Below are 286,688 nucleotides of genomic sequence, written 5' to 3'. Positions count from 1 at the left end.
AAACAGGGGGTACAGGGTTTCACAGAGCCCCTGAATTAGGGCAGCATCCTTTATCTATAAGTATAGGAATAAACGCACTTCCACATCCAAAGAGAGAGGCAGACAAGACAGGGGTTCCAGATTTGCCCCCTTGTCCTGTAGGTATTCCTCCTCCGTGGGTAACCCTCACAGCATGTACCTCAGGATCCCCGAGAGCATTACATCATTCTCAATGTGGGTTACATACGCCTTTAATTTGGGGGGACAGGGTGGGTGGTAATAGGGCATTAACAAAACGACCGCCTGCTCCTATTCCTTTTCCTTTAAATATAACGTCACTCAGAATATGGAAATTGGGGCTTAGTAGGTGGTCATCTGCTAACCTTACTATGTGCTATCGTTGGAAGGATACTGAATGTAAGGATCATGCTGACATAACAGAAGCAATCGATGCTATTACCGGAGGGGGCGAAGAGAATTTATACTAATTATCAAGAAAGGAATGGAGGGACATGGAATCGTACTAAATATGAATACTTCTTTCAAGGAATAATCCAGGCCCCACCTACCTATGCTTTCATGATGTGCCAGGAAGTGACTATATCACAGAGAGGGGATCGTTTTTTTTACTACTGTAGTAGACTGGATTATTTCAGACATCTTAGAAGAAAACATTACTAACCAATATATCTTTTCAGTACAACAACCTGCCTATGGTGCCTGTAAAAGCTACTGTTCCTTGGGCACAATATATCTGTCTGTTACAATGGTTGAAAGTCAGATGAGTTTTGCATAAACAAAGAGAGCTTGAAGGTTTTCTTTTTGGGATAATTAATCTAGCTATTGAAGCTTTTCTAGAATTTCAAGTACAACAGCTGAAAAGAACAAATTGGGTCTTTGGCTTCAGAACTACAATCCTTTATGGTGATAGAAGTTAAGGCCTGGAACAAAACTTTCTTTAGATAAAGCATTGCAAAATGGATGTGGAACTTACTGTAGGATGGTTGGGAGAAGAATTGGTCCTCCAAACTTTGTTGCAATCTATGCCACGTCATTATGCTTATCGCCCTATATGTGTCACACCTTTGCCCTGCAAAGATACAGCGCTTACTAATACTTCGATCAGTGTACGGGATCATCTTAGCGGGGCCTTATTGGCTGCCAATGTATCTAACCAAATTGAGGAATTGGCCAAAATAATCAAAGATATCAATGATATGGCTACTCCATTTCAATTGCCAGATGACGCATCACAGGACCTCACTGATTGGATTCAGTCCCATCTGAAGGCTTTCCCCTCCTGGGTTTACAGCGTTCTGTTTTTGATAATAGCTCTTCTTATGGCTATTATGTGCTTGCCTCTTTTCTTGTATTACTATGATGATAAGGAAGGCTTTGTTGACTGCCTTTGCACAATGGCATCCGCATCCTCAAGTTACTGTCCAGACTATGGAATTAGATGAATAAGCGGCCGTCCTCCGCAGGGACTGGAAAACTCAGACAGCAGGCACTGAGCGTGGGTTAAGGACGCTCGGGAGTCCCGGTGTGTACCGCACTCCGTCCGGGGCTGAGACTTCCCTATTCTCGTGTACTGCAAATGGGGTTTTCTTTCTTCGTAATATAGGCGGTCCGCACTAAACAAGAACAGGGAGTTGTGTACTGAGAACGTGACAGCGTGTGCATTAGGCAATTTCAAAAACATGTTTACCTAGAGACTGATGACAAGCTTAGAGTGGCCTGTAACGTGGCAGGGCAAAGGACAAGGATACCCGGGTTGGGAATGACATGAAGTGGGTCTATAAAAGAAGGGTAACAGCCACTGGAGGGAGAGGCTGGAGAGAAGATGTAGTACACAATAAAAGCTCGCCGTGCTGAAATATCTGGGGTAATAGGAGATCTGTGAGGAGGAGCGCAGTTGGAGGAGGGCTGCGCCAGAGAAGTGAGCAAAGGGCTCTAACAGACAGCCTGGAGAGGATACGGGGGCTTTAGGAATCATTGCTAATAAGGCTAGTGCAGGCGACAACTGCTGCTGAGTTTCTTTGCAAGTCTAAAACGATGCAATCAGTACGCGGGCAAACTTGGAACACTAATCAGTGAACGTTGGATGAGATGACTCCACTTCCCATTTCTAAAGCAGGGAGCCCGCGAGAACATTCAAATTATGCACCAAGTGGGCTCCTTTCATTTGCTGGCAAGGTTGTACCGAAGGGAAGCGTGAGCCGGTTTCAGCAAACCGTGGGGAAGAAGGAACTCGCCGAGGACAGGGCGGCTTTTGAGGAGCCAGAGGAACCAGAGACCAACGGCCAACATTGGCTAATTATCGAGACGTGGAGGGAGGGCCCGAAAAACTGAAGCCCCTGAGGGTCGTGACCAGGCGCGGCAGGTCCCGGAGCATCTCACTGGCTCAGCGGGTCAAGAAGCCGCCCTGGGCCGCGGGGAGACCGGCGGGCTGCCCAGCACCGGGGAGGCGGAGGGGGTCTCCCGGCCTTATTTAGGCGCGATGCAGGGGCTTCACCTGAAACGGGAGGCTGGACATATTAAAGGATTAAGGTTCCCGGGAGAAACATGGACACTCAGACAACGCGATAGTGCTCTGAAGGGCGGGTGTGAAGAAGGAAGGAACCTCTCAAGGAGGGCAAGAGTAAAGATCTAACATTACAAACCCCCTAAATAAAGTGACCTGGGCCCATTACTTCTGTGCAGATGGAGGGGAGCCCCTGTAGTTGAGGGCTCCTTAGCTAAAAGCTGACAGACATCTGGAGCATTGACCCCCCCCTTTCTTCTGCTCTGCCCATTTCTCCCTTCATTTGAGAACGGGGGCTCCCCACAGTTGGGCTCCCACTGCAGGAGTCATTATGTAAAGGCTGGTAGCAGTCTAAAGCATTCACCCCATTTTTCTTCTGCTCCTCCAATTTCTCCATTTTAGAATGGGGGAACCCCACAGGTGGACTCCCAATTCAAGAGACATGATCTAAAGGCTGGCAGGAATCTAGAGCATTGACCCCCTCTTTTTTCTGCTCCTCCCTAACCCCTTAAATACCTCTGTAGGTTTACATCACCACGGCACACTGGGCATGTGCCAACCGTGGAACCGTTACATCACCACGGCACACTGGGCATGTGCCAACCGCGGAACCGTTACATCACCACGGCACACTGGGCATGTGCCAACCGCAGAACCGTTACATCACCACAGCCCACTGAGCATGTGCCAAGTGTGGAACCGTTACATCTCACTAAGTATATGGGAACTGGAGAACCGCGATCTCCTCAGTCGCACCGAGGGAGCGCCTGCTCAGGATCCTCGCTGCAAGGAGAACACAGCTGGTCACACCCCCACCCCCTTCTCAGGAAGGAGAACACAAGGGGGTCAAAGCAACATTAAATCCATCAGCACGGGAGGTAATAGACGAGCACGTAGTAACTGACACAGAGCAGGGGCGACGGAGCCAGCCTGGATCGACACGAGGACATAGACATGACCCTCAGCCCTAGAGCCCAAACCAGCCGCTGTCCGTCCCGGCGTCTCAGGGAATGCAGTGGTTCCCGCGGGCTTGGAAGTCCTGCAACAGTTTCCCTAACAATTGTTTATGTTCTAGCAGGCTTTAGAGAATGACACTGTATCCCCCCCCCACTAGAGGGCCCCCTTCAGAAACATGGAGAAGTGGAAGAACAGGAGGCCTAGCAGCCTTCAGGTAACAGCGCCCCCACCTGGAGCGCCCAAAAATGGGATCCCACATGTGAAAAAGATGGGAAATGGAAGGCAGAAGAACAGGAGGAGTTGCTGCTTCAGAGTCCCAGCAGGCTTTAGATAATGGCTCCTCCAGGGGTAGCTCCCAATTCCAAGGGCCCCCAGTTCCATAAAGGAGGAAGAAATGGAAGAAGAGGAAAAAGAAGGGGTTGCTCCTTCATGTCCTAGCAGCCATTAGATAACAATCCCTCCACCTGGAGCCTCAAAACTACGAGGCTCCCCCTTTCTGAAAAAGATGGGTAAGTGGAAAAACAACAGGAGAGGCCGCTGCTTCAGAGTCCCAGCAGGCTTTAGGTGATGACCTCCGCAGTGGTATCCCCCCAGCTACAGGGGCCCCCACTTCTATAAAAGGGGAGAGATGGAAGGAGAAGGGCAGTCGGGGCTGCTGAGCAGGAGGGGGCCCGCGAAGAACTCACTCCCCACGGGGGAAGCGCCCTGGCTGAAGCCCCCATAAGTCCTGACGGCCTCCGTACGGGAGATGTCTCCTCCTGTCCTTTAGTTTCTGCCCCGGTGCTCTCCGCAGCCCCTGTGCTCCGGGCTGAGCCGCCCAGTCGGGGGCCCGGGAAAGCCCTTGGACCCAGTGGTGGGTACGGGACTGTTGGCTGGCCGCAGAGGGCTCGGGGGGCTCGGGGCTGCAGAGGGCACATTTAGGGTTAGGGTTAGGAGTCCGGCCCAACGAGGAAGGAAAGGTCCCCCGGACCTCGGCAGCCATTTATCCGGGCTCAGAACCGAAGGAACGCTTCTGTGAGGGAGCCGGAGAACCGGCCGGGGCACCCGGGACCATGGGGAGCCGAGGGGAACCGAGGAGACTGCAGGACTGCAGCAGCTTCTCCTGGGCACTTGGGGGGTTAAGTGACTTGCCAGGGAAACACACTCCACACGTGTTAAGTGACTGAGAGCAGATTTGAACTCGGATCCTCCCGACTTCAGGGCCCTCTCAGTTAGGGCAAAGCCTCACAGCCCCGGCCCAGAGAGCAGGGACAGCCCCCCCACCTCCGGGCAGCGCGGGGGGCAGACGGTCTTCAGCCTTGCTCGGCCCCCATGGTAACAGCTGCATAAGGGCCTCTGGCAAATGGGCAGCTGGGGGAGGCGGTACCAGAGCCCCGAGTCATGTCCCTGCCGGGAAGGCCCGCGGCGCTGCCGGCCAGAGTGGCCTGGGCCGGCTCGGATAGAGAAGCAGTGTCCATGTCAGCCAAACAACGGGAAGGGCTTCAGCCTCCGGGAACGGCCCCCACCAAAGAACAGTGGCCGATGAGACCAGAAATCCCAGGAGATGAAAGCCACGAAAGGAGCCCGGAAGGAAACTCCATGGCTTTAGGTTTTTGTACCCATAACAAGCAAGCTGCGCGAGAATCCTAACGTGTGAAGGCCGTCTCAGACTCGTAGCTCTGAAAGGTGAGCTCCAGACACGCGAGACGGACCTTGGATCAAGCCCACGATCCCCAAGGCCTCTGGAGGGCCGAGATCTGTCAGTCATGAGGGGTTCCATCTGTCCCTGGCAGATCCCACAAGGGGGAGGTATTGTACCCGATCTCAGCAGATCCCACGAGGGGGAGGTATTGTACCCGATCCCAGCAGATCCCACGAGGGGGAGGTATTGTACCCGATCCCAGCAGATCCCACGAGGGGGAGGTATTGTACCCGATCCCAGCAGATCCCACGAGGGGGAGGTATTGTACCCGATCCCAGCACATCCCACGAGGGGGCCCATCACTTTTGCCCCCAGGCTGGGTCCCCGACAAGCTAGGGCACATCGGTTAGACAAGACCCTATGGAAGGGCTCACCTGGAGAAGGAAAGGCGGATGTCGCAGCACCTTCAAAGCCCAATGACAATGAAAATGCTAAAAGATGTGACCAAGGCAGGGCCGAGAGTCATCCAGGAAGCCCCGTGACAGGCCGAGCTCGGGCTTAGGGCTGTGGAGACCCAGGAAGTCCAATGTCGTAAAGGTCACCATTACACAGAAACCTGGAACGTGAGATCTACGAACCAAGATAAATGGATCAAACAGGACAGAGACTAAACAGTCTGGAGATTCCTGAGCTTAAAACCAAGGGAACGCCTGCAGTCATTTCAAGTGACTTCTCTAGGTCTGCGGGCTAGAACCCTTCAGAAGAGATGGAACAGCCTTCAGTCAGTGAGAGGCCGAGAAAGTAGCACCGGGGGACAATCTCCACAGGGACCGATGCCGTTTGTGCCGACCGTTCACCAACACAAACACAGGTTCGCTCCCCCCACTCCCAGAGGCCAAAGCGGACCAACCCCCCAACACCCAGGAAGAAGAAAGGCCCATCCATTATGGGGGATTCAAGTGCCCAGTCGGCCATCAAGAGATAACTGGATAACGAGCAAACCTAGCCAGGCAGAGAAGAGTTTTGTCAAGATAACCGGCCAGAGTGAATGCTTGTTTTCAAGAACCCAAAAGACAACTCTTACACGTGGACATCGTCAGGTGGTCAATTCCATCGTCCCTTTGTTTCATTTGCTGCCAAAGGTGGAGCAGCTCTCTGCAGTCACTTAAGACGTGGAGCCGAATGTGGATCATGGGCTTCTTACTGCAAAAGTCTAGCAAAGTGAAGAACGGAAAACAGACCACACAGGTATAAACTAAAGAGCATCCTTTGAGCACATATAATGGAGGGGGGGAAAGCATTTCAAGGATTACATCAGGTAAATAGCACCTGAAGAACTATGGTGGCAACAAAAATACCCCCAAAAAAGAAAAGCAAGAAAACAAGATGGTTTTCTGATGAGGCTTTACTAATAGTGAAAGAAAACAGCAAAAAACAAAGAAAAAAGGTGTGCTCAACTCAATGCCCAATTCCAGACAATAGTAAGGCAAGGTTTTCTTAAATGAGCCCCGCAAAGATAGAAAGCAATGGTTAAGATGAGATCTCTTCAAGAAAATTAGAGATCAAGGGAATGTTTCATTTTAAACATGGACATGATAAAGACCTAACAGAAGGCACAGATTTGAAAAAAAAAAAAATGGCCACATTGGTGGGGTTTTTTTTTTGTATGATACCTAAGAGTCAAAAAGTGCAGTGTGCTTCTGTGCATCAAGGATAATTTTTTTCCAATAATGCTTGCAATTTATATCTATAAAAGTCTGGAGGAAATTTTTGAAAACAACACTCCAGATTGAAATATTTTTTATATAATCATGAATCATCTAAAACTTTACAAAGGTCAAACAGTAACATGCATTATCTGGGTAGTAAATAAAGTCTTACTTTTAAAGTGTATGTTCACGCTGTTAGGGAGGTTATAAAAAAATAAAAATTTTAATTATTTAAATAAACATGTTAAGCTTCCACAGAACTGAACAAATCCCAGCAACCATGAAGATGTGGTTACTGACCTAGACAGCCTGGAGAGGATATGGGGGCTTTAGGAATCATTGCTAATAAGGCTAGTGCAGGCGACATCTCCTGCTGAGTTTCTTTGCAAGTCTAAAACGATGCCATCAGTATGCGGGCAAACTTGGAAAACTCATTGGTGAACACTGGATGAGATGACTCTGCTTCCCATTTCTAAAGCAGGGAGCCCGCGAGAACATTCAAATTATGCATCAAGTGGGCTCCTTTCATCTGCTGGCAAGGTTGTACCGAAGGGAAGCGTGAGCCGGTTTCAGCAAACCGTGGGGGAAGACCTCGCCGAGGGCAGGGAGGCTTTTGAGGAGCCAGAGGAACCAGAGACCAACGGCCAACATTGGCTAATTATCGAGACGTGGAGGGAGGGACCGAAAAACATAAAAACTGAAGACCCTGCGGATCGTGACCAGGCGCGGCAAGTCCTGGAGCATCTCACTGGCTCAGCGGGTCAAGAAGCCGCCCTGGGCCGTGGGGAGACCGGCGGGCTGCCCAGCACCGGGGAGTCGGAGGGGGTCTCCCGGCCTTATTTAGGCACGATGCAGGGGCTTCATGCGAAACGGGAGGCTGGACATATTAAAGGATTAAGGTTCCGGGAGAAACATGGACACTCAGACAACGCGATAGTGCTCTGAAGGGCGGGTGTGAAGAAGGAAGGAACCTCTCAAGGAGGGCAAGAGTAAAGATCTAACATTACAAACCCCCTAAATCAAGCGACCTGGGCCCTTTACTTCTGTGCAGATGGAGGGGAGCCCCTGTAGTTGAGGGCTCCTTAGCTAAAGGCTGGCAGTAATCTGGAGCATTGACCCCCCCCTTTCTTCTGCTCTGCCCATTTCTCCCTTCATTTGAGAACGGGGGCTCCCCACAGTTGGGCTCCCACTGCAGGAGTCATTATGTAAAGGCTGGTAGCAGTCTAAAGCATTCACCCCATTTTTCTTCTGCTCTTCCAATTTCTCCATTTTAGAATGGGGGAACCCCACAGGTGGGCTTCTATTGCAGGAATCAAGGCTGGCAGGAATCTGGAGCATTGACCCCCTCTTTTTCCTCTTCATTTGAGAGTGGGGGAGCCCCACAGTTAGACTCCCATTGTAGGAATCTGGAGCTTTCACACCCTCTTTTCTCTGCTCCTTCCTAACCCTTAAATACCTCAGTATGATTACATCACTACGGCACACTGGGCCTGTGCCAACCGCGGAACCATTACATCACCACAGCACACTGGGCATGTGCCAACCGCGGAACCGTTACATCACCACAGCACACTGAGCATGTGCCAAGTGGGAACCATTACATCACCACAGCACACTGAGCATGTGCCAAGTGTGGAACCGTTACATCACCATGGCACACTGAGCATGTGCCAAGTGGGAACCGTTACATCACCACGGCACACTGGGCATGTGCCAACCGCGGAATCATTACATGACCATGGCACACTGAGCATGTGCCAACCGCGGAACCGTTACATCACCACAGCACACTGAGCATGTGCCAAGTGCGGAACCGTTACATCACCACGGCACACTGGGCATGTGCCAACCGTGGAACCGTTACATCACCACGGCACACTGGGCATGTGCCAACCGCGGAATCATTACATGACCATGGCACACTGAGCATGTGCCAACCGCGGAACCGTTACATCACCACAGCACACTGAGCATGTGCCAAGTGCGGAACCGTTACATCACCACGGCACACTGGGCATGTGCCAACCGTGGAACCGTTACATCACCACAGCACACTGAGCATGTGCCAAGTGTGGAACCGTTACATCACCATGGCACACTGAGCATGTGCCAAGTGGGAACCGTTACATCACCACGGCACACTGGGCATGTGCCAACCGCGGAATCATTACATGACCATGGCACACTGAGCATGTGCCAACCGCGGAACCGTTACATCACCACAGCACACTGAGCATGTGCCAAGTGCGGAACCGTTACATCACCACGGCACACTGGGCATGTGCCAACCGTGGAACCGTTACATCACCACAGCACACTGAGCATGTGCCAAGTGTGGAACCATTACATCACCACAGCACACTGAGCATGTGCCGAGAGGGAACCATTACATCACCACGGCACACTGAGCATGTGCCAACCGCAGAACCATTACATCACCACGGCACACTGAGCATGTGCCAACCGCAGAACCATTACATCACCACGGCACACTGAGCATGTGCCAACCGCAGAACCATTACATCACCACGGCACACTGAGCATGTGCCAACCACGGAACCGTTACATCACCACAGCACACTGAGCCTGTGCCAAGTGTGGAACCGTTACATCACCACAGCACACTGAGCATGTGCCAAGTGTGGAACCATTACATCACCACGGCCCACTGAGCATGTGCCAAGTGTGGAACCGTTACATCACCACAGCACACTGAGCATGTGCCAAGTGTGGAACCGTTACATCACCACGGCACACTGAGCATGTGCCAACCACGGAACTGTTACATCACCACATTGGAGAACCGCGATCTCCTCAGTCGCACCGAGGGAGCGCCCTGCTCAGGATCCTCGCTGCAAGGAGAACACAGCTGGTTATGACCCCCCCCCCACTTCTCAGGAAGGAGAACACAAGGGGGGGGGGGAGTCAAACCAGACATTAAATCCATCAGCACGGGAGGTAATAGACGAGCACGTAGTAACTAACACAGAGCAGGGGCGACGGAGCCAGCCTGGATCGACACGAGGACATAGACATGACCCTCAGCCCTAGAGCCCAAACCAGCCGCTGTCCGTCCCGGCGTCTCAGGGAATGCAGTGGTTCCCGCGGGCTTGGAAGTCCTGCAACAGTTTCACTAACAATTGTTTATGTTCTAGCAGGCTTTAGAGAATGACACTGTATCCCCCCCCCACTAGAGGGCCCCCTTCAGAAACATGGAGAAGTGGAAGAACAGGAGGCCTAGCAGCCTTCAGGTAACAGCGCCCCCACCTGGAGCGCCCAAAAATGGGATCCCACATGTGAAAAAGATGGGGAATGGAAGGCGTAGGAGAAGAGGAGGTCGCTGCTTCAGAGTCCCAGCCAGCTTCAGAGAATGACTGCTCCAGGGGAACCCCCCCAAAGCTCATGGGATTCCCTTTTAAAAGGGGAGAAACAGGAGGAAAAGTAAAGGAGGGGGTCACTGCCGGGGAGGCCTAGCATGCTTTGGGTAATGGGCTCCCCAACGAGAGCACCCAAAAAACGATCTCCCCCGTCTGAAAAAGATGGGGAAGTGGAAGGCTAAGACTAGGAGGGGTCGCTGCTTTGGAGTCCTGGCAGCTATAGCTAAGGGCCCCTCCAGGGGTAGCCCCAACTACAAGGACGAAGAAATGGAAGGAGCAGAGGAAAAGGACAGGGTGGCTCCTTCTAAGTCCTGGCAGCCTTTCGGTAACAGCCCCTCCACCTGGAGCCTCGAAACTATGAGGCTCCCCACTTCTGAAAAAAGATGGGGAAATGGAAAAAGAACAGGAGGGGGCGCTGCTTCAGAGTCCCAGCAGGCTTTAGGTGACGACCTCCACAGTGGCATCCCCCCAGCTACATACAGGGGCCCCCACTGCTATAAAAGGGGAGAAATATATATATATATAATAGTATATCCTCAATCCAATATACTGTGCGGAACCGTACAGTTCTCTTATTGCACTAGAAGAACTCCTGGGCAAACTAATTATAGCCCTTTGGGTGGGATGGATACTCCACGAAATAGAGGACTTTCGAGCGTTCTAATAACCTTCAGAAAGACTTGAGGCAATGAGAAGAGAGACACGGGGAACGGCACGTTACAGAGCCACGTCGCACAGCGAATACAGCGGAACATCAGCTTTTTCTGATGCCTAATTCGGCCTTGGCTCAAGAACAAAGGCACCAGGACATGTGGCCCCGGCCCTTGACACGTGGAATCTGAAGCCCACGGGAGACCACCCCCAGGCTTTAGGACCCCCTCCTGGGGACCATACAAACCTGGTGACAGCTGAAACCTCCAGAGCCAGGCGGGGGGATTGGACGCAGCCTTTGCCCTTCCTGGCGGATGCCACTAGCTTCCTATTCGGCAGGGGTTCTTCCTGCCCTGCCCCTTCCCCTGCCCACTACTCGAATAGATGGGACACCCTTGACATCAGTGCCCAAAGATGGCCCTGAAAGGGTGACGTCCGGACTGCCCGCCTCTCTGCCAAAGGCCTGGGGTAACTCAGGGGGAAGGGTTTTGCTTGCAAAAGAAACATCAGCCTGTTCCACCATCACGCATCCCTCCCACCGGGAACGAACTGGGCTCAGACCGACCAGAAGCAGTCTGAGGGCCGGCCGTGCCTCCAGGCGCCCCCACTTCCCCACTCTGATGTTCAATTGTAATTACGGGGGTGACTCACACGCCACTTGTTCCTGGGGAAGGGCAAGTTCACAACATCCTGGGCATAAAAGAGAAGAATTGTAGCGTATTCGGTTTCCGTCAGCACCTCCATTATTTCATTATCCGGCAACTTTCCGGATCGGGGCCAGCGTTCTGTGACCGGCCACGTCAGGGAGCCTGGGAACGCGCTAGAGCCAGCATGTAGAACACGGAGCTCTTGGGCCCCTGCACGGCTCCGCTTTCTTACTGCTCTAGAGCCAGCACGTAGGACACCGGCACGTAGAACACGGAGCGCTTGGGCCCCTGCACGGCTCCGCTTTCTTACTGCGCTAGAGCCAGCACGTAGGACACGGAGCACTTGGACTCCTGCACGGCTCCGCTTTCTTACTGCGCTAGAGCCAGCACGTAGGACACCGAGCACTTGGGCCCCTACACGGCTCCGCTTTCTTACTGCTCTAGAGCCAGCACGTAGGACACCGGCACGTAGAACACGGAGCGCTTGGGCCCCTGCACAGCTCCGCTCTCTTACTGCGCTAGAGCCAGCTTGTAGAACACGGAGCGCTTGGGCCCCTGCACGGCTCCACTCTCTTACTGCGCTAGAGCCAGCACGTAGGACACCGGCACGTAGAACACGGAGCGCTTGGGCCCCTGCACGGCTCCGCTTTCTTACTGCGCTAGAGCCAGCACGTAGGACACCGGCACGTAGAACACGGAGCGCTTGGGCCCCTGCACGGCTCCGTTTTCTTACTGCTCTAGAGCCAGCACGTAGGACACCGGCACATAGGACACCAAGCGCTTGGGCCCCTGCACGGCTCCGCTTTCTTACTGCTCTAGAGCCAGCACGTAGGACACCGGCACGTAGAACACGGAGCGCTTGGGCCCCTGCATGGCTCCGCTTTCTTACTGCGCTAGAGCCAGCTTGTAGAACACGGAGCGCTTGGGCCCCTGCACGGCTCCACTCTCTTACTGCGCTAGAGCCAGCACGTAGGACACCGGCACGTAGAACACGGAGCGCTTGGGCCCCTGCACGGCTCCGCTTTCTTACTGCGCTAGAGCCAGCACGTAGGACACCGGCACGTAGAACACGGAGCGCTTGGGCCCCTGCACGGCTCCGTTTTCTTACTGCTCTAGAGCCAGCACGTAGGACACCGGCACATAGGACACCAAGCGCTTGGGCCCCTGCACGGCTCCGCTTTCTTACTGCTCTAGAGCCAGCACGTAGGACACCGGCACGTAGAACACGGAGCGCTTGGGCCCCTGCATGGCTCCGCTTTCTTACTGCTCTAGAGCCAGCACGTAGGACACCGGCACGTAGAACACGGAGCGCTTGGGCCCCTGCACGGCTCCGCTCTCTTACTGCGCTAGAGCCAGCTTGTAGAACACGGAGCGCTTGGGCCCCTGCACGGCTCCACTCTCTTACTGCGCTAGAGCCAGCTCGTAGGACACCGAGCGCTTGGGCCCCTGCACGGCTCCGCTCTCTTACTGCGCTAGAGCCAGCTCGTAGGACACCGGCACATAGGACACCAAGCGCTTGGGCCCCTGCACGGCTCCGCTTTCTTACTGCTCTAGAGCCAGCACGTAGGACACCGGCACGTAGAACACGGAGCGCTTGGGCCCCTGCATGGCTCCGCTTTCTTACTGCGCTAGAGCCAGCTTGTAGAACACGGAGCGCTTGGGCCCCTGCACGGCTCCACTCTCTTACTGCGCTAGAGCCAGCACGTAGGACACCGGCACGTAGAACACGGAGCGCTTGGGCCCCTGCACGGCTCCGCTTTCTTACTGCGCTAGAGCCAGCACGTAGGACACCGGCACGTAGAACACGGAGCACTTGGGCCCCTGCACGGCTCCGCTTTCTTACTGCTCTAGAGCCAGCACGTAGGACACCGGCACATAGGACACCAAGCGCTTGGGCCCCTGCACGGCTCCGCTTTCTTACTGCTCTAGAGCCAGCACGTAGGACACCGGCACGTAGAACACGGAGCGCTTGGGCCCCTGCATGGCTCCGCTTTCTTACTGCTCTAGAGCCAGCACGTAGGACACCGGCACGTAGAACACGGAGCGCTTGGGCCCCTGCACGGCTCCGCTCTCTTACTGCGCTAGAGCCAGCTTGTAGAACACGGAGCGCTTGGGCCCCTGCACGGCTCCACTCTCTTACTGCGCTAGAGCCAGCTCGTAGGACACCGAGCGCTTGGGCCCCTGCACGGCTCCGCTCTCTTACTGCGCTAGAGCCAGCTCGTAGGACACCGAGCGCTTGGGCCCCTGCACGGCTCCGCTCTCTTACTGCGCTAGAGCCAGCTCGTAGGACACCGAGCGCTTGGGCCCCTGCACGGCTCCGCTCTCTTACTGCGCTAGAGCCAGCTCGTAGGACACCGAGCGCTTGGGCCCCTGCACGGCTCCGCTCTCTTACTGCGCTAGAGCCAGCTCGTAGGACACCGAGCGCTTGGGCCCCTGCACGGCTCCGCTTTCTTACTGCTCTAGAGCCAGCACGTAGGACACCGGCACGTAGAACACGGAGCGCTTGGGCCCCTGCACGGCTCCGCTTTCTTACTGCACTAGAGCCAGCTCGTAGGACACCGAGCGCTTGGGCCCCTGCACGGCTCCGCTTTCTTACTGCGCTTTCATTCTGATACCCAGGCCTGATGGCAGCCATTTATCCGGGCTCAGTGGCTGCCCTGGAGGGAGGGTGGCAGAACCGAAGGAACGCTTCTGTGAGGGAGCCGGAGGACCGGCCAGGGCACCCAGGACCGTGGGGAGCCAAGGGGAGCCAAGGGGAGACGAGGAGGCTGCAGGACTGCAGCAGCTTCTCCTGAGCACTTGGGGTTAAGTGACTTGCCAGGGAAACACATCCCAGACGTGTGAAGTGACCAAGACCAGATTTGAACCCGGATCCTCCAACTTCAGGACTTGTGCTCTCCACTGCGCCCCCTAGCAGCCCCTCAGCAGTTTTTAAAGATTTACCCTCCCAACACACCCAGAGAGACTCTTCACGAGGAATTAGAGATGTCCCTCAGTCCTGGAGAGAGCCCAAAAGCAATCTGTTGTCCATCACTTCTGTCTCGGAGAATGAAGGTTCCCGCGGGTTTTGAAGTCCTGCAACAATTTTATGTTGTAGCAGGCGTTAGAGAATGACTCCTCCACTGGTATCTCCCCTCCCAACTAGCGGGGTTCCCCCTTTGGAAACTGATAGGGCAGTTCTAGAGTAGCCTTTAGGTAACAGCCATTGCACCAGGAGCACCCCAAAAATGGAGTCCCTCATCTGAAAAGGATGGTTGAAATGGAAGGCGTAGAAGAACAGGAGGGGTCACTGCTTCGGAATCCTTGCCAGCTTTAGAGAATGACTCTTCCACTGGTATCCCCTAAACTATAGGGAATCCCCCTTTATATAAGAGGGGAGAAAAGGAAAGAGTCTGAATGTGTGGAACAGCCATTACACTAGGAGCACCCCGAAAATGGAATCCCCCATCTCAAAAAGATGGGGAAATGGAAGGCGTAGAAGAACAGGAGAGGTTGCTGCTTCAGAATCCTAGCAAGCTACAGGAGGGGTCGCTGCTTCAGAATCCTAGCAAGCTTTAGAGAATGACTCTTCCACTGGTATCCCCTAAACTATAGGGAATCCCCCTTTATATAAGAGGGGAGAAAAGGAAAGAGTCTGAAGGTGTGGAACAGCCATTGCACTAGGAGCACCCCAAAAATGGAATCCCCCATCTCAAAAAGATGGGGAAATGGAAGGCGTAGAAGAACAGGAGAGGTTGCTGCTTCAGAATCCTAGCAAGCTTTAGATAATGATTCCTCCAGGGATTCTTCCAAATAAAGGGGTTCTCCATCCCTTAAAAAGATGGGGAAATGGAAGAATAACAAGTGGGGGTCACTGCTTTAGAGTCCTAGCAGGATTTAAATAAACCCTCCTCCAGGAGCCCCCAACTACAGGAGATTGTCCAATTACAGTGGGTCCCCCATTTGAAAAAGAGATGGATGGAATAGAGGAAAAGGAGGGGTCGCTGCTTGGGAACTCTAGCAGCCTTTAGGTAATGGCCCCTTTGTGAGGAGCACCCCAAAATTGGAATCCCCCATCTCAAAAAGATGGGGAAATGGAAGGCATAGAAGAACAGGAGAGGTCGCTGCTTCGGAATCCTAGCCAGCTTTAGAGAGTGACTCTTCCACTGGTATCCCCCAAACTATAGGGAATCTCCCTTTTCTATAAAAGGGGAGAAAAGGAAAGAGTCTGAAGGTGTAGAACAGCCATTGCACCAGGAGCACCCCAAAAATGGAGTCCCTCATCTGAAAAGGATGAGGAAATGGAAGGCGTAGAAGAACAGGAGGGGTCGCTGCTTCAGAGTCCTAGCAAGCTTTAGATAATGATTCCTCCAGGGATTCTCCCAAATAAAGAGGTTCTCCATTCCTTAAAAAGATGGAGAAATGGAAGGCATAGAACAGGAGGGGTCGCTGCTTCGGAATCCTAGCCAGCTTTAGATAACGACTCCTCCACTGGTATCCCCCAAAGCACATGGGACCTGTGGGGAGACTAGGAGGCTGCAGGACTACAGCAGGGTTTTCCTGAGGCAGTTGGGGTTAAGTGACTTGCCCAGGGTCACACATCCATGAAGTATTAAGTGATTGAGACCAGATTTGAACTCGGATCCTCCTGACTTCAGGGCTGATTCTCTCCACTGCACCCCCTAACAGCCCCTCAGGAGAATGCAGTGATTCCTGCAGGTTTTGAAGTCCTGCAACAATTTCCTTAACAACTTTTTATGTTGTAGCAGGTGACTCCTCCACTGGTATCTCCCCCCAATTAAAGGGGTTCCCCCTTTGGAAACTGATAGGGCAGTTCTAGAGTAGCCTTTAGGTAACAGCCATTGCACCAGGAGCACCCCAAAAATGGAGTCCCTCATCTGAAAAGGATGAAGAAATGGAAGGCATAGAAACAGGAGGGGTCGCTGCTTCAGAATCCTAGCCAGCTTTAGAGAATGACTCTTCCACTGGTATCCCCTAAACTATAGGGAATCCCCCTTTCTATAAGAGGGCAGAAAAGGAAAGAGTCTGAAGGTGTAGAACAGCCATTGCACCAGGAGCACCCCAAAAATGGAGTCCCTCATCTGAAAAGGATGAGGAAATGGAAGGCGTAGAAGAACAGGAGGGGTCGCTGCTTCGGAGTCCGAGCAAGCTTTAGAGAATGACTCTTCCACTGGTATCCCCTAAACTATAGGGAATCCCCCTTTCTATAAGAGGGGAGAAAAGGAAAGAGTCTGAAGGTGTAGAACAGCCATTGCACCAGGAGCTCCCCAAAAATGGAGTCCCTCATCTGAAAAGGATGAGGAAATGGAAGGCATAGAAGAACAGGAGGGGTCGCTGCTTCAGAGTCCGAGCAAGCTTTAGAGAATGATTCCTCCAGGGATTGTCCCAAATAAAGAGGTTCTCCATTCCTCAAAAAGATGGGGAAATGGAAGGCGTAGGAGAACGGGAGGGGTCGCTGCTTCGGAATCCTAGCCAGCTTTAGAGAATGACTGCTCCAGGGGTATTCCCCAAACTAAAAGGATCCACTTTCTGTAAGAGAAACGGAGGACGAACAGGAGGGGTTCATGACTTCTCCAGTGGCATCCTCACAATTATAGGGGATCCCCTTTCTATAAAAGGAGGGGGTCGCTGCTGGGGAGTCCTAGCAGCCTTTAGTAATGGGCCCTCCTCCAAAAGCACCCCCAAAATGGAATCCCCTGCTGAAAAAATGGGGAAAGGGAAGAACAAGTGGGGTCATTGCTTTGGAGATAAGCCCTCCTCCAGGAAGCCCCACCCAAAGGGCATTGCCCCAACTACAGGGAATCCCCCATTTGAAAAAAAGGAATGGATGGAGTAGAAAAGGAGGGGTTCACTGCTTGGGAGTCACACCAGCCTGGAGGCAATGGCGTCTCCACCAGGAACACCCCAACAATGGGACCCCCCCATATAAAAGATTCAGAAATGGAAGGAATAGAACAGGAGGGCTCGCTGCTTCAGAGTCCCAGCAGGCTTTAGATAATGGCTCCTCCAGGGGTAGCTCCCAACTCCAAGGACTCCCCACTTCCATAAAGGAGGAAGAAATGGAAGAAGAGGAAAAAGAAGGGGTTGCTCCTTCATGTCCTAGCAGCCATTAGGTAACAGCCCCTCCACCTGGAGCCTCAAAACTTCAGGGGTTCCCCCTTTCTGAAAAAGATGGGTAAGTGGAAAAACAACAGGAGGGGCCGCTGCTTCAGAGTCCCAGCAGGCTTTAGGTGATGACCTCCACAGTGGTATCCCCCCAGCTACATACAGGGGCCCCCACTTCTATAAAAGGGGAGAGATGGAAGGAGAAGGGCAGTCGGGGCTGCTGAGAAGGAGGGGGCCCGCGAAGAACTCACTCCCCACGGGGGAAGCGCCCTGGCTGAAGCCCCCATAAGTCCTGACGGCCTCCGTACGGGAGGCGGCTCCTCCTGTCCTTTAGTTTCTGCCCCGGTGTTCTCCGCAGCCCCTGCGCTCCGGGCTGAGCCGCGCAGTTGGGGGCCCGAGAAAGCCCTTGGCTGGTGGCTCATGGTGGGCTCGGGGCTGCAGAGGGATCGGGGGCTGTCAGCCAGGCCTGGAGGGCTCAGGGCTTCGGGGGGCTCGGGGCCGCAGAGGGGGCATTTAGGGTTAGGGGTCAGGCCCAACGAGGAAGAAAGGTCCCCCGGACCTCGGCAGCCATTTATCCGGGCTCAGAACCGAAGGAACGCTTCTGTGAGGGAGCCGGAGAACCGGCCGGGGCACCCGGGACCATGGGGAGCCGAGGGGAACCGAGGAGGCTGCAGGACTGCAGCAGCTTCTCCTGAGCACTTGGGGGGTTAAGCGACTTGCCAGGGAAACACACCCCGGACGTGTTAAGTGACTGAGAGCAGATTTGAACTCGGATCCTCCCGACTTCAGGGCCCTCTCAGTTAGGGCAAAGCCTCACAGCCCCGGCCCAGAGAGCAGGGACAGCCCCCCCACCTCCGGGCAGCGCGGGGGGCAGACGGGCTTCAGCCTTGCTCGGCCCCCACGGTAACGGCTGCAGAAGGGCCTCTGGCAAATGGGCAGCTGGGGAAGGCGGTACCAGAGCCCCGAGTCATGTCCCTGCCGGGAAGGCCCGCACCCGGGGGGATGGGGGGGTGGGAGGGGGGAGACCTCGTGCAGGGAGGGCGGCTTTTGAGGAGCCAGAGACCAACGGCCAATATTGGCTAATTATCGAGACGTGGAGGGAAACCCCAAAAAACAAAAACTGAAGCCCCTGCGGATCGTGACCAGGCGCGGCAAGTCCCGGAGCATCTCACTGGCTCAGCGGGTCAAGAAGCCGCCCTGGGCCGTGGGGAGACCGGCGGGCTGCCCAGCACCGGGGAGGCGGAGGGGGTCTCCCCAACTTATTTAGGCACGATGCAGGGGCCTCATGCGAAACGGGAGGCTGGACACATCAAAGGATTAAGGTTCCCGGGAGAAACATGGACACTCAGACAACGTGATAGTGCTCTGAAGGGCGAGTGTGAAGAAGGAAGGAACTTCTCAAGGAGGGCAAGAGTAAAGATCTAACATTACAAACCCCCTAAATCAAGCGACCTGGGCCCATTACTTCTGTGCAGATGGAGGGGAGCCCCTGTAGTTGAGGGCTCCTTAGCTAAAGGCTGGCAGGAATCTGGAGCATTGACCCCCCCCTTTTCCTCTCCTCCTCCCATTTCTCCCTTCATTTTAGAATGAGGAAGCCCTACAGTTGGGCTCCCAATGCAAGAGATTATCTAAAGGCTGGCGGGAATCTGGCGCTTTGACCCCCTCTTTTCCTCTGATTCCCCAATTTCTTTCTTTTAAAATGGGGAAGCCCCACAGTTGGGGTTCCACTGCAGGAATCATTATCTAAAGGCTGGCAGGAATCTGGAGCTTCGAAACCCTCTTTCTCTGCTCCTGCCATTTCTCCCTTCATTTGAGAACAAGGGAGCCCCATATTTGGGCTCCCACTGCAGGAATCATCTAAAAGCTGGTAGCAGTCTAAAGCATTGCCCCCCCTTTTTCTTCTGCTCCTCCAATTTCTCCATTTTAAAATGGGGAACCCCATATTTGGTTTCCCACTGCAGGAATCATTATCTAAAGGCTGGTAGCAGTCCAAGCCTTGATCCCTTTTCTTCTGCTCCAATTTCTCCATTTTAAAATGGGGGAGCCCCATAGTTGGGCTCCCATTGCAGGAATCATTATCTAAAGCCTGGCAGGAATATGGAGCATTGACCCCCCCCATTATTCTTTTCATTTTAGAATAGGCGAGTCCCACAGTTGGACTCCCAATGGAAGAGATTATTTAAAGGCTGGTCAGAATCTGGACCATTGACCCCTTCTTTTTCCTCTGCTCCCCCAATTTCTCCCTTCATTTGAGAACGGGGGAGCCCCACAGTCGGGCTCCCACTGGAAGAATCATCATCCGCAGGAACCTGGGATCCCGACCTCCTCCCTTTCCTCTGCTGCCATTCCCCCCTCGGTTTGGAAGGCCCCACTCCCAGTTCTCTGAAGCCCCAGGTCCTTGTCCCATTGCTCCAACGGCCACCTCCCATCGCCAGGAGGCAGACAGAAGCCGAGGGCTCACCAAGGGCAGAGGAGCCCGAGTTCTCGTTCAGGCTCATGGCAAGGGGCCCCAGTCAACAAAACTCTTACGGGAACAGGGGTGACCCTCTCCGAGGGGCTGATGACAGATGCTAAATGGTTAACAGAAGTCGGGGTTCAAAAGGTGAGGAAGGGGACCGAATCTCGGATCGGGCTAACCCTCAGTTACAAAACCGGGGCAGTTTTCAGGCAAACTGCCATAGTTGGGCTCCCACTGCAGGCATCGTTATCTGAAGGCTGGGAGCAGTCCAAGCCTTGATCCCTTTTCTTCTGCTCCGAGTAAGAAGCTCCCCGAACTGCTGACGGCGTCGGCCCGGTGCGGCCGAGGTCCGCTCCGACCCAGTGTCTCAGCATTGGCCCGGCTCGCCTCCCGCTCGGGGCTCCCGCCCCTTACTCAGGCCGGCTCTGCAAATTCCCTGAGAGCTTCTGCTCCAGAAAGGAGTTTCCAGGGAGAGCCCCGCAGCAGAGCCCGGGGAGCACGAGCGGGAGGTGGGCGAGGGGCCGGGTTGTCCCAGGGCAGGCCTCCCCGCTTGGAAAGAGCGCAGCTGATTTCTCTCGTCAGCTTTCACACTTTAAGCTTCGGGCTGCTTTCTGCCGTCAGACTCGTCACTTTTTCCCTCGGTTTTTTTCTTTCCTTTCTCCTGGTGGCCATTCCCTCTTTCCCACTCCCACTGAGATCTGTGAAGGAATAAAAGCATCAGCGGAGGGGGTGACAGCTCAGAGGGCCATCCAATTTTGTTCCCTCAGTTTACAAACTGGGATCAAGGGATAAAAATCAAGATATTTTGCCAAAAGAAAACCAAGTTTTTTACGTGAACAAGTGAGAAAATAGCTGACAAGTTTATGTTAAGGATGTCAATAAATGGGGGTTACTACTTTTAAAAAATGGTCGAGGGAGAGGAAATTTTTCATTAGAGACCCAGAAAAAGAACATTGCCAGAGGCGTGGGCCCAGCGGCCAAGCCCTTCATGCCCACGGGCCTAACAAGTCATTTCTGCCGCTGCCTGGGAGGCAGGAGTGGCCCTTCCCCCTCACGAGTCCGGCCCAGGCGAGCCCCGCCCACGGGGAGCTGATTTTCTTTTAAAAGTTTAGATTTAAGTGCCAGTCAGCATGAGTCACCCTGAGCCACCAGAGGGCACCAGAGCTACACCAATCCCAACGCCGTGCTTCTGGCAGACTTTGCAGAAGGCCATTTCTTCCCTGATCTGTTGGTATTATCCCTCCTCAGGTACCTCCTGAAATGATCCCTTAATGGTCTCCATGGCTGCCCACAGTGCTCTGTAAGGCAGCTTTCGTATTGTCAGAGAGTCCAAGTCCACTATCAAGGAGGGCAACTTTCACTGTGTACAAGTCATTTTTCCTCTTTTGTTCTATTTCTTTCATCTTCTTTCGATCTGAATCTAAATCTAAAGAAATCTAAAATTTCTTTCCCTAATCCCGTATGAGGGACTCTTCAAATTATCCAAGTTTATTTCAGCTCCTAAAGCTTGTATTTTGAGGTGCTATTGTTCCGCTTCAATCATCTTTTTTTAAAGCACAAATAAAAAAAATCTTGACTTTGAAAACTCATTTTCCTCCATTCAGATATAAAAGCATTTTCAGATTAATTTTTTTTTTAATTTGTTCCCAACGTTGTGCTTCTGAATCCTTTTTATACTATATTATATAGTCACGTAAACTTCCCCTATTAGTCACCATCTTTCTGCAAAGACCGGACCCACAGGTTAACGTTCCAAGCCCAGGCTGCCCTTCGCTGACTCCTTCCCGAGGACCAGTCAAGTGAGCCACTTGTGGCTTTGGCCAAGGCACGAGACCTTTGGGCTCACCAATCTCAAGGAGGCTCTCCAGGCGACAGGACTTCCCGGAGGGGCCTCTGGCTCCCACAAAAGGGAAGGTGGGGAGCACATTATAAGAGGCTTAAGCCATCAAGCTCATGTCTCAGTCTCACGAGTGGTCCCCCAACTACAAGGGCTCCCCTTCTAGAAAGACAGAAATGGAAGTAGAGGAAAAGGAGGGGGGGTCCCTGCCTCACAGTCCTAGCAGGCTTTACATAATGGCACCTACAGTGGGATTCCCCCAACTGCAGGGCTCCCCCATCTGAAAAAGATGGAAATAGTAGCAATCAAGCAGAACGCAAGAGGAGGGACTTTCGGGTTCTATTGCTTGTAAAAATCTAGGAGAAATGGAAGTAGAAAAATGGGGGGGGGGGAATCACTGCTTCAGTCCTTGCAGCTACATAACAGCCTCTACTGAGAGCACCACAACTACATGAGTTCCCCCTTCTAAAAGTCAGCAGGAGTGGAAGGAACAGAAGAGGAGGGAGTGGCTGCTTTGGAGCGCTTTAGATAATGGCCCCTCCACCTGGATCCCTCCCACGTGCAGGTGCTCCACCCTTGTAAAAATCCAGAAAGGGAAGTAAAGGAAAAGGAGGGGGTCGCTACTTTAGAGTCCAAGTAACCCTCCAGCTACAGGGGCTCACCTTCCTGAAAAAGGCAGAGAAATAGCAGGAGCAAAGCAGAGAGAATGAGGGGGATTCACTGCTTCAGAGTCCTACTACCCTTTTGATAATAGCTCCTCTGCTAGGAAGCCCCCCAACTACAGGGGCTCCCCCTCATCTAAGATTAATAGTAGCAACTGAGCAGAGAACAAGAGCCTTTAGTCTAAAGAGTACTAGTAGTTTTTAGTAATGAGGTGTGCATAAGTGGCCTCCAGCTACAGGGGCTCCCCCTCTTTAAAAAGGGAGACATCAAAGAACAGATCATGGCCCCTCCCCCAGCAGCCCCCCAACTACAGGAGCCCCCCTTATAGAAGGGGAAATTGAAAGGAGGGAGTCGCTGCTTGGGAGTCAGAGCAGCCTTTAGGTTAATGGCCCCTACAACCCTACAACAGGGGAATCCCAGTTCTATGCAAGATGAAAAATGGAAACAGGAAAGGTCCTGTTTGGGATTCCAAGCAACCTTTAGGTAATATGGCTCTTGCAGGGGAATACCTCAGCTACAGGAGCTCCCCCTTTTAGAAAGGGAGAAATGAGTGAACAGAGGAACAGGAGTGGGGGGACGGTTTCAGAGTCCTGGCAGCCACAAATAATGGCCTTGCAACTGGGAACACCCCGACTATAGGGGTTCTTTCCTTGTAAAAATCTAGAAATGTTAGTAGAAGAAGAGTGGGGAGTTGCTGGTTTGGACTCCTAGTAGCCCCCAGCTACAGGGTCTCCCTCCTAAAAAGAATGGGGAAATGAAAAGTAGAAGGGGAAGTAGAGGAAGGGGAGGGGGCCCTCCTCTGGAATCCTAACAGCCTTTAGATAACCCACACACAACCCCAGGTTACAGAGGGTCCCCCACTCTAAAAGTGAGAAATAGTAGGAGCCCAGAAGAGAGAACAAAGAGTTCTTGGAGTCCTTTAAATAACATCCCCACGTGACCCCAATTATAGGGGCTCCCCCTTCTAAAAAGAATGGGGAAATAGTCAAGGAAAGAAGAAAAAGAGGAGGTCGCTGCTTCAGAGTCCCAACAGCCTCTAGATAAAGCTCCCACTCCACTCCCAGTTACAGGGGCTCCCCCCTTCTAAAAAAGCGAGCAGAGACAGCAAGGAGGGAATTGCTGCTTCAGAGTTCTTACCAGCCTCTAGATAACCCCCAGGCTGCGCCCAGTTACAAGGGCTCCCCCTTTTAAAAAAGAAATAGGTGAGCAGAGAAAGCAAGGAAGGGGTCACTGCTTCGGGGCCCTAACAGCCTCTAGATAACCCTCATGGGACCCCCAGTTACAAGGGCTCCCCACTTCTTAAAAGAGGAAAAATAGGAGGCGAGCAGAGAGCAAGGAGGGGAAGGGATCACTGCTTCGGGGTCCTAGCAGCCTCTAGCTAACCCCCCACACGACCCCCAGTTACAAGGGTTACCCCCTACTTATTAGAAACGGGAGGAGAGCAGAGAAAGGAGGGAGTCGCTGCTTTGGGGGCCCTAACAGCCTCTAGATAACCCCCCACGGGACCCCCAGTTACAAGGGCTCCCCACTTAAGTGACAGAGAAATAGGAGGCCAGGAAAGAGCAAGGAGGGGAGGGCGTGGCTGCTTACGGGCCCTAACAGCCTCTAGATAACCCCCAGTTACAGGGGCTCCCCCCTTCTTAGAAGAGAGAAACAGGAGGCGAGCAGAGAGCAAGGAGGGGAGGGCGTCGCTGCTTACGGGTCCTAGCAGCCTCTAGATAACCCCCCACGGGACCCCCAGTTACAAGGGTTACCCCCTACTGATTAGAGAGAAACAGGAGGAGAGCAGAGAAAGGAGGGAGTCGCCACTTTGGGGCCCTAACAGCCTCTAGCTAACCCCCCACAGGACCCCCAGTTACACAGGTTCCCCCCCACTTAAGTGACAGAGATATAGAAGGCGAGGAAAGAGCAAGGAGGGGAGGCGTCGCTGCTTCCGGGCCCTAGCAGCCTCTAGCTAACCCCCCACGGGACCTCCAGTTACAAGGGTTACCCCCTACTGATTAGAGAGAAACAGGAGGAGAGCAGAGAAAGGAGGGAGTCGCCACTTCGGGGCCCTAGCAGCCTCTAGCTAACCCCCCACAGGACCCCCAGTTACAAGGGCTCCCCCCACTTAACAGACAGAGATATAGAAGGCGAGCAGAGAGCAAGGAGGGGAGGCGTCGCTGCTTCCGGGCCCTAGCAGCCTCTAGCTAACCCCCCACGGGACGGCCCCCCTTCTAAAAAAGACGGAAATAGAAGAAGCCGAGCAGAGAGAGCAGGGAGAGGGCCTGGGCTTCGGGGCCCTTACAGCCTTTGGATTAGGGGGGAGCCGCCCCATCCTCAGCGTACTTTGCCCCCTTGTAAAAAGGCAGGAGCCGCCCCACCCATCCAGCCCCAGCCCCAGCCCCAGCCCCGGACACGCTCTTCTCTTCTCCCGGGAACGTTCTGAGCTCGCTTTTTAACCCCGGCGGCGAGAGGCGGGCGGCTTGCGTCACTTCCGGGAGGGCGCGCTGACCGGCGAAGGGGAGGGTCCGCGGGTGGGGGATGGGCCGCGGGTGCGCGCAGGCGCGAAGCCGCGCACTTGACTATATATGGTCAAAGCTGGGCGAGGGCGGCTCGCCGACTCTGGCTTCCGGGTTGGGAGACTCGGCCGCCGCCTGTGCCCGCGGAGCTGCCAGACCTGAGCGGGTCCGAGTGCGCGAGCGCTGTGCCGCGACCAGGGGCCAGGATGCCGTACGAGATCAGTAAGTGGGCGCGATCGGGGCCGGAGGGGGAGCCCCGAGATGGGAGGAAGCGAGGGGGCGCCCCCTCCTCCAGCCTGCGGGAGCGCGTCTCGGGGTCCGGCGGGGCGGGCGCGGGCCTTGCCCCCCTTCCTCTGAGAGTCCCTGGAGGGACGCGTCCCGGAGACCTTCCCCTGCCCTTAACGTGGATGGGCAGCCTTTTCCCCGAGAGCGCGCCCTCCCCTCCGGGACCTGGGTCCCTCTACTGTCTTCCCGGGCGGGGTGCGGGCCGCCCTCTCAGCCGGGGTGCGGGGCTCCTCTCTGTCAGCCGGGGTGCGGGGCCCCTCCCTCCTCTCAGCCGGGGTGCGGGCCCCCCTCTCTGTCAGCCGGGGTGTGGGGCCCCTCCCTCCTCTCAGCCGGGGTGCGGGGCTCCTCTCTGTCAGCCGGGGTGCGGGCCCCCCTCTCTGTCAGCCGGGGTGTGGGGCCCCTCCCTCCTCTCAGCCGGGGTGCGGGGCCCCCTCCCTCCCCCCTCTCTGTCAGCCGGGGTGCGGGGCCCCTCCCTCCTCTCAGCCGGGGTGCGGGGCCCCCCCCTCTCAGCCGGGGTGCGGGCCGCCCTCTCTGTCAGCCGGGGTGCGGGCCGCCCTCTCACCCGCCCGTGCTCCCCCAGAGCAGGTGTTCGCCAGCCTGCCCCAGGTGGAGCGCGGCGCCTCCAAGATCCTCGGCGGGGACCCCAGAGGCCACAACTTCCTCTACACCAATGGCAAGTGCGTCATCATCCGGAACCTGGAGGTGCGTGCCCCTGGACCCCCGGGCTCCCCATCTGCGCGGCCCCGCCCTGCCGGGAGGGGGCGCGCTGCGCACGGCCTGGCCCCGGCTTCTCCCCTCCCCGCTCCGCTTTCCCCGGTGGGGAGGGCGGGGTGACCCCGGCTCCGCGGGGGGCTCTCAGGGGGCCCAGCCCCGCCTCCGGGGCACGGTTGGGGGAGCACGTGCCCCGGAGGCGGCGCGTTGGGGCCCTGGGGAGAAGGGTGGGGCGGCCCGGGCCCCCTCCTCCGGCGGGCTTCCCGCCGCTGCTCTGGAGAAGGGCGCCCGCGGGCCGGACTCTGTTAATGTTCTAACCCCGGTCCCGCCCCTCTGCCGAGCATTGATTGAGGGAAGGGGAACGGGCAGCACCTGGAACGGGTGAGTCTGGAGAGCAGGGCGGGAGTGTCTGCCCGGTGCCGCCGGCTGAGCCGTAACCGGCCCGCGGGGGTCCCAGGTCCGGGCCGTTCCCCCACGCGGCTGTCAGTCATCCGGTCTAAGTGGGAAGGGCCCCCCGGGGCAGCCGCCTTTGGAGGCCGCCTTTCCGGGCGCTCCCACCTGGGGAAGCCCCCTCCCCCTCCCCCCCAGCATCCGCCTGGCCCCTTCCGCCCTTTCCGGCCTGTTGCTCCCACTCGCTGCTCCCCGTGTCCCCCTCCCCTGGTCCCTGCGCCGTCCCCTCCAAGTGCAGCTCCTGGGAGCTCCTCACCTGCCTGGCCGTTCTGGGGGGAGGAGGAGGGGTCTGACTAGCCAGGCTCCTTGAGGGCAGGCTGTGCTGCTGCTGCCCGCTGGGCACCTAAAGCCAAGGCTGGGGCGGAGGAGTGGCTGCAGCTTCGTGCCCCCAAGGGGGTCCCGATCGGTCTTCGGGCTCCCCGGGGGTCCTGCTCGGCCTTCAAGCTCCCCGCCCCCGGGGGTCCCGCTCGGCCTTCAGGCTCCCCACCCCCGGGGGTCCCGCTCGGCCTTCAAGCTCCCCGCCCCCGGGGGTCCCACTCGGCCTTTGAGCTCCCTACCCTGGGGGTCCTGCTCGGCCTTCAGGCTCCCTGGGGGGTCCCGCTCTGCCTTCGAGCTCCCCGCCCCCCGGGAGGTCCCGCTCGGCCTTCGAGCTCCCTACCCTGGGGGTCCTGCTCGGCCTTCAGGCTCCCTGGGGGGTCCCGCTCTGCCTTCGAGCTCCCCGCCCCCCGGGAGGTCCCGCTCGGCCTTCGAGCTCCCCGCCCCCAGGGGTCCTGCTCGGCCTTCAGGCTCCCTGGGGGGTCCCGCTCAGTCTTTGAGCTCCCTGCCCCCAGGGGTCCTGCTCGGCCTTCGAGCTCGAGCCTCCTGCAGCCCGTTCTTCCAGTTCTTTCTCGGAGGAGAAACATCATGGCCGAAAGGCAGGAGGCTGAGGCCGGGGGAACTGGCCAGGGTGCTAGTCCTTTTCCCTTTGCACCCCTCTGTCCCTTGCGCTTCCGCTGACCCGCCTCCTTCGGCTTCCTGCAGAACCCCGCCATCGCAGACATCTATACGGAACACGCCCATCAAGTCGTGGTGGCCAAGTACGCGCCCAGCGGATTCTACATCGCGTCTGGAGGTAGGGTCCCCTCTGGGCTCCTCAGCGCCCCCGAGCCTTTCCTCGTGTGCCCGGGACAGGCGCCCGGTGGTTGCCCCTTCCAGGAGGGAGCCCAAGATCCGAACCCGGAAGTTGTGGCTTCGGATACGTTCTGTCGTCCACACCGGGGCGAGAGCTTCCCGCACCCACGTTAGGGCGGAGGCTTGGATTTGGGGCACCCTGCGGGGCGAGCACTTTTCCTGGAAGTGGGCCTGACACCCGGGGTCAAACTCCGTATTTTTGTCATTTTGCTCTGTCGGCCCGGGCCAGGACGCGTGACCCTTTTGCACGTATCTGGAGTTCATCTGAACTCTAGGAGAGGCGGCTCGTGAGAGGGAGGGAAATCCGGTTGTGCGCAGTGACCTGGTCATTTTCTTGTTCCTTTTGGAGTTAAAATGGATCGGTGCCGGAGAGCTCTGGGCAGGGGTTTTGTGGCCAAAGCCGGTCTCGGGAATGGCCCGGGAGCCCCCGCGTGGGCTCCCTTCCCACCGTGAGGGTGACGTCGGCCACTCTCGGGCTCCCCTGCCACGGTTGGCGGCCTAGTCTGTGGCCCTCCCGGACCAGCTCCGCACGGGCCGCCCAGAGCCTGTTCGTTTTAAGAAGTTGGTTCAGAAGAGGGGGCGTCGCCTCTCAGGAGGTGGGCTTCCAGGGCCCCGGTCCGGGCGGGGGGCAACGTCAGGCCCGACTGACATCGGGCCCCCCTTCTCCCGCAGACGTCTCCGGGAAGCTCCGGATCTGGGACACCACCCAGAAGGAGCATCTCCTCAAGTACGAGTACCAGCCTTTTGCCGGCAAGATCAAGGACGTGGCCTGGACTGAAGACAGCAAGAGGATCGCGGTGGTTGGGGAAGGGAGAGAGAAGTGAGTGACTCCTCGGCTCTTCCGGGGGGGGCGGGGGGCTCCCCCTTCGCGGTTCTGGGTCCCAGACCCTCTCGGGAGGCCTTGTGCCACTTGGGGACGTCGTCCCTTCTTTGGGGCCTTGTTTCTGCCCCGAAACAGGTTTGGGCCCGGCCTCCGGGGGGAGCAATTCCCTCTGTCTCTGAGCCGCTTCTCGCTCAGCCTTAAATGGCACGAAGCTGATGGCCGCCACACACACTCATACACACTCATACACACACTCATGCACAGTCATACTCACACACTCACAATCACACACACACACATGCACAGTCATACTCACACACTCACAATCACACACACACATGCAGTCACACTCATACACACTCATGCACACCCCCCCACACTCATGCACACCCCCCCACACTCATACACACACGCATTCTTACACACACCCACACATACACACACTCATGCACACTCACGCAGTCATACTCATACACACTCATACACACACACACTCATACACTCACACTCATGGACACACACACTCATGCACAGTCATACTTGTACACACTCATACACACTCACACACTCATACACACACACTCATACACACCCCCCCATACTCATACACACACACCCACACATACACACTCATGCACACTCACGCAGTCATACTCATACACACACACTCATACACACACACACTCATGCACACCCCCACACTCATACACACACTCATGCACACTCACGCAGTCATACTCATACACACACACTCATACACACACACACACTCATGCACACCCCCCCACACTCATACACACACTCATGCACACTCACGCAGTCATACTCATACACACACACTCATACACACACACACACTCATGCACACCCCCCCATACTCATACACACACACCCACACATACACACTCACGCAGTCATACTCATACACACACACTCATACACATACACACTCATGGACACACACACTCATGCACACCCCCACACTCATACACACTCACACACTCGTGCACACTCCCAATCACACACTCACGCACATGGAGATCGGTCACTCTCTCTGCTGTGTTTTCGTTCCCGTGTGGATCCCGGCTGTATCTTAGGGTCCCGGGTGGTGATAAAGCCTGAGCCCGGCATCCTGGGGCATTGGAGCTGGAGGAGGCCCCGGCCCTCGGCCTCCTGGGTGGCTGCCTCCCATCAGACTCTAGGACGGGGTTCCTCTGGCCTCGAATCCATAGACCTGGGAAACCCCGAATCGGCAGCCCCTCGCGCCTCCGTGGGGGTTGGGGGGATTCCCGGTGGTCTTTCGGTCTGGTCCGGGGGGCCTGCGTCTCCCCTTCTGTGAGATGCTCTCCTCCCTCGCTCCTTTTGGGGAGGTATCCTGCTCGGGGGTCCTCGCCCCGCCTCGGTCTCCCCTCTGTAAAGCTCGGGTGACTGCTGCCCGAGGGGAGGGAAGCGAGAGCGGCGGCTTGGGCAGCCGGCGGGGGCCGAGACGGCGACGGGGTCGTGTCCTTCGGGCAGGTTCGGCGCGGTCTTCCTCTGGGACACCGGCTCCTCCGTCGGGGAGGTGACCGGACACAACAAAGTGATCAACAGCGTCGACATCAAGCAGAGCAGGCCTTACCGGCTGGCCACGGGCAGCGACGACAACTGCGCGGCCTTCTTCGAGGGGCCGCCGTTCAAGTTCAAGTTCACCATCGGCGTAAGTCGGGGCTGGGAGCTGTCGGGGAGGGCAGAGGTCGGGGGGTCCCGGCCCGGGGGCTGCAGCCACTGCCCCCCAGAAGGTTGGAGGGAGCGCACGGCCCGGCTTCTCCGAGCTGCCCCGGGAGGGCCAGGCTCGGCGCGCTGAGGGTCGGGCCTGGGGGAGGCAGGATGCGGGACGGCAGGCACCTGGCCTCGGGCCCGAGGCTCCCTCCAGCAGGGGCGCGCTCCCTTTCCCCGAGAGCGCTCGGTGCCCGAGCCGCCCGGACTGCGGCCTCCGTGGGAGGGGAGCCCTGGGAATGGGGGCGCACCATGAGAGGAAGCAGGCTGACCTGAGCCCCCGGGGGGCACAAGGGTGCCGAGAGGGGGGCCCTGTCCAGCCCAGGCTGCCCAGTCCCACCTTGTCAAAGGAGGCGGGAGTCTGTTTTGTGGGTTCTGGAAGGTCGCTTTTATTTTGGGGGCCTCCTTTCCTGGCGGGATTCTAGTGCATGATTGCTTCTCCTGGGGAGGGGTGCTGAGAAAGCGGGGCACAGCGAGGCGGAGGGCCAGCTCGCACGGTGGGGGCTGCCCCCCTCATTTCGGGTCTTTAAGAGGTCTCTGCTCCCGCCGTCCCCGAGTAGAGAGCGGAGTCTGAAGGTTGCGCCTCCATTTCGCCTTCGAGGATTGCAGGCTGTGATCATCCGCGCAGGCGTTTTAAGCGTCTCCTGAGCTGGAAACCCTTGTCAGGTTCCTGCCGCGCGTGAGGGAGAGGAAGTGGGGAGGGGGCTTCCTTGAGCGCCTGGTCCGTGCAGGTGGGGCTTGTTTTGTTCTAAAACAAAGTTCTGCGAGGGCCGGGCTCCACGTCGTCGCCCGCCGGGCATCTAGCCCGCCCCCCTAGCTTGGGAGGCCCAGGACCCGGCCCTGGGGCCTTTTAGGGGAGACCCCGGGAGAGAGCTGGTCTCCGCCTGCCCCCCAGCCGCTCTGACCGCGGGATCACTCTCCTTCCCTCTTGCAGTGAGCTGCTCTGGGCAGAGCGTGGGGCAGGAAGCGGGGGGCCTCCGCCCGCCCCTCCTGACAGCGGGGCTCCTTTTAGCTTCTGCCTCGGGGAGCCCCACGGTTCCTCAGCTCCCCTCGGGCCTGGGCTCGTGGGAGTCTCTGAGGAGGAAGGGGCCAGAGCAGTGCCCTTGTGGCTCGCCTGAGCCCTTGCGGGGTCCCTAAGCTTGAGGCGGCAGGTGGGGAAGTCAGACCTGAAGCCGGAAACTTCTGGGATAAGTCCCCCCCCCCTTCCTTTATGCACTCGGGCAAACGGAGGCCGGCGGGAGTTGGAGGGTTGGCTGAGCGCCTGCCATTAGTGCGAGGCTCCCTCGGAGCGGGGCCTTTGGTCCTGCTGCCTCCGATGCTGTGTGACGTTGGTCCTCCAGCCCGGCGCCCACTGCCCCCCCCCTCCCCGGCACTTCAGGTCACATCCTGCACCCCTCCCCGGTGCCCGCTGCCCATCCCCGGTGCTTCAGGTCATGTCCAGCGCCCGCTGCCCCCCCCGGCACTTCAGGTCACGTCCTTCGCCCCTCGGTGCGGCACCTGCCGTCTGGGTCTTGGAAGGACCGGTGTGGGGGGATGGGAAGAGCCCCTTGCTCCCCACTTTGGGGACCGGGTGGAGGTCAGTGAAGGCTTTCTGCGAGTTTCCCTGACACAGGAAGAATCTCCGCCCTGGTGTTTCCCCCTTTCTGTAAAGGGGCCGTGAGCGGGGCGAGTCTTTTCCCAGAGACGGCTCGTTCGGGCCCCGGCACGGCCGGCCCTGCGTGCGGTGCCCGGGAAGGAGGAGGACCCTGTCAGGGGACCCTCGCCAGCCGAGTGAGATGCGCTTCTTGGCTCTTCTTTCCCCATGTTTCCTTTTTACGTTTTCCGCTTGTTTCTCCATCGTTCTTTGCCGCGCTCCGCGCAGTTTACTTTTCTGGTCTTCTGTTAGCTGAGAGGCTGGGTGGTGCGGTGGGCAGGGCCGAGCGAGCCACCCCCTCCTGTGTGCCTCAGTTTCCTTATCCGTACGCTGGGCCGGAGAAGGAGACGCAGAGAGCCCCACTGAGCCCTGGTCCGTGTAACCGGGGCCTGGTTTTAGCGTTTAAGCCCGTCGCAGCCGGTCGTTCCTTGCGGTCCCCGCTCTCCGGCTCCCCGTGAAGCCCAGGCCGGCGCTTCAGGCGGCTGTCTCCTTGTCTGCAGGACCACGGCCGATTCGTCAACTGCGTCAGGTTCTCTCCGGACGGGAGCAGATTCGCCACGGCGGGCGCCGACGGCCAGGTACGGGCCCCTCGCCTCTCCGAAGAGCGGCGAGCTGGCTTTTTAAAAAGCTGCCGGAGGGGGAGGGGGAGATCTGGTTGTTTCCCTTAACCGAGCAATCTCACCCAGACCTGACCCCAGCGACGAGGGGCCGGGCCGGCTCGGAGCCAGGGAGGTCCCGGAGCCGCAGACGGTCGCGCGCTCCTCCGGGACGCGTGAGGGGCTCGGCCTGGTCCCGTGTGAGGGCCGGGAGACGGCCGGCCCGGGCGGCGCTGACGGGGGCTTCTGCTTCGTCTCGCCAGATCTACATCTACGACGGGAAGACCGGAGAGAAAGTCTGTGCCCTGGGAGGAAGCAAGGCTCACGACGGGGGCATCTACGCCGTAAGTCCCGCCTGCTTTCTGGCGGCGTTTCTGGAGCAGCTCTGGCGCCCCGGGGGGAGCGGGAGGCCGAATCCCCCTCGAGCCCTGCCCCCAGTTAGCCGGGACCGAGGCCCGTGCTCCCTTTTTTGGCTCGTTAAAGCTTTCTGCTTTGGGACAGCTTCTCCCCCTCGATCTCTGCACGTGCTCGGGCTCCAGATTCCCCTCCTTCCCCCCAGCCCGGTCCCCCGCGCGGGCCCTGGCCGTGACTCCTCGGGTCGGGCTGGCCCGGCGCTGACAGGCCAGGGCTCCGCCTGGCGGAGAGGATTTCCTCCTGACGAAATGCTCTCTTCTGACACGTTACGTGTGGGGGACTGACCCCGCCAAGGCCACGCCGCTCGGGGACCCACGCCCGTTCCCGAGGGGCCCGAGACCCCGCGCTTGGGGGTGCGGGCGGGTCCGAGGTCTAGCGGCCGCCACCTTCCCTCCCGACTGCAGATCAGCTGGAGCCCCGACAGCAGCCATCTGCTCTCCGCTTCCGGAGACAAGACGGCCAAGCTGTGGGACGTCGGCGCCAACTCGGCGGTGAGCACGTTCGCCATGGGCGCGACCGTGCTGGACCAGCAGCTGGGCTGCCTGTGGCAGAAGGACTACCTGATAAGCCTCTCCCTCTCGGGCTACATCAACTACCTGGACAAGAACAACCCCGATAAGCCGCTCCGGGTCATCAAGGTGAGGGGGGCTCCGTGCGAGGGACGCCCCCTCCCAGTCGGACGGGCCCGTCTCCCCACGTGGTCCAGAGAGGGCGGGAGATGCCCGGCACACACGAGGCGCTCAGTAATGCTGATTGGGGGAGGAGCCCCAGCCTGGGGTCACCGAGCCCCCCACGGGACAGACTACTCTAACTCGGGGAGGGGGCGGGTCCTCGGGCCGGGTCTCCGGGGCTGCAGCGGCCGCCTTGGGTGGGCTTTGTAGGGTTCCTCTGGGGCCCGCCTGAAGGTTTGGGGGCAGGATGGGCCAAGGGGAGCTGGGGTCCCGCTCAGAAGGGACTCGTGGAGGGGAAGCTGCTCGTTGGGGTGCGCTGCGCCCCAGCATCTCGGACTCTGGGACAGAGGCCTCCCCCCTTTTCCTCCAAAAAGCAACGTGATTGACGAGTAAGGCCGGGCCGTCGGGGGGACCGCCGATCCCGCCTGTAGCCACCCCGTGTGGGCCGTGCTGGGGATCGGCGGTCCCTGAGACCGGGGGGCTCCCCCGCGAGCTGTTTCTCAGCCTCCTCAGTCTGACTGGTGCTGGCCAGCCTCGGCCCGGGGACACCGGCCCCCCCTCCCCCTGGGCGGGGCCGGCCTTCGGCTCCATGCCGCAGTCTCCACCTCCAGGAGTGGGCTCGGAGCGGCCCAGGCCCTCCTTGGGAGACCCCGCGGCCCCCCCCCCCCCCCCCCCCCCCCCCCCCCCCCGGCAGTGACGTCCGGCCCTCTCTCCCTCTCCAGGGCCACAGCAAGTCCATCCAGTGCTTGACGGTTCATAAAAACGGCGGCAAATCGTACATCTACTCGGGGAGCCACGACGGACACATCAATATCCTTTGGGAGATGAGCGGGCTCGGGGGCCCCGGCTCGACCCCTCGGCCCCCCTGTTCGGGATGGCCTAGAGGGGGGGACGTCACTCGGCCAGGCGGCACCCTGGGTCTGCCAGGAACACCCCTCCTGATGGGGGCCCGAGGAGCGCCGTGGGGGACTGTGGACCCCATCTCCAGGCGCGACCCCGTCCCCCTCCCTCCCACGCCCGCCAGCGTTTGCCCTTAACGCCGCTGGCACATTACTGGGATTCCGAGACGGGGGAGAACGACTCCTTCGCCGGGAAGGGCCACACCAACCAGGTGTCCAGGATGGCCGTGGACGAGGCCGGGCGGCTGGTCAGCTGCAGCATGGACGACACCGTGCGCTACACCGACCTCGGCCTGCGGGACTACAGGTGGGGGCCGGGGGCCGGGGCGTGCACACGGACACACGTCCTTCTCTGCGTGTGGATGCACACGCGTGTGCACAGTGACACACACGTGTGGGGTGATGGGGGAAGGCGAAGGCTTCACGCGGCCAGAAACAAGGTCGCCATAGGTCAGAGCGTGCCGACAGTTGTGGGTCAGCAAACTGTGACCCGAGTGCAGGCAAGGGTTGTTAGCTTGAAATAACATTTTAAAACCAAAAATCCCTGGTGGTTCGGGGCCGCAGGGCAGGGGGGCGGGCCAGAGGCAGAGAAGGTGACCGTCCACGCCGGGAGGGAAGGGCTGTGACGGGGGGCTCGGAGCCTGCGCCGTGGGCGTCCGGACCCCCGCTCTGCGTGCCGCCCGCTCGCCCTCCCCCATGCGGTTGATCAGGAAGCCTTTCCGTGGTGTCTGGGGATTCCGTGGCGTGGGCGGGGAGCCTGTGAGGGGGGCGCGCCTCACGGCCTTCCCTTCCCGGTTCTCCCAGCGGGCAGAGCGTCGTGAAACTGGACGTCCAACCCAAGTGCGTGGCGGTCGGGCCTGGGGGCTACGCGGTGGTCGTGTGCATCGGCCAGGTGAGGCTGCGCCCGGGGGCGGGGGGACGGCAGGGAGTGTGTGTGGGGGTCACCGTGCCGTCCTCGCGGCGCTGCCCCCGGGGGTGTGGGGGGCCCCCTGTGGGCGCGCCTGGAGAGCCAGAGAGGAGAGGGCCGTTAGCAGAGCCCGCCTCGCGCCCAGGCCGCTCTCCCTGGGTCAGGGGCTGCTCCTCGGCCCAGGCTGGCACCGTGCCCAGGCCGGGGAGCTCGGGAGGCCCCGCCCGACCCTCGTCTCTCCTCCTCCCACAGATCGTCTTGATGAAGGACCAGAAGAAGTGCTTCAGCATCGAGGATCCCGGCTACGAGCCCGAAGTCGTGGCCGTGCACCCGTCGGGAAGCACCGCGGCCGTGGGCGGAGCAGTAAGCCCCCTAGTTTACTTGGCTTCTCTCCCCCCCAGAGCGTTCACGGCACTGCCGGCCGCCATTAGGGCGCGGCACCTGCAGCTCCTCCCGACCCCAAGGGCTGCCGAGTCCTCCCCATTTTTCACAGGAGGGGGCCCGGGGTCTGAGCCCCAGGGCCAGCGAGCTCCGGGTGCCTGCCTTTACTCCCCCGAGTCCTGTCCGGCCGGAGCCCTTCAAGCCCGGGAGGGAGAGCGGAAGGGCCGAGAGCCGGGGGGGCCGAGAGCCGGGGGGGCCGAGAGCCGGGGGGGCCGAGAGCCGGGGGGGCTGAGAGCCGGGGGAGCCGAGAGCCGAGGCTGACGGGAGGGGGGAGCGAACTGGAGCCCCACCTCCAGCCCTCTTGTCTGTCCGCACCAGGGGCACTGCCCTGCAGTGTCCCCTCTGTGTCGCCCAGGGCCGTTCTGTGCCAGGGCAGCGAGCCGAGCCGCAACCCTCGGCCTCCCTGGGGGAGCCTCCCCGGCTCCGGGGCTAGCCTTGGGGCGGAGGTCGGCCTCTCGGGGCCTGAGGCGGCGGGCTTCAGGAGATGTTGTATCCCCCCATGTCCCCCCCTTGGGGGGGCTCAGGCGCCGTCTCTGAGGGACACGGGTTCGGTGGGGGCTTCACTTCAGCGAGAGGAGCGAGCTCATGGGCTCTGGGAGCCGAGCGCGCCCGGGCCGCCCCCCGCCCCCTCACCCTCCTCCCGCCGCGCTCCTCCGCAGGACGGGAACGTGCGGCTGTACTCGATCCAGGGGGCGGCGCTGCAGCACGAGGACAAGCTCCTGGAGGCCAAGGGGCCCGTGACGGACCTGGCCTACTCCCACGACGGGGCCTTCCTCGCCGTCTGCGACGCCAGCAAAGTGGTCACCGTCTTCAGCGTGGCCGACGGTTACTCGGTAAGGGGCCTGGGGGTCTCCGGGGCCGGGCCTCTTGTCCCTTGTTGCCCCCGCTCAGCGCGATCACGTGGCAGTGCTCGAGGAACGTGCTGGAGCCCAGCGGGCCCGTCCCCGGGGAAGTGGGCAGAGCCGGGGGGAGCCGGGGCTTCGTAGCAGGGGCCGTGCTCGTGCCCCTCTGCAGGAGCGGGCCCGCGGCCGGGGGGTGGCTCCCACGGCCCCGCCCTTAACCCGTGGCTTTCCCCAGGCCCGGGCGCCAGGGCTTTCCTCGGTACAAAAGGCGGCGTCCCCACCTTGGAGTCAGAGCGCGGGCCGGGCCCTAACCCAGGCTTCCTGTGGGATCCAGAGCTTGGGCCGGGGTCCCTTCTGCTAGGGAGGAGGAGGGGGCCGGAGGAGGGCCGTGTGCCGGGCAGGGTCAGACCCCGTGCCCGCCGGCCCCCCGGCACAAGCGCCCATGACCTCTCTCGCACAGGAGAAAAACGTCTTCTACGGGCATCACGCAAAGATCGTCTGCATCGCCTGGTCCCCGGACAACGAGCACTTCGCCTCGGGGGGCATGGACATGATGGTCTACGTCTGGACCCTGAGCGACCCAGAGACCCGGGTCAAGATCCAGGGTGAGTTGTCCGGTCACGGGGACCCCCCCCCCCCCCGCGGCGTGGGCACTGACCGGGCGGATCCCGGAGCCGCGGCACTGGCCTCCTTGGGCGGCGTGTCCCCAGCCCGGGCCGGGCGCTTCTGAAGCGGCTCCTTCATTAACAGCACTTGGGGGGGAGTCCCAGTGCTCCCTGGTGCTTCTGGCGGGGGAGGGAGTCCCAGTGCTCCCTGGTGCTTCTGGCGGGGGAGGGAGACGAGGCTCCGCTCTGAGCCAGGTTGGCGGGCGCCGGTGAGGAGGCCCCCGGGGATCTCGTGTAGAGCGCGGCCAGAGCGGGGCGGGGGCGTCGGTGCGAGGGAGGGCCCCCTGACGCGGGCTCTCTCTCCCCAGACGCCCACAGGCTGCACCACGTCAGCAGCCTGGCCTGGCTGGACGAGCACACGCTGGTCACCACCTCCCACGACGCCTCCGTCAAAGAGTGGACGATCTCCTACTAGCCCCGGGGCCGCCCGGCCCTCTCCGGAAGGACCCAGTCAGGGACTTCTCTCTGCCGCGCCGCCGGCCGCGGGGAGCGGGACCGCTAGTCATTATCCTCCTATCTCTACAGGGTGTTCATGTCTGTCCGTGTATTTCGAAAGCTTTAGCCACTAACGGTTTGCACATTTTAAAAAAGAAAAGAAGCACTAAAGTGTCCCGGGGAGCTGGGGGGGCCCCCCACTCGACTGCTGAACATTCCAGAAGGAAGGGCCACCAGCGGGGCTCGAGGAGCCCCGGGCCTCCAGGCCCTCCTCTCTGCCCCCCGGGCCCCGGGGCTGCCCGTGCCACTGGGGGCTCCCGGGCAGGCCCTCCCCGCCCCGACTCCCCACGGGTACTCCGGGGCGGAGCCAGCCCAGAGCCCCCCTCGCCCACGGGCGGGGCAGGCGCGAACGCCCCTGTCTGCGTTCGTGGGCGGGCGCCGGGCTCGTGCTTCATCCTAAAGATGCAAACGTGGTTTGTCCCTCTGCCCTCTCACCGGGGCCTGTCGCGGATGGGGCGCCCCCCGCCCCGCGCCCGCCGCCTCTCCTCGGCCCCCTCTGAGGCTCAAAAACGAAATCACTGTAAGCTGGTCACTGGCCCCCCCACCTTTCCTTTTCCAGTGCAGAAATTAAAGTAAGTATAAAGCAGCACGGCTGGCGAGCGTCTTTCCTTGGTCACTCTCTGAGAGGCCGCAGCCTGGACCCCTTGGGCGCTCCTGCCCTGGCACCATCTTCCTGGGAGGGGGGAACGTCTATCTTGGTGCCATCTTCGGGGGGGGGGTTCTATCTTGGTGCCATCTTCGGGGGGGAACTTCTACCTTGGCACCATCTTCGGGGGGGAGAGTCTGCCCTGGCACCATCTTCGGGGGGGGAACTTCTATCTTGGTGCCATCTTCGGGGGGAACTTCTACCTTGGCACCATCTTCGGGGGGGAGGGTCTGCCCTGGCACCATCTTCCTGGGAGGGGGGAACGTCTATCTTGGCGCCATCTTTGGGGGGTTCTGCCTTGGCGCCATCTTCCTGGGGGAGGGTTTCCCCTGGAGGGCGGCTCGCAGGAGCTGCTCAGAGCCGCGGTTTCTGTCAGGCCAGTGGTGAAGCACGCAGTTCTGACTGTGAAGCACTTTAACATCATCGGGTCCTCCCGACGCGCAGCCCGTGGGACCCTCCCCCGGGGCCCTTCGGTGATCTGGTGCCCCCAAGGAGAGGCGCCCCTGGATTGGGTGGAGGCGGGCTGTCGGCCGAAGCTGCCCTTCCCCCCTTCAGAGGAACAGTTGTGTGGCGGTGAGCGGCTGGGCCTGCAATACCGCACACGCATGCACGGGGAGGTGGGGGAAGGGGGAATGGGGGGGGGGGGATCTACCATCTTACAAAATGGAAAAAAACCCCTGCTCTGATTACCCAGAAGTTTCAGAAGCTGTGGCGGGCCCCTCCCCCCTTGTACCTCTTAATAAATGTGACCTGAGGGCGGAGTCCCAGGGCACAAAGCCCCAGAGCCAGGGAGGAGGAGGGCCGGGCCCCCACGGCCACGCTCCTGGAGCCTCGGGCCGGCTGATCGCTCTGCTCGCTCAGACGGCCACAGCCAGTGGTCCTTTGTGACCCACGGCAAGCTCCTCATTCTACATGGCCTCAGTTTGTTTTCCTGTGAAATGGATTAGTTTCCGTTCTCTCTAAGGCCCCTTCCAGTGGAAGCTGAGCCTCGGGGGCAGGAAGGGACCCTCCCTTGGAGGGAGATTGAGGGGCTCTGGCCCTTTGTCCTCGGGACATTCGGGGACGCTGCAAGCACCCTTTCGCCGTCTCACTTTGTGGGACTGGAGCAGGAATACCTTGTGCCCGGAGCCAAGCTGGCTCTTCAGGCCCGGTGTCCAGGAAGGCCTCGGGATGGGCGGCCCCTGCTGCGGAGGCCCCCGGGAGGAGCCGGGTTTGGGGAAGGGAGGAAGAGGAGTTTCCATTCCACGGCAGCCTTTCCCCCAGGGAGCGGGGCCGTTAGCGCAGCGCCCCTCGCCCGAGTGGTTCCAGGGAGGGAGACCTCGGGTCCTGCCTTGCCCAGCCCGGGCACCCACGCGGCTCCATGGCCTGGTGCCAAGCCCGAGGGGTGGCTCCAAAGGCGTGAGACCCTGGCCGATCAAAGCCTCCAAAGGGCCCGGGTCTGGCTCTTCCTTTGCCACTGCCCGCGTGTCCTCCGGCAAAAAGGGAGAACCGGCTCCGTGGGGGCCATGGCCGTGGAGTTGGAAGGGGCCGGTGGACTTTTACAGATGGAGAAATTGAGGCTGAGGGGGGCAGTGGCAAAGGGCTTCGCACCCGAAGTGCCACCGGTGAACTCGAATCCGTGTAGTTGCGTTCTCCCTTCCCCACTCGGGCGTTTGTCGGGTGGGGCTCCATCCCCTGCTGCTGCTCTCCGGGGAAGCCAGATGGTGCCTCCTTTCTCCTTCCCACTGCCCTCCCTGCCCCAGGGGAGAGGTCTGGGCAGGTCCATGTCTCCCCAGTGGGCTGGGATCGCAGGCAGCACCCCGCCTCCGGCCTCCACCCCCCGTAGCACGCGACGTCCCTGCCGTGGGGGTGGGGGGCGGCCAGGGAACCGCGCCTGCGCTCAGGCTCACAGGGGACCCCCGCTCGCTTCCGGCCAAATAGACCCACGGTCTTGGCGAGCGAGCGTCCGTCTTCCTGGGGTCCCGAATAGCCGGTTCCGGGGCCGGAGCCCGACAGCGGGGCGCCCCTTCCTCGTGGGAGTCTCCCCTGCACGCTGGGGCCTGCTCCGGGCCGCCTGCTGGGATGGCCGCCCTCTGGCTTCCTTCCGCGTCCCTGCGCGGCTGCGGCGCTTTCTTTTTCCTGGAGATTTCCCCCGGCCCGGAACTTCATCTCAAAAGTATAAGATGGCTTCTTGAAGGGACTCCCCCCACCCCGCGGTCCATTTTGTTCGTCCTCTCTTTTGTTCTCCACCTGGCCCCTCTTGCCCTGACTGGTTTTTGCTTCTGCTCCCTTTGCTTTGCTCGCTCTCGGCTGTCACTGTTGCTCACTGGCTCTCTTGCTCACCCTCATTGGCTCTCACTTTTGCTCTCCTCAGGTCTCACTCTGCTCACTCTACTCAGTTCTCGCTCAACGACTCTCACTTGTTCACTCTCATTGGCTCTCGCTCTTGCTCACAGCTCTCTCACTCTCTCTCATTGGCTCTCTTGTTTCCCAGCTCTCTCGCTTGCTCTCATTGGCTCTTGCCGGCTGTCATTGGGTCTCACTCTTGCTCACTGGCTCTCTTATTGGCTTTCACTTGCTTGCTGGCTCTCGCTCTTGCTCTCATTTGCTCGCGCTCTTGCCCACTGTTTCTCTTGCTTGCTCTCATTGGTGCTTGCTCTCATTGGGTCTCGCTTCTGCTCTCAGCTCTCAGTCTTGCTCACTGGCTCTCTTGCTCTCTCTCTCATTGGCTGTCACTGGATGGCTGGTTCTCGCTCTTGCTCAACGACTCTCACTTGGTCTTTCTCATTGGGTCTCACTCATGCTCACCAGTTCTCTTACTCTCTCATTGGCTCTCGTTCCCCAGCTCTCTTGCTCACTCTCGGTCTCATTGGCTCTTGCTCTTCCTCACCGCTCTCTTGTTCTCTCTCATTGGCGCTCACTCTTGTTCCCCAGCTCTCTCGCTTGCTCTCATTGGCTCTCGCTCTTCCTCACCAGCTCTCTTGCTCTCTCTCATTGGCTCTCGCTCTTCCTCACCAGCTCTTGCTCTCTTTCATTGGCTCTCGCTCTTCCTTACCAGCTCTCTTGCTCTCTCTCATTGGCTCTCGCTCTTCCTCACCAGCTCTCTCACTTGCTCTCATTGGCTCTTGCTCTCTCTCGCCCTCATTGGCTCTTGCCCTTGCTCGCCGGCTCTCTTGCACTCTCTCATTGGCTCTCACTCGTTGGCTCTCACTCCCTTTCCCAGCTTCCTTGCTCCCTTTTGCACAGTCTCCCTCTCTCAGCGTTTGCCTTAACTGTCCCGCCAGCTGTCTCCACCCCGGCTCCGTTTCTTTCCCTCTCTCCCTCTGTCTCGCGTTCTCCCCGCTTGCTCTCTTGTCCTGCTGGATCCCTTTTTCTCCCTACACACACATACACTCGCCCACATAACTGTTCCTTCTCCCACTTAGAGCACAAATCAGCCCCCTTGGGACGGAGCCCAGGCTGTCGGGGAGGTTGGAGACGTGGCTTGGGGTCCCTCTCCCTCGTGGGTTGCTCCCCTCCCCCCATTCAAGCCGGCGGGCTTGGAAGCCCTCCCTGGGGCCCGCAGGCGGTGGCTGGATCACACCGGTGGTCGGGAGGCTCCCGGGAGGCACGGGCATAGATGGGCGGCTTCGGGCCGGCTTGTGGCTCAGACCCTGGGCGTCGGTGCTGGGGTGGCCGGCGGGGGCGTCCCTCCTCTCCACGGTGCTTCTTGATTAAAGTGACGGTTCGCCGTCGGGTTATTGTTCCGCCGGTCATCTCCTGCGTGGTCATTGTTCTGTTTGGTGTAAAGTCGGTGATTGTCCCAGGCTCCCCCCGGGCCGAGCTCTGGGACTCCAGCATGAAAGCCTCGGTCAGAGGACGCTTTGCCAGTCACTGTGATGTAAACTATTATTTTCTGAAAATGGAGATTTGTATTCTAATGGAAATCGTAGAGAAGACCTCTTCTTGTACAGTGGTTTTGTGCTTTAATAAAGTAGAACACTGTCATCCCGACAGCCCCCGCTTCCCCGTTCGCTCCCCGTCTCGGAGGGGGTCGCTCATGCTGATTGATTTGCTAATGTCATTCGTAGTCATCGGGAACCCTAAAGCGGGGCCTTCCATTTGTTAGAAGGCGCAGGGCTCGGCGGTTAGTCCCGGGCTGGCGCCGCGGTTTCCCCGACCGAGGGAGCTGAGCCGGGTCCCTCGGCCGAGGACTCCGAACAGCCCTTCGGTCCTTGGGGGTGAACGTTCCCACCTGTTGCGATTGGTCTGTGTTACAATTGCAAACGCCGCCCCGCGGTGGACCCTCGCTGAATGTCGGGGAGCCCCATGCCTTGGATGTTCACAGTAACGATGATTAAAGCTGCCTCCTCTGTCACGACGGTGTCCCTCGTTTCCTGCCTCTGCGTCCGGCTCCGGCCTTCTCTCTGCTGGGCCCTTAGCCACGGGTCTGGAGGGGGAGGGGATGACACGGCTAACACACTTATTTACATAATACACATACACGTGTGTATGATGCATACAACGCATGTGTGTATAACGGCATACATGTGATGCAGCAGCGGTCTGGCTCACATGTACATGTGTGTATAACGGCATACATGTGATGCAGCAGCGCTCTGGCTCACGTGTACATGTGTGCATAACGAGTATGACCATGCAGTGCCCGCCACACATGGCATCCCTGCGTTGTGCACCTGTGATACATGTAACCCGTGTGCAAGTGAGCCCTGTGTGGCGCGTGGGTCTGTCGCACCCCACGTATTTCTGTGTATGCACCTGTACGTACAGCACACTTATGTGCACACATGATACATGTAACACGGTTTCATGTGCATATAACTCATGCAAAACGCTGTCAGGTACGGTTTGGGGCGAGAACGGATCCCTGTCTCCCAGCCCAGCAACAGCCTGTCATCCAGGAGTAGGAGCCCACCCAGGTTCGGCACCAAGCCCTCTCCCCAGATTATCGCGGGCCAAGAAGCTGCCCCCAAGCAGTCGCCATTAATGAGTTGCCGCCAGCTGGAAGGCGTCTTGTTCAGTTCCCGAGGGGTCTCCCTCTCCTCCGGTTCCCGAGGGGTCTCCCTCTCCTCCGGTTCCCAAGGGGTCTCCCTCTCCGCCGGTTCCTGAGGGGTCTCCCTCTCCTCCGGTTCCCGAGGGGTCTCCCTCTCCGCCCGTTCCTGAGGGGTCTCCCTCTCCTCCGGTTCCCGAGGGGTCTCCGTGCTGTGACTGAGAGAAAGGGGACTTTAAGAACTTCCCAGCCACCATTGAGGGCGGTGGATGTCAGCGTGGCAGGTTCCCAAAACACCCCGACAGGGTCCAATTTTAGGGCCTAAGCCAATAACATTTAATGAACAGAAATGTAGCTAGAATCGTGCTCGGGTTTAAAAAGGAGAAGTGCAGTTTATAGGAGGGGGTTTGCCGCGATCTCTCAGCGGCAGAGACAGCCCGGAGCTTCGGAAGGGGGCTGCCGACCCGAGGGGAGGAAGCGAGGACCCTTGGGCTCCCGGGACTGGGGGGGGGAGCGCTCCGAGCCTCGGCAGGCTGCGCTCTGGGCGCTGGAAGGCACCGGCAGCCACAGAACGTTGGAGCTCCTTAGAGTTGGTGACTCCGGGAGGATCGGCGTGAACTCGGCAATGTCTGCTTTGGAAAAGCGCAGGCGTGGGGAGTACGGGAGCTGCCCACAAACACCTGAAGGGAGCAGGCTCCGGCTGGGCTCCCGGGAACAGAACGAGGAGAGGAGCGGGGCCTCCGAGTCAGGAAGGAGCACGCGCTGACAGTCGGGGACAAGGCTAGCGAGAAAGAATCCCACCGCCTGCTGTCGGGGAGGGAATCGGGAAGGGAGGGAGGAAGAGAGTCTTAGGGAAGTCAGTGTGGAAACTATGTTCTCATGTAGGTGAAACGATAAAACTATTGAAAATTTAAAAAAACAAAAGCTTCTAGCGGTTAGAATTATCCAGAAATGGAATGACCCGCGTGGGAGACAATAGGTTCCCCCTCCCACCGGGAGCTCTTTAAACGCCTCGGCTAACCCCTTGTCACCCCCTGGGAGGGCTTCGTCTTCAGGGATGGCCTAAAATCAATGGTTTCCCGGTGTCCGTTGTAATGAAATTCTGTGAGCAAAGACCATGGGTAAGGGATGGAAGTGACTTGTGGGGGGGAGAGGGTGCAGGGGAGAAGCGACCAGTGGGACCCCCAGAGGAAATGGCAGCGGAGCCACCTTAGGAAAATGCCCCAGTCCAGTTTCTCTCCTCCGTTAAGAGCCTCGGGAGAAATGCAAGTCTGAGGAAGCGAGCTCTCACCTCTCCTTACTTTGGCCGGTAAGCCAAACGACGAGAAGCGTTAGTTACTCAAATAAATGGGTGACCTCAAAGATTTGGATGTTGGGGGGTCTTCTTTACCCTTCCCCCTCTGCCCTATCCCCAGTTTCCATCGGTAGGGCGGGCCCAGAGACAAAGGCCGAACATCTGTAATACCCGAAGGGAGATCGCCGGCCTTTATAGCGTTGGGAATTGTGGAGACCAGCCCCCCTAAGTGACAGCACCGAGAGCCCCCCTCCGGCCGGGGACCCAGGAGCCTCCGAAGTCAGGCCGGTTGGCCCCCCACCGCCAAGATCCCGCCCGGAGGTGGCCAGATTTCCGTCTAGGGAGAAAGTCAGCAACACCCGTGTTGTGGGAAGGAAAGAGCCCGAGAACCCGGGCCTTCAGAGAGCAGCACCTGCCCGTTCTTGCTAAAAATGGCTTATATTGCGCACAGGCCGGCCCCACGGCAGAGGAAGCCGAGATCTTTGCGCCCCACAAGAAAGGCCGAGTCCCGAAGGCCTTGCGGGAGCCCCGGCAGCGGCACTCCTGCTTAACTGCCCAAATGGCATGGTTCCCTTTTTTTAGAGCATTCATTAATAAAAAAAAGTCCCCAGGCCGCCACCCCCACGCCCTAGCCTTTCCCCATCCGCGGAGAGGCCACGGAATACACATAGCCGTCAAGCGGGAGATTCACTTATCAAACACGGGGCGCAGCGGCCCCAGAGATCCAGCCCATTCTACAGATGGGAAGACTGAGGCAAACGCCGCCCTGCCTGGGCCAAGGCCAGACTCCGGGCTTCCCAACTGCGGCGGACGAGAAGAAGGAAGAGCGCAGAAGCATTTTAAAGTCCACAAAGCGCGGAGCTTCTCTCCAGCCTCAACTCCCCTTTTATCCTATTTCACCGGAGGGAGCGAGCGGAAGTGAGGGGCGTCTTTGAATCGGCCTCTCTGCCGTGTCCCCCCATCTGTTCCCCTGTCAGGGTCTTCAGCTCCATTCGGCCGGTAGTAGGAAGCGCCTGCCGTTTGCCCCGCCATGGAGGTAGTCCTGGCTGAGACGGTTCTGGCCCTCGGGGAGGCCCTGGGCAGAGGGAGCTCCTGCAAGGTCATTGGGACCAAGAGCTCGCCTTAGGAAGCGGGAGCCCTAAGGAGCCCGGGGATCGGGACGGGGAGACAGGGAGAAGGGGAGCCGGGCCCAGGGATGGAGAGCTGAACTGGGGGTCCTCGAGGTGCCTGGGGGCGGCACCGAAAGGGAGGAGGCGTCCAGATTAAAGAGGGCTTCCTACGCAGTCACCGAGGCAGTGGCGGGAAAGAGCAGCGTGCCTCGGCTTAAACTGGAAGGAGGCAGAGCGCGGGACGGGAGGGGGGAGAGAGCGCGGGACGGGAGGGGGGAGAGAGCGCGGGACGGGAGGGGGGAGGCGGAGCGCGGGACGGGAGGGGGGAGAGAGCGCGGGACGGGAGGGGGGAGGCGGAGCGCGGGACGGGAGGGGGGAGAGAGCGCGGGACTGGAGGGGGGAGGCGGAGCGCGGGACGGGAGGGGGGAGAGAGCGCGGGACGGGAGGGGGGAGAGAGCGCGGGACGGGAGGGGGGAGAGAGCGCGGGACGGGAGGGAGGAGAGAGCGCGGGACGGGAGGGGGGAGAGAGCGCGGGACGGGAGGGAGGAGAGAGCGCGGGACGGGAGGGGGGAGGCGGAGCGCGGGACGGGAGGGGGGAGAGAGCACGGGACGGGAGGGGGGAGAGAGCGCGGGACTGGAGGGGGGGAGAGAGCGCGGGACTAGAGGGGGGAGAGAGCGCGGGACGGGAGGGGGGAGAGAGCGCGGGACGGGAGGGAGGAGAGAGCGCGGGACGGGAGGGGGGAGGCGGAGCGCGGGACGGGAGGGGGGAGAGAGCGCGGGACGGGAGAGGGGAGACAGAGCGCGGGACGGGGGGGGGAGAGAGCACAGGACGAAAGGGGGGAGACGGAGCGCGGGGCCAGTGGGCTGCAAGGGGAGCTCCGGCAAAATCTATTCCAAAAACGGGCCTCGCGGGCCTGCAGGTTCTGACGGGACTTCCAAGGGGTACACGCCTCCCCGGGGGCACACGTCTCCCCGGGGGCACACGCCTCCCCCGGGGGCACACGCCTCCCCGGGGGCACACGTCTCCCCGGGGGCACACGCCTCCCCGGGGGCACACGCCTCCCCCGGGGCACACGCCTCCCCGGGGGCACACGTCTCCCCGGGGGCACACGCCTCCCCGGGGCACACGCCTCCCCCGGGGGCACACGCCTCCCCGGGGCACACGCCTCCCCGGGGCACACGCCTCCCCGGGGCACACGCCTCCTCCGGGGGCACACGCCTCCCCGGGGCACACGCCTCCCCCGGGGCACACGCCTCCCCCGGGGCACACGCCTCCCGGGGGCACACGCCTCCCTGGGGGTACACGCCTCCCCCGGGGGCACACGCCTCCCCGGGGGTACACGCCTCCCCGGGGGCACACGCCTCCCCGGGGGTACACGCCTCCCCGGGGGCACACGCCTCCCCGGGGGCACACGTCTCCCCGGGGGCACACGCCTCCCCCGGGGCACACGCCTCCCCGGGGGCACACGCCTCCCCCGGGGGCACACGCCTCCCCGGGGGCACACGCCTCCCCGGGGGCACACGTCTCCCCCGGGGCACACGCCTCCCCGGGGGCACACGCCTCCCCCGGGGGCACACGCCTCCCCGGGGGTACACGCCTCCCCGGGGCACACGCCTCCCCGGGGGCACACGCCTCCCCGGGGGCACACGCCTCCCCGGGGCACACGCCTCCCCCGGGGGCACACGCCTCCCCGGGGGCACACGCCTCCCCCGGGGGTACACGCCTCCCCGGGGGCACACGTCTCCCCGGGGGCACACGCCTCCCCGGGGCACACGCCTCCCCGGGGGTACACGCCTCCCCGGGGGTACACGCCTCCCCCGGGGCACACGCCTCCCCGGGGGTACACGCCTCCCCCGGGGGCACACGCCTCCCCCGGGGGCACACGCCTCCCCGGGGGTACACGCCTCCCCGGGGGCACACGTCTCCCCCGGGGCACACGCCTCCCCGGGGGCACACGCCTCCCCGGGGGTACACGCCTCCCGGGGGCACACGCCTCCCCGGGGGTACACGCCTCCCGGGGGTACACGCCTCCCGGGGGCACACGTCTCCCCCGGGGGTACACGCCTCCCGGGGGCACACGCCTCCCCCGGGGGCACACGCCTCCCCGGGGGCACACGCCTCCCCCGGGGCACACGCCTCCCCGGGGGTACACGCCTCCCGGGGGTACACGCCTCCCGGGGGCACACGTCTCCCCCGGGGGCACACGCCTCCCCCGGGGCACACGCCTCCCCGGGGCACACGCCTCCCCGGGGGCACACGTCTCCCCCGGGGGCACTCGTCTCCCCGGGGGCACACGCCTCCCCGGGGGTACACGCCTCCCCCGGGGCACACGCCTCCCCGGGGGCACACGCCTCCCCGGGGCACACGCCTCCCCGGGGGCACACCCCCTTCCCAGACCCCGGCCTCGGGCAGCGCCCGGGTTTCTGCACCTGGGCACTCACTCATCCCCCACCTGTGAGTTGGGACCTCTCTGCTCCCGCGAGAGCGGACGGATCGGGTGCCTTGGGCGAGATTCCGAGGGAGTCCTCCTCACTGTCCTCCAGGGCAGAGCTGGGGGGAGCCGAGCCTCTCCCTCCTCCCCCCCCCCCCACGCCCCGGAATAGTGCTCAGGGAGCTTCCCCGCTGCCTCAAGGGAGACGGAAACTTCTTCCAGACTTCTCCGGAGGCCTCTCAGCCTGAAGCCCGAACCGTGGAGGCCACGTGCTGGGAGCCCCTTAGTGTAGACGAGCTGCACGAGGGCTGGGAAGCCGCGTGCGCCGGGTACCTCGGGAGGCGCGTCTATACGGTCCCCTAAGTCCTGCGGAGCCTTCACCCCTGGATCTCCCTTTTCCTCCCGAAAACCTTGGCGGGGGTGCCAGGGATCAGTGACCTGCCCTGGGGAGGTCCCGATTGGAGGCTGGATCTGAACTCGGGTCTTGCGGGTTCCGGTCCGGGGTTACCCGCGCACCTGCGGGTCAGAGCGGGCTTCCCAAAGCCGGCCCGACCTGGCCAGGCCCTCGGGGCCCTCCGCGGCCCGGCAGAAGAGGCCGCTTGACTTACTCAGGGCATTTCATGTCCTGGGGAATCCGGTCACTTCGTTACGAGGGCGCCAGGTTCCCAATGAAAGGGCCCCCGGGGCCGCTCGTAGGCCCCTGGAAGGGGGCGTCCCGAGGGGGGGCGGGCACGTGACCCGGGCCGGCTTTTCCCACCGCTTCTCCACGGCGGGGAGAACTTCCGGGCCCGCCGGAGCAAACGCAAGGAGCGCGCGTAGCGGGGAGCCCCTGGTTCGGAGCCTCTTCCATCTCCCCCAAGCTGGAGGAGGAGGAAGGAGAAAAACTCCGATCCTGGTGCAATGCCTAGTTATAAACACAAGGGAGCGCTGTTCCGGCCTCCCTTCCCGCCCCCTTCCGAGAATCTCAGGCCCTCTGGGGCTCATGGTGGCTGCCCGCACGGGGGAAAGGGGACAAAGTGACGGAGGGCTGGGCCCAACCAAAGCGGGGTCTCCCTTCGTCAGTAAAAGACACCTAAGGAAAAAGTTAGAAAGGGAGAGGGGAGACTCCTTCCTCTTGGCTTGTTTTTTACAAGAGAAAAGTCCCCCTTTGCTGGGGCTGGCGGTGTTTTTCTGCCCCCCTTTTTTTCTAAATCTCCCCTTAAATCAGTGAGGGCAGCATGTATTTGAAAGCCCTCTTAGCCCCCAAGGCTTCGGTTCTACAAATCAAGTGTAAAATGGCTAAAATGCCCAAGACCCCATCTCTTCTCTGTGGCCAAAATGGACTCTTTCCCCCCTACAGTTTTCCCAGGCTCTCGGTTAGGATTTTGGCCGGTCTCTGGGTAAACATTTCCGCACAATTCAAGGTCCTGACTCCTGTCTCCCCCGGAGCTGCCCGGTTTGCCCACGATCCCTTGGACTGTTTAGTTTCACTTTAGATGCCTTTGAATTTCACTTTCTTTGGCCACTTTCTCCCAGACCCACTTCCAGCACTCAGGGCCCCCCCTGTAAAAACTGGGCCTTTGCTAGGAGGCGCCCCCAGAGGAGACCCCGATTCTGCCTCCCACACTGACTCCTGGGGGGGCCCCCTCCACTTTTCCAGTTTCCTTCCCAAGCTCATCTTGGCAAAGCTCACACAAATGGACACAGAGACAAGGGGGAAAGAGCAAGAAAACGAACCGTTGATCTTTCCTTGCTTGAATCTCTCCCTCAGTTGACTCACTCTGCCTGGCAGCCAGGGCCCTTCTGACCCAGCTCTGCCAGAAATCGCTGAGGACCTGGAGCCCTTGGGAGGTCCCCGGGCCCTGCACCTTCACTTTTTTTAAGGCAGAGGTCAGGAAAACAACAGGGAGGAAATCGTGTCCAATAAAGGAGCTGGCTTTTCTATTTTAATTGACTCACAGCTTTACTCTGTTGCTAAAGGAAGCTAAGCCACCAGTTTTATGAATTGCCTGGGCTTCATCTGGCATTCTCACTGTGGAAACAGCCTCCTTTCTTCTCCTTTTTCCCATCAGAGCCTTTAGACCAAAAAAAAGTTGTTCTTTATATTGAGGGACTGTTGTTCTTTATACTTTTTGTTGTTCTAGGGGGTGAAGGGGCAGCAGAAATCAGCATGGGATGATCATGTGGTCACCAGAGACTGAGAGCATCGAGTTGGAGGTAGAAGAAATTTTAGAGGCCATTTGATCAGAGAGACAGAGACAGAGACAGACAGACAGACAGATGGAAGGAAGGAGGGAGGGAAACAGGAAAATAGTGATAGAAATAGTATTTGAATCTTTGCCTCTAAAGCAACTTTCCAGAAATAATTCTTTCAAGTCAGTATGATGAATTTCATACTTCATCTCCTCTTAGCGTTTCCTGTGACTCAGTAAATAAATAAAAAAGAAAGATGCGATAACAAGCCAATCCTGAGCATTTATTAGGCACTTACTATGTGCCAGGAACTGTGCTAAGCACTGGGGTTACACAAAGGCAAAAATGGTTCTTGCCAACAGAAGTCACGTCCTAACAGGGGGAAACACAACAGAATGTACCTCCGAGACCAGAACACCCCTCCTTACCAGCTCTGTGACCTTGGAGCTAGTTGTTTAACCTCACTGAGCCTCAGGATCCCCATCTGGAAGATAATACTATGATAATCCTGTGGCTGCCTGCTTGCTGTTCCCCCAGGCCTCCGCAGGAGCCGACACCAGATCAGCAACTGTTATTTCCACTTTGGGAAGCGGATGGGAACTGCTCCAAGCCTTTTGGAGAGGACCGTGGACTTGCGCCCGAAGATTGTTAAACTGCCTCCGCCCTTTGACCCAGCAATATCATGATCAGGCCAGTTTCCCAGGATCATTAAGTCAAAAGGAAAAGAACAATCTGTGTTCGAAAATATTTATAGCCGCAATTTGTGGCGCCCAGAGAACTGGAAATTGCAGGGATGCCCATCGCCGGAGGAATGGCCGCCAGTCGCAGTGTATGGTTATAATGGAATATTGCCGTGATATAAGAAATGATGAGCTCGGTGATTTAGAAAAGTGGGGAAAGACTGGCATGAAATAATGCAAAATGAACCGAGCAAGAGAAAGCTGTAAACAGCCAACGGCAAAGTCGTGGGGAGAACGACTTGGAACAACAAAGTCCTTTTGAGCATTGTTAGTCCCCAAGAGGACCCTGTAAGGAAGATGCTCTCTGCCTCCAAAGAAAGAGCTGATGGATAGAAGTATGTGTAATATCGTTTTACACACACACACACACACACACACACACACACACACACAGAGTGTGTCTAAAGGTAGTCATCTCCAAGAAGAGAGAGTAGAGGAAGGGAGGGTATTTAAAAAATAAAAAGCGCAGAGCAGAGGGCAAAAGAAAATTGAGGAAAAAAGTCTAAAAATTGAAAATGCCGCGTACTATCTAATTGGTTTTGTTTTTCAAAAACTGAATGTAAATTCAGAATTTTGTAGTGAATCTTCTCTTCAATATTCATTCTGAAAATAAATACAGAAAGACCTCCATGTATAAAGTACAGGGAAGTCTTTATGTATTTAATTGCAGAATGAATTTTAAAGAGAGACTGAGAAAGGGGGAGGGGGCGTTGTGGGGGACGGGGTTGACCTCAGGTGAATCTGCCCAGTCCCCCAGCGACTGTGAATCGGGCCTGTGCCTTCCTAATTCCTCCCACCACTGCGCTCTGCTGCCTCTCCAAGGTGAACTCGTGTCCATCCTAGGCTGGGGTCTGCTTCCCCACGGGGTGAGCGGCCCCCGGGACCCCCGGCTGCTCGGGGAGCGGCGTTCTTGGAGGAGCCCCGGGGCTAACCTTCACCCGCCCCTCCTCCAGCACAGCTTACACTTTAACAGAACGCTGTTTTGGAAACAGAGGCACACGGAGTCTCCGCGCGCTCTCGCTCCGCGCTGTTGCCCAAACACCGGCTCCGGGACTCGGAGGCCGGCCCGGCCGGATGCGCGGGTCGGGCTGGGGCGCGCCGGTCCGGGGCTGGCCGGGGAGCGCGGCTCCGGCCGGAGCTCCACCGCGACCAGTCTCCCGACTGGGTTTGTTTAGAACGCGCAAAGGGTTACGGGAGCAAACAAAAGGGCAGAATCCTAACCTGGCATTCGGGGCTCTGGGTTATCTGATTCTAAAGGACATTCGCGTTTTATCTGGAGGGAAACTGAGTCAGGCAGCCTGAGGTGGGACTGAGAAGTCTCTCGTGCTTTAGGCGCCCAGAGCACGGAAGACACCGGGCCCCAGGTGTTCTGGGCGACCCGGGGCAGCGCGCGTCCCAGAGAGCCCCAGGCCAGGGCGGAACGGCCCGCAGGGAGGCCGAGAAAGGTCAGCTCGTAGGGGAAGAAATCCCCGCGCTGGCCCGTCCTGCCCGGTACCGTGTTCCGGAGCTGTGGGACCCCAAGCGCTCGGGGGGAAGCGGAGGGGCTGGGCCAGCGGCGTCCCGGTTACTTAGCCGCCGCCAGGCAACCTGGGGCTCAGTTCTTACGCTCTTCTGCTACCCACCCTTGTCTGGCAGGTGTCTCAAGCCCTCCCCCAGGCCTAGAACGTCCTCCCCCCCTTTCCATCACAGCCCCTCTCCTCCTTCGGGACCCAACTCCAATGCCCCCTCTCCCACGAAGCCTCCCCTGATTTCGCCTCCTCCTCTGTGGTGATCTTTTTCTTCTTTAAAATATATAATATAAAATGATGGTTCTCTCTGGGAGAAAGCAGGTTTCTGGGGAGGTTTTCTGGAGGCAGCCTTAGTATCAGTTCAGATCAATAGTCACCCCAAATGCAGCCAGGGGATAAAAGGTCAGATCTTTCATTGTCTCCAATATAGCCCCGTTAGCTTGGAGGCCTGTCTCTCTGCTCGGTTCCGAGAGCTCCCTCCGAATGTCTCCAAATCCAAAGGTTTGTCCTTCAGCCTCCAGCCAGCACCAAGGTGAATCTCTCTGGCCTCGGAGAGAGGGTTTCAGGCTCTCAATCTCCAATATCGCGCGGTTAGCTTTTCTTAGAGGCCTCTCTCTCTCCTTGCAGCTTCCTTCAGCCTCCAATCCCCGTGTAATTCCGCTGAAATCTGCCCGAGAGCCTCTGTCTGTCTCTTATATATGAGAGAGAGGAATTGTGGGATCCGAGAGAGAGGGATTATGGGTTTTCTTCCAGAGTGCTCTCTGGCCCTAAGAGCTTCAAGGGAGGTGTGAATTCGGAGATCTCACACAAACCCTGAAGGATGGTGGGGGAGGAAGGGGCAAAACCGTATAAAAAGAGCACAGCAGAGAACAAGAGAAAATCTATGAGGAAGCAAAGAAAAGCTGGGCAACTTTGAGCACAATACATGGTATTTATTATATGGATTTTCTTGACATGGAAATTCAGCAGGAGGACTTCAGAGAGGCTGGAGAGACTTCCGTGAACTGATGCTGAGGGAAGTGAGTAGAACCAGGAGATCATGGTGGATGGCAATAGATTACACGATGATCAATTCTGATGGACCTGGTTCTCATCAACAATAAGATGGTTCAAACCAGTTGTTTAATAATGAAAGGAGCCGTCTACACTCAGAGAATACCGTGGGAACTGAGTGTGGACCACAACGTAGCATTTTCACTCTTTTTGTTATTGTTTGCTTGCATTTTATTTTGCTTCTCTTTTCTTTTTTTCTTTCTTTCTTCCTTCCTTTCTTTCTTTACTGGTTTGATGTGATTTTTGTTGTGCAGCACAATAATTGTATAAATTTGTATGCACATATTGGATTTATTTCTATCATGTTTAACATGTATTGAATTGCTTGTCATCTAGGGGAGGGCATGGGGGAAGGGGAGGGGAAATTGGAACACAAGGTTTTGCAAAGGCTAACGTTGAAGAATTGTCCACACATATGTTTTGACAAATAAAAAGCTTTAATAAAGAAAAAAAACTGAAAAAAAAGAAATTTTGTATTACTACTATTTATTACATTATTGTGTATTATATTACTCATTATTACTTTTATTTAATATTACTATTATCTGTGTTCCTTATAGATTCCTGGGATTCCGGGCTAAGCAAGACTAACATTTTGGACAGATTTTCTTGGGTTTTCCCCTCAACGGGTAACCCTTTCACCAAATACTAAACCCAGGAGTGCTGCCTTTCTTAATCTTCATCAAGCAAACCAACTATTCCAGCAAAAGCCAAACGTGGAAAACCAAGTTAAAGAAATACAGCCCACGGCTGTATAAGATGAAAAACTCGACCTGAAAAATTCCTCTGATGACAAAGCATAAGGAGACATGTGTCTTGACTTGAAAGTGGCCATCACTAAGGTCACGTGGTTCTAATTATAGATTCCAGGAACTCCCTTCCAGGAGCCAAACTCATTCATCTGCAGCTTGGAACCACACAGGTAGGAAGGAACTCGGGGGCTCTTTGATTTCTGGGACGTTCACGGAATGGGAGGGATGCCTTTGAGCTGCTTCTCTACTGGTCCAGCCAGCTTGGATGACTCCACGATGGTATTTAAAGGCTTAAAGGATCGTAGAACCACGTGAGGGGGCATATCATCCGACTTGTTCATTTTAGAGATTAGGAAGCGGAAACTCACGGAGATCATCTCATGCTCTCTGGGATTCTCTGGGGTCCATCACACTTTCTACTGGGCTAGTCACCCAGCGTTCAATAAGTGCCTACTTTGTGCCAGGCACTGTGCCAAGCAATCCTGGCACCGAGAAAGCCCACAGCAGTCCTTGCTCTCAGAGAGTTAACATTCTACAAGAAGACAGCGCCTCTAAGTAAATAGGAGGTAAGTACATGTTGAATTACTTACCAAGTGGTGGAAAGAGTCCCCCATGTAATCGCTGTAACATCAAGGAAGGGCTGGAGAGCCATAAGGTAGCTCTGCCTGAAGGAAAGAGCACCAGGATCAGGGAGCTGAGTCTTAGTCAATTACTATTTATTATTTATATTATAAAATAAATCTATTTTAAATAAATATTTAGCAAAATTAGAAATATATATCTATTCCTTATCAGTTTTTCTCTCCTATTTCCCCATTTCATTTCCTCAGAGATGCAATCTGAGATGAGCCCCACTGGAGGAGGGGGGGGGGGTCCACATCTCTCGTTTTGCCTCCATCTCCTCAGTGACGATACCACAAGTTGGTGAGAGAGCCATGGCTCTTGTTGAGTCAGAGGTTTATAATTATTAAGCCAGGAATGCCGGAGTCTTGAAGGAAGTAGAGGGAAGGGAGAAAGATTGAATAATTAGGGTAGAATTCTTCTTTTTCACTTAAAAGAGAGAATCTTTAGAGCTGAGTCCTGTCGAGATGAGCAGTATTCCCACTCTAGGAAATTCCAGTTCCCCAGGCTAGAGACCCAGTGGTCCAGCAGGACCCTTAGAAATACCCAATTCCCCCCTTTTTATTTTCTGTATAATTTGGGGGACATGTGCATAGAAGGTTTGAATTTCATACCTCCACCAGCTGCAGTTTCGTCAGTGTGACGATTCCCTTCAGTGAAAGAATCCCCCCCAAGCCTCCAATATTCCAGTCACTGGTTTTCTTGAGTTATTACGCTCTAAACAAACATCACTGAATTTTTTTAACGAACTTGGCTAGGCTGTTCCTGTAGTCCCCACAGTCCACTGCTAGTCCAGCCTTTCCAGTTTAACAACCAGATCTGGGGTTCTGCTAGCAAGGTCTTTGCCACCAAAACAAAACAAGGCGTCGGAGGAGTATTTTAGTGCAGGATTTTGTGTTGGAGATAGTTCTTCACATGCAGAAGTGACCTGTTAGTGTCTGGCTGAGTTCTCAGGACAGGGCCTTAGGAACTTCTTCCTGTGTGTTTGCAGAGGGAAGGGGTGACAACCTACCAAACATACCCAAGTGCCAGGATTTTTGGGGCTAGTGGGCTTGCTTCTGCTCGAGCTGTTGGGTATCACCATTGATGCTGTGGTGATGGAGCCGCAAGAGGAGCCACTGTATTTTACGCTCCGTCTCCTTTCTTTCTGAGGGACGTGGGCAAGGGGAGCCACAGTGTTTTATGCTCCATCTCCTTTCCTTCTGGGGGACGTGGGCCAGGGGAGCCACGGTGTTTTATGCTCCATCTCCTTTCCTTCCGGGGGACGTGAGCAAGGGCAGCCACGGTGTTTTATGCTCCATCTCCTTTCCTTCCGGGGGACGTGGGCAAGGGCAGCCACGGTGTTTTATGCTCCATCTCCTTTCCTTCCGGGGGACGTGGGCAAGGGCAGCCACGGTGTTTTATGCTCCATCTCCTTTCCTTCCGGGGGACGTGGGCAAGGGCAGCCACGGTGTTTTATGCTCCATCTCCTTTCCTTCCGGGGGACGTGGGCAAGGGCAGCCACGGTGTTTTATGCTCCATCTCCTTTCCTTCCGGGGGACGTGGGCAAGGGCAGCCACGGTGTTTTATGCTCCGTCTCCTTTCCTTCCGGGGGACGTGGGCAAGGGCAGCCACGGTGTTTTATGCTCCGTCTCCTTTCCTTCCGGGGGACGTGGGCAAGGGCAGCCACGGTGTTTTATGCTCCGTCTCCTTTCCTTCCGGGGGACGTGGGCAAGGGCAGCCACGGTGTTTTATGCTCCATCTCCTTTCCTTCTGGGGGACTTGGCTGCTCTTGAAGTAGCTCTTTTTGGAAATTTGAATTCAGTCTTTTAAGGGATTGGATGCTTTCTACAGAACACAGTGCCTTCTAATCAAATTTGCCTTGCCCGTTTATCTGCCTTAGAAGAAAAGACTTAACTGGAACGGAGAGAACAATAGGAAGTTGTTGCAATGCTCTGAGGAGGTGATGGTAGCCTGCTCTAGAGTGCTCAGAGTCCTGGAATATAGAAATAATGGGATGGATTGGAGAGAAAATCTGACATAGAATCTAGCTCTGGCCACTGTTTGGATAAGGAGTGTGTGGAAGTGGGGAGGATGTTGGAAGGCCGCTAGCTAGCTGGAGCTGGGTAGATGAAGTTGCTACAGATGGATAAGCAGAAAGCAGGAGGAAGACAGAGTACGATACTATAGCAAGCCGGGGAAGCCGAGTAGGAGGAGGCCAGCTCTGCCTTTAAGAAGAAAACACATTTTCCCCGTGAGCCATGAAAGAAGAAGCTGGCTTGAGAATACCTTTGGAGGTTCAGGTGGAAGCTGACAGGGAAGTGACCCTAACAGGATCAGCGCCAGGGGATCAATAAAAATGGAGCAATCTTGAGTTCACTATCAGAAAGTCCTGCCCAAGATAGAGAAACAAGAGGATCCTGAGACTGTTCTTCCGGGTCAGTCCAAGGCATAGCTCATACTGGGGAAGAGTTCCAAACAGTTCCAAGCTGGCCACCGGTCCCCATCCCTGCCGGAACTCTTCGCACCTGGTTACCTCAGTTATTTTCCTTTCAGAAGGCAGTCTAAGGGATATGTTCTGTTACCTCACCTTAAATGACTGAAAATGGAAGGGGGAGTCTCCATTAATTAATCAATTAAATCTAATCTCCCATTCCATGTCATCAAAATAAGAAATCTATTTTTTTATTTAAGCTTTTTGTTTTATTATTACCTTAGCAGTCACCAACACACAGGAACATTTCAAGGTATAAAGAAAAGAGTATTGTTATGAACTTATTTTTTATAGTTTTGAAAAAGGAATATATCCCCACATGTACAGTTTTAAAAAGAAATTTATATATTAATATATGTTTATCTACATGGATATGTATATTAATGTTAGAAACACACATAAATTGTTAGACACAAATGTACACATATTCATGGATATACATAAAGAAATGTACTTAACTGTATATAGTTTTTTGAAAGATATTTTTATATACATAAAGAAATTAGACATAACATACATATGCATATACATATACATAATTTCTTTTTATAAAACTACATATATATTTATATATATAATTTCTTTTTAAAAAAAAATCGTAGAGGGTCGGAACTCTGGAGAAGTCTACTTGAAACAAGGTGTTAACCCAATGGAATTGACGAGATGACGGTTCTCTAGTTCCCACATATACTTAGTACTTACGTGGTGATGCTGTGGTTCTCTGGTTCACACATGCTCAGTATGCTGTAATGATGTAATTGGAACGAGGTATTTAAGGGCTGAGAAGGACTGGAAATGCTTCATTCCATCTTTGACCAGCTCGTGGGTCTCCTGCCTCCTTCACTCCTCCACTAAGACCCAGGACTCGGGCTGATCCCGAGGTCCTCCAGAAAGCTAGCCTGAAATGTAAAAAGTTCATGGTTTCTTAGACAGTTAATCTTGCACCAGATTCCACAAGATTTTATATATTTCTTTTTAACAAGGTGGCGATCAAATGACTCTATTTGAGTCTCCTTCTCCACTTTTTGCTTCCGAGCATTTAAAATTGTTGATTGATGCTCTCTGTCGGGTCTATCCCTCTCCTTTCCCAGAAAGGTCCGCCCTTGTGTCAGACGTGTAATTAAGCACACAAATCAACACACTCGTTCCAAACTCCAGTCTCATAGGCTGGGAGAAACATCAGTTACAGGCCATTTAATTTACTAATAGTAACAGATAATATGAAGATAAAGAAACATTTGCACGAAGGATCAGATGTGACGGAAGTCGGACCCGGAGCTCTCACTGATGGCTACAACCCTCCAGCAGGTGCATTTTTCCTGCTCTGCCATCGTGGGAATTCTCCAAAAATCTACTGTCCAGGTCAAGTTTTCTCCAGAAAGAGGGTTCATTCAGATCAGTTTGAGAACATCTCCTGCGTTTCCATCAAACTTGAGTCTCCTGGTCTCTCACTGGCTCGTTATGCATGATAGTTAATTCTCCGAGTTTCTTCAGGAAGTTCTATTTCAGTTCCTTATACATGCCCTTCCTTACAAGTAACGCCATTCAAAAGCACATGGGCCGATTCCGAGGGTGGCGAGCTGCCTTCCTTACGGACTGCTTGTGGGAGATGCTGGGGAGTTGCTGGAATCACTAATGTCTGAGAGTCGGAGATTCTGTGTGTGTGTGTGTGTGTGTGTGTGTGTGTGTGTGTGTGTGTGTGAATATCATGTCCTGTCGAGCTGTTTTTCAGTCACGTCCAGCCCCGTGATCCGCTTCTTCCCCAACTAAATACAACAGAAATCCGTTCCGATGCCGGAAGGGAAGAGCAGGAGAAAGAGTTAAGGCCTTTCCCTTTTTCTCAATGAATCAGGGGCTGCTTCTGGGGTTTGCAGAAAATAATTGAAGATGGAAATTGATGAGATTCTCTTATTCCTGTTACCTTAAATTTTTTCATGGCATTTCTACTCTGAATGAGAGATTTTTAATTCGCTGGGATATCAGTGGAGAGGTTCCCGGTTTCCTGATGAATTTTGTGGATGGATGGTCTTCGTTCCTTAGAATGCTCTTTGGAGGGATGGATGGAGGCAGAAGATCCCCCAGCTCACAGCCTTTGGCTCCATCCCCTCCAGTTATCTGAGAAGCCCAGAGGGAAAAGGGAGGACAGGTGGAACTCTCCTCTTGGTCAGGGGGGCTACAACGCTCCCTCCGGAGCCCCCATTAGCAGTGCTGGGCCGGGCTCTAGCTTGGAGCGGACCTTTCTATATTAGCTGGTAGCACGTCAGGTGCCCTTGGAGGTGTTGCTGGCCTGTAGATAACAGGTCTCCAGTGGGGGGTTGGGGGTGGCCGTAGTCCTGTAACTGGGATACCAGCAACCGGGGGCCTCACAGGCTTTCCCTTTGTGCAATCGCGGAGCCGTCCCCACACCCGCTGGGAAGGTTCCCACTTCTTAGTTCCAGGGCAGCAGTAAGCAGTCCGGGAACTGCTCTCAGAGGAAAGGAGGTTTTGATTCTCTCCTTAGGTCCAGAATTGTTGTCTAAAGGAGGAGCACCAGAGATGCTGGGACTGAGCAGGCTCTGCCTGGGGAGAAAGAGGAGGGGAAGCCCCCACGAGCTTCGCTGTCTTTCCCAGGAACCTCCCACCCCCAGCACAATCTGGGCAGTAAGGGGTGGCCGTGAGCCCAAGCTGGTGTGCCAGGCCTGGGGCACTAGGCCGGAGGAAGAGCTGGGTTCCAACTCTCAGTGGAATCCATGGAACTAAGTCAGAGGCCATGGGGTCCTGTCCTGGCCCGGCCCGCCCCCCTCCCCTTACGCCAGATCACGACCCCTCCCACCCCCCTCTAATTCACTGGATCCCCTGATTTTGGGATGGACGATCCCTGACCAGGAGGCCCTTCACCCATCATAAGCCCGTTATAACCATTCGGGATGCGCGGGGCTGCCCTCGCACCTCGGCGTTACCTGCCATCATACGCTCATTCTGGGCTCCAGAAAGCCCCCGAGGGTCCCGGGGCCCAGCCCTTCCAGGGCCGGGATCTGGGGCAGCAGTAAAAAGTACATCACGGGGCCGCTGGAAGGGTTAAATGAGCGCGTCGCTGACCTTCCGGGCGCCTGCTGTAATGAGGGGGCAGGTCGGGGAAGACCCCGTGGAGGAGATGGCCCTCGGATACTTACCAAGCCGGGGGCCCTCATTCCTTCCCATTCTCCCCTAGCTCCCAGCCACTTCACTCGGAGGTTCTTCCAGTGCTTCTCACCCGGCCTGCAGCCTCCCCAGCCCCTCAGCCCGGATCCCGGCCTTGGGTTTCCCTGAAAAACTTGAGGTCATTTTCCTGGACCTCCGTCCCCTCACGGCCTCCAAATCCCTCTTCCCCCTCCCGCCTTCTCACACTGGGGAGACAAGCCGCCCTCCATCCGCAGGCGATGGGCCTTCCACCACCCACTTCAGGCTCTCCTGGCCCTGGCTGCTCCCGCGCCTCCGGAATGCCCGCGTCCCGGTCCTGGAAGGCTTGGCCAGTCCGGGCCCGGGAGCCGCTGTCCGGGCCCTCTCCTGCCTCTGGCTCCCTCCGGCCTCGGGGTTCGCTTCCGCAGCATCTGCTTCCAGACCCGGCGGCTTTTCTCCGTCCCCATCCGTGACCCCTCGGGAGACCGCTCCCGCCAGGCTGGCCTCCCTCACCGACCGCTCCTCCCTCTTTTTGCCTCTCACAAACTACAAAGCAGACTCGACGGCCGGCTGTACGTGGGCTTCAGAGAGGGGAGACTGAAGAGGATTTGGGAGAACAGGGGTCCCACAGGCAGGGAAATGGGGAAGCGGGTTCCGGGCGGGCCCCCATGGATCTGGGACGCCCAGGGAGGGGGCGGCGAGCGGACGGTGAGGGAGGGAGCTCGGGAGGGAGGAGGGGCAGGTCTGGGCCCCAGGACCAGGGCCGTCGCTCCCGAGATAGGCCTGAGAGCAAGGTTCCCCACAAAGGGCCCGTCTTCGCCAGGAGAGAGTGCACTTGGCATTTTTCCCACTGAGAACTCCCACGTGGCAACGGGCTTAGGCAGCGGCTGGGAGGGAAGCGGGTGGTGCGGGTGGGGGACGGAGCAATGGGGGCATCTGGGCTTGCCGGCTCTCGCTAGCTGCGGGGGCTGCCGTCGCCCTCCACGCCTCCCCTGGTTCTAGGGCTCCCACCCTGAGTCCTGAGCTCCCTCCGCTCCCTTGTGAGGAGCTCCTCCGGCCCGAGGGACGTCACGGACACCGGGTGGGGAGCCCGCTGCGGGGCCGAGTCCCCCCCGTGTGCCCGAGTCCCCCCCACCACTGTGTGCCCGAGTCCCCCCCGCCGTGTGCCCGAGTCCCCCCCCCACCGTGTGCTCGAGTCCCCCCCCACCGTGTGCTCGAGTCCCCCCCACCACCGTGTGCCCGAGTCCCCCCCACCATGTGCCCGAGTCCCCCCCACCATGTGCCCGAGTCCCCCCCGCAGTGTGCCCGAGTCCCCCCCCCACCGTGTGCTCGAGTCCCCCCCACCACCATGTGCCCGAGTCCCCCCCGCAGTGTGCCCGAGTCCCCACCACCACCATGTGCCCGAGTCCCCCCCGCAGTGTGCTCGAGTCCCCCCCACCACCATGTGCCCGAGTCCCCCCCACCATGTGCCCGAGTCCCCCCCACCGTGTGCTCGAGTCCCCCCCACCACCATGTGCCCGAGTCCCCCCCGCCGTGTGCCCGAGTCCCCACCACCACCATGTGCCCGAGTCCCCCCCACCATGTGCCCGAGTCCCCCCCACCGTGTGCCCGATTCCCCCCCACCGTGTGCCTGCCGCCCTTTCCCTCCATCCTGGGCCCCGGGGGCCGGCGGCAGTGAAGCGTTGGTGGCCTCCGATGGCCGCCCCCCAGAACCCCCGCTCGACGCTCAGATTTTCAGACGGCCGTACATGGGACTCTTCCCCACGGAGAAGGGGGGCAGGGGCCCTGACTCCTCGGCCCCTGCCGGGACCCCCTTTATGCGGACTGTGATGTTCTCCTCTATAGCATGATGTTCTCTGGAGCAGGTTTCTCGGGGGCTTCGGGAGGCAGCCAGTCGTCACCACAAGCGCGGCCGAGGATTAAAGTCCAAACCCTTTATCATCTCTCAGCCCTGGCTCTTTTCTGGGCCCGGTTGGCTTTCTTAGAGCCTCTGTGGGCTGGTTCCGAGAGCCTGAGCCGCCTTCTCTGGCCTCTGAATCTCCGGGGCTGAGTCCGGCCGGGGCTCCCAGAGCCCTTCTCCTTCCCGGCCCTGACAGCTCCTCCTCCTGTGCCCCACACCGAGCACCCGCTGACACCCCCCGGAAGCCATTATTTGTGGGAGGATTAAATCCCGTTACACTGGGTTTCACCGACGTCTCCTCACTCCCACCGGCACCTTGTTTAAGGCCTGGCCCATAACTTCTCCGTGTGGAAGCAGGTCAGGCATCCTGGGCCCGGCTCAATTAGAGAGTGATCGTCTCTCGGTTCCCCCGGTCTCTCGGTTCCCCCGGTCTCTCAGTTCCCCCGGTCTCTCGGTTCCCCTAGATCTCTCGGTTCCCCCAATTTCTCGGTTCCCCCGGTCTCCCGGTTCCCCCGGTCTCCCGGTCCCCCCGATCTCTCGGTTCCCCCGGTCTCTCGGTTCCCCCGGTCTCTCGGTTCCCCCGGTCTCTCGGTTCCCCTAGATCTCTCAGTCCCCCCGATCTCTCGGTTCCCCCGGTCTCTCGGTCCCCCCGATCTCTCGGTTCCCCTAGATCTCTCGGTCCCCCCGGTCTCTCGGTTCCCCCGGTCTCTCGGTCCCCCCGGTCTCTCGGTCCCCCCGGTCTCTCGGTCCCCCCGATCTCTCGGTTCCCCTAGATCTCTCGGTCCCCCCGATCTCTCGGTCCCCCCGGTCTCTCGGTTCCCCCGGTCTCTCGGTCCCCCCGGTCTCTCGGTTCCCCTAGATCTCTCGGTTCCCCCGGTCTCTCGGTCCCCCCGATCTCTCGGTTCCCCCGATCTCTCGGTTCCCCCGGTCTCTCGGTCCCCCCGGTCTCTCGGTATCCCCAGTCTCTCAGTACCCCCGGTCTCTCGGTTCCCCCGGTCTCTCAGTCCCCCCGGTCTCTCAGTCCCCCCGGTCTCTCGGTTCCCCTAGATCTCTCGGTTCCCCCGGTCTCTCGGTCCCCCCGGTCTCTCGGTTCCCCTAGATCTCTCGGTCCCCCCGGTCTCTCGGTTCCCCCGATCTCTCGGTTCCCCTAGATCTCTCGGTCCCCCCGGTCTCTCGGTCCCCCCGGTCTCTCGGTTCCCCTAGATCTCTCCGTCCCCCCGGTCTCTCGGTCCCCCCGGTCTCTCGGTTCCCCTAGATCTCTCGGTTCCCCTGGTCTCTCGGTTCCCCTAGATCTCTCGGTCCCCCTGGTCTCTCGGTTCCCCCGGTCTCTCAGTCCCCCCGGTCTCTCGGTTCCCCTAGATCTCTCGGTTCCCCCGGTCTCTCGGTCCCCCCGGTCTCTCGGTATCCCCTAGATCTCTCGGTCCCCCCGGTCTCTCGGTTCCCCCGATCTCTCGGTTCCCCTAGATCTCTCGGTCCCCCCGGTCTCTCGGTCCCCCCGGTCTCTCGGTTCCCCTAGATCTCTCCGTCCCCCCGGTCTCTCGGTCCCCCCGGTCTCTCGTTCCCCTAGATCTCTCGGTTCCCCTGGTCTCTCGGTTCCCCTAGATCTCTCGGTCCCCCTGGTCTCTCGGTTCCCCCGGTCTCTCGGTTCCCCCGGTCTCTCGGTTCCCCTAGATCTCTCGGTCCCCCCGGTCTCTCGGTTCCCCCGGTCTCTCGGTCCCCCCGGTCTCTCGGTCCCCCCGATCTCTCGGTATCCCCGGTCTCTCAGTCCCCCCGGTCTCTCAGTCCCCCCGTCTCTCGGTTCCCCTAGGTCTCTCGGTCCCCCCGGTCTCTCGGTTCCCCTAGATCTCTCCGTCCCCCCGGTCTCTCGGTCCCCCCGGTCTCTCGGTTCCCCTAGATCTCTCGGTTCCCCCGGTCTCTCGGTTCCCCCGGTCTCTCGGTTCCCCCGGTCTCTCGGTTCCCCCGGTCTCTCGGTTCCCCTAGATCTCTCGGTTCCCCCGATCTCTCGGTTCCCCTAGATCTCTCGGTTCCCCCGGTCTCCCGGTCCCCCCGATCTCTCAGTCCCCCCGGTCTCTCGGTTCCCCTAGGTCTCTCGGTCCCCCCGGTCTCTCGGTTCCCCTAGATCTCTCCGTCCCCCCGGTCTCTCGGTCCCCCCGGTCTCTCGGTTCCCCTAGATCTCTCGGTTCCCCCGGTCTCTCGGTTCCCCCGGTCTCTCGGTTCCCCCGGTCTCTCGGTTCCCCTGGCTCAGCGCCCGGTAAGGGCCCCACCGCCGACTCTCACTTAGGACCCTCGGTGGCGCCCGGGCCGGGCCCGTTAGCTCTGCCTTATCAGGAACAAAGGTCGGGAGAGCGGCGCCGAGCGGTGCTTAAGTCACAGACCACCTGCGGCCCGACCTCAGCTGACCCGACTCATGACGCTCACCGGGGCCGACTTTGCTGCTGAAATGGGGAGCAGGCAATTCACAAAGGGGGGGCTGGAGGAGCCGCGTGCTCCGGGGGGGCAGCGCTCCCCTCCCCCCGGGATGGAAAGAGAGCGGCCGGCTTGGGGCCTCCCTCTCTGGGTCAGCTCAGGTAAGCGGGGAGACATGGGGAGCAGGCAATTCACGAAGGGGGGGCCGGAGGAGCTGCGTGTTCCGGGGGGGCAGCGCTCCCCTCCCCCCGGGATGGAAAGAGAGCGGCCGGCTTGGGGCCTCCCTCTCTGGGTCAGCTCAGGTAAGCGGGGAGATAAGGCGTCTTGGACGGGCGCCATGACTCACGCCTTCCTCCCTGCCCCGGACCCTGCACCCACACAACCGGCTCCCTGGGACTTCTGCGCGGGACCAAGGCCAGACCCAGGGGAAGCTGGGAGCAGGAGGTGCAAGTACCGAGACCTCCCTCAGTTTCCTCATCTGGGAAATGGGGATAGAGAGGGCACCAGTTTAGAGGGGGTTATGGCGTGCCTTGGAAGGCTTAAGTCGCAGGATTAGTTTTATTTATTGCTATAACCTGAGGAAGAATAAGGTGCAGGCCGACAGGAAGTCTGGGGACCGAACCTCATTCCCCCAGAAAGGTGGGGATGGAGCCAGGCTCCTTCCTGAGAGGCCCCTCGGCCCTGTCTCTGCCCAGCTTCTAGGCGGCAGGAAGCGACCTCCCCAGGGAGGGGAGCCTCCGACGGCCTCTCTCCGGCCCCGGCGGGCCCCCTCCTAGCTGAGGAAGGGAGGAGATGCCGGGCTTGCTGCGGAGCCTGTGGGAATGCTGGGCCGGGGGGGGGAGGCCGGGCGGGGGGTGGGGTGGGGGGGAGGCCACAGGCGGTGGGAGCCCAGAACGTGCTCCAGGGCCCGGCCTTTGCCCTTGGCCAAGCTTCGGAGCCCACGGGGCTCGCCCTCCGGGCACCCAAAATGGCTGCGGTGTAAGGGAGGAGGGGGAGACTGTTCCTTTCTCTCATTAACCCAGTGGGGTTCAGACTTGTCAGGCGATTCTCATTCAGTTCAATGAGCACTGATTAGGCGCCGGCCGGACCCCTCTGAAGACAAAGCAGACTTCGGGCTCTCCTTGTGGGCTCCCCTGACTACGCAGGGCTCTGCTGTCGGCACCCGGCCCGGCTGAGGGGGGAAGGGAGCCCAGGCCGCGGGTGCCTTGTCTCGCGGTCCGCGCGCCGACCGCCCCCGTACCGTGACCAAACGGGGTCCTGGGGCAAAGTGGGCTCGCGGCTCAGGAGGCATCCCCATCTTCAACCTGTCCTTGGCCTTTGGGCAGATGGAGACGGCCGGCCCCAGCCAGGGAGCATTTCAGGGCCCACAGTCCTAGAGCACCTGTGTCCGTGTACAAAAGGCAAGGAAAGCCTCGTGGGATGCTTAGAGACGGGGCCAAGCAGAAAGCAGGGATGGGCCGGAATTCCTGGCTTTGAGGCCCAAGGCCTGTATTTCCTAAATTGTGTGATTGCAGGGGCGGCAATCTCTCCAGGGCTCAGTTTCCTAGTCTATAAAATGGGAGTGAGGCTGACCCTCCTACTGCCCACTCACAGGGTCGTGGGGCCAACTAGGAGACAGTGCTTCATGGCCGTGATGCGATCTTGGGTTACACGGGGCACAATTAAGGGTTCAACTCTATTGAACGGCTTGGTAAGGTTGGCGTCAGGAGGCCCCGGGCTTGGGTCCTGCTTCTGGGACCCCCTCTTAGCTCTCCGTGGCCAGGGACTACAGACAAGGTGGTGGTGGGGTTTCCTCCCTCCCTCTCCCCTTCCCTCCCAAGGAGACCCCCATAGAAGGTGTAGGTGTCAGAAAAGAGGAATCAATATGGCGGCAGTTGTTGGGCAAAGATTCTTGGGATATTCTTTCCTCCCTCATCAGCAGGCTCTTCTCACCCACATGGAGACCTCACGGCCTCCCGAGAACTCCTCTCCCTCCCTGGCTTTCCACCGCGTGGAAGACTCCTTGGAGTCCTTGGAGAGTGTCTGGGGAAGCATTAGGTCATGTCGGGGTTCGTTCTGTGATCCCTTTTTCTCCCGGGTTAAGAGCATTTAACTAGACTGGAAGCGCGCAATCATCTTCCACGTTTCAGGTAAGATTTTTCTTTGAATGATTTCAATGTTTGCTTCGATGACCTTTAATTCCTGCTCGAATCTAATTCCGAAAGTTCGCACTCCTTTTGGAAAATGAGTTATTCTGTCTACTGGAAACCATTAATAAGCCCGCGAAATCCCGCTCCCAAGGGTCAGCCACTCAGGCACAAAGCAGTTTTGGCGGCGGGAAACGCGATTTCATTCTTTCATCTGCAAACACACATTGAACGTTTCCGGCCTCTTGCTTGGCTTAAATCCTGCTTTCTGCAGGCGGTCTCCCTGGGTTTCCCCATGTGGTTGTGGCGGCCGGTGACAGCCTGTTTCCAGTCGTGTCCGGCTCGTCCTGACCCCACGGGCCGTGTTGGTCTCGGAGGTTTCCTTGGCAAGGATTCTGGAGTGGTTTGCCACTTCCTTCTCTAGGGAGGCAAACAAAGTCACAGAGCTAAGTAAGGAAGTCACATCCTCCTGATCCCAGGCCGGGGCCTCTCTCCACTCCCCCACCTGCTTCTTAGCCTGTCCGCACCTCTCGGAATGCGCTGTCTCCCCCAGCTTGTACCCCCAGGTGCAAAGGACCCCCAGTCAGTCGCCCTTAACTGCTGTTTTGGATTTTGAAGAGGGACGGTGACGTCACGGGATGGCGTCCTGACGCGTGTGAGGGGCCTTGAGGGAGACAGAGTCGTGCAAAGTCACGTCTGAGCTGACCCAAGCTTGTCAAAGGGCCCCTTCGGCCTCGCACCCAGCAAGGGACCAGCTGCCTTAGCTTGGAAAAGCTCCGGGGCGGGGGTGGGGAGACCTACGTCCTGGACAAGAATTCTTTCCTTGGTCTCCTCCCTGAAGCAGGAGTCGCCTCTATGCCAGATTGTTATTCCGATTTCTCCCGAGACCTCCAGCAGCTCATTCCAAGGAAGCAGTTTCCATTGTTGGAAATTAACATTTTCCTCCCACAGCCGAGCCGCTTTGGGTAAGGGCTGAAACTCTGAAGATGCACCGGGTGGGACAGCCGAGCACTTACCGCTAATCACCTGCTGGACAGGGCTCTATTCGCTTATGCTTGGAGAATGGCCCTTCCCGCCATCCTGTGCTGGCTCGATCTGCGGGTGTATGCAGAGAATCGTAGAGGGACTGGGGGCGGAGTGAGACAAGCCAGGGTCGCTTTGGAGGAGGACGAGGAGAAGGGAGGAGAGCTCGTGGCAGTTTGTCCGTCCCCTTCACTTCTCCCCTAAAGGCCAAGGACTTCTCCTGACTCCGGCTGATTCTGAGGCTCCAGGGAGCCAGCCCGGACTCCACAGCTTTGTGACTTCCATCCGTCGCTCTTAGGTCTGGTGCTTCAATATGCAGCCTTTGCTTCTGACTTGAGAAGACCCTTTGGGTGGCGAACGCTTCTTTTTTGTCCATCTAGCTTGGTATCCCTCAGCACAGAACCTGGAGCATAGTAGGTGCTTAATAAGCGCTTATGGGGTCGGATTCCCCGGCAGACGCCTCCGACTGCTACAGCATGGGGTTCGTTAGGATTTGGTGGAAAGAACACTGGATGTCGGTACTTATTGTTTCATTTTCTGAGCCCCTGCTATATGGCTGTATTTATGGATGTCTTGTCTCCTCCATAAGACTGGCCCTGACTAGAGAGTGCCCTTGCGGGTTGTAGTCCATGGGATACTTTAGAGTCATAGAAACTTAGCTTTCAAACCAAACATTTGTGGTGGGAGGAATCTTAGAAATCTTCAGACTTGGAATTACCTTCCTTTCTGAAACTGTTTCCTCTCAGTGCCTGTGGGATGCTGGAGGTGCTCCGTAAAGGCTTATTTTTGCTTGTCCGGTCCGGTTCCTGTGAGAACACAAACGCTCTCTCCTGTTGACCCGGACAGGAGGTCAGCCTTTGCCAGGACACCTCCAGCGAGAGGGAGCTCAGTCCCACTTGGTGCCTTATTTTGTGTTTGGGCAGTTGTAATTGTTGTGACGTGTGTGTGTGTGTGTGTGTGTGTGTACACAACACAATTTTAAAAATCCCCACCTGCCCTTTGCTAGGCTGGGAACGCCTCCAGCCAGTTCAGATGAGCACCCGACGTTCCTCGGATCTCCTGAGTGACTTCCTGGGGCCCTTTGCTGATTGCCTGCGGTTCCATAACCGGCCCGAGTCTGAGACAGAACTAGAATCCAGGTCCCCCAGCCTCTGACTCCAGCCAGAGACCTTGCAACCATCCCCTCCCGTAATCCCCGCCCCCTTTGATTCTGGCTCTGCCTTTCGGCCCACGGAGAATTGCTCCAGCATCCCTCCTACTCAGGCCTCGGTCACTGAAGGCTGGCTGTGTTTTCCCACCTCTTCTTAGACCTAATTAATTACAGTTACATCAAATTAAGATTTGATTCTCCGCTTCAATGACTTGAAGTATGTCTCTGCCTCATAATTTAGTACCCGAATATTCTTTTGTGTTTTCAAAATATTTATTCTTAGACTCTACCTCCCTGCCCCTAAAGGGCCCTCACAGGAGCCGCCCCGATTCCCCGCGAGCGCCAGCTCTCTCAGAGCCGGAGCAGCCATGTCCCCAGAGAAGGCCAGCGGGCTCCGAGAGGCTGACCCTCCTCCCTGGGACCTTGGGCTCTCGCTAGTCACTTGGCGGAGGGACAGGCCCGAGGAAGCCGCTGGTCCTGTGGCCCCAAGGACGGCAGGTACCTTCCATCCCGCAGGCAAAAGCTGTCCCCGGCCGGCCTTCCGAGGGTCCCCGCCCCTGCCCCTCTGCAGCGCTCTCCGATCTAGTCAGGAGAACCCCCAGAAAGTTATCGAGGAAGCTTGGAAGCTCCAAGCTAGTGAGAGCCTTGCTCTTCCGTGGGAGGAAAAGGCTCCTTCCTCTCCACAACTTGGGAGTAATTTCTCTGCCCACGTCCCAGATGTTCCCAGTCTAGGACATTTATTCCTAAATTGGTAAGCCCAGCAGCACTCTGGGATGCCTTTCCTGTCGTTTCTATATATAACCAGAGCATGAGCCAGCGTAGTGAGAACCACAAGAAACGGGCATCTGGGTTCTCCGAGAAGTCCTCCCAGATGCACCATCCCAAGGGAAGCCTGGGGCGCCCGGTGCAGATCTCATGGTCACGGTGGCTCCCTGACCTGAGGCAGACCGTCGCGTCTTAGTGCACGAGTGAGACATCACTGCTAGGTGGTCGGACCTCCAGGAGCCGGGCTCTGTTCCAGAGGCTGTAAGTTATTGCAAGGAAGCACAAATCCTGGTGTGCTTAAGTGTCCCGGCATCCAGGCGCTGACTCTTTAGGAGTCCTTTGATTCTTAATTGAGCTTAAAAAACTCTTATTTCACCAAAAGTTTAAAAAACGACAGTTCCCTGCTCATAGAAGATTACTGGCCACAAACTAGAAAGGGAGAAGGGACAGAGTGCGGAGAAGACATTCCAGGGACATCAGAGGGTGATAGCAGACATCCCGAAGTGAGGACAAAGACAAAAACTGAAGAGAAAAGTGCAACAGGCCAGCGATGGAATTGTTACGGCAGATCCTAAGAGGCGGAGGACAGAACAGCTCCAAACGTCTCGCTCTCTTTTCTCAGTGGTATTTTATTTTCCCAAATACCTGTAAAGATAATTTTCAACATGCAGTTTTATCAGATTTTTGAGTTCTAGATTTTCTCTCTCTCTCCCTGATTCCCCCCTCCTCAAGAGAGCAAGCGATCTGCTATACCTTATACATGTACAATCTTTTAGACACATTTCCAGGTTTGTCATGTTGTACAAGAAAAATCAGACCAAAAAAGGAAAAAATACACAAGAAACAAAAAGCAAACAAAAAGACGAAAACATTGCCATATTCACTTTCCGTAGGTTTTTCTCTGAGAAGAATGGCTCTCTCATCACAAGGCTATTGGGATTGTCTTCTATCATTGCTGAGAAGAGCCAAGTCCATCAGAGTGCATCATCACGAAATCTTGTCACCGTGTACAACGACCTCCTGGTCCCACCCACTTCCCTCAGCATCAGTTCCTGTCAGTCTCTCCAGGTCTCTCTGAAATCTTCCTGCTGGTCGTTTCTTACAGAACAATAATGTTCTATAACATTCATATACCACAATTTATTCAGCCACGCCCCAGCTGATGGGCAGCCCCTCAGTTTCCAGCTCTTTGCCACTACAAAGAGGGCTGCTGCAAAATGTGGGTCTTTTCCCCTCTTGTTTGATCTCTTTGGGATACAGACACAGATACAGACACTGCTGGATCAAAAGGTACTCAGTTTGATAGCCCTTTGGGCAGAGTTCCAAATTGCTCTCCAGAATGGTTGGATCCACCAACAATATATTAGTGTCCCAGTTTTCCTGCATCTCCTTCAAAATTCATCATTATCTTTTCCTGTCTTCTTAGCTGATCTGAGAGTTGTGAAGTGGGCCCTCAGAATTGTTTTAATTTAAATTTCTCTGATCAATAGTGATTTAAAAAATTTTTTATTTTATAATAACTTTATATTGACAGAACCCATGCCAGGGTAATTTTTTACAGCATTGTCCCTTGCACTCACTTCTGTTCCAATTTTTCCCCTCCCTCCCTCCACCCTCTCCCCTAGATGGCAAGCAGTTCTATATATGTTAGATATGTTGCAATATATCCTAGATACAATATATGTTTGCAGAAGTGAACAGTTCTCTTATTGCACAGGGAAAATTGGATTCAGAAGGTAAAAATAACCCGGGAAGAAAAACAAAAATACAAATAGTTCACATTCGTTTCCCAGTGTTCTTTCTTTGGGTGTAGCTGCTTCTGTCCATCATTTATCCATTGAAACTCAGTTAGGTCTCTTTGTCATAGAAATCCACTTCCCTCAGAATACATCCTCATAGAGTATCATTGTTGAGGTATATAATGATCTCCTGGTTCTGCTCATCTCACTTAGCATCAGTTCATGTAAGTCTCGCCAGTCCTCTCTGTGTTCCTACTGCTGGTCATTTCTTACAGAACAATAATATTCTATAACGTTCATATACCACAATTTACCCAACCATTCTCCAATGGATGGGCATCCATTCATTTTCCAGCTTCTAGCCACTACAAACAGGGCTGCTACAAACATTTTGGCACATACAGGTCCCTTTCCCTTCTTTAGTATTTCTTTGGGATATAAGCCCAGAAGTAACACGGCTGGATCAAAGGGTCTGCACAGTTTGATAACTTTTTGAGCATAGTTCCAAATTGCTCTCCAGTATAATTGGATCTGTTCACAATTCCACCAACAATGTATCAGTGTCCCCAGTTTTCCTCCAACATTCCCTTCCAACATTCATCTTTATTTTTTCCTGTCATCTTAGCCAATCTGACAGGTGTGTAGTGGTATCTCAGAGTTGTCTTAATTTGCATTTCTCTGATCAATAATAAATCAATAATGATTTGAAACACTCTTTCATATGAGTGGTAATAGTTTCAATTTCATCCTCTGAAAATTATCTGTTCATATCCTTTGACCATTTATCAATTGGAGAATGGCTGATCAATAGTGATTTAAAGCATTTTTTTCATATGACTGGAAATGGCCTTAGTTTTTTCATCTGAAAATTGTCCGTTTAGATCCTTATCAAATTGGGAATAATTTATATTCTTACACATTTGATTCAGTTCTTTATATATTTAAAAAATGAGGAATCAATGACTACAAATTTTTCCCCCAGCTTTCTCCTCACCTTCTAATCTTGGGTGTATCGTATAATCAAAATTATCCATTTGAGTATTGTATAATCAAAAGTATCCAGAGGTATAATAGCCAAGTATTAAAAACGCTATACCAGAAGAAAAGTAAGAAGAGCAACATTACTTTCTAGAATATCTAAATTTTAGGTACCTGGTTGTAACTGTAAAAAAAAGGCTGTAAAAAAGATCTTCCACTTCTGCTGGATGGTCTGCAAGCGATAGGGGAGATCGGTTGGGGACCGAGGGAAGGGAAGACAACCAAAGAAAGAAGGTGGACTCAAGGAGAACTGATAGGGCAGACGCTGCAGTTTCCTTGCGGGCTGACGCTGAACTTTTACTCCAATGAGCCATCGGTGGTTCTTTCACAGGCCTTTACCCTCTCGTCCTCCGGTCTTTGCCAAAGTTTCACCCTTTCTAAGTGTTGACGCACTCCCGGCTAGGGTGACGGGAGGTTGAAATGGCCATCCATACCGACCGTTAATCATTTATCTCTTATCAAGACTTCTATCAAAAAAAGAGCTTGAAATGGTGGGTGGATCAGTTTAATCATTAATACTGGCTTTTTTCCCCCTCAATTTCCCAAGTTTACACATCATGATATTGGCGGCTCCTCAATATATGAGGCTGGCTGGATTGTTCTTTCCACTGTGACAGAAGAGCACCCAGAATACGCGGTAAGTGATTTCTCGTTCCTTGGGAGATACGTCCGTATGTGTGTGCCGGCGTATAGAGTCCCACATAGACAGGAGGTGTTTTGTGAGAAGAACCAAAATAACTGATTTAGCTCCTTCTAAAGGCTAGGCACCCAGAAATTGATTTCCAAAGTTAGGAATAGATCTTTTAAATGACGTCTGCCACAATTTACTTTCTGGAGCTTTACTCCAACTCTGCCTGATTCTTTAATTGTGTTTACTAAAGAAACTTTCATTCTCACCCGTCAGATGAGGGAGCTGGCTCAGAGGGTCGCTGTAGCTTCTTCTCGATCTAACCTTCTGAGTTCTGTGTTCTAAGCTCTGTTCCAGCTCCAACATTTTATGTGACCAGTCCAAAGATCTCTTACTTCATCATCAGCTATCGTGACCTGAAAGGGAGTCAGCCATTTAAAAAAAAAAATGATAGAAAGTGGTTAATTAATTGAAATCTTTTTGGAATTAGGGATTGAGTTGGTTTTTTTCCTTTTTAATTTGCCAAAAGTGAATATCTGTTATCCATGAATTTAAAAAATGATAGAAAGTGGTTAATTAATTGAAATCTTTTTGGAATTAGGGATTGAGTTGGTTTTTTTCCTTTTTAATTTGCCAGAAGTGAATATCTGTTATCCATGAATTTAAAAAATGATAGAAAGTGGTTAATTAATTGGAATCTTTTTGGAATTAGGGATTGAGTTGGTTTTTTTCCTTTTTAATTTGCCAGAAGTGAATATCTGTTATCCATGAATTTAAAAAATGATAGAAAGTGGTTAATTAATTGGAATCTTTTTGGAATTAGGGATTGAGTTGGTTTTTTTCCTTTTTAATTTGCCAGAAGTGAATATCTGTTATCCATGAATTTAAAAAATGATAGAAAGTGGTTAATTAATTGAAATCTTTTTGGAATTAGGGATTGAGTTGGTTTTTTTCCTTTTTAATTTGCCAGAAGTGAATATCTGTTATCCATGAATTTAAAAAATGATAGAAAGTGGTTAATTAATTGGAATCTTTTTGGAATTAGGGATTGAGTTGGTTTTTTCTTTTTAATTTGCCAGAAGTGAATATCTGTTATCCATGAATTTAAAAAATGATAGAAAGTGGTTAATTAATTGGAATCTTTTTGGAATTAGGGATTGAGGTTTTTTTTTTTTTTTTAATTTGCCAGAAGTGAATGTGTTATCCATGAATGTATCAGTGCCTTTTGGGAAGCTATTTTACCTTTCAATCTATGTTACCTCTTAGGATTATCTAAGCTCATTCATCTCCTCACAACATATAGCTCCCTTTTATCAATCCTGAACTAGCTTCTTGAAAGTACAGAAAGTGAGTGGTCCCCTGGAAATCAAACGAATCTTTTGTGAGGTCACAGGCCCTGAACATCTTGCCCTCGGTGCAGCGGACACTGGACTCGGGGGCCGGGGGCTGAGTCCCCACTTCCGCGGGACTTTACCTTGTAGGCCCATCTGTAACCTGATGGAACGGGCTAGAGGAATGCTTCTCTGCAGCCTCTCCATTTTTATGGTCCCAGATCACTTGACTTTTGCTTTATCAGCTCTTTGGGCTCATGGCAAAGAAATCAGCACCAGGAGTTGTGACAGTGTATGAAGAGCAGGCTTCGGGAGCCGGCCGCAGGTCGGGCTTCTGACACATGGTGGCCGTGGGACTCTGAGCAAGTCGCCGGCTTGGTGGGGCTCTGAGCAGCCCTCATCCCCCCAAAGGCTCAGAGCAGGGGAGCCCCAGGAGGTGAGAGGGAGCTCACTCGCTCGTTTTTCCCCGTACCAGTGAAGCTTCAGCCTAGCCCTACGTATGCATAATTTGGCAATCAAATTTTTCTGTTGTAATGATGACTTAAATTTTTATTGTGAATTTAACCATCAATAATCACATTGTCTTCAACCAGTCAAAAAGCGTTTGTTAAGCACTTGTTATGTAATCACTGGGGCAGCTACTCGGCTGGCGGTAGCGCACCGGGCCGGAAACCAGTTCAAATTCGGCTTCGGACGCTGACTGGCTGTGTGACCCTGAGCATATCATTTAACCCTGCTTGCCTCGGTTTCCCATCTAAAAAGTGATCTGGAGAAGGAAATGGCAAACTACTCCAGGATCTCATCAAGGAAACTCCGAATGGGGTCACGGAGAGGAGGGCATGATGGGAAAATCACTGAACAGCGACAATAACGTGCTAGGCCCGGGGCTTACAATGATGAAGATACAAAATAGATAACCGCCCTAATTTTTTAAATAGATTAAGTGAAAAGAAGTATAGGAGAGGGCACAAAAGGGCAATTTTTGCCACCACTTTGTTAAGTTTGATATGTATACTTGATTTAAACATTTTATTTTTTACTCCAAACTTAAAACACAAAAAAGAACATTTCCATATACAGAACAGAAAACAGAAAGAAGATTATCTATGAAACTGAATCGCCATTTCATGACTTGGGTTTTTTTAAGTATATCATCAATTCCATAAAAATACTTTTAAAACTGTCCTGCTCTTCTGCCAAGTACCCCCATTTCAAACTGCAAAGAGGAAAGGCGGGCACGCCCTGACCCTAGGCGGGCGCACCCTGACCCTAGGCGGGCACACCCTGACCCTAGGCGGGCATGCCCTGACCCTAGGTGGGCACGCCCTGACCCAAGGGGGCACAGTGAGCTCCAAGGACTGTTTGTAGCCTCTGGGGGCAAGCGAGAGACCCTCAGAGATCCAAGGCCCGCCCAACCAGCCCCTGGTCATTCTTTGCTCTCCTGCAAGCTGGCCGGGACTTGCGGGGCTTCCCTCAAGGCTCAGCTGGAGTGTTTGTCCCTCCCAGTGCAGGTAATCACCTTGTTTGTATGTGTGTGTGAGGGTGTGAGTGGGACTCCGGTCTGGCTGAGCCCCAGGCTGGCTTTTTGCCGGTAGGGGAGGTGGGGTCCGGGGGCCAGGGACCGAGCCTCAGCTCCCAGGCCCCTCCCGCCCCATGGCCTCTCGCTTGGTCTTGGGTGACTCCTCCCTGCTCCAGGCAGAGACCCCCCTCCTCGGCGCTTGTGATCCTTTCCTAGCTCAGACCCCGAATCCGTCCCCGTCCTCCTCCCTCTGGCCGCAGCTCCCCGAACCCCTCTGCCTCCATTCCCTAATCTGTAAAACGGGACTAAGAACCGCACTCGCGGCCCAGGGGTCTGGGGCGGATCGGGTGGGATCACCTTCCCAAAGGGGTGCCCGGTGCTGGCACACAGCTTAATCTCCCCTGCCGCCCCCGAGGGCTCTCCGTCGAACCGCCTGGGGTCTGACGGCGCCCTCTTCTCCTCCGACAGGACAGCCAGCCGCCACCATGACAGACGAAGCCGACCAGAAAGAAGCCAAGGCCGAGAAGAAGAAACTGGTCAGTACCGGCCGGTTTTGTGGTGGGCGCGGGTCCCGTGACCCCTGGGGGGGATTTCTTGGCACAGATCTGGGCATCCGTGGCCGCGCCCTTCCCGGTTCCTTTGACAGAGGAGGACACTGAGGCACAAGGGCGCCTTTTTTGGTCAGTAAGAATATTTCCCTCCCTTCAGTCCTCCACTCCGAAGGAGAAAGAAAGCCAGAAAGCTGAAGCCATTGTAGCAGATAGACAGCCCAACGAGGCAAGCCTGGAACATCCAGCTGTAGGGGGCCCCTCACTTCAGTCAGCACGTCTGGGGGGCAGCTCCTCTCCCACAGCTCGGAGACCCCGGTGCCCGGGAGCCCGGGTGCCCGGCTCGAAGGTCACAGCTGGATGCCCTCCAGGACAGCTTGCTCCTCCTCTTCGTTTCCCCAAGGGCGGGGGGCTGAGAGACTCCCCTGGCCTGGCGCAGCTGTGCCGAGACTCTCCCAGCATTCCCTTCTCCCCGGGAGGGATGGAGGTCAGAGTTGCGCAGGGTCCCGGGAGCCCCCCCCCCCCCCCCCCCAGCTGAACTCTGCGGGAGATATTCGGGGAACGGTCCTGAGGGAGGCCCGGAGAGATGCCGGAATCAGGAGGAGCAGGGTCTTGTCCGAGGCACACAACAGCTCTAGTGCAGAACGAGGGGGAGCACTGGGAGGGCCGCAGCCTGGCGGGAAGTATTTGAGGTATTGAGTATTGACCTAAGGGATCAGGGAATACTTCATGGAGGAAGTAACTCCTTCCGTGGGATCTCAGAGCAGGACCGAGAAGGATTTCTTCCGGCAGAGAAAGCGACCGAGGCCAACGAGACAAATGCTGCCAAAGGTGATTTCTGCAAACTGAGGAGTGGGGCTGCCGGGGCTCCTCGTAGGGAGCAGGGGCTGGTTTTGCTTTATTTCCCCCCAACTCTAGTGCTTAGCAAGTATTTGCCCCCCGTGGTCTGACTTTGCGATCCCACTTGGGTTTTCTTGGCAAGGACCCGATTTTCAGATGAGGAAGCTGAGGCAGACGGGGTTGTGATTGCCCTGGTCACCGCTTGGCTGCCCCCACCCCGCCGCCGCCCATTTGGCCCGCACTAAGAGCTTAACTGCTTTTGGCCGCCACATCGTTATGATTGCAATGATCACTGTGGCTACTCATCACTTCTGCTCTCAAAATATTCAGGGAAAGAGGCTTCTCCTCACTAACTTCTTAGTCAGATGTTCACAACAGCTTTGGGATTCTTCTTTATTTTCCAAATTGTGTGTGTGCGTGAGTGTGAGTGTGTGTGAGTATATATGTGAGGGTGTGTGTGTGTGTGTGAGTGTGTGTGTGTATCTGAATGTATGAGTGTGTGTGTGTGAGACTGTGTGTATCTGAGTGTGAGTGTGTGTGTGAGTATATATGTGAGGGTGTGTGTGTGTATGTGTATGTGAGTGTATGAATGTGTGTAAGTGTGTATGTATGTGAGTATGAGTGTGTGTGTGAGACTGTGTATCTGAGTGTGAGTGTGTGTGTGAGTATATATGTGAGGGGGTGTGTGTGTGAGTGTGTGTGTGTATCTGAGTGTATGAATGTGTGTAAGTGTGTATGTATGTGAGTATGAGTGTGTGTGTGAGACTGTGTGTATCTGTGTGAGGGTGTGTGTGTGTGAGTATATATGTGAGGGTGTGTGTGTGTGTATGTGTGTGTGAGACTGTGTGTGTATCTGAGTGTATGAGTGTGTGTAAGTGTGTATGTATGTGAGTATGAGTGTGTGTGTGAGACTGTGTGTATCTGAGTGTGAGTGTGTGTGTGAGTATATATGTGAGGGTGTGTGTGTGTGAGTATGTGTATGTGAGTGTATGAATGTGTGTAAGTGTGTATGTATGTGAGTATGAGTGTGTGTGTGAGACTGTGTATCTGAGTGTGAGTGTGTGTGTGAGTATATATGTGAGGGGGTGTGTGTGTGTGAGTGTGTGTGTATCTGAGTGTATGAGTGTGTGTGAGTATGTGTATCTGAGTGTATGAATGTGTGTAAGTGTGTATGTGTGTGAGTGTGAGTATGAGTGTGTGTGTATCTGAATGTATGAGTGTGTGTGTATCTGAGTGTATGAGTGTGTGTAAGTGTGTATGTGTGTGAGTGTGAGTATGAGTGTGTGTGTATCTGAATGTATGAGTGTGTGTGAGTATGTGTATCTGAGTGTATGAGTGTGTGTAAGTGTGTATGTATGTGAGTATGAGTGTGTGTAAGTGTGTATGTGTGTGAGTGTGAGTATGAGTGTGTGTGTATCTGAATGTATGAGTGTGTGTGTGTATCTGAGTGTATGAATGTATGTAAGTGTGTATGTATGTGAGTATGAGTGTGTGTGACTGTGTGTATCTGAGTGTGAGTGTGTGTGTGTGAGTATATATGTGAGGGTGTGTGTGTGTGTGTGAGTGTATGTGAATGTGTGTGTGTTCCCCCCCACCTTGGGCTCTTAGGAAGGGTAGCGGCTGGTGAGATTCTCGTTCCCCCCCGCGGCGCAGCTCAGGCAGGGCTCCGGGCCCCTTTGGGAGCCGCCGCTCCCTATTTCTGGGCGGGGGATGGTGGGGGAAGAAGTGGGGAGCGCCTCGTTCCAGGAAGAGAACCCCGCGGCAGCCAGCGGGAGCTCCGCCTCCGGGCTGCCCCCTGGGAAGGGAAGGAAACCGGGCCGGGGCTGGCGCCGGGCTTGGAGCTCCCGGCCGGGAGTGTGTGTGTATCTGAGTGTATGAGTGTGCAGGGGGGAGGGGCGCCAGCGCCTTGCCCCGGGGGCCGCAGTCACACAGGACTGTGAGGGGGCAGAGGTGGCACGCGGCCAGCAGCTTCCGAGCGGGAGGCAGGGACGGCCCGGGCCGCGTCCATCCCCTGCGGCGGGAGCCCGGGCGAGGCCGCCCGCCCCTTCCCGCCGCCCGCTCTCCCTCTGCCTCCCCTCGGAATGGCCCCCGGGGCGGGGAGGGGACTGGATCCAGGAGCCCGGCTTTGCTGTCGGGGGCTTGGGGCAGGTAGTCCCCGCTCGGAAAGGCGGTCCCGGAGTGACAGTGAGGAGGACGGGGTGGGCACGCGGAAACAGCCCCGCTCGGTGACCGCAGGCCTGTGATTCGGCGATGGAAGGGACTCCTTGCCCCCCGGGGACGCTTCCCACCTGGAGCGGGGCTCGTGTCCCGAGGCGCCGCGGCTAAGCAGGGTGGTCCCCGAGCCCGGACCCCGGCGGCAGCCCCGCGGCGCTCCCGCCCGCTCTCCCGGGCCTGGGAAAGGCCGCCCCAGCGCCGGCTCTTCCCCTCGGGACCTCGGCGGGGCCGCAGAGGCCATTCATTAAGCCACCCCCGCCCCCGGCTGCTAATCGGCTTTTCCGGAGCTGCCTCATCCCCCGGGGCCCTCGGGCAGATGCTTTAGAAACGAGAGCGAGCCCAGATCCCAAGTCCAGACTCATCCGCAATGACTTACGTTTGAGTTCATGACGCCAGCCCATAAAACGATTCATTTTCAGGCTCCTAAATCACCATCAGCTCCTCTGTCCTGTTTACTTCTCCGCTGATAGGGGCCTAATTCACACAGGCTTTTTATGGCTTTTTGGCACTATTTCCCACAGTTCTTTCTATATTTCTTTATACAGATTCCTCATACTTGTCAGTCTTAATTATATCATATGATGGTGGAGTATTCCATTCAAGACACGTACCACACATTGTTCCACCATTTCCCAATCGCTGGTTTTTCGTTCGCTCACTCTTGGGTTTTACTTTGGGTAATTTTACTCATCTTCCAACAAATGGCTTTAAAAATAAATTTGGTTTTGTTTTTGCGTCCCCCGAATTTCCCCCTATAAATCCCCCCCTCCTCTTTCAGATAATGACCCCGCGGTCATGGAGCCATTTAGAGTTTATCCTGGTCTGTGGTATAAGAAGTTAGCCTAAATCTACACTTTCTCAGACTGTTTTCCCAGCAGTTTTTGTCAAATAGTGAATCTTTTCCCCAGGAAATGGGCACTTTGAGTTTATGGAACATTGTGTTTATTCGCTTCTCTATGTTGTATACCTATTCTGTTCTCCTCTCAGGCCTTTCCTCACTCCTCATTTCTCGTCTCTGTGTGTGTCTGTCTGTGAGTGTCTCTCTCTCTTAGATCTCCCCCCACACACACACAATATTTTCAGAATATATTCTCCGCGAGAGAATTGAAATCAGAGGATCATCTCTTAGTTGTTGGATTGTTTTTTTTTTTTTTTTATTTTCTGAGTGACCTTGAACAAGTTATTTCTAACCCCGTGGGCCTCCGTTTCCTTGTTGCTAAAATGAGTTGTGGGGTCAGATGCACCCCTGAGACCTTCTTTATCTCCGCAGCTCTCATCCTATGAATGTTTGCTTAGACGGGGATGATTATTTTGGCAGCTTTTATTCTGCACTGCCCGATTATTTTCCAAAAAGATCACGCGTATCTGCAATCCCAACAGCAATGGAGTCATCTCTAACGCTGCCGCCACTGAATTTCATCGTTTTTAATTCTTTTTGTCCATTGGAAGGATGGCAGGAGGTGGAGCAAATTTTATTTGATGAACATTTTTTTAATGATTACCAGTAATTTGTGCTTTCTCTTTGGGGTAATATCTGTTCGTATCCCTTGTCAATCTAGCCATTGTGGACTGGGAGCTAGCTTTCTAAAATGTCAATAGTTTTGCGTGTGTGAACGTACATATACACATATATCCACTATAGATTACATATTTTAGATGTCAGTCACCACGTTTACCATAAAAATTGATAATCAATTTAAGATTTTGATGATATATTTTATGTAGAATTAAATTTTAATGTAATTAATTAAATGCGTTTATTAATTATTAATTAAATGTAATGAAACCATCGCTAATTCCTTCCATTTGTTGAAAGGAAAAGGCAATATCACGCTCCTTCCATTGTATTCATGGATCACTCTGCAAGATGGGGAAGGTGTTTATTACAGTCCTCATTCTGCAGCTGGGGACATCGGGAGCCAGGGAGGGCAGGCAGCTTTCTTTCTCAAAGTCACACGGTGAGCTTGGAATTTGGGCTCATCCCTTCATTTAGTCCGAGTCCCAGAGTCCTCCTCCTTCCTGGAGATAAGCGCAGGTCCTGAGTGGCGGCGCCAGGGGGAGGGCAAACTCGGGGAGCTCCTCCCAAGCTGAAAGGGCTTCTGGAAGGGCCTCAGAGATGGATCACATGGCCGCCCTCCGGGGCCCGGCCCAGCCAAATGTGCACTTTCATCATTACTTGGCCAACAGCAGAAAGTTTTCTGCCCGGAGCAATTCATTAAAACGGGAGTGAGGAGGGGGAGGGACGGCCGTTTGATTTGCTTTCTGTGCCAGGCGCTGAAGCGACGGCTCGTTTCAAACACTGTAAAATGTAATTACGGAATGTTAGGACGAGGAGCCACCTAGTTTTCGAACCGACCTAAACTTCCTCGCGCCGCTTCCCCTCCTCCGGACCGGGATCTCCGCCGCCGGGGGGAAAGCCTCGTGATCGGAGCCAAGGCGCACAAGTTCTGGTCTTCCTTTTTCTTCAGCGGGGGAGGGGGGAGGCAAGAAGGCGCATTTCATTAGTTGAAAAAGAAAAATGGGGTTTCCCGGAGGCAGAGGGAGACACACACAAAGAGAGGCAGAGACAGAGAGACAGGCGAAGACAGAGACAGAGAGATAGGCACAGAGGGAGACACACAGAGAGAGAGACAGACACAGAGAGACAGGCAGGCAGAGAGAGACACAGAGACAGGCTGAGAGATACAGAGAGAGACAGGCAGGCAGAGAGAGACACAGAGACAGGCTGAGAGATACAGAGAGACAGGCACGCAGAGAGAGACACAGAGACAGGCTGAGAGATACAGAGAGAGACAGGCACGCAGAGAGAGACACAGAGAGACAAAGAAAGAGAGACACAGAGACACACACAGAGAGAACGCAGCCCAGCTTGTGCCCCTTTCCCGATTCCCGAGGGGCCTGTTTCCCCCGAGGGCTCGGCCGCCACTGCAGCCGGTCGGTGCCAGTCTGGCCAGAAGGGGAACTTGCCCACGCCCTGCTGAGCAGGAGGCACGTTTCCTGTTCGCTTGCAACCCGCCTTCCTGTGGACTCTGCCTTCTGGCTAAATGGGGAAGGGAGCCGTTGATTTTGCCGTGGCTTTCAGTTCTGGCTCCGGCCTCGGCACGGCTGAGCCGGCCCCTGGCTCCTAGAGCCCCGGGACCCCCAGCCCTCCGCCCCCAGCCCCCCGTTTGACAATGGATGCCCCCGCCCAGAGTTTAGCTCCCCTGGCCCTCGGGCCCCGAGGGGAGGAAGGCCGCGTGTTTCTCATTCCCGAGAGGCAGCAGCCTGACTGTGAACACCTGAGGAAAAGAACCCCAAGGGGGAGAAAAGGCCAGGTAAACCCCGAGCTGTGGAGGGGGTCCCGAGCCTTGCGGGAGGCCCCCCGGGGCTGGCCCGGAACAGAGAGGGAGCCGGGCTCCACTTCCCCTTCCCGGAGTCGGGTTTCTCAGACTTCTTCTCTAACTCCTCCCCCTGCTTTTGTCCCTCTGCTCCCGGCGATCAAAGCTCCCACTGCTCCCGGCGATCAAAGCCCCCACTGCTCCCGGCGATCAAGGCTCCCACTGCGACTCGCCCCCTGCCGATTCTGGGCCGGGAAGGCTTTTTCTCCGCTCTACCTGAGAAAGGGAGCCGCGTGGAGCTGGGCCACGACCCAGCCGGCCAAGCTCTCGAGGCGGGGGCGATTCCCTTTGTCTTCCTCCCGCTCCTTCCTGCCTAGCGCGCGCCTAGCACCAGTCAGGGCCGGTGAGAGCCTCGGCCGTGGGCGGGGGGCGGCTACTGTAGCTCTGCCTGCAGGGGGGTGCGACAGAGGCAGTGAGGGGGTCCGGACGAGAGACGCAAGCGAAACCCTCCCATCGGGCGTCCCGTGGATCCTTCCCGGGCAGCGCGCCCAGCGCACTGCCCCGAAGCCCCCCCTTCTGCGCCCCCTTTGGACTTTCTCTCTGCCAGTCTTTTCTCTCGTTCCCTTTTCTGGTTACGCCTCCTGCGCGCCTCGGCCACCCCTCAGCGCGGCTGCCGCTCGCCTGCCCGCTGCCGAGGCCCCGGGGCTCTGGGACTCAGAACGCGCCGGGGATGTTCAGCGATCGCTGCCGGGAGATTTACGCGTTCCTGGGAATGGGCCCAGAGCCGAACACGTGCCACTGAAGGGGGCCCCGGGAGGGCCCATTCTGGCGGAAATTCGGCTTCGGTGCCGGCTTCTCTCCCAGCGCCGAAAGCCGAGCCTGGCCCCCAGCTAGGAGAGCGCAAGGAATCTGGATTCCTGGAGCTCCTGGGAGGGAGGGAGGGGGAGGAAAGGGAGCCTACTCTGAGCAGGGCGCCGGGCTAGGTGCTCCACGGCCGCCATCTCCTTTCCCGATAGTGCGGGGAGCCCCGGAGCTCGGTGTGCCGGGCGCAGACCCGCCGCCCTTGTGGAGGCTGAACTTGAGAGGGGCCGAACCTCGCCGGACTCCTCGAGGCAGCTCTGGGGCAGCGGAGGGGTCAGGAACCCCTGCTATGGACTGTCCGGTCCCAGACACACCCTTACTGTGTGACCCCGGCCAGTATTTAACCCCCTCAGCGTCCCTCCTCTGTACAATGGGAATCCCTGGAGCGTCTCTCCCACAAGCTCGGGAAAGATCACCTGGGGTCCCTTTTGCAAGGCCCTGAGCAGCACTGTGCTCACAGCTCCTGGGACTCGGGAGGACTTTCGTCACCGCTTCCTGCCTGCTCGCCTTCCTTCTTCCAGGCCGGGAGGAGCTGAACTGGGGCGGTGACTGTGAGCAGAGAGAAAGGGGGAGATGTAAAGGATGTTGCAGAGAAAGAAACGGCTGGTCAGTTATCCAGGAGGAGAGAGAGGGAGAGAGGAGGAGCCCCCGCCTGCTGAACATGGGGCCCGGGAGGCTGGCGCTGCTCTTGAGTGTGGAACCAGAGGAGAAGGGAGGAGGAGAACCAGGAAAGAGCCAGAGCAGAGACATTATCCAGGCCGAGAAAGGGAGCAGCCCTGTCCGATGCTTCCCGGAATTTATAAGAAGTGATGGAGGGTTTGGAGAAAGTACTGGTTGAATGATGAGCTCAGAGCCAAGTTGCAGAGAGGAAGTAGAGACTTCCACTATAGCTTGGCACCTGGAAAAGCTGGTTTAGCCAAGTGTTCGGTTTAGAAGGGAAGGACAGATTTAGGATGAGAGAGGGAAGGATGGGAGCTTGTGAAGGTTGTTGGGGGGAGGAGACATGGGGAGGAATCATAGATAGGGAAATAGTGAAGACTGGAGAGAGGGCAGGGGTGACAGTGACAGTTTGAGAAGATGACTGGGGACAGGGTCGGTGGTGCAGGAAGATATAGGTTTCCATGAGAGCAAGAAGATGGAAGAAACAAACTGAAAAAAAAGTCTAGCATTCAGGCAATTTCAGTAACAACAGAACAAGGCTACATAGGGTATGATGGGAGGGGAAGACAGGGCGGAAAGAAGGATTTGCCTGTGGAAAGACTGAGGCAGATGCAGGATGAAGTCACAGGGTATTCTGGCCGTGGGAGGGATCTTTCCTTGGCGCTCCTGGATTCTGAGTCACAGAGACGAACAATAAATAAGTCTCCTGGCTCATTTATTGGCTCAGCTATTTTCTCTGGCTATAATTAAGCTGTAGCCTCAAGATAGAAAGACTGGTTAGCTGGAAACTCAGATTCTCTGGTGGATAATCTGATAGTCAAATATTTGTTTCTTCTGTCAAAATTTCATATATCTTATCTCTAAATATACATAGTAGATGCTTAGCAAAGACTTACAGCCAGATCGACACGGCTGACTGAACCTTTGTCATTTGGGAGGAGCCGAGTGACTGGAAATACGGAGAGCCTTTTCTGCCTCCCAAAATAGAATTTGACCTTGCACACACTGTCATCGGTCTAATGGAGACACTAATGATCCAAGTGCGATCAAATGAGAGGAGGAAGGGACAGTAGAATGTAGACCTTAATGGCCACCCGTTGGGGAATGGCTGAATGTGTTATGGCGTATGAACATAATGGAATATTGTTCTATAAGAAATGATGAGCAGAATTCAGAAGTTCCTGAAAAGGAACTCAGAAAAGCCTGGAAAGACGATCATGAACTGATGCTGAAGGAAGTGAGCAGAAGCAGAACTTGTACATAGTATAGAAAGATTATGTGAGGGTCAACTAGGATAGACTTAGTCCTTCTCAGCAATATATTGATTCAAGACAATTCCAATAGACAGGCTGGAAAATGCCACAACTGAATGTGGATCAAAGCTTACTGTTTTCACCTTTTTGTTTGTTTCCTTTTTATTTCTTGTGGTTTTCCCCTTTCGTTCACAACATCACAATTATGGAAGTGCATTTAAAAGTGCTGTACATGTTTAGGCCGTATCACCTCGCTTGCTGTCTTGGGGAAGGGGAGGTAAGGGCCGGGGGGAGGGAGAAAACAATTTGGAACACAAAATCATACAAAAATGAATGTTGAAAACTATTTTTAATGTATTTAGGGGAAAAGACTATTGAGGAAAAAAAAAAGAATGTAGACCATAGAAAACTAGAGATTCAAGGGAACTGAGGTCTCAGAACATAGAATTTCAGAGTTGGAAGGAATCTTTACAACATATGACCAATAGATCAATCAAATAACAAGAATTTATTAAGCTCACACTGTTTGTCAAAGACAGTCCCTGCCTTGAAGGGATTCACTAATCTCATGAGAGAGACAACAAACAAATTACATATATATACACATACATACAAAGTAAGCTATGTAGAATAAAAAAAGAAATACTTCACAGAGGGAAGGCACCAGCATGAATATTCCTGAGGAAGATGGGATTTTCGTTGGAGCCGGAGGGACAGGCAGGATGGCGTTGCCCTCTGCAGCATTAGGGAAGCTCAGTGTGTTGAGTTTAAAATATCTTCTGGACATCCAGCTCAAGATGTCTAAAAGGCAGTTACAGGTGCAAGGGTGGAGCCCGGCCAAGAAGCTGGGGCAAGATAGGGGGAATTATCAGCTGTGAGATGATAATTAAATCCATGAGAGTTCTCGGGTTCATCAAATGAAACAATGCGATAGCATAGAGGGAGAGGAGAGAATGACTCAGGGACATTTGAGGACAATGGAGGAGGATCCAGCCAAGAAGATTGAGTAGAAGGGTCAGGCAAGTAGGAGGAGAACCAGGCAGACGGTACAGGGAAAACCTAAAGGGAAGAGAGACCCACAGAGAGGGTAGTGACCCACAGGGTCAGAGGCTGCAGCAGCTCAAGAAGCAAAAGCCCTGGATTTGGCCACTGGAAGAGCTCTGGCAGTGAGTGGGAGCTGAGCTCTGAAGGAAGCCTGGGAACCCCCCTGCCAGGCTCAGGGCAGGCAGAGATGTAGGACATAAAACTCAGAACTCTGGAGATAGAAGGAGCACCTAGAGCTTGGAAGGAGCATCTAGAGATTAGGATGAGCCCCTAGAGCTTGGGAGGAGCTCCTAGAGCTTGGGAGGAGCATCTAGAACTTAGGAGGAGCCCCTAGAGCTTGGGAGGAGCATCTAGAGCTTGGGAGGAGCACCTAGAGCTTGGGAGGAGCATCTAGAACTTGGGAGGAGTTCCTAGAGTTTGGGAGGAGCTCCTAGAGTTTGGAAGGAGCATCTAGAGATTAGGATGAGCCCCTAGAGCTTGGGAGGAGCATCTAGAACTTAGGAGGAGCCCCTAGAGCTTGGGAGGAGCTCCTAGAGCTTGGGAGGAGCACCTAGAGCTTGGGAGGAGCATCTAGAACTTGGGAGGAGTTCCTAGAGTTGGGAGGAGCTCCTAGAGCTTGGAAGGAGCATCTAGAGATTAGGATGAGCCCCTAGAGCTTGGGAGGAGCTCCTAGAGCTTGGGAGGAGCATCTAGAGCTTGGGAGGAGCTCCTAGAGCTTGGGAGGAGCACCTAGATCTTGGGAGGAGCATCTAGAGCTTGGGAGGAACACCTAGAGCTTGGGAGGACCATCTAGAGCTTGGGAGGAGCACCTAGAGCTTGGGAGGAGCACCTAGAGTTTGGGAGGAGCTCCTAGAGCTTGGGAGGAGCTCCTAGAGCTTGGGAGGAGAAGGGCTTCATCCACTGGCAGCTTCACAGGCTCTTAGGCTGTCCACGGACCCTTCTCAGAACAATGCTCTTAAGGGTGTAAGCTGAGGTACTCGGGGTACAAAGAAACCAATTGTCGGGAAATACAAATCGGTTCTGAAAGCCCGCAGAGAGCGTTTCAAGGCTGCGCCCCGTCCTCCCGGGAGGAGGGAAAGGCCAGAAAGCAGAGAAAGCAGGGCCCGTGGCGCCGGGGCTCCCCTTTCTTGGCCGGGGCTCCCCTTTCTCGGCCGGGGCTCCCCTTTCTTGGCCGAGGCTCCCCTTTCTCGGCCGGGGCTCCCCTTTCTCGGCCGGGGCTCCCCTTTCTCGGCCGAGGCTCCCCTTTCTCGGCCGGGGCTCCCCTTTCTCGGCCGGGGCTCCCCTTTCTCGGCGAGGCTCCCCTTTCTCGGCCGGGGCTCCCCTTTCTCGGCCGGGGCTCCCCTTTCTTGGCCGGGGCTCCCCTTTCTCGGCCGGGGCTCCCCTTTCTTGGACGGGGCTCCCCTTTCTCGGCCGGGGCTCCCCTTTCTCGGCCGTGACTCGGCGGCCCCGCTGAATCAGGCACGGGGGACGGCCCGTTCCCACGCACGCTCGGCTGACCCCTAATTGCCTTTTCTCCCCCCAGGACTGGTCGTGCTCCCTCATCGCCGCGTCCCTGGTCGGGGCTCTGGGCTCCTCCTTTCTCTACGGATACAACCTGTCTGTGGTCAACGCCCCCTCCCGGGTAAGTCCCGAAAGACGGCGCGGCGTCTCGCCGCCAGGGGGCAGCCGCGCCTAAGGCACCGGCGCGGCCCCGCTCGTTGGCTTTGGGGACCGCGGACAGCGGCCGAGCCCGGGCTTGGGGGGCGGACGTGGCCCGCGGGCCTCCGGAGGGCTTCATTCCTCTTTGGTTTTTAGCAGAAAAGTGGCCCTGCGGCCCTTTGCCTTCATGCCGAGCTTATTTTCCTTTCCTCCTCCCTCCTCAGTCGGTGAGCAGTTATTAAGCTCCTTCTGCATGCCAGACGCCGCGTAGGCGCCGGGATAAAGTCAGAGGAGGCCTTGTTTGGGGAGCACTCACCCGGCTGGGGAGAGCACGGCTCCTGTCGCTCTAGACGAAGCGATGTCAGCTGTTTTTGAGGAGCAGGCCCTTGCGCCTGAGGAGTCAGGAGAGGCTCCCTCCAGAAGGGACTAACCCCGAGGGAAACTAGGGGCTCCAGAACCAGAGGTTCAGAGGGAATGGCTCTCCAGTGGGAGAGAGGGGGGCGGGGGGGGGAGGATTAAGAAGAAGACCCATTTATCCGGAATAGAGCAGGGGAGTAACAGGTAGTGAGCTTAGAGAGGTGGGTTGGGGACAGTTTGGGAAGGGCTTTCAATACCCAACAGCAGAACTTAGAAGTCAGTCAACAAACATCTCAAGTCCCTACTATGTGTGAGAAACTGCGCTGAATACCGGGACCACGGAACTTGTTTTTTGACTAGGGGAGTAGTTTAGGTAAGGGAGAAGATTTATTTAATCAGATCATAATTTAACCTCCACCCTCCTTAAACTCATTCCTTTGTTTCAACCCTACTGTATTTTAATGGAGGCTCTTTAATAACATTTTGTTATTAAAACAAAAGCATAACAGTATATGGCTCTTTAATAATATTTTAAAAATACACTAATATTCCTACTGTGATTATCTCCTCCCAGCCCACTCGGTTCTCTTCAGATTCATGCTAACCCACTTTGGACAAGTCTAATACAATTGGACCTGTGTGTTAGGAAGCTCACTGGGACAGGTAGATGAAGGACGATTTGGAGTAGGGAGAACAAAGGAAAACACCTTATCAAAGCCGATGGATACAGAGAGCCGTATCTGATGGTGCCCTCCCAATAGCTCAGGTTCATTCCGGTTATCAGAGTGAACAAGTGGCCATCACCCCTTTGGCTACCTGACCTGCTGGTGAGATGGGAGCTTGGGAGAATAAATCCACAGTGATGCTACCATAAATCACTTGTCTTTAAAAGAACATAGTGATACTCTTGACTTTCTATGTTAGTCCCACAAGTTGATACTACCTGTGAGTCTTTCAATAAATCCTCTATAGAAAATTCACTGAGGTTCCTTCTATGATCCTTGGGGATTTAAAAGAAGCTTTGTTGTTTTTCATTTTCAATCCGTGACTTAGCTTTTCTGTTCATACATAGCCTTGTGATAGCCCCCAATGCCGCTTTCATCTACAAGTTGTGCCTTTTTTCCAAGTTTTTTTTTTTTTTTTTTTTTTTTGTTGTTGTTGTTGTTTTTATTGATCACATGCTTCAGTCTTGTTCTTTGGCTAACTCAAAATTTTGATTTTTGGAGTCACAGGCAAATAGCATCTTCAGAATGAGTAGTGGAATTTTGGATCTTTGAAATCATGACAATTTTCTTGGCTTTTCCTTAATATAGCAAATCAATGACTATTATGTATCCTACTTTTAATCTCAGCTCTTATTTTCAGGCACCAGAAAACTACTCACAAGGTGTCTTTTGAAATATTACCAACTCTTCAATAGAGGGAGATCTCCTTAACCCTATTTTTAAAAAATGGCTTTTCCCCTCATTATTATTATACAAATTTTGAGTCCTAAATCTTTCTTCCTCTGTCCCTTTCCCCTCCTTTTCCTGAAATGGTAGGCAAGTAGAACATATTTCCATCTTAGTCACAGTTGTGAAAAAAGAAACAGATCAAAATGGGGAAAAAAAGGTTAAAAAAAGAATGAAAAAAAGGAATGCTTTTGTGTGTATTCAGTCTATCACTTCTTTTTCTGAAGGTGGATAGCATCTTCCATTGTGAGTTCTTTGTACTTGTGTTCTGAGAAGAGCTGAATCACTCAGAGTTGATCATCACACAGTGATGTTGCTGATATTGTGTATAATGTTTTTTCTGGTGCTGTTCATTTTGCTTTGTACCAGTTCATCCAAATCTTTCTGGCTTTTTCTGAAACCTGCCTGCTCACCATTTCTTATTACACAATAATATTTCATTACATCCTTATATCCCAGCTTGTTCAGCCATTTCCCATGGATGTGCATGCCCTCAGTTTCCAATATTTTGCCTCCATAAAAAGAGCCGCTGTAAACATTTTTGCACATGTAGGTGCTTTTCTTTATTTTTTTTTTAATGATCTCTTTGGCATACAGACTTAGTAGTGGTATTGCTACATCAAAGGGTATACACAATTTGGTTGCCTTTTGAGCATGGTTTCAAATTGCTCTCCAGAATGGTTGGATCAATTCACAACTCCACCAGCAATGCATTAGTGTCCCAATTTTTTCACATCCTTTCCAACATTTATCATTTAATTTTTTTTCTCATTAGCCAATCTGATAGGTGTGAGGTGGTACCTCAGAGTAGTTTTTATTTGCATTTCTCCAATCCAAAGTGATTTAGGGCACTTCTTCATGTACGTATAGATGGCTTTGATTTCTTCACTGAAAATTTCCTGTCCATATCCTTTGGCCATTTATCATTTGAGGAAAGTCTCTCCCTAATTCTTCTCATTTCTTCCTTAATCTAGATTCTAGGGGTTTGGAGTATATTTATCTAATTATATCATTAACCCCTCCCTCACCTAATTTGTCTCATTACTACTATATTTCAATGGAAGCTATTTACAAAGGCACCAGAGCATACGATTCTTTAATTATCTCAGAAATGACTAAATATATCAATGTCCCTAATGTGGATATTTCCTCTCAGTCCTCATAAGACTCTTCAGTCTTCCTAAGCCGCTAATGGAAAACAAAACCCCAAACCCAGGGGGTCAATTCATTTTTCTAGCTGCTCCAATAGGGGTATGGTCTGATAGTCACCCTGGTTTTTCCTACTTGTGCACAGCATCAATGACTTTAGAACTCAGGACTTTTAGTGTCTCCCTTTTTTTCTTTTTAAAACATAAATACAATTTGTTCTGATCTCTCCCTCCTTTTTGTATCTATAATCCTACCTAGTGATGTCTTTTTTCCCACAAGATAGCTTGGGCCTAGGTCTTCTAGGCCCAATATGAATTGAGTGTTGATTCCCTTGCCTGCTCCCCAGCTCTTGGGCAATTGTATTTTGGTCTCCTTTCATTGTGGCAGATCTGAAGGGAGAGGATTTCTCTTCAGGAAACGGCACGTTTTCTCTCATTCCTTTTCAGGTACCAACGTTCTTAGTCTTTTCCTTCACATGACTTTCAGTCCTGTTCCGTTTGCTTCATTCTGCATCACGTTTCTCTGAATTCTACCTAGTAGGTATTTCCTATGATGTAGCATTGTCGAGGACTCCCCAGAGCTTTGGTGGATAAGGGTTCGGCTACCGATATTTATCACATTCAAAATGAAAAGATCTTAGTATGGTTTGAAAATGCATTCGATCCAGGGAACCCCTTAAAAGGCCTTAGAAAGCTCAGGGGTGTCTGGACCCTACTTTTAAACCTACTGACATAATGGATAGGACACTGGCCTTGAAGTTAAGGACTTCACTTACCATGTGTCACTAATGGAACAAGCCACTTTTCTTTTCTTTCTTTCTTTTTTTCTAATAAGAGGAAATTGGACTTCTTGGCCCCCACAGTCCCTTCCAGCTCTCCATCCCGTCATTTTGACTCCCAATCCCTCACTCTGTCTGCGTCCTCCTGCTTTGGAGTAAGCATCATCATACACTATGATTACTGGATATACCGTGTGTGCTCATTCTACACGCCTACAATCCAGAAGCGGGGAGAAAATAGAAAATTCCCTTTCAGCCGCTCTAACTAGGCCCCCAAGGGCTGCCCGAGGCCACCAGGGACGGCTCTTTCCCCAGACGGCTGTGCGTGATCCCTGAGGAAAGCTTTGCTACAACTTGAGGTCCTTCAGGAGCCAGCTGCACGGGAACCAGTTAATTCAGCCCCGGGGAAGGCTGATTTTTACCTGAGACTGGCGGAGGAAAAAGAAGGGGAGGGGGAGCGGCGATCTGCGACACAAATGGCGAGCGCAATCAGCCGGAAAGAGGCTTGCTTCATGGGTGCTTTTGTTAGTTTTTAACTATCACTGTCGGATATTTCCGTGCCTTCAGCTCCAGCCGCAACCCCTCCCTCACAACAGAGCCGAACAGAGCTTATTTCCTCCTGACTGGGCGCGGTCTCTATTCTGGCCCTTCTTTGGCAGAGGACGCGCCTGTACTTCTGCCACAGGAGGTCCGTTAGCCGTGCTCTGGAAGCGAGGCTGCCTGGTGCATTAACGGGACTTCGGTGGTTTCTAGTATCGTTTTCTGCTTCCTCCTGGTCACTGCGTCTCGCTGGTCCCTGGCTTCGGCTGTTTGGCCTCCGCATCCGTGTGTGGCGCCCCCCTCCCCCATCTTCCTAGGGAGACTTTACTTTTCCTGCTTCTGGGGAGCGGGTGATCATTTTGGCCGGGACATCTTCCAACGAGCGAAGCCGTGTCCTCCCCCGAGCGTTGCAGCCGATCCCTGCCGCAGCTGGAAGCCTTCCCCCCAGCCCCAGAAGGCCATTCTACCCTTCATCCCTTCTTCCCCGAAACCACGGCTCTAGCTGCTTTTCCGATAATCATTTCCTTGAAATCTTTTGCACCAGCGAGCTTTACTGGGGGTGTGCTCTCTCCCCGGGACGGAGGGGCTCTCTCTCCCCGGGGGTGTGCCCTTTCCCCGGGGGTGTGCCCTCTCCGGGGATGTGTCCTCTCCCGGGGGTGTGCCCTCTGCCCGGGAGGGAGGGGCTCTCTCTCCCCGGGGGTGTGCCCTTTCCCCGGGGGTGTGCCCTCTCCCGGGGGTGTGCCCTCTGCCGGGAGGGAGGGGCTCTCTCTCCCCGGGGGTGTGCCCTTTCCCCGGGGGTGTGTCCTCTCCCGGGGGTGTGTCCTCTCCCTGGGGGGGTGCCCTCTCCGGAGATGTGTGTGCCCTCTCTGTGGGGGTGTGTGTGCCCTCTCTGTGGGGGGGCGGGGTCCTCTTTTCAGCCTGCGGCCCCTCCTCCTAGACCTGCTTTAGGCTCAGCTTTCCCAGGAGATGCTCGCCCAGCTCGGCCTGGGGTCGCCCTGCACGTGCTGCACGTCAGGTGCTGGCCCAGGCACTTCCTCTGCTTCACCGCCTTGCCCAGGTAGTGGCTCTCGGGGAATCCCCTTGGCTCGAGCCCAGGTTGTGCAGCTTCAGGAAGGCTTCCTTCAGACCCTTCTCCAGGTTCAGGGCAGCCAAACTGCGGCCCCACTCATATGGGGCAGGTTTCTGGGAAAGGAGGAAAGCAAACGCTAGAGAACTTCATTCCCCAGAAGGCTCTGGGGGCAGCTCAGCAGCTCCCACGAGGGCTCCTCGCCGCAGGGCCCTCTGGGAAATGTAGTACGCAGACCACCTGTTCTCCCTACACCGCCAGCAGGAGGAGCCAGCCCCGACGCGGGCTCCCGAAAAAAGGCGACATCGCCCCGGGGAAATAGAGAGCCCGGCCAGGTAGGAGGAGGCGGCCGCAGGTAGAGGCTGGCCGGGTGGTGGCGCGCGGCCTCGGCCTCGGAGAAGTTTTGGCGGGTCTGGGAGCCGGAGCTCGAGGCACGGAAGGCGGAGGGAGGCGGCGGCTGGTGACGGGGCGGGCGGGGTGCAGGCAGGCGGGGTGAAAAGCGCGGGGAGCCGGCGGGGACCCCGGATCTGTCCCGTCCGAACACCGCGGCAGCAAGAACCACGCCGGGAGAAGCGCCGCGCTCCTGGGACTCTCTTTCAGCCCTTTGGTGACCCTGACCGCGCTGCAGGGTGGGGCCGGTTCACTTCTGGCTCCCCGTGGCCCACCTGGGCTCACCTGCACGTTCTTTTCCCGCCCATGATTTGTTTCTCCGAGCTCCAGTACACCTTTTCCGGGCCGTGAGGGAGCAGCCCGGGCCCTCGGGCCCGAAGCCGCCGGCGGTGCCCGGAGCTGGGGGAGGGCCGGGCTCAGCATCCTCCCTGAGGCCAGAGGTTAAGGGGAGAGACGGCCGGGCCACTGGGCTTCCGCCGGGCCACTGGGCTTCCATCTTGGTAAGAGCTGGGAGCGGCGCTTCGGACGCCGCTGCCTTTTTGCACCTGCCCCTCGACCTCTGAATTCACCGCGGGTGCACACTGACTCCTCAGGGTCAAAGGCCAGCTCTCCGTCCCCTTAGCCAGAGAGGGGCCCAATTGCAAACTGCAGCGACTTCCATTCCTCCCTCCGGAGCGGCTCCTCTCCTCCGCAAAGTGCCGGGACTGGTGCTGCCCCCGCCCTCCCTGCTAGGGTTCTGTCCGCGTTCGGTCAGGAAATGGATGGAAAGTGCTCTGTCAGGAGCCATTTCCCCCAATAGCTCGATGGGATTGTGTGGGAGGACACGTCTGTGACTCAAGGCTCCTGGCTGCTCTCCTGTCCTGTGGCTTCTCCCGCCCCTCCCGGACTGTTGTTTCCTTGGGCTCCTGGCACAGTCCTTGTGAAAGGTCCCATTTCTAACGGTCCCCCAGCCCCCTCCTCCCCGAGTGGGCATGAAACTCCCCTGAGCGCCTTCAGAGCCGGGCCGTGGCCCAGAGAAGCGTCCTCAGGTCCCCTCCTTTATTTAGAGTGAAAGGTTGCCTTCTGTCCTCGGTGATTCATTTCCCTAAAGCATGAGCTGCGCTGGTTTTCTAGCAAGTACACTGAAGTCTTTGTGTGATTGTCCTCGGGCTTAAGCTTTTTTATTTTTTAATTTATTTTTATTTAATAATAACTTTTTATTGACAGAACCCATGCCAGGGTCATTTTTACAGCATTATCCCTTGCACTCGTTTCTGTTCCGATTTTTCCCCTCCCTCCCTCCACCCCTTTCCCCCAGATGGCAAGCAGTCCTTTACATGTTATATAGGTTACAGTATATCCTGGATACAATATATGTGTGCAGAACCGAACAGTTCTCTTGTTGCGTAGGGAGAATTGGATTCAGAAGGAAGAAATAACCCGGGAAGAAAAACAAAAATGCAGATAGTTCACATTTGTTTCCCAGTGTTCTTTCTTTGGGTGTAGCTGCTTCTGTCCATCCTTGATCAATTGAAACTGAATTAGCTCTCTTTATTGAAGAGATCCACTTCCATCAGATACATCCTCAAACAGTATCATTGTTGAGGTATATAATGATCTCCTGGTTCTGCTCATTTCACTCAGCATCAGTTCATGTAAGTCTCGCCAGTCCTCTCTGTATTCATCCTGCTGGTCATTTCTTACAGAACAATAATATTCTATAACATTCATATACCACAATTTACCCAGCCATTCTCCAATTGATGGGCATCCATTCATTTTCCAGTTTCTAGCCACTACAAACAGGGCTGCTACAAACATTTTGGCACATACAGGTCCCTTTCCCTTCTTTAGTATTTCTTTGGGATATAAGCCCAGAAGTAACACTGCTGGATCAAAGGGTATGCACAGTTTGATAACTTTTTGGCCATAATTCCAGATTGCTCTCCAGAATGGCTGGATTCGTTCACAACTCCACCAACAATGCATCAGTGTCCCCGTTTTCCTGCATCCTCTCCAACATTCATCATTATTTTTTCCTGTCATCTTAGCCAATCTGACAGGTGTGTAGTGGTATCTCAGAGTTGTTCCAATTTGCATTTCTCTGATCAATAATGATTTGGAACACTCTTTCATATGAGTGGTAATAGTTTCAATTTCATCATCTGAAAATTGTCTGTTCATATCCTTTGACCATTTATCAATTGGAGAATGGCTTGATTTCTTCTAAATTTGAGTCAGTTCTCTATATATTTTGGAAATGAGGCCTTTATCAGAACCTTTGACTGTAAAAATGTTTTCCTTGGGTTTAAGCTTAATGGAACTCTGCCTTGTGGGGAAGACTGGATTGTTTCTATATATTGTAGGAATGTGTAAAAGATATATATATATATATATATGTATATATATATATATATATACACATATACATTTATATATGTATATCTGTGTGTATACATTAAGGATCTATGATTTCTGTAGTGCATCAGTGATTGATGGTTGCCCAGCTACAACTCAGGGGATAAAAGAGTTGTTTGATGCTCAGCAAGACTAATTGACTTATCCATTGCTCACAGGGCTAGTGTATGTGTTTGTGAATTTATATATATGTGTATATATATATATATCTGTATATTATTAACTAGTTTACAAATCATTTTACATGCTCAAATTTATCCTCAAAAACATATAGTGTAAGTTTAATTATTATTAATAGTTCATTAAGAATGTACTTTAATTGCAAAGTGCTTTATTATGTAATTTCATTTGATTTTTTATGAGGTAGATACCATTTTACAGATGAAAAAACTAAGACCAAGAGAAGTTAAAAGACTTGACCACACTCTCACAGCTAATAGGTGTCTAAGATAGAATTCAGACTGAGGTCTTTTTTTATTTGAAGCATTTATTTGAGAAATGTTTAATTATTCCCTCCCTTCAAGGAATTTATATTTTATATGGAGGATACAATATGTACATAAATAGGCAAGGGAATTTGTGGTAGATTAGAGCTCACAAGTGAAATTATGATTCTCTCTCTATATGAATATATTTTTGTCTGTTTATATATACATATACATATATATACATACATATACCTGTAACACAATGCAAATACATATTATATATATATGATCTTTATAATGCATGTATATATACATGTGTACAGATAGGTATATACTCAATGTATTCATTTGTATTGCGTTGTAAATATATGCATATATAAAAAGGTCCGTGAAAAATAGCTGTAGAGCTGATAAATGTACCCACTAGGATTAATGGAAACTTTAAGAGAAAGTGTGGATAGTAGAGATTATCTACTTGGGGGAATACCAACTTTTAAAGGAAGGGATAATGATCCAACAAAATGGATCAAAAAGGAAGAGTCAGGTAGATGGGAGGGTAGTGTCGCTGCAGTCAAAAGAAGGATCTCTTCAAGAAAAGGGGGCTGGAGGTCAGTGGCAGTAGCTGGACAGAAATCGAATAAGGTTAGGACCGAAGAGGGCTGTTGTATTTATCAATAACAGGTCTCTGGGAATCTGGGAGAGGCTAGGTTCAGTAGAGTAATGGGGTTGGAAGTTACATTGCAATGGGCTAAAAATAAATTGGAGGGAAGGGTGAAAATAGGGATTTTCAAGTACAGATGACTCTTCTTTTAGAAGTTTGTGAACATGAGACTAGATATGAGATGATGACTTGAGGAGATGGCAAGGAGAAGGTTATTTATGGGCAGCAGGGAGGTCGCTGGTAAATAAGGGGAGATTGAATGAAGATGAAAGAAAAGGGAGAGGGATGAGAAAGCTCCCAGAGGTTATTAGAATGCATAGGATCAAGGGTGCCCATACAGGGGTTGGGCTTGCTTAATAAAAAGAGCAATGTCTTCATCAAAGGAGATGTCCTGGACCAAAGTAGATAAGGATGGGGAATAGTATGAAAGGATATTGAAGAACCGAGGAGGAATAAGATGGAGTTTATGGTGGGTGGCTTTGATTTTCTGAGAAGTAGAAGTTGAGGCTCTTGGTTGCGGGAGAGATAGCAGATGGAACTAGAGGAGAGAAGAGAAAGTTGGAAGTGGATGCTGGGAAACTCATGCTAAAGGTTTCACCAGGCTAGAATAAATAGATCGTCTTACAACTTTTTTAATTTTTAAATTTTTAATCTTTTGTCGATGCCTTTTTTACATCATCTTCATTTCCAGATACATTCCCCACTTCCCACCCAATCAAATATCCATAATCAAGCCCTTCCTTGGAACAAAGTCAGCAGACACAGTGGTCACCGCTGACAGTGACAGCACTGCTTCCATCTTCCCCGCTCCTTGGGAAGAAGGAGAAGTATATCTCATCATCTGTTTGCTGGGCTGAGACTGACCATGACATTTCTCAGAATCCGGGTTCCTTTAGGTGTCTGTGTTCCCGTGGTCGTTGTGTACAGGGTTGTCTGGGCTCTGTTACATCCCTTATACCCACCTTATGTGGCGAGGGGAAGGAGCGATGGCTCCAAAGTGCCGGGGCTGGTTCCATTGCCTCCTCTCTGCTCTTGGGCATGGCGCTGGCAAGTTGTTTATCTCTCCATTTCCTTGTCAGTAAAATGAGAGGCTTGGATCAAATGGTTCTCTTCCAGGTCTAGACCTCCGAGTTAGGGATGCCCAACTTCTCTCAATTTTTCACATCCATAATTTCTTGCTGCACAATAATATTCTGCTTTATTCCAGTCAGTTAAATGACACCTTCCATGTTTTACCATAAAAGTACTTCTCTGAATATTCTGGTGCATATGGAGCATTTCTTTTTGTCTGTAACTACAATTCCCAGTAGTGAGATCACTGGGTCCAAATGCATTAACTGTGTATTTTTCTTTTCAAATTCTGAATTTTTTTCCAGAATGGTTGGACTGACTCATGTCTGCACCGACCATGATTCCACGTGTCTGTTTTTCTTCTGGTTCCTCCAGTAGTCTTTTATAATCTTTGCTAATTTGATTGTCATGAGATGAAAACTTTGTTGTTTTTATGTGTACGCCTCATTAGTAAATTGGAGTCTTTTTCATGTGGATATGTTCATGTTGATCATTTGAAATCTTCTTTTAGAACTGTTCTTATCCTTTGCCTACTTATTGTGACAATTCCCTCTATAATCTGGATATCAGCCTATTAATAAAGATACTTAATGCAAAAATCTCCCCTTCACTTCTAACTCTTAGCAGCCCTGATTTTTATTAGTCCAAAAATGGAACCATCCCTGATCTCAAAAAGCTTGTCTTCTCAGAGGAAGCAGCCTGTCCAGAAACAAGGATCTTTAAAATAAGTATAGGGGAGACTTTTTGAGAGGAAGATCCTAGCGCCTTGTAGGAACCAGGAAAGGGGGTGTCACTTGGACAGTTCTGGAGGACACAAGGATGCTACTGAGTAGGGGTCAGGCACTCATCCGGGGGTAAGCTAGCACAAAGGTCACATGCTAGTACACGTGAAAAACAAGAAGATAGAGCTTGGCTGTGGTAACCTCGGGTTGGGGCAAGCCTAGGTGTGAGGGGCAATGGAACAAGACAGGATGGACCAACAGAACCACAATCAGGACCACGGAGGGAGGGAAGTGAGTCCAGGATGGGGACCATCGGTCATCCAGTCCTCCCAGTCATAGGAGAGGAATCTCTGGGCTGGAAGGCTTCGTGATCTGCCCCAGGGCCCGCAATTGTTACTAGAGGTAGGCACGGAGCCCAGGGTCTTATTCCAGGAGCTGCTCTCTTCACAGTAGCTGACCAAGGAATACTAGTTGTCTTGGAGGAGGGGAGCAGGAGAGGGAAGAACAGGGGTTATAATCACAAGGGGGAATTATATAGCTCCAGACCCCAGAGTTACATAACACAGCCTAGGCTGGCTGGTGACAATCATCCAAGTGGGGGCTTTGGTGGGATGGTGCAATGAGCAATGGCTGACAAAGCTGGCCATCCCAAGATGGGGATGCTGCTCTGACTGGCATCCTTGGGGATGAGGGAAGGGTTTGGGAGATTGTGAGCCCGGTGCTAGATGAAGCAGACCTCCCAGAAGAGAACCAGAGGGGACATAGGCACACTCTGGGAAAAAAGGAATAGTACAGCATTCTTCCTCTTCCTCTTGGTCTAATGTGGTAAGGGTATGGACAAGGACCATTACCACCCAAAGGAGGAGAGCGGGGGAAGGAGTGCAGCATCTGCAGGGCACAGCCCTGGAGGAGATGGCGAGAAATTGAGATGGAGAGATCTAGGGCGAAAGGGCCCATGAGGGCCAGAGAGCACGAGGAGACTAGAAGTATGGCTGCTCTGGGGAAGGAGAGACATAGATGGATCAGGGAGAGAAAGCTAGGGAGAAAGTTTTCCCTGTTCAGAAGTTGCCTTCAAATCATAGGGAAAAGGAGAGAAAGAGCCACAAGAATCAGGTCATCAGGACCACTGTCTTCTAGGACCTGCAAAAACTGAATCTGTTTTAAAAGTTTTCAAAATCTGGCTTTAAAATTTCGGGGTTAAAAACTTAGAACCTTTTTCTCCCTGGTTGACCCTTTGGAAATCTGGCAGCTTATACATTTTGCGTGTTATCCAAGAAGGATTTTTTCTGATGTGGGTGTGGATTATATTCCAGAAAAAGAGATGACAATATTCCATTTATTTCCAGTACATCAAGACTTTCTACAATGATACCTGGCAAAAAAGACAAGGCCGCTCGATAGATGACAATACCCTGATGCTGCTGTGGTCCCTGACCGTGTCAATCTTTGCCATCGGGGGCCTGGTGGGGACGATGGTGGTGACTTTGATTGGAAAGATTCTTGGAAGGTAAGGATGCTTCTGTTTGCTCCTCTGACAAACTCCCGAAAGAGCCTGTAGTCACGGCGCGTGACCTCTCTGCCTCAAAAACCCTCTGTGACATGCCACGCTGGCAGGGGCTTTCATCCATGGGAAACATCATTTGGTGGGCGCTTCGTCATCCGGCGTGGCTGTGTTTATAATAAGCAGGAGCAAACATCCCACCATAATTGGGATGCACCCTCGTCCATCGCAGAGGAAGTAGAAAAGTCCCAATAAAAAACTGAAACGATGCTCTAAACTATGCCCCAACCCCTTGGCCACCGCTGGAGTCCAGTCTGTCCGCATGTCACAGCTACTTCTCCCGGGAGTTCCCACAAGTCAGGCTCCCCCCACGTTGGCTCTTTCCGGAATCCCAAACACAAAACCACAGACTTGCAGGCTTCCCAGGGACCCCAGAGCTCCAAAGTACGATGTGTCTTGGGATAGAAAGGGTGCAGTTTTTGTCTTAGCTCAGAGACCTCCAGCGAATCATTGCTGCCCAAGAGCTCGGGGATAATTCTGGTCTGGGGACTTCTTCTTTTTGTCTGCCTGAAACTCCTGGAGAACTGACCCTCACTCTGCCCCCTCTCCCTCCACACACTCGCCTTAAGAAGCCTGCCCCGCTCCCCGGCGTCCTGCTTGGGCTGCTGGCCCGTTTTGTGACCAGCAGAAGTCTGGCTCCGTGGCCCGGGTTGGCAGTGAGATTATAGTGTGGAAAGCTCCAGGACCGAGTCACGGAGTTTCAGAACTGGAAGAGGAAGAAGTTCTCCAGTCCAGTTCCCCGATTCTATTGAGAAGGAAGACCAGAGAGATGAATGAACGGGCCCTTGTGTCAGAGCCGGGCCTAGGACTCGACTCTCTGTCTCGCTTTCTTTCACCTGATTCGTCGAGCACTTGCTCAGTGCTAGGATGCAGAGAGGAGAGTGGAACACAACTCACGCTGCTTCTCTCTTTGTTCTAGGAAATACACGTTACTCGCCAACAACGCCTTCGCCATCTTGGCAGCCTTGCTCATGGCCTGCTCCCAGAAGGCCGGGTCCTTTGAGATGCTGATCCTGGGGCGCTTCATCATGGGCGTTGATGGAGGTAAGAGGGCCGTTGGTGCTTTTTAGTGGCTGTGTGAGCTCAGACCGCGGGCCTGGCTCAGGTCTGTACACTACCGCCCTGTAGAAGTGCCGTGCACAGAAAATGCCTTGTGACCTTCCCTGACACAGGCGTAGGATCCTGGAGATTGGAACACCGGGGTCCCGCCTGGCCTGAGCCTCACTGGACAGATGAGGAAACAGCTGAAGCGACTGGCTCATGGCTAAATCACTGGTCAAGCCAGAACCTTAGAGTCCATGCTCTTTCCCCTGTTCCATGTGAACTGCCCGTTACTGGGACAGAGGCGTGAGAAGCTCATTCAATCCTTAGGCGGCCCCAGGAGATGCTGCAGTAACGGCCGGAGGCGGTCTCCACAGGCAGCCAGGCCTCCGCAGAAGAAGCCTTCCAAGCTGTAAAGTCCTCTGCTTTATCAGCTTTTTCAGTCATCCTAAAGCTTTGATATCCCAGTGTGCCTGAAGCCGGCGACTTCAGAAGGGATTTCTGAGAAACTTTCTCAGCACTTCTCTTATAAGAGGACAAAGAAAATCCCTTCTTTAAACATGGGATTCTTCCCTTTGGCTGGACTTTTAGGCCCGGCCACCAATAAACGGGTCTAGAGGCTGCTGACCAGGACAGCTGGGACTTGGGGATGATTACTGTGGGTGGGGATGGAGGGCTCAGGCCAGGAGCAGAGGCAGAAGGTCGTCTCCACTTTCAGACGTTTGCAGAATGACCGTGCGTGAGGGTGTTCTGTCTGGCTCCATAGGGCTCAACTAGAACCAGTCTGCCCCACACAGGGCGAGATTTAGCGTCAAGTAAAGGAAGAAGGGCCTTCTGGCTTCAGAACTGTTCCACAGTACACTGAATATTTACAATATAATATCCAAGAGTATGGTATAGAAAGAGTATGGTATAGAATAGATGCAATAGTATAGTATATATACTATATATATAGTATAGAATGGTATACGATAGTATAGTATATGTGCAATAGTATAGCATAGAATATATACAAAAGCACAGCATAGTATAGAATGGATGCAATAGTATAGTATATATACAATCGTGTGGTATAGAATGTATACGATAGTATAGTATATGTGCAATAGTATAGTATAGAATATATACAAAAGCACAGCATAGTATAGAATGGATGCAATAGTATAGTATATATACAATCGTGTGGTATAGAATGTGTATGATAGTATAGTATATGTGCAATAGTATAGCATAGAATATATACAAAAGCACAGCATAGTATAGAATGGATGCGATAGTATAGCATATATACAATCGTGTGGTATAGAATGTATACAATAGTATAGTATATGTGCAATAGTATAGTATAGAATACATACAAAAGCACAGCATAGTATAGAATGGATGCGATAGTATAGCATATATACAATCGTGTGGTATAGAATGTATACAATAGTATAGTATATGTGCAATAGTATAGTATAGAATACATACAAAAGCATAGCATAGTATAGAATGGATGCGATAGTATAGCATATATACAATCGTGTGGTATAGAATGTATACAATAGTATAGTATATGTGCTATAGTATAGAATGTATACAAAAGCATAGTATAGTACAGAATGGATACAATAGTATAGTATATATACAATAGTGTAGTATAGAATATATACAATCATATAGTACAGCATAGAATATAAATAAAAGCACAGTATAGAATGGATACAATAGTATGTACAATAGATAGTATAGGATATGTATAATAGTACAGTATAGCTTCAGTAGTATAGATCTCTGCCCAGGGAGGTGGTGAGCTAATCATATCTTGGTAGAGGCTCCTGGATTGTCTGTTAGATATGGAAGCATTTCCTATATTAGATGGGAAGTTTAATCAATCAGTGGCTTCAAACTTAAATAGAAACGGCCGCTTAGCTGTATGTAAGGATCCCTGTGGGCTACATACTGAATGAGGAGACCACATATTAATGTTACATTTTATCGTGTTTTTATTTATTTTGTGAAGTACTTCCCCTTTACAATTTTCTCTGATTCAGTCTCCTTAAGGAACATTGGCGGAGGCGTCTGACCCCTATGAATTAGATGATCTTTAAGGCTCCTTTTTGAGCCTGATTGTCTCCTTCTGTGGCAATGGCCTCCTTGTGTTGCAATGGCCTCCTTCTATGGCAATGGCCTCCTTCTGTGGCAATGGCCTCCTTCTATGGCAATGGCCTCCTTCTGTGGCAATGGCCTCCTTCTGTGGCAATGGCCTCCTTTTGTGGCAATGGCCTCCTTATGTTGCAATGGCCTCCTTCTATGGCAATGGCCTCCTTCTATGGCAATGGCCTCCTTCTATGGCAATGGCCTCCTTCTGTGGCAATGGCCTCCTTCTGTGGCAATGGCCTCCTTATGTTGCAATGGCCTCCTTCTGTTGCAATGGCCTTCTTCTGCATCCCCTCAAGCGTCTTCCATAAAGCCTTTGCCGTCTTGTTCAGAAACCTCACTGTTCTGGGGACGCATCTGCTTCTCACACTGGGGGCTGTCGTTCTTCCTTCAGAGATATTTGGCTTAAAGACAGATGCGGTTGCAAAAGCAAAGATTCCAAACAGATACCTTGCCATGTATTGTTCCCAGGACGTGTTCATAAAGAACCCATGAAAGTAAGGGAAAGGGCCTGGAATATAAAATGATCATTCTTCTCCCCTTGCGGAACACCTCAGGCTTTCACAGCTTTACACCTCATGCCGTTAAATCTGACTAAATCTCTATGGAATGGAAGGAAGAGCTTTCCCCCCAACAGTCAGAAGTAAAGCTTTCTTTCCACATTGAGACTGTTGGTCACGTTTTAGGCTGGATCTAGGAATGAACAGACCAAAGGTGGTCCCTTCTACACCCCCACCTGCATCATGAATCCCATCCATAGCATCTCTCTACTTGACACTTACAGGGAAAAGGAATACACCCCACTGGAAAGAACTGGACCCAGGACCCAAGAACCTGATTCCCATTTTGTGGCTTAGAGCACGTCATTTAGGGAAGAGCTGTTGGTGGCCAAGGTCTCTTAGCACAGACTCTTAGGAAGTGATTGGAGGAGGAGCCGATTGCATTATTAGATAACTCTGAACTAAAAGGGACCGGAGAAGGAACTCTCAGCCCACTCCAGTATCTTTGCTGGGAAAACTTCACGCAGGGCCAAGAAGAGCCGGACGTGACTGAACGGCCATAGACATGAAGCAGATCTTTCTTCCACTGAACAGCCTCCTTCCCCCTTTTCTAGGATTGGGAAGAGAATATGGAGGCTGGGTGGATGCTTGTGGGGAAGGTTACAAATGGCTCCCTGCTTCGCGTGTGGGCAGAGCTGAATTCTGAGATGTCCCTGCAGGGCCTAGGGTCATCTCTGTCATTAACCGTAGTTCTCTTCCACAGGCATCGCGCTCAGCGCCCTCCCCATGTACCTGAATGAAATCTCCCCCAAAGAGATCCGGGGGTCTCTGGGGCAGGTCACCGCCATATTCATTTGCATTGGAGTATTTACTGGTCAGCTCTTGGGCCTGCCTGAAATTCTGGGACAGGTAAGAGAAATATCTTTTCTGGGTCTTATTGGAAGTGCGTTGGGTACCAGCAGGTCAAAGGGCTAGCCAGGAGGCGCCGGCTCCCCTTGTTCAAGGGCTTCAAGCAGGGATTGTATGAAGAGCTCCGAAAACCCACCAGCTTCACCCGCACTGGCGCAGCGGCGGCGTGTGGTGGCCACAAACCTGTTGTGGCCTTGGGTTAAGCCAGGCTGAGGGCGACCGGCGGGCTGAGGACCAAATGGGGAGTTAGGGAGATGGGCCCCAGCATGGGAGGACTTGCTGGCAGAACAGGTGCGGGAGCAGAAGCCGATCCATGCCATGAAGAAGGGCCCTAGATCAGACATCCAGACCCCAGGGTATTCGCCTGCATCCTGGGCCGTCGCCAGTCACCTGACTTCTGAAACTGGGCTTTCATGAGTCCGGAAGAGGGAGTTAGTGAGACTGATGACTGAACCTCCCTTCCTAGCCAGTCCACACTCAGGTGAAGATGTTGCCTGTGATGTCATGGGGCAGAGAGTGTATGGGAGGCTGAAGGCGCCATGCTGATCGCCATTAAAGTCCTCAACTCTGAGGTCACGAGCTTCTGTCGGAAGGGGGGAGCGCTGGTCACGGGGCCCAAGGGAGAGATGATGTGATCCCAGGACTGCATTAAAAACTAGCAAATGACAAGTGGGTGTGAACACAGTTACTCATGGCAGCTCTTCCTGAGCTTCTCCTCTGAGCAGGGGGTGGCAGATGGATGCAGAGGGTCCTGTCTGATGTAAGCAAGAGGGACGGTTCGGGGAAAGCCAAGGAGATGTGTATAAATCCATGTCTACTAATGTGAGGGAAAACCAGAACAATTTCCATGGTGACGGTGAGGACAGACGGCTCTGAAAGACTTAAGAACCCTGATCGGCGCCCCGGGGCACAATCCCCCCGACAGAGGTGACCCGGCTTCTTGGGACACGGCCGCCAGCTCTGGAAAGGGATTGGGGCTGGGATTGAGGGTATCATGATGTGTCTTCTGGCCAAGGACAAGCCAAAGCAAGCTTGAATGGGCTCACCGCTACCGTGACTTAAAGATGGACTACTGAGGTCCAGATGGCCCGAAAGAGGGAAGGAAAGCCGAGACCTGAAAGGGGGAAGTATCGGAGGCTGGATGAGCGAGGACGGGTCCTGCTCCGTCAGGGGCTTGTTTGGGTTCCCTTGGGTCTCCCTCCTAATCTAAGAGTTAGTAATGGAGGGGGGAGCCCCTCGGGTGGGCTCTTGTCAGACGTGCTGCTCCTGAGACTCCCTCCCTGGGAGCATGGTTGCTGTGCTTTCGGGTCCCTTGAAAAGTCTGCAGAACATGCAGCTCCAGCTTCTCTATTAGCTCCTGTTTGGAAACTTCCAGGCGTGACTTCCAAGGATTCAAATCCCTTTAGAGGCCTCACTTGGAGAAAGACAGGCCCGAAGGAGAAGCGCGCTGTAGATACGATCGGGCAGGATTTCCTCATTCTAAAGGCTCCACTTCCCTTTCATGTTTGAGGACACGAGCAGCCACAGTTTAAAAGGGATCACTAACCCAGTCAGCACTTACGGTGTCTGCTCTAGAACCATAACTCCCATTTCTGTCGGGATGTGCAGGGTCTCTCCATGATACCAGGAGGGACCTGGGGCCGACATGAGCGGTTCAGACCCCTGGGTATTGAGTTTACTGCTCGGTCATGTTGTGCTGGCTCCCACTGGAGGCCCCCCCAAGATGCTCCCCAGTTTATCTCGTATACAACTTGTTTGGAGTTAGTTGTCTGTGTGACTTCTTTCCTCTTAGCCTGGGCGCTCCCTGGGGTAGGGACAGGTATTGTCTTTCAGGGCATCCGGTGGTCAGCACAGTGCCCGGCTCACAGTAAGGCTTGATGACAAAGTGACTCACCGAGGGATTCCAGGGAACCCCTCCGATAATAAATGGGACCGAAGATGGTCCTTGAAAGACCGGCAGGAATTGTGGAGACAGGAAGAAAGAAGGCAGACAGAATGTTTATCCTCCCCCTTGACCTTTCCCAAGATGCTGCCGCTTTGTTTTGACCCACTTTTCATCCTCTCTACTGGTTCCTCATCGTTTGGAACTTGAATCATTGTAATAGCTTCCTAGCTTGGCTCCCTGCCTCCAGTTTTGTACTAGTAATAGCAATAATAATAATGATAAACAATAATAGTTAGCATTCATATAGTCCTTTAAGGTTTGTAAAGCACTTTACACATATTAATGCATTTGATCTTGATGATGATCCTAGGAAGCAGATGCTATTATTATCCTCATTTTACAGATGAGGAAACTGAGGCAGAAAGAGGTTAATACATTCTTTTTGATTGGTTGCAAAGCACCAAGCTGAAAGGAGACTTGAATCCACTTTTATATTTATTGTGATATCATTTGCAAAATGATGAAAGGCCGCTACGTGAGAACTCTGGGCAGAAAACATTTCTCCTTTTTTGGCCTTAAGTTTAGCACTATGCTTGACACATGGTAATTATTTAATACCGTTGACTAATTAAACAAAATAAACCTGGGTCCTTTAAGACTTACCTAGAGCAGTCATTTCTCCTGGGACCACTGAAACTACAGAAAAGCTTCTAGCTGCTGCTATTTGAGGTACAGCTTGGACTAAATGAGCTCCAGGATCTCTTCTGAGCTTTTCTAATTCCATGGACTCTCTTGTGTAGCACAAAGTTGGGCCGTAGTCTCTACTCAATACAGGTATACCTTAGAGATATTCTGGAGTGGTTCCAGACCTCTTCAATAAAGCAAATATTGCAATTTTTTTTGCTTTCCCAGTGCATTTAAAAGTTATTTTTATACTATGCTATAGCTTATTAATTATACAATGGCATTGGGTCTAAAAACATGGACGTACCTTAATTGCTGACAAATGCCAATCATCATCTGAGTCTTCAGAAGTCATAATCTTTTTGTTTTTCTTGCTTCAATGTTGACGGCTGCTGACTTATCCGGGGGGTGCTGAAGGCTGGAGTGGCTGTGGCCATTTCTTAAAATAATGCAACAATGAAGTTTGCAGCAATGATTGATTCTTCCTTTCTTTTGAACATCTAGAAGCCATTGTAGGGTTACCAATTGTCTTAATTTCAATATTGTGGCAACTTGGGAAGTAGGAGGCGGGAGGAGAAGGAGAGAGACAGGGATTGCTGGTTGGCAGAGCAGGCAAAACACACAGAACATTTATCCATTAAATTCATCATCTCATATGGGCCCTATTCATGGTACCCCAAAACAATGACAATAATGACATCGAAAATTGCCACTTATAAATCACCAAAATGGATATGAAAATGAAAAATTTAACATATTTGTGCAATTAATAAACTGTGACACAGAGACCTGTGGGCACACATCGTCAGAAAAATACTTTGAACAGACTAGGTTGACACAGGGTTGCCATAAACCTTTGATTTGTAAAAAAAAAAAAAAAGAAAAAAAAGCAGCCCTTGCAAAATATAACAGTGGAGTGCAATAAATGAGGTATCCCTGTATTGCTAACGGACTAGTTGAGATTTCTATTACCATGGGATAAACTTGGTTTATGTATCGTGCGGTGGAGAAGAAGCCATGGGGTACAGAGAATTATTGAAAGAACTGGCGGTAATCTGGAGGAGAGAAGGAACATTTTTAAAGCTGGATGACAAATTCAGTGTTCAAAAGTTGGTTCGAATATCTTATATTGGAGTGTGACTGATCTCAGATATGTGACGTCCTAGACTATAAAGTACTTGAGCACAGAGGACTATTATCTTCCTTCTCCTTCTTTTTCATTGAGTACATTGATCTCCATAAAGCAAGTAATTAGTGTAAGATAGTTAAATGTGAGAACACATATCATTCAATGGGAAGTTGATAGACAAATCAAAGTAGGTGATGACAGTTGCGTTATAGAATTACAGAAATGTGAGACCACTTTGGAAGATCAGATACATACCAAGTAGGGAATATATATATATATATATACAGAGAGAGAGAGAGAGAGAGAGAGAGAGAGAGAGAGAGAGAGAGAGAGAGAGAGAGAGAGATACACATTCACATTTAGAAGCTAAGTGACTTGCTCAGGCTCACCTTACAGTTAGTATGTTCCAGAGGTGAGACATGAACGCAGCTCTTCCTAGTTTATTCCCTCATCATCTTTTCCCTGGACTATTGCAATAACCTCCTAACTCCCTGCTTCTTATCGCTTGTTACTCATAACTATCTTCTGCGTAGCTGCCAAAATGGTTTTCCCAAAGCTCAGGTGTGACCAAGACAGCATCCTATATCCTACTCAGTAAATTGCACTAGCTCCTTATTACCTCAAGCATCAAATCTAAACACTTTTGTTTGGTGTTTAAACCTCTTCACAACCTGGGCCTCTTCAACCTTTCCATTGATGTGCAGAATTTTCCCCTCCATTCTTTGGCTGTCTGGCCATTTTGACCTATTTCTTTTTAATAAAACATGGTGGCTACGGCTCCCAATTTCCTACCTTTGCAAAGAACGGGTCCCCTGTCTGACATTCCTGCTGCCTTCCTCGAGCCTCTTGAAATCCTGCTTTCCTTCATGAACGACCTCAAGTGAGCTCTCTCGTGGTACCTGTAATCTGAGCAGCCTCCCGCCTTTCTTGTTTTTGATTTGGTTACATCTTGTCCCGTTTCTGTATGTAGAGATTTTCCTCTTCATTCAGATTTAATCATTGAGGATGATACCTCCATGTGTAGAGGTTGTTTCCCTCCTCAGAGGCAAGGTCACAATGATAGATGACCCCTTCACATGGAGGGATTGTCGTCAGTAGAACATAAGGTCATTGAGATGATACTTCTGTGTGTAGAGATTGTCTCCCTCCTTACCTTAGAGGTAAGGTCATGATGATGGATGACCCCTTCACATGGAGGGATTGTCGTCAGTAGAACATAAGGTCATTGAAATGATACCTCTGTGTGTAGAGGTTATCTCCCTCCTTACCTTAGAGTTAAGGTCATGATGATGGATGACCTCCTTCACATGGAAGGATTGTCGTCAGGAGAATCTAAGGTCACTGGAATAAAGACTTTTCCACTTTGGTTATGGAAGTCCCGCACTTGGCAAAGTGCCTGACACTTAGTCGGCACTTACTGTGTTTGTAGACTGAACGCTCTCTTCCTGATCCCAAAGTCAGGCGTGCTAACCACTGGGCGAGGTTGTCTCTCCTTATAGCATAGTTATTTGTGCTCCATTTCTTGGTGATTTGGGAGGAATTTGTTTATAGTCTTATATTTCTGTCATGGGAGTCAGTTACTAATATTACAAAATCAAATACTACTTTTTAACTTCACCTGACAGGTACAAAATAAGCACCATGATTAACTGGCTTTTAAAAATAGGCCTTGTCTGAGTGAAAATGCAAACGAAAAACATCTTCAAGTCTATCTCTTTGGTTTTGATGAAAAAAAAAAAACCTCTTAAACTTTGTTTTAAATACAAAAACTTTAAAAACACTACTTGGATGACACACATAAAAATAACAATTTCTTTCCCTCCTCTTTGGAATAAAAATACATTTTAAAGTCAGCCAAAACAACTTTTCACCTTCAAGAATAAATTATGAAATTCTGACTTGAAAGCTGAGTGTTTTGTATTTAGGATTTTTTTAGCTATCTTTCCTTGCTGGTGTCATCTGAGTAGCACTCCATTAGGTTCCTCCAGATTTCTCCATCTTTAATCTCTTTTCTGGCCCTGGGCTAGTCATTTCATCTTCTGTACCTCATTTTCCCATCTATAAATGAGTGAGTGAGCTAGGAAATATGTAATTACTTTTTTGACTGCAGCCCTCTATCGTCTCTGAAGGTCCTTTCCCCTTACGACATTTTGTGTGCTTCTAACACCAACTTTCTCTGAACTGTGAACTCTGACCCCTTCTGCTCCTTAGAGTCTGCTCTGTTCCATTTTCTTGTTCTCTTATGTGGACGTGGGTGAGCTGACAGGAATTCTACCCACATGCCCATCACAGGAACCAAGGACTTTGGGAAGGAACAAAGGGAGGTGAGCATTTCTCCTCACTCTCAAGTTCATCTTCTGACTGCCAGGTCCCAAAGGCTCCTCTGTGGCTTCCTCCACCTCTGGGGAGGGCAGCTAGCCCAGTGCCCGCTCCTCAGAAAGAACGGGGAGGGGGAAATGAGCCTGGAGGCAGCTCTTGTGTCCCACTGGAGCCCCCAAACAAACCCTCATGGTACTTGTGCTGGGCAGCTTCCCAGCCTCGCGTGTCTCTCTCTGTGTGTGTGTGTGTGTGTGTGTGTGTGTGTGTGTGTGTGTGGAGTGTGAGACCCCCTCCATACATAGCGATATGTGCACACAGTCCGTGTGGCCGAGCCACTCACCCCCATCCTGCTCTGGGGGACCCCGGGGACCACAGCCTGTCTCGAGGGCTTTCTTGGCAGAGGGACGGGACCATTTCCTTCTCCAGCTTGTTTCACCAATGAGGAGACTCGGGCACAAAGGATCCAGCAGCTGGGACCTGGGCGTCTGAGGTCGTATTTGGGCCTGACTCCAGGCCCGGCGCTCTGCCAACTGGGCCACCTTGCCTCCTCCATGTACACAAATGTGGGCACGTGTATGTGTGTACATACAGATGTTCCTATACATACATAGATGTACAAAGTCTGAACCACGAACATCTGTTGTGATTTATGGAGAGAATTTCACTCTTTAAAATCGTTTCTAACCCGGGGCCTGTCCGTGCTGTAGGGAGGGTTAGTGTGCACGAGCTAGCTCTTTCCACTGCACTCATAATGCATATAATTTTCACTGACAATAAAGGGAAGACTTTCATTACCCCGCCCATGCTCATTCCCTGTCCCCAGGCCGGGGCACAGGGACAATCTGTTCTCCTTCTTTCATCCCACAGTGCCGTGCGCATTGGAGGGTAATCAATGCTGCATTGAACTAGAATGTGGGAAGAACTGTATTTAGTTACACTATTGAACTTTCTCAGTCTCCCTTCCTCCATCCGATTCAGTTTTCCTCGATCTTGGGGAACTTGGTGAGGAAGTGTGAAATTAACTTCAATAAACTGTTTTCTCAAATTTGGGCGGTAATGAAGTAGAGTCGGCTGCTGGGTTCAAGTAGAACTTAAAATGAGAGATTTTCATTTGAACTCTTTGGGTTTATAATGTCTGAGCCGCAATCCCGAGAGAGGCCGCTTATCTCCAAGGGATGAAAATTGTGCCGCTTTTATTTTCTCTGTTCAGTCACATTTCATCTTCAAAGTGAAAGACAATTGAGCTTAAAAATAATTTTTTAAAAGACGGAACAGAGACTAGATCAAAACTGATTTTAGCCTTCCTTAGAACTTCTATAGGCAGAGGAAGCTGAGTGAGGAGCCTTTTGGATATGGCACTCAGAAGATGAATTAGAGAAAAAATTGGCTTGAATTAAAACAAAGATTATAGTTGTTAAACATTCATGTCAGACTTTATGCTGGCACAGTTTTTATAAATCATTTTCATTATATATATGTATAATTTAAGAGGATAAAAACTAAAAAGAGAATCAACACTTTTAAGCAAAAGATTGAGATGTGATAAAAAGTAAAGTCTCAAGGGCTCAAAAAATCAGTTTTTCCGTGCACGGGGAAAAATCAGTATCGAACTAGCTGCTATCCTTTCTCTATCAGGGTCCCAAAATGTAACAGAGATTAGAGACATCGCTGGATCTAAAGGAAACTGCGTTGTAGAATGAATGTAAACCAAGGTCAAGACCAGGTCGGAAGGCAAAGTTTCTCAGAAACACCAGAATCCAAAGGCTGTGTTGGAAGTAAGGAAGCTGGCAACAAAGCACATTTCCAGCCAAACAGGGCTCTGTGAGATCCAGCAGAATTAGCAGAATTGGGATTGGTCCACTGTTCTGTTTCCCAAAGCTTCGCCTCTCCCGACGGAGACACGTCCTTTAAGCTCTTGCATTAATAGAAAATCTTGGGCTGACCTCAGGTTAGAGTACTATGTGTACCAGTGGGGCTGTGAGCACCGACACAGGGGTGTCCTGCAGAGGAAATAAGCAAGCAGAGATGCTAATGCGACGGTCAAAATAGGTCGCTTTTTGACTTTGCAATTTAGGAAGGAGAACTTTCCCATATATTGCCTCAGTAATAGATTCACAGTTGGGTGAGTGAGTGAGTGAGTGAGTGGATAGACCACATGCAGTGCTCTATCCTGTATTGGGATTACAGATAGAAAAGTGAGACAGTTTCTGCCTTCAGAGGTCTTCTATTCTAATAGTGCGGGCAAACCACGTGGAAAGTATCAGCTGCAAGTCAAAAGGAAGGATCCTTTGAGCTGTAGTATATGACAGCAAAGCAGACAGAAAAGACACTTCCTCTTTCTTTAAATAGATTTTTATTGTTTTGTTAAATTACTATAGTTTCACATAATATTCCACTCCCTTTCCTTCCCAGAGAACTGTTCTATATGATAAATAATATTTTAAAGGCAAAAAAAAAGGAACAATAAAAGGAAAAAATATAACTGAAAACATGTGCCAAATGTAACCTTTGCAGACCTCCTGTAGCAGGGAGGAGGGGTGGGAGTCTTCTCTCATCTCTCTTTTTTGGAGCCTTTGTTGTTCTTTATAATTTTTCAGTTTTTGATTTGCATGTGATTGTTCCTTCCATTTGCATTGTTGTAGTCATCGTGTATATTACTTTCTTGGTTCTTCCTGTTTAACTTATCAGACACATCATTTCTTACAGCAGAATAGTATTCTATTTCACTTATGTACCATAATTTGTTCCCCAGTTGGTGGTCATCTCTTTTGCAATTCCCCAATTAATAACATTTGTTTCTTTTTATAAAACATTTTCTAATTGTTTTATTTTGTTTTATTTTATTTTTTAAATAACTTTTTATTGACAGAACCCATGCCAGAGTAATTTTTTACAACATTGTCCCTTGAACTCACTTCTGTTCCGATTTTTCCCCTCCCTCCCTCCACCCCCTCCCCCAGATGGCAAACAGCCCTATAGGTTACAGTATATCCTAGATACAATAAATGTTTGCAGAACCGAACAGTTCTCTTGTTGCACAGGGAGAATTGGATTCAGAAGGTAAAAATAACCCGGGAAGAAAAACGAAAATGCAAGCAGTTTATATTCATTTCCCAGTGTTCTTTCTTTGGGTGTAGCTGCTTCTGTCCATCATTGATCAATTGAAACTGAGTTAGATCACGTTGTCGAAGAGATCCACTTCCATCAGATACATCCTCAAACAGTATCATTGTTGAAGTATATAATGATCTCCTGGTTCTGCTCATTTCACTCACATCAGTTCATGTAAGTCTCTCCTAGCCTCTCTGTATTCATCCTGCTGGTCATTTCTTAACATTCATATACCACAATTTATCCAACCATTCTCCCGTTGATGGGTATCCATTCATTTTCTAGCTTCTAGCCACTACAAACAGGGCTGCCACAAACATTCTGGCACATACAGGTCCCTTTCCCTTCTTTAGCATCTCTCTGGGGTATTTGAGCATAGTTCCAAATCACTCTCCAGAATGGCTGGATGTGTTCACAATTCCACCAACAAACATTTGTTTCTAATTGTTTGCGTTCACAAAAAAATGCTGCTATAAATATTGTGGTGTACACCGGGACTGTATATTGATAATTTTCTTGGAGTCTAAGTCCAATAGTGAAATCTCTGAGTCAAAGAATATGGACATTTTAGTCAATTGATTTGCATAATTATAAATTGTTCCTCCAAATGTCCCATTCCTTCATGTCCTGTCCACTGATTTCTGATGCTGAACCATTTGACAGTGATGGAAAGAACTCTCCTTTCTGGGTCTTCAGTAATGTTGGCTCTGTCTCCGCAAAGGTTGTTTCCTGGGATGATGACTGAGAGCTCTGGGCTGGAGACATTGCTGCTCCAAAGGCTTTGGGATCCAAAGGATCTCTTCTGGGTCTGAGGGCATGAGGGGCTCATTCTCTCAGGCTGCCTTTCCTGTTCTCTATAGCAATTGGTCAGCTTTGGTGAGGATGGCTGGCCATTCGTCTCCCTGGATTATAGAGGAAAGAGCTGAACTGGAAGCAGCTCTGGTGGTCTGGAGGTTTTTGCCATTCCCAGGGTCTTCATATCTATCTACCTGTTGGTAAATAAAGGAATTTAAAGGCTCTAATTTGCCTTTAATTTGAGACTTGATGGACTAAAGTGTGTTGCTAGAAAATCACATTCCCTTTCTGATCCTCAGTTTCCTTCTTTGTAAAGTCTTCCACTGTGTATCTCAAAAGTTTGTTCTGAAAACTCAATGTGATCATTTACGGTAAACTATTTGACAGTGAGAAAGTCTGTGTCTGCATTGACATAGACCTGGAAGGGATTTGAAATATCATCCAACTCTCTTATTTTATGAGGGAAGAAACTCAGGTTTAGAAAATTAAAGTGATTAGTCCATGATCATTTATTGAATTTAATTTTTAAAAGGATCTGGGCTCTAGAAAACCATTCCTTTCTCCTCCCACTGAGCCAGCCAGGGTTACGATATCTCCTTTCCTTGTAGCCTCTGTCTCACTATTTCTCTTCCAGTTGGAGGATGAAGTTATGCCTAAGGCACCTAAATTAGTGTTCAAAGTGACTTAGCTTGGCTGTAAGAAATGCATTTTAGCCTAGGACTGCAATGATCCTTGATTCGCTTGAGTTATCTCACTGCTAGGCTAAGCACTTTATATAAGACTATGAGGTTATTCTTAAAATCTTAATACCTTTGAGCCCCCAGTTAGGAAAATTCCTACCATTTGGACAGAGCCCATATTTAGACTTATTTTTCAAATGTTCACTGATTGCCACTGTCTTTCCTTTTCCTGGCATGGAATGCATACATACACACCTGCAAAATACATTAATCCTCATCAATCAAGGATTTTTAAATAAATGGAAAGCCCTTTCAAAGATTCAAATTGAGTTAGAAATCAAAATAAACTTGAATGATATACAAATTTAGCCATAAATTCCCACCATTTGCAGTTGCATAAATGGAGAATTTTGACACATCACCAGTTGCAGCTTATGCTTGGGAAGAAATAGGTTAGTTAGCTACACTTCTCCACTGGATTACTTTTTTTTCTTTTTTTAGGTTCTCAACATTTATTTTTAAAATAAAAATTTAAGTTCCAGTTTTTTTCCCTTTCTTCCGTTCAATCCTTTCCCAAGCTGGCAAGCAATCTGATATAAATTATGTGTTCAATTATGTAAACATATTTCCATATTAGTTATGTTGTGAAAGAAGAAACAGAACAGGAGGGAGAAGCCACCAAAAAAAAAAGGAAACAGTCTGCTTTGACTGCATTCAGACTCCATAATTCTTTCTCAAGACGTGGACTTCTATCATGAGGCTTGGAACTGTCGGACCAGTGCTTTCGTGGGAAGAGCTAAGTCAGTCATCGTGCAGTGGAGCTGTTACTGTGTTCTGACTTCTGGTTCTGCCTGCTGGACTCAACATCAGTTCACATGGGTCTTCCCAGGTTTTTCTGAAATCCTCCTGCTCATCATCTCTCACAGTGTAGTAGTGTTCCAGTGACCCCACATCACAGCTTGCTCAGCCCTTCCCCAGGAGCAGATGGGCATCACCTCAATTTCCAGCCAACACATAAAGAGATGCTATAAACATTTTTGTACACATAGTAGACCCTTTTGCCTTTTTCCTGATCTCTTTGGGATACAAACCTGGGAGTGATATTTCTGGATCAAAGGCTATGATTGTCCTTTGGCCACGGCTCCATATTGCTTTCCAACATAGTTAGATGAGTTCGTAACTCCACCAATGACGCATTAATGCTGGATTCCTTTTAACAGATTGATTAGAGAGCCAGAGGAACTCCTTCCACCTCAGCACTCCTTGCCTTAGTCACTGGTCATTGCCTCCATCAGTCTAAGACCTGCTGAAGAAAGGCCAAGATGTCTTCTGCATCCAGGGCATCTCCAGCCTAGCTCTATAGCTTGCCACCGGATCGCTTGCGAGGAGAGGGAGAGGCTGGTGACTTTGCACAGCCCTCCCTCACTTAATTCCAGGTTCCTTGCATTTCCTGGCATCCCTCCTGGACATCATGGTCCTTTTTGAAAACAAATCACTGTTGGTGTATGAGACAGATATCCTCCATCGCACCAGTACTGCCACCCTCTAGCTTCTGGCTTCCTATTTCTCTGGAAGACTCATCATAGCCTTCCACAAATTCTGACTTTTCTCTGATTTCCTGTTTCACTGACTCTGTCAAAGAGTAACTTCCAAGATCCAGCCTCCATGAGCATACTGTCCCCAAGCTCAAAGGTCACGAGGGCTTCAGGTCCTTCCAAGACTGGGAAGACTGCGCTTTAATAATTTTATTAAATTATGAATGAGGGATCAAACTCTTCACTAGCTTTCAGCACATCCGATCCAAGTGGAGGGTTACATAACACAATGTTTCATGGGAGCATCTGGGTCTCTAGTTTCTCTGGGATTCATTTTAGCCTAGGAATATTTTGTTTTGTGTCAAGACTGTAAAAAGAAATGCAATCAGCCCTGAAGAATCCAACATTTCTGTCCTTTGAAAATGATTTTCATACTCCAGTGATTTGTGAATAGTTGTTTTATTTCCCTGAGGCATTAAACATCAACTTTCTTAGTCATGACCCAATTTTTCTATGGTGAAAAACAAGTGTCTTCATCTGGGTCAAAAGCTGTAACCCTGAGAGCTTCCTCTGAAATAAAATATTCTTCCTTTGAGTTAGAACTCTATATTAAATGCTATATTAGAATTTTGCCTTTAGATGGTTTGACATTTTAGTGGTATCACAAACAGAAAGGCAGAATCATTGGATTGTGGGAACAGAAGGTGGCAGCTGCTGCTAGGAAGCCTTTGTGTCTGCCTAAACTTGTCTAGAAGACTTCTTATAATACTAGGAAGCTCTACATAGATAATTCAGAAAGTCAGTAGCAGTAATGGTTTTTTTTTTCCTTTTTTACAAGTCCTACTTCCTCTATTTTATCCTCTTAGATGTACCTTTGTCAGAAGTTTTCAGCCCCCTGACAGCCAGTTGTCATAGTATCCTATATTTAGAAAAATATATGGTTCTATTGTCAGTTTTGCTGAGGTGACCAAGTGTAGTTCAGAAAGCAGATTTTTTTCTCTTGAAAATTAGGAGAAAGCAAAAAAACTATGTGTTGGGGGTAGCTGCCAGTTATATGATGTTATACGGAAAGAGAGGAATTCAAAAAATGTAGCAGAGATAAGCCGTTCATTCTACATGAATCAGGCTCTAGTTGGCCTTCCAGCTGAAGCACAGTTATCGACACAAGAAAATGTTGGGGCTACACTGAGTCCCTGCTGTAAAAGATAATGAATTTCCAATGTGCTTGCACACATTCTAACACATTTTAATTTTTTTCATAGCCAATAACTTAATGCAGGCAGAAAGAACAACTCTTTTTAAATCATTGACTCATTAGCTGTACCATTAGAATTAGGAACAGGATCCTTATTCTTGAATATTGATTTTTTTTAACTGAGCATATTGGCTATATTTTATTCAGTGATGGAATATGGGAAGTAGTGAGGCATTCAGAACATTCAGTTCTTCAAAAATATGAATAATTTCTAAGAAGTCAACCTCATCAAGCATTAAGTGTCTCCTATGTGTCAGGCTAAGCGCTGGGAACACAAAGGCAAAAATAAGTCTCTGATCTCAAGGAGCTCAGTTTGGGGGTAGGGGAGCATTGCAAGTCCCCCAACTTTCACAAAGGAGAAAGACGCTTTTCTAGGCTGTCCATGAAACGGAGGTGCCCAGAGCTTAACTGTCCTGCTTGGGTCACGTGCCACGAGCGGCAGCACTGGGAGGGCTCAGCTCTGGGCAGGGGGCCTCTCTTTTTCCTGCGTACTAAGAGTTTGAGGAGGACACAGTGGACCGAGCGCCTGGAGTCAGGGAGGCTCACATCCCCTCGTCCAGACGCTCATGGCTGCTCTCAGACATTTCCTAGTTGGGTGACCCTGGGCAAGGCACTTCACCTAGTGTGCCGGAGTTTCCTCATCTGTAAAATGAGCTGGAGAATTGCAACGTTCTCTTCCCTAAAATATATCGTTCTCTGGGAGCAGGTTTCTTGTGGGGCTTCTGGAGGCAGCCTTAGTTTCAGTTCAAAGTAATAATCACCTCAAATGCAGCCAGCTGTTAAAAGTTCAGTCCTTTATTGTCTCTTCCAAAATAGCCCGGTTAGCTTTCTTAGAGGCCTATCTCTCTCCTTGGTTTCAAGAGCTCTTGCAGCTTGTCCTTTGTCTCTTCCAGTTTCAGCCTCCAGCTCTCTCTGCATCCAAAGCCCCCAGCCAGCAGAAAGGTAGAAGTTGGAATGAATCTGTCTCCTCCTCTGAGAGCTTCTAGTGGGATTCTGTGTCTGGCCTGAGAGCTTCTTGCCTGTATGCCCACACTGAGTATACAGCAATCATTATTTCACTAGGAAGCCATTGTTTGTTGTAGGATTAAATCAATGCTAAATTAGCTTTAACCATTGTCTCCTCAATTCCATTTATTACCTTGTTTCAAGTTCTGGCCCATAACATCTCCTTGGAGGATCAGATCAATTCTATTGTCTTAGTACCTTGTAAGAATTATAACGGAGAATACCCTCCAGTATTTCTGCCAAGAAAACTCCAAATGGGGTCGTGACTGAAATGATGGAACAGCAGCAAAGCAATATTTGCCTATAAATATTCTCTGTTGGCTTTCGTTTGCTTTAGCATTGTGTTGCTCACTTAGAGCTCTCACTCTCTGATTTTGTGACTCTGAAGCTACTCTCCCTTCTTCCCCAGGATTTTGCTCTAGGTTTCTTTCACTGTAAGACTAAAGGGAAGATAAAAAGGCTCCTCTTGTCTCTTTCTATTCAGATGGTTCAACAATGATCTAGCTAAATAATTGGGAATCCTCTCTTGAATTGACAAAGTGTTGAATTCTGGATAAAAAATTGATCAGAACAGGCAAGGAGACATTTTTGATTTTTGCAAAAATAAAAATAAAGGCCCTAACAAGAAAGAATGCAGGATCCCAATTTGTCATATGTTCTCTTATTCCTGATACTGCCTTTTGATTGACATTCATTTGTTCCTGTAATATCCAGATAAGAGAATTTTTTGTTCAATTTTCTCAATCATTTCTGACTCTTGGTGACCCCATTGGGGTGTTCTTGGCTAAGACGCTAGAGTAATTTGCTTTTTCCTTCTCTAGCTCAGCTTACAGATTGGGAAACTGAGGCAAACAGAGTGAGGTGACTTGCCCAACAGTAACTGTCCGAGGATTTGAACTCAGGGTTTTCCGACCCCAGGCCTACCGCTCTATTCACTGCCAGCTAGATGTCCCATATTTAAGTGAAGGAAGTCGGGTAGCCATGTATTAATAATACAAAGATTCTTCTAAGACAATTATCTTTAGGGCTGCAAAGAGTTGAAGTTTACTGGAGCGCAGTTTCGTTTACTGAACTGGAGTGGAGCCCACTGAAGCTGGAGTGCAGAAGTCTCCCTGGATCAGTCTGATGAGCCTTAGGTGTCCCATTCAGATTCCCCACGCTGCCCAGGAAGAGAGACCAGATAGTGTCTGCTCAGTGGTGGCCATTTGTGGAAGTTAAAAATGAAAGTTAAACTTTTTTTTCATATGTAATTGAGAAATCTTTGGTAAAATAAATTTAAAAATATTTTAAAAACCATTTCCAACTCAACAGCTCATAATGTATCTTTTGTTGAGACAACTCTATCTGGTCTCAGTGGACCACCTGATGTTTCAGACGAAAATTAACCGGCTGTGTGAACTTGGGGAAGCAATATCCACTCTCTAGCTGTCAGTTGTTTTATCTGTTAAATTAAGGAGGTAAATTAAATGAGATTTATGGTTTGTTCTCAAACTAAAAACTGTCTAAGGTTGTTGGGGAACAGCTCAGAAGAGCGAGGACTGAGTTAGGAGATAAAAGTATTGTGAATGCAAGGAGAGAACAGGGGAGATCCTGAAGAGTGGGGTCACATGGAATGTTTTGTTTGTACTTTAATGTGAGCACATCCATTAAAGTCTGCGGGTGCCATCGTCACGGGAGCAGAAGGCTGCTCTCCCGCAATTAGGCTGATGACTCAACTAGGAAGCTGAAGTATTCCAGGAACTATTTATTCCGATCCCAACACAGCTGTTAACAGAATGGTGCGTCCATTGGAGGCCCGATGAGGCAGCTCAGAGGAAAGAATGGAGTGGGGGCGAGTCCCAAATTCTGGCGCACTGGGTCACGCCAGGCCTACATGAGGTGGATGGACTCGGATCCCAGGAGCACAGATGGAGCCCCTGGGGGATCCTTGAGACCATTTAGTTCAAATTCTTCATTTTACAAATGAGTAAACTGGAGACAGAGGGAGCACATGGCTCAAGAGCACATGGCTATAAGGGACGAAGCCGGCTTTTAGATAGCCGCACCATGACTCCAAGTCTGTATAGAATCTTTTTCTTCTTCTTCCCAGAAATCTCTGCAAACCAATCCCGGCCATATGGCCTCCAGAGTTTTCCCCAAACATCTGTTTGCTGTCTCCCAGAAATTCTGTGTCTCGTAAGATGGGCTACACATGAAGTTAATTTAACAAAGTTTTAATACAATTGCTCTGTTGGCTCCCTTTTGAGTTTCTTTTTGCTAAAAATATTTTTTAAAAAGCACTTTCCTCACAAAAAGCACTGTGGAGTAAATAGTACAAGTATTATTACTTTACATTTTACAGATGAGGAAACTGAGGCTGGGAGGAAGTGAATCCGAGTTTGGGTTGCACAGATACTAAGTATCAGAGGCAGACCTTGAATTCTGAACGTGTCCCTTGAAGTCTGTGTCCTGCCTGGTCTTTAAAATACCATTTAAAATTTACCTTTTACATAATTTATGTAATTTCTGATGCTTTCCATCAAATTGCCTCTGCCAGTTACCAGCCACGCGAGCATTGTTTCCTAATTTCCACTTTTTGAGCCTTTCTGCCTCTGTACAGTGGAAAGTGATGAAGTGCTCTCCTGATGAGATTTATTGTAAAGATCAAAGGAGATCTATGTTTGAGAATTCTCTAAAAACAATAAAATCCCACGTGAGTGGGCGCCGCTATTGTTGTAAGCTTTAAAGTCTGACTGTAGGGCAGAGTGCACAAGTACATGTTAGTAAAACGGGTCTCCTCCCTGTTAAGCTTCTCTGGAGACTTGGAGACCTCTCATGCAAAGCACCCAATTTAATTAATCAGAAATTAGTAAATCGGAAATACCAATACCTTTACCCGCTGGAAAGGCTTCGGGGCAAGTGGCCCTGACTGCCCCAGCAGCCAAATGACACCTTCACGATGGGTCAGAGTGCTATGTCACCAGGGAGGAATAGAGATTTCACTCAGTGTATTCAAGGATGTCATACCACATTTTATCCACATCAGCCTCTGCTTCTGGGCCTGGAGTCAGGAAAACTTACCTTTGTGAGCTCAGATCTAGCCTGAGACACTCATTAGCCGGGAATCCTCGGCAAGTCACTCAGTTTGCCTCAGTTTCCCCATCCGTAAAATGAGCTGGAGGAAGAAATGGCAAACCACTCTGGTGTCTTTGCCAAGGGTGCCCCAAATAAGTTCACAGTCAGACTTGACTGAAATGACTGAATTACAACAGAGACTTCCCAGCTTCAACTTCAATCCCTTTACAGGGCAATCCTAAAAAAAAATGTCTTTAAATGTGGGTAGATGAAGTAAGAAGTAAAATGGACTAGCTATAATAAGACCTAAAAAGAAAAAAGCTGAAGACTCCGAGGTCTTTGAAAATCTTCAGTGTGAATTTTGGAAATTATATTTAATAACATAGATGGCAAAATACTTCCAATATCTCAATCTATTGTGAAAAGGACATGGACCCACTTAGCTGTTTTCGAGAAGCCATTTTGGATTTGGGTTGTCATAAAACCAACTTGCTATTTACTCGATAAGTAAAATTCTCAACATGTGCCAAGGAAAGCTAGAAATAGGCTTCGTGTCGGAATCGCAAGGTTCTGTTAGACCAAAGGATGAGGATAATATCTATCAATACTTTGGTCTCTTTTAGGGAAAAAATCATCAAGGTGAATGTTATGGCAGAAGTTGTTAAGTGTCTGTTAAAATCAAAGGTGAATAGGAAAGACATTTCAAGCAATTAGTTCCTACGGAATATTGGTCTTGATGTGTAGAGTAGAACCGATCTTAATAGTACCTTAATACCTTAAAAATTAAAATTAAAATAAAAAAATATATACCTTAATAAAATAGTACTTTAATAAATAGTACCTTAATAAAACCCTATAGAATATTAAAGCCCATCATCAGAAAGCAGCTATAGAAAGATTAAAACTCGGACAGCACCAAGGAGGAAAATCTATATAGTCTTTACTGTGCCAAACCCTATAGAAATAAGCAGACATTTCATTACGGAATAGTAAGGCATGGCAATGGGCACGCGCCACGGATCTGTCAGATGTAAACCGAGATAGCTCACCTCCAGATCAAGCCACCGAAAGAAAGGGCGTTCAGGAGGGGAATCCAAAGGCTTTCTGCAGCTGATCTCTATGGGAACTTTGGCCATAATGACATATTGACGAAGAAGTTGGAACACATGAGTATCATACAGATTTTCTTCTGGAAGTGGAGGTTTGTAGTAGCAATTCCAGACTAGATCATTATTACAGAAAAATACAGAAGAGTTACGCTTAGAGATGTGGACTTTGGGATCAATCTAGATTATCACGCAAAGGAATATGGAGCCAGTCTAGCACTGCAGCAGGCTGAAAATTCCGCACCTCCTTAATTCCTGGTAAGACAACCTGATGGCCAGAATTCTATGTCGAGATGTTTTTCAGGGACTGACAGATGACAACAATAATCTTATTAACAGCAATAACTAGCATTTTCAGGTTTACAGAGTGCTTAAATGTACCATATCATTTGATCATCTCAACAACTCTGGGTGGTAGGTACAATTTTTAACTCTCATTTTGTAGATGAGGAAGTAGAGGGATTGTGTGTTTTCCCAGCATCACACAGCTGGTAGATATCTTAGGATTTGAACTGATCTGACTCCAGGACAGATGACAAAATACTAAACTATAGAATCTCATAATATCCCTGAGAACTCACCCATAATATACAGAAGCCAAACCATTATTGTGACTAAGCACGTTCAGCTGCTCACAATCTTCTGGACATGTAATAACAGTCGTTTCAGAAGATGTTGCCGCTTGTGATTGCTTCAGTATTTACCAGGCTGCGAATTAGGTACAACCAAGATTATTCACCTCCATTGTGCTGAGAAAGTAGTTGTTGGCCCAGGGGTGTACAGCTAGTGACCGAGTTCAAAAATTTTCCCTCTGCTATGTGATGTTAACCCCCACTTTGTGACATTTCCCCTCACCGTACCTCTTCAAAGCCAAGAAGGAAAAAAAGGTGGCGCTTGGAGGAAGAGAAAGTTTGGGAGAGGAAGCAGGGAAAAGGGAAAGAAAAAATTAAAGAGGACCACCGGGGTGGGCAGTGCTGAGCCCCACATATGCCTGGTGAAGTCCCTGGGAGATGAACTACACACGATTTTGAATGAGTTTCCAGGAAGACTGGCTTAGCCTTTAGCTGTGGATTCTGGTTTCAGGGGAAATCCTTCTGCCTGGTTTCAAGAAGCAGCCCCGCAGCGATGGACGTCGAACACATAGCTAGGGGTTCCGTATCACTGGCTTTGAGCCGAGACAGGCTGACAATTCTCTGGAGTGAACGTAAAGGGAGTCGTGCTTCCCAAAGGACTGGCCAAGAAGTTGGGTCAGGCTCCCCCTAGCTCCGAGACTCAATGGGCTGTGATTTAAAGCTCATTCCCACTCTGCTATCACAGCTGCTGGGGGTTCAGGCCGGCTTTTGATCTCGGCTCTCCAGACTCTTAGTCCAGTGCTTTTGTCCTGTGTGAGCACATCCCTCACCACCAAACCAAGAGAGGCCTTTCTCTGGTTCTCTGACTGGGGCAAGGAGAGTGACAGACTTCAGACCGTCCCTCTGCCTGATCAGCTGGGTTTTCTGGCCACCTTTGTCCACCTTTGTCCTTGAAGATCTCTTTTACTCCACTTCTGGTGTGTACACCAGGATTGCTTGGGGGAGCATACTGCCTGCTCAACCCATTATGCATCTGCCTTTCTATTGCTGTCTGGATCAGCAGGTTGGGGGTCACCTGCAGCTTTGACTTAGAAGGTACTGAGGGTTGCCATTATGGAAATCAGCTTTCATTAGAATGGCAAAATGGAATCCAGGTAGCAGGATTGTTCAATCTCTGTGAGTTGATTATTATTCCAGCATCAAAGAATCCATATGATTATTTTTCATCTGAAAGCGATCTTAGAAATCAATTTAGTCCTCTGATTTTCCCCCAAATGGGAAGTGGCTCTTTTTTGAAACAAAGAGGTTGGAATAGATTGTTCTAACTCTAAAGTACAAATATCTGTATTCTTGGGTATTCTGAGCCAGTCACTTCAAAAATCTCGGAAAATATGCCGGGTTGGTCTGCCGACTTCTGTCTTAACTTTTGCCCTTAGTGTTTTCTGATATATGTGTGTATATTTATGTATATCTACATATACACAGACATACACATGCATGTATGTTTGGCTTTATGTGTGCAGTAAAGAGATAGGACAATGGTAGCAGCCGTGTCCCTCTTCTGACATTACTGGGATGAAACAAAGGAGATTCTAGGCTCCCTTGGTTGAATAGGTCATCTCTACTACTACTAGAACAAAATAAGAGCATGTATTTCACGGTTTGGCTTTTGTTGTTGCCAGAGAACAGAAGTATAACCACCACCCCCAGGCCACTTTGGTTGGGTCAGACCCACAAGAGTGCAGCGCTTTGGAGAGAGCCCTGCTCCAGCCTAAGTCCCAGCTCAGCCATTAGCTTTGAGACCTTGGAGAAATCATTTCTATTCAATGAGCCTGAATTGAGTCATTGCAAAAATCAGAGGAAAAAAGGTTATATTTAGTGACATCTGAGGTTCCTTTGACTTTTGACATTCTCACTTCTAGCTAAAATCTCAGTCTCTAAAAAGATTAATGAGAATTTTTCCTCCTTTGTAGGCTTATAGCAAATGTTCAGAGGAACGAAATCCATAGGGAATTCAGCATTTGTCAGAGCCCAGAGTTTTCCTGGGTACCGCTGAATCAGGAAGCAGCACAGCAGGCCTGGGCCATGGTTTGTAGTGGGGGCGGAGAACCCAATCTGTCACTGGAAGGCTGAGGTTTTGGAGGAACAGGCTGAGTCACTGTCAGCGCACAGAGACCGCTGTCTCCCGCTTCCTGCTGGGGCACTTCCTCTCTGCCTTCCCTTTTGTTTTGTGTCAGAGCTTGGCAAGCAGTGATAATATTCTTATTACTATATCATCAGTTCATACAAGTCTTCTCACGTTTCTCTGACCGTCTCGTCCTTGCCATTTCTTCCATTGCAGTTGTAACCCAAGTACCATCCATTGTCATCTCTCTCTCCTGGGAAGATGATTCAACAGAGAAAGAGGCCTGGAGGAGGCAAAAGGGGTCTTCTTCCCTCCCTAGCAAAGATTAGAAACAACTCTTCAGCTTAGCTGCAAATTCTGAATTTTGTGGTCCTCAGACAAGCCAACGTTCTCCTATGTCCCCGATAAAGGATGAGGTTGTTCCCTCGTAGCTCTCCGTCTCCAAGAAGAAAAGTCCAAAAGTCACCAGATCCTATCCTTGATCATCCATTCATAAACCATAATTTGTTCAGCCATTCTCAACCACGTTGTTTCCAATTCTTTGTGATCGCCAAAACCAAACAAACCCCCCAATTTTTCTAGGAATATTTTGGGGCCTAAGAGCCTTTCTTCCTATTTTTAGCCTTTTTAGGGATATTTGTCTGGCAGTGCGGTATCTAGCTCAAAGAGTTTACATAGTTGAGCCACTTGCCTAATTCCAACTAGTTTCTGATTTCCAGCTCACTGAATAGTATATTCACCCACCGATATCCTCCGATATTAACTGGTCTCTATTTCATTGTCTTTTCCAATTTGCTAATTATGAGGGCAAGCTCAAAGGGATTTTAATGGGCTTTGCTTTCATTATTGTTTTGGAGCAATGTTTCATATTGTCATCGTCATTGCTATTCTGTTTGCTTATGAAGATGCAAAGTGAGCAGAACCTGGAGGACCAGATGAATAGTAGTAGTAGTAGTAGTATGTATGTATATATGTATGTATGTCTTGGTATAGCAGTCACTGTGTGCCAGAACTGTGCTAAACCCATTAGTATTACCTCATCTGGTCCTCATAACAGCCTTGGGAGGTAGGGTTTCATTTTTTTACAGATGAGGAAACTGAGGCAAGGGTCACACATCTAGTGTCTGAGGCTAGATTTGAACTCAGAAGAATCAGTCCTTGTGACTCCGAGTGACGGCCACCTAGCTCCCATGCCTCAGGACGACTCGGTTAATCTCATAGGACTTAGAATGAGGCCCCAGAAGCTGTGACTTGGCAGACTGGTAATGTGTCCCACGTAGAGTCCCTTTACCGCACCACGGCCATGGTCTTCATTTGGCCAGGGAGGGGCTCCTAGGTGTGGACTTCCGTTCTCACCTTTCCCAGACTATTGCTCCATTCTGTCTCTCCTCTCTGCTCCCCAAGGCAACTCCCAGGTCTCCGGCTCTAGTCACTTCTAGGAAAGAGCCGGAGTCGGCTTTACGAACTCAGCTTGGGCTCCAAGGCAAGCCGGCGGGCAGTTACCAAATGCCCCTAGGTGCCGGGCTCTGGGTTGGAAATTATGGCAGCTCGTGCCCCATCTAACGAGGGAGACAACAGGCAGGGTACAAATGACAGACTGGAAGATGTTTTGGAGACAATCTCGGAGGGAAGTCTGAGGAGGAGGGTTGAGAGTCTGGAAGGAAGCCAGGGAAGGAGGGAAGCAGAGTGAAGGGGGCTGGAGGGTTGTCTCCCCCCCCCCCCACCAGCAGTGAGGCAGTCAGATGGCAGAACCTGGGGGGGGGGGGCAGCTAGGAGGCCAGGGTCACATGGCTGTGGAAAGGGGGAAGGGGTGAGAAAACGGGAAGTGTAAGAGGGACCCAGATTCTAGAGATGTTTAAAGAGAGAAAGTGAGCACTTTGGGAGCACCACATTGCTTGTGGTAGTTCAGATAATGGGTCTGGACCAAGAAACCCACGCTCTGTAGCTACAAAAGTGAGTCTTAGGCCCAGAAGGTGACCTAGTTACCTTCTTAATTAGGCTGCTGCTGGGAAGGTCGCCAGCTGTGTGGGAGCTGGAGAAATGGTTCAGGGCCACATCTTGCCCCATCCCATTCATTGCCTGAGAGATGGAGGCCGTATGGAGATCTGTCGCCCTTTCTCCTCTGAAGGCTGTTGGGCATTCTCTGCCATTGCAGAAAGGAACATGGGATCAAAGGGCCATTGGCTGAGAGCTGGAAGATTTCCCCTGAGAAAGCCGCTAGCCAAGCATGCTGTTGAGGAGATTCCCATCAGGAGACAGCTTCTGGGGTTCCTTCCAGCCTCCAGGTTTCCTCTCCCGAGCTGCCCTCTCCAAAGCTGGCCTACCATTCCTGAATGGGCAACTGGAGTGAGCCCTGGAAAGAGTCCCGACACCTACGTACAGGGGCCCTCCGCCCGGCCTCCAGATTTGGAAGAGTCACCAAGACTGAGCTCTGGACCCTTCCTTAGCAAAGAGTGAAGGTGAGGAGCACACGGGAATGCTCTACACAGCTGGCCCAAATTCCTGGCCTTCGTCTGCTGACCCAGCACCATTTCTTTGACTTGTTCTCGACTTCTGGATTTCCAGACCACTTGGGATTTGGGGTCTCTCGTCCTTGACCCAGCAGTTGGATCCTGGCTCAGACCTCTTATATTTATCCCCTTCTTTGAAGATGATCTCTTTTGTTTCATCCTTTAGGAATGTCCCAACTATCCAGAAGTTCCCATTATATACTTAAATATCTGATTCTTTTGCCATCTTCTTGAACTTAACAAATCCAATGGGTCAGAGTTTTTGTCTTGAATTATTACCTGCCTTTAATCTATTCTCTCCCTGGCTCCTTCCTCTCCCTCCTTCTTTGTAACAAAGTCTCTGCAGGCAGCCCCACGTCCATTTATTTGTAATTCTCATAGAAAATGGATCAGGAAGAAGGATGCCTCAGATTTTATAATCATAGGGTTTTATTACACTGTTTCGAGCTGCATTATGCATAAAGGGCTTTGTAAGAAGTGAATTAAAATGATCTTTAGTTTGTCTTTAAGGAGGAGGCTCTGCTTCTGGAGAGAAGTCGAGCCCTCCTCCAGGAGTAATCGGAGCCCACCAGCCTGTGACACTCGCACTGTTCCGTCAGAGAAGAAGCTCCAGTCTTCTTTCGGTTCTCTACCCTGTTGCAGATAAACAACAGCTTTGGAATTGTCCTGGAGAGCTTTAAAGCGGGAGCTAGATAAATCTCCCTATCAGTGGCCTATGATCCTTTGTGTTTTACGCTTAGTGCTTATTTCTTAGCTCGTTTCGTTAACTCGATGCCTTCCAATCACAACATTCTGTGTGCGGTATTCCATTTGTCCTTCCAAAGAAGCTGGGAGTTAAGTAGCTCAAGTATTAAGTGAGCCCCTTTTACAGGCTCAGAGAAGAGAACTTCTGCCCCAGTTTGGCAGATGGGCAGAACCAGAATTCAAACCCAAAGGTCCTGGTTCCCGGGCATGGGAGTGTTCAGACTATATTTGCCTGTCCTGTGCACAATCCCGTGCAGATTGCAATCGTCTCTGCTCGATATTCCTACCGTGAAGGAAACACAGTACGGACGTCATCGCCCATGTTTACAATCCTCTTTTAACCGAGAGTTTACAAAGCGCTTACAGCTGTCTCCTTTGTCGGCTGGTGCAGACAAGAACCCCGAGCGGGAGAATGGTGGGCCGAACATGCCAGGCCGGCTCTGCCCTCCGTTGCCTGGGCCTCGGTTTCCTGCCTGGGCAAGCGTACGGGCTTCATCTCTAACAGTCGGTGACTTTATGCACGTTTCCTCCCAATCCACACTGGCTCTTAGCACAGGGCCTTGGAATGCCTGGATGTGGAATCGGGTTTTCCGGGTGTTGCCCCCGGATCTGTCCTCCACTTCCAGGGGCGTTGGCCAGGGCTCCGAACGGGAGGAAAATCATCAGCAGATCATTAAGAGCCCTTCCAACACCATGTTCTTTGGGTCTCATCACAGATCCTAAAGGCTTCACTGCTCTTAGAGAAGACACTTCGTGCCTCTGTCCTGCTGGCTAAAGGCCATTTTCCAACTCGACTCTACTCAAGAAATGAAGGTTGGGGACGACTAGAGCAGAGGTGGTGAGAGCCGGCAGAAGGCATTTTCCCGAATTGGCCCCCTCCCTTTGTTTTACAGAAACACCTGTGGGGGAAATAGATTCTGCAAGGTCAATGGTAGAATGCCAAGTGAGCATTTGAACCCGAACCTTTGGATTCCAAATCTAGCAGTTCTTCTATTTCACTCGAGCCGTAGGTACCGACCAGGTGTCCAACAGCGTGCTTGGGAAAGGGAAGGGTAACAGAGAAGGGCCCAGAGAGCCATAAAGTCTCGAGCTGGAAGGGCTTTGTCATCTCTGCCATTGAACACAAGCCTTCTTGTGTTCCCGGAAAGGAAACTGAGGTTTTAAGAAGGAAGGTGAATCACCCCAGATTTACGTGACAATCAGACTGGGATTAGAACCTGGACCTTGTGTGCTTCCAGTTCACCACGGAGGATATTCCCAAAGTCTCAGTGCCCGGTCTGGTTGCTAACGCTTACACTGACCCGAGCTTTCAGAAACGTCCTCCTTCCTGCGTCCGTGTAATGGTGCGCTTTGCTGCATGCTGGGAGAGAAACCAGATGGGTCACACACACGGACGCCCGTCATAGAACTCGAGTCCGGTACCGGCATAAGGCAACGGCTCGGTGCGCTCTGAGGGAAGTGCTGGCCAGGGTAGATAGGAGCTGCCAGGCAGAAGTGAGGAGGGAAGGGATTACCAACAGAGAACCCCGAGCAGGAGGAGCACGAGTCTCCTCCGGGACGGAGAGCCACTGAGAAGAGCTGGAGCTGAATTCGAGGAGATGCTGCCCAGGCGTCCCGAGGGAAGCTCTCGGGCCTTCTCCCCATCAGGCACTGCTTCTACCACCTTGTGGAGGGTCGCACGAGCCAGACTTGTGAAGACCTTAGCTTTAGACTAAAGCACTAGTGGGTGCCCTCCAGAGCTGACGTCCTGCCCCGCAGGGTATATAGGCTTCACGCTTGGCAAACCCTGGGCCTTCCTGCTTAGTCTGTGGGTGACGGGTGATAGGCGTGAAGTCAGGCTGCCTCAGGTCGCCGAAGCGGACGTGGTCAGTCTGTATCCCCAGCGTCAGGGACGGCCGCGGAGGAGCCCAGCCCCTTTGTCCTGAGCAGCTGCATCCCGGCCCGTGGGAGTCGGAGGCGCCAGCTGCCCTCTGCCGAGCATCAAGAAGGCGGATCAGTGGGCATGGCTGGGCCGCCTGCCTACATGCCTGTGCGGAGGGGAGGCTTCTGCAGGACTGGAACTCGGATCTTCCCGTCTCTGCGTCTCATGCTGTAGACACGGGGTCCAAAGTCAAAAGAGAATCCACCTGGGAAGAACGCCTCCCCCGCCTCCCTTGCCCTGCTCTGCTCAGGTTGTGGCTCCCTCCTGACTCCCATGTGGTGGGAACCTGATAAACGTGAGCCTGAGTGACTGAACGCAGAACATGGGGAGGGGTCGGGTTGGTGCTCCGGGTCCCCAGCCATAATCTTTCTCTCTGAACCCCACACAGTGCACACCATCTGTAAAAACAGAGAGGTGTTCTAAAACCAGTCCGGCTTTAGCCCGCCGTACTTAAGGCACAGGGGCCGGCCCAAGATAATTATGTGATGATCACCTGGGATGGACTCGGCTCTTCTCAGCAAGGCAGTGATCCAAGGCAATCCCAATAGACTTGGGATGGAGAGAGCGAGCTATGGAGGCTGTGTGGGGAGGAAAGGGCAGTATTTTCACCTTTTTTTGTTTCTTTCTCATTTTTTTCCCCTTTTGGTCAGATCTATTTTGCACAACATGACAAATATGGAAATATGTTTAAAAGGATTGTACGTGTTTAATCAGTCTAGGGGAGGAGGAAGAGGGCGGGGGGGGGTGGCGAAGAAAATGTGGAGCTCAAGGTTTTGCAGATGAACGAATTTGGACAATAAAATACTATTAAAATACTATTAATATTAAAAAGAAAATGAATGTTGATTTTTACACGTATTTGGGAAATATTTAAAGTAAAGAACATACATCTTTAATTAAAAAGACTGCAGTATTCTCATATGGGAAATCGAGATAGAAGCTTGGGTTACCAGCCTCCCGGAGGAATGAGAAAAGGACGATGTAATACCCACAGTGCCATGTAAATGGTATCCTTTACCCATTGTGCAGATGAACAAATTGGAATTGAGAAAGGTGAAGAGCTCCACTGTAGACCGCGAGCTGCCCTTGGCTGACGGGGTGGCTGGGGCGTGCGGCAGTTGTGGCAGCTGGTCCAAGGAAGGAGCAGGGCACGCGGCTCCCCACCCTCAGCCCGAGTTTTCCAGTGGTGCCCGAGGGACAAGTCCCACTAACATCTGAGCTTTGTTCCTAGGAGTCCCTGTGGCCTTACCTGTTTGGCGTGATTGTGGTTCCCGCCTCCATCCAACTCGTGAGCCTCCCGTTCCTGCCAGAGTCCCCACGCTATCTGCTCTTTGAAAAGCACGATCAGGAAGGAGCATGTAAAGGTACGCCTGCTTGGGCCACATGTCGGGCTGGGGGCCGGGGCTCGTGGGGGCCGGCGTGGAGCGGGCGCGCTTGTGCGTCTCTCCAGCTCCCGGCTCATTTCGGCCTTTGCCGATGGCTTTGGCGATGACTACGGAGGTGTAGGGAGCACAAACACGTAGCGGGTACCCAGGGAAATGTGGCAAGGGCGAAAATGGATTTCTCTGGCCATCTCTGATCGCATTTGCCTTCAGTCCTGGTTATTAGATAAGAAGCTCTCCTCCTGCTCCTCTCCCTCGCACTCTTCCTCAGTGATGGTTTCCCTGGCACATGAGGCCCCAGCCGCCCATGCTGGTGCCCCATGCTGGCCTCTTTGCTCAGATATCGGGACCTTATTTCTCTTCCTTTCATGCTGTAACCCGCGGTCTTTGTGGCCATCTCTGGCCCTCTCTTTTTCTCCCCGTTTTTATGCCAGCCTTTTTTCACCCGAAGCACAGGCCCTTCTGGCATCCTTGTCTCCTCAGGCTCACGTCCATTCTCCGCCGTTTGCCTTCTTCTGACTCTGCTGGAAGCTTTTCTTGCTCCTCGAACGCTGAGCACTCACTGGGCCCGGCTCTGGCTTTGCCCCGTGGGTGGCTGTTGCGTCCCCTCCTCTCCCCCAAGTCGTGTTACAAGCTGCTTAGGTTTTCCCTCTGGGTCCCCAGCACGCCCAGGATGCTGGTGCACAATGCCTGCCAACTCAAATGGACCACGACAAGTTACTGTGGCTTGGTAGAATAGAACAAGCGCTGGATCTCCCCCCAGACTTGGCTATTAACTGAGCAACTGGGAAGAAGGGATTAACCAGCCCTCCCCCCAGCTTCTGTCTCTGAACAGCAGCACGGGTCCTGATTACTTCAGAGAGTAGTTAGGAGGAGAACACCATAGCCTTGATGGCAAAGCTCACCGAGACCCCAGGAACCCACGGGGCTCACTTAGGTGCCCTCGATTCCAAAGTGCCCTGGAAAAGCTTGAGGAAGAAACCCACAGGAGACCCCCTCCTGGTAAAATTCAAGCTGGCCCCCTCAAGGACCCTTGTCCCTTAAAGGCTCCAGCTGTCTGCCTGTGTAATTTGTACTTGCCTCAGATGCCCATCAAAACCTGGACTGCCTATCCTATACTGCCCAGAAGGGCCCACGCCAAGCTCAGCTCAGATTCCCTCCCATGGCCCAGCTCCAGGCCCAGCACCAGGCTTCTATCCAACTGGAGCAGCAGCTCTGGATCTAGACTGCTCAAATGCTGCAGCACCTAGAATGTGGGATGAAGGGGCCTAGAGGGAAAGTGAACACCTGGACTGTGGGAGATGAGGGCCGCTGGGTCTGACTTATTTTACAAATGAGCAAACTGAGGCCGACCCAATGCTCCGGGGGGGCAGCGCGAGCAGGTGCAGGCGTGGCCACGTGGTGTTCTCAGGCCAGGCGCTGCCCCTTCTTCCTCCTCCGCCCGGCAGCCTTGGTGCAGCCTGCTACCCTCTCAACTTTTAGGCAGCCATTCGAAATCTCTGGTTCCATGGACCCCCCCCCCCCCCCGACACCACCAGGATCACTAGAAACACACTGCTGCCATGGCACCCCAAAGGTGCTTCTGCAGGCCCAGAGACGGTTTCCACAGTCATGGATCAAAACGTAAACATGAGCAGATCATGATTTGCCAGAGCCAAAGAATATATATATTTTTAAAGCATCCAACATGTTTTTGTTTTAATTTTTATGCTTTCAAAGAATGGTTGGACCTTGTTAAGGTGGTGTCATGGAAAACTCCCGGACTTGGAGCCAGAAGAGGCCTGTGTTCTGAGCTCTACCATTCCTTCTCTCTATGATTGTCCAAGCTTTTACTTCCTTTGCTATGAAAGGGGGGGTCATGAGGTGAGGTGAGCTTTATGCCTCTCAGGGAATCGAAGAGATACTTCTTGGGAGACCGTCTTTGCGGCCCGTGAGGGGATGGAGTCCAGTGTCAGATCGTTGTAGTCATCGTAGTCGAGTGTTTTGAGCGAGTTCTTGCTTATGTGCGCTGGCGACCCGTAGCGATGGATTTTTCAACTCACCGCAGGACACTGAGAATTGTGATTCAGCCAATCAAACAAGCATAAGATACCATGCTAAGTTCTGGAGATACAGAGATAAAAACAAAACAGTCCTTGGCTTCAGGGGCTTCCACTCCCCCGACGCACGATATAACCGACCCCATAGAGGAGCTTTCAAGCCCAGTCCATCCTAAAGCACCGATCAGATTCAGCAGCGCATCGCCAACCGATCAAGTGTCTGTGAAGTCCCATGAAATGTCAAGGGAGAAGTCAAATTAAAACTGAAGGAACAGAAAAGAGAAATCGAAAGGTTCCACCAAGAAAGGAAAGACACCAATGAGTTACTGAGAGCTTCATCGCTCTTGGACTTTCAAAAAAAAAGGGGGGGGGCGGGGTTGGCTGCCCGGGACCGAGTGAACAGACAAAACCCCCATCCAGAGAGCCCGCTTGCCAGGCCGACCGAAGCTTGCCAAAGGGGGCGAGCTGGGGTGGGCGTGGGGGGACGAAGGGCGCTCCGAGAAATAATAGCACAGTGGACAATTTTAACAAGATGAGAAAAGCTGGCTGAGTTGAAGCGGTTTCTTGAAAGCAGAAGAGAATAGTGTTATTGGGAAGCTGAGGTTACTAATGCTATGGCCTCTCAAGACGTGGAAGAATAATTCTGAACCGTGCGCAAGAACTTGCAGTCAGTTCTTGTATTAAACACCGCTCCCGTGGCCAGCCTGCACGTGGTAATGAAAAGAGAATGAGGGAATCAGGGAAATGGGAAATTGTGTTTCTGGCCTAGGTAGGGGGATATCTCCTCCACTGCAGAGTTAAAACCGTAAAAATAAAAATGTTTGTTCCCCGTGGAAACGTAGAAATATTTATTAAGTGCTAGGTGCAGAGATCTGCACTGGGCAAACGTTAGGGGGTGGTAAAAAGGAAAACCATCTTGTGTCGGTTATAAAGAACCTAGAACCAAACATGGAAGGTGAGTCACATGTCTACAGCAATCGGGAGCATGAGAGGAGTACACAGGGCTCTTGGAGGTGTGGGGTGATCGGAGAGGGCTTCCCGAAGGAGGCGGCCTCTGGGCTGGACATTCAGAAGAGATTCACAGCTCAGGAGGAACACGAGGGCTCCTCTGGCCCCACGCTCGCACGTAACACTTGGCCAAACTGAGGGTCACGGGATTTTAAATCCAGTTCTCAGATTCCCGCGGGGCCTAAACACCGCAGTACAAAATAAGTCATATGCACATCCATTGTCAGGATGTCCAAAGGAAGTGTGCGATGACTTATTAAACTGATCCAGGAAAATATTGAGACAGAGCAGGGAGTGTCCTAGCGGACCCTGAAGGGTATGAGCCGAGACACAGAGAGGGAGATATGGGACCTGCACAGAGAACGGCAGAGTCGTCTTATTTAGCTGGAGGGCTAAAGGAGGAGTATGAGATAAAGCTGGGAGCGGCGCTCCAGGGCCTGGGAGGTTAGCCTTTGTTTCAGTAGGTGGCAGGGAACCTTACGGTGCAAGGACACGCACGTATGCTGACTAATTATGAAGCTACGGTAAGCTTGGCTTCCATGTTCTCACGTGCAAGTATTTAAGTGTCTGCTGCACGTGCAGAAACATGCTCGCCGCCACAGAACGCAAAGAATAAGAGATCCGCGCCTGCGTTTGAAGTTTGTCCGTGCGCTCAGTTAAGGGTTTGGAAGAAGGGGAATAAGCAGTCACTAAGCACCTACCGTGTGCCAAGCGCCACGCTAAGGGCTTTAAAAAATCTTGCATTGGATCCTCACAACAACCCTGTGAGGAAGGTGCTTTCCCTGGGGCCTCTGGGCTGGATCTGGCCACAAGCGACTGCTGGGGTGGAGGCTCAGAAGGGGCCCCAGCTGGATGCTTGGCGAAGTATCACACCACCAGCCTCGGGCTCCACTCGGTTCCCCGCTCCTCGTTCAGTCCTTTGGCCGAGCCCCTGCTGGGCTTCTGTGTCTCTGCACCTCCCTTCCAGCCGAGGCAAACTTCTGCTTTTCCATGGAAAAGCAGACTCGCGCAGCTCTGGTGGTCCTAATTAGTGATTGATTATTTGGGTCTAGGCCAGGGCTTCTTAAACTTTTTCCACTCATGACCCCAGGTATATCGGTATATACAATAGATATACACATCAAACATTTACTAATAATAAATCATAATTCTGTGACCCCCGCATTCAGTTACAGGACCCCACGGCGGGGTCTGGAACCACAGTTTGGGATGTTGCGTCCCGGATTGGGGAAACAGCTATCATTGCTTTCTCTCTCACGTATAATTACCGTTTTAGGGAGGGTTGAGGATTTGGGAGGATAGGAGACAATGTGTAGGCCCATATTTCGTCAGTCGCTTGACCATCACTGCTCTCTCTTAACAGAACTTGACAGACTTTCAATTTGTTTAAGGGAAGAACCGCTATGATCATGTAAACATTGGCTAATATAACCCCCGAGTTCTCTAACAAAGATATATTGAGAGACAAAGAGAGAGAGAGAAATGGACTGAGATGGAGGAAGAGGAAGTGGGAAAAGAGGAGGATGGGGAGAAGAAAGTAGAGGAGAAGGGAAGGGTCAGAGACAGACAGTATTTCTTGCGCTGGAGCTACATGGCCAGTAGCTCAACAACAGATGCAAAAAGTCAGTTTAAGTTGAGACCTACCAAACGGATAGACCATCAACAGTTTCTTATCTCTCAAAATGATTTCCCTGTAACCCAGCAGAGATTCTGAGTAATACCCAAATGGGAGGCTATTTGTTTCTGAAATGAGAAGAGGAAGCAGAATCAAGGAGCGGTTCCTCTCGGATAAAAAGAAGGAAAAAGAATGAGTCAAGTCAAAGGGAGAGGCCCGTGACGAGCTGGGTCTCGAGGCTCCCATCGATCCAGTCTTGTTGGGTCTCCCTCGCCTGGGAATCTTCTTCCTTTCCAGAACTCAGGCCCACTCAGCTCCTCCCTCTCGAGGGCTCGAGGACTGCCCGCTTGCTGGGGTCCTTCTCGTCAATAACCCAGCCAACATGACACGTGGGGAATCAGAGTTGAGTCAAGGAGGTCTTAAACCCCCCAGTCCGTAACTCATCACAGACCTGTTCTTTCGGCACGGAACTACCATTCCGGCTGGAGGTTAATTAAGCGAGAGCCAAGCGGTCCTCTCTGTCTCCGTTCCGAATATCAAAGTATTTGGGCATCCATTGTCAACTGCCATTGGTATTGCCAAGGATAACTGGACAGGTGAGTCCCTAACACAGAGTGTTAAGTGAAGGTGCAGGTATAAATGTGAATCTAGAAGGTGTGCCTTGTATCTCAATAGGCAATATGAATCGGGCCAAGGTTTGATTTTATTTTGGTTACAATGAACCTGCTCATTTTTAAAATGGTAGTCAAATTTAACCTTATGCTTGGTTGAAAGTGGAAGAAAAAAGTCCTGGGCCCGGGTGGTCCTGCAGCAGTCGATCCAGCTCTCACGCCTTCCTCCATTTTGTAGAAGAGGAAAATAAACATCAGAGAGGATACTTGCCAAATACTAGGCAGGAACCGGGAGAAGCAGGCTTGGAACTCAGACCTTTCGACTTCAGTCTACTCTGCGCAGTCTCATAATCATTGGCTCTTGGAAGGACTCGACTTCCTGGGACAGGAGAAGGGAAGCGCGCTAAGAGTAAAAGCTTCGAAGGGGAGGCTGCTCTATTAATGGAGACGACTCTCACCCTGGAAATTCCCCAAATTGATAAAATCACAAGTGCAGATCTCACACTCTTCATAAAACCCCCAAATCAAGTTATCCTTCTGCTTCTGGAAGTAGAACGAATCATTTTGTGTGTGTGTGTGCCCCGTCGGCCCTAGTCGGCCCTCCTCCGGTCCGTGTTTCACGGCGAAGGATAACGGGCTTTCTTCCAGGAAAGCACTCAGTTTTGTCCCAAAGGATGGTGGCAGTGCCAGAGAAGCCAGTCGTGGCTTCGGCTCTTCCAGAACAGTCACTTTCCAGGACAGAGCTGCAAAAAACCAGTCAATCTTCTCTGGCCCCCTCCTTCCCCCTCACACCAATTGGGGATCAAAAGATGGAGAACATGAAAACTCTAAAGGGTCCAGAGAAATCTAGGGTCTCATATTAACGTGCCTGGCGGGGACCCCGAGATCTTAGAATGCAAAAATGTGCAAAAGTAGCAGACACAGCTCGTCCTGTTGCGGGCATGTAATGAAACATGAGATCCGCTCGGTTCAATGTTTTATGAGACATCCAGCACTAGAGGCTTCACAGGAAAAGCAGAATGGGGGGGTTAAGTGCCCCACGCTTGCAGCACGGTAATTAAGTTGGACTTGCTACTTCCCCTTGGGAAATACCCTTTAAATGTCAACTGCCATTGGTATTGCCAAGGATAACTGGACAGGTGAGTCCCTAACACAGAGTGTTAAGTGAAGGTGCAGGTATAAATGTGAATCTAGAAGGTGTGCCTTGTATCTCAATAGGCAATATGAATCGGGCCAAGGTTTGATTTTATTTTGGTTACAATGAACCTGCTCATTTTTAAAATGGGAGTCAAATTTAACTTTATGCTTGGTTGAAAGTGGAAGAAAAAAGTCCTGGGCCCGGGTGGTCCTGCAGCAGTCGATCCAGCTCTTTGCTGAGTCCCCCCAGTGCTCCAGTCCTGAGCTCCTTCACCGTTAACAAACATATCAACTCTTGTTTTCCCAGGGTTTGGGGAAAGTGCCAGCCCGGGAGTTAGGAGACCCGATTTCTTGTACTTGGGCCTGCCACATCATTTCTCCCACTCGCAAAAAGGAAGGAGCCGAATCCTAAGATCTTTAAAGTCTCTTCCAGCTTGAGCGTCCCATGTCCCTGTGGGGGACGATGCAAGGGAGCTCTATTCCTGGAGCCCGGGATGCCTGCTCGTACTCGTTGCCCCTCTCCATGTTCTCGTCTCTGGAGTGAAGGGCACAGACTAGGGAATACTAATGCCTATCGTTCGCAGGACACTTTTACCTACATTCATTACTTCTGATCTTCATACAAATACTGGAAGTTATGTAAGCTGGATGACTATCCCAATTTTAAAGATGAGGAAACTGAGGCTACAGATGCCGAGCCTAGAATCCCACAGTTAATCTGATCTGGGACGGAATTTGAACTCGGGCCTTTGTGACTTCCAGTTCTGTGCTCCACCCGCCGTGCTATCGTCCCTCTTAGTTAAGCTCTCATCCCTCCTTCCTGGCTGCCTTCTGGCTCTCCACGTTTCTTCCCTTCCCTGAATCTCATAACCTGAGTCTTGGAGGGCTGATCATTCCTGCTGTCCCTATACTATATGTTCCTCTAAGTCCCTCTCACTAAATTCCACGGTCAGTGTAAAGATTGTGTCTTATATTGCACTCTGCCCACCGTCCCAGACCTTCAGGGGGTGGGGAAAGGAATAAGCCTTTATATAGCACCTACTATGGTTAGCACTTTGCAAAAATCTCATTTAAGTCTTACTTAAGGAGGTAGGTGCTGTTATTCCCATTTTGCAGATGAGGAAACGGAGGCAAAAAGAGGTTAAGTCACTTGCTCAGTGTCACATAGGTAGCATCTGAGGCCGTATTTGAATCCGGGTCTTGGCCTAGGGCTTGGTGCACTATGCTACTTCCTCACTGCTTCAAGGGACTCGAGCGAGCGTCAGTTGGTCGGCCATTCCTCCAGAAACTCACGTCCTAGAACGTGGTTCTGAGCAGTGGGAGTCTTGAATGTGCTGGAAATACTTATCAGATCAATGGAGACCTGGGCTGAAGCAAAATGACTACTTGAAAATATTTCACAGTTTGGAAATCTGTCATTTCTTTGCCATATGCTACTCTTTCCGCTCAGGTAGACTCCTCCCTCTCCAAAGCACGAGAAATTAAAGTGTCCATGATTTGCTGTGTCCAAACAAAAACCACCCTAGATACGAGCTGCTGCTGAGCCTGGGTGAACTTGACTCGGTGGGATCTGCCAGCAGGCACATCCTGGAAAGAGTTCCAGGCTCGTAGGGTCTGTGGTGGCAGGTGTTCCCACGACAAAGCCTTCCATAATCGAGGGGGTTCTCTCTATACCATGATAGTGGAACAAAACTCCATGATTGTCCAAAGAAAAAACTTTAAAATACAGTATTTTATGGATTCCTTTTCTTTTTCCATTTTCACCATCCCAGTCATTTCTAGAACTAGGTCCTCCCTTTTACCAAAAAAAAAAAATTCGTTAAAAAGTAACTAACAGTTAGCGAGTGTAAGTGTGTATATAGCACCTTCTATCCTCAGAGACCCTCCCTCCTGTTACCTATGGTATGGAGAGTTTTGTTGACTTTGGATTGCTCGAGAGTTTTTTCTTACTTTTAGTGATGGCTGACACTGTGCAAGTTATGCGTTCTTTTGTTTGTTGATTTTATTATGTCTAAGTTTTTACATGTGTGAATTCCTCACACTCATCATTTCCTCCTCCCCAATAATATAGTATGTTCTTATAACACCATGTATTCACCCATTTTCCAGCTGAGAATCACTCATTCTCTACCCTGTGTCCCAAGTCCTCGCCTTCAAAAGCGCTATTATGAATGTTGTAACAGAGGGCCACACGGAGCGTCGACATCAGAGCAGGAGGGTCAGGGGGTTAAGTCCCGCCTGTGACGTGTACTTGACCGTCACAAATGACAATTCATTTCACCAAGTTGGACCACTGGGGACCAGGAGGTGACACTCACAAACGTGTACAACCCCAGAAAGTTCAGATCCGGATTAACTGCTGACCAGTGTTCTGGTTGCTTCTGGGTGGGGAGGGGGCATTCAAAGGGTCTTCACTAAGGAAGCAGGGGATCCTGCAAACATTGCAGTATCTGTGATGGGCTAACATGGACCGAATGTGGAAAGGGATGTTGCAACCAGTGGCGCACTACTAGGGCAATAGTGGTATCATCAGGGCACTGGAATGCCCTCTAAATATCATTGAACGATCAAGAAATGGCATGGGAAATTGCTCTAGCTTCCTCCCGAGAGCCAGCCTTAAACATGCAATTTAGTTGACTTTGGGACTTTTAACCTCAGTTTTTTCTCCTAGTTGATCTCCCTAATAAGCCTGGGACCTCGAGTCTGGACACATACGATCATCACTTCCATTTTCCAGATGAAGCCCGAAGTGGGAAGTGGGGGTGTCCCCAATGTTGTGCAGGAAGCGAATGGCAGAGCACAGAAAAGGATGTTCTAGTGCCCAGTTTGGCACTCTTTCCATCATGTCTCGTTGCCCAAAGTAGTGGTATCGATAAGCCAGTCACCTGCCCACCCTGTGCTAGGGGCGAGAGGCAAATCTACCAAATGGAACCCTCCTGACTCTCAGGGACCTTGTGTTTTATCAACAAAAGGAGATCAGGAAATCGCTTAAGGGAGCCATGAGGAATCGATAATGGAGATGGGGAGATCGGACTCTGTGCACATGGGTGGGCTGACTTGAGCACACCATTAGATGCCCGAACTCCAGAGAGGGTCCTCTGCTCTTTGTTCCAGGTAGTACAGAGGGAAACCAGAAAGTCGGTATTTTTGGGCTTTGGAGAAACTTTTCAATTTACTCGTAGACTCCCTCAGAGGATCTCTTCTTCTTAATTAATAAACAAACATTTATTAAGCACCTACTATGCTCCAGGAACTCTACTAAGCACCAGGGACCCAAAAGAGGTGAGGGACAGTTCCTGCTCTTAAGGATCTTATGGTCTAATGAAGGAGGCAACATGCAAACCAATTTATCTACAAAGCCAGCTAAATACAGGATAAATGGGAAATAACCAAAAGAGAGAAGGCACTGGAATGAGGAGGATTGGGAAGGCTTCCTGTCCAGGATTGGATCGGGGACTCAGAGGAAGCCGGGGTAGCCAGGAAGTGCACGTGCCGAGGCAGAGCGTCCCAGGCATGGGACGCGGCCAGACAAAGTGCCCCAAGTAGAGAGAGGGGGTGTCGCCGGCGCCCCCAGACCAAACGGTGGGTGCCGGGGAGTAAGGCGTAAGAAGACTGGAAAGATGGGAGGGAGCTAGGTTACGAAGGGCTTTGAATGCCAAGCAGAGAATTTTGTATTTGCTCCCGTGGACAGTAGAAAGCCACCGGAATTCATTGAGTAGACAGGTGACATGACTGGACCTGGGTTTGGGGGAAAATCACTTCAGTGGCTGAAGAAGGCATTGGAATGGGCCCTTGAGGGAGGCTGTTCATCAGCAGGAGGCTGTTGCACATAGTCAAGGGAAAAAGGTGATGGGGATCTGCTTCGGGTTAGGGGAGAGCGCAGAGGTGCCATCAGTAGGACTCTGCAACAATTAGGACTTGAATGTGAGCTGGTGAGGAATCCAGGATGATTCCTAGGTTGTGAATCTGAATGACTGAAGGATGGCATTACCATCTACGGTCACAGGGAAGACAGGAGGCGGGGAGGATTTACAGGAAAAAATACAGAATTCTCTTCTGGGCAGCCTGTGTTCAGATGTCTATTGGGCATCCATCTGGAGAGATCTGAAGGACAGATGGAGGTGTGAGCCTGGAGGGCAGCCGAGGGACAGGGGCAGGACAGGTAAGATTGCAGAATTGTCAGCCAAGGGGCCAGAAAGGGCTAACTGTTCTCTGTGGGCAGTGGGCTTGGGACTCAATCTTCAAGTTTCCCTTCTGTACCTATTCTGGCACCGGGAGGCTTCCCAGATTTCTGTTTTCTCTTACTACAAGGGCATTAACTGAAAGGGTTTAGGACTCTGCCACAATTGGGATGTTGTAGCAGCATGGTAGAAGCCACAAGCATGCTTTTATCATTTGCCCAGTTCTCCTGGTATAATCATTTTGCTCTTCCTAATTCTGGAAACTGGGGAATGGGGCATTGCACCCAGAGCAACTCACTGAGCAAACTGCATTTCGGATTGCCGTGAGGACCCTGGCAACCCCATTAATGATCTGGAGTATGTGAAGCGGTCACTGTCAGAAGGTTTACAGAGGGGCTTCTCTGTTTGAAAGAAGCCTTCCTCTCAGAAGGAAGTCAAGATTGCCTTCATAATGTAGTTCATGAACACCTTGGAGAGCTGCTGCTAATTCTTCAGATCATAACAAACAAAACACGAAGCCCTCAACTCAACTGCTCTCCTTCACACTCCGGGAGCAGTCATTGCAAAAGTGGAAGCTGTGGATCTCAATGACGTTAATAAAGAAAATGAGAGACATCTTGTCAGGGAGAAAACTTCTTCTAGTGAAACGTTTGACGTCCGTCTTGGGTAACATTTTTTTCAGACTTCTGATGGGAGAGGTAGGCCGTGGTGCATCATTGGAACTTTCTGTGTCTCTAAAAAATTCAGTCCTTGGAAAACATTTCTGTGGAACCAGTGGGATTACTACATGAAAATTAAGTCTTTTCCAGACCTCTGTGGCCCAAAGAAGTGGATAGCATGCTTCTGGGAAAGGACAATGGAATTGAATTGGCTTTGACATATGCTAAAATATGGTCAAAATATACCAAGGATATAGCTGCATGGGTTGAGAAAAAAAAAAAAAACTGGGAATTGGAATGTATTAGAAACATTGCAAAAATGGCAGAGGCAACTAAAGTCATCATTGGGCTCCGGGAATTGATGCCATTCCTGGCTTTATTCACAAATTCTTTTGATAATGATTTTGAGAGCAGACAGCTTTCACAACAAACAGCAGTAGCTCTTCAAGGCAACAAATTTGTTCATCCTCTTCTTGGGAGAAAAAGTGAATTGGATAAAGAGAGGAAAGAAATTAAAGAGCTTTGGCAAGGAGAACAGAAGAAAATGCAAGCATCAGAGGCATCTCTCAAAAAGGCAAAACTCTTGTGTATACAATAGCAGAATGAATATGAAAAAGCCAAGTCTTCCATAGTGTGGGCTGACAAGGAGCATCTGAGCTCAAGTAGAGGGATCGGGAGAGAGGCCAGCAAGCAGTTAGAGAAAAAGCGAAGGCTGGAGGAATTAACTTTAGAAAAAGTAGGAAACGCAAATGAACACTACCAAGTTTTTATGATAGATATGAAACATAGGTGAAATGATTTAGATAATTCTAAAAGTACAATGTTTTTTTCTGCTGCTTGCTCAGTTTATTTTTAATTTGTAGAATAAAACAAGCATTTCTATATCATAAGTATAATTTTTAAAAAGATAGTTGCACCCAAACTGCAAATCTATTATGCTAAAGTTACATGAAAATTTCTTTTTTTTCCCCTTTCTCCCCACCCCACTCTGTATCTAATGGTAGTCCATCTCTAAATAAATATACATAAAATTATTCTACATATACTTCTATTTGTAATTTCTTTTTCTGGATGCAGATAGTGTTCTAGTTAATGTGGGTATTTAGAGTAGTCAAAATGACTATTCACTCAAAGTCATTTTAAAAACACTATTGCCGTTATCATATACAATGTTCTCTTGGTTCTGCCTGAGTAGTCAAAATGACTATTCACTCAAAGTCATTTTAAAAACACTATTGCCGTTATCATATACAATGTTCTCTTGGTTCTGCTTATTTCACTCTTCGTTATTTCATCCATGTCTATCCATGTTTTTCTAAGATCATTGAGCTGATCATTTCTTATAGCATAGTAGTATTCCATCACAGTTGTACACTATGACCTGTTCAGCCATTCCCCAATTGCAAGGGATCCCTGAAATTTCTAGTTCTTTGTCAACACAAAGAAGAGTGCTATAGACATCCCATTCACATTCAAAATTATAATCACTATTTGTGAATGTCCCTTCATCTTTATTTTTACTCACTATTTTCTTTCTCAGCTTTATCCCTGTTGCCTCATCTTCTCCCCCACCTTCCTATGCCCCCACTTCAATTCCCTCTTTCTACTCCCACAATCTTAATTCAGACCCCCCTCTAAAAGTCTCTCTCTACTTTGTCCCATTTTCTCATCTCTCTACATTATTTGGAAGACTTCTGCATCTTTCCAGATATACATGCAATTTCCTTGTCAATCTAGATAAGAGTAAGGTTCCAATATTACCAACTCTTTGCCCCCACCTATTTCCTCTCTATCAGTTCCTCCTTTCATGGGCCAACTTTAAAATTTAATTGCTCCCTTTTACTTTTTGCGATCCAGTTTGTTTTTTAGAATCACCCTCATCATACACCATCCAGCCCCAACTTTTCTTTCAAACTACCTTAGTAATAAGGAGTCTAAAAAATTCAAGAGACATCATTTCTGGGTCATTTAATAATAATGTCAGCATTAATAAATGGACCCAAAGCACTTTTCAGGTGCCAAAGGCCATCTTAGCAGCATGCTCATGGCTTACGTGCCCATGGAAGAGGAGTGATTATGAGAGTTGCAATCAATTCTGATTAGGTTAACTATTAAAGAGAGTTGGACTTCACAAAGATAAGTGAGCTCTTTCCAGTGAGGGGCTGAGCATGACACCATGTCATTCTTGGACAGAGAAACTATCCCTATATCCAGACCACCCCTTAAGCCTTGGGCAATCTAGACCAAGAATCTCTCTTCCCCACTCAAGCCTGAGCTAGTTGGGGAGAGTAGCAATACCCAGAATGAAGAGACTGTTAATTCTATCTTATAGCAGTCCTGTCCTTGAGACACTGGACAAGGAAACAGGCCAGGGAAACAAAAAACTTAAGTCTCCCCAATGTTAATACTTGACTATTAATGAGAGAGAAATAATCATGTCTCTCAGTAATATTGACAGTTTTAAGAACACTGATAACATTTTCACATATATAATAAGTAAACAATTTGATCTTAATTGAATGTCTTCTAACCAGTCTTTAATGGTTTTCTTTTATTTCTTCTGGATCTTTTGTATCAAATTTTTCATTGAGTTCTGGTCTTTGTTACAAATATCCAAATGTCTTTCAGCTTGTCCAATGTCTGATCTTTTTTCATTCAAGATTGTACTTAACTTTACTGTATCTTATTCTTGGACTCAACTCCCACTTTTCTACTCTTTGAAATAAAATTTCCAAGATCTACAGTCTTTTAAGGTAGAAGTTGCTACATCTTGTGAAATCCTAATCGTATGTCCATAGTATTTAATTTTTGCAATAATTTTCCCTTTAACTGGGGAATTTTGAAAATTGACTGATATTCCTGTAAATTTTCCTCCTGAGATCTCTTTCAGGTGGTGAACAGGCAATTTTTTTTCCTATTTCTACTTTACCTTCTAGAATTTTCAGGGCAATTTTTCTTAATCATTTCTTGCAATATTGTATCTATGGGTTTTTTTTTTTTTTTTGGTCATAACTTTCAGCTATTATCTTTCCTCAATCTGTTTTCCAGATCAGTTTTTTTCTGAAGAAAATTCTCTTCTATTTGTTGTAGCTTTATTATTTCCTGGTGCCTTAATATTGTCATTTGATTCTTCTTTCCAACTATATTTTCAGGGAGTTATTTTCTTCCTTAAGACTTTGGACCTTTTTTCAATTTGATAAACTTGTTTTTCATAATTTTTTTAGAACTGCTAATATTTTTTCTAATTTGTTTCTCTTGTTTTTTAAATTTCTTTTTAAGTTCTTCTAAGAACTCTTTGGGTCTTATGACATTTGATGTTACTCTTTGGGGTAGAAGTGTTCTTTTATTTCACTCTCTCTGAATATGAACTCAGATCTTCTGTTATATCAAAGTAACTATCAGTGGTTAATTTCTTTTTCTCCTTTGCTCAGTCATTCTTTTTATTTTGTTTCATTTTATTTTTAATATAATCAAATTTGAATCCCAAGTTGTGGGTAATGTTACCCTCGGCCCCAGTGTTTCTGATTTTCTGTATTTTCTGAATTCTGTCCAGGGCTCAACCTCAAGGATTCCTCTCCTTTCCTACATCGCCATTAGGACCCCCAGTCATGCTGCCCCAAAATGTTCTTGTTCCCAGAAGTACCACATTCATATACGCTCAGTGCTCCTATCCACGACCAAGGGTCTGGTCAGCACTGCTAGGCTCACACGGATAGTCTCTGGAAATAGTTGAGGGGAAGGAGGGAGGGAGACCTTCAGTCTTTCCCTCCTCAGCAATCTTTCCTCACATCTAAGTTGGTGAAGTAAAAGTCCTCGCCTGCTTTCCAATGAAGCCGTTTGTTGACCCAGTGGATTTGGCCAGGACGGGGTCTGTGTACTGAATTATTCACTCAGGCCCAACCCTCGGCCTCCAGAGGCTCTTTTATTTTTGCTGCTCTGCATTCATTCTGTGGCGATTTTCGGGAGTTTTTGGGAGGAAATCTGGAGAGCCTGGAAATTTCTGATCAGCTCCCTCATTTTCCCAGACTCTCCCCAAAAGCGAAATTTGGAGACAACTCTGTGAACTTGTTTTCCAGTGTGATCTAACTCTTAAAGCTGCAGCGGTTAAGCTCCACGGACGCAATCTAGGCAGGTTGTCTCTCTTCCTGTTAACTACGAGTATCTCTGTGAGAATGCCAAGTTATATGACCCCAGGTGAAAGTTTGAAGAATTTGTGAAGGCAAAAACTTCATCCAAGGATCTAGTTCTTTGGAAAATTCAAAAATCGATGAACTTTTCAATAGGAGATCAACAAATAATCCACATAGATCACATGGAAATGTCTTTCAGAACTCCAGAGACTATCCACTTCATTCGTTAGAGGATATTGCAGGTTTGTTTACCATCCTGTAAAACTGGAGATAAAGAGGCCCTATAAAAGCACTGATATCCCAGTGGTCAGGGGGACCCTTCCCCCTTCAGATCATGATTAGTTGGTAATCAAGGTAGTGCAATGTGAAGGACAAGAACGGAGGCCTTCAGATGCTCCTGTTGCCAGGCTAGGAAATTTTAATGCAGGTTTCTTCAGACACCATCAATGGGGACTAGGTCTTCTGCTGATGACCCAGATGAAAGAAAATCACCTTCTTTTTCTGAGACTGGCTTAAATGAGCATGTGCCTGAAATTACCAAGTCCCCTGACTATTTAGAAATGCCCTCAAGTCAAAAGTTATGACAGCTGAAGACTCCATCCAAATGCAGGGATCCTGAGAGTTTAGTCATATTGCATGAAGCAGAATGTGTGGCGTGCTCCTTTGCTTGTCACAAAACTTGTTTGGAAGCCTTGGTCATTCAATGTGGGCACAAGAAACTTCATGGAAAGTTACGTTTATTTGGTGTGGAATTTGCTCCCGTTGCTAAAAATACCCCTGGTGGCAAGCCCCTCATTATTAGAAAATAATGTACCTCAGACTTCGAAAGCCAAGCCTTGGATATGCAGGGTATCCTGCCATGTGAATGGAACTAAAAACAGAGTCAAAATACTCAGCAAGTAAGGAAAAACCAAAATGGTGAATTAGAACCCCCCTGAGCTCTCCCCAGAACCTCTCCAAACACCTTTAAATCATGCCCTAAAACAAATTTTTGAGCGGCAGATCCCACAAAAGGGTGGGATGGAACCATTTCTTAGCCCAACACACCTTAGAAGGTTAGAAGGAAAGGTCTATCACACTGTAGTGAGAGCAAGGCCCATGAGTGCAGACTGGGCCCCAGCAAACCAGGAGCAAGCCTTGAGAGCCACTGAAGCAGCAGGAACAGCAGCGGCTGGCTCCCAGATGGGAAGAGGATCCAAGAACTAGAGAGAAGGAGATTACAGAGAAGACTCTTTTGTTTTGCCTGCTCTGCCTTCAAGGTCACAGTTCTGGCTGGAGAGGCCACAGTCAGGAGGAGCACCAGCACTCCAGAGCTCGCAGCCCCAGGGGAGCGGAAACCCTCCTCACAGTTCTAAGGCAGAAAAGAGTGCCTCTGGTCATCCACAGACCGGAACATCAGCCAGGAGCGTAGTAAACATACCACTCCTAGACCATACCACCTTGGAAGAACTGAAAACTTGAAGGTCCCTTCTGAAAACAGGTACACAAAAACCTTGAAGCTTGGGACAGTGCACCCTCCACCCTACAAGCAGAGCCCCGCTCCACCTTAATAGTTAATAGTCAAGAAATAGGGTGGGAAAATGAAATGACAGAAAAAAAAATTCTGAGTACAGAAAGTTTGGTGGTGATAATATCCAAACACATGCTAAGAAGAAGATAAACGTCAAAACTCCTACACATCCAAAGCCTCCCAAAAAGTATGAACTGGTCTCAGGATGTGGAAGAACTCAAATGGGATTTTGAAAATCAAGTCTAGAGAGGAGATATTGAGAAGAGAAATGAAAGTGATGCAAAAAATCATGAAAAAAAGTGCACAGATTGGTTTTTTTTTTTTAAAGAAGGCATCCACCCCCAAAATTTAAAATAATATTTTTAAAAAAACAGACTAGGCCAAATGGTTAAATCCAGTGAGAAGAATGCCTTGAAAAGCTGAATTGGCCAAAAGGAAAAGAAGTGTAAAAGATCATTGAAGAAAATAATTCCTTAAAAATTAGAATTGAGTAAGTAGAAGTTAAAGACTCTATGAGACATTAAAAAACAAAACACAATGAAAAGGATGAAGAAATAGAAGACAAGGTAAAATATCTCATTGGAAAACAACTGGCCTGGAAAAAAAGGAGAGAATTTAAAAATTATTGGGACTTCCTAAAAGCTATGATTAAAAAAAAAAAAAAAAAAGAGCCTAGGCACCATCTTTCAGGAAATTATCAAAGAAAAACTTCCCTGATATTCTAGGACCAGAAATCAAAAGAATTCCTAGATCACCTCCTAAAAGAAATCCCGACATGAAAACTCCCAGGAATATCATAAGCAAACTCCAAAGCTCCAAGATAAAGGAGAAAAATATTGCTAGGAGACAGAAAGAAACGATTCAAGTATCATGCAGCCACAGCCATCATGCACACACACAAGATTTAGCAGCTTCTACATTAAGGACTGGAGAAGTTGGAAGATGATGTTCCGAAGGGCAAAGGAGCTAGGATTGCAGCCAAGACTCACCTACCCAGCAAAACTATAATCCTTCGGGGAGAAAAATGGATATTCATTGAAATAGAGAACTTTCAAGTGTTCTTGATGAAAGACCAGAGCTAAATAAAAATACAAATACAAGACTCAAGAGAAGGAAGAATCATATGGGACTTCATGAAATCCAGCTCTTTACATTCCTATATGGAAAAATGATTACTTGAAGCTCCTAAGGACTTTATTAGAGCAGTTAGGAGTATATATAGAGGACACAAGTGTGAGTTGAATATGATAAAATATCTCAAAATAAAATTAATGATGAGAAAAAAGGATTTAAGGATTTACTGGGAGAAAGGAAAATGGAGAAACAGAAAGGGGCAAAATATCTCACATGAAAAAGGCAAGAAAGAGCTTTTACTGTGAAGTAGATGTCAGGGAATACATGAATCTTTCTTTAACCAGGATTGGTCCAAAGAGGGAATAACATATACAATCATATACAATTTGCAACATATACAAACCTGTTTTACCCATAGAAAAGCATTTTTGAGGAATAAATGGAGACAGAGAGAGAATAAATGGAGCAGGGAGGATATAATAGAGTGAAATACAGTTAGCAGTCATAACTGAAAAAAATTTGAAGCAAGTTTCTCTGATAAGGACTTCATTTTTCAAATATATAGAGAATTGAGTCAAATTTGTAAAATTAACCATTCCACAGTTGATAAATGATCAAAAATATGAAGTCAGTTTTTAGATAAAAGTAATCAAAACTATCCATATGTGACATAAAAAAATGTTCTACATCATTATTGGAGAAATACAAATGACTACTTCACAACTATTAGATTGGCCAATAGGACAAAAAAGAAAAAAAAATGACAAATGTTTAATGGATGTGGGAAAACCAAAACACTGATGAATTGTTCTTAAGAGTTATGAACTGATCCAGATATGTTCCACTATGTAGAACAATTTGTGACTATGCCCAAGTGCTGTAAAATCATGTATACCCTAATTTAACTTAGAAACTATTACTAGTAGCAATACCATCACTATGTTTGTATCTCAAAAAGGATTTTAAAAGATAGGAAAAGAACCTAGAGGTACAAAAACATTTATAGAAGCTCTTTTCTGGTGGCAAAGGATTGGAAATTTAGGAATTCCCAACAATTGGGAAATAGCTGAACAAATTGTGGTCTATGGTTATGATGGAATACTATTGTGCTCTAAGAGATGATGAGCCAGATGTTCTCAGAAAAACTTGGAAAGACCTATACGAAGTGATGCAAAGTGAAATGAATAGAACCAAGAGAACACTGTACACAATAATGGTCATATATAAGATGATTAATTAAGAATGACTTAGCTCTTCTTAGCAATACAGTGATCCAAGACAGCTCTGAAAGACTAATAACAAAAAATGCTATCCATCCCCAGAGTCTGAATATAAATCAAAACTTACTTTAAAAAAAAACTTTTATTATACTTGGGTTAATTTAGTTTTAGTTTTTTTTTTTTACATGACAATATGGAAATATGACTACCTATGTATAACATTAAATTAATTGCTTGCCTTCTCAACAAGGGGGGTGAGGGAGGGAGAGAATTTAGAACTCACTTTTTAAGATGGATGTTGAAAATGGTTTTTACATGTAATTGGGGAAAATAAAATACTAAATAAATGTTCAAAAAAAATCCTCTGCAAATCCTTTGAAAATGGAAAAGATTTAATAGAATCAACAGTAATTCTCAGCTTATGATATCAGAAATATTCTTAAGTGATATATATCTTCATAAGTTAACAGAACCTTTATTTTTGTTTCTTTATGATGAGCTTATTGGACTTGTCAAATAGAATGTAAATGAAGAATCTAAACAGGCAAACCCTGAAGGCAAAAGGAAAATCAAAGATTTTCTTAAAAAAATAATGTCCCAAACCAAACTTTGATACTATCTAATAACATAGGACATCTGTATAGGGTTGTAGAGCAAACCAAGGAAAACAGTGCTGCCAGAAATGTGGGAATGATCTTTGAACCAACTTTGATCAAGCCTCAGCAGATGCATGTCAGGTTCCCCTTTAGCCCCTGCTGGGGTGGTTTGAAAGGTGGGAGGAAAACCAGGAGAGAAGTGGCGTTCTAAGAGCTAGCATGAAGAAAGCGTCAGGAGGAGATGCTACTCAGCAGGCTCCCAGCCTCCCTCGAGGTCGAGGGCATGAAGCCCGAGCAAAGGCCCCGGATATGGCAACTCTGATGCTCAGTGACGTGGGAGGGCCAAGGTTGGAAATCGTGTTGGAAGAGGCTGAGAAGGGAAAGCTGCAGAATTGAGAGGTGGGGATGGGAGATTAAGGCAGTGGGAAGGCATGGGTCTGTCCATACACAGGAGGGGAGATTCGAGAAGAGGAGATTGGAAAGAGCAGGGAGCATGGGAGGGGCCCATCAATTGAAGGAGATGAGATGGAGTGGGATCATGTAAACAAGCAGAGACGGCAGGTTTGGCAAGGAGTGAGCCCTTTGCCCATGTGAGATGCATAGACTAGCGAAACATGATAAGCTTTGGGTATGATGAGCGAGAGGGGACAAGAGGGAGTTCTTAGTGAGAGGAGGGAAGAAGATTGGAAAGAGATGGGAGGATGAATTGATGATGGAGGTATGGTAGAATTGCCCAGCAGCAGGGAGGACCCCAATCAGGAGGGCTGCCTAATGTCCTCCACTTTTATTCAGCTGTACACAGGGACAAATGGCAGGGAATGATCTCTGAAGAGTTTGTAGTGTAGATATCATTACTGCTATTCCCCATCTGGGAAAACAGAGGCAGACAGAAGTAGTTTGTTTACAGAATCATTTCTTGACTCAACTCCAATGACTTTTTAAAAGAAATGTTGCTTATCAATCGGGGTGCTTATCGGACTGTGAGCTCTTTGCGGGAAAGGACCTTGAGTTTTACCTAGGCCAAAGCTTCTTAACTGATCCACTTGCCATCCCTTTTCATCTGAGAACATTTTACATGACCTTTGGGCATATGGGGATGTAAGACAGGTCTACAAATCAAACATTCACTGATAATAAATCAGAAAGAAATTTATTTCAAAACAATTTTTGGTGTTCATATAGTTTTCTCCTTTATTAAAGATAAAAATATATATACTGCGATGGATATGCTTGTTTGTTTTTACATAAGGAATTAAATCTTGTGCCTTTTACTGTTGACAAATTTTTCACTGCCCCCACATTCAGTTGTGAGACCCCGTATTGGATTGTCACCCACAGTTTAAGAAGCTTTGATCTAAACTATGAATCTCTTCCACTGCTAGTAGTCACTTGATAAAAGAGTGTTAAATGCATGGACTCAAGAAACCTAAAGCCTGTTAGTTCTGTGATAGCATGACTTTCTTATCCCTCTCTTTAGGATGTATGTGTCTCTCTTCCTGTGTGGAAAGTCTAATTTATGTAATGATTTCTTTTCAATCAGATCCACAGAGGAGTGAGCCAGACCTCCCAAGGGTCTCTTTTCAGATGGAAAATGTTAATTTTATTCTCATGCCTTTTTCAAGTCTTCCTCAGATAGTCATTATCATGTGGACAGGAATACAAATGAACAGTAACACAGAACCAGGTTTCCCACTTCCAGGGGAGAAGGATCGTGTGCCTGACGTTTATTCGATAGGATGAAGTGAGTTTACTCGATAGGGGAAACATGGATGTGCATTTGAATTTCAAGTAAAAAAATTCACCTACTGTAGGAACGGGAAGCAATTTAGGAATGCCAAATATCTCTGACCAGAGTCTGATAGTCAAGGCTAAAAGGGGCAATGACTCCAAGATTGTCCTTTGCTCAAGAAATTCAAGCATAGGAACACATGAGAAGTGTTTATTGAATTGAAACAACTTCGCGTCCATCAGATGGCAAAGATGATAAAATACAATAATTTTCCATCACCTTATATGTCGCAGATTTTTTTCTGCCATTAATTTTGTTTACTGAATGAAAAAAAATCCAGTATCACTCATATACTGTGCTCATAAATGCCCCCTTTCAACTTTTCAACCCAGAATGAGACTCAATGTGGTGGTGATGCCGAATCCATCAAAGATGTATGGATTTTGTCCCGGCTGGGGATCCTCACGACCCTTTGCCTGGCGGGGAGCACTTGCTTGGATGTGGTTGGAGGCTGATACTAGCGCAGGTTTTATATGTTCCTGCTGAAACTCTGAACCAAACAGAGATGTGAGTGCCCTCATTGTACCCTGTAGGTCTGAATTTCCTCCATAGGGTCCTAAAAATAGCTTGATCATTGTTTAAAAATTAAACACCTAAGCCATTTAAGGTAGGTGCTTGGGAAAATTGCTAACTAGCTGCTCAACTAATGGGTTTAAATTGAAATAAGAAAAGGGACAGATCACTTTGGTAAACCCGCCAAAAGTTAGCAGTGGAATGAAACTTCAGACATAAGCTAGAAGCGAAAAGGACCTTTAAAAGCAAACTGATCATGGATTATCAAAGCTGAACAATATTGTAGAAAGTAAGAACTAGAGGGAATCTAGTAAATTAAATCTAACTGGCAAAGAAAAACAACCTATAGAGTGAACACTGTATACAATACACCCTCTAGTTTAACTCCTTGATTTGATAAATGACTACATTGGAGGCCCAAAGAGGTTCAATGATTGGACTGAACTCCCAGAGCAAATGAGAAAAGACAGATAAAAGAGGTCAGATTTCTAGATCCCTGGGCTAATTGTCTTTATACTGCTGCATACTTAGCACACTCTGTTCTATGAAAGCTAATAGCAATTATACTCAATCATTTTTTTTATATCTGCATGAGATTTTTCACTTTTATACTGATGATCATATTTGGTTTGGTATTCAAAACAATCCATAAAGGTAAGTAGGATTAGTATTTTCACTGCCCAACTTTTAAAAATCGACAGATTCAGTATTTGTCCTAGAACAAGTTAACACAGGATTTGGGATAAAAGTCAGAATCAGAGCAAATTTAGTTTGGGAAGGACCTAAAAGGAGAAGAGAACTCATTTCTTGAGATTTATTCCAGCACCATTTTTAGTACAATATAATTTGAAGACTGAAATTCTGGGACATTCACTGATATGCTTTTCATTTATTCCTGGTTTTGAGAAACATTTATCGAGATCCCACTATGTAGGAACTAAGGTTCTGAGAAAGTATAAAACACAACCTTTGCCCTGAAGAGGTTTAAAATCTAATTAGTAAATCTTATAATAGCAGACATTCATATAATTTTTTAAAAAATATGTATCTTTTAAAATTATCTTTTAAATGTTTTTATTATATATTCTGTTTTTATATCATCACAGTTATTCCCAGTATCCCTTCTCCCCCCCTCCTGATGAAGTCTTGGACAATTAGGTTTGGTTAGCAGAGAAAGCCTGAAGTGCTGATAAGATTACTTCCCCCCCTCACCCCAGATCCTTGAAGAAGTCTTGGTTGATCCCACTTCACTGCATCTAATCCGAAAACCAAGTTAGGATGTCAGACCCTCTTGGTTAGATGTCCCCTATAAATCAGTCCTTAGCGAGCGCCATCTTTGCCGAATCCCTTCTGGGTGAGCCTGCCACAGCGCTCCGCCTCCTGCTGTCTTTTCTTTCATGCTGTTGAGGGTGCTAAACAACTCTATGGACTTAGCCTTCCAGTTAGGGGCATGCTCCCTCCTCACGATGGGGAGAACTTGTCTTTTCCATTGTTAATTGTTAAAACCCCTTTCCTTGCTGACTATATCCCTCTTCCAAATCTATTTCACATTCACCACTCCAGATCATCAGTTTAACCTCTTCATTTTGTCATTGCCTCCTAAGTAAATGTCCCTTTTGGCAAGGAGAAAGCCACTGTGAATTCGTCACATGACTGAACCTCATCATCATCAAAAGTTCGGGTCCCAACTTTTATTATTTGTTGCCTAACCCCAACATCTGGTGCCAGAGTTCAACCTCATTACTCCAGGGAGCTATCCTATAAAACAAATATTTTTTAAATTAAGAGGAAAAAACCAGTATAACTGATCAACATATTGAAACACACTGTGCTTTTTTAAAGTTTCTCAGTGGACTTAAAAAATTTCTGGATCCATTTTGATGTTACTAGGCCATTTCCAACAAGCCTCCAAATAGCCACCTCGACGCGATCAGGAAGGATGGATGTGTTTTTGTTTGACATTGACTTTTGTAACTGAACAGAGATTTGAGTTTGTTGGGGTTTTTCACCTCTTTATGTTAACTTTATATTGTTTTGGTCATTGTGTATGTATTCTTTTTTTTCATTTTGTGTCACTTCCTATAAGCCTCCCCATACTTCTCTACTGTATTTGTTGTTCTCTCCCTTCCCTCGTCTCACAAAAGCTACCGAAGTTCTTTGAGGGAGAGAGGTCTGTGGGGCGGCCTGTCCCTTCAGGCCACGAACAAATCCAGAGGAATGCTCTAGGTTGAGGATGCCAATTTCTTTTTATGTGTCTAAAGCTACTCAAGGCAGGGAAGAGGGATAGACTTGGTGGCTTGAGCCTGGGCTATGACTTTGAATTCCTAGCGAGATCCCAATTGTTTACGTCTTCCAAGACTCTTCTCCTTCCCGAACCCCTGATAACTCGGGGACTGCCTAAGAGGCAGGGCCAAGAGGATTCTCTCCCCAGATTCTTCCCAACTGATAGGCAAAAGCAGCTCCTATTGGAACAGTGAAGTCAGCAGCATCGAGATTTTTGACTTATACTTTTGTCTGTCGGCAGGGAAGTGGCGACTTTTTTTCAGACGGGTGTTAGCAAAATCTTTGTTTTCTATCCCCTCAACAAAGAGGGTCCATGGAAATTATATGGGTCCCTGCAGAGTATCTGTAGGGAGCCATTTGCGGTCATCCCTAAATGAACCCATAATCTATCATGGGTGGTTATTCCAGCTACGGTACAGAGCACAGCACCAAGCCCTGACTGCATCTGGGTTTCCCTCCAGGTGGGGTGACCTATTTCTATAGGCTATATGTAGATCATGGGGGAGGGGGCTGGCTTTTTCTAGTCCTTTTATTTGCTATGATATTTGATTAAAACAAGTCTCTCCCCTTTGAATTGCCTCATTGGCAAAGGCAAACCTTTTAGTATGGGTGTGCAAGTGGGCACACTCTCCCTTCAACTTGGATAGTCGTTCTCAGGTCCCTCCTTTGAGAACGCCTTAGGACAACGTGGATACACATTCCCCCCCTCCCAAGACCCTGGCACCCCCGAAGGCAGGTATTTCACTTTTTAGTTTTTTATTTCTATTTATTCACTATTTTTATTTGATGCCTTATGTGTCAGAGGCCTTAATAAATAGTCTTTAAATTGAATGCTACTGAGGACCAAAGGTCCCTGTGGGATGCTAAGTGTGATGGAGAGTGTGTAAATGCTTTGGATTTAGGAAAACTTGAGTTATAAACCTCAGACACTTACTGTCTGGCTGTGTGATGCTGGGAAAGTCACTTTACCCTGTTTCCCTCGGTGAGTTCATCTGTGAAATGAACCTAATAATAGCGTACCTTTCTCACAGAGTTAATGGAAAGACCAACGAGGTGCCTTCCAAGTCTTAAAGGGCTTTACAAATGCTAGCTATTTTTGTGCTTATTTATGAAAGCGGGTAGCTCTTGGTCTGCGGGGCCAGAAAAGCCCGACTCCTTAAGAGGGAATTCTTTGCTTGCCAGGATAGCGGGGCTCATCCGACAGCGCTCCGGCTTTTGAGAGGGCCATTTTGGTGTCTAACGTCATTGGGATTTACATGAGTTGTGCCCCAAAACTTCAACAGGTCCCGTTTGGCAATTCCATGGCACCATCATAATTCCCCCCGCAGCCCTGAATGGTCTAGCAAAGCTTTTGCTTCCCGGGAACCCTCCCACACGGAGACGGGAAACAGTATCCCCATTTTACAGATGAGGGAGTTGGGGCCCACAGAGCTATCAGAGGCGGCCGTTGCCGACGGCGGGGTTCTGGCGCCCCTGTCCAGGATGCCCTTCGGCATCCCGGAGCAAACAAGCGACCCTCCGGGCCCCTTGTCACTTTTGATGGCGGAGGCTCCTCGTGTCAGCCTGGGCGTGGAGACCTGACTTCCCCATCCTGCTTTGCAAGGGGCTCTGGAGAAGGCGCCAGGCCCGGCCGGGACAAGGCGGAGCAGCGCCCTAGCCTCTGGAGGCCGGGGTCCCCCTTCCAGCGCAGCCGAGCCTGGGGAAGCACCAGCCCGTTTGACTGCAAGCCTTTTGGGGGTTCGGGAAAGGCCTCCTGTCGGAGGCAGCTTCCGAGCTGGCTCTGGGCAGCATTTTGGGAGTCCCGATTTGGAGTCATCTAGGCAGAGATACTGGAAGGGTCGGCCATTTTCCTCTCCAGCTCATTTTACAGATGAGCAAACCGAGGCAAAGGCCGGGGAGACTGACTTGCCCAGGCTCTCCCAGCCGCTGAGGCAGCTCTTGTCCTCCACTAGCGTCCGGGGCCGCCCGTGGAGGAATCCAAAAGGGAGGCGGCCGGCTGCTAGCCCGCAGGGACACAGCCTGGCCCGCTTTGTTCGGGCCGTGATGGCTGGGATGGTTCCTTAGGGAGACCCACTAGGAACTTCCCCAAGGGGGCAGGCTGCCCCGGAATCTGCCCAAGTCCTCACTGAGGGACGCCCCGACGCCCCACCCCGGCTTCTTCCTCTGAAATCCACTGGGAGGGGGTCACGGCTCAGCTTCGGGCCCGCCCGACCCTCTGACGGTGGGAATTTGTAGAGAAATAACCACGCCGGTCCCTCCCCGCTTCTCCCTCCCCCCAGCCCAGCTGCCTTCCTCCGTGGAGCTCAGAACCTTCTGTGGCTCCTCAGAAGTGGTTCGGTTTTGCCACGGGGGAGCGCAGAAAGAAGGCAGAAGGGGCCCGCCCGGCAGCAGAAACAAGGCAGAAGGGGCCCGCCCGGCAGCAGAAACAAGGCAGAAGGGGCCCGCCCGCAGCAGAAACAAGGCAGAAGGGGCCCGCCCGGCAGCAGAAACAAGGCAGAAGGGGCCCGCCCGGCAGCAGAAACAAGGCAGAAGGGGCCCGCCCGGCAGCAGAAACAAGGCAGAAGGGGCCCGCCCGGCAGCAGAAACAAGGCAGAAGGGGCCCGTCCGGCAGCAGAAACAAGGCAGAAGGGGCCCGCCCGGCAGCAGAAAGAAAGCAGAAGGGGCCCGCCCGGCAGCAGAAACAAGGCAGAAGGCCGAAGGGGCCCGTCCGGCAGCAGAAAGAAAGCAGAAGGGGCCCGCCGGGCAGCAGAAACAAGGCAGAAGGGGCGCGCCCGGCAGCAGAAACAAGGCAGAAGGGGCCCGTCCGGCAGCAGAAACAAGGCAGAAGGGGCCCGCCCGGCAGCAGAAACAAGGCAGAAGGGGCCCGTCCGGCAGCAGAAACAAGGCAGAAGGGGCCAGCCCGGCAGCAGAAACAAGGCAGAAGGGGCCCGCCGGGCCGATCGGGGCTGCCGCCGGGCGGCCCGGAGCTCTTGCTGGGCAGGGCGCTGCCGGGAGCTGGGGAAGCGGAGGCTGCGGGGCCCAGAGCTGAGCCCCTCGGCTGGGGATTGAAGCTGAAGGCCGGGAGGAGGCTGAGGGGGGAGGCGGCTCCAGAGCACAAGAGGAGGGGGGATGAGGGGAGAGGAGGTGGGAAGCCTGGGCTCCCGGGGGCTTCCGGGGTATCGGGCCGCCCCAGAATGGCCAGGCGGCTGCGGCAAGGGCCCTTCAGGGAAGAAGGCGGCCCCTCTTACGGAAAACCATGGCCGCGAGGAGGCCAGCCGGGCGCGCCCCCCACTCAGATGAACTCTCTTAACCACGGCCGACCTGAGCCTGCGAGCTCCCGCCCGTGTCTCCCCCCAGCTGGCGGGCCGGCCCGGGCAGCGCCCCTCAAATTGTGACGGGGGGTGGGGCACAAGGAAGTGTCTGATTTCATTCCGGGTTTTTCCTTATTAAATCCAAGCTTTCCGCCGCTAAAGCACGTGCCTTTAAGGATCCCCTGTAGCTGGCGGCGCAGGCCTCCCCTCCCCCTCCCCGCCCCAGCTCCACCCCTCGCCTTCCCGAGGCTCCCAGCACCCCCAGAGCACGCGGCCGGCCTGGGGCGGGCGGGACAATGGGCGCTGTGGTAGCTGCTGGTCCAGAGGAGCGCGAGAGGCTCTGGCCCAGAAACGAGAGGGCCCGCGTTCTGAGCCGGCCGGCAGGGTGACCCTGGGCTGCGCTCGGCCCGCCGGGCTTTTCCGTCATTTAGAAAACGAGGGATTTGGAACAGAGGATCTTTAAGGTACTTTCCGGTGCTGACATTTTTAGTGCAAGGATTTCCCAGAATCAGGCACTTTGAGGGGCAGAAAAGACCTCAGAGCTTAGTCACTTCAACCCAAAGCTGGGCAGGAATCAGCCTTTATAAATGTTTAACCACCAGCTCTTTTAAAAAAAGGGTGTGCTTGCCGCACTTAAGTTTAATCTGCATAATTGATGTTTTCTCCATCACTTTTAAGTCTAGAATATCACAGAACGATAAATCAGACCCTGATTTGGGGCATTTGTCAATTTCTGAAGGGCACATGCTCACATTGAAAAGTTTTTAAGTACTTTTTTTTCCCAATTGCTTGTAAAAAAAAATTTTTTTAACAGCCATTTAAAAAAATTTGAATTGTAATTTCTCCTCCCCTTTCCCTCCTGAGATAGTGAGCAATTTGATTTCAGCTACACATCACATTGAAAATTTAACAATCGGCTCTCACAAGGGGCAGGAGAGTGAAAGAGCTGGTGGGGGGGGGGGGCAGAGACCAAAGTTAAAATCCTGCCTCTTTGCTGACCCTGTCCCTCTCTTGGATTCAAGTTTCTTCATCACTGGCCGCCACCCCTCTCGCCTTTACTTCTGCTGTGAGCCCACAGGACCATCCTCGAGGGTTCCCCCCCCCCCCAGCTCCCAGTCTCAGTTTTGATCCCAAAGAAGTGCTTTGTGTCCTCTCACTGCCTGAGTTGGGTGCTGGGTCTGCCCAGAATCATTTTCCTACTGGCTGATAGTGTAATCTGCAAAGCTCAGCTAAATGGCTCTTTCCCCAAGCTCCCTTCTTCCCTATAAATGGCTCTTTCCCCAAGCTCTCTCTCTTCTTCCCTAAATGGCTTTCCCCAAGCTCCTTTCTTTATAAATGGCTCTTTCCCCAAGCTCCCTTCTTCCCTATAAATGGCTCTTTCCCCAAGCTCTCTCTCTTCTTCCCTAAATGGCTCTTTCCCCAAGCTCCTTTCTTTATAAATGGCTCTTTTCCCCAAGCTCCCTTCTTCCCTATAAATGGCTCTTTCCCCAAGCTCTCTCTCTTCTTCCCTAAATGGTTTTCCCCAAGCTCCTTTCTTTATAAATGGCTCTTTTCCCCAAGCTCTCTTCTTCCCTAAATGGCTCTTTCCCCAAGCTCCTTTCTTTATAAATGGCTCTTTTTTCCCCAAGCTCCCTTCTTCCCTATAAATGGCTCTTTCCCCAAGCTCTCTCTCTTCTTCCCTAAATGGCTTTCCCCAAGCTCCTTTCTTTATAAATGGCTCTTTCCCCACGCTCCCTTCTTCCCTATAAATGGCTCTTTCCCCAAGCTCTCTCTCTTCTTCCCTAAATGGCTCTTTCCCCAAGCTCCTTTCTTTATAAATGGCTCTTTTTTCCCCAAGCTCCCTTCTTCCCTATAAATGACTCTTTCCCCAAGCTCCCTTCTTCCCTATAAATGACTCTTTCCCCAAGCTCCTTTCTTTATAAATGACTCTTTCCCCAAGCTCCCTTCTTCCTATAAATGGCTCTTTCCCCAAGCTCCCTTCTTCCCTATAAATGGCTCTTTCCCCAAGCTCTCTCTCTTCTTCCCTATAAATGGCTCTTTCCCCAAGCTCCCTTCTTCCCTATAAATGGCTCTTTCCCCAAGCTCCCTTCTTCCCTATAAATGGCTCTTTCCCCAAGCTCTCTCTCTTCTTCCCTATAAATGGCTCTTTCCCCAAACTCCCTTCTTCCCTATAAATGGCTCTTTCCCCAAGCTCTTTTCTTTATAAATGACTCTTTCCCCAAGCTCCCTTCTTCCTATAAATGGCTCTTTCCCCAAGCTCCCTTCTTCCCTATAAATGGCTCTTTCCCCAAGCTCCCTTCTTCCCTATAAATGGCTCTTTCCCCAAACTCACTTCTTCCCTATAAATGGCTCTTTCCCCAAGCTCTTTTCTTTATAAATGACTCTTTCCCCAAGCTCTCTCTTTTCTTCCCTAAATGGCTCTTTCCCCAAGCTCTCTCTTTTCTTCCCTAAATGGCTCTTTCCCCAAGCTCCTTTTTTCCCTAACTGGCTCTTTCCCCAAGCTCCTTTCTTTATAAATGGCTCTTTTCCCCAAGCTCCCTTCTTCCCTATAAATGGCTCTTTCCCCAAGCTCCCTTCTTCCCTATAAATGGCTCTTTCTCCAAGCTCTTTTCTTTATAAATGACTCTTTCCCCAAGCTCTCTTCTTCCCTAAATGGCTCTTTCCCCAAACTCCCTTCCTTAACTGGCTCTTTCCCCAAGCTCCTTTTTTCCCTAACTGGCTCTTTCTTTCCCCAAGCTCCCTTCCCCATCGCTTCCATTTCCCGGGGGTGTGTCTCCCTTAACCAGACTCCTACGAACATCCCGCGCAAGGGAGTGGGGAGGGAGCGGGAGGCGAGGGAGGAGCAGCTCAGCTCTCTGCTCCACTCGCTGGCCCTCTGCGCTCCCTCATTTCTAAAGGAGACGAGATGACTTGGAAGTCCTTCCCGTCCCCAAGCTTCTATGGCTTGATCCATGATCCTTGAATATTAATTACAATCACTGCTTAAATAATTTTAATAATAGCATCAATAGCTTGAATTTATAATTGAGTTGCAAAGTAATAGAATTTCATCCGTGAATACTCCCCTCCTTTATTTGAAATTTCAGGTGTTCTGTGATCACCCCCTCCCCCACTATCCGCACCCCACCAAAAAAACCCTCAACGACAGCAACCTTCCCCCCTCCTTTCCCCCCAGTCATTTCTTGGCCAATTTGACCTTTGAGTCTTTTTGTGTGCTAGGGTTTGAACAATATAACAAGCTATGTCATCTCTGTGCTTCAGTGAGGTATCCTGAGGCTCATTTAAACTGTACAAAATTCACTTTGTGCCGTGCTTTCTAGAGCCCCCGGCCATCTTAGTGGAGAAGCGGAGGAGCGATGAGGCGGGACTCCCGAGGATGGCGGGAAAATGGAGTTCCTTATTCCAAGGGCTTTCCCCCTCTTTGTACCCTCATACCCTTAAGTAACAAAACACCGGGCATGCGCCCAGTATATACCGCCACGGGAACCACACAAACACTAGTATTGCATGGAGTTTGCCACCCGCTAGCCCTCTGCCTCAATCTCCACACGGGTCGTCACCGCCCCCGACTCCTCAGGAAGACCGAGAGCCCTTAGGGGAGGTGGGGAGCCCAACCAGACCCTGTCCGCAGGTTCCCTCTGGGAGGGACAAGTCTTGTACCTCACCCAGACTTCCCCCACTTGTCTGTGGTCCTCTACAGTCTGTCATCATTCCCCATTTCTCTCTGTCTCCCCTAGGTCCGCAGGTTCCCTCTGGGAGGGACAAGTCTTGTACCTCACCCAGACTTCCCCCACTTGTCTGTGGTCCTCTACAGTCTGTCATCATTCCCCATTTCTCTCTGTCTCCCCTAGGTCCGCAGGTTCCCTCTGGGAGGGACAAGTCTTGTACCTCACCCAGACTTCCCCCACTTGTCTGTGGTCCTCTACAGTCTGTCATCATTCCCCATTTCTCTCTGTCTCCCCTAGGTCCGCAGGTTCCCTCTGGGAGGGACAAGTCTTGTACCTCACCCAGACTTCCCCCACTTGTCTGTGGTCCTCTACAGTCTGTCATCATTCCCCATTTCTCTCTGTCTCCCCCAGGTAGGATACTCATTTACCCCAACTCCACCCGCCAAACCCGAACTCCCTAAACTGGGTAATGCTGGAAGTTCCTTGTGGATAGCTATTCTCTTGGGTAACTGTACCCTGGGCACTTTTTACAATCCCTGGCACATTGTAGAAGCTTAATATACACTATTCATTCATTGGGCCAACCGAGTACAACCTTCATCTCCGTCTGTAATTGGATCAGTATGATTTTGCTCCCATCAGAAAAGTAGTTTTTGTTATTGCTATTTCATTTCCAAAGTGTTTGGTAAACTCTTCTTCCTGTGTATTGCCCTAACTAAAATCTACTTTTCCTGCTTCTTCCAAAAACTGGAGGCTTTCTAACAACTCCTCACTGCATAAAAAGGAACAATTTCATATAAAATCAATGTTTTTTGAGGATGAAACTGACTGTTGGGAATGAAGTGGCTGCACTGGCTTTTACAAGTCCTATTTCCCTGTAGAACAATGAATACAAGAGTAGTGAATATTGAACTTTCCATTCTAAAGCCTGCCTCCCAGGAGAAGATAATTTAGGAGATTTTAATCAGACAAGTGTCACAGACTGGACATCTGTGGAGTGTTTTCCAATTAAGAGCTCACTATAATCTTAAGGAACAGCCTACAGATACTTTTGGAGACTGATAGATTTCACTGTCACTTTGAAGAAGGACTAAATCATTTGAATTGGGTGCACATTAGTTCTTTGAAAAACCTTTCAGTGCAGAACTTTACATTTAGAAGATTCTCGTTTTTCTAGTTCCCTAAGAATCACCTATATCCTTTCTCACTTAGTGATTTCATTAGCTGCCATGTGTTCGATTAATTAACTTAATGTGGATGCTCTATATATCAGCCCCAATCTCCCTCCCGAGTGCCAGCACTGCAGCCGTAACTGGTCCTTTGCATGGCTCAAGACTGGATTCTACTGGTAGCCGAAACCCCGTGATTCACAATACAACTTTTTCTTCTCTACGAAACCCAACCTTCCCTTTCACCGCCGTCATCCTGTGAATCACAGAGGCTCACCACTCGGGATCATGCTCACTTGGGCTCGCCCCATAGAGTTCATCGATTGCCAAATCTTGGCGTTTCTATCTTTGAAGATCTGCTATTTTTGTAGCTTATTCTCCTTACATAACCTGACATGTCACGGGACGGCACGACACCCTGACAATCTAGAAAATCTACATGAAATCTTTTGGCCCTCCCTTCCCACCAGAAAAGAATTCTGAATTTGTTCTTCTTTTTTGGGATGTTTGCAGTGTTTTCAACATGTTGATATTGTTATACCAGAATATACATGTGTTTCATGCATTTCCGAGTTTCTAAACTTTTTTCTGTGTCATCTCTAGGCTTTTGCATATCGTCTGTAGCTTCTGTGAAATCCCCCCCAGTTCCCATTTAATTTTTCATGCTGACTCACGATACGCTGAGTTTAAGTCGTGATATAGAAAGTCTAACTGTGTTTAAAATGTGTTCTCAGAGATGAGGAAAAATCACTTAATCCTCGTTAAGCTAAAATATTTGAATCGGTGATCTTCGTGACCGTTTATCTGTGACTCGGTGACCGGCGCTGGCTTTCTGCCGCCTCTCCCATCTCCTAGGCCATCTTTCTGCTAACTCAGAGAAGCTGGTCCCTCCCTCCCTCCCGGGTCCTTTCCTGCTCTGACAGTCACGTTTGAAAGCTCTTCCAGGCTCTAACATTCTGTGCTTTATAACTGAAGCTAACTCCTAACTGTCATTCTGTACTGGGTGTGGAGAACTCGGTGCGGTGTAACTCGAGCAGCCTGAGCCACCATTCTGTAATTTTCCTCCAAAACAGGAAATATACTTTGTACATACAAGATATATTCTGCAATCAATTTGTCTTGTGTTTTTACTCTGTCATCGATATCACTTGTCATTTCTATCTGGAAAACGGGAGTTTTAATCCTCGCGTCATCTGCTCCCTTTGTGTCCTCCAGAGCCCCTCCTGGGCTATGTCCTTTTCCCGTATATTTTGTCCCTCGTGATTTCATAGCTGCCACGTGTTTGGTTATGGACTTGATGTGGCTGCTCTGTACGTCAGCCCCAATCTCTCCTGGGCGCCAGCGCCGCAGCCATAACCGGTCCCTCGCCTGGCTCAAGACTGGATGCCCAGGAGGCAGCTGAACCGCAGCCGTTCACCTTCTCTACAAAGCCCAAACTTCCCTTTCACCGCTGTCATCCTGAGTCACAGAGGCTCCCAACTTGGCATCATGCTAATTGGGCTCCCCCAGCGAGTTCGCCGATGGCCAGATCTCGTGGTTTCTCTTTGAAGATCTCTGCTACACCCCCTTCCTCTCTGCTCACATGGCCACTGCTTTATTTCAGTCCTTTCTCACCTCTTACCTGAACTAATGCAGGAGGCTTCTAATGGTTCTCATTTCTCCCTAAATCAATACAGCCCTTATATTTCTTTTATTTTTAATTTATGGGATTAATACAAACTATAACAATATAATGAACAGAAAACTGCAAATCTACTATGTACAACTTGCTATTCTTTTTAAAATATATAATAGTTATTGTGTAACTTTTTCCCCGCTTTTTTACTCTCCCTTGTGATTGTAGAGATGGCCCCAGAGCTGCCAAAGTGATTTTCCTACAGCCCAGGTCTCTCTCCCTGCTTTCCATTCTCTGCTACCTCCATGATCCCAAAGAAGTCCTTTGGTGTTTGAGCTTGCTCCCACATGTCCCGTTTTTATACTTTACTCTCTGAAGCTGTAATCTCCTTGCAGTTCTTTCCCCAGCACAGCACTTCCCACCTCCCCGTCTCTGTCCTGGCTGTCACCGATCCCTGACCCACTCTTCCTCTTCATCTTTCAGCTTCTCTGGCTCTGGAGAAGACCTTTGCTGATCCCCCCAACTCCTAGTGATTCCCCTCTGAGATGACCTTCCCTCAGGTCTGTCTTTTCTTGTTCACATGAATGTCTCTTACTAGAATCTGAGTCCTTGAGAGCAGGGATTTTTATCCATTCTTGTCTCCCAAGGCTTCCCTTAGCACACTTCCCAGACAGTCCTAATTGACCAACGATCCTTATTGATAATGGTCTTTCCCGATTTGAGAAAACCTGCCCTCTGCACTTTGGCCTCTTGTTTTGCACTGACAGATAGCTTCCAGGTGACCGGGGGCTTCCAACACTATTCCAGGAGAGGCACAAATCCTCCAAAACCCATCCAGAGATGGTAGTCTCTGTCCCAGGAGACCCAGCCTTTCTGAAAAGGGAGATTCTGGCCAATAGGATGCCATTTGTTTGGCCCAGAGCTGCTCTTCGAGCCCATCTACCAACCTGTTGAAAAGTGGTAGCCTGTTTTGGTGCAAAAATGCCCAAGAGGCAACAAGCTTACTTCTTGAAGTACGGGAGGTTCCAGAATCTGGAGAACTCTTGGCAAGATTAAAAGGAGACCTAGGAAGGCAGATGTAGCCTCTTAGGGAGCTCTCTTTCTTTTTATTCTTGTATTTCTAGGAAGTAAGACTTGGACTTGATTGACATCCATAAGTTTGCTAGGCTTGATAACTATTTGAGCTGAGTGCCCTTTTGCCATCAGATCACTCAGTGTGTCATTATGGCTGTCTCTGCCATAAAAAGACTGGCTTCCTGAGAGCAGAGAACGTGCTTTTGCTTGCGTGCGTGGGTCCCCAGGGCTCAGCATCCTGCCTGGGATGGAGTAGGCTCCTCACTTGGTTAATTTGTTGAACTAAAGATCAGTTAGACCATATTTTATTTTATGAAGAGTCTTGTTTTTCTGGAGTAGATCCATTCTGATGTTCATGCCTTCAGAAGAACAGTGCACAATAATTGCCTTTTTTGTACAAATGAGTGAGTGTCAAAGAGCAATGGGGCCAGACGGATAAAACCAAAGTAGGGAAGACAAGGGCAAGTGGAGGAAGATGGCGCGGCTGCCATCCAATTGGAAGCCATGTTTCTGTTACCTAATCTCATGGCAGTTTGCACTCCCACACTCTTTATAGTATCCGTTTTTGAGCAGATGCTTTTTTGTATCTGCTAAATTATAAACTCCTTGAGGGCTAGGCTCATGTAATTTATCTTTTGTCTTTCCTAATCTCTAGCATAGTGTGATGCACATCATGGACAGTTATTAAATATTTAGGAAGTGAATGAATGAATATATTGTTCCTATGCATTTCAGTCCTCAAAAGGGGCACAAAATCTAGAAAGAGGGTCTTGAAAGATTTGTGTTAGAAGAGACTAAGAAAAATCTCCCCAGCTAGTGGATTTATGAGTGAATTCTAGCAGACATTTAAAGAATAATTCCAAGACCCTTTGACCAGGTGGGGTTTATACCAGGAACACGGGCCGGTCCAATATTAGAAAAACTGTCAGCATGATTGACCAGAATGGTAACAATAGCCTCCTTGCCAAGACAAACCCAGGAACTATGTGAACGCAATAAGACGCTTTTCATACAAAGTCAGATCTAAACGATGGGAAAATATCAATTGCTTATAGGTAGGGAGAGCTAATAAAACAGAAAATGACAATTTGCTTATAACCATTTTCTTTAGTACTATACCAATAAAACAGCCAAATTCTATCCAATAGAACTAAGAAAAAATAACAATAAAACTCATCTCGAAGAACAAAAGGTCAAAAATATCAAAGGAACTAATGGGAAAAAAATTCAGAGGGAAGTTGCTGAGCCATCCCAGATCTAACATGATACAATTAAGTGACAAGCTTTAAAACTATATTAGCTAAGAAACAGAGTGATGCATCAGTGGAAAAGAGCAGGTGTATGAGACGCATTAGTAAATGACTGGAGTAATATATTGTTTGCTCAGCCCAGAGCTTCTTTCTAGTTTCTGAGGCAATAACTCACTCTGACAAACACCGCTGGGAAAACCAAAAAATGGTATGGCGGACACAGGCATGGGTTAACATCTCATATTGTATAATAAGAAAAGGTCAAAATAAGGAATGATTTAGCTATTGAGGGTTATATTCCATGAGAAAATTTAGAGACCAAGGAATACTTTATCTCTCAGATCTATGAAGAAGGGAAAAATTTATGATCAAACGAGATTGAGAGCATTATGAAATGCAAACTTAATCATTTTTATTATATTGAATAAAAAGGTTTTTGCACAAACAAACCCAATGCAGCCATGATTAGAGGGAAAGAAGAAATCTGGGAAACAATTTATAGGCAGTATTTTTTTAAATAAATGCCTCATTTTTTCAAAAATATAAAGAACTGAGTCAGATTGAAAAGGGTCCAAGTCATTCTTCAGTTGGTAAATGGTCAAAGGATATGAACAGGCAGTTTTCAGATGAAGAAATTAAAACTATCTATAGTTTATGAAAAATGTTCTAAGTCACTATTGGTTAGAGAAATGCAAATAAAAATAACTCTGAAGGTACCACCTCATATATACCAGTTTGACTAATATGATGGGGAAAAAAAGGTGTTGGAAATGTGTGAAAATGGGACACTTTTTTTCCCCTTTTATTCGGTTCCTCCCTTCCTCCCTCCTTCTCTCTCTCCTTCCCTCCTTTTCTCTCTCTCCTCCCTCCCTCCCTTCCTCTCTTCCTCTCTCCCTCCTTCCCTCCCTCCCTTCCTCTCTTCCTCCTTCCCTCTTTCCCTCTCTCCTTCCTCTTTTCCTCCCTCCCTCCCTCCCTCTCTCCTCCCTCTCTTCCTCCCTCCCTCCCTCCCTTTTTCTTTTCCTCTCTTCCTTCCTCCTTCCCTCTTTCCTTCCCTCCCTCTCTCCTTCCTTCCTCCCTCTCTCCTCCCTCCCTCCCTGCTTTTCTTCCTCCCTCCCTTCTTCCCTCCTTCCTTCCCTCCTTCCTTCCTCTCTTCCTCCATCCCTCCTTTCCTTTCTTTATTCCCTCCTTCCCTTCCTTTATTCCCTTCCTTCCTCTTTCCTTCCTTCCTTCCTTCCTTCCTTCCTTCCTTCCTTCCTTCCTTCCTTCCTTCCTTCCTTCCTTCCTTCCTTTCCTCCTTCCCATCTTTTCTCCCTTCCTCCCTCTCTCCCTAAGACTATGCAGCCAGAGAAGAGCTGGGAGTGGGACCCTGGAGTCTGAGTTGAGCCTCTCACCTGCCTCTTTCTGCTTGCAGCCTTTCAGACGTTCCTTGGGAAAGCGGATGTATCTCAGGAAATGGCCGAGGCCCTTGCCGAGATCCGGCTTCAGAGGAACATCCGCCTGGTGTCGGTCTGGGAGCTCATGAAGCAGCGTTCCGCCCGCTGGCAGATAATCACTGTGGTCATCACCATGGCCTGCTACCAGCTCTGTGGCCTGAATGCGGTAAGCTGGGCCTTTGTGCCCACCCCGGCCACCTTTCCTTGCTCCCGGGGGAGGGGTAAGGGTTGGAGCTCTCTCCTGGACGGCTTTAGCTGTCACGTGCCCAGGAAGTGGGCAGAAGACACGGGAGATCCTCCGTGGACCCCGTGGGTGAGCTCGCTGTCTTCCCCACCTTTGCCTCTAAAAAGCTGGTCTAGACAGGCCAAGGAGCTGATTCCTTGGGGCTTCTTCACCATGAAGGCAGGGAGGCTAGAGCCTGGATCCGTGGGGTGGAAGCAGGTAGACCTGAAGAGCAGACATCTGAGGCAAGGCCGGGTAGGAAAGGAGGCAGATTTAGCTCTAGCGACCCTGAGCAGCTCTGTGTTCTCATCTGTAAAATGGGCTACATTAGAGCAGGGGCCATCTTTGGCCTTTCTCCGGGTCCTCGGTGTCTGGAACGTGGGGGATAACACTCACTGAGAAGCCAGATGGAAAGGACCTTCGACGTCATCGAGTCTGTCAGTCTGTTGTACAAAGGAGGAAAAGGAAGAGGGAGACTTTAAACGGGAGCCTCTCGAGAGGCTGTGGGCCCCAGGTAGTGCCTCCCTCAGAGAGCAGGGCCCCAGGCTCCTCTGAGCTGCCCCTGCTTCCCCTCCCTTTACTCTGGCTAGCTCTGTGCCAAGGGGCTGGGGCCGTACCCCAGCACTGAAGCTAAGGGAAGGCCCTGCCCTGGGGATTCAAAGTGTCCTCCACTGCCCACAACCAGCCGAGCTCCGTTTGTTTTCAGAATTAGTTACTGGTGCGGGCTAAGGGTCGAGCTGAATGGACTCCTGGGAGGGCCGGCCAATATGGGGACAGGTTTCCAATGCACGGGATCGCAAAGTGCCTTCTTTGCCATTTGAGTAATTCAGCATTTGTGGGGCGGCTGGAGAATGCTCTTCTCATCTAGTGCGGTAGCTTTGCTCTCATAGATATTGGTAATTTAAAAAAATAGAACTGAGAAGTCTTTGGGGTTTTCTTCTAAATAAAAACGAGTGCCCACAAAACTCACCTCGGTTGTGTACAATTCGCTCTTCCTCTGACAGATACAACAAAGTTATCGACCACATTCCTTCCCCCTTTTTGTCCCTCCCCTTCCCCACCCTAGAGACGGCTACCATTAGACATAAATGTAAACACACACACACACACACACACACACACACACACACACACAAATACACATAAGTAGAATGATTCTCTGTATCTATACATGTATTTGTCAGGTCTTTCTCTGGGTGCGGACAGTTATTTTGGTTGCTATTGGGAGCTGTAGATCTGTCTATTGGGACACAGTAGGACTGGCGCCCAATTCCTGAGTAGCGTGCAACAATTTCACTCATCTCCTTCTGTAGACAAGGAACTCCAATCCCAGAGAGATTAAATGAGCTCTCCAAAGTCACACAACTAGGTAATGGCAGACATCGCACTGCCTCCCTTTTTATATATAGACGATACTGATAGTCTATCCAAAATAGACAAAATATTTGTGAGGCGTTCTTAACCTTTTGTGTGTATGTAAGTGTCATGGACGCCTTTGACGAAATCTATAGATTCCTTTTAGGAAAAAAATCTTTATTTAAATAGAGGATTACAAAGGAAAAAAATTTGTATGGAAATATATTACTGATTTTTCAAAGTTTGTAGTCCCCCAAGTTAAGAGCCTCTGATCTAATAAAAACATTTTGATATCAGTACATACAAAGACCAAAGATCACGGAGTACTTCCTTGCTTTATGCAAATTCTTTCCAGGATTCCTCAAGATATGAGACAATCCTTAAACGAGAGGGCATTCGATCTCCTTCATAGTCAAATTTGGAAAATCGAGGGATCCACGGTTTTGGAAGAAGGTTCAGAAAAATGACTGTACAAGTATAAGATGAGGAAGGACTATCTGAAGAATTAGTCATAAAAAAGAAACATTGGCCTTTGTGGGCCTCACGACTCTAGGATAAGCTGCTACAGTCAAACGTCTTGGTTAAAAGTTGGGCTGAACCGAGTCACGGTTTCCAGGCTAGAGCGTCCCACTCTCCTTTTCCCTGCTCGGAGAGCTAGTGATCAGGGAGAAGAAAGCCTTTCACCAAGGTGCAGTGGGCCTGTGATCTGCCTCCCTGTGGAAATAGGAGTGTCGTGTATAGGTGCACTAGGGTTATCTGACAACCACAGGCACCCGGGAGAGCCGTTGGAAAGATGGATTGGGCAGGACTCCAGCTTGGGAAGGGTCCATCCTCTTTCTGTTAACTTTCCATTATCCTCTCCGATCCCTGCCCAGCTCCGGTGAGGAGGAGCGCTCTGTCCAGCAGCTGATTCTTGTGCAAGTGAATTCAAGCACACGGGCAGCCTGGCTGGAGACGAGGCCAGTGCCCGAGGAGACTCTGGGGGCTCCGTGAGGGTCACCTGCGGTGACCTGTGCTAGTTTTTGGCCCCATGAGCAGTGACCCATCTTTTACAAGGACAGACCGCCTATGCAGCCTGAGCTTTGTGCCGTCCCAGTCCGTCCACACCCACAGACGGAAATGCTTTAGCGTCGTGCGTAATTGCATTTTAGTAGGCCCTGCTCAGTGATGGGTCACCAAGAGGAAAAATGGCAGTCTGGCTTTTAGGCAGCTGCTAGTCTCTTGTGGGGAGAGGGGAGTGATGGTATATAAATTCTATAGATAACCTTAATATAGAATGCAGTCAGAGAGCTCCAAGGAAGGCTGTAAGATGATACGAGAAATGCTTAAAAGGAAGAAAACAAGTTCAAGGGGGAAGAAATGGCAGAATCTTTCCCATCCCAAGCACATATGTTCCTTAAAATGGTTGATTCATGGAAGAAGCAGAGACTTGAAAGATAAAGATTCCCACTAGCAGAGAGATGGTACGGTCATGAGAGGTGGAAGGGGAGGATGGGTCAGTAAAGAGGAAAACAATCTTTGAAAGAAAGCTGGAAGATACATTGAGCCAGCTCATGCAGGCTCTTATATGCCAGAACAAGACTCTGGGATTTTAGCCCCTAAGCCATAGGAAGCCATTGACGAGCTTTGAGCTGAAGATGTGAACATATCTAGCATTTTGGTAACTACATGAGAAATTGGAGGTAGTGCAGCCACAGATCAGGAGAGGGGTCCAAGCAAGAATTGGACTAGAAGGTAGCAGGGCTGGCATAGGTGACCTTGCCCTCAAGGTCAGAAGTGTTGATTAGCCTGATCGCCAACTTGGATGGGAGGTGATCGATCCACCAAAACTATCAAAAAGGCCCCTTAGAAATAGCTACCACCTTGATTTGGGTATTGAAATCTAAGTAGATGTGCAAATACTACACCTCCAGAGAGCAAGAGCCTTCACCCTCATGGGCTTAATCTACTTAGCTTGGGCACCTTACCCTGGACCGGGCTGTCCTGACTGGTGGGTGAATAGGGGAAAACTCACACAATGCACAGCTTCCTGCCAACCCCGTACCGAGCTTTGCATCCCCCACCCTGCCAGGATCAGGAGACCAGGGCTTCTCCAACTTGGAGTAGCCGTCCCATACTATTCTTAACCATGTCTTCCCCACTCGAACCACTGATTTTCACCCCAGGTTCTGGAAATAACAATCGGTGGCACCCAAGTTCCTAAAAGAGTGTGTAAATCCACTGCCTTTTACCCTCAGACCCTCCTCAGATTCCAATCCCCCCTTTTATCCCCTTTCCCTGTTATATGTTGTCTTCTCCTTATTAGGGCACAAGCTCCTAGAAAGCAGCAATGTCTCATTTTTGTATTCCTCATATCCGGCCCAGGGCTTGCACCTAAAGTTGTGCTTAATATTTGTTCAGTCATTCACTCACAAGAAAGATTCTGGCGTCCCAGGTCATGGAGGGTAGAAATTTGAAGCAGTGATCGAGGTAGAATAGATCTGAACCCTCCTCCTGGGGGAAAGGAGTGATATTCTTAGCATCTTTCCGATTCTGCACCCACTTCTCTGAGTGAGGGTCCAGCCCCGAGGGCCTCGTCCTGTTGCGTATCTCTGGGGGAAGGTAGGACAAATAAAAGAGTCTTCCAACTTGAGTGGAATACAGAGTGAGCCGCTTAGTGTCCGAGCCAGGATCCTAAGGCAAGGACACTGGGAATTCTGCCCGTGATTAAGAGTCTTTGTGGTGATCATGGGAGGGGAAGTGACATGGAGGGAAAAGAATTCAATCTCAGCCTTTTCCCTGCCTCAGGCAGCCCCGTCTCCAAATGAGGAGCATTGAGCGCAACTCCAGACTTCTAGGTAGTATGGCGGAATGACAGATTTGGAATCAGAGAACCCACGAGCACTGATCCTGGGTTGGAATGGCCTGAATTCAAATCCAGGCATAGACCCTTAACTAGCTGTGTGATCCCTCCCTGCCTCAGTTTCCCCATCTATAAAATGGGAGTCGTAATAGCACTGTCTCCCAGGAGCGGTGTGAACATCTAAGGAGAGCATTTCTACAGCTTTGGTGGAATGCCTGCCACATAGTAGGTGCTTACTGATTACTTTCTTCCAGTGCTAGAGTTCATCTATTGAATGAAGGGGTAGTTTCCTGGGAATTTCCTTCTGCATCTAGATCTGCGCTCTTCAAATTCCCAGCAAATAGTAGAAGGTGAAAACAGACCTCACACCTCTGCGCCAGCTCTGCGAAAAATGATGGAAAATGGCTGAAATGCAGAGTCTCAAGTGATCCTGTGAGGAAGGTGCTTTTGTTATCCCCATTTTGGCATTGGGATAGAGAAGACTAGTAGGGGAAAAATCAGAAAAGGTTTTGTGTGGAATACAAGGCTTGGGATGCATCCTAAAGGAAGAGAGAGACCCTGACGTGAAAGAGAACGTGGATTCCAGGCATGAGGGAAGTCTCGTCCAAAAGTGTAGAGATGAGAAATGATGGATATTTTTGTGAGGAGGAGAGGGAAAGTTGGGAAAATCCAGATTTGCCGCCTGAAAGGACCTTGGAGATGATCCAGTCCCCAACCCCTTGTCGTACATGTGAGCAGACTGAAGAGAGACGAGTTGCAGAGCCAGGAGTGGGGTAGCCGCCTCTCGATGTCTGCTCCAGGGATGTCCCTGTGGTTGGGGCTCGCGGCTGGGCTTGGATTTCACATTGCAGGTGCCTCTGACACAAAGCCGTTTTCTTTTCCGGTCTAGATTTGGTTCTACACAAACAGCATCTTTTCTACGGCGGGGATCCCTACTGAGAAGATCCCGTATATAACCCTGAGCACAGGGGGCATCGAGACTTTGGCTGCCATCTTTTCGGTGAGTATGTTACTGGCTGCAGCTATGTAACAAAAACCTATCTCAGGGAGTGCAACAAAGCAATTTTTTTTCTATACATATTGAGAAAAAACAGTGTATTCTGTTGAGATGCCCTGTTCATATGGAGGAGACCTTGCATTTGGGAAGATTAATGTTTACCTTAGAAGTGACAAAAACCATTTTTCTGCCTTTTGTCTTCACTTGGGGGACATGATTTCTTTTGTGTGTCTGTGGATCCAGTGCATTTCTCCTATGGATAAATTCCACCGTTTTTGCTATTTCTCCTCCTGTTTTTCCCTACTTACTTCTCTTGTTCTCTTGTTTGACAAACACTGGGATATGGAAGTCCATCTTGGGAAGTCTCTTCTTACACAGTTCTCTCAATCACCCAGAAACAAAACCTCGGCCATCTTCTTCCATCTCGCTCCACTCTAGTCAGTTGCCGGTTATATCTCCTCTTCCTCCACAAGAGAAGGGTCTTCACCTTTTGTATTTCGTGGACTACTCTGGCTGTCTGGCTCTGAACCCCCTCTGGTGCCTGCATTTGTAACTAAAGGAAATACTGAATTTCAGTTTGAAGGTAGTGAAAACCAAGATGCATTTCTCCATCCTAGACGCCCTGAAGCTGTCAGTCAGTGGACTCTTTGAATCCTGGCTTAAGAACCTCTGCTCTCATGTTCTCTTCACTTCCTTCCCTTCCTGTCCTTTCTGTGTCTGTCAACTTACTCATTATTTCTCATCTGGGGCATTGCGACAGGGTCCTAAGTGCTCTTTCTGCCTGCCTGCCTTCCTTATTCCATTCAGCTGCTTTTAATTGAGCTTGGTTAGGGTTGCAAATATTTTCAGGTCTAAATACACCACTGGCTTTTATTTAGCTTTCATGTGTCCTTCATTCAGTATATGAAGTTACCATATACCAGCCCATAAGAAGCCAAAGATAGTGTTTTTATTTAAAAAAACCCTTATTATTATATAAAAATTTTCCCAACGTCATAAGGCTGTTAAATGTTTACCTGAACATATCCAAATATGGCTTCTATTTCTTTTCAGCCTACAGCTTATTCAAAATAGTTCTTTTTTGTTTTAATATTTTATTTTTTCCTAATTACATGTAAAAACAATTTAAACTTCAATTTCTTACGATTTTGAGTTCCAAATTCAGCAAGCAATTTGATAAAGGTTATATATGTTGAGACATGCAAAACATAGTTCCTTATTAACCATGTTGTGAAGGAAAACCTGGACAAAAAAGAAAGAAAAACAAAGAGCAAAAACCCAGCATGCTTCAATCTGTTTTTTTTTTTCCTTTTAGTCTGTTTTTTTTTCTTGCACAGCATCAAATATGGAAATATGCTTAAAAGGATAGCACATACTTAACCTATATCAGATTGCTTGCTGTCTTAGGAAGGGGGAAGATGAAGGAAGGAGGAACAAAAATTTGAAACACAAAGTTTTACAAAAATGAATGTTGAAAACTATTTTTACATATTGCGGGGGGGATACTATTGAGAAAAAACTTCACAAAGAAGGTGGCAAAGGAGAAAGGGCATCAGGAATCAATTAGTCCAAACCTCTCTCATTTATTGCCTATTCTTTTTTTGAGTTAAGCTTTGTTTTTTAAAAAGACAGATTAAACTTCTCTTCTTTCTACCTTTCCTCAACCCCCTAAATCTGAAAAAGAAAGAAAAACAAAACCTAAATACATTGATGTTGTTGTTCAGTCATGACCGATTCTTGACAGAAATACTGGGGGGTTGGCTGTTTCCTCTCCAGCTCATTTTACAGAAGAGGGGATTGAGGCAAAAAGGGTGAAGTGACTTGCTCAGGTTAATACAACTAGCAAGTGTCTGAGGCTGGATTTGAACTCGGGAAGATGAGTCTTTCTGATTCCAAGTGCAGTGCTCTATCCACCCGGGCACCTACTGCCCATCACACACGTATCAGTCTCTTCTCCGAGCTCGTCCCCTCTGTCAGGAGGCAAGTTCCTCAAAAGCCCTCTGAGATCCTGGTTTGTGATCACCTCCATCAGAGTTCTTAGGTCTTTCAAAACTGTTGTCTTTGCCGTGTTACTGATATTATGCAAAAATGATTCTCCTGGATCTGCTCACTATTCTAAAACTGCCTTGGGTCATACAAGATTTTCCAGGTTCTTCTTTATGACACACTGAGTCCATCATATTTTACCCTCTCAATCTTGAACTCTCCACCATTGCAAAAAGAGATGTTTATTTTGCTCATCCTTAGAGCTCGTTTGGCTTAGGGTAAATGTCTCCCTCCGTATATCCTCCCTTTCCCTCCTGCTCTTCTTTCCCTGTTCCTGTGGTCACTCAGATATATTTCTGTGCATTTCTGTGTGTTTGTGCACTCTGCTCTCCTTTGACCAGTTCAGGCAAGAGTAAGATTCAAGTGTGATCCACTCTCTCCCTCCACTCTAGTTTGTACAAACCTCTTTTTGTCTATCCTTTCCCTCTCCCTTCTCCCTGCCATTGTATTCTTCTTTTTCTCTTTTTCCATTTTTCCTTCCTAAAAAAACTCAATCCTTCCCTCAGCATCCCTGTTAATCAGTATGACAACAACTGTTTGCAGGGGTGTTCCCTCCTGAGAGTGTAATCAAAGGGTAAAAAGTGACGTTTGGGACTCCCGGAGTCCTCGATGACGAGAGAGGCTTCTCAGCCAATGTATGGGACCTCCCAGCTCTTAGAAATGGAGCGCCGGGCAGACTGTCCTGGCGCTGTTATTGAACAGGCTGTGTCAGCCTCTTGGAGAAGGTTCGTTAGGTTCTGCCCTTTGCTTCCATCCACATGGATTTCTGTAGAAAAGGCCTCCGACTGCACTCTCAGTTGACAGAGGGAGGGAGGCACTGGAAAGAGCTGTCTCCCTAGGGCCCAAGGACCCGGCTCACTTGCCAGTCCTCCTCTCATTAGCTAGATAGTCATTGGCTAGTCATTTAATCTTTCTCCACCTCGGTTTGCTCATCTGCCAAAGGGACGGGGTAATACTTACATGCTTCCTACTCCAGGGATTGACAGAATTGAGTTCATGTGAGCTGAGAAGATCGTCACCACCCCAAATGCATGTTCTGACTGTCGTGTGGCTCACATCAGAAGCGGGTATGATTTCCTTAGAGGAACTGACATTAAAGATGTTCCTCGCCAGCCTCCCCATGGGACCGCTCGCCTTGCAGCCAGCAGCCCCCCGTGGGTCTTCTCCTGACGGAACGTGAGCTCCTCGGAACAGTCCTGCTTCTCTTTGTGTCTCCAGGACTTGGAACCATCCTTCTCAAGTGAGGATTCCTTTGTTGGAAAAGTGCAGTCATTCCCTCACTCATTCTTACAGGCAATAATGATGGAAATGGGAAGAATTGGCATTCGGGGTCACTTCTGCTTCAGAGAAGTTGGACTCTTATCTGGGCTTGTCTTTATGTTGCTGTTTCTGTGACTGCTTTAGGCAGACAAAGGCTCCCCCCAGGACCGACGGCTTTCCTGGGGCTCCCAAAGAGAACTACTCTGGTTTTGGGGCGCCCAGATTATGATTCTGGGAGCTTCTACCGTTCCCCATTTCATTTACTTTCACTCTAGCGGAGCCTGGGGGAGCACTCACAACACGAGGAGAGTTTAACATATAAAACATCCGAGTGAGCAAGAGGGAAGCGGAGCCATTTCCGACATTGGTTTGAGGTTTACTACACGACCAGGGCACTAGGGTAGGGAAGGACATTGCCCGTGCCCAGAGTCCGATGGCTTGGTGGTCTGTGCAGACGGATGTAAAAGGCAGAAGACATGGCGCTAAATCTGAGCACAGAATCCCAGAAAGAACGCTGGCTATGGATAAACTGTCTCCAAATCCCAGCTCTTCCGTGTTCTCAATTTATCCCTGTGGAAAATAAGTTCGCTGGGCTTGATGACCCCCAAGGAGCTCCTTGGCTCAAAACCTTTGATCTGTTTCACCCCAAATTCTTCCCCAAAGCACTTCTGTTCCTGTCATTCTCCCATCCACTAAGCTCCAGCTTCCAGAGGTTCACAGTTTCCAAGCCAACAACAGCCTCTGAGGCCGAGAGCTCTTTGTTTTTCAGAAGAGGATCCTGGGACCTAGCAAGGGGAAATTACAAGTGTGAGCCAGGTAGGAAGCTGGGACAGAGACCGGCCTAGAGTGAAGGTCGTAGGGGCGCTGGAGCCACAAAACTCTCCCATTGCTGCCTCCTCCTTCCCGTTCCCCTTGGCCCTTTGGAGCTTCTCCATCCTCTCCTGTTCCAGCACCCGGCACAGGCTTGGGCCCTCGGGGAGGCTGACTTACAGATGCCGAGCACGGCTCCGGTGTGTCCTGGTGGAAAGGGCGTCTGGGAGCTCCGGCAGCACCTCAGCCTGTACTATGGATAAACTGTCGTCAGTTTACTCCTTCCACTGATGGGCACCTACATAGTACACCGGCTCTTCGGAGGACTTCTCTGCACAACCTCCTCAGCAGCTGGCGTTCTGTCATTTCTGGATAAGAGAAATGCTCCTGGATAGGACGTCGGGCCTCTCCCTTGTGTTCACATTAACAGTGTGTTTTAGGGGATTTTTATTTCCCAATTACATTTTAATCAAGTTCTGTTGAAGCTCTCAAGAGCCTCGTGTATGAAAACTTTGGTCCGAAGCATGGTGCAGTTAAAGGAGCATGGACTTAGGAAGCTCCTGGGTGTATGAGCTCCAGGGCAATCTTAAGTTGATCCTTCCTGCCTCTCCTCGTTAGCCTTTCTGGACACAGTTGTGCTTGGAATTCTCACAAGGAACTCTCTTTCTGGGCTTCTTCAGCCGTGACCCACTGTGGCTTCCCAATAAAAATCTGTGGAATGATGATGACGATAACGATAAGAAATATGGGTGTCAAATGACTGGCAAATGTTTCCTATTGTAGAAAACAGAGAACATGTTAGGAATTTGGGAAGCTTTTTGGAGAGAGGGATTTGATCCTTCTTTACCTAGACTCTGAGTACATGTGGTATTCAAGGAGCACTAGAACTTGTGGTGTGAAGGCTTGCCAATCTTTTCAGGGCTGCTCTGCTCCCTGTGGTGTCCACTCGATGGACCCAACTCTCACTGGGGCTCCAGGAAACTTTAGCGTGGTAGCGGCCACGTCCTGATAAAGCAGGCTCAGCATAAGGGGGACCAACAGCCTCCACTGGAGACTTAGGGGATTGGCTGCTCCAAGCATGTGCGGATTTTTCCCAGCAGAAGGAGAACACTGCTCCGGTGTCCTCGAAGGCGGCCCAAGTAGTTACCGGGAAACTCTGAGGGCTCAATCAAACTCTGGAGGTGGCAGAGTCACCCTGCAAGCCGTCCCCAGCCATCCCGACATTGGTCCTGCCACTGGGCTTTGATGACTGCAGAAGAGAGGATGAGGCCGACATCTTGGTACAAATACCACTCGGCACCAGTTCACACACAAATCAAGACATCGGCCCTCTTTGAGAACAAGGGACAGACAATGGCGACAAGCCAGATTCTCTTCTATAACGATACATGATTTTTTCCTGGGATTTTCTGATTTATTGACCAGTTGGCCTGTGTCAGCTTCATCATTGGCCAGTAATAAGGTAGTACTAGTGATAATAATAGCTGGTGTTTCTGTAGCTTTCTAAGTTTTAAGAATCGTCAGAACCTGGGTTCAGACCGAAGCATTCTACAAGTGCCAGTAGGGCAGACAGCATCCTCCTCTTTACAGATGGAAAAGTCCGAAAGATCCTTTAGTCCAACCCACTGGTTTTCCAGACAAGGAAGTCTTAGAGGGGCAGTGACTTGACCAAGACCATTCAGACAGTAAAGAGCAGACCCTTTGCGCCCACCAGATCCCCTCATCTCCAGATCTAAAGTCTAGCCCCGTTTCTTGTAGTGGAAGAGAGCTAACTCTGGATCTCCGAAGGATGCATCAGCGGAGCTCCGTCGGACTCTGCCAAGTGTCAGGAGTTTCAAGGCCGGGTCTAATGAAGGACGTTTTATTTTTTTGTCGTGCAAAGGCCGGCCTGGCCAGATCCTGAGAGCCCATCACCTCACTGATTATAGGGTCATGCATTTTTAGCCACAGGAACCCTGAAATCCACATCAAAGCAGGATTCTAGTCTGGGTTATTGGGGGGAGAAGCTATACCAACCAACCACGGAATGCTGAGTTACTGAATGACGGGTGAGGAAGCTGGGAGTCAGGGAGGTTGAGTGACTCCTTCTGGTAACATGGAACCTGAGAGGCAGGCCCAGGATGGCATCTGAGGCTCCAGACTCTTTCTTTGCATTGGCCTGCTTCTTCAGTAAAATATGAAAGCAATGTCGGGTTATTATGAATGAGTTCCAGAATATGGCTGCTTTTCTCCCTGGCCCTGAGTCATCGCCACTCCCCCATCTGGCTCCTCTATGAGGAAATTCTGAGAGAGATTTATAAATAAATTCCAGTTATAAAAATAGCACAAAACGTAGACTCATGCTCTTGCTCTTTCTTTCTTACCTAATCTCCAGAGAAGAATAGTAACATTTGTGATATGGCTTAGTTTTCCTGGGAAGGATCAATATTTAAACATTATCTGCTTCTAGCGTATTGACATCTTTTTTCTTTACAACAGCACAGGAAAGCTTTACAGATCATGATAGGGAAAAGACACATTTCTAAATAGAAGTCTCCTGAAAAAATGAAGCAACTTTTCAGTTTTAGCTTTTGTCCTTTTTGTATTTTCTTTTCAAATTAAAAAACCCACAATTCTCATTTTTGCCCCAACGTCATTTTTCCCCTACAGAACCTGGCTTGCTGATATTCGCTCTTTCACTTAGTCACCAAATAACTCATAGCTGACAAGGGTAGCATCCCTCTGCTAGGGTCCTCTGGGTACCTGGTTATCTTAATGGATGCCTGGTTCAAGCCAGAACTTTCCTTCACATTTGGGTCTGCAGTCCAGGTGGAGCTGAAGCAATATTGCTTTGTGCTCATTTAAGAAAATGTTTTTATTCATTTTTGTTTTCATATAATTGACATTTCTCATCAAATTTGTCTCCTACCTCTCCAGAGAATCATCCTTAATAATGATGCATTAGTAAAAATTATATAAAATGAGTATTTAATAAAGGGGGAAAATTTAGCAAAATTAACTCATATATCCCCCTCCTAAAGGATAGGTTCTTATACCTTATCCAGAGTTCCCCCACTATCTGCGGCCCTCCACACTTTTTTATATAAGTCGTAGACTTTTTGACAGTTTGGCAAAATCTATTCAGAATAACATTTTTAAATGAATAAAATAAAACATGCAGGATTACAAAGCTTAGTGAAAATAAAATTGTCATTTTTTCCCTTCAAATTTCCAGACTTCCCAACTCTCCAAATCTATGCATGGGCACTTGGACCCTGCCTTAGACTGTTTAATGGCTACACTCTATAAAGTGTTGGATTTTTTTTCAAGGATTCATTGGCTTAGAAAGCTAGGAGGAAATCAGGGACCTCATCTGATAAAAGGGGAAATGAAGTCCGGAGGACTAAATTCTTTGTATAAGCATAGAAAATAGTAGAGCTGGGACTTGAACTCAGAAGGCAGTGCAATAGATAGAACTCCCAGTTTCAAGTCAGAAGTTCAAATCTAGTTGCATTTGTCTGGGCAAGTCATATAACTCTGTTTGCCTTGGTTTCCTCACTTGTCAAATGAACTAGATAAGGAAATGACAAACTACTCCAATATCTTTGTCAAGAAAGTCCCAAATGGGATCACAAAGAGTTGGACAGGACTGAATGAAAAGTTTTAACTCCAATTCTTTCTGTTACACCTGTCACTGCAGTAGTTTCCAAGACTGATAGTATTTTCCTTAGGAGTGACTCCTCTATTATAGAGAAACAAGTGAATGTAAAGGAAGGAGTGGACTTTAGAAATGAACTGGCTTGGATCAAAGCTAAGATTTAAATGGAGGTTTTGTGACACTAGCTTTGTGACCTTTGGCAAAGGACCTCATCTCTCCCTGCTCTAATCTATCTTCCACATAATTGCCAGAGTATTTGCTTAAGCATTCTGAATATGGGTGTGCCATATTACCCAGTAAATTTCAATATCTCTTTTGTTATCTCCAAGATAAAAAAAGAAAATCTATTATATATATATATATATGTATATATTTAACATTCTTTTCTTTTTAAATTTTCATTTCCAAATTCTTTTCTGCCTTCCCAAATTCTCTACCCACTGGGAAAGCAAACAATATATCAATTATACATGTGAAATCATGTAAAATATATTTCCAAATGAGCCATTTAAAAAATCAAGAAAAATAAAGTGAGACAATTATACTTTAGTTTGCACCCAGAGTTCATCAGTTCTCTCTCTGGAGGTAGATAGCATCTTGTTACCATGAGTCCTGTGGAACTGTCTCGGATCATTGTATTGATCCGAATATCCAAGTCTTTCACAGCTGATCAGCATTCCATTTCTCTTCCTATGTACAATGATCTCCTGGTAGCCAGACTTATTGCTTCACTTTGGGCTGATTTCGTGATGCTTGAAGACTCAATGGGACCAATGACCATCACGATGATAGCTACGCTAATGGCCTGGTCCTGTTGCGAGCCACTTCACCTACCTCATGGAGCCATAAGGGATAGTTTGGGGAGGGAATTTTCACAGGCCCAAGAGCAAAGACTGTAAAGTCCTAATGGTGTCCCTGACTTGCTGCCTAATATAGCAATCTGTAGCTGCCTTACAGAGCTAATCGATGTCACAATATCTCTGCAAGCATTTCCTCTTTGAAAACTAGTCAGTGATATTATTGAGTGCTATGTGACCATGAATTAGAAGCACGATTATATATGAAAAAAATATATTTATCTGAAAAATGTTCTCTCAGTGGTTATTACTTTTATGCCTTTATTAGTAGCTATTCCATTAGTATGGGATATAAATTTTTTATATGTTTAAAAAAACTATGTTTATAGTAATTAACCCTAAAGTATAAAAATGTGGGAAAGATTTCTGAAATTGGAAGAAAACTTTCCCAATTTTACCAAACCTGTAAACTTCATTACATTTAACATTGTAATGTAGAATTAACATAAATGTAGAATTAGAACCAAAATCAGAGTTGCCAAAAAAAGTTTTATATTCTGAAAAGAATAAGAAAGTTGGTAATCAATTGCTTTTTTAAAAAAATGATTCCTCTAACTTGAATTACTCATACCCTTTTGCATGGCCCTTTCTCTGTACATATCTCAGTTTTATCTGGTATCACACTTATTTAGATACTAATCTATCCTCTATTTTATTGAAAACTCATTGAGAGCAGAGTCTGTATTATATCTGTCTTTGTTTTCCTAGCATCCGGTTCACAACCTAGTCAGAGTAGATGTGTGCCGAATTTTTGGTGAATTTGAATTTGCTTCCAGATATTACAAGATGGCATGAGGTCTGCTTACTGTCACCCTATACCCAACAGTGATCCTAGAACCTCTGGCCTGTAAGGGATCTAAGAATACAGAACCAAAAAAACATGGGAGAACCGATAGGAATCTCAGTGATCATCGGCTATCCTTATTAAGCAGATGACAAATCTGAAGGAGTGGGGGGACAATTTTATGATGAGTTGGGATGAGAATAGGGTGAGAAGGGGGAGGGGAGGGAACAAGAAAGACCACTGCTTTCAGGTTAGAGGGCACCAGAGCCAGAGAAGGGCCTAGTCAATAGCTGGGGTCTGTCATGAAGGAGAGAAAACTTAATTACAATTAAATAAGTCTAGAGACTTGCTAGTAATTACATTTCTACTTGGAATCCATTCACACACAGCAACCCAAGACTGCGTCTAGCTGAATTAGGGCTTGTTAGGCGTAATGAGCTAATTGCTAATTAAGAGCAATTCCATTTATTGGCCCCCCGATTTTGAGAGAGGAAGCATATTCAGCCGGAATAGTGGGGAGAGGATATCTAGATGAAGAGGTAGATAATTAATTAAAATAAAAGCTTCTTCATAATTAGATTTCTACTGGAAACTTCTTTCCCAATAAATGGCAGTGGGGATGGTTATAGTTGGCCATTAGGGTTTGACTGCAATCTGAAAAGTGTCAATCGAAGACAACTGAGCAAGGCAACACAAACACTGGAAGGAAAGGCCGGAAGTTTGCTAGGAAGAATAAAACCTTATGTAGCAAGCCCAGTGATTGAGCCTTGAATATAGTGAACAGGGGTGCAAGGAAGCTGGACACTATGGAAGTTCCCATATAAAAGCTGATCATAAGAGCTATAGCAAAGGGTGGTGTGGGACAAAGGTCTTGTTTGTAGTAAGGATGGCTTGGAGAGTTTGAGGGTCGGGTGGATCTTGCGCTAATTTGTGAGAGTGTTCTGTATCAGTATTTTTCTCAGTGGCAAGGAACAGCTCTGTATGCACAATGTGAAGCTTGAGCTCTCACCTAGAAGGCAAGGTGAATATTTTTTGAAAGGAAAAGTGTTTCAGAGAGAAAACAACCAAGGACAGAAGCTGAGGAGGCAGAATGAAGTTCTGAATTATCAAGAGGGTGGAAGAAAGTGAAACAGAGAAGGAAGGGGAGAAGTCCAGAAGGCTTGGAGTTTTGTGGGCTTCTTTGTGTCTTTTTGGTCTTCATTTGCATTTTCTCCATTAAAATGGACAACTTTTAACATCTTTGCCATATCATCCTTCCCCTGGGAGGATATATACTCATCCTCCAATCTTCCAGAAAAAAGAGATACTTTAAAGATTTAATTTTATACATGAATAAATAACTATTAGTGGACACAAGTTTCAGAAAAGAAGTTAAAACCAGTAAGATCTTTTTTATTTGCATCCTCACAGCAATAGGAGTCCTCAAATATATAAACTTTTAGAGTTCACCAGCTCATGTTAGAGAAATTTGTTATGGAAGGAAATGGTTATAATATTGAAACTTTCCCTTTAAGGGTAAAGACAGACATAGTAAAGCAGGAAAAAGCTTCCTTAACTCTTTGATTCCAGGTAAGGGTCATAGTTAGCCTTTATTTTGGAATATCCAATCATTCAGCAATGTTCCACAGTGGGATTTACAGAATTTACAGACTCAGAATTAACCAGTTGGCAGACTACTTGTTTGGAAAGAAATGGTGCAATGGGGAAACTAAGTCAAGAGGCTTCTGTTATCCCATATGCAAGGTCATCATCCCCTTAACTTCTAGGAGTTCTCAGATTATACTACTTTTTTGCAGCATTCACTATTTCCTTTAAACAGTAGAATATTGTCTTCACAACAAGTCAGACAATCATACCTGAAATCAAAACTCAGAACAATAGCAAATTACAATCCTAAGAGATTTTTCCTCAGATTTCTAATCACAACTTAGGTGCTTCTATTAATATTTTTATGTATTTTTATAATAATAGTTAATGATAAATACAACATTTTTTCTTCCTCATCCTTTCTTGTTTCAATTCATGCTCTAATTGGCATCTGTAATTGAAAATTAAGATAATAGTATTCATATTCTATATTTATTCAATACAAAAATCTGGAAAAACACTGGTTACTGGAAGTCTTGAGGCTGACAGACGACTGAATCTGAATATATTACAAATTAATCCCCGAGGCCAAAATCTTTAAATCTGAGATCTATTGATGCTGTTATCTATTGCTCTAACTTCAATACATACTAATCTAGATGTACTTTCATAATTTTTAAAAACAGTGATAAATAAATCTATCAGAGAAGAACCATTATTCCCTTTTCTTCAGTTATGAGAGATCCTAGTTTCTTTTAAACCACTTCATTATTTAATATCACAACATTCTTTCAGCATCTTATTTCATAGAATTAATAAGATTCATGACCTCACTGAGAGTACTTAAAATCTGGTAAATCCCTGAAGGACTATTTGGATATTTTCAAAGTCTATGGTACTTTCCCAAACTCTTTAAGTTATTACATTATTCATTTTAAATAAATTAAGTATTAATTAATACTTAATAGTTTTGTTTTTTAATCTAAGGACCACAGTCTCTTATCAAAGGTGGGGTTCATTTTCTAATGATACAATTCTAACAGTTCCTGAGTATCTATTTTCAAATTAGCAGCATTTCTTGTGGAATGATTTCTCCAAAATCCCAATACAAGAAAAATTAGAAACTTAATAAATTTTAAGTTCAATTAATTTATGTTATAAAATTATTATGGGAAAAACTCCTCTCATCCCTTGCCTCAATCTTCACTCTAATTGGGTTCTAAGTAGATAATCGAGGTCTTGAGTGAAGCATCCAACAAATCTGGTCTCTAAGCAGCAGGTCTGGTTTCTCAGACAACGTCAAAGCTTTCCGACAGTGCCATTCCTCTTCAACCATTATCCTGTGGCCTTAAGTCCTCCTGGAGAACGTCATTTGTCTGATGGGCTCTAGGGGAACACTTCTGCTTATGGGACAGGCGTATGTCTCTCCTGACAAGCCAAGGGCAATCACGAGAGATTTCTTATTTCCAGACCAGTCGTAGCCATGGCAGCTCTGACAGGCCTGATGCTAGAGAGAGAGAGATCATTGGAAAGAGTTGTAAATACTCAGATGCCACAATTAAATACAAAGTTGACCACCTTGGAAGGAAAGGTTTTAAATTCAGTTGTCTGTAACTCCTTTCCAACAGTCTCTAAAATCCTGTAGGAGTTCCAAATTTGATTTCTCCATCTTTTCTTCCAAGTCTGATTTTCTCTGTTAGAAATCTACTTTGTCTGGACATCATGGCCTTCCACTCCTGCTTTTGCTCCATTAGTGCCCATTCCTGTGTGACCTTGACTTCTTTCAGCCTCTGATAGAGCTTCCTGAATGTCTTGGTCATCTTCTCCTCAATGAAGTCTTCCTCTTGTACTGTGTCTGCCTCATCTTTCTTACTTGTAGGTATTCCTGTATTATATGTATTTCTTTCTCAAATATTTCTTCATTTTTGACTTAGCGTTAAGGATCACTGAATCAGCTACCTGTCAACTTGAAATAAACACAAGAAACCTGATGTCTTTGCAGAACATGTCTGCAGAACCTCATAGAAAGACTCCTTGAGACTTGTCATACCTAATGTTGCATTCCCTCAGATTCATGTGGATACAAAGGATTTTCCTAGAAGGGAGTTAGGAAGAGTTGCCAGGAACTTGGAAGTCCTGGCTCAAAATTAAAAACCTTAATGGCAAAGTCTCTTATATTCCTGACTATTGCCAATTGGATATCGATTAGTCAGATTTTATTAAGCACCTACTCTGTGTCAGGCCCAAGGCTAAACTCAAAGGAGACAAAAAGAGTAAAAAAAAAAATAGATCTTGCCCTCAAGGAACTTACAATTTAATGAGAGAGAAACCACACACACACACACACACACAAATCTACAAAGCAAGGTATATACAGAATAAATAAGAAATAATTTACATAAGAAAGGCACTAGAACTAAAAGGAATTGGGGAATTTAAAGGAAGTTTGAGAGGTCAGTAATTGGAGCATAGGAAATTGGAGGTTGCAGAGTTTCCAAAGAGAAGGGAGGATTTGGGAGGTAAATACCTGTCTAAGAAAATACTGAGAATGGGATTTGAATCTCTGGACCATGACTAAAAATAGCAAGATAATTTAAGACTCCTCAAGTAAAAGGGATACAAAATGAGAAGGGAGGTGGAAAATTGTCCACAAATATTTGTTAAATTAGATACTTTAGAACAACAGGAACAACATATGACAAAGATTATCCCTAAAAACCAAGTAATTCACAATTTGTGAGAAGAAAACTAGCTTTAAGACCCATGACTTCAGATATGGATACAAAATATGGGCAAAAAACAAGCGATAGAGAGCCCAGATTCAGAAGTATTCATCTTAGCACAGTAAGACAGATTTATTTAACCCGGAGACTTCCCTGGCTCTTAGTAGAAAAATGCAGCTGTGGAAGATCGTGCCTTATTCAGAAAGGAGCCACATATATCAACGAGGTGATGATGGAGGTAGACTTGTGCACTAAGAACTAGTAAGATGAGGAATCCAGGAGCCCAACTCTCCAAGTGAAATCCTCTCCCGCGCTTTGAAGTCATTCCCCCTGCTTACCACCGGAGGTGCTCCATCTGTAAATATACTCGGGCAGCGCAAAGTCACAGATTTTGAACTAGAAGGAGCCTCCGAGGTCATTTACTTCAAAACTCTCATTTTACAGAGGAGCAAACTAAAGTCCAGAAAAGTAAAAGTCAAACCAGCATGAACAGTAACATTAAGTCAATAACTGAGCTAGGTTTGGAGCCGTATGTGCCTTGTCCCTCCGCCTAACACTCTTTTGGTGATTTCCTGGCCCAAGCACAGAGTCTGACTAGAGCGGAGAGTTTACATTAATAACCTTTGATGCTGGGATTCGTCTCGAGTTAGTGTCTGTGCTCAGATTTTAATACTGACTGAAGTGAGCCCTTTCCTCTAAGGCCTTTTGACATGATCAACTTGGATGTGACAGGAGAATGGGAAGCTTCCTTGGAGGATGATGTGACAAATGAAGGGGGTCTAAACATCCTGATTTAACCTTTTCTTAAGTGTTTGTGTTAGTATCGTGTTCCCGACTGTCACTTCTCAGGTAAACATGACAGGCTTGTCTCAGATGCATATACTTGACCAGTTCTTTTTTGCAAATATACGTCTCCCCTAGAATGACACAGTCACATGTGAATCCACTCTGTGGTATGCATTAAGGCAGGCTTTGGCAGAGGTGAGAGTTCCAGTTCAAAAGTTGATTTAAACCAGTAATTCAGGCGTAGGACCTAAGTGGTACAGATGGCAAAGTTGAACTAACACAGTGAGTCATGAGTAATGGGGAGTAAGTTTTTAACTAACTAGCCTTACATAAATCACCAGCCTCCGTGTGTCTCAGTTTCTTTATAAGTCATAGATAGTAATGTAGCCATCCTGTTTATCTCCATGGGTGACATAAAGGGTCAAATCGATAATAGGAGGGAAAGCCCTTTAGAACCTAAGTGCTTGATACCCATAAAGCTCACACATAAAGGGAATCTCTGCCCACTGGACTTTACAGATGAGACATGTGTCCCTCTCGTTTCACAAATGAGGAAACTGAGACACAGAAAAGGAATGTGCTTTGCCTCCAGTGCCACAAGTTACAGATCTGGAATTTGAATTTGGATCCTCCAGCTTGGAATTCAGGGCTCTTTCCATCGCATCATGTTGCATTTCCTGACTGTGTGACAATGTGACTTACTGTTGGTGAATCCAATCCCCATTAATAGAAAGTCTTTTCTGTGGTCCCAGACATTTCAAAAGAATAACACATTTTTCTGGGAAATAGCATGTATTTTTGAATGTTTATTCTGTGCCCAACTCTGAAGGATACACTGAGAGACAAGAATTAGTACCTGTCCTAAAAGATCTACCTGGAGAGAAAAAGGGCTACTTAGCAAAACTCCCTCTTAAACCAAAGGCTCTTTTGTCCTTAGAAGCAATGTCACTTGTCACATCGTGCCCTTTGAATCGCATATTCCCAGATCGTCCTTAAAAACTGGATGGAGGAAGTAGTCTTCAGCCTGCAGAATTCAAATGAGACATTTTTGGACAAACATGTCAATTACTAGATAAATTTTGGCATGAGGAAATTTCATTTATGACTTCAAACTTTCTCCATTCACATAAATTCAATTTCCTCAAATGAAGGATCCCTAAAATCTTAGCCCCAAATATTGTAGCTCCCCAAAGAATCAGGGAAAAGGCACTGGAGAAAAGAGGATTTTTTCCCTTCCTTCCTTCCTTCCTTCCTTCCTTCCTTCCTTCCTTCCTTCCTTCCTTCCTTCCTTCCTTCCTTCCTTCCTTCCTTCCTTCCTTCCTTCCTTTCTTCCTTCCTTCCCTCCCTCCTCCTCCTTTCCTCCCTCCCTCCCTCCTCTTCCTTCCCTCCCTCTTTCCCTCCCTTCCTTCCTTCCCTCCCTCCCTTCTTCCTTCCTTCCTTCCTCGGGGATCAGCCATGTTTGGCACAAACTGGGACCTTGGAGCTACCCGCTGTCCACAGCCTCAGCAAGGACGGCTCCCTGTGGATGGCCTCTGAAGCCCAATCCCTTTCCTTTCCCCTCTGTTTCAGGGCTTGGTCATTGAACGTCTGGGGCGCAGACCTCTTCTCATTGGCGGCTTTGGGCTCATGACGCTCTTCTTTGGGATCCTCACCGTGACTCTGACGCTGCAGGTACGGGGTGCTGTTTGGGGGTGCGCTGGTCACATGACATTCTGTGTTTGCGGGGGAGCCTGCTGAGAAGGGGAATGACAAAGCCAGGTGTACTGGTCTCCACTCGCCAGCCAGGGGCTTTCCAAAGGGCCGTGTTCTGCCCGAGTAATGGCTGGCGTCGGTCCTTCTAAGTTTTGCTAACCCACTGGCACTGGCTCTTTGAGAGAGAACACAGAGTCACCTGCAGGATGACTGATCATAGGAAAAAGACAAAGCAGAGCTGCAAACTCCCGAGAAGAAGGCCGAGTGTCGGGGACAGAGGCGCCCGCACGGGTCAGCAGGACCAGGGGCGACTTCCTTGGCCTGTCCTGCTTCCCCTCCCGTGGGCTCCTGAGCTGGGGTTCAACTTCTGGTCTGCAGGAGGAAGGGCTGTGGCTAGGAGCCAGAAGTGCGTTCCTAGTTCCGGACTCCATGATGAGCAGCAACCTGCGGGGAGGGAGGGATGCTGGGAAGGGCTCAAAAGGGGAAACCAAAGCCAAAGGGAGTAGTGATGGCAGCCGAACCTCAGTGGGAGGGGAAGGCGGAGGACCGGACTGGAGAGTGGTACAATTAAGTGGCACCTAATGCGATAAGAGCTTGAGGAGAGCTCGCTGAGGGAGAGGACTATCCCCCTCAGAGGGAGAGGACTGTCCCTCTCAGAGGCAGAGACTTTGAGTCACTGAGACAGGGCAGGTGCTGACCATGGTGCTTGTGTGGGAGATGGCGTCATTAGTTCTCTCCCCAAACTGGGGGATTGGAAGACAGGGGGGCCGAGGGTTTTAGGATGATCCTCGACATTGCCTTGTCACAGGGAACTATGAGCTGGGTAGCAAGCGAAGTCTCGTGGGAAAGGTGGTACTAAAGATAGGAGACACACACATACTTACACGCAAAGATCTTTATACAGAATTTATAGCTATATAATATACATCTACATACATAACCTACACATAATACATATTCATATACGCATGTGTGTGTGTATATATACACACATGTTTCATTGCATGCTTTTATGATACAAGTTTTATGTAATAAGTACATTTCACATATATATTATGTATTAAATATAAAGTTTGAGGTAGCAAGTTAGAATCGATAATCGAGGATGATCTCTTGGGACTTTGCATCTCTGAAGAGAATCATTTATTTGAAGAATTAGAATTTCATTTGTGGGGGTTTCAAAACCCGGTGCAGTCCTGACTGTGATTGTCTATTATGCTCAGGAGCGGCTGTTCAGGTTTTCATTTTGCCTCCAGGATATCCTAGGGAGCCAGTGAAGTTTGTGAGTAGTGGAGTGTCCTGGTCGGTTTTGTGCTTCCAACAAATCGCTTTGGCTGCCATTGCAGCTGTGAGAGACAGAGGGCAGCCTAGCGATTAGGAAACCATCTCATTAATCCAGCAAAAAGTCTTAAAATAGATTGTGGCTGTGGGAGTGAAGAAATCAGATAGAAGAGGTGTAAGCATCTCTGAAAAGGGCTGATTAGCTGTATGGGGGAAGGGAGATTCGGCGTTGAGGAGGATGTGAATGCTATAAACCTTATGGGGAAATGGTGGGACCTTCAGTGGAAAAAAGGAAAAGAAGCAATCGTGGGGCCGGGGAACAGATAACAAGTTGTTTTCAACATCCAGGGCTCTAGGAGACGTCCAGCTTGAAATGTCCGGTGGGCAAATGTCCGGTAGTTGTTGGTCCTGGAGCAAAGCTCAGGAGAGAGACTCTCCTGCCTGGCTCATACGGGGGAGTTCTCTGATGATCATAAACTCCATGGCTCTCACCGAGAAAGAGCGTGAGAGGAGAAGACTAGTATGAGGGGACAGGAGCGGTGAAGGAGTGACCAGAGACCACCAGGAACAGTCTGACAGAGAGGAGGAGAGCCAGAAGAAACGACCTCTAGGCAGAGAGGGTGGAGGTTCCAAGACAGAGCTGACCCGGAGAAAACGTGCCTTGCCCACAGTGGGTAGTTTGGATTGAAGTGATGTGAGGCTGGGGGTCCATCGAGGGCTTTCTTTGTGCCCTCGGTGCCCAGCAGAGCAGAGGGGCCACGAGAGGAGCTCACGGTTGGTGCACTGAAGCAAACTGCAGGGACGCCAGAGACCACCAGTGGGGATTTGTCGGCTGCCTCGGGAGTCAGGCTGAGCAGCGCCTGAGGGAGCATTGTCCTGACTGGGGACGTGGGCCAGGACTCCCCCCGCCCGCAAAGCTTCTCTACTGTGGCTGTCTTAGGGCTCTTGGGTGAGAAGTTTCATGAACTAGAATCCCCGGGCCTGAGTCCCCTTCCATGAATGCCTCAGAGAGGGGGGTCTTCAAGCCACCCCACGGGCATGTTGTCTCCCTGGGGATTCCAAAAGGAGACCAAGAAGGAGAAGAGATCCTGAGACTTGGCGAGAGAGCAGGTTCTCCCTTGTCCCCTTACTGAGGCCTTGTAGTGAGGAAGAAGAGACCTTAGGCAGCATTCAGGTGTTCATATAAAAGGTCTAGGCAATCATATACTTTTCTTTTTGTGTGCCTTTTACTATTTTTAATTAAATTTGTTTTTTCCAAATAGCAGGCATTTTATTCTCTCTTTCTTTCTCTTTCTCTCTCTTTTCTCTGAGATCTGAAATGCTTTTTTGTTATTAGAGAGAAAGCAAGAGTTTTCCTGAGACCATTTCTAAATTTGGGCAACATGAGCTTGATTTTCTAACTTTCCCCCACAACAAGAGGCCAAAGGCTTTCTGAACGTGGTGTTCCTCGCTGGGCAGGATGGGCTGCACTCACCATGGACGGGGGTCCTGAGCCAGCTTAAAAGAGGCACGTGCTTTGATTTCCTCAGAGTGGGACCAGCACACAGGGGAACATTGTCATTTAAACAGCAGTTTCCCAGCTTCTTTCTAGGGTGTGATGAACAAATGTCACCAGCACAGAAGACATTGGTCATGTATAAGAAAATCGTCGAGCTTCCCGACCGACCCACGGTGGACGGCAGTTTTGTCACCAGCTCCTCCTGAGTTTGTTCGTTGTCATTAATAATGGTAATTCCGTCCAACGATTTGAGAAACGTGCTAGGGACCGCTTGCGTGTGTGGCTCTGTGCTAAAGCCCGCCCCCTATTCTGCGTGATGGCGACCTGTGAGAGGCCGTGGGCCGGAGCGTCGTCCCCAGGAAGGCCGAGTTCTGCCGCTGACATGTCCTGGCTCTAGGAAAGTCACTTAACAGCTCATTTCTCCAGGGGACTTTCCAACAGGAAACTCTGTAAAGTGCTGACTGGCATTGCTAAGAAGGCATTTCCTCTCCTGGGAGTTTCCTGGACCCAGAAACCACAGGTCCGTCTCCATCCGATCACCTGAGAGCCCTGAAACCCAGATAACTATAGCACAGATGACTCCACGGTGAGTGCATAGAGAACTGTGGTAGAGGAAGGAATTTGGAAGCAGGATCCCCGAGTTCCAATCTAAACTCCAGCACTCAGCAGCAGATTGGGGTCCTGGTCAGATCACTTCCACTTTCCTGCCTCAGTCTCCCCAGCTGTACAACAGCAGTGGCTATTTCCCAGGGTGGCTGCGAGGTGAGCGCGTAAAAAACCTGCGTGCCCTAGCCAAACCGCAGTCAGCGCGATTGTGGAAGGCAGGAAAGATTTATCTGGGGAGTGAATTTAAATTTGCCTCAAAAAGGCGAGAGCATTTCCATATGGGAAAGAGAGTGGAAGCTGGGGGAGAGGGAAGGCCATTCCAGCCCGGGGCAACTGTGGGAGCAAAGTCTAGAGTCAAGAAGGAATTGGGCTTGTCTGTGGGACACTGGGCAGTGCATCATGGTCCAAGTATAGGGGCTCAGGAGGTAGCAGCACTGATAGGCCTGGAGAGGTGAGGTGGTGAGATTGTAGGAACCTGACTTAGGGCAATCACTAGCCATCGACGGCCTTCGAGTGGCGTGATCAATTTGTGCAAAAGGAACAGGGATGGAAAGCCCAGGTAGAGGATGAAACCATCTGTTGTAGGGTTTGTTGGAGCAATTGATGAGCCCTCCCCTCACCCTAGCCCCGCCAAGGAAATAAGGCAGCGAGTTTGATCTGCATATTAAAAAGAAGGAAGCTGAGGTGGAGCAGGATGAGTCATTGGTCCAGGGTCACCCTGCAGAACTGGGACCCAAAGTGGTTCTGACCCCAGATCCCTCGCTGGCCCAGTTATGGCACTGGGCTGAGAGCACGAGCTGTTCCTCCATGAGAAACGCTGCCTTGCATCCTGCTCCAGGGGTGACCCATGCTCGCTCCGCCAGCGCGGGAGCCACCCTGCTTTCTCCTTCACCACCCTAACTAAATGCCGCCTCCACGTGCCAGACTGGCAGCACAATTACTCACTTCCCTGTCTGCTGGAGCCGCCCAATTACCCAGCCAACGTTGGGCCGCAGACAGTGCAGGAGAGAGTGAAGGAGAAGAGAGAGAACGGGAAGAGCTCGGGGGCCAGCCAGAGGCAAGCCCCCCCACAAGGTCACAGCCACCCCAGTCCTTTGAACATCGCCCCAACCCCGGAGACAAGTTCAGGATGCCCGAGACCTCGCCTCCCTGATTCAATTAATTTTAAATAGTCCCCGCAGCTCCTCAGCACAGCGTAAGCACCAGCAGCTCATGGTAGTAGATGAGTTGAATGGATGGGTTGGGAATTCAAAGCTGGCCGTCCCCATTGGCTGCCCCTCCAAGCTCTCGGCAGTACCAAGTGGGCTTGCTCACGTCCACGGTGCATTCCTTGGGGCTCATATGCATCTTCAGAAATGCTCGTTCTCTGGTTTATGTCCTTGAGACCCAGAATTTTCATGGATGCTCAGAACCTAGCGCTGAGCCTCCAGCCCCTTAGATTCGCACTAAATGCTTATGGAATTAAATGGAACCAAAGGTGTTTTTGAGTCACCTGAGCATTCTACTCTTTGCTGGGCACTGTGGGGTAAAAAAGAAATACATGACAGAAGCCCCAGAGACAGAAGTCCCCAGCCGATCTTAGTAATTGGACTAAAACATTTGGAACTATGCCCAAAAAGTTATCACACTGTGCAAACCCTTTGATCCAGCAGTGCTACTTCTGGGCTTCTATCCCAAAGAGACACTAAAGAAGGGAAAGGGACCTGTATGTGCCAAAATGTTTGTGGCAGCCCTGTTTGTAGTGGCTAGAAGCTGGAAAATGAATGGATGCCCATCAATTGGAGAATGGCTGAGTAAATTGTGGTATATGAATGTTATGGAATATTATTGTTCTGTAAGGAATGACCAACAGGATGAATACAGAGAGGACTGGCGAGACTTACATGAACTGATGCTGAGTGAAATGAGCAGAACCAGAAGATCATTATACACTTCGACAACGATATTGTATGAGGATGTATTCTGACGGGAGTGGATCTCTTTGATAAGGAGACCTAACTGAGTTTCAATTGATCAAGGATGGACAGAAGCAGCTACACCCAAAGAAAGAACACTGGGAAATGAATATAAACTGCTTGCATTTTTGTTTTTCTTCCTGGGTTATTTCTACCTTCTATATCTAGGATATACTGTGGCATATTTCACCTGTCTAGGACTGCTTGCCATCTGGGGGAGGGGATGGAGGGAGAGAGGGGAAAAATTGGAACAGAAGTGAGTGCAAGGAATAATGCTGTAAAAAATTACCCTGGCATGGGTTCTGTCAATAAAAAGTTATTAAAAGTAAGTAATTGGGCTAAAATCCCTAAAAGGAAAGTCATGATTATTTCTCATTTGTTGAATGCCCCTCAGGTTCTTGATGTTTTCAGGAAAAGGCAATCATAATGTGGCAGTATCTGATGAAAAAAACTGATAATATTGCCATTTAGTGAAAGAAAATTATGAAGCAATGTGATTGTACAGTTAACAATACAGTGATGCATGAAGCAGAAATCAGCTGCTTGTTCGTAATGTGATGTGGCAGATTTATCATCTGATTATCTTAGACATAAAAGGTTATCATTAAGCGCAGTTTGATTGGAGGTCAACTTTGTTAATTTTCATTTTCCTGGGGCTATGAGCCACAAAACTGAGAAGGCAGCTTAGAATCGGCAAGAGATGAAGATCTCTTGGGCCTTTGTTTTTCTGATGCATGCAATCGATTCTTTTCAGAATGAGAACTTCAGAGGACTAAAGTCTTAGTTCATATGGGTTTCCAAGCCACTCAGAATTATTACTGTTTGCTAATAATAACAGCTTATATTTATATAGTGCTTTGCAGATAAGGAAAAAAATTGAAATGGGTCACCTTTCCAAGGTCACACTGCTATTAAGTTGGCCAGCCAAAATTCATACTGACTGTAAGTCCAGGGCTACTTTCAATTCAAGGAACTTCATAGAATTTTTGGATTGTTCAGAACTTCCGACTAAGACTCATCATTTGTGGATAAGGCGAGGAGCAACGAGGTTAAACGCTCTGTTGCCCAAAAGACTTAGGTGAGATCATGCAGTTAATCGAATACCAGCTTAGTAGGAAAAGGAAGGAGAGCTAGAGGACAACAGCTCGTGGAGAAGGTAGGACGAGAAGATGGAATATTGTAGACGAGAGGGGAGACGCTGAGAGACAGGGAGTGGGTGTTAGAGAAAGAAGGAGGATGACAGGAAGGGCACAAGAAGCCACAAAGGTAAAGGCTGGAGGTATACTGAAAATGTCCAGAAGAGCCGTGGGATGTGTGCAACAGGGAATCCATTAGAAAGGAGCAGAAGCATTCTCTTTATGCCATTGGTTCCCAGAGGAGACGGGGAAACGTCAATCTTTAATGTCCCCAATCAGCATGGTTCTGCGAAGCTGCCTCTGTTAGCAACATGTGAATAGGAGCACAGGGGATGGACGGCAGAAGTAGTCCAGGATTGAGATTTAACTTTGTGTGACAAAGAGCCGAGGGATTTGGGAAAAGAGAATGCAATCAATTAGGCTGGTTGAGACTAGTAAGTAAATGAAGGCTAGCCAGTTTGGGGGTGATAGCCTTGAGAAAGTATTGAGGGGTGGAAGTTCCAGTGAGGATGAAGAGTAGTGTTTGGCATCTAAACGCACAGAAAAATATGGAATGATAAAAGATTATCATCAGATAAAGGAATTTTGGAATTCCCTGATGTGGAAGTGGAGCATTTATGGGTGATGACCATCACTGTGTAACTGAGATAGAGTGAAGGAACTCATCAGGGAAACTGAGTAGATTGAGGAACTGGAAAATTAGGCAGTTTGAAAGAATATAAATCTCTAAGTTGAAGTCCCCTGAAATGAGGGTGGAAGTTGGTTTATAAAGGACAGACACTAAATTCATTAAGAAAGGAGGGAGAATGACCTGGGGGTAATAGGTAATGGAAATAAATTTGTATGGCACAAACTTCAAAGGAATAAAGGCTGTTGAGTGATGTTGATGGAGAGAAAGTCTGGAATGGGGAGCATCTGAAGAAACCCAATCTTGCTACATCCCCAGATCTGAATAAGCTCCTCCATTATGAGGAAAGCAGAAATGTCGTGTCCTCTCCAGGCAGAGATGAGAAATACATTCAATTCAAGATACTTATGAAGGGTTTACAATGTTTGGAGCACTGTAGTAGGCAGTGGGGGAGAAATCAAGATTATGAGATGAGCCTCATAGAGCTTAGAGTCAAATAGGGACTCAAAGATATAACCACAGGCAACTACAGTACACAGTAACACAGGGTGAATATAGCAAAGAAATGGATGACGAAATGGCGTGTGAAGTCTGAGGGAGAAAGATTGTTTCTAACCAGAGAGCTTTTTGGCAAAGATTGAGTTCCATTTTAAAGGATGATTGAGGATTCCTCAAGTAAATCGGGTGGAGGGAGGGAGATACAGGTAAAAGCTTGCACGTGGGTGTATACAGGAGGGCACATGGACTGCTCGGTTGGGTAAGTCTAATTTGGCTGAAGTATATAGTATATATTGGAAGGAATATGTGTGACTAATGGAAAGGGAGGATGGAGCCCAAAGGTAGAAGGCTTTGGCTTTGCAAAATATTACACTGAATTCAGTGAGAATTCAGAGCAAGATTTGTACCAGCAGCAAAGGGACATTTTTGAAAACGACGATTCCAAACAAGAATGTACCTAATCAAAGGAGCTCAATGAAATACTTTGAGAATTTTGGAGGGGAGACAGTCTGTACTTGAGTTAAAAAATGAAAATCTCAAATGCTACGTCCCCAAGATGGCCAACTAGCAGTTGGAGGAGTTTGTCTTCTCACTGATTTTCATGCTCTAATTTTTCCATTAAATCAGTAATTTGGCATGCCATAGACACGCCTCACCTCAAAGTCTTGCTGGGAAAAGAAGCAGGCTCATCTCTTTCATCTGATCCTGTCCTCACTGGAGACTTTTGTCAATGCTTCCTTTCAGGACAAGGCGCCCTGGATCCCCTACCTCAGCATTGTCTGCATCCTGAGCATAATCGCCTCATTCTGCAGCGGACCAGGTAAGATGCTCTTCTTCCCCCTAATAAATCTGTTATTGTTCAGCACCCAGCTCCAGCATTCGCAAAAGCATGGGGCATCCATTCGGCTCAGCGCGCATTTATCAAATATCTGGGACGTGCAAGGCACCGAATCGGGTCCTAGGGATACAGTGACAAAAACGATAAGCATTTCCTGACCTCCGGGAGTTTGTGGTCGACCAGGAGGGTACGAGGTGGAAAAATCACTAGCAAACACCCGAGAGATCGGAGAAGGCTTTGCTAAGAGATTCTGGGGTCTTTAAAATGTATTCATTTATTCATTTGCTTGCTCATGTAAGCATTTAATGTCTCTCCCTTTCCCATCATACCCTTAATTGAGCAATGTAATAAAAGAAAAAGAAAATTCTCATAACAAAGATGCATAGTCCAGTAAAACAAATTTCCACACCGGCCCTGTCCAAAATCGTGGCCCATCACTTCCCTGTCAGGAGGTCAATGAAGTGCCCCGTTTTCGGTCCTCTGCACTCACCGTTAGTCACCACATCGCTCAGAGTTCTAAAGTCTTTTAAAGTAATTTTTCTTTATGGCGCTGTTGTCATTGTATAATTGATTCCCCTTTGCATTTGTTCATAGAAGCATTTCCAGTTTCCTCAGAAACCTCACTTTGTCATTTCTCATGACACAACAATGTCCCACCGTTTCCCAATAGTGGGCAGGCCTTTAGTTTTCAATTTGGGACGACTACAAAAGAGGCTGCCACGGTGATTTTTGTACATCTCCCTTCTTTGATCTCTTTGAGCGAGAGGAGAGATCCCTGAGTCAAAGGGTGCACATGATTTAGGTACCTGGAAGCATGTCTAGATTGTTCTCCAGAGTAGCCGGACCCATTCCCAGCTCCGCCCACAGCGTCGCCAGACCTCCTCCAGCTTCTTCCCCAGAGGTCATTTGCTTCTTTTGGCGTCTTTGACACTGAGGAATGGAACCCTAGGAGTTGCCTTAGTTTGTATTGCTCTAATAATTGTTTGGAGCATTTTTCATACAGTTGTTGACAATTTAGTTTTCTTCCTTTTAAATGCACTTGCTCATATTCTCTGACCATTTGTCCATTGGGGAATGGTGTGAATTCTTATAAATTCTAGGCAGCTCTTTACATACTTTGAAAATGAGACTCTTATCAGAGAAACAGAGAGGTTTTTCCCCAGTTGCCTGTTTTCCTTCCCGTGTAAAACTACATTGTTAGTTTGGGGGAAAAGTCTTCAATTTCTCAGGAACAAAACTGTCCATTTAATCTTCTGCTACCCTTAATTAGTTGTGAACTCTCTCTTGTCCATAAGTCGAAAATGCTATTTCTTCCTTGGTCCTCTAATGTCACTTTTTATCCATTTGGGATTTATCTTGGTGATTCTGGATTCTCAAAGGCTTTTGATCTGGGAAGTAGAAGGTGTAGCAGGTCCACGGCTGGACCAGATAAAGGGCCCAAGCATCTGCCATTCCATGTTCAGGAAACTGTGGGTTGTGTCGTCATCACAAGTTTGACCAGCAGGGGACAGATTATTTTTGGACCCAGAAACTGCACATTGCAATGAGCATTATCTTTGCACATATTGTGTGTGTCTGCCCCAAGGGAGCATCAACTCCTTGAGGACAAGTCTTTGCACTTTCATGCAGGGCCCTGCGCTAAATAGGGGATAAAAAGGGGATGCTGCACTCACTGAACACACACAGTTGAAGAACTGGAGTCTTGAAGACTTCCATTTCTCCTGTTCCCATACCCTGCCCCACACCACCTTTGCCCACCCTTTTTCAATTTGAGTTCTTACTCCCGTGTAATACTCTATTTTTTTAATTTTAATTTAATTTTATTTAATAATAACTTTGTATTGACAGAATCCATGCCCGGGTAAATTTTTTTACAACATTATCCCTTGCACTCGCTTATGTTCCGATTTTTCCCCTCCCTCCCTCCACCCCTCCCCCCCAGATGGCAAGCAGTCCTATATATGTTAAATATGTTGCAGTATATCCTAGATACAATACATATTTGCAGAACCGAACAGTTCTCCTGTTGCACAGGGAGAATTGGATTCAGAAGGTAAAAATAACTCAGGAAGAAAATCAAAAATGCAAATAGTTCACATTCGTTTCCCAGTGTTCTTTCTTTGGGTGTAGCTGCTTCTGTCCATCATTTATCCATTGAAACTCAGTTAGGTCTCTTTGTCATAGAAATCAACTTCCATCAGATACATTCTCATACAATATCGTTGTCGAAGTGTATAATGGTAATACTCTCTTTAAAAAACGACAACCACCACCAACTACATCCCATATAAAAGTATAGAACACAGACCTGCCAGGAGGTTGGCCCTTATCAAATCTTTCCCTAGGGCTCCTCCCCCACATTTTTGCCTGCATTTCCTTCTCTACAGGTGCCAAGGTTCTTGTGCAAAGGGGGCAGGATTCTGTGGTTGTGGAGCTAAGGTGGGGTCCCAGCAGGAATCTGGGGAGCACGTTCTTTAAGTATTGCTTATTACTTGGGAAAGTTTGGCCCGTACTGGGCATCTGAGAAACACCTGGGCCAGAGCTGTTGTTCTAAAGCACCATTTTATAGGGGTCGAAGGCCTTGGTTCCTCAAGATAAAGCTATGGGACTAAGTAAACGCGAAGGACCTGGGCAGATCATACTTTAAGTTCAGTGTTCTAAGGGGCTTTCTCCCTTTCTTGGTTCTAAAGTCCCAGCCTTCACTTCATTATGTATTCTGCACTCTCAGGCCCTGCCAGCTCAGTCATTCTCTGCTTTAACAACCTACGGCCTATACCATTCCATTTTTTATTCTCTCAAATGGCGTACTTTCTGCAAGCATCACGTTCAATCAAATAATCAACTAGTATTAATTAGCCATCTCCTTTGTTCCTTACAAAGAAAGAAAGAATTACTCTTCTGAGGGCCAAGACACACACACACACACACACACACACACACACACACACACACACACACTCACATATTACAAACAGACTAAATCTCAAGAAAACAAACACAAGATGTGAGGGGGAGAGAGTGCTCGCACTTAAGGAATCAGCAGAAAAGGTTTCCTGCCCAATGATGTTTGAGTCTTGAAGGAGGACAGGACTGCTCTAAGAGGGAGGGGAGGAGGGAGAGCCTTCCAGACCTAGAGATGGCCAATGCAAAAGTGTATGAAGACATGAGAGGTACGGTGCCAGGGGTCAGGAACACAAGCAGAGCCAGTTTGGCTGGACCACAGAAGTGAATAGTGCAGAATGAGACTGTAAAGAGAGGTGGGGCTGGACTGAGAAGGGCTTTCAAAACCTTTAAAAACCAGAGGAAATTGTGCTTTATCTTTGAGGCAAGAATGGCTCCCTGGGGTTTGAGAAGGAAAGTAACTTGGTCAGATCTGCACCTCAGGAAAGTGATTTTTGGCAGCTCTGGGGAGGATCTCCTGGAGAGCTGAGAGGCTTGGGAACCAAGACCAACGCAAAGGACTTTGTTTTTGTCTTTTTTTAAGTTCTGATTTTCCCTAGCTATCTATAAGAAAACATTTTTTTTTTTGGCTAAACATATAAATTCATTTTTTTACATATTTCCTCATGAGTCATGTTGGGAGAGAAAAATCACAACAAAAGGGAAAAACCATGAGAGGAAAAAAACAGAAAAAAGTCAAGATTTTTTACAATAACCAAGGTGGAAGATGCTGAGAGTCTGAAACCGCAAGGTGGCTACGTGACTAGAAAGAAGGGCTTAGATGAGAGATGTTGTCGAGGGAAACATGGAGAGACTGAGCAGTTGATCAGCTCTCTACTATGCAGAGAAGCAAAAGGTCTCAGAGAACACTGGTCACAACCCCGGAAACCTAGGAGAAAATGCTTTCATGTTTCAGGAACAACCAATCCCTGCATTTTACATATTCCTGAAGGCTCCAACTGTAGGGCCTTGTAGAGCAGGAAAAGAGCGAGTCGGCTGCTCCAGAAAGCCTTGGTCCCAGAGCATGTAGGGAAAATGCGTTTGCTAGAGCTGGCAGACATGCCCCCTCCCGTCTGGCTGCCTTGCTTTCCTTCACCTTGCACCGAGGCGGGCACTCCTTTTGTCACTCCGTTGGCAGTGTACAAATTTGTCCTTGGTGAGTCTCAGACAGAGACTAATTAGCAGCACAGAGCCACACAAGATGTCACTTCTCATGAAATCTCAGAACAGGAGAGTGGGGAAGCAGGGCAGAGAGCATCTCCTCCAGTTCCTTCATTTGAAAAAAGAGCAAACGCGAAACCCGCTGAAGGAAAATGCTACACAGGTAGACAAAGGCGTTATTCCAAATGCAGTAATAGAATGAATAAACCTGATTCTCCCTCTCCATCCAAGGAACATTTCTCTTTGTTTCTTTTTCTCTTTCCTTCTTTCTTTCCTTCTTTCTTTCTTTCTTTTTTCCTTCCTTCCTTTCTCTTTCTCTTTCTTTCTCTTTCTCTCTTTCTTTCTCTCTCTTTCTTTCTTTCTGTCTGTCTTTCTGTCTGTCTGTCTATCTTTCTGTCTTTTTATTTATTTTCTTTTAATTTATGGAATAAAACAAGCATTTCCATGATGCAGCATAATAAAAAGATGATTTTTCCTAAACATGGAAGGTAGAAGAAGAAGGGGCTAAAATGCCCCTTTGTTTTCAAGCTCACATCCAGATGCTCGTGTTGCTTCCCCCGATTCTGCCAAGGTTGGTGGTCAGCACAGAGAAGATGCCCCCGATCCTAACCTAGACCTGATAGCATGGGGAATGAGCGTTTGTGCTCTGCTGTTGAGGGGAACACTGTGGAAGTGGGACTGATGCCTGAGCTGGGAATGCTCAATTTTAAGTCACTAATGTGTGTTCTGTGCAGGTAAGTGCTGTATGGCACCCCAAAACTAACTGGGACGTGGTCTTCAGGACCGGGAGCACTTTGTAGGGGAGATGAGGCGTGCCAGAAAAAATAGTACAGAGCAGAAGGTGGAAGTGAGGGAAACCTTCCTTGGATTAGGAGGCAGCATGGCTCAGTGAGAGCAGGAAATACCGGCACTAACATAGCACCGTGTTACTGTAATTACCTCGTTTTATGTACAGGAGGCAATAGGGAGTTTATTTTAGGTGAAAAGTTCTCAGTGCTGCCATAATTACTCTCAGACCCTATTTAGGAAAAATTCCCAAGACCTAGACAGAAGTTGAGTTCTCTGCTTACCCATACATTTATCTCTAATTAACACCTGGACTCTTTGTGCCTCAGGCAAAATTCAATTTACTGGAAACATTCTGGTAATTAGACAGCAGAAAATATTATAGTACGTGTGGATAAATAGGCACTGGGATGGAAGTTGGAGAAAGAAGCAACTTTTCTCCTGAGCCTTCCCTCATCCTGGAGCCTCCACCTCAGCTTGCCCACAATCAAGAAGCAGTCTTTCACACACTGTGACTGTTGCTGATCCAAAAAGCTGTAGAGGTCTGGGTCACATTCACATGTGATCATTTGATTCAATTAATAAAAAATATTTGCACCAAGTTAAGGGACTGGCGTCGGATGGGGTAGTTTTGAACCCAGAATTAGTGATGATTAACAACCCAGGTGGCGACTCTCATCAAATTTCTTGCAGCACACTATTGTACCTGTCTTTTACAAAAACTGACAATAAGCATTTACTGCTGATTTTCAGGCTTCTACCATAGAATGTCCCAAATATTGTGCAAGAGACTAAGTTGACAGAGATAAAAATGAGATAGACCCTGTGCTCAAGAAGCTTGCCCTCATGTCATTCTTTTTTACGGCATAGTTGATTTGCCCTCCCCAACTTCATGTCCCTTAAACTGTAACCCTGGAGAGCAGGGCCTGTTGGGCTCCAAGCACCCAGAACAGGTTCTGATCCACACGAAGTGTTTATTAATTGAATAAATGTAAGGCATTGGAGTTGACAAAACACTTAATATTTACTTTAGTAGACATTTAATTATTTAACTAATAATAGACATTTAATAGAAAAAATATGCAAAAGAAAGTAGGGAGATGAGAGACGAAGAGTTGACATTTACACAGAACTGAGTTTTATAGAGTGCTTTACATAGATGTGTGTCTATATACATATATGCACAAAACCACATATAATCATTTAATTCTTACAATAATGCTATGGGTGCATTTTATAGATAAAAAATTGAGATTTAGAAAATCTTATAAGGCATCAAAGAAGGATCTGGGAATATTTATCTGGCAGAAAAGAGATTTGCGGGGACACAGGATGGATTTTGCACAAATATTCAAAAAGTTAAGGAGTAATTACATAGGCATATAGACTATATAAAATATCTATTTTCTGCTTTACCTCAAAGACAGAAACTGAAGAGAAGAATGAATTACAGAGAAAAAGAGGCTAAGTTGCTACATAAGGAAGAACTTATAGAAATTTTAAAAAATGAAATGAGGCAGTTCATAAAATGGTGTGTTCCCCATTAAAGTGTGTGCGCGCATGTGTGTAAGAGTGTGTGTGTATATCTGTGTGTGCACATGATGTATGTTTGTATGTGAGTGTGTTTTTTAATTATCCCAAGATGCCACAGCCACAGCAGCAGGAATCAATTCTGATTCTCTTGGTCTCCAAGCTCAGTGTTTTTTCCTTCTTTCTCTTTCCTCTTACATGAATACATAGGGTTTTTCATGGATGATCTGCAAGTTGCTTGAAGTAATTTATTCATTTGAGAATGAACTTGATTCGAATCTTGCGCCATCCTTATCTGTAACATTTCTTTTCCTGGGGATAACGTTAAAGCACTGACATTCTAACTTAGCTGGCTGGTTAACTTTCTAATCCATCTGCCCAGATGGGCTAAATGAGGGCAATGACGACACGCTGTCAGAGAGCAGCAAGTGTTCTCGAGCACACGAGGGACGCTTGGCCTTTGCCAAAGCTCTAGCATTCTTCACCTCCTAGGAATAACAGCCCGGTGCTTCCTCATGAGCCAGGACCTCTTCGGGATTCCCTTAATGTAGCAGTTGGGCACTCTCTATCACTTTCCCCTGCATGCAAGACAGCAGTGCCTTCTGGATCCCCAAAGCTCAGCTCGGCCAAAAGCCCCCCATTGATATTTCCCATCTTCAGGAAGCAGCGAGGTTCTGATTCAATATCCCCCTGCTAAAGAAATTGTGTTTACTCAATGCTTTCTGAGAAAAGTTTAATTCTTTTTTTAATAGAAAAAGTTCCAAGACTCATTTGGAGTCATGTATTGCTAGGAGGCAATACTTCAACCACAATCTCCTTCCATTTGGATTCTGATTTTTCTGGGATTCATTTTAAAAATAAGCATTTATTTTATCTCCTTATTAACACCCCTACCCCCACCATGAAAAAAAAAGGAAAAATCATGCAAACACATCCCTGCTTTTTTCCACATCCCAAGTGTCTCATTCAAAATGCTTGCTTCATTATCAAGGCAGCAAGGTGATTCAACGGATAAAACATAAGAGAAGAAGGCCTGTGTTCAAATGTGGTCTCAGACACCTATTAGCTGAGTGACCCTAAACAAATCACTTGATTTGTCTCAGTTTCCTCATCTGTAAAAGGGGGTTAATAATAGCACCTCCCTCCCAGAGTAGTTGTGAGAATCAGATAAGATAATAATTATAAAGGACTTAGCACAGGGCCTGGTACATAGTAAGTGCTATGTAAATGTTATCTACTAATTTTAAATATTATTTTTGCTAGCTGTAGGACCCTAGCAAGTTATTAAACTTGCCTGCTTCAGTTTTCTCCTGAAATAGGGATAATATAAGATTGTAAGGACCAAATGAGGCAAAATTTGTGACATAATTTGCAAAGTTAAAGCAGGATACGAATGTAAACTATTCTCATTGTTATTATTATTACATTATTATTATTATTATTTAGCTCTCTGTCAGGAAATTTGCAGCTTTGTCACTGTTCTATTTCCTAGCACTTAGCTTGCTGCTTTACACAGAGTAAAAGTTTCATAAATGCTTTTGCATTCATGCATTCATTACATAAACTTAGACCACATGTATTTTTTCACTTTTTTAGCTGTTATATATATGGTACTCTTTAAGATTAATCTAGAATGAAGTTACAGCAACATGTAGGCATGTATATATACTTATGTACACACACACACACACACACACACACACACACTTACATGTTATTCTCCCACCCCATTAAAACATAAACTCCTTAAGAACAGGAACAGTACTTTTTGGCCTCTCTTTGTATAAGAATTAGGGAAGAAGTTTTTCCACACTGGGGTAGAGAAGACTTCTTGGCCTTTTTCCTGAATTTTAAAGAATGGAGAGGGATTTGTCCAGGGATAGGAGAACAAGGAGTAGTGTGAGCCAAAAACAAAGATGGAAATACCTGGGGAGTGTTTAAGAATAGGTCCATTTGGGTGGAATGGTTGAGTTGTGATGAGGAGTGGTGGGAGAGGGCCAGACATGCAGTCTCAGGCCTGATTATCAGGCTAGGGAGGCTAGATTTGGTTGGGGGAACCCTCGGCTGCTAACGTAGTTCCAGATGGCAGAGGATCGCTATGGATCTGCAGTGGGCTTGCTGATACTGGGCAGCTGTTACTGCTCCCTCAAAATATCCAGGTCTAAATACTAAATACAGGCAATAAAAGGAGCGAGGAGAGCAAGTGGTTTCTCAGAAGAGCTGAACCAATGAATAAACTCAATCTGAGTCAGAATTTTCATTTAAGCCCATTAGTTCTCCTAGATGTATGCTAGCGTGATTACTAGTGCATTGACTGAGGAGTCAGGCTCAGGATTACATCCTAGTCAACTAATCCATCTGATGAAAAGAACCCCTTGAATATACATTTTTTCATTTAAACAATTTTGGTTTAACTTTTGAGTAGAAAATTAAAACATTATTGACATATATATGTATGTATGTATGTATTATATCACCATCAAGCAGATTCTGATTATGTCACTAATGTTCTCTTGACTTCATTTTATTTTTAAGCTCTGTCAGAAAAACAGAGAAATAGGTAGAATTAGACAGACTGGGCAACAGAAATTGGGATGAGATAGAAACAGAGAGAGCCGAAAGCTAAACAAAGAGATGCAGAGACACGGAATGAGAAGTAGGGATGGGAACGAAGAGATAGGGAGAAAGCAAGCGCAGGCACCTATAGTCAATGTATATAGACCAAAGAATCTCAAATGTGTTTCTTTGCATGTAAACTGGATATAAAACTTGACTGAAGATACATCACTATAAAAGGAAAAGCCATCACAAATTTCCATCACCTATGATGAAAAATGCTATCAATGGACTCTTCAGAATTGTTTTGTTTTGATTTTATTCTTTTCTTTTGTTGTAAAAGAAAACATGACAAATATGGAAATATGTTTTGCATCACTGGGTATGTCTAACCTTTAGCAAATTGATTGCCTTCTCAATGACATGAGAGAATAGGGAGGGTAGGAGAGAAAAAATGAAGATGACAAATTGTTCTTTAATATGTAATTGAAAAAAATAAATAATTTTTGAAAATTTAATCTTTTTTTCCAATTAACAGGTTAGGAATTTATTTTAATCAGAGATTTCATAGTTGATATCTCTATGAAACAATGATACTTCTTACTAATTTTTGTTTTGGAAGATATTAGCTGATTTAAATAATGTTATTTATGTTAGCATGTAATAGTTTATTATTGCTATTTTTAAATTAACAAAATTTACATAACATCAGTTTTGATTTCTAATATCTTAAATGTCAATAGATATAATTAGCCTTGCTACCATCTCTCCCTCTTGAAAACTGAAAAATTCGATAGATCGGCAGACCAGCTTATGAGGAAAAGGATCGTTCTTCAGATAATGTCTCCCATTATTGCATTATCTTGATTATGTTGTCATTTTTTATGTTTCTGTAAATCAACATTCATTTGCTCATTCCTTCCTCTTTTCCTCCCTCACTGATGGACTATGGGGCTAGGAGGATGTAAGGAAAGCATTCTCAATACTCCTCCAGCTTCAGCTCAGGGAGCTTTTGAATTTAAATCAATGGGATTCTTGGTGCCAAAGGGCAGTCATCTAAGTTGAAAAGCTTTCCATGATATATGGACCATTTCTAAGGAGATAGGATGCATCCAACCTACCCATCTTTCTTTAATCTTGAGACAAATATGCAGAGTTTCCACTTATCTTTTTCCAGGCAGCCTGAGACAAAATTAATCAATTGGCTTATCTCTTGAAAATTTAATGTAGAGAAAAAAAGCCATTGTATTCTTGGTGACATTTTCTCAAACCACTTTTGAAAGGGAAGCTGTCTCAGGGGCATTCCTACAAAGAGAACATTTTTCTTAGAGGCTGTTCTCTATTTTCTAAGTGTCTCTTTTCAAAAGAAATTTGGTTCTAGCTTCTGTCTTTCTCTGAATATAATAAAATGACCCTGAGTCTACAGCTCCCTTTCAGTGGCTAATAGATGCTATATTTCTGATTATCTACTTCATAGAAGATCTAAAAAATTATCACTTAGTTTTCCTTGCAATTACTAAACTAGCTACAAGATTCACTCTCTTGCTGCTGGTAAATTTACATTTCCCAGAGTTGCAGAGTTTGGTTTTTTTCCCTAATCAACTGCAGGATATTTTAAACTGAAATTATGTCCTTCTCTTCTTTAAAAAAGCCTTTCCTAATACTCTGCTTATCACTCAAGTCCTGTTAAAATCCATCTTCCAGATAAGCTCCACTTTGCTCTCTTAATTCCTGTAACACTCCTAACCACAGTCCTCTTTCCTCTCTTCGGAATGATTTGTCTGGAAGTACCTCATAAGATGGTGAGTTAGCCATTACTGGAATTGTTAAGAGTTTGGAAATCCATTTTGGGGATGTTATAGACAGTATTTATTTTTTAAATTAGTATTTTATTTTTGCAAATCTATGCAAAGATAGTTTTCAACATTCAGCTTTGTAAAACCTTGTATTCCAAATTTTTCTCCCTTTCCCCCAACCCTTCTTAATATATTTCCATATTTGTCATGCTGTGCAAGAAAATGCTATGTTGTGATCCCCACTCAGTTCCTACAGTTCCCTCTCTGACTGCAGATAGCTCTCTCTATCACAAGTCTATTGGAACTGGCCTGAATCACTTCCTTGTTGAAAAGAGCCAAGTCCATTACAGATGATTGGCACATAATCTTGATGCTGTGGACAGTGTTCTCTGGGTTCTGCTCACTTCACTCAGTATCAGTTCATGTAAGTCTTTCTAGGCTTTTCTGAAATCAGCCTGTTGGATACAGTATTCATGTTTAGATTGGGAGTTGAACTAAGATGCCCCATGAGGTCCTTTCCAACTCTGAAATTCAATGTTTCTATTTATTTAATTCTTCTATGTACATAATTACTTGCATGTTGTCTTCCCTTTTAGAATTGTTGGGGGGCAAGGACTATATTTGGGATCATCTTTTTGCTTTTCTTTCTATCCCCACTGCTTATATAGCCCCGAGGCTGACACAAAATAAACAGTAACTGTTGTTGACTGACTGTTTTGCTCTGTAGACATTGCTGCAGTTAACTTGCAGAAGCTAAGTCGTTTGTAATGGGAAAAATTACAATAAAAACTGATCATCCAGGGCAGAGAAAACTTTGATTTAGAATGTCTTAAAATAATACATTTAACTTATTGATTTCTGAAACTATAATGTAAAAAACATCATAGTCTACATTCTTCATTTTATTTACCATTGAGGAGGTTGAGGCACAGAGATATTTAGTTACTTTTCCAAGATCACAGAGGTAGTAATTGAGGCAGGATTTGAATATTGGTCCTCTTCCTCAAGAGACAGGCTTCTTTTCATGGCATCATGCTGGCTGTATAGCCTCTCTTTTTCTTTATCCTGAATCCAAGTTCTCCAATGTTTTTCTTGCCACATTTGTATATTTTCACTTCCACGAAGAAACCAACCAATATGTTATTATTATTGAAACTAGAAGAATGAAATTCTCTTCCTCTTTATTCTTTGCAACAAATGTCAGGTAAACCACAAATTTTTTTCAAGTGGACTTTTCCCCAAATATTTATTGTGAGCCCTGAAAAAATGAGATGAAAAAATTCTTCTATAGAATCCTCCTAGATAGCTTATGATGTGAAGATTACCTTGGGTTCTTAAAGGCTATGTAAGCGGAATGTAAACTTTATCAGGTTCTGCCATCTTGGAAATGCTTCAAGTGTGGTCCTGGCAACAGAGCTACTTTCTGAGTATTGGTCTTGGTAAGTTTGGAGAGATCTATCACCAGTAGAATAGGTCCTTAGCAATGAATTCTTTGGTCACAGCAAGTGTCGAAGCAAAGAAAAATACAAAGTGACCCTAAATCATGTAGTACATCTTTTCATTTCTTCCATGACAATGGCAGAATGGTAGGAAAATGGAGGGAAGTTCTAGAAAAAGCAAAGCATACAGCATTCACATTTTTGAAAAAGACTAGCTATGTAAACTTGAATGTGACTGTTGGTCTTCCAAATGTGAGATTCTTATTCAGTGGCCAGTAAATGGATATGTAACTAGAAGAGCTGAATCATATCGGTCTGGATATTTGCATTATTCATAAAACTAGAAGAAAGAGGGATGCTATACCTAGGCAATCTAACTAGTCCAAGTTCTCCTTGGAGAAACAAAGAAAGAAAAAGGTAGAGTTGGGTTTATTGTGAATCAAAAGACCATAAGAAATATCATTCCATGGGATGTTAGGTCACTTATAATTAAATTGTCCACATGTAAGTAATAATTATGATAAATATTTAGGAGAATAGTCCTAGACACAATCTGGAATATTGTCTTCAATTCTTGGCACTCCCATTTGAGGAAAGATATTGATAAACTGGACCTGATCTTGAAGTGAGCTACCCAGACAGTGAGGCTACTAGGATCCAGATACTATGAACGTCAATTAGAGGAACTGGAGATTTTTAATCCTAAGGAGAGAAAACTTGGGCGGTAGGCAGGGAGATGGGGAATGAGAGGAGACATAATAATTGTTTTCAAGAATTTGAAAGTTTGTCATGTGGAAGAAGGACTAAACTTGTTCTGCTTGGCACCAAAGGGCAGTCCTAGGACCAATAGAGAGAAGTTATAGGAATATAAAATTGTACAAGAAAATAATATAAGGAAATTTAAGGAGAATATTTCTGATAAAATTATCCAACAAGGACACTGTCTTCCTTAAAAGATACTCAGTTTTCCATCTCCGGAGGTATTCATGTGGAGGCTAGAGTTGCTTAGGACCACAAATCTATAGCTAAAAGATGTTTTAGAAGCCAGAGGAGATGTATTGCAATCTCTTTATTCTCAAGGCGATGAGATTGACTGGTTTAAGAACCCAGAATAAGTTGTAGAGCCAGAATTTGAAGCCAGGTCCTCTGCCTGATTCTAACAATGTTTCCATTTCATTCCAATGAAGGAAGGTCATTCTTAGGAATATTCCTTCATTCTAGAATAACTGGCTTCTGACTCCCTTCCAACTGTGAGATTGTTTGATCCTGTGAGGATTTAAAGTGGATCCAAAAAAAAAAAAAAGAATGGATCAGCGAGGGATGTTCTGATAGGGCTGATATCCAAGGTCAAATCTGGTGTGAGAACTGGCTTTGTGAAGGCGGAAGATGCAAGGTTGGTCCCAGCTCTGTGTGGGACCATGCTTCATCTCAGCTCTGAGGATCAGCACTGTTAGGGTGGACAGCTCCATCATCAGTAGATCCCGAGCTTGGCAAGTTATCTTTGAAAGGCGATCAGGAGATGAACCTCCACCTCCTGCTGCTCCAGCTCTACCATCCTATGCCAGTGGTGGAAGCTTGCCCTGCTTTTCTGAAGAGGACCAGGGTATACAGGGTGATATCTGGCCCAAGGACTGGATTTAAGTGGGAAAGATTTGTCCTCACTCTCTCTTCCAGAGTCATCAATGTCCAGTGGCAGGACAAAGGTCAAGACAACTGGTGGTAGCCCAGGATACAGTGGATGAATGAGCTACTTGAGTATTTTTCTGTTTGTAGTCTGATTGGAAGAGTTCTCTTTTCCCCGGGGAGAGACCACAATTGAAACTAGAAGGATTTAAGACTCCTAAAGCTAGCTCTGATGGAGCCTCCATCAAAAACTGACATGAAAGTTTCTCCTACCTCCACTCTCAGGGAATGATTGATGAGCAGAGCCTAAAAGGACCGAATCTTTTAATTTCAACATTGTTAAGGCCCGGGGCTGGATTACAAGTTTTCCTCAGCCTGGAAAATGAAATCCCAGCTGTGACAACCTGGCAGCAGGAAGAAAGTGATAAGAGACCTCCAGAGGGAGTTTTTACTTAGCAAGATCTGGGGATAGGCACCCCAGAGGCAACTGAAAATGTAAGAACTGAAATGTAACACAGAGAAAAACTGCTGGGAGAGAAAGTGGAAAATATGGTGTCTATCCCTGGTCTATCCCTAGCAGGTACTAATTACTGCATGGATATCAAGGTAAAGATGCTCAGCAACTCAAGAGAGAGCAAGCTAAACTATGAAGAGAAAAACTCCAGGGGAGACAGGAGGCAACCCAGTGTTCTTTCAAAAAAGTTCTATTTCTTTACATCACAGTATAGCAGAGACAGAGGCATGTCTTCCCATGGCAAGATCTCTAATTCTCTCACACTCTGTAAAAGATAGATTTATAAGTCACGTAGTGAAAAGAATAATGGATTTGAATTCATATGAACTTAAGAGATCTACATTCATATGCTTAATTTGATTTAATTAAAATGTGATCATTGGTAACAGCAACAACAATAATAATGAAAAGTTTTATATATGTTATCTCATAGTTCAGGTAATTTGCAATATAAGTAATATATTTTCTGTAAATATACAAATACACATTTTACTTATTTGTAAATAAAATATAGCTCATATATGTCGAGGTTCATTCTCAGAACTGAACAAAGAGCCCCAAAAGACAAATAATTAGCATGACAGAATCCAAAGGGAATTTCAAATCAAACCTTTATTTTCTGTGAGCAATTCAAATATACTCCAAAAGCAAAAGTAAGGATGCTTCTGTAAGTGATATATATTGAAATGCAGCCAGAATAGTCCTATTTTGCAAGATTATTTGGTGGGGACTCTCTAAATCCTTTGAGTCTCAGCAGAGAGCTACAGAGAAATATACTATTGTAGTCTACTAAAAATATCAACTGATCATGTGTGTGTGTGTGTGCATGTGTATCAGGATAAATGTAGAGCTCTGTGCACTTTCATTAAATATGGAGGAGGGAAGCACAATGTGTGTTGAAAAGCTCTGTTTTTTAACTTTAATATTAATTTTTGATTTGTTTTAGTAGACTACCCCCCTCTATAATTCTCTGCTATGATCCAAGGATTAGTGCCTTCCTAGAAGTCCATAAACACCATTTTTTCCTGCCACAAAAGGTCAAGATACCCGTGGCTACTGATGGTCCTACAGTGACTGTCTTTGCCCTTCCCCTACCATCAGCTCGTACAGCTTTGGTGGCTACTGCACTGCTGCCATTCAGCTCAGACCACCGATTGGACCTCGAATGGAACCTCTGGATCTCACAGATCACCTGAGCATCCCACCTTGGAATACTCATTCACATCAAGTCAGGAAAAGAGCCAGTACTGAAGAGGAGCAGCTGCACTGGAGAGAGGACTTAACTCGGCAGGGTGGGCGCTCGAAGCAGCCATTAGGTCAGGCAGGAGACCAGGCAGCCACACTCACCCTTTCTTGGCTCTCCAGAGGTAATCCCACTGGTTCCGCCCATTTTAAAGACAATAAGCGGAGAGACAAAATGGCTTTGGTACTTACAACTCCTTCTAGGTCAGGAACCACCGAGTCAGTACTTCTATTGGCTGCAGCAGCCAACGAGAAAAGTATTCATCATCTCCTAGAAGAAGTCCTGGAATCATCATGGTTCCCCCAGTCTTCCACAAGCCACTTGGACCGAAACATGGGAGTGTTTACCTTCCAGGCTGGTCCATTGCCTTGACGTTACCATATGCAATATTACCAGAGCCTGGGAGTTCAGATCCATGTTGTACTTACCCCATCATATCACAGCTGAACATTATGTTCAATGAAGGACCAACTTTTAGAGAAGATAATGTGAGAAGGGAGGAGCTCAGAGAAAGGAAGGTGCATGAGGATAGAGCCAATGATCTGAGGCCTCGGAGAGGAGATTTAAGGCAGACACAACACAAAGAATTTGAAGGCTTTTAAGTGGAAGAAAACCAAGCAAGGAATTTTCTGCCTGGCCTGGGAGGCAGAGCTAAGGCCAAAGGTGAGAAGCTTCAGAGAAGCAGATTTAGGTCAGCAAGAATGAAAACTTCTTAACAGAGTTAACTTAAAGTGCAATGGATCACCTTGGGAAGGCATCAGCTCCTTAGAGGTTTTCCAAGAGAGGCTGAATCCCTTTCAGGGATAAACTATTAAGGATTCTTGTCCAGCTCTGGCGTGAACTCTTGATTTCTTAAGGCCCTCCTGATGCCATATGAGTATCAAAAGACATTAAATGCAAGGCATTCCCCCCAAAAAAACCCTTAGTGTTTTTTAATGGAAAACTATTTCATAACAATCCATGTCTTATTTCATCATGTGGTTGGAATCTTTTTTTAGAATCGGAGGGTTTAAAAGGGTCTTCAATAAATGGTCTTGCCAAATGTGACTGACTATTCTGGCTATGTCTCAGTATTTGACAATTAGAAAAACATCTGGACTTTCATCCTTGGAGTATATTAGAATTGTTCACTGACAAATGAAGGGATGGAATTGAAATTCCTCTTGGGTTTCTCTGCTCGTCATTTGTCTTTTAAGGGATTTGATTCCATTTTAACAATCATCATGACAAGCTGGAACATGCTGAAAGGTGCAGGGATCCAAATTCATGCCTTATCATGTATACTTTGAGAAGAGACACCTTTTTTCACTCTTAATAATTTGTATCGTCACACTACTCAGTGACATTTCAAGCAAGTGACTTCAGACTCCCCAGGACTCTCTTTGCTGTGTTCTGCAAGGGCCGTGGAAGATCTGATTACAAGCCCACACCCTGAAAAGTATGATTGAGTCATGACGAATCATGGAAAATCTCATCCCTATTTGTCAGAGCAGACTGGGGATGGGGCAGAAGGTATCAGCCATTGGGAGAAGGCAAGTGAAGACATAGTTAACTTTCCCAGTCTTCTTCCACTTTGTCACTTAGTTCAGTACAATAGAAATTCTGGGCTGAGGACTCAACCTTGATTTCTCACTTCTGAACCTTGGACTTTAGGGCAATGAGACTCTGCTACCAGCCTAGCCTGGCTTTTTTTTTTTTTAACTCTTATTTATTTACCCATGTGAACATCTATAAAGTGCAAATTGCTGTAATCTGGCTCTTTACTAGACAACATCCCACATATTGGTCCTGCCTCAAGTAGAATATTCAGTTTAATTCAACAAGCTTGCACGAAGTGTTTACTACGTGGTGGGCATAGGAGATACAAACATGCAGATGAAAATAAATCTGCTGGTGGGGGGGAGTGCATGGTGCATGGAGAGACTATGAGAGAAAGAGTCGGGTGTAAGAGGGCTTGTGACAGAACATGGGAGCCGGGCTCTGCAGGAAGCAAGCTAGAAGGCATTTACCATCTGTGTCTCTGGGCTTCTCACTGAACAAGCCTGAGGCTCAGTTTCCCCATGTGTAAAAAATGAAGCCAACAATAGCATGTACCTCATGTTTTTTTGAGATAACGTTGAAAACTCCTAACCCATGTCTCCTTGTGCTTTGTCCATCTTTGGAAGTCTTTGTGAGGTGTGGAAAGAAAGACTACTCAGCTAGAAATTTGCCAAGGAAAGGATTAGGCTCGCCTCTTCCAGTTCTGAAAGAACCAGGAGAAATGGGGGGGAAGTTTATTCCAGAAGGGGATGATGGTTGATGTGCCCTAGTCTATAACAATCTCACTCACACAGTATCTCTTCTCTCACGAACTACAGGGTATAGTTACGCTAGTTACATTTGACCTTTTCCTTTGATATATAATGCCGTAGCCAATTCCTGTAACTAAAACAATTGAACAAGACAGATTCCTGCTATATGTACTTTGATATATTTTAACTGTGCCGTTGTTTTGCCCACACATTTATTTTCCATTCCCATCAGCAGTCAAAAGGAAAAATTTACTTTTTTTAATAGCCATTAGTAGGGTCAAACTATCTGTTTTTCTATCTTTTTTTTCCTTATCCTTTCTAAGCATTTGCTTTTTTGGAGGGAAAGGGGAGGAAAGCACTGCATGGAAAAATCCAGTCACATAAAACTAGTCTAAAAACATCAACCAAAGAAATTATAGTGGAATTCAGTGTGGATCAAAATATGCTAATTAGTATTCAAGAAAGGGGGCCTGCTTTATACTTCAGTGAAGAAGAATTCATTTAGATGATTTAAATAAGTGCTATGACTAATCCTGGACAAATTGAAGCTGGATATACAGAATGTGGGTTATTAGCTGTTTGTTAATTAATGAAACAGGGAGGAGTGGTTTTTTCCTTACAAATATTTCTATTTTTTCCTGGGTATTCTTAATTATATATGCATTTGCCCAAGTGCTCAAATACATGGGAGCCTAGGCTGAAGTGGAAAATGATATTTTTCCATGGCATCTCACTTTGTACTCTTTCTGGAAGACATTATTCATTTTATTTTGTTCTAACACTTTCCCACCCAGTCTCAATCCCATTCCCCAATCCTCCCATGTATGCTCTGAATATCAAGGAGACCACTGTTCTCAGGAATTCTCCCTAGCTACCAGAACTCAAGGAGCGCCGGCCTCCCTGGGATTCCGAAGGCCTTTGTTCAGGTGACTGCCAGCAAGTCACCAAATCACAGCAGCTGAATTGGGAAGGCAGCGTTGGGCCGCTTTTCCAACTCTTCCGTGAATAGTGAGCCCCCAAAGTGGGCATCTTTCACGTAGAAGGGCCCCACCACCACCGCCATCCTACTTTGGAAAACGCCTTACTTTTAACAAGTTTTATTTCTCATGTCAAGTCAATGTCCTCCTCCCTCTATTGAAAGGTGTATTGTCTTTCTGTTCCCTATTTCTCACTGAATCAAGTTCACATTCAAGGAAGCTTTCTAGGTGCTAGGTGACCCAGTGGATAGAGTCCTAGACCTCGAGTCAGGAATATCTGAGTTCAAACGTCCCTTCAATACTCGCTAGCTGTGTGGCTCTGCGCAAGACTCTGCCTCGGTTTCTCCACCTGTAAAATGGGGAGGTAACAGTACAAACTTGCCAGGGTCGCTATGAGGATAAAATAGGATAATTTGTGTAAAGTGCTTCACATAGAGATGCTAGCTACTATGATTAGCTATTGCATCCCCATCTAATGAATGATGGCTCGGGGGTGCACGTAATTACTTCTGAGAGCACTTCTAGCCCAGAGTCACTCCTGCGCAGTGTCAGGATTTAGGAAAGTCTCGCCGGTCTTTGAATTACGAGACCACTGTTACGTGGGTATTGTATCATTACATCGTCATTCTGTCGCAGCCTCCTTCTTCTAACATTGGACTGAAAGGGCCGGGGTGCCCAGATCTGTTCTCTGCCAGGACACGGGGAAAGGGACGAGATGTTTAAGTAAAAAGCAAGGAATGAGGGCTATCTTTGGCAAGCATAAACTTTCACACACACATACACACACCCGTGCACACACATGTATACACCTACACACATGCCAGATGGCGGATTGCTGGAATCATAGTCAGTTTTCACTGGAAGTGGACGTGCACTCTCAGGTGGTCTGCCTGAGATGAATTACTTACTGCCAGTGGCTAAATGAGAGGCAAGATCTCTGCACGGTATTTCCTCCTCTGTACCGCTCTGCTTTCATATTTCATGGTGATCTCAATGTCATTTCCTTCCCTCAAGGGGTCTATGAACTTAGATGAGAAAAATAATGTCTTCATTTTTCACTATCTTGAACAGAAATTAGCATTTCCTTCCTTTGGGAACGTGAAGCAACAAAACACAGGAGCACTTCTTGGACTTTATCGCTGATAGAAATCAGAAGCATTTTTATGTCACATTTTAATTGTTGTAGATATTTCCAAATATTGTTTATTCCCATCACTCCTTTACAATCACTGTAGTTACTATTCTTGTTGCCCGCCAAACATTGCTGCATCAGAAGTTCAATTTTTAAAAAATATTTTTTAAACTGTTTTTCAGTTTTGGTCATTTTTCAGTCGTATCCAGCTCTTTGTGATCCCATTTGGGGTTTCTTTGACAAAGACACTGGAGGGGTTTGCCATTTCCTTCTCTAGCTCATTTTATGGAGCAGGAAACTGAGGGTAAAGTGACTTGCCTAGGACCTCAAGGCTGCAAGTGTCCGAGGCCAGATTGCAAATCAGATCTTCCAGGCTTCAGATCTAGTGCTTTATCCACTAACTACTACCTCTTTGGCCTGCCAAATATTGCTATATCAGAAATTCAATCTTTTAAAAACTATATTTCAGTGTATTTTTTAATAATGTTTTAAAACATTCTATGCTAAATGGAATCAGTAGGTTTCACCAACCAGAGAGGGACTTGGAGTTGTGTAGATAAATCAGGGTCAGATTGTGGAGCTTCTTCACAACCAGGGGAAAGGAATTGAATACGTAGCCTCAGGGACTTCCTCCTCCCCTCGAAGATTCTGGGCCATATCCCAGCATTCTGAGTTTCAGAGGATAGTAAATTATATGAATGTGCTTCTCTGGGACCATTATTTACCATTAAGTGAGAATTACTTGGGAGCCTCAGCACTAGATATGGAAAATAGCACGGAGCGTGTGTCCTGCAATGAATGCTTATTAGTTGACTAATGGATCCCAAATCTGGTCAGCTTCGGGTCTGCTGGCAAATCCCAGGGACTCGTTTTAAGGAGCAGTAAACTTTTCCTGATTGGCTTCCCAGCGCCAGGATGGTCCATTTGAAATTCCTCTGCTTAGGGGAAGCCAATCTGGCCAGAGCACCTGAATGTGAAGCCTCGGCACCGAATGGTATCTCGGTGGGGAGGGGCTTTTCCTGGGTGACTCGGAGCTAGACGAAGTCCATTCCCTAGTTCAGAAATTTCCATGCGATCTCTTCTTAGAATCAGCGGCCAGAGTCCTGGTTCACAGGGTCTCCTTCAGGTCCCCAGTGTGACGGCACTGCTCTATTTCCATTGGCCAATTGTTGTGTTTCCTTTTTGAATGTATCCGGATGATCCACCAAAGAGATGAGAACTTTATATTGAAAATCCCTCTGCTGGCCAGGCCGTAACTGGAATATTGTGTTCAGGTTCCTTAATTTATCGAAGCTGTTGAGGAATAAAGGGTGATCTGAAGGACAAAAATAATCGGGAAATCCAGCATGTGAGAAGTGGTTATAGGAGAGGGGCACCTGACACGACCAGTTTGTTAAGCTTTCCCCCGGTGAAAGGTATCGAGCCTGGTGCTGAAGATGCAAAGGTGAAAAAACAGCATCCCGCCGGCCTTCAGAAAGCTTCCCATCCAGTATGAAATATAGGGCCCGGGTAAGGGGAAACAGGGAGAAACCAAAGGACATTTAAACAAAGAGCTGGAAGAAAGACAGCCGTCTGCTGCCTGATGTAGGCAAAGAGCCCTGGATTTGGGGTCCTCAGCGGGGTAGGTCAGTAGAGGGTGCTCTGGACTTAGGCAGGGAAACCTGAATTCACATCCTCCCTTGGGCACTAGCCGTGTGACCCTGGACAAGTCACTCCACCTCAGTTTCCTCATCTGTAAAAGAGGGAAGAGGATATCACCTCCCTCTTATTGTTAGAGTCAGAATAGGCGACCTCTGTAGAGCAAACCTTAAAACCCCTAAAACGTGGCTTCTTACTGTGATTGTCCTTAGGCCTTGGCCCTGCCCCGCTGGGCTGCCGCCTCCTGGTCCTTGAAGGCCATCTCAGCTCTCTTTTGCCCTTTGACAGTCTCTGTCTCCCCACAGCATCGGATGCGGAGGAGGTTTTTAGTAACGTTTGCCAAATAAAATAACGCGGGGCTTTGAGTCGCCTCCACGCTGAGACACCATTTTGGCTTTGGCTGGTGCGGAAAGGCGGAAAGCATGGGGAGGTCCCGGCCAGCCTCCTTCTGCCGTGATCCCTGAACATCGTTGGACAAGTCAGCCGACGACTCTGGTCTCGGTTTTCTCACCTGTAAAATGGAGGCAGTGCATTGGGTGACCTGTAGCTCCAAAGCCAAGAAACTACACACCGACCCCAGCAGCAGTTTCCAGAGGCTTAAAGTACTGAGGCTTGTGGTTCCCAGTGCAGGGCCGGTGTCCTGGTGAATCGCCCTGCTCGGGAGCCCGCTGGCTTCCCTCAGTCCCGGGGCCTGTCCCCGAGGGCGCAAGCTCACAGACTGCCCGAGCTGGGCTGCCCGCTCCCACGGACCCTGCGCCCTCCATGGAGCTGTCCAGCTCCTCAGTCCCAGAGGCTCCAAGGCACGCGGCGGGACCAGGGCCGGGTCGGTCTGAGGCCCTGCCAGTGACCATGGCGCTGTCTCCGTGGGACCGAGTCAGTCATGCCAGGCGGCCCAAGGCGGACGTGAGCAGCATGGCGGGCCCGAGGGGCCGCTGCTCGCCTGTTGGGAGTCTCCGTCTCCCGGCGGTCCCCTAACAGGGGGCCCGCAGCTCCGCGCCAAAGTGCTGGCCAGGGCGCGCTTATCCGGGCCTCTCCGTTGTGACGGAGCAAATACATAGCTTGTCGGGGTCCCCAGAGAAGCGATCACTCGGGGCGCTGAGCCCGAAGCCAGAGCCCGGCTCTCCGTGTCCGGGCGCGGGAAGGGCTGGGCCGGACGTCACTTCTGGTCTGTTTCCCGCCTCCCCTTCCCCGTGCTCCCGCACCGCACAGCCCTTGGGCCGTTCTGGAGGCCGCGGGGCGATCACGGAAAACTCCTGATGTAGCCAGGGCGGCCCGTGGGTGCACGTGAAATGGCTGCCTGCCGCCTCACGCCACTTACCCGAAAACTAGGGACGGAAATCAGGCTCCCGGGCCCAGACACTTAACGAGTTCCGCCAATCAATGGGCCGCCCGCTGATTGTCCTGCAGGCGTTTAGAACAGATTTCCCAGTGGCTGCGCCGGGGCTGCTGTGGCAAATCTCCCGCTTTCTCCGGCCGGGTACAGGCCCGCCTTTGTCTGGGGCGCCACAGGAAGGCTTTGGAGCAAAACGCTCCGATTCCTTATTGGATCTAGAATATAGAGAATAAAGTGGACTTTATGGCTCAACCTGCTGATTGAGGATAGGAAAAGTAGGGCCCAGTGAAAACTGAAAGGTTCTGGTCAAGAAAACACGCAGACCAAGGAGCAGAATCCGGACTTCAAGTACGGCACCATGGCGGGAATGTAGCGCTCCACCGGAACGAAGGAAACAAACCAAGAGTGGGTCTGCACTCGGCTCCAGCTCGGCCTGTTATTCTCCGATAATCTTGGTGAAGGACTGGGCCCTTGTAGGAGCTTGTGCTGAAGATCCCATTGAGACTTCGGAGATTCTGGGGACATGGGGCTCCCGCATTTGGATGTCTCAGAGCTGACAGACTTGTTGGCTACCTTCAGCCATGATTCACTGATTCGCGTCTGAATGACAGAACTACCTAAAAATCATGAAGTGATCTCCTTGATCAGTCTGGGGTTATGACTTTATGGACTTTTTAAGAGGATAGAAAATTTCAGAGAGGTCTCTCTGCTTCAGTTCTCCCATGGCAAGTAGAGGATTCTACTAGATAACCCACAAAGGAGCACTTTTTGTGTTTTGTTTATTATTGCATCAAATTTTTATTTTTTAATTACATATAAACACAAATGTTTCCTTTTTTTAAATCTTGAGTTCTCCCTCTCTTCTCTTCTTCCTCTTTGTGAAGGCAGACAATCCAATTACATGTGCAATCATGCAAAACATTCCCATATTAACCTCAGAGTAATAAAGTAAAAAGGGGGAGTATGTTTCAGTCTGTATTCAGACTCCATCAGTTCTTTGGATATGAACAGCTGAACTTCTATGAACCACTCATGGGGATTGGGCAAATCAGCTTATTTCTTTGGAACTCAAAACTAGGTGATTACACTAGATTATTATTAAACTCTCTTAACACATTGTATTTCATAATTTGCTTATTAGCACAGTGGTTCTCAAACTTTCGTTCTCAGTATCTTCATGTTGTTAAGAAACTATCGAGGACCTGTTCACATGGGTTATATTTATAGCTCTTTACTATATTAGAAATAAAAAATGATTTTGAATTTGTAGACCCTCTGAAAGGGGGTCTTAGACTTAATCACTAAGTCACAGTTAAACTAGACAGCTCACAATGTTCAAACTAAGTTAGCAGTGCCTGTGTTTAGGTGAGTCTGAGAGGAATGTTCCCACTGGACAATATGGATGATACTGGGAGCTTGCTTTGAGTCTTTTTTTAGCAGGTCAAGAGAAAAGAATAAAAATGCAAAAGAAAAAAAAATGGGTTTCATCTTCTCTCCAACATTTATTAGTTTTAATCCTGGGAAACTAATTTAACCCCTCTGAGCTCCGAAGCCTCATCAAAATGAGCATATTGGTACATTATGTGCCTGAAGGCAAAAGCTGGACTATATGATCTCTTGAAGTCTCAACTGGATATAGAATTTATGATTCTGTGAACTCCTTGGAGGAAAGCTTCCTGTAAACATGAAATATTAGTTCCTTAGGAAGGATTGGACCAGAGGCGGAATAAATTATTTTTATGACATAAGCAAACAGCCGCAAAATATGCCCCAGGCAACTGGCACAGAATATGTCCCCAATCAGCTTTTAAAGGCATTCTTCTTGGGAACAGAAGAACAGTGGGTTAGGAAAAGTGGAGGAAGAACTTTCATTAGGTTCAACTACTGGGAGAAGGAAGCTGTTGTTATCTACCCATTTTAACTACTCTTCTTGCTAGCTATTTGCTAAGTTTAATTATTTAATTTTGGTTCCTTGGGACCTTAATTCATTCATTCCCTACTCAAGGATCTGGATCAAACGGAATACACAAGACTTAGTGGTTTTATTCCAATGGGCTTGAAATGAGTTTGAATGTTCTTTCTTTCCTTCTTCCTTCCTTCCTTCCTTCCTTCCTTCCTTCCTTCCTTCCTTCCTTCCTTCCTTCCTTCCTTCCTTCCTTCCTTCCTTCCTTCCTTCCTCCTTCCCTCCTTCCCTCCCTCCCTCCCTCCCTTCCCTCCCTTCCTTCTTCCCCCCTTCCCTCCCTTTCTCCTTCCCTCCCTCCCTCCCTCACTCATTTCCTCCCTCCCTCTTTTCCTTCCTTCCATTTCTATCTTGCTCTAGCATTAATGTGAGGAGTTCCCTGCACTTTCTCTCCTCATTTTAATACTGAGCATGGTGCAATCCTAAATTCAGAACCGGCCACTTTAGCTTGGGATTCCCCTTCAGCGTCTCCCCTTCCATAGTTGGAATTCTAGACTTGCACATGCTCTGCGTGTCCTGTATTGTTTCTCGTATCATTCTGGTTTTCTTTAAGTTTCCAAGTTTGCATCACCTCCTCATTGGGGCTGTAATCTTCTTCAGAGCAAGGACTCCATCTTGTCTTTCCACTTTTCCCAACACCTGGCAGCATATTGAGCACAAAGTGACAGGTGAAATTAATACTAGTGATTTTCTGAACTGTTTCTAACCTTTTCCCATAGTTGAGAGCTGTCATTGTTGGGACCTTCTTGAGCCCCACTTTCCTCATCTGTAGCATGTGAGGCCTGGGCTAAGTAATTCCAGGGCTCTTTCTGTTCTGAAACCTGAGGTGCTGCATTTTTTAATTGGCCAAGTGGGAAGCTCAGTGCGTAGAACACGCCCCAGGCTGCTCTTTGAGTGGGAGATGCTACAGCGAAGTTCCCTATGGCCATCCCACAGCCTCCTGAGTCTCTCCCACATCTCATGGGGGGATTATTTTTCTGGCAGTAAAAAGCAGCCTTCTCTCTGCCTGGAGGCCATCCACTAATGCTGCTGTCTGGCACCAGGAGAATTATTTAGTGGGCCAGACTGTGGCAAGAGAAGATACGCTGATGAGCTGATTCCAGATAGCTAGTTCAGTATTATGAACGGGATCACGTGGCTCCGTAATCAATTAATGGGCATGGGCACGAGTAACTGGCAAGGCAATTTCTACTCGAATTGCACGTGGCCATTTGCTTTCTCCTCACCTCAGTTTTATCATATGTAGAGTTTGATGAAACAGCCAGGCTCCTTTTAGAAGGTCAGAGCTGGAAAAGAGTCAGTCTGAAAACAGAGAAGTCTCGATTCTGGCTCAAGCCAGAAAAGAGCTTCCTGGTTGCCTGATGCCATACCACCGTCACTGCCAGATAGGTCAAGTGGAGCGACCTGCCCAACAAGGTAGTAGCAGAGTCTCCTATGGGGGAGACAGAGACAGAAAGAGACACACAGAGAGAGATAGACACAGATTCGGAGGGAGAGACAAAAAGAGACACACAGAGAGACAGACAGACAGACCAAAAGAGACACAGAAAGACAGAGAGAGACAAAAGAGACAGAGAGAGACAGAGATGGAGAAAGAGACAGAAGGAGGGGGAAGGAAAGAGAGACAGAGACTCAGAGAGAGACACAGAGAAACAGAGTCAGGACAGAGAGAGAAGAGAGAGGAAGAGGAGAGGTAGAGAAACAGAGTGAGAGAGAGTGTATGTGTGAGAGAGAGTATGTCCAGTGTGTCCAGATGCACCCCACTATCTTCAGAGGTAAAGCGTCTCTACAAAACCCAGAAGTTTTCAGGACAATCCCATCTAGCAGGTTCTTTCGACATTTATGAAACAAAATGGACAGTACTTAATAGCTTTGTGTTTATGCAACAGTCCATGGCTTTCGGTGCTGTGTGTGCTGGATTTTTGTTTCTGGAAACCAGAGTAGGGGAGTGAGCAGGTGCTAGAGAGAGTTACGGGTCATGAGGAATGCATAATGCTAGGTTAGGGAGGATTCTTGGAGAAGGGAGGATTTGTGATGCATTTTTAATAAAGCCCATTTTGACAAAGCTAGTAAGTAAATTTTACAGAAGGTGGAGTCCTTGACTTGAGAGCTTATAATTAGTAGAAGAAAAAGATACAAAACTGCAATATTATATATTGTGTAAAAGTGTATTAAGTCCTTGCTGACAGTGGGTAGTCTGGGAAAAAAGTGTGCCAGGAACAGTCTAGTGAGTTGGTACTCTCCAGGGCTGGCTCTCCGATGCGCTGATTCTGGTTGCTGCCCGTGGGGCCGTTCTCCTTCTGCCACAGTCAGTGTTAGGCCCTGCTCCCACTCTCAGACTGAGGAGAGCTCTGTCTGCTTGTGGGGGGGGTGTGCTAGTGGGAGCAGATGGGGACCTTGGATATGACCCGATCCCTAAGGACTACGGATGAGGATGCTGTCCCCCAGGCTCTGTGGGATGTTTAAGGCACACGGCTGGTCTCTGATCTCCCCGTCCTGCCCTCAGCCCCCAGAAGGCAGCTCCCCGAGGCATTTTTCAGACTGCAGTTTTTAATATCCATTACTCTCTTTGGTGACCCCCCCAGTCAGGATCCACCCAACATCAGGAGCACTGGGCATTTTGTCTGGACAGCACTGGGATTTGTGATGAGCTCTCCAAGGTCCTGTGTGGATGATGTAAACGTTCATTAAAGGGAGCAGAATTTCGGGGTGTTCCTTCCAACACAAAGACTTGGCTCTGAATGTGGCTGCTGCAGGAGTGGCTACCAGGGGGCGTTCCTTAACCCAGCATCTTGTCTGCTTCATTTCAGGTGGGATCCCCTTCATCTTGACCGGAGAGTTCTTCCAGCAGGCTCAGCGGCCAGCGGCCTTCATGATCGCAGGGACGGTCAACTGGCTCTCCAACTTTACAGTGGGGCTCCTGTTCCCCTACATTGTGGTATGTTTTCCTTCCACTTTTCCTAAAGATCTCTGCACCTCTAAGAGAAGGGGATAAGGAACAACCAATAAGAGAAAAAATAATGATGAAAGAAGTTTGCAGGAAGGTGATCAATCTTTCTGGATTGCTCAGATTTGTACTTAAGGTTATTTTCTTAGCCAGGGAGAGTGAAGAGCGTTGGCAGAGGTCCGGGCTTCGGATCTCACCCTACTCCTGTCCAGGAGGTGGAATTTGTGGCTGTCACTCGTACGACCTTGATATCTTTGGGGACTTTGACTTCATAAAATGAGAAAGTTGCACCAGAGGGTCTCTGGGCTTCTTTCCAGATCCAGCACTTGGTTCTTTGCCCCCCATTTTGTCACTGGAAAGTACTTCTATTTCTTTGGGCCTCAGTTTCCTTACCTATAGAATGAAAGGTGCAAATGATATTAAGGTCCTTTCAAACTGTTAACATTCTACGTTGTGCTAAGCATGGTTACTTCCAGTTCTTTTCCTCCTCCAGTGTCCCAGCAGTTCTATGCTTGAATATCAATCGTTATTAACCAGTATTATTATATAAATGTCCAAATGCCTTCCCCACTCCCCAAAATTGATTGTAAACTCTTTGAGGAAAGAGATTATCATTTGTTTTAATTATTAGTGCTTAGTAGAGGGCCATTGATTGACAGACTGATAAAGCATTGACTAAGGCTTGGCATAAGCACTGAGAAAGCAACTGCAAGAAAGAAAAATAATTCCTTCCATAAAGACAGTATATTCTAATGGTCAAAGACTACACAAAGGCACAGTTTGGAAATAACCAAGTAGTTGCAGATGAAAGAAAAAGAAAACTCCCTTATTGCAGCCCGACGTTCCAAGCCAAGGGTTCCACATTGCAAAGGAAGGGAATGAGGATGACAAAGGCACAAGAGAGCAGGCGGCACGGTTTGCAGACATGGCCCCTTAATGAAGCTCAAATTGAATTCCAGTTCTCCTGCTAAGGGCCTGCCAGCTTTGCTATTCTTCGCTTGTAAATGAATTTCTCTTAGCCACTTCAGATGGGCCCGTCACTGCCCCATATAATTGAGGTGTGTGCCTGGGGATGTGGACTGAGGTAGTCACCAATTTCATTCAGTATTTTCCTGGAGTCAAACAAAGTCCCTTAGCTGAATTCATAAAATGGCTCATTGTCTTTTCAGTCAAATTGAAATGGCTTTTCCAGGGCTGACAATTTTGTACAAATTTAATTCACTCGAGTCACGGGATGACCTAGAGACTGCGATTTAGATCTTCCCTGAGAATTCAGCAGAATACCAGCCCTTTGTCCTCATTCTTCAGTTGCTGTATATGACAGGAGCACCCGTCTTTAAGGGACAGACCAAGAAAGTCTTTTGTTTCCTCGTCTGTCACTTGAAGGCCGGCGCACGCCCCTGAAGAACTGCCAAGATCTCCTTCCCCTCCTACGTTCCCTGCTTCCTGTTTGATTTTAACAGTGTTTGTGCAATATGTTTCACCAGACTTGGTTGGCAATGAGGCGTATTTTACTGGATGTATAATACTGGAAAGAGCCACGGGCTCCCAGACAATGATTCTGGAGCACTGGTTTGGACACCCACGACTGACTGATAGCTACTCCGGGAGTTCTGTTATAGGACTCCAGAGTGGCGGGGTTTACTCACTTTTCAGTACATAGGAACCATTCTCAACTTACCATCACATCTTCTCTTCCCTCTCTCCTAAAATGGTAGGTCCGTGGATGGGAGGGGGAAGGAAGTAAGCAGTTGGGTGACGTAGTGGATAGAATGCTCAATTTGAAGTCAGAAAAACTTGAGTTCAGATTCTCCCTCAGACATCTCCTATCTGGGAGAGCCTGGGTAAGCCTCTGAACTCTGTGTGTCAGAGCTTCTTTATTCGAAGGCGAGGATGACACTCATCATACCTATTTCACTGGAGGGGCAGCCAGGCTGCACAGTGGCTAGAGAGCCAGAACCATTTTTCAGGAGGACTTGTCTTCCTGAGTTCAAATCTGGACTCAGACACTTCCTCCTGTGCACCTCAGTAAAATGAGCTGGAGAAGGAAATGGCCAAAACCCCCTCTGCCTAGAAAACCCCCAAAAGGGTTAACAAAGAGTTAGACGTGACTGAAACGACTGGACAATACCAGGTACAATCTCGGGGGATTGGCAGACTCTAAGTGCCACAGAAAGTTAGCTAGTCTTACAGTAAGTCAGTCTGAGCAGAATATCTTTCTCCTTAAATTTTCCTTTTATGGATTCTTCTTTTGCCCTCATCATTTCTTTCCATGTATTTATAACAAGTCGTATTTATAAGAAAACCATTACTTGAGGTAGTTGAGAGAATGAAAAGAAAGCAGAAATACTGTTTTATTTCTTGTCTGTATTCATTCCAAGGAGAGTGATGTTCCAGTTGGGAAGTAGAGACCAAAAATGTTTATGAAGCAGTTGAAATCCAATATAGTCCTAATAATACTTTATTTCTTATCCTTAAGGTTGACAGAGGGCTTTCCACTCAATAACCTGGAGAAGTAGGCAGCACACCCATTATTATCCCCATTTTACAAGTAGAGGATTGAGGCTTAAAAATTTAAGTGATTGTTTAAGTCATCTAAATGAGGAGATGAAAAGGAAAATACCTAGTTGTCCTTTGAGACCCAGTCAGCAAGCCCTTACAAATAACATTTCAGTATTTTTTTAAAAAAACAGTTGTAATTTTTTCATCGATCTTAGAATAAAAATTGGATGGTAACAAGATTAGCAAACACCCTGATTTTCCAAATAGAGGAAAAGACTCTAAATTATTGGCTATGGGGTTAATTAGCTCTAATACTTGTCAAAATTCTAGAAATTATAATAATTGCTTGAATTCATAGCACTTTTAAAAAAGTTTGCAAAATGCTTTCCACTTGTGAACTCATTTGATCGTCACAACTAGTCTCTCTGGTAGGTACAATAGTTGTTATTATATCCATTTTGCAGATGAAAAAATGAAACTAGGGGAAGTCGATAGATTTGCTGATCACAATAAATTCCAGAGGCAGGATTTTCTGACCCTGGAACTCTCTGCTTAAACCCTCTCACTCTTAATAGTCAGGGGCTGTGAACTTGTAGATAGATTGATTAAATAGATAGGTAACAGCTCAATATAATTGGTTTCCTTTGAAATCATATATCGTTTTTATGCATTTAAACACATTTTGAGGAGTCCAAAAGTTTCACTCTAGTGCTAAATAAATCTCTAACACAAAGATTAAGGATATCTGCTCTAAAAGGCTGGGATAAATCTAATATGATAAAATTTATCTTATCGTAGCCAATGAATTCCAAAATTCAACTGTTCCTATCTATAGAGTAACAGAGAGCTGGCAAAACAGTAGTGAAGATGAAGAAAACACTGGAGGTTTTGGCGGGGCTGGAAGCTTGGTTAAATCCCCATGGTAACAATAGCTAATGGCAAGAGGTGGGAGGAGGGAGATTATGACTGTCCTGCATTGCCATGGATCTCACGCAGGCCTGCCTCAGAGAGACCGCTGCAATAAAGTAATATCAAAGCAGGTCACGTGGGTTTTTTTGGTTTCTCAGTGCCCATAAAAGTTAGGTTCATATTGTAGTTTATTAAATATATTTAAAATATCACGTCTAAAAAACACTATGTGTACCCTAATTAAAAATGCTTCATTGCTTAAAAAAAATGCTGATCATTATCAGAGCCTCAAGCAGCTCTTTTTTTTTTTTTAAATTTTTTATTTAATAATTACATTATATTGACACTCATTTCTGTTCCGATTTTTCCCCTCCCTCCCTCCACCCCCTCCCCTAGATGGCAAGCAGTCCTTTATATGTTGGATATGTTGCAGTATATCCTAGATACAATATATGTTTGCAGAACCGAACAGTTCTCTTGTTGCGTAGGGAGAATTGGATTCAGAAGGTATAAATAATCCGGGAAGAAAAACAAAAATGCAGATAGTTCACATTCGTTTCCCAGTGTTCTTTCTTTGGGTGTAGCTGCTTTTGTCCGTCATTTATCAATTGAAACTCAGGTCTCTTTGTCAAAGAAATCCACTTCCATCAAAATATGTCCTCATACAATATCTTGTCGAAGTGTATAATGATCTCCTGGTTCTGCTCATTTCACTTAGCATCAGTTCATGTAGGTCTCTCCAAGCCTCTCTGTATTCATCCTGCTGGTCATTTCTTACAGAACAATAATATTCCATAACATTCATATACCACAATTTACCCAGCCATTCTCCAATTGATGGGCATCCATTCATTTTCCAGTTTCTAGCCACTACAAACAGGGCTGCTACAAACATTTTGGCACATACAGGTCCCTTTCCCTTCTTTAGTATTTCTTTGGGATATAAGCCCAATAGAAACACTGCTGGATCAAAGGATATGCACATTTTGATAATTTTTGGGCATAATTCCAGATTGCTCTCCAGAATGGTTGGATTCGTTCACAACTCCACCAACAATGCATTAGTGTCCCAGTTTTCCCGCATCCCCTCCAACATTCATCATTATTTTTTCCTGTCATCTTAGCCAATCTGACAGGTGTGTAGTGGTATCTCAGAGTTGTCTTAATTTGCATTTCTCTGATCAATAATGATTTGGAACACTCTTTCATATGAGTGGTAATAGTTTCAATCTCATCCTCTGAAAATTGTCTGTTCATATCCTTTGACCATTTATCAATTGGAGAATGGCTTGATTTCTTATAAATTTGAGTCAGTTCTCTATATATTTTGGAAATGAGGCTCTTTTTTTTTTTAAATAACTTTTTATTGACAGAGCCCATGCCAGGATAATTTTTTACAACATTATTTATCCCTTGCACTCACTTCTGTTCCGATTTTTCCCCTTCCTCTCTCCACCCCCTCCCCCAGATGGCAAGCAGTCCTTTACATGTTAAATAGGTTACAGTATATCTTGGATACAATCTATGTGTGCAGAACCGAACAGTTCTCTTGTTGCACAGGGAGAATTGGATTCAGAAGGTAGAAATAACCTGGGAAGAAAAACAAAAATGCAAGCAGTTTATATTCATTTCCCAGTGTTCTTTCTTTGGGTGTAGCTGCTTCTGTCCATCCTTGATCTATTGAAACTGAATTAGCCTCTTTATCGAAGAGATCCACTTCCATCAGAATACATCCTCAAACAGTATCGTTGTTGAGGTATAGAATGATCTCCTGCTTCTGCTCATTTCACTCAGCATCAGTTCATGTAAGTCTCGCCAGTCCTCTCTGTATTCATCCTGCTGGTCATTCCTTACAGAACAATAATATTCCATAACATTCATATACCACAATTTACTCAATCATTCTCCAATTGATGGGCATCCATTCATTTTCCAGTTTCTAGCCACTACAAACAGGGCTGCCACAAACATTTTGGCACATACAGGTCCCTTTCCCTTCTTTAGTGTATCTTTGGGATATAAGCCCAGTAGAAACACTGCTGGATCAAAGGGGATGCACAGTTTGATAACTTTTTGAGCATAGTTCCAAATTGCTCTCCAGAATGGCTGGATGTGTTCACAATTCCACCAAGAGTGTATTAGTGTCCCTGTTTTCCCCACATCTTCTCCAACATTCCACATTATCTTTCCCTGTCACTCTAGCCAATCTGACAGGTGTGTAGTGATATCTCAGAGTTGTCTCAATTTGCATTTCTCTGATTAATTATGATTTGGAGCATATTTTCATATGGCTAGAAATAGTTTTAATTTCTTCATCTGAGAATTGTCTGTTCATATCCTTTGGCCATTTATCAATTGGAGAATGGCTCCTCAAGTAGCTCTTACTGTTCTTGCTGGGAGAGGTCTGACCTCTGTGTCGATGGCTGCTGAAGGTTGGGGGCCATTTCTTAAAATAAGATGGCTGTGGAGTTTGCCACAAGGACCGACTCTCCCCTCCACTTGGGGGTCATTGTGGGGTTATTAACTGGCCTAATTCCAGTATTGCCGTGTCTCAGGGAAGTGGGACCCTGAGGAGAAGGAGAGAGACACGATGTGCCCCAGATAATTACAGTAGTAACATCCAAGGTCATGGATCACAGGTCACCACATCAGAGAAAATAATGGTGAGAAAGCCTGAAACGTTTCAAGAACGACCCAAATATAAGCACACGCACTGAAAAAATGGGGCTGCTCAGCGCAGGGTTTCCACAGATCTTCAGATCGTTTAAAACAAAATGCCCCCACTTGAAAATACTGTGGGCATGACACGAGGGAGGCCCAGAAAATCTGTTTCAAAAGAACATTGACAAACTGGAGCATCCCCATCCTGGCTGGCCACACAAACCCGCCAAAAGCCGCTCCGCGACACGGTCTCAACCGCAGGGGGAGAAGATGTGGCCCAGGGAGGATGCTGGGACAAGACCGTCCGCAGAACCAGCATCAGGGCCCTTCAAAGCCCTCCCAGCTCCCTCTGTCAGTGAATCTGTGAATGGTGATCACACAAGCATTTATTAAATGCCTACTGTATACCAAGCACTATGCTACAGGATTGGGTTTTTTAAAAAGAGTGAAACAGTCCCAGTTCTCAAGGAGCAAGAAGAAAGAGAACATGGACAAAGGTAGATATTTCATTCAGGTTTCTCAACTCAAATTAGAACAGCATTAACCTATCAATGGGGGATGACTCAGTTCTTTTATTTTTCAGTTTCTTTTCTAGACTGCCCATTTTCAATCTGTAACACACAAGTTTTTGATGCTCCATCAGATAGTGAGTTGCCTGTCATTGGAGACATTTAAGCAGAGGCTGGACAGATACACAACACAGGGGTGTTGTAGTAGACTCTCAACAACTCATTGATTTGAGTTTTTCTTTTCATAAATTAAATTACACTCAAAGAGAAACTAGATCGTCTTGGAACCACACTTGGAGCCAAGAATCAGACGGGACTGAGAGAAGAAACCTTCAGAATAATTTTATTGAGATCCAAATTAAACCTGGAATGCGCCACGTCTCAAGACCGTTTTTAGAACATCCCGATGAACAAAGCTCGTCTGCTTCCTCCAAGACTTGTCAAGAGCAGGAAGAAGATGTCTCTTAGCCCTCTCTTCATAGTCACTTGGCAAAATTTCCTGGAGAAAGATGTGATAGGAGATACTTAGGTGTCTCAATTGTCTGGGGGGAAATTGTGAGTTTGGGGAGATGGCGGGCCAGCTCACGAATGAGCTCCCTGAAAGCCGTGACATCCCCATTTACTGCAGCCGGCTCTTCAGCGATGGTCCTGGGAAAGTTAGTAGGAGAATGGGAGTCACCAGGAACAGAATGACAGCTTGACTGACCCGGGGAAGACCCCCGTATGTCCAGCAGGTGGGACACAGCGTAAAGGAGAGCTCCCCATGAGGAATGGCTGACTAGATTTAAAAATATAAAAATAAAGAGGGCTCTGAGAGCTATTTTTAAGGTATCCATAGCAGAGATTGTCAGGGATGTATACTTTAGACTGCATTTCCTGGCTCCTGGGCTCAGTCATTCCCACAGATTCCTCTACTGTCCGGCAGCGGTTCTTGCCAGGAATAAGAAAATACGAGTCTCCGCAGGGGACGTCTCTTCAGGGAATTGCCGGTCTGGGACGCCTCCGTGCTTGAATGAGCTGGGGACCCTGATCCATTCCTAAGACACGAGCATAATTGTCAGCCCCAACCCTACCCAGCAACCCCAGAGTCTGATTTGCCATAACTTGTCATAATGTTCCCAGACGTGTGTGGGAAAGGTTGTGATTAATGTCATTTGCAAAGCAAATCTACGTTGCAGTTTTCAAAGTAACTGGGTAGTAATTATTCTAATAGCAGACATTTTATTTAGCATTCTCAGTAGTCTCATTCATCTTTGTGATGACCCTGAAAGCTAGACAGGGGAGCTACTCTGGCCTGGGCCCTCCTCAGTCTAATACCATTCAATCTTTCCAATCCTGTCTCATGTAACCGGCCTCTAAGGTAACTTAGTCTTTCCCACCGTGCCTCTTGTAACCAGCCTCCATTATTTCTACACTTGAGAGCCAAGTGGGATTTCTTCTGTCCCCTGAATGGCAGTCGATAGCCCACACACATTTACGGAGCACTTTCTGTGGGCTGGACGCTAAGTGCTGGGGACGGTCTATTGCATTTTTAAGTTTGCTTGATGCCTTAAGAGTCCATTATTTCATTTGACTTTCAGTCAGACTGATTCAAGTTCTCTTCTGATTTCTTCCATGTTTAAAATGAAGACATTAAAATGGAAAGCACCTCACCCAAGGCCCCCACAGCTACTGACAGGAGCCACGTCTTCAGAGTCTGAGACTAGGGCTCCTTGCTCAGTCGCACCGGCCCCCCACGTATTCACTGAGATTTACAGAGCAGTCAATGCTCCCAAGCCCCATTTTGAACTCCTTCTCTCACTTTATTCTCCTGACAACCCTGAATGACGCTTACTGTGGATATCATCCCATTGGGCAGTTGGGAGAGCCGGGATGTAATGACCTCTCTGCGCAGTCATCAGGCTGGGGAGTAGCAGAGCTGCAACATCAAGCCCAAGTCCTTTCCCAGATACCACGAGACCCTCAGAAAAGCAGTTCTTGCAGAGTCTAGCAAGAAGGAATGCTGGGACCTACCCTCAGGGAGCTGTCCAGGGCCATGGCGGTGCTAGTCTGTCACAGCCCGAGAGCCGGCTTAAAAGCTCCAGGAAAGGGGCCCCTGAAAGCCTCCAGGATCACAGTTAAAGCCTTTGTTTGGCTGCTAAAGGCCTCACAGCCTTCCCACTTTTCTTGTCTAAGCCCTCTAGGATCCAGCAAGGCTGGTGTTCTGGCTGCTCCTGGCAGCCGGCTCCCTGCCTTTCCGCTTTACCTCTGCCTCCTCAGGTCCCACCTGCAGCCTTTCCTCTTCCCCCCGCCCCAGCCACCACCACTGGAGTCTTCCCCCTGAGACAGTGCTCAGTGTGCCTGCGTGTTTCACACAAAGCACGGCCATGAGTGTGCCGTCCCCCCCACGGAAGGGGAAGAGGGACCATTTTTCCTCCCCGCAGCTCCAGTCCTTAGTACAACGCCCAGGAAACAGTGAGCCCTCCATAACTGCTTCTTGCCTTGCCTTGAAACCCAATGCTTCTCAGAGCAGCCTGTTCTGTGCTTCACTGACTGTTGGGAAATTGTCACGGTTTCCTTATATCGGGAGGACTCCTGCCTGCCTCCCTTCGTCTCCATCCACTGCTCCCGGTTTTGCCCTCTGAGATTAAGCAGAGCAAATCCATTCCCTCTCGTAGAGAGACTATCTCCAGGCTGAACATCCCCAGTCCCTGCAGCCCATCCACCATCCTCATCCTCTTGCGTCCTTCCTAAAACGGGTTGCCCAGAACCAGAACCGGTGCTCTCAGTACGGCGTGCCCGGGGGAAAGGCCCCAGAAGTGTGAGCCTTCTCGTCCTGGCCTCTGAAGGCCGCTTCCGTGACCACCACGTCACAGGGGGCAGCTCCATCAGCAGCCTTGACCAAGACCGGGAAGGACAGGGCTGGAGCTTTTTTCGGAAGACGGGGGCGGCGGCTGCATCTTGACATTTTGTAAAATGTTACACGCCAAAGCCAAATCCCAAGAAAATGAATGCAAGTCTCATTAATTACCTTCTCGGAGACAGTTACCGTTGGAGAGTCAGCTCAGCCAGGACTATCTTTAGAAACGAGAAGACTGTTCTGTGTGATTCAGCGTCTCTAGTTAAGGTAAGCTGTGATCCCCAAAGGGCCTGCTTGCGGCGTGACCTTTTCCTGCGGCCTCCCCCCTCTGCAGAGATGGGAAGATGTCAGGCCTGCAGTTTCCACCACGGCCCTTCTGACAGGCTTATTAAGCCGCCCAGCCCGGCGCCCACTCCTCCGAGCCACGCTCCCGACCTTGCTGACATCCAGAATGTACGAGCCATTGAATACCAGCAGCAGGAATGATTTAACATTTAGACTGAGATGCTCCTCAAGCTAATTCCTCATTCTGAATGCAATTTCTGGGGCTGGGGTGGTGATCAATCAACAGAATGGCAGCGAGCCCTTTGCATCTCCCTCATCAGCTTCCCCTGTGTATCCAGGGGGGCTTCCTTTGCTGCATTCCCCCACTCAAGCTTCCGTGTTCCAGCAGGGCAGAGACTACCTCAAAGTTAGGGCTTCTTCCAGTGCTCTACAGACTGTCCAAGCGTGAGAAGTGTTTGTTGAGAATGTAATGAAGCATTTATTTCGTTCCTACTCCAAGCTAAGTCTTGGGCGAGGCGTTTAGGGAATTTCAATGACGGAAAGCAGTTTCATGGATAGTCCCTGCCCTCGTGGAGCTTCCAGTCTCTAGCGGAAGCACACACGGGAAAGAGAACAGGAGACAGAATTCACTCATTGATTTATTCAGCAAACATTGATGAGCACCTACTATGTGCAGAGCTTTGTTTTAGGCCTTAGTGAACTACAGGCAAGTATAAAACTCAGTCCTTCTCCTAGAGAAGTTTATAGTTTGGTCAAGAAGAGAAAACAAAATTAATCTATCTCCGTTTACGACACTGCATGTGAACAGGAGGGTTACAAAGGGTTACAAATAAGAAGGAATGTTTAGGGGGAAATTATCCCTTTTGAGAGACTGCATCACTCTGAGTCACAGAGGATGGCGATGAGGGGATGGTCAGAGGAGGCTTCATGGAGGAGTCCCCCAAACTCAGCCTTGAAGGATGGCAACAGGAATTAATAGGAAGGGAGCTGGCTCCAGGGGGAGCAAAAGCTTCTCCAAATCTCTTTTTTCTCACCTATGACTGGAGATGTTAATGGTTATACAACTCGCCTCACAGGGTGAGGAAAAAACAGTCAGTTGGGCTATAGAAATGTGGTTTTTGTGGTTATTGTTCAGTTATTTTTCAGTCGTGTCTGACCCTTTGTGCCCCATTTGGGGTTTTCTTGGCAAAAATAACTGGACTGGTATGCAGTTTCCTTCTTCAGCTCATTTTACAGGTGAGGAAACTGAGGCAAACAGAATTGGGTGACTTGCACAGAGTCACACAGCTAGTAATAAATGTCTGAGGCTGGATTTGAACTCGGGGGGATGAGCGCACTGTGCACTATGGCACGCTACCAGCCTCAGGCCGGCGATAGGTGTTTTTGTGCAAAGGGCCCATCCAGCTGTGGATGTCGGCGTCCTCGTCAGAAGCGGGAGCCCAGAGCTGGAGCTACCAGGGAGGACATAATCATTTGGACAGACAGCTTCCAAAAGCATAGGAACAAACTCTAAGCAAGTGCCTTCCTCAGGAAGCCCGCCTGAACGCTCCGCCGTGCTCTGTCCCCCGTTCTTTGCCCCATACCGAGATCCCAGAGGAAGCCGACAATTTCCCGTTGGCCAGCTGCCCCTCCTGCGAACATCTGGTCAGCACGGGCGCTTCTCCAGCTCAAGCTCGCATCCCCTTGGCTAGCTCAGAGCGTAGGACACACTCTGCTTGAATGGCAACATTCTCCTTGGATTTAACAAAATATTGGGGGTGCGCCTTTTAAAATTGCAAACGATTGGCTCAAGTCCCATCAAACAAAATGGAGATTCCATGCCGTTATTTGGATAATTTTGCCAAAAGAATCAAGATGAAGCCACCAAGCAGCTGGCGTCCCACCATTCTGATGGTTTCCATAAAGCTGCTTTCTCAGCTGAATTCTCTGACGAGTTTCTTTGTCGCTACTCTGGGCACGTGCAGAATCACCAAACCTGGCCGAGTGGGCACGTGACCTTGGGGCGCAGAGGACGGAGGCAGGAGGACTCCGGGTGCGATTCCTGCCCCTGAGATTTAATAATAACAACAGCTACCATTGATGTCGCTCCTTTACTAATATAATCTCGTTCACTTCTCACCACAATCCCAGGAAACAAGTTTTTTGCAGATGAGGAAACAGGCAAGCAGGGTGAAGAGACCTGCCTGGGGTCACACAGATAGCAAGTGTCTGAGGCTGGATTTGAACTCAGGTTTTCCTGGCTTCAGACTGGCTACTCTATCCACTGAGCCACCCAGCAACCTTCAACTTATCTTTATAAACTCAAAACTGGAAATAGATATTTAGGTAAGAATCAAAAAGACAATGTCCCATGAAGTATCCCCTGAGATATCCCACTAATAATAAACGAGGTAAAAGGATGTTCAAGGACTAGGATGTGTTAATGCATGGACAAGAGTCCTAAGCTATTTTTCTCTATGAGCCATGGGCCACAAAGGTGGTTGTGGGGCGGGGACAGGGGGGCAACTGACATCATCATCTAGAGAAGGCTATGGGAAGACATCTAGGGAAGGCTATGGGAGAGGCTCCTTCAAGAACGCGAAGGGTCTCCGTGTTAAAAAAGAAAGAAAAAGAAAAAAGGACTAGATTTGCGCTTGGGGCCACAGGGCAATGGGTGGACATTGCAGGAAATGTCCGCCTGATGGAAGGAAAAAAGTTGTGACAGGACTGCCCCAAAAGGGGAAGAGCCGGTTGTCTCGAGACCATGGTCCCCATGTTAAGGGGCTTCATTCAGGATAACCATTAGTTGGGAATATTGTCGAGAGGGTTTATCTATATGGTCTGTGAGTGCTTTCCTTCTGTGATTATTCTTATGGACATCAGGTTTGTTCCCAAGAACCTCACTATATAATTATTTGGCGTCTGAGTATATGAGAGGGATTGCTGGCTCGTCGGGCACTGACCTTGGGGCCAAGGAGACCTGACTCTCGGTATGAGATGGAAAAGGAGGGGTCACTGAGAGCCACAAACAAGTGAGATGAGCAAGCGGCGGTCACGTGAGCGCTCTCTGCCCAGCAGCCTCTGAGAAAAGCGATGGTGGGACCCCGATTAGTTATCTTAGCCCCCTCCCTTCCAGACCCAGTGTCATCATCTGTAGAATGGGGATAATGAGCTTTCTGCTGCCTCCCTCACAAAGTGACCTTGATGATTAAGTAAGGGGTGGAAAATATCCCATCAATCCCAAGTGTAAATTGCTGTTCCCCGCGCCACGGACAGACACTGCCTGCATCTGGACGCCAAGCAGCCCGGACCCCAGCCGGGGGAGCTCCACAAACATCTCCTTGTTGTTGATCCCTCGGGCCCCAGCTGTCCGAGGAGATAGGCGTCAGCCTGCCAGCGCTCTGTCTGCAGAGAACCAGCGTCCCCGGTCAGCTCCTCGGCATCTGCCCCCGGCTGTGTGAGGACCCAGGCGTGATCCGGGGGTTATGGGAGAGCGATGGAGCGGACGTGTCAGGGCTCTGACCTCCAGCTGGCGAGAGGAGACTCGCAAGGACAGAGTCTGTCCCAGCCAGGAGGGACAGCCAGCAACTACAGCGAGGGACCCCGCGGAGCTTTCTGCTGCCAAGGCGGATCACTGACTTAAATGCTGGTCTTTCTGAAGGCTGGTCCAGTCCCCGAGAGGAAATGAGGGTGAGGGATTGCGCGGAAATGATTTTGCGCCCTTTGTCCAAGCTCCATAACCACTTGCACATGTTCGGCCCCGATTTTATCCAAACGGGTTCATCCTGAAGCTAGTAAAGATCCTATTTCACCAATAGAATCGCAGGGGAAAGTCTTTGTGCATTTTAAAGTCACCAGAGCTTAGAAACTTTCAGCAGCCCCGGATAAGAAAGCTCTGGATTGTGCAGGTGTCAGCACGTGGCCCAAGCACGTAGTAAGCCCCTACTGGGGCCGACGCCGGCTGAGAGTCGGGGAGACGTGGGCGAGTTTGCGCGCTGACGAGTGAAGACGACAAATGTCAGGGCAGCTGGGGGCTAGAGCGCCACGACCTCTTGATGCTTCGCCATCCTTAAAGTAAGGAGGCCCAAACAGTCACTGCCACCGTCCTTTTCAGTTCTCAATCTGATCCAGGGTCTGTAAGGGAGCACAAGATCCTGGAGAGCAGATGGGGAAAAAGCCACTTTCAGAACCGTGAGGCTCTGTAGTGACTGTTCTTGGGCCAGAAAGTGACTATGAAGTTTCTTGTCACTAAATAAAACAAGAGGGACGCTTCTGGTGATTTAATTAAGCCTTCTCATTCACAGTAAAAGCCATGGCTTTTCCCAAGAAGGACCCTTTGCCAAAACTGAAGCCACATTTTAGCCCTGTTGGGAATTTCTATAGGATTTAAAAAGAAATCGTTTTTCCTGTGTCGGGAGGAAAAATTCATGATTATTTCTAATAAGTCCCAGATATTTTTAGAGGAATGAGAGGGCCTCTGGTAGCATTCGTGTGGGTTTGTAAAAGGACACTGGGAAAGGCGACTACTTCCGTCAGCAAGGGGGCCTGGAGCTCAGGGGTTTCCGAGACTGGCTGGGACATCTTCTGGCTCCTGCTTTGTCGACTCCGCCTCAGACTTGTCGCACGGAATCAATCCTAAAGGGGCTCAGAATGTCCTTTCTTCTCCTCCCGTTCCCCGCCAGACAGATCCATACCTAAAACCCTTTAGGGAAGTTGAGTTTTGCCTTTGCCGTCACCCAAGCAACAACCTTTGTGTCGAGTCCGCTTGGAAGTTCTACCACATGCTGGGGGGCAGAAGAGCTACAAAGTTTGAGGTAGCCATGATCCCTGCCTTCCCTGAATGTCCCAGGCAAAAAGAACAGGGCAGCTAGGTGGCACAGTGGATAAAACAGCAAGAATCTTACCATCTTTGGAGACCTAAAAAACTTCACGACCAAATAAAGAGAAGCAGAAATAGTAAATGCATCCTTCTTAGATCATAATGCAATAAAAATCCCATTCAATAATGGAAAGAGAGATTGAGAATTAATTGGAAATTATATAATCAAATCTTTTTAAAAAGTGGGTTAAAGAACCAATCATAGAAACAAGTGATAATTTCATTAAAGAAAATGAAAATAATGAGAAAACAACTAAATTGTATTGCTGAGAATAGCTGTCATTTGTCATTTCTTGTAGCACAATAACATTCCACTAAATTTAGAACACCAATATATTGTTGGTGGAGTTGTGAACTGATCCAACCATTCTGGAGAGTAATTTGGAACTACGCCCAAAGGGCTCTAAAACTAATCAGTTTTAACCAAAGGGTTATACCCTTTGATCCAAAAGCACCCCTGCTAGGTCTGTACCCCAAAGACAATGAAAAAGGGAGAAAGGACCTATTTGTACACAAACATTTATAGCGGCTCTTTTTTCTGGTGACTAAGAAGTTGAAGAGATCCCTTCCGTTGGGGAGCGGCTAAACAAGCTGTGATACATGATTGCAGTGGAAGGTGATTGGGCTACAAGAAATGACAAGCAGGATGATTTCAGAAAAACCTGGAAAGATTTCTGATAGAGTGAAGTGAGCAGAGACAGGACAACATTGTCCACAGTAACAGCAGCATTATATGATGAAGAATTGGGAATGACTCGGCCATTGGACTCAGGCACTGGGAATGACTCGGCTACTGGGAATGACTCAGGCACTGGGAACGACTCGGCCACTGGGAACGACTCAGGCACTGGGAATGACTCAGGCACTGGGAACGACTCAGGCACTGGGACTGACTCGGCCACTGGGAATGACTCGGCCACTGGGAATGACTCGGCCACTGGGAACGATTCAGGCACTGGGAATGACTCGGGCACTGGGAATGACTCGGGCACTGGGAATGACTCGGGCACTGGGAACGACTCGGGCACTGGGAACGACTCGGCCACTGGGAACGACTCGGCCACTGGGAATGACTCGGCCACTGGGAATGACTCGGCCACTGGGAACGACTCAGGCACTGGGAACGACTCGGCCACTGGGAATGACTCGGCCACTGGGAATGACTCAGGCACTGGGAACGACTCGGGCACTGGGAATGACTCGGGCACTGGGAACGACTCGGGCACTGGGAACGACTCGGCCACTGGGAACGACTCGGCCACTGGGAACGACTCGGCCACTGGGAATGACTCGGCCACTGGGAATGACTCGGGCACTGGGAATGACTCGGCCACTGGGAACGACTCAGGCACTGGGAATGACTCGGCCACTGGGAATGACTCGGCCACTGGGAATGACTCGGGCACTGGGAATGACTCGGCCACTGGGAATGACTGAGCCATTTTAGCAATGCAATGAACTGAGACAATAGTAAGCACCTTACGATGAAACATCCTCTCTCCCTCTAGAGAAAGCACTCATATTGTTTGAATATAGACTGAAGTGCGTTATTTTCTACTTTCTTCCCCCTCCTTTAGTGGATTCTTATGCCAAATGACTAATATGGAAATGTTGTATAGAGTTGCACATATGTAACCTAAGTCTGATTGCTTGCCATCTTAGGGAGGGGGAAAAAAAAGGAAGGAGGAATATAATTTAAAATTCAAAATTTTATATAAAAAGAGACAGAGACAGAGATAGAGACAAAGAGTCAGAGACAGAGAGACAGAGATAGAGACAAAGACAAGAGACAGAGACAGAGTTAGAGACAGAGATAGAGACAAAGACAAGAGACAGAGACAAAAGAGTCAGAGACAGAAATAGAGACAGAGACAAAGAGTCCGAAACAGAGATAGACAGAGACAGACTTGGACGAAAGCTTCCTCCAGCACTGAGTGACTTACCTATAGTCTCAAATCGAATATAAGTCAGAGGTGTGACTTGAACCCCAGTTTTCCTGTCTATTTTTACCTAGGTAAAGTGTTTAAAGCGTCATGTAAATGCTGATGGTTAGTGGTGAAAGTTGGGTGGTACAGTGCACAGAGTGCCAGGCTTGGAATCAGGAAAACCTGAGTTCAAATCCAGCCTCAGACACTCACTAGCTGTGTGACCCTGGGAGGTACTTTACTTTACCCTACATCTGTAAAGTGAGCTGGAGAAGGGAATGGCCAGCCAGCCCAGTATCTCTACCAGGAAAACCTGCAAGTGGATCCCAGGGGGCTGGTCACAAGTGAAAGGACTGAGCAGCAGTTGTGGTTGTTGATGGCGGTGGCAATGGTGGCTGTACTTTCCTGCCTTGTACAGGTGTGGATGTAAAGAGAAATTAGATTAGGTTTCTGCAGCTAAGGAAGGACTTTAGGGGCAGCAAGTGAAAATGGAATTAAAACCCCCAACTTTTATTAAGCTCCTAAAGGAATAACTTGCCCATAAAAGAGGGGCCCAGCTTCCATTACTCAAAGAGCATTGGTCACTAATTAGAGTTTGCCAAAAGCGGCCGGGCTGGGGCGGAGTTGGTGGGACTTGCAGCGAGTCACTTACATTCTCAGCGCCTCCATTTCCTCATCTGTAAAATGGACTCGGAGGCCCCAGGCACCTTCCAGCTCCGGCGAAGGCTCTCGGAGACTTGCCGCTGCTCACCATGGTCCAGCTCCCGGCTGCTTGCCTCAGCTCCGGGCCCTCAGACCTCCAGACTGGGCTCGAGCGGCCCTTAGGCAGGAGGGCCTCTCCCGGGCCTCCCAGCTCTATCGCCCCCGTCCAGGGCTCCCTGTCTGCGTGTCCGGGAGATCTCCCTGCTTAGAATGCAAGTTACTCTAGGACAGGGACCATTGTGATTTTTTTTTTCTGTGCATTTCCAGGATTTATCCCAGTGTGAGGTTGGAATAATCACTTAATAAGCATTTGTTGATGATTGGTCGCCATGAACACTGTTTTCCATGGAAGCGTCAGTCACTAAATGTTGTTGAATGAATCAGTGCGTTCCCCGCAGCACGCTGTACACTTCTGGGGGCGAGGGGCGGCGTCCGAGTTCCTTTCCCATCCCCAGCGCACCTGGAACAGGCCCTTGCATGTAACTGAGCTCCTTCTCTCCCTGCCCAAGCTTCCCGGGAACACGCCGGATCTCTGCCCTGCCCGTCCCTTCTCACCTGCTGTTTCCCCTTTACGCTGATTTGTGCCGAATTCTCTTTGTGGACGGGAACCTCCCAGATCAGGGCTCCTTTTTACTCGGAGATGTGCCGCATCCCGTTCCTAGGAGGTGCTCAGTAACTGTCACAAGGGCGCATCCCGGACAGCTTCTGCTTGGCGCGTTCTGTCCTCAGGAACTGAGATAAGAAAGAGAAGTCGTGGAAACTCCAGGTTTCTCTTCGACACCTTGTTTAGCCTGTAGTGGTCAGCAGGAGAAGTGCTTCCGGAGCAGGGCAGAAGCAGGCCGTGGTTGGGACCGATGTTAGTCCCGCTGCTGACCTCTGCCCGCTCCCAAAGCCCAAACCCCGGTGATCTCTTGTGCTTTTCTCAATGCGGCTTTCCTTTCTGTCTGCCTGCAGGAAGGCTTGAGGACCTACTGCTTCCTGGTCTTTGCTGCAATCTGCTTGCTGGGAGCCACCTACTTCTATTTTGTCCTTCCCGAGACCAAAAACAAGACTTACGCGGAAATCAGCCAAGCGTTCGCCAAAAGGAACAAGGAGAACCTGCCCGGGGAGAAGGCGGAGCAAGCCGGTGCCAACGGAGGAGCCAGCGGCAAGTCGGAGCTGGAGTCCCCCACGCTGGACAACTGTGTCCAGAACAAGATCGTTTAACTGGGACGGTCTCTGCATGTCGGCGTCCTCCGGGAAGACTCGGGGGCCGAGCTTCTCTGCCCTCGGAGATTTTCAGGCCCTCACCCGCAGAGAATGAGCAGCCATGGCCTCTCCCTGTGATTGTGGCTGCTGATTCTTGACCTTCTGGAGTCCAGAAAGCAGACCAACCCCCCCCCCCCAGTGTCCCCTCCCTGTCCCGCCACCGCGGCCCATTCCTTGGGAGCACTTTCCTCTTCCCATGGGGCCACAGAGAGCGCTCCCTCGGAGCATTCTGCACAAACTGCTTGTTCTCAAAGCAAAAGTGAGGCAATGCACAAGATGAACATTAAAAATAGCAAGTCGACTCCCGGGCGCTCGGGTCCTGAAGAAAGTCCCTTTGACGGGCTGGGGATAAGTCTTCAGGAGCATTCTCCCTCGAGCTAAGGGGGGCCCGTGACCAGGCTGCTCCTGGGGATGAGCTGCTCGTCCAACGAGACGTCTCTGCCAGGCGGCAGACTGGACCCTCAGGGAAGCGAAGGGCACCTCCCATCTTGGAGATTTTAAATTGTGTGGATGGGAGCCCCAGGATCCCTCTGGCTGTCGCTCAGAAACACCAGAGCCCACCAGCAAAGGAGCCGGCGCCCCCACTCTCTGGGGGGACACCAGACCCAGATCGCCTTGATTCTTAAATTGGCCCCAGCTCGGTCCCCTGGCCCAGCTCACCCAGCACCACCTTCCAAGCGCAGGGAACAAAGATTCTTTTTCATTCCAACCTTTGCCAAATTTCCAAGAAATTAATCTTGTTGGGGGTAAAGAATACTACGAAAACCCCGACTGGAGCGACGCAGATATTTGCAGTTGCCTCGGTGACCGTTTTAGACCAGGAGCGGGGGCAGGAGTGTGTGTGTAAGCAGGGGTCCATCCACAGGTAGTGCGATTTCTCTAAGTGTTGCCCCATGTTCTAGTGGGGTGGTGGATCCCGGGCATCCATTTCTAAGGGGCTTCCAGAGACTCCAAGGAGAAGTCCATTCACACATGGTCATCCCTAAACACGGCCGTCTCTTCTCCTGTGTCCCTGACAACTGTCAGCTCATTTTTGCCGACACCAGAGCGGCTGCTGCCATGGTGAAATGGGGCAGTGTCTGGGCAGGGCTTCTCGGCACACCCGGCACAGGAGAAGTGCCCACTATGTGAGTGATCCCTTCTCCTTTCCTTTGGGAGCAATCTTCCAGCTAGCTGGGACAGTGAAGAGACGATCAGACCTGAAGCCAGGAAGACCCAAGTTCAAACGTGGCCTCAGCCACTTACTCACTCTGCAACCCTGAGCAAGTTACTCATCCAGTTTGCCTCAGTTTCCTCATCTGTAAAATGGGGATACCAACAGCACCTGCCTCCCGGGATCCCTGGGAAGAGCAGATGAGATGATTGTAAAGTGCTTAGCACAATGCTGGCACATAGTAGGTGCTGTATGGGTTGGCCATCATGATTGTCTGATGCTGAGTGGGTATTTCCTGTCTCTCCTCAGTTTCCCTCTTTTTATCCTACTTCTGTCCACCAAGACCAAGAAGGACGAGTCTAGCTGTGAGCTCCTCAGACACTTGACAAGAGCTCTCGTGCCCCCTCACCGTAAAGCAAGAAATGATCTGAATGAAAAAGGCAGAATCGAAGCAATCCACAAACCAAGCCAGCCTCCGTAAATAAGGAGCTCCCTCTTCTTCAAGGGGAGCATCCCTCCCCTTCACCGGTCAGCCCCAAGCTGGAAGCTTCCCAAAGGCGGTGTCCAGAACTGCTCAGAGATTGAGCACAGCAGGGGAAACTGTGGTTCTCGACCTCACGCTGCAGCTGCTGCTGTCTTAGATTGCACAGACTCTCCAGCTGGGCTGACCTAGGACCCTTTCCACTCTCAGTCACCTTAAGAAAAGAACCTGGCCTTGACCTCAGTCCTGCACCAGATGTCCACGTGTTTGGCGTGCTCCTGTAACAATTCGGGGCAAACCACTTCAGAGACTTCCCAGAAACTCATTTTGTGTTCCCCGCTTCAGAAATCACCGGGCCCTCAAAACCTGCAGTGGGCACATATCCTTTGACTAGAATTAGACAAGGTTCCCAGAATTCCATTTTCATGGGCAAAAAGAAAAAGTGAGTCATTTAATTTTTCTTCAAATCATCCACGGGTAAATGACACCCTGCTTTGCTTTGCCACCACTTTATCTAAACTGGAGTCCTGAGTAATTAATTTGCTAATTGCTCTTTATAAATTGTTCTGATGATAGACTCGCCTTTCTCTCACATACAAACACGTTGCACTTGATGACGATTATTCTATTTGACTTGTCAAACTGAACTTTGTTTCCTGGTATGCAAAGAAATGGATGTAAGCAGAGTCTCTTGAAATGGAACCAAATAAAGTGATGAATATTAAACTGACTTTTTGAAAGTTGTCTTTCATTTGATGGCGGCCAATGGGGACATGGTATAAATAGACTGACATCCAAGCGATATGGAACCAGATGCCAGCATCTTGAACAAAAGCATACACTCCAAAAGACAGACACAGACACAGAGAGAGACACAGGAGAAAGACATAGAGACAAAGAAAGAAACAGAGACAGAGAAAGAAAGAGAGAGGGAGACAGAGACAGAAAGAGTGAGGGAGAGGGAGATTCAGAGGGAGAAGAGAAACAAAGAAACAGAGATAGAGACAGGGAGGAGAGCGACAAACACAGACACAAATAGAGACAGAGAGGGAGGAGAGAGTCAAACAGAGACAGAGATAGAGACAGAGAGGGAGGAGAGAGACAGAAACAGAGAATGAGACAAAATGGTAGAGGGAGAAAGAGAAGGAGATTCAACAAGGCTGCAAATCTATAAACTTCTGAAAGTCAGAAATTCTCATATGAAAGAGAAATTAAATGTATTTGTTTGGCCCAAAGGGCGGGATCAATGATCAGTTGCAAAGAGGCAACCTTTTGATGCAGGGGAAAACTGCCTAAGGAGAACCGTCCACAAATATCACATCCACAAGAAGCATCGCTTACCCCTCCTGAGATGTCTTCAAGCAGAGCCTGGAAGAACACCTCTCGGGTATTTTCTAGGAGAGATTTCTTTTAAGTTTTAGTTTAGACTAGGTGGTCCCTAGGGTCCATTTTAAATCTAAAATTCTGTAATTCCTTGGTCTTATTTATCTTTATTTTCCCTAAAGGGTCTTGGTAGGAGTTCAGTAAATGTGGTGAGTGACTCAACGAGTGTTTGATCAAGTAAACAAAAGCAATAAGAAATGACAGTGGATTTGAATTTTGGTGAAAATTTTAAATTTCATAGTAGAATCAGGCACAGCCAGTGAAGCACTGATAGCTGTGATCAAATTTTAGTCTCAGTTAAGCCAAGCAATGATTATGCTTCACATAACTCTAAACCCCAGTTGTTACTCTTCTAATTCTTCTTCATGGCTCCAGACAGTTTTCTAATTGTGCTCATAATCATCTCCATCCCTAAATAATGGCATTGTGCCCTTGCTAATTAAAACCTTCATGTAGTTCGCTATTCAGTGTGATCCAGTCCATAAAGTTCGATATTCAGTGTGATGCAGTCCATAAAGTTCAATAGTTGGTGTGATCTGGTGTATGTTCAATATTTGGTGTGATCTGGTCCATGAAGTTCGATATTCAGTGTGATTCAGTTTATGTTGGATATTCGGTGTGATTCAGTCTGTAAAGTTCGATATTCGGTGTGATCTAATCTATAGAAGACACAGTGATTCACCTGCTCTCTAAGCTTATTTCTCAGACTGAGCCTGTCCAATGGCAGACAAGATCAGTGATAAATCACTTCATCTAATTTACTCCTGTACCATAAAGCAGAAGATATGCAAAGCACCGAATCCTCCTCAGGGAGCATCCAGAGCCCTAAGAAGGCCGATGGGTTCAGGCCCGGCCCTGCTGCCTTTTGGGTCATGTTTCTATGACTTTGTCCTTGAGAAGAAAAGCTGCCTGGACTTTTTAAAATGATCCGAGATAGACAGTGTGTCTGCTGGCAACATCCCACTGTGCGGTCGCGTCGGTGCCGGACCAGCCTGAAGAATTCCTTCCGGAGCCCTTGCCTGAGCCAAATGCGGTTCCCAGAATTCTCGCTTTTTCCCTATGGATGTCCACTGCTGAGAGCTAAAACACGGAATTCGACAATCTCGGACGGAGGCGGCCGCCTTAGCTCCCTTGCAAGGGCTCATCTGACCTTGGCTTAAAGAAGAGCATCGATGGAGAGCTTCCTCCCTTCAGAGTCAGCAAATTTCATCATTGCCGGGCTCCAGCTGTTCGGATGGTGATCCATCTATCTATCTACCTGTATTATATAATAGTAGTAGTAGCAGCAGCAGTAATGGTGGGAGGAAGAGTAATGGGAGGATTAGTAGCAATATTAATGGTAGTAGTAACAGGAGTAGTTAAAATATTTTTGTGTATTACTCTCATTTGAGTCTCCCACAACCCTATGAGGTATAAGTATTATCCCAATTTTACAGGTAAGGAAATTGAGGTTAAGAGAGGTCAGGTGGCTTTCCCAGCGCTGCACAGCCAATGAGTTTTTGAGGCAGGATTTAAATTCACACCTTCCTGATTCCAAGTCCAGTTGTCTATCCTCAGTGGTCATTTATTTGCTCTGGGAGAAGATGAAGACTTAAAGAGTATAGCATAGTCTTCTTGTTGAAATAATTTCTTGCCGTGCAACTCCAAGACAAAAGCTTTCATTTTGAACTAGTTGCCCCTAATTTCTCTGATGCTTTTTGAATATTTCCCAAAACCAGCGGACCCCCCAACCTCTGTGCCCTCGGATTAGGTACTGCAGTGCTTAACACAGTGTCTCACCATAAGCACGCATTCACAAAAGTAAAAGCATCATTTGTTTGAAAAGAGCACTTTTCCAACCTGCAGGAAGATCAAGCTTCCTTTAAGTCCTTTCCTTCAGAAATGTGGAAATCAGAGTTCCTCCTTAAACAAAGCCCAGGCCAAAGGAGCCAGAATGAAGAGAATCATTCCTTCTAAGCTGTACTTAAAAATGGGGCCCTGAGGGGGCCAAAGTAAAGTGCCCCACTCACCCACAGTGTACTGAAGGGGGAAAAAGCAGAGAGAGATCCAGGTAAACTCTATGTGAACACAGATTAATCAGAATAAGACATATAAAAAGCAAATGAGCCAGGGGAGGGGTGGACCGCGGACCTTACAGAGGGTCAAACCTGAGCTGACCCAGCATGGATACAAAACCCAAAGACAGGAGGTGAAAGACTGTGCAGGGAGAGCAGCAAGCTGGCCATTTTCTCTGGAATATAAAGTGGATTCGGGAAAATCCTGTGCGATAAGTCTGGAAAAATGGGTTGGAGCCAGATGGTGAAGTGTTTTAACTACCAAAGTAGTTTGTGTTTTAGCTTAGAAGCAACAGGGAATCTCCAAAGCATTTCTTAAGCAGGGGAATGACAAGATTACATCTGGGCTTTAGGAATATCAGCTCGGTCAATACCTGGACGATCAACCGGAGAGGGCAGAGGTACGAAGCAGAGAGACCAATTAGGAGGCTATTGCAGGAGTCCAGACGGTGCTACGGGAGTTTCAACTCTCTGTGAGTGGAGAGGAGGGTGTACTTGGGAAAGGAGGAGGGAAGTTGTAATTAGATTAGAGATGGTATCAAGCTTCTAGTACATGAGTGGCCTTGGCAAGGAAAGGGCCGCCTCTTCCTCCCCGAGTAGAGAAAAAAGACCAGGGGCTGACGGCTGATGCTCAGTGGATTTTAGGTGCAGGAAGAAGAGAGCATCCGGAATGGTGACCTCAATTTTTTTCAGCAAAGAATGAGGCAAGGTCATCTCCTGAAAGGAAAAAGGGGAGACACAGATGGTGTCGATGGTTAAAAAGAGAAGTGAAAACTTGGGAAACGCTCTGATAAGCAATCGCAGGAGAGCAAAAGAGCTGCCATTTGGCAGTAAAGTCCAAAGAGCCATTGGACAATGGAAATCTGTGGCGGGATTTCTTCCCCTGGCACTGATCTGATCTGAATGGAAGCTAAGGTGATTAGTGAGGAGTAAGGCCCTTGGGACCCTCCTTCACTTCCCTGAATTTCATTTCCCTCCTCTGTAAAAATGGAGGCATTCATAGTAAGAGATGACCCAGCAGAGCAGAACAGTGGATTTGAGATCAGTGAACCTAGGTTGGAATCCAAGCATTGCCATTTCCAAGTGGGTTAAGTTGCATTAAATGAGGGTAATCACCAGGAGAAATGAAAAAGAGCGTGGAGTGGAAAGAACATTTCATTTGGAAGTAAAAAACCCAAGCTCAAATCCACATGACATTCGCAATCTGGGCTTCAGTTTCTAAATCTAGGTGATCTCTTAGCTCTGTGATTATTTATCCCCTATGTCCAAAAAGTAGCCAAGAAACCTGCCTGGATTGAAACCCAGAAAATCTGGCTTCTAATCCCACTGCTGCTACTTACTAGCCCTGTGACCCTGGATGGGGGGCTCAGTTTCCCCAAATAGAGCAGAAGGAGAAGTTAGCCAGAGGTTTTCTGAGGTCGAAAAGAGCCCTGGACTTGGAACCAGACTACCCCCGCATTCAGGTCCAGGCTATCGTATTTACTGGGTGTGGCCCAATGGACAACGAGGATCCTAATCCACCTCAGAGAGTTGTGAGGATTCAACTGGATCATTTATGTAAAGCACTCGGTAAAACTTCAAGCACTTTAGAGTCATAAATTGTTACTGTTGTCGTCATTTCCCAGGCTCGCAGAACTGTGATGAGAGCAATCCGCAAGCTGTAAATAAAATACGTTAGAACTCTGAGCTAGCTACTCATAAATGCCTAGAAACGAGAGCATCAGAGTGATGAGAGCTCAGGGAGTGATTTCAAATAATCGCCATCATCTGCCCTGAGAACGAGATGTCATTTTCCTAATCAGAATTAGGACACTTCCATCAGGGAGTCTGCTCATGAAGGGGCTCAAGTTCCCCTTGTTCCACCCCAGCACGCTAACTGAGCCATGAGCTGGCTGAGGAATGATATAGGAGGGTGACGGGGCTCGTGGCAAGGATTTAACTCAATTCTCTGAACATATGTAAGTATTCCTACGAAGAAAACTTCTCTCACTGCAGAGAAGCTGCCCTGCAAAAGTTCAGTCTGCGAGATCTACCGATGGCTCAAGGGGTCACATAAGCAGAATGAGGCAGAAGCCAGTCTTCCTGACTCCTAGGATGGCAACTGCCAACAGCTCTGCCAAACAGAATAGCACAGTGAAAAAAGTGTAGCTTGTGCAACTAAAGTACCTACTTCAGGTCTGTCCTACCACATTCGGCCTGTATGACCTTGAGCAAATATTTAACTTCTTTCCCACACGTAAAAATTAGAGTTGGATTAAATGACCTTAAGCCCCTTCCAGCTCTGTCTGTGATCCCCCATGCAAAGATCCCCCACAAAGCATACAGGCAAAAATCAAGATCCTCCCCCTAAGATGCTTCAAGTCAAATGGATCTCTGTTTAGCACTGACTCGCCCCTTCCAGCCTCCGTGTCCTTCTTAAGGATACACTTAGCAGCTATCATCTGTTGTGACTTCCTATAAAAGAAAGCGAGCTTTTGCTTACATGAACTGGTGCATAGGGAAGAGAGCAGAAGCGGAAGATTGTACCCAGCAGCAGCAAGGTTCTTCCATGATCCACTTGATCCAAGACATTTCCAAGAGATTTGGGATGGAAAATGCCGTCCACATTCAGAGAGAATATGGGACTGGATGCAGACCGGAGCATACCATTTTCGCCTTTGGAAAAATGTGTTTGTTTTTTCCTTCTCATGCTTTTTCCCTTTTGTCCTGATTTTTCTTTCACAACATGATTAATATGGAAATGTTCATTATAAACAATGAAAAGAAGAGAGAAATCTTGGAATCAATGCACTAAAACCTTTGAGACACTCAGTGTTTTCTTGGAATCTCTAAAGTTCTATCAAGAGGATTTGAATATGAAAAGAAAAGAAAGAAAAAACTATCCACATCTATTTTTCCAAACCAATTTTGAGATAGAACAGCAAGTATAACAGAAAAAAAGAATTCGTTAACTAGCACTGATTAAGCACCTACTGTGCATCAGATCCTGCAGCCCTGAATCCTGGACTACTACTAGACTGTAGTAAAGTGCTGGTGGACGTGGCCACAAGCTAAGTACCGTCCGAGTTTCATCCTGATAAATCAAGATAACACAGCTCACATCCCTGGATGACTGTGTGCAGGAAGAATGAGGGGAAATCTCACAACTGCATCCTACTCCCTTCCAGGAAACCAAGGCTGTGAGTTTCATTTGCATATTACTCCCTTTTTTGACATCTAGGATACTCATGCCTTCTTATTTATATTTAGAAAGATGAAAAAAATATCCTTGGGTTATCTGAATTCCTAGAGAAAAGCTCCTGTCTAGAATAGCATTTCACACTCAGAGCAGGTGTTGTTTTTATCATTTCATTGAAAGCTGCTATTTATTTACTACTTGCTCGATACTGGCAAGTCAGTTTGCTGCTCCTGCCTTGGATTTCTTCATCTTTTAAATGAGGTCATTGGACTAGACTGTCTCGATAATATGTTAGATTTTAAACGGGATCATAGATATCGCCTATCTAGCTTTCTCATCCTCCTCTCAAATAAGGAGCCTGAGGCTTTGCAAAGAAAAGCCTTCTAATCCCGTTATTTACTGGCAGAGCTATCCTAAAATCGGAGGATCTCGGAGGCGGAGGATCCCAGAGATCCTCCTGTTTAAATCACACTTGAATGAACACAAAATGTTCAATATATGATCATCAGGGCATGGGTTTTTTTTCCCCCTGAAGATGGCTAATGAGGAAGTATCTTTTGCCTCCTAAGAAAGCTCATTCTACTGGAGAGAGCCGTAGTTGGCATGTTTTTCCTTACATCAAGCCAAATTGGTCTCAGTGCAACTCTCACTTATGCTCCTGCTCTGATTTGTGGCACAAGCGGACAGTCGAACCACACGGCCGTGCAATCAGCCATTAACTACCTGATGGCAACACCTCTCCTATCGAAGGCACCTCTCCCCTCGCCCCTATTCCCCCTCCCCCCGTTCCCTGCCCTCTGACCTTCCCCCAGTGGCCCCGAGCCTTTTCATCTTGTTTGCCCAAGACTTGGAACATCTCGGGGAGGATGGCTCTCAGGTCTCCAGTTTGAGGAAATTGACTTTTGGGAGTTTTTATGATGACATTGTTACGAGAACATGTTTCTCGAAGTACAGTACATACTCCTCACAAAGGAAATTTTCAACGTGTTCTTGTTAAAGTCTGGAGATACTTTTAAATGCGTACGTTGCTTTTTTCTGTATTTATTTTTTAAGGTTTGGATGCAATAGAATGCTAGAAAGAAAGATCTTGTAAACAGAGTAAGGCTCTCAAAGAGCAGCTGCATGGGATTCTGGGACATGTGGTCCAATATTTGAGCCTTCTAGTTGTGAGGGCAGAAAGAGTCAGAGGGATTGACATGGTGGTCACCAATTCATGCTTTAATTGGGGATTGCAGACTGAAGTCGGGAGAAGTTCCAAGCATTTCAAATGGAAGCTAAGCCTGGGGTAGGAGCCTCAGTCTATTTAAGCCCCCAGAGGGTCCTGGATTTGAGATCTCTGGAAGATCTCTGGCTCTCAGGATCAAAATCCTCTACTGGCCCTCAGAAACAAGTAGTAAGAGGTTGGGATTTGGAGCTAGGAAGTTCCTGTCCAGAGGAGGGTCAGAACTTTAGTCTGAACCAGTCATCTTGTGTCTCTGCTCCAGGTCTTGGGTTCCAGATTCCCCACACTTTTCTTGGTCTGGGAGGGTAGCAGCAGACAGCAGCTATATTATCATCTAAACATTGCACTGCTCACCCATCAGCCAACCTGGCAAGCCAAGTACCTTGCTCGTTCTGTAGGGTCTCTCCAGGCTGTACCTCAAGTATTTCAAATAGAAAGTCTCTCAAGGGCAAAGGTAAAAGAAAATCCAGAACCTTGGCATGTGTACACTGGATTATTGGTCCCTCCAGTGATATTTTCTTTCCTTGTGACTTCCAAGGTTACCCTTCACTTCCAATGGAGTGAAGATTCATTGTGGACCTCATTTCCAGTAAAGTTCTTGAGAGCAAGAATGGATTCTTTTTGTTTGTTCGTTTGGTATCTGGATCTCCAGTTCCTAGCATGCTGGATAGCGTGTAATAGGTGTTTAATAAGTGCCTGTTTGTTAACCGATTAATATCATGAATCCAGATCATCATGATCATCAACAAGGAGATGCAGCATGGGAAGACCGTCTGAGATTAAGCATCTACTGTGTACCAAATAGTATGCTCACAAAGGCAAAAACATGGTCCCTGCCCTCAAGGAGCTCACGATGAGAAGAATCGACAAAACTTCCTAAACTTGGGCTTGTTTGTGAAGTTTATGACTCATCCAGACTATTTTGTGACCCTTCAGAGTTTGTTTTTAGATGGACAGATACATAGATACACAGATATGGAAATAGAGAGACAGTTGTATTAGCAGATACAGAGACAGACACACATACATACATAGATAAGTAGATAAATAGATGGATTGTATCCATTTGGTTGGATACAAAAATGAAGAAATGAAGCTCTCATAACTTGCCCCTTTCTTTATAAATACAATTTTGTCTCAATCTGGCATTCATTAAGAATCCCCAAGATGGACAGAGTTCACAGGCAACGTCACAGAGCTTGCTCTCGAGTCACCAAGCTCATGATCTAGTGGGGAGAATGACCCAGCAATCTGGGAAGTCTGAGAAAGTGGGACAAGGGCCAAAGAGAGGCCCAGGGCAAGAGCCAAGAGACAGAGAGGAAGGGAGGAGGGGAAGCCTCGGGCACAAGGAAATACTGGAGCTCTGAGTCAAAGCTTAAAGGGAGGGTTGCATGGGCAGGCCAGGGCCAGGGCTGGGGCGGGAGAGAGGTCATCAGCCATTTCCAGCCGTGGGGACGGTCTTGTGAGCAAAGGCACAAATATAGAAAAGGGCCAACTGGGAAGAGGAGACTGAGGGAGCAAGGTTGGATGAGCCCAAGAGGAGATCAGCCTGGGAAGGCCATTTGTGATGAGGTGATTGAATGGCAGGCTGGCGAGCTGGCGTGTGCAGGCAGTGAGAAATGACTGTCCGCCGGAGCCGGAGAGGCCGCCAGGGCCTTTGGTGGAGGGATTGCTGCAGGAGAGCATGGGAAGACCATCTGAGAGACCATGACCATAGCTGGGGGCTATGGGGCCAATCAGGACACGGGCAGCCCATCAGCCTTTTCAACTTTTGCCACAGCCCCAAGAAAGTCTGAAGTATTGCAGCTGAGTAACCTTGGATCACACACAAGAGAATGTTGGAACCGGAAGGAACATTTAGGAGGCGAACCAGCCAGCTTGTAGGAAATTGGACCTGGAATGGATAACTGGACAACTAAGAGGCCCAGAGAGAGGCCCGAGATCACACAGCCACTGGCAGGCGTACATAGGACTTGAGCTTCGGCCTCGACACGGAGTTGAATGCTTTTCCCATCTGCCATGATCTTTCTAACTAGAGTGAGGGGGACCCCTGGAGTTTGCAGCCAGGGCGGAGAATCAGGGCTGAGAATCTCATCGCAAAAGGTTTCCTGCCTCCACTCTGGTGAGAGAACTTCCTCCCCATTCAATGGGGTACAAGCTATCCCAGAGCCTTGCCTTCCCTTTTCTGCTGCTTCACTTCTCATCTGAGAGCCTGGCACTTGTCCTGGCACATGACACCTCAGGAGGAGGCTCCTTCACAGATTCTGGCAACATCCTCAGCACTCAGTCACCTCCTTTGGAAAATAAGGGGCTCTTTCAGACTTGCATCCCCAAGGCTGAATGCAGGGTCTGGCCCATAGGAGGTACTTAATCGATGGTTTTTGATTTTGGGTTGTCTTTGAAATTCTACATATTGATGCATTTAAAAAGATTGTTCTGAGAAGGGTTTCCCTAGATTGAAGAAGGGGTCTGTGACCCCCCACAAAAATGATTTTAAAAAGAAACTTCCCTGCTAGACATGGACAAGGCCCTCTGAGCCCCAGATTCCTTCTCTACAAGGAGCATTATAATACCTGCAGGTACCTGCCCCAGACTCGGGTCCTGGAGAGCCATGGGCTTTGTCTGTCGCCGGTGTGACGTGTGCCCCAGGACAAGGTCATACAGCAGAACTCAACGTGTCGGTTGCTTCTCCCATCGGGGTGGCCAGTCTCCCCAGGATGGCGTCACCTCAGGGATGAGACAAAGGGCAGGGTGAGCTAGACTGGCTAAGAAGGGAATCGTAGACACCATGATGTCTTCTTCCCTGTTGCCCAGCTCGGCACAATCCCTCGGATTTCTTGGCAAAGATACTGGAGAGGTCTGCTACTGCCTTCTCCAGCATGTTCCCATTTTATAAATGACAATATGAAGCAAGTGAATTGGCCAAGGTCATACAATTAGTAGTGAATAAGGTGGGACTCAGATCTTCTGATTCCAGACTTGGACCTCCATCCATTGCACTACCTAGTCATTATAAAGGCCCAGGGCACCTCGAAGGCCAAAAGCTGAGAGAAAAGAACGCACAGTGGACTAGAGAACTCTAAAAATAAACTTCACTTGCTTTAAAAATGGCCCAGTATAAAGTCAGGACTTAGAAGCATGGATTGTCCCACGCTCCAAACAAAGCACCGTGTGACCTTGTACTTGTCACTTCTGAAAACGGAGAGGTGCAAGGACAGACATTTGGGGAGGGCTTTAAAGTTGGCAGAGCATTTTTATGTACAATATCTCATTGATCTGTGAAATAAAGGCATTAAAGCAGATGAGCTACAAGGCTCCCAGCCCTTCTCCGTTTCCAGATCCCTTCCAGAGTTATATTCTTTGCCTTTCAAACCACTTCATCGAGAGGTGGTGAGATACCTCAGAGACATTCTCCCAATTGATGACTCAGCCCAAATTATCCAAAGAAATATGTGATCTATAAAAAGGGGGTAGAAAAATCCTCACGAACTATTTTCCGCCTTCCCAGAAAAGAACAACAGGGTTCCCCTATGCAGAAGGAAATAATGACATTCCCAAGCCTGGGGAGACTAGATTTATTCTTCTATGAATCTTTAAGCTCTTTAATATTTAACTTAATGCAGCTCCTCCTGAAGTGGATAAAGTTTGTGCTCCCGGAGGGAGAATTCGCCTAATATTATTGATTCCACTTCCACTCTCTCTCCCCGTCATTTAGCTCTTCTTTATTATTCCCCCATTATTACCACCCAAGTTCAAAGTCGGTTTAGCTTTCAGTCGACCCTATTTACATCCTAACAATTCTCTCTTCCAATCTCTCCCCTCTCCAATCCATTCCATTCACCCAGACTTTTTTAATGCATGGATCTGATCATACCCCTGCTAGAGCAAACAAACAAAAGTCACGATGACCATCAGAGAAAGTCCAGCTTTGTCTGCCTGGCTTTCAAGACCCTCTGTGGAATAGAACTACCCAAGAGGCTGCTGGGCAATATTTTTAACAACTGACTCTACAAAGACCCAAGACACACCTTAAAGTTGAATCTGTATTGTTAACGTTTTATCTCTAATTTTCTAAAATCTAGCCAATCACCCAAGCAATGAGTCAAGTACAGAGCTGTAGTGCTGGCTAGTTTCCAGAGTAGAAAAGCTTACACTGAAAATGTTTAAGACTGGTTCTTGTGCACTCAGACAAGCTGGATCTGGCACCCAGTGGAACTACCCTCGTTTTCCAGCTTCAACCCCCACTACTTTGCCTTGTACCCAAACCAGACCCTTCTCTGACTCCCCCTCATGAGCCATACCAGCCCCCAACTCTCATCCTGGAAAATGACCGCCAAGGAGACGAGAGCTGCAGTAGGTAGTAAAACCTCCATCTTTTTAGACCCAGAAAGACTCCTCAGCACCAATGTCCTTGGCTCTATGAAATGGCTCCAAATCAGAACAGCTATCATGTTGTCAATGGAAATGTCACCGAAGAGATCCAGGCCGTCTGCTTTGCTGCTGTACCACGGCCCTTTTTTCTGACTTCCCGCCGAGACTCCCTATGTGTGTTGTTTCCCCATTAGAAGTGGGAGCTCCCTGAGAACAGAAACTGCCGCCATTTTCAATGTTATCCCAGTGTTTAAGGCACTTGTCGCTGTTCAGTCGTTTTTCAGTTGTGTCCAAGTCTTTGCTGACCCATTAAGGATTTTCAGTCGTGTTTGACTCTTGGTAATCCTCTCTCTGGTTTGCTTAGAGGGGTTTTGCCATTTACTTCTGCCACTCGTTTTATAGATGAGGAAGCCGAGGCAAGTGTTAAGTATCAAGTGCCTGGCCAGGAAGTGTCTGAGGCTGGATTCGAACTCGGGAAGATGAGTCTCCCCGACTCCAGCCCCAGCCCCCCGGGCACCCTCGCCGCCCCTCTGATGGCCTTCGAGAACAAGATGAAGACTTGATGCTTTATCCTGGGAGCAAGGAGAAGCCCCTGGAAGCTTGTGAGTAGGGAATGAGGAGGATCGTTGGAGTGATACATTAGGAAAATCAGTCAGACAACAATGGAGGGGGGTGGAGAAGGAGGAGGCTGGAGACAAGGTCAGTTAGGAGACCTTCACGAGTCTGCAGGTGAAAGGAGAGGAGTCCTGAATGGGGGTTAATGCAGTGGGAGTGGAGAGGCTGGTCCTGGTGCAATGAATAATGCAGAGACAGAAAGAGCAATGAGCCGTTACATGCATGGGGTGGGGAGGGAGAAAGTGCCGGACACGAGCTGGAGCCCAGCGGGTGGCAAGAAACTGAGCAAAGGGGCCCAGCTGGGCACGCTGAGCTTGGGGGCTGCAGAAGGACCCGCCCGAGACTCGCTAGGGAGGCTGCGGATGGAGAGATTTTAGATCCTTTCCCCACTTACCATTTGAAGCCTTCAAAGTCTGGGTCCAGCCTTCCCTTCTGGGCTGCTTTCACCTTACTCCCCTTCACAAGCGCTGATATTCCCAGTACGCGGGCCTCCACCATGTGTGTGTGCACGGGTGTGTGTGTGCGAGCGTGTGTGTGCATGCGTGTTTGTGTGTGTGTGTGTGTGTGTGTGTGTGTACACACATATCTCTGGTACACTTCTGACTGAACCAATCATGGTGTTGTAGGCAATTCTTTAAGACCAGGAGTTGTAGAGGGGTGGGGGGAGCTCCCTGTACTGAGCCCAGGTTCGGTTCCCATCTCTCCATCCTCTGTATATTTTGTGAGCCTTTTCTAAACCTGCAGCTTGCTGGGCTCAGTGCTGCCCCAAGCACGGCTTTGTTTTCTCTTCTGATCCTGCGTTCTTGAGGCTCTTTCCCCCCACTCACAGCTTTTTCTGTTTCCTTTTCTGGCTCTAATTTCCCTTTTTTGCTTTAAACATCTTTTGCATAAAGTTGTGTGTTAGGTCTTCCCTCTCTAGTCTCACTTACTGATTCCCTTTACTTTGGTGATTTCAAATAACATCTATATGGCAATGAGTCAACAAAAGCATTTATTAAGTACCTACTGTGTGTTAAACAGCAGACACTAAGATGCGGCTCCCAAAGGAAAAGTGAAGAGAAGGATACCCACCTCTGGACCGGAAGGCCGGCGAGTCCAGCCTGAGCTTTGCAACCCACGCGGTCACTGTGGAACTCTGACAGCGTCATTTCCACCGTTCTGGGACTCAGTTTCTCCAACTGTCCAGTGAGTGAGACTGGGTGACTTCCGACAGCCTTCCAGCTATTGAGCAGCTACATTCTTTGACACGTTGCATGGGCTGGAAGATCCCTTCGGAGAAACCCAAGAAAATGGGAAAAGAAAGAAAGAAAAAGGTCTCATCATTCAGGGCATTTAGAGGCAGAATGCCCTTCCTCTCTCAGACGTGGTAATTGATGGATGTGTGGACATTTTGTTCTTTTTTCCCAACCAAGAAGACAATCACATTCACCTTGCCCATTATCCTTCCCTCCTCTGCAAGAGGAGCCTCCCTCTTCTTCAGGATAACAAAGCCTGTTTATTCATCCCTTGAAAGCTTTTTTCCTACGTGTCCCAATAAAAGGAGCTATTCATCCAGGGCTTGAGGAAGAAGGAAAGCACCAGCAAACTTCTGCAAGAACAGAGCGAGAAATCTCCCTGTTCCTCATTTGTTGAGTCAGTTTATAAGGTGGTGGGGGGAGGGGGGAGTGATTGTCCTTAACCAGATGTGTCAGCCCACAGAGAGGTGCGACCCACCCGCTTCCTGCCTCTCCCCAGAGCAAAAGTAAAAGCCAGCTGCCGAGGGGGACGTCATTTGGAGCAGAAGCATCGAGCTCCGGCGGACTTGGGAGCCACTAAGTCACGAGGGTCCCCAATCTCTGGGACCCCCCCCGGGATATCACGGGGGACTGAGCTAACACCTCCAAGATTCAAGGTAACGTGGCCGTCAGAGCGGCTGCTCTGCTTTTGCTGCCTGGGCGACTTCAGAAACGCTTTCCAGCTTCTTGGACTGTTTCCTCTTGCTATTGCTCAGTCATTTTGGTCGTGTCCAACTCCACGACCCCGTTGGAGTTTTCTTGGAAGAGACACTGGAATGGGGCCATTCCCTTCTCCAGCTTATTTTTACAGATGGGGAAGTCACGGGGTGAAGTGACTAGTTCAGGGTCACGTAGCTGTATTTGTTGAGTCCGTTTATGACACCAGGGCAAGGAGATCGTCTGTAATTGTATGTGTCAGCCTGCTGAGAGGTACCACACTCACCATCTCCAGGTCAGATGTAAACTCAGGGAAACGGCGCTCAGACTCTCCCCCCGCCCAGCTGCCCCAGAGCCACTGTAAAGTAGGTACTTGAAGGAGACGGGCGGGGGTATGAGGAGGAGGAGGAAAAGCAGGACCGGGACGAGGGGAGAGCAGGCGGGTCCCAGCCATGGCCCAGCACCGCTTCCCCTCAGGAGCCATCACTTCTAAGCCAAACGCTCAGCACCCCGTCCCAGCGGGGATGGCTTTTCCTGGGAGGATCCTGGGCGGTCCCCCGCTGGCTGCTGCCGCCATTTAATGGAAGCATGATGTGGGATGCGGGGATCCTGGAAGCGGAGCCCACCCCTGGAAAGTGCCCTCCTTGAGCCTCAGCTTCCTCCTCTGGAGGATGGAAGGACTGAATGCCCATACACACGATAGCCTGAAAGCACCGCTAGTGTGAGGGACTCAGAGATCCCCCAGTCCCACCAAACTGTGGGATTGTGGGGAAAACACCAAATGTAGACCCCCAGGCCCAAACGCTGGGTCACTCCCAGTGGGAGCTTGGGCCAATCCTGTTATCTCTGGTTCTGAACTTCAGGGATTCAGCCGGAGAGGAGGAAGGTCCTGCACCCTGCACTCCATCAGCAGAGCCGCCTTTCCCCAGGGTGGTGACCACCATGGGCGTGAGCTCCCCGAGAGTCACCACCAGCTATCTCTTGGGGTTCGGAGGGGAACGAGGAACCAGTGTGGTCATAGGATCCTCTGCAGGAGGAAATTGAGGCACAGAAAAGTCGGGAACCTGGTCCATAGTCACATGGGTAGTATGGAGCAAATCTACCTGACATCGCCGCCATGACGATCAAATGGGGTCATGCTTGGGAAAGCACTAGGTGGGTGCAAAGCACTGTTATCCTCCCATGAGGCACCGAGGTGGCGCCACCGTGCAGAGCCAGGGAGACCATTTTCCTGAGTTCAAATCCAGCCTCAGACACTTACTGGGGCAAGTCAATCAATCCTATTTGCCTCAGTTTCCTCATCGGTAAAATGGGCTGGAGAAGGGAATGGCAAACCACTCCAGTATCTTTGCCAAGAACACCCCAGATGGGGGCGCAAAGAGTTAGACACGACTGAAGTTACTCAGCAACAAAAATGACCTTCCCATATTCTCCCCGGGCTTTTCTAGAAGATGGGATGCTTTCATATCTATCTGTGTGTTCACATAGGACTTCATACCCTAACTTTCTCTAAAAAAAAAAGAGAGAAACTGTTAAGTACACAATGAAATATATTTTTCACGGCCTTTTTCTTGATTGGGGTGGGGGCAGCATATCTAAGGTGGAAACACGTTTTGTAGGACTTCCTAACAATAATGGTTCTTGTATTTCTTGCCTTTTCAACGAGTGGGAGAGAGACTGAAGGAAGGGAAAGAATTTGGAACTGAAAATAATTTTTTTAAATAAGAGAGCTAAAGTAGTATGGGGGGATTTCAAACTCCGAGCCGTGTAATAGAAATAGAAAGCTTTTGGGAGCCATGGCAGTCTGGGAAATATTCGTAGTGTTACCCCGAAGCCAGCCCAGAATGACAGCCTCTACCTGCATCATCTTTGTGTTCCTCCATCAGTCATGTCCCTGCCCATCACTCTTTCCTCTCAGCCACCATTCGTGGCTCCCAAATATTATCTGGTTTCAGAGAAGAGACAGCACTCGGAAGACAGTTCCCAAAATAGGAAGAAATGGAGGATAATAGCACGGCGAGTCAAGCTCACGAAAGAGATCACAAATCAATTTTCTTGGCTCACGGAGATGGCAATTCTATTCACAGAAGACAAAACCCCCAAGAGATGACTGGGGTCTTGAGGGGAGTTGGAGACAAGAACAGGACTTTTTGAGTAAGCATCGAGCTCAAGTTCAGTAGCTGCTCCAAACCCCCATGGCAGCTTTGCCCTTGTGACGCCAACGGGGTTATACTGGGGGTCGTTTACCGTGACGGCTGAGACGTGGCCATACTTTACTAGCTGTGTCACCCTGGGTAAGGCACTTAACCCTGTTTGCCTCAGTTTCCTTATCTGTAAATGAGCTGGAGAAGGAGATGGCAAACCCCTCCAGTATCTCTGGCAAGAAAAGCTCAAATGGAATCATAAAAAGTTGGACATGGCAATTTTTCTAAAAAACCTAAAAACACAAAAAGAGAGAGACAATAATTTAGAGAGACATAGAGACAGAGAGATAGATAAACAAAGAGAGAGAGAAAGAGAAAGACAGAGAGAGAGAGAGAGAAAGAATCTGCAAATCATTGACCAAGAGATGATAACCAAACTCTTGGGAACAAAGATGGCCATCCTAGTAAAAGAGGCTGGAGTGAAAAAAGAAGAGGGTCCACACCGGGGATAAGACCCTGCAGATGCATGAGATTGGGGAATACTTTCTCTGCTTATCTTAGAGGAGATCCAAGATGCACCAGTTAGCCAGCTGCAGAACCCCCCATAAGTGAGCTGCTGCCATTATTCTGCCTCTGAAGTCCTTCCTCGTGCCATGGAGATAACTTGGGCTCACAGGTTCAGAATCTCTGAACTTGGGACTTGGGAACTTGGACAGGTCTACAGAGGAGGAAACTGAGGCTTGAAGAAGGAGAACCACTTTCCTGAGTTCCCACATTGTAAACAGCTCGAGGAAGCTAAGGGTGAGGGCTGGCTTTGAAGAGGATCCTGGGAAGATGGAGCCTTCCATCCAGTGGCCATCCGGTGGTTGGTACGAGTGGGCAAAGGCAGCTCCAAAGCAGTTCATCCCCAACGGGGAAAGTCTTTGGCCAAAGTAATGCGTGGAGTGAAACAACATGCTGATGGAGAACTCTGATCTGAATCACAAGCCTGTACATCCGGGCTTTCAGTGGAAGTGCTGGTACTCTAGACAGGAAGCTCTATGTGGACTTTGTCTCAGTGCCGTTTTTAAGCTTTAATAAGATTAAGGCTTGGGGATGGCCCCTATAAATTCCTCCAGGCAAGAAACTGTTTCATTTTGTCTTTGCATCTGTAGCACCTAACACAGAGCCTAGCACACAGTAGGCATTTAATAAATGCTTGTTGCTTGATTTGCAAAGTGATCAGATCATATTCAATACTTTAGAATCGAATATTTTAAAAATAGAAAACAGAGTCTCTGCCCATAAGGATCTTACAACCTTTACTATTTTCTTCTTGAACTGTCTTGTCACCTCTTTTTTGAGTTGGCCAAAATAGATATTTTTGCCTCCTTCGAAAAGAAGCAAGAAGCCCTTCCTGCCTGTGAGAGGGGTGATGCTGTGCTTCATACCAATGGGAAAGAAGCCCACCTTACCTCTATTTGTTTGTAGGAGGTATTTTCACTGCAATTACAAGTCATTTCTGGGAAAACTGTTGGACACCAAAGTGGGTTCTAATTAGAAACACTTTTCAGAGAGTGGACGAAGCATAAAATACCATCCAGAGAAGTCAGGAAGCCTGCCCAAATCCTCTCTGACAGGAGAAGATGCCGCAGAACAGGCCCTTCTCAGATGGGGCTTTGTGACGTCTGAAACGCGGCTAATTAGAGTGGGGAGAGAGGCGTTCGTGATGAGAACGGATTCTGGAAGGGCTGGTTCGGTCCTGGGTTTCACAGTGGGGAGTCCAGTCGATGCTTTTTTAAATGTCATCCTCATAATGGCAACCTTTAAAGAAATGTAAATTATTAATAACCACCAGAAAGAATGCCCCCAAACTGCTAAATATGAGAAATGCACATTAAAAACAGCTCTGAAGTTTCCCTCATACCAGCAACTGGAGGAGAAGACAAAACCATGAGAATAATCCTTGTGGTTCCGGCCGAAGGATTGTTAGTAGAGCTGCGATGGACTCACAGTCCGGAAAGCGACTTGTAACTGTGTAAGGGAGACCACCCCAAAATCCGCACCTGGACCAAGAGCCCCCACAACTGACCTGGCTGGCGTAGCACTTTGAGATGCTCAAACCTCTTCCCTCACGATACCTTCACCATTTTCAGGATCCCCATTTTCTACAAAAAGAAATGGATTTGGAGGGAACTGCCTTCCCCAAGGTCACTGAGCCGGTGACAGAAATCACACACATCTTCAGATTCTGAGGGCAATGGCCTTTTTTATATTACGGTCCCATCAGGTCGTCCTGGGGTTAAGCAGAAATAATGTCCTGGAGAGTTCCCCATAACACAAATGCCGTTAACATAGAGGATGAAAGCAGTGTGTTATTATTTGTCCAGCAAAGGGCCTTCCATCACGGAATGGAGGCAGCTCTGCTTTTTCAAGTTCCTTCGGTTCTGCTGAGTAAAAGCTCTGGTGGACTCGGCTAACCCGGCCAGAGCTCCGGTGCCCTCCTCACCCACACCTGCTTCTGCAGGTCAGCCCAGATGCACGCAGAGAGACTCACTGCCGGACCGGCCACGGGGTTAGGGGTCCTTCAGACAGAGCAACAAGAAGGCCGACTGCTGAGAGACAGAAGCCCCAGCCGGAGAGGGGCGTGGAGAGGGGGCCGCTGAAATCGCGATCCCCCCAAGGAGCATTTATTGAAAAGAAACATTTTCTGGCTAGTTTTTTGGCAAAGTCATCACTTTCATAATAAAGAATAAAACAGGGAAAAAATCTGACTTTGTATTCAAGGTTCCCCACATCTACACAGAAGGGGGGTGATTCTCATCTCTCCTTTGAAATCGAGTCCAGTCATTATTTCTTCGCCTTTAGTGTCAGTTGTTCCGTTTTATGCTGTTGCTGTTGTTGTGTGTTGTTTTCCTGGTTCTTCCTACTTGGCTCTGTATTAGTTCATGTAAATCGGTCAGAGACACTTGCCGAGTGCCTGCGGTTTGTCCGCCTCGCGGTCTCCCTCGCTCGCTAACACAGAATACACCCCGGGATGGTTTTATTCACCACAGGGAATGTTGTGGCCCCCGGCGGGGCAGGGGGACGAGGGACGGGCCGTGCTCTGCCCGACACTCATCGGCTGGGCGATCTCGGGAGACTCGCTCACTCCTCTGCCCTTAGGTTCCTGGGCTGTAACGGGCGGACCCGCCCGCTCACCTCAGCGCTCCCCTCCGTCCCCAGGCTCTGGGGCTTCCTGAGCCAGCAGCAGGCCGGGCCCTGCAGTCCTGCGCTATCGGGGGCATCCCCGCGTTCTCTGACCTGCCTCCGGGCACCGCAGGAAACATCCGGGCTAAAAAGGCGGATCTCCGCAGCTGCCTCCGGGAGACCTGCGCTCCCCCCGCGCTCCTCCCGCGGACACCCTGACTTCCTCCTAGAGTCCGGCCGAACAACGGAAGCCAGAGCCCGGCTTGGAAAAGCAGAGGAAGGCAGACTCCCCAAGAAGCGGCCGGAGATTGTCCACCCCCGCCTCTGCTCCCCACGCGGCGCCCTCCACGGTACGGCTTCTGCCCCGCCTTGGCCCTTCTGCTGGGCCACGGCCAGTCTTCTCGACTTCCCACCGGTGCCACTGGACTCTGACGACCCGAGGAGAGTTCAAGGCCGATGACCCGCACGCCCCGTCCCACTTGGATCCAGTTCCCTGGGAAGCCAAGAGAGCTGCCTCCCAAGGCCGCCATTGGTCCTCTGCAGCCAAGAAGGAGCCAATAACAAGCAGAGTCCACTAGCGCTTTCACTCTGCAGAACCGAAGGAACTTGAAGGAGGTAATAACAATGCTTCCACAGCCCGCACCCCAGGGGCTCCTCCCTGCTTCCCAGCAGCCATGTTAACAGCGAACTTACCTAGAGGGCTTTACAAACATCCCATTTTATCCTCACAACAATACTGGCAGGGTTGTGATAGCCCCCATTTATGGAAGAGGCTTTGGGGAAGGGCCCTGGGGCCAGAGTGGCCCTCAGCCTCCAGAAGCCCCTCCTTCCTGGCACCCTCCTTTTGTTATCGCTGACCAGCTACTTCAGGGACGTCTGACTCTCTGACCCCCTCTGGGGTCTTCTCGGCAGAGGCTCCAGAGGGCTTGGCCATGGTCTTCTCCGGCTCCCTTGACAGATGAGGAAACTGAGGCACACAGAACCAAGTGCCCTGCCATACAGCAAGGCAGTGCTGTCTAGTGGTCCCATCCTAATTCCCTGCTCTCCGCGGGCTCCCAAACTACTAGGCTACAGACGATCCAGGATCTCACTCTTCCTTTGTACAGTCTCTCATACATCTATGGACACCCCCACTATCCTCGCCCCGTGGGACCCTAGATTAAATGGGGGCTCCCTCCTCCCGAGCTCAAAAGTGCCATCATACAAACTCCTCCTAATGCCAAGATCTTCCCTCCCCCTCTCCTGCTCTCTTCCTCCCCCCTCCTCCACCCTGTGTCCCCCACTTCCACATACCACATCCTGGCATGAGAACCGCGTTCAGGCCACAGGGGCCACATGGAACAGGGGCAAAGGCGCGGTCTTGCGGCGGAGAAAGGGATTTTCTCTCTGCGGCCGCTGGGCCTTTCCCAACTCGGCCGCCGGAGAAGCCGCTTGGAAGTTTGGCTCTGGTCCTAGGCTCAGCCGCCCTTCTGCCAGTCTAGGGAGTCAATTTATTGGACACTTGGCTAAATTCTTACTCTATGTGGGTTTTTCCCTTCTATTTCATGGAATCATAGAATGTCATCGAGGTAATTTAATCCAAATCCTATCTTTTATTTTTACTTTAAAAAATGTTATTTTTTTTCAATAAAAGCCTATGTCCTCTCCCTCCTCCAGAAAGATTGGGGGGGGGGGAGAAAAGAAAAACAAAACTCTTGTTACAAATCTTAAGATAAAGAGATGAGAAAAGTGTGATGTACAGAAAGGAGGTGATTGGCTGAAGGTACCCGGACAACAAAGCAATATGAGGTGGGGCAGGGCAAGCCTGGACTCCAACTCCTGGTGGAGTGTTCTGGGACGGTCACTGCTGCCTCCCCGAAATCCTTGCGAGGGAACAAGGACACACACACTTAGACCAAGACAAGAGACTTAGTTATTCCTCCCCAAGAAGTCATGATGCATGGGAGCCATGATGTGCCCCTTACAGTGGGTGCTCAGCTGTTTGCTGGATCTTAGCCACTTTTCTCTGGCCTGGAGGACCCCCCCTTCCCATTTCTCTGGGACCTTGTAGAATTCAGCAAGGGCGGCCAAGACATTCCCCTTCTCCACCCTGAACAAAAAGGAGACAAACTGTGGATCAGGAGCTGGAATGTTTTCTTGGGCTTTTTAATAATTCATCTACCTCCTTCTCCTGGGGAAGGCTGAGAATCTCAAATACTTCAGGATGACTGCACTCAGTCCCAAACTGGAGCTTCTGGAGGGCTCCTATTTGCACAGCAGATTTAGCAGGCTGCTGATTTTCATTTTTCTGCCCCCCCCCACCACTGCCAGTGTTGCAAATAAAACAAATCATTCCATTTTTAAAGCAAAAAACAGTTTTAGAAAAAAAAAACAGTTTTTTTCTTGTGGTGCAAGGGAAAGTTGAATAGACATTTTTAGCCTTTAGAAAATAGACTGAGGCAAAGAAAAGTTCAAACCCTATGCACACAGCAAAAGCAAGATGATTTAAGTTATCTCTAAGCAGAGAAATATTAGTACTCACAATGCAAATAAGTACCACTCAGGTCTTCTGCTCTCTTAAAAAAGGCATTTTTCAATCTTAAAACTACATAAATCTGAACTTTTTGCTATTATTTCCATGAACAGGAAAAGAAATAATAACATTTCTTAAAGCATACACAGATTTGATGACTGTTTATTAAAATGAACTCTGCACTCTGGAGGACAGAGTATATGTGTGTATGTATGCATATGTATATATACATACACATAAGGTTATGGAATTATTCCTTATGTTGACATGAAATCTGTTTTTCTGCAATTGAATTAATTTGTTTTGTTTGGTTTTGTTTTTTATTTACAAGTTATATGCACGGGTAATTTTTCAGCATTGATGGTTGCAAAATCTTTTGTTCCAACTTTTTCCCCCTCCTTGCTACCCCCTCCCCCAGATGGCAGGATGACGGATACATGTTAAATATGTTGAAGTATAAGTTAAATACAATATAAGTTACATGTCCAAACCATTATTTTGCTGCACAAAAAGAATCGGACTCTGAAACAGTGTCCAATTAGCCTGTGAAGGAAATCCAAAATGGCGACAGGCAAAAATAGAGGGATTGGAAATGCTATGTAGTGGGTCATAGTCATCTCCCGAGTTCTTTCTCTGGGTGTAGCTGGTTCAGTTCATTACTGCTCTATTGTAACTGATTTGGTTCATCTCATTGCTGAGGATGGCCAGGTCCATCAGAATTGATCATCATATAGTATTGTTTTTGAAGTGTATAATGATCTCCTGGTCCTGCTCATTTCACTCAGCATCAGTTCCTGTCAGTCTCTCTGAAATCCTCCTGCTGGTCATTTCTTACAGAACAATAATATTCCATAACATTCATATACCACAATTTACCCAGCCATTCTCCAATGGATGGGCATCCACTCAGTTTCCAGTTTCTAGCCACTACAAAGAGACCTGCCACAAACAAGACCACAAATCTGCTCATAAAACATAGACTCTCCCCAACAGGGCGGGACATCCTGGTTAGTCCGAGCAGGTCCAGCTCCCTTCTCTACAGAGGAAGCCTGAGCTAAGTCGATGAGCTCAAGCTCCCCGAGGCTGAGACAATCTCTCTGTACGTCCCGAGTTACTTCTTGAAGCTCCCCTAGTTGTGCAAGAAGGACTTCTCCCTCCTTGACAAGCTATGTGTCCCTTCTGTCTCTTCCCCTTCTCACACACCCACCTACAAATACCTTCCTTGGTCCTGACAGAAAGAGGGATAGAAAAGGCTCTGTGCTGGTCCCCAGAACCTTCTTGCTCTCTTTGCTGGCCCTCCGTGGCTTCTTCCTGGGGCATTGCCTGGCTGCCTTATCAGTGGATCAGTGGAAGAAGGGATGGGAGTGACTCATTTCTGTGTGTTCTAATTTGTTCATGGAGGAACTTCCCAATTTTTTTCAATCTTGCTCAGTTTTCTCAGTTGGGAACCAGTTCCTTCCTTCGTTCTTGCTGTTGTTGTCGTGGAATCATGTCCAACTCTTCCTGACCCCACTTGGATTTCCTTGGCAGAGCTACCGAAGGGGTTTGCCGTTTCCTTCTCCAGTGCATTTTGCAGATGAGTAAACTGAGGCAAACAGAGCTAAATGACTTGCTTAGGGTCACACAGCTAGGAAGTATCTGAGACCAGATTCGAATTCAGAAAGGTGAGTCTTCTGATTCTAGGTCCCCCATTCTCTCCCCTGTACCTGCCCTAGCACTTTCCTAATATAATCAGAAGCCATCTTTGGGAGATTTAATTAAATCTCATTATTCACTCTCCTCCTCCAAGTCTAGAGCCTTCCTTGGATTTCAGCAGTCTTTGTAAATATGAAACAAAGGGCTTTGTGTGGCTTACATCACTACTCGCAATGAGCTTTTCCAGGGCAGGCAGCCATTGAGCAGCAGCTAAAGAACTGCATAAAGAACCTAGCAAAGTAAATGGTTAAAAAACAACTGTAGAATTGGACCATCATTATATCCTATAACTATCGGGGCTGCGCTGGGCTGGTAGAATTCTAATCCTGAACCTCTATGTATTATAGCTCTATCATCTCAATATGGGACTTATGTAGTTAGTGAACTTAGTAGTTAATGAACTGAAATGAACTTTCTTGAATCAATCAAAAAAAGCATCTCCTAAGCCCTGTGCAAAGGGCTCTCCCTGGTCACTAAGGGATTCCCCCTTAGGTCAAAACACCCCCTGCATCTCTGGGCCCTGCCATTGTCTTGACTGGACTCTGGAGGAGACAGGGAGGTTGCTAGGTCTGTGCGGCCCTCCCTCCGCCATAGCCAACTCACACACAAGTCAAGACATCGTCACCCTCCTGCCGTCCCCGGCTCTCTTTGAGGATGAAGGGCAAGCAACAAAGAAGATAAGAAGTCTCATTAAGGCAGCTTCCTGCATTTCCAAGGGCTCGAATCCAATAGTTCACATGAATAGAGCACTTTCTTTAAAATAGCTCTGTGAGGCAGGCAGTGCAAATATTATTATTCTAATTATGCAGAAAAGGAACCAGGGTTCAGACAAGGTCATGGTCTCACCTACAGCCGGGAGCCAACTGCCTCCTGAAGCTCTTCAGGCCTTCCTGCAGACTCTTCAGGTTCTCTGATCCCAAGGACAAGGTAACAAGACATAAAGCTAGAAGTGACTTTGGGGATCGTTGTTCTTTTCGGTAACAAGTGGAAATTAAGAAAAGCATTCTCTCGCTAAAAATTAAACAGGAAAATGTGCCTTCCGACTCTCCTTCCACCTCATGGACAATAGCTTTCCAAGCTTACTCTTTTCCCCCTTTCTTGTACCGGCCCCACTGCCTGAACCTCAGATGTCTCCCTTCCTACTTGGAGCCATAACAACTTAGTCGCATTATGTCATTCTCCAAAGTAATTACTTCGTTTTGGGGGGCAGCAAATGAACACAAATACGCCTCTGTGTTTATAATAACATTACCTTGCACTTGGACATGAACTCTTGGAAACTGAGAACTTTTGCTCTAGAGGTTTGTTCAGGTTAATGTGGCTGTGGGGAGATAATCAATCCTGCTGACCATGGCCCAAGCTCCAGTAATGGAATAGCTTTAATTGACAAACTATTCAAGTCATCGATTGATATCAAATTAGGCATAAATTCATACAAATAACAAAATGGTGTCACGAGAATCATTGTCACCCCGCTGCGCCAATGAGTGCCTTAAGAATATCCTTCAAAGGGATAGATGGGATAGAAATCTCACAGGGATAATTTATGAAGCTATAAGGTCCACACATGTCACCCACAATCTAACAAGGCGTGGTCCAGTCCGAGTCTCAGTGGGCCCACCCATTTCTGCCCTAATTTTAGGGCCCTGCCAACAGTAAGGCTCGGGAGCTTCCTCGGGCAGCCTGACCATTTAAACGATGAAATAGAAGGGATTCTGCTTCTGCAAGAAACAAGTCAATATTTTCCAGACAGAAAGGAGTTGATGATTTCACCATCAGGCAAAGCATCCTCTTGTGTAGAGGGAAAATGCTGGGTGGAGAGCTAAGAGGGCTTCTTGCTCGTCCTAAATCTGCCCCCTTTGTAATTCTGGCCAAGTAACACGCCCATTGTGAAAATACCGGATCCCAGTTTTCCTAGCTCTAGGTCCACGGCTCTTTCCATCCCTGCCTTGTACCCAGCAGTGCGTCTGCTTACTTTGCCTCCCCCACCCCAGTTTTGAACCCATTGCCTTTATTTATAAAGTGCATAGTCAGCCACGTCAGCTTTTAAGAACATCACTCCATTTAATGAACCATTTGTCTCAGGCCATCATAGCCGATCAATAAGAGACTGACTTTCCGGGCAGGGGCTTTGAGATTTTGCTTGCAAAGAAAGCAAGAATCGCAGCAAGGAAAGTTAAGCAGTCCCAGATTGTGGCTAGAAAATACTATTCATTAGTCAAGTCATAAAAGACTTGAGCTTTTAATAAGAATGATGAGCTGAATAAAAAATGAGATTAATATGAATAAATGTAAAAGGTTTGGGTTGGAAAACAATCACACAAATACAGGATATAACAAGCATGATTTCATATAGTTCACATGGAAAGATCTTGGAGATCACAGCTTCTATTTACAGCGAAGTTAAAAGTTTACATGGATTAGAGAACTTTATCCTCACAATAAAACTAGGATGAAGGGTAAATCAAGCCATCTCTCTTGTTTTCTTGATAAGAGTAATAAGGCACAGAAATGTTAAGACATGGACTGGACATTGTATAGTTAGAAAATAGAGCCTTGATTCTAACCTAGTGTCCTGATATCAAGCCCCACCCATAGAAGCATAGGTTGAAAGCCGGAAAGAACTCTAGAAATTATTTCCTATTTTTACAGATAAGGAAACTGAGGCCCACAAAAGTTAAATATTTTGCCTAAGATCACAGAATTTGAAGCAGAGAAGATACACAGAGCCAGGAACCCTGCCTCCAGATCCAGAAAGTGGACCTTTCCTTAGTATAAAAATAAATTATATTGTTCTAAATTTAAGAGCAAACATCGTATGTGATGGAGAAAAGTTAGAAGCTTTCTTAATAAAGAGGTAGAGCAAAAGTACCCTTATCATCATTACTATTTAATACGTGACTAGAAATTCTAGCCAGAATAGTCAAGCAAGAAAGAGGAATGAAGAGAATATGCATGAGCAAAGAGAAAACCAAATTATCGCTTTGCAGACGATATAATTTATTTACAAAACCCTAAAGAGTCCTTCAAAAATTAATTGAAACAATAAAGTCAGCAAAGGTGCTGAATATTTTTCTAAATTCACATAAATCATCAGCATTCCTTTGTTTTACCCACAAAAAAAACAGAAGGAAAAGCTAGAAAGAGACAATGAGGAGTACATCTACTAAAATGCAACTATGTGAGTAAAACCATAAAACACTCTTTGCAGAAACAAAGTCAGACCTAATTAATAGGCAAAAACACTAATTATTTGTGGATAGATCAAATCAATAGGATAAAAATGACAATACTACCTACCAAACTACCAGAACAGAAAAAATAGTAACAAAACTCAATAATCCAAAAATAATAAGAAAGTAGTGAGAAGAAAGGAGGTGGGGGAGGGATATCAGGACCCGACTTCAAACTCAGCTACCAAAAAAATCACTTAAATGACTTGGATTACCTAAAAGTCAATCAATCCTCGAAACAGATTAGGTATATAATACTGAAGCAAATAAACAGCAGTCTCTGGTAAATCCAAAAACTCAAGTTTGGGAGGGGAAAGATTCATTATTTGCAAAAGCTGCTGAGAAAACTAGACACTAGAAATGAGAGAAATTAGGTTTAGATTTATATCTGACACCATATACCAACAGAAGCTACAAATAGAAATATGACCTAGATATAATCAACAAATTAGAGGAGCAAAGAAAAAAATTATCTTTCAAATATATGGATAGGGAAAGAGTTCGTGACTAAACAAGAGAGAGAGGAAGAAACACATAAAATAAAATGGACAGTTGTAATTATATAAAAAAGCCAGCGTTTTTGCACAAATATCTAATGTTGTTAAAATGAGAGAGGAAACAGGTAAATGAGGGGGGAATGTGGCAACAAGTCTCTCTGACAGATCTAAAATGTATAGGAAATTGGTTCTAATTTATAAAACAAAGAGTCAGTTCCCAAAAATAAATGGTCAAAGAATATGAACACTTTTCAGAGGAAGAAATGTAAGTTAGTAACAACCATATGAAAAATTGTTCTAAATCATTAATAATTAGATAAGTGCAAATCAGAGGAATATTGAGGTTCCACCTCACATCCACCAGAGCTGAAATGATGATGAGAGGGGGACTGTGGGAAAACGGGTATACTAACCCACTACTGGGGAAGGTTCCGCCATTTTAGAAATTTAGAATTGTCTTCCAAAAGCCACTGGACTGAGGATATGAATTTGTATAAAGTCAAAATATTTAAGCTCTGAATGTCCTGCCCCTAAGACTCTATGGATACTATGTAGATACTCAATATGTCATGTCGTTGGATCAATGCTACATGTAATCAGAGTCAGAGGGAAGAACCGGCATTGCATTAAAATAAATGCTCTCTCTCTAATTGGGGTTGTCAGCTGAGATCTCCAGGATTTCATGTCTTACTAATTGACTCTGTGGGCCTGTACCTTTTAAAAAGCAGCTTTGGATTTGGCACAAAATCTTCATTCTGAAAATGAATCCTCTCTAGACCTTTAGTTCTTAACTACTTACTCGTGATCACCTCTGTAGCATCTAGTAGAGAGATTTGAAGTTAAATCCATCTGCTCTAAATCCAAGGCTTTTTTGTGATTTTGTGATTCTGAATCTTTACCTCCAGCTTGAAGTCTTTCTCTCTGGCTCTTTCAAGTTCTATGGCTCTTGGTCAATCAGTCTATAAGCACTTATTAAGCACCTTCTGTGTGCCAGGCACTGTACTAAGGTTGGTGCTTCCCAAACTTGGCGGTATTTCTGACCTTATCTCAATGCTAGCTCCTTCCCCATATATCAAACTGCTCACAGCCCATAGCGTCCCCGACGTTCTTCTCAGGCCTGGCTGTACCTGGACCTGCCTGGCAGTAAACTAACTTTTTACCCTCCAGGTTAGGTGTGGCCCTTTGTCCCCAAACCTGGAAGGCTGGATAGCTGTCCCAGGAGTCATCTGACGGCAGAAGAAGCGTCGGTGTGGACCTCGTGCTCTCAGCCTGCAGGTGGGCAGCCTGACTCTAATACATGCAAAAACTGGAATGCAAATGAGGTAGGAAAGTAGGATGGGAAAGAAGAGGTGCCATTAAGTCACCATTTCCATTTCCCCAGACCTCGGAGAATAGGTGTAACCGCCCATCTGCTGCTACTTCAGCTTTTTTGTTGTGTATATTGTTGCTCCCTGATCTCTCTACATGTGTGTATAGACACACAATCACACACTCACACACACAATCACACACACACACACACACACACACACACACACACGCACTGCTATTTTAAGCTCTGTCTAGTGTTCTTTGGCTGATTAAACCTGCCCCCGTAAGGCAGGGTATCAGAGCCCCAGCTGGTCCCATCTCATGAGAAGTCACATTGAAAAGAAGCTCTCTAAGTGTGGCTAGGAATTGTGTGTGGCAATAGTCCAAGAATGGGTCTCATATTGTTAACAACCTTCCCTCCACAGCCCTTCGTTTTGTACTTCCCAGTCCACTTTTGCCGCATTATAACCTATCACACTGTACCATATTGTAGCACACTGTAGCACATTATAGGATATCTTTTAGCCACTTCCTTGTGCCACGACTCTGAGATAGTAAGTTCCAGGAGGGGCAGGATGTTGTCCTCCAGGGCACTGTCTTGCTCATCAGCCCCTTCCGCACCCCGAACTTGCACCATCGAGGTCCAAACCACAGTCACCAGGATGAACTGGGGGCACCTCAGGTTTTTGACCAGCAGCAGCAGTTGGTGGCTAATTATTTATTGGTTGGTTTTTTTTTTTTTTTTCCAGTGTCTAACTAAGGCTTCTGCACAGAATCTCGGTTGGAAAGACTTCCTTGGCCATCTCATGCAGCCTCCGAGGACTTGCAGAGCTCCAGGTATGGATTACCCACTAGTTCCTGAGGTAGAACATGTCCCACGTTTGCACTTTTCTAATTATTAGGAAGGTTTTCTCTAGCTAGCCAGAGTTCTGCATAGTGCTCGGCACATAATAAGAGCTTAACAAATGTTTGCTGACTAACTGAATGCTTAAATCTTCCTCTGACAACTTCTAGTTATTTTCCTGGTCCAGCTTTTTGAAGCCAAGAATAACAACAGGCACTAATAAAATATTTACTAAAAGAGTAAGCCAAATTTATACAGAAGGAATCAAGAATTGCATGCTAATAGATCTAGAATAAAAGCCCTTAAGCTGGGGTCTGTGAAGATTTCAATAAAAAGATTTTATTTGGTTGACTCTGTAATCCCAGGTATTTTATTTTATACAATTAAAATCATTGTTCTAAAACAGAATCTGTAGGCTTTACTAAATGACTAAAATGGTCCTGCTTGAGGATTTTTCCCCAAGACCAAATGATCATATTATGTCTTAGGCCCCATTTGAGATGAGAGGAAAGGGAACTTTTTAGTTAGAAATTTCAACCATGCAATAATGATCAGAATAGGGATATCATAGGATTTTCCCCATCTTCTGAAACTCAATAATTCCTTCTTCTTCTCACCTATCTAAAGTTCCAATTCCTCACCACATGCAGATAAATAAAGGGCCGTATGCCGGAGGAACACATGCAAGTAGGTAGTACAATGGAGAGGGTGCCAAACTTGGAATCAGGAAGACTCACTCACCTTCTTGAGTTCAAATCTAGTCTCAGACACAAACTAGCTGTGTGATCCTGAACTGTTTGCCTCAGTTTTTTCATCTAAAATGAGCTGGAGAAGGAAATGGGAAACCACTCGAGTATCTTTGCCAAAAAAACCCCAAAAGGGGATCATGGTCAGATGTGACTTAAAACTACAACAACAATAGCAAAGAGGGACAAAAGAACTGCGGCACAGACCTTTCTCTCCCGGTGACTATTTGTGTGTTATTGGGAAAGTTCATTTACATCTTTAGACCTTACTTTCATTTGTAAAATAAGGATGTTGAAATACATTATCTCCAGGTTCCTTCTATCTGTCTAAGGTTCCTTTAATGCTGATATTCTATGGTATAAAGTCCATTCTGCCTCTGATGATGTTCCATAGCCTCTGAACTATTTCACCATCTAAGAACTTTATGTTCTTATCATAAAATTATGAGACTTGGAATGGGAAGAAAATATGTAGATTATCTAAGCCAAGCTCTTTTTTTTAAATAGGAAAATTGAGGCCCTCAAAAAGGAAATGATTCTGACTCAGTCACACAGATAATAGTAACAGAGTCAAGCTACAAACCCCTAGATAGCGCAACTTCAAATTCAGAGCTCCTTCCGCCACCCTACGGATGCCTCTTAAGTGACATGGATAAATTTCCATCCTTGGGGATATTTGTTCCTCATTTACATTGTGACTTCCATTTTAAGACCTTTATAAATAGCCTACACCGTAAATTAGGTTTGCTCCCTATATGGATTTTACTGTTAGAAAATGGCTAATAAAGTAAATGATCTTGCCTGCCTATGATTGGAAAGATGTCATTTATAATTCAACAGTCTTAGTTCTTTACATAAATTGGATATTTGGGATAATGGATGTAGATTTTTTTTTACTGCCTGCTCATAGAACAGAACATCCTTATGTCCTAACCGGCTTTTCACAGGGTCTTTTTACAGAACATACAAGACAATAGTATTCATTGACTAATATTTATTTTTTTACATACACATGGGTGACTCGTATTATTCTCTTTGAATGCTGTAGTTTTGAGATAACAGAGAGCTGACATTCAAAATGGGCTAAAATTCCTTCAATGGAGGGAACAGAGGAGGTGACAGAAATCTTTTCCTGTCATGGCTTCAGCTGATGAAGATAGAATGACCCCTGTATTGACGATGGCTCAGTCTACTAGATATTTTTCTGAGCACTGAGAATCCACTGTGGCAAGTTGTATTGTTTTGATCAAGGATATCATCCTAATCAGTATTAAAATGGCTGAAGAAATCAGACTATTCATGACTGTTTTGTTATTTAAATCAGATAGCTACTTATAGCCCATTGGTAGAAACTCTGAGAGACTGGATTTAAAAGACTCCTTGAATCCAAGATTCTATGAGGGAAGTCCAAGGTAAAGAGAAACAGTATGTTCTCAAGAAAGAAATGTCATGCAAAATCCAAAAAAAAAAAAAAAAGTATTCCAGCATCAAGGCAAAAAGGAGGATTTTAGAGCACGAAAGACAGAGGGACCTTACTGACAAATTCAGACCTAAAAAATATGGAGGGGAAATAAAAGCAAAATCAGTGCACTTAGGACAGATAGAAAGAGGAGCATGTTATTTTAAGAATAATGCTAAAGAAGATGGCAAACTAGACATTTTTTCCTCAATCCCCACAACTTCTCAAACTTCTGCAAAGCAGAAAATGTGCACCAAAGATAAAGCAGCTTTAGTTGTTTCCATGGTTTAGGACACTCAGAATTCAAAAGAAGGTAAAAATACAACAAAACAAGAATCGGCAATTAATGCTCACTGACTGAACTTATTCAACATAACTAACCCCTAACTCCTTTGCTCCTGGCATTAGCTGCATACAGATCCAAGGATTTATATCAAAACCTGCCCCTACACCCTGCTCACTTCTCCCTATTTCTATCCCATGCCATAGACTCCAGCTCCAAGCAATAATAGAAAGGGAAGTTCTATTCCAAATAACTATAAAATGTTTAGGGGTTAATCTGCCAAAGCACACATACAAAAAAATTGCCTGGCTTCCCTTCTGAAAGGCTCCTTTAAGAAATAACAAGTTAAATAGCTGACGGAATATTTAGTGTTCAAAGCTAGGCCATGCTGATATAATAAACATGACAATATTAGCAAAATGAATTTCTCCTTTTAATGCTATACCAACCAGATTTCCAAGGGGACACTTTCTATAACTTGATAAAATAGTTTAAAAATTCCTCTGGAAAAACAAAAGATGTCGCATACCAGAGGAAATTATGAAAAGAATTGGGACAAAGGAGAATTTGCACTTTCATATCTCAGACTGAAGCGGGTTGTGGTCCCTTTAAGAAACTGTATTTCCTATTGATCTGTGACTCCTTTCATATTGATTTGTGATTCCTTTCAGATTCTCAGCCCTTCCTGGCTGAGGCATTTCAGTCCAGGAAGCCAGGGCCTTTGATTCACAAATCCTGGTCAAAAGCACCCCTTTGAATTCCAATAGGAGATCTAGGCTTGTCCCAGCCCCCATTGGATCAGAGCCAACTTGGGCTCTCCCAGCCCACACTGGTTCTGATCTGCTCAGGTTTCCCAACCCGACAAGCAACATGATGAGCTTCCATCAACTAAGGTCTTTGCAGATGGACCTTGGTGGCTTACTCAGCCACCAGGACTTTCTGCCCACTGAGAACTGCATTCTCAGTGCAAAATTCCATTTTCCACAGCTCTGCCCGCTGGAATAATGTTCTTTTCCAGTGGCATCCTCTCTTTATCCTCACCTATTTCCCTAACCAGACTTTATGCTTCCAATCCCCATAATAAACCTCTTTTATCAATCTAGGTTTTCGGGTCTGTAAATTCCTTTATGAGAACCTCTGTGCCGCCAGAAGGGAGTCCCCTAAACTCCCTCCCCTTGCACCGAATCCCAAGGGGTTGCAGAGGAGCCAAATCTCTCCATTTGGTTCCCTGAACCCCGAACCTACCACTAGACCTTATCATTTAACTCCCTGACCACCAGAAACCCTAATCTCATTTTGTTTCCCTAAATCTAAACCTCATCAAAACTACATTATAAAGCAGCAGCTTATTTAACATATATAGGACTGCTTGCCATCTAGGAGAGGGGGTAGAGGGAGGGAGGGGAAAAATCGGAACAGAAGCGAGTGCAAGGGATAATGTTGTAAAAAAAAAATTACCTTGGTATAGATTCTGTCAATAAAAAGCTATTATAAAATAAAATTTAAAAAAAAAAGAAATACATGGAACCAAGATTGTCAAATAAACATAGAGATTAATCCTTGCTTTTCACATGGTGATGTAAAAAACGTACAAATCAGCATTATCTGTGTTGTATTTTATTTTAATAAATTTTATTAAATATTCTTCAATTATATTTTTTTAAAAATAAAAAAAATAAAGCAACAGCCATCAAAACCATCTAATCTCAGTTAAAGAACAAAGGGAGAGGGCAATGAACAAAGCAAAGGGGAAAAAAAAATCAGAAACAATTAAACTCAATAATCCAGCGTTTGATAAAGTTGAAAACCTTAGTTACCTGGGAGGGAGGGGGAAAATTCCAATTTGATTAAAAAAAACTGTGGGTAAAACTGAAAAACAGAATTTAGGATTAGACCAACAGCTTACATTCCACGATACATTCTAAATGGACACATGGCCTTAATATTAAAGATTGAGAAAAAATAAAAGGAGAAACAAATAATATATTACTCATAATTATGGATAATTGATATATTCTTCATCAAACAAGAAATAGACACAATTACAAATGATAAAACATAGCTTTGGTTATCTGAGATTGAAAAGCTTCTGCAGAGAAAACATTAATGTTTCTAGGAAAAAAAGGGAAGTAGCTGAATGTGAAGCGGGTTGGGGTCCTTTAAGAAACTGTATTTCCTATTGATCTGTGATCCCTTTCAGATTCCCAGCTCCTCCCCAGACAAGATCTTTCCAGGATGCCAGGGCCTTTGATTCAATTACAAATCCTGGTCAAAAGCATCCCTTTGAATTCCAATAGGAGATCTGGGCTTGTCCCAACCCCCATTCTGACTTGCTTGGGCTGCCCAGCCCCCAATGGTTCTAATCCGGGCTTCCCAATCCCCACCAAGACACCCAATATAATAAGCTTCCATCAACTAAAGTCTTTGCAAATGAACCTGGGTAGTTCCCTTTTTACTGCCAGGACCTTCTGTCTACTGAGAACTGCATTCTCAGTGCAAAACTCCATTTCCATAGCTCTGCCACTATAGAAATCAGTCTCGTACTAAACTGATTTCTATCTAACAATAAACTTTCATTTTGCAACTAATATTCAGGAATGAGTGAATTCTGTCGCTCCTAAAACATGTGGCCGATTTGAAGGGGATTGTCAATAACTCTCTTACAACCACTAATCTCTAGACCACCAGGAATCTAGACCACTCGAAACCTTGTCAAATGGGGGGAAATCTTTTGATTAGATTTCTCTAATAAGTGTTTGGCATCCAAGATATATAAGTGATAGACAGATAATAAATATAGATTTGGCTAATAGCCATCACCCAATAGATTAATGGTCAAAGAAAATGAGCAAACAATTCTCAAAAGAACTGTAAAATACAACCACATGAAAAAAGCTCCACATCACTAATAAGAAGAGAAATGCACGTCAAACCTTAAACCCTGAAATTGGCCTAAATGACAGGGAAAAAATGGCAGCAATATTGGAGGAGTTGTGGAAAGATAGGCTCACTAATACACTGTTGATAGATTTCAGAAGCAGTACATCCATTTTAGAAAGAAATTTTGAATTATGCAGATAATGTAACAAAAGTGTCCATACTCTTTGAATCAAAGACTTTGCTATTGGACTTATGCCACAAAGAAGTCATCAATAAGGAGAAAAAAACCATATTATATTTGGAGCAACACTTTTTGCAATACTCAGAATTGTAAACAAATTAGATGCCCACTGATTGGGGGATGTTTAAGCAAATTGTGGCACATGAATGTACTAGAATACTAAAGTACTGTTCTGGGAGAAATTTTATATATGATGAATACAGAGAAGCAGGGAAAGGTCTATACAAAAAGATGCAGAGAGAATCAAGCAAAGCCAAAAAAATATATACACAGTAACAATCGTTACTGTTCATTTTCTAATGAAAAAGAACAATAACACATCAAAAAAAATTAAAAGTGAATGGAGATTTGAGAAGACATCCCTAATCACCCTTTTGTGGAGATGGTAGGTCAGCAGATATTACACACTGCACATATTTCCAGGCTTTTTCCCCTCCAATGTATTGATCAAGTATACTGACTTTTTTTTCCCTTCCTCTCTAAAAAAATATTCTTTGCCATATGGTTTGACTCTCTGGCAGGCAGAGAGAGAGGAATATATGGGATATTATAATAATTAATTCAGAATATCAATAAAACATTATTTTAAAAACTGTGAGATATGCTAAAGCCCTCAATTAAACAGACTTTTGTTAAATACTAAGAATAACCCAAAAAAGCTTTATTAAGAATTCTGGGAGAAAAAGAAAATTCAATGAAAGTATAAGACCTTGACTTGGAGTGGATGAAATGATGAAAAATAAGGACACAGAGAAGGTAGAACTATTCAAATCTTATTTTGCCAAGAGAATGGAACTCATACTTGAAATAATAGAACAAAAATAACAGGAAATTAAAATCCAAGAAAAGTGAGAAAATGGCAAGATATCTTCAAGAAGCTAAACTGGCCCTGAATCACTACATCATAGAGTGTTGCAATCTGAGTGCTGAACTATGGTTAGTAATCTTTGGGGTAAAAAATATGTGGAGAAGTATCACAGAACTACAGCTAGACAAATGTTGAATAAACATCCCTTTTAAAAGGGAGAGAAAAATTATATAAGCTCTAGGCTGGTGAATATGATTTAGATTCATGTTAAAAATCTAGTACTTTTAATTAAAGAGATATTTTATGGGCACTTAAAAATAGAAGGGAGCTTAACAAGATTTTAAAAAAAGAACTTATATCAAAAATTAAATTACATGAAACAGAAAAGTTTTTGAACAAATAAAATCAATGCAGCCAGGATAAGAAGAGAAAGCATAGAATGGGGGTAGAGGGAAGGGAATTTGTATGAACTATTTCTGATAAGAGTGATAGCTGTATAAAAAAAATTAACAAAGATATAAAAAAAAAAAAACCCAAAACCATGCCCTAGTGGATAATCAAAGAATATAAAGCTGTTCTCTAAGAAAAAATTTCAAACAATAC

General features: G+C 48.4%; 2 protein-coding genes across 6 annotated transcripts; both read left to right on the top strand.

Moving 5' to 3' along the window:
• Positions 1–25,126: 25,126 nt before the first annotated feature.
• WDR1 (WD repeat domain 1) lies at positions 25,127–37,806 on the top strand. Its single transcript, XM_051967074.1, has 15 exons — positions 25,127–25,251; positions 25,895–26,016; positions 27,496–27,586; positions 28,318–28,465; positions 29,984–30,164; positions 32,357–32,434; positions 32,716–32,796; positions 33,271–33,504; positions 34,260–34,349; positions 34,589–34,743; positions 35,241–35,328; positions 35,596–35,706; positions 36,444–36,617; positions 37,087–37,231; positions 37,600–37,806. The coding sequence occupies exons 1-15, from the start codon at positions 25,236–25,238 to the stop codon at positions 37,704–37,706; spliced, it is 1,821 nt and encodes a 606-aa protein (XP_051823034.1). The 5' UTR covers positions 25,127–25,235; the 3' UTR covers positions 37,707–37,806.
• A 35,484-nt stretch (positions 37,807–73,290) lies between these two features.
• On the top strand, positions 73,291–284,508 carry SLC2A9 (solute carrier family 2 member 9). 5 transcript variants are annotated; one of them, XR_007948444.1, is made up of 14 exons: positions 82,212–83,234; positions 88,578–88,676; positions 101,050–101,210; positions 102,184–102,308; positions 105,711–105,856; positions 133,518–133,650; positions 171,511–171,698; positions 176,843–176,953; positions 193,010–193,111; positions 201,479–201,554; positions 229,302–229,429; positions 278,681–278,788; positions 279,574–279,661; positions 281,463–284,508. XR_007948444.1 is itself a non-coding variant. In XM_051966634.1 (13 exons), the coding sequence occupies exons 2-13, from the start codon at positions 76,804–76,806 to the stop codon at positions 247,832–247,834; spliced, it is 1,572 nt and encodes a 523-aa protein (XP_051822594.1). In that variant the 5' UTR covers positions 73,291–73,477; positions 76,787–76,803; the 3' UTR covers positions 247,835–250,240. The 5 variants fall into 5 exon arrangements, 4 of the variants coding, with proteins under 4 accessions (XP_051822594.1, XP_051822593.1, XP_051822595.1 ...); XM_051966634.1 differs by lacking the exons at positions 82,212–83,234; positions 278,681–278,788; positions 279,574–279,661; positions 281,463–284,508 and adding exons at positions 73,291–73,477; positions 76,787–76,854; positions 247,583–250,240; XM_051966633.1 differs by lacking the exons at positions 82,212–83,234; positions 278,681–278,788; positions 279,574–279,661; positions 281,463–284,508 and adding exons at positions 75,819–76,310; positions 76,787–76,854; positions 247,583–250,240.
• The last annotated feature ends 2,180 nt before the right edge of the window (positions 284,509–286,688 follow it).

Source organism: Antechinus flavipes, chromosome 6 (assembly GCF_016432865.1).
Source record: "Antechinus flavipes isolate AdamAnt ecotype Samford, QLD, Australia chromosome 6, AdamAnt_v2, whole genome shotgun sequence".
Classification (NCBI taxonomy): domain Eukaryota; kingdom Metazoa; phylum Chordata; class Mammalia; order Dasyuromorphia; family Dasyuridae; genus Antechinus; species Antechinus flavipes.
Note: the sequence above shows the minus strand (reverse complement) of the source record. Positions and strands in the feature narration are given on the sequence as shown.

What these genes read in the sequence shown, in the direction of transcription:
- WDR1 (XM_051967074.1), top strand. An exon ending in TCATCATCCGGAACCTGGAG is followed by an intron (nt 26,017 to 27,495) that starts GTGCGTGCCCCT and finishes GGCTTCCTGCAG; the next exon opens with AACCCCGCCATCGCAGACAT. An exon ending in ATTCTACATCGCGTCTGGAG is followed by an intron (nt 27,587 to 28,317) that starts GTAGGGTCCCCT and finishes CTTCTCCCGCAG; the next exon opens with ACGTCTCCGGGAAGCTCCGG.
- SLC2A9 (XM_051966632.1), top strand. Translation starts at nt 83,094, where the DNA reads ATGGATGCCCCCGCCCAGAGTTTAGCTCCCCTGGCCCTCGGGCCCCGA. An exon ending in TGGTCAACGCCCCCTCCCGG is followed by an intron (nt 88,677 to 101,049) that starts GTAAGTCCCGAA and finishes ATTTATTTCCAG; the next exon opens with TACATCAAGACTTTCTACAA. An exon ending in TCCTGTTCCCCTACATTGTG is followed by an intron (nt 229,430 to 247,582) that starts GTATGTTTTCCT and finishes GTCTGCCTGCAG; the next exon opens with GAAGGCTTGAGGACCTACTG.